Source organism: Corvus moneduloides, chromosome 3, assembly GCF_009650955.1.
Source record: "Corvus moneduloides isolate bCorMon1 chromosome 3, bCorMon1.pri, whole genome shotgun sequence".
Taxonomy (NCBI): domain Eukaryota; kingdom Metazoa; phylum Chordata; class Aves; order Passeriformes; family Corvidae; genus Corvus; species Corvus moneduloides.
The window spans coordinates 10,031,757-10,320,114 of NC_045478.1; the positions used below are offsets into that span (position 1 = coordinate 10,031,757).

Below are 288,358 nucleotides of genomic sequence, written 5' to 3' on the forward strand. Positions count from 1 at the left end.
CAGCAACCACAGAAAGCTCCCAGCTGCTGCTCCCACACCTCTTAGTCCTCTGAGCTCTCCAAAACTGACATTTATTCTCCTAAACTACCTCCACCACCTCAGTTTACTCTTGGTGGCTTATGGTGAACCTGCATCACCTTAACCCCTCCACCTCAGCTCTGGGCACAACCACAGGTCAGTCTGCACCAGCCCTGCTCTGCAGAGGGACGAGCCACGCTTCAGCAGAGGCCTTGCTGCAGCAGACCCTCCTGAGCAGAGCCCTCCCATCCCTGCCTCTTCCCGTGCTTTATTTCTCCCCCGTGCTCCTTTGCCCCATAGCTGCAGGCTACAATTACTAATAGGAACTAATAAAGTGGCAGAGCAGCTCCAGATGAACCGGGAGAGGTCAACCTGAAAGCAACGGCTTAAGAGCGGCCAGAAAGCAATTGTCCAAGAGCAGCCTGAAAGCAATTATACTCCAGCTAGCATTACCCCTCCACATAAATAACTCCTCCTGACCTCTCCAGGCCTTTGATTTGCTCTGTTTGAGGAGCTCTGCTGCTGCTGTCCCCCCCGGCATGTCTCACCTCTCTGTCTGAGCAGCCGTTCAGGCTGGGGCTGCACCTCTGCCCACGCCAGTTCACCTGGAGCCAGGGACCTGAACAGTGTCTGCTCTTCCATGGGCTCCCAGCAGCTCCATGTGATGGCATCAAGCGGGCCTCTCACAGCGCTCTGCAGCACCCCTTCAATACTCCTTGGATTATTTTTACTTTTTCCTTTGGGCTTGAAAATGTACAAATCGTGTCTTGATGCTTTGAAAGTTCACATTTGGTATCTACAAAGGGGAGCTTTCCTGATTTTTCCCAAGAATGCTGTAGAAGTCAAAGGGACCACTCAGCAACCTTTGAGCTAAAAAACCCCTCACCATTTCCATGTGACCTTATGAATGTTAAGCCTTCACATGATTTCAAACAAGTAGCTGAAGGAATTCATACCAGACAAATGCCCAGGTGGGTATGAAATGAAAAGTCCCTCCCTCTGGTGCAGAAGGCCCTGTGCTTTGAGTGAGAGAGGCTAGGACACTACTGTGGGTAGGCTGTTTGCCCCATTCCCATGGCCTGCCTGGACCAGATGGGACAGGGACAAGGATGGGACCCTGGGCTGGGTGGATGTCGGATCCCACCTGGTTGTGTGCAACCATGTCTGTGCTCTCTTGTAGTGAGCAGTAAGACTACAGGGGAAAAAAATTCAGCTGATTTTACATGATAATTAATACATTTGTAAGGGAAATTGCATAATGTGGTGAGTAGAGTGCAGCCTCCTCATCTTTTAGACTCCTTCCAGCCTTGTCCTTCTCACTTCAGTCACAGCCATTTCCAAGTGTCTGATTTGAAGGCCTGATCCATGTTATATCAAATAAAAGACCAAATCTCATGTTTTTCCAGGAGCAGGGCCAAAAGTGAAACTCCTGTGTTTCGTCTGGATTCCACCCCATTTTCTTGCTGATATTAGAGATACCTGGAATTTGGCCCACATGGTTTAAAAATCTCAGGAGCTTTGAGGAAAAGCAGTGTCAGATTTTTGACAAAATTATATGCTGGGGAAAAACCTTCAGGTTTTAGCTGAAGTTCACACAGTTGCCCCTGTTCTGGATGAATCATAATAAATCCTTTATCCTAATTGTACTCAGGATTTCATCACAGAGCTCTCTGCAGAGATTATGACTTAAAAAGAGGAAAAGAAAATGGTTGCAAAATATGGGAAATGCGAAAGAGACTTGCATACACTTACACTCTGTAGCAATGAACAAGCATTGTCCAGGTCCCCAGTAAATATTCAGAGCATTTTATAAATACAAGAAGGCTTGTGAGCTAATGAGAACAAAATACCTGGGTGCTGCAAAGCATTTGTACTAATTAGGTGAACATCCTTTACCCAAACACAAGGATGAAATGTCACATAAGAGAAGTAGCAATGAAAATGTTGCAAATGAATACCTAAACATAGGTTTTTCATCTATAGTAAGAATTAAAGTCTGTTGTTTGGTCTTCAGAAAAGGTGTCAATAAGTAGTGTTTCCCAGTATGTTTGAAATTCAGAACACTGTTTAAATACCTCACAGTGGAATTAAGAGCCTATTTAAGGTCTCGCTATTGATGTTTCACCTGGTAAATATTTGAGGAATTTGCAATAAATATTTTTTTCCACATTTTTTCTCAGTTGCGTATGAATCAACAAGTCCTGTAATTTTTAAAAGGCAGATTTGTGTTGCTCCCTGCTGCACAGTATATAGGAACTCCAGGTATTTTATGGAAAAATACAGAAAATATCGAGACTTGCATGTGAGTTATTGTTATTTTATGCTAAAACGTGTTAGTTAGGTGTTAATGTTCTGATCTTGCAAATATTTATGCCAATAAATAACTTGAGTCAAAGGGGAAACATTGCTTACATGTGTGACATTAGCTACTATCACAAAAATGTGCAGGACTGGGGTTTCATCTTGTAAACCTTCATTTGCTGAAATCAAAATCAGAAGAGGTTATTTTAAACAGCATACATTTTGACAATAACTTTTGGATATTTTATCTCAGAGGGCACTCTCCATAATTTAATGGTTTATTTTTGGAGTGCCTCTCTTGCAACCAGGTGACAGGGCTGTTTGTACCTTCTACATGAAGGAGTATGGGATCACCCTTCTGACTCAGTATCCCTTGGCTTTCACCGCAGCTGCCCAGAACTGATCTGGGATTTCAGCAGCAAAAGTCTTTTCACCAGGAGATGTCAAAGCACAAAATCCAGTATTTTTTCATAAATATATTGGATTTAGTCAAACCCATTTTGAGAGTTGCTTTTAAGAGTAAAAAAAAGTAAAATAAAAATTTCTGATTAAATTTAGAGAGGCCCATTGCAGACTAGCAGAGCAGAGAAGCATCTGCCAGTTTTCAGGAACCCTATTCCAATTAACTGGTTTGGCTCGGGCAGAGTAGAGACTCAAACCTTGTTCCCACACATAGGCATCCTGGCTGTTTGGTTTACCTTACTCTTCGCTTTCCACATTTCCTGGCCAGTCCCAAGGGTGATGTATACTCCTGACACATTAGTAGATGCTGGGAATTACAGCAAAAGCATTGAGTACTGCAAGCTCTTTAGAAGGGCAGCAGCACCACACCACAAGTACATCCGTGCCCCAGGATTGCCTCTGAACAGTAAAGTAGCTAAAGAACAAAATTATACAAAATGCAAGCCATCACACATTTTCATGCTGGGAACTCTGTGAAATGGTGACCTTTTGTTTTCTAAAGGGAATCTATCCAACTGCCTACCAGGTCATTACAGCATCAGGGTTGCATCACTCCCAAGTACACTACAGAGAGCACCAATATAAAGGCATCAGAACAATGAAAGATGAATGTGACAATTATTATGTGGGATGTAGCTCTTGCCTTATTAAGCAATCTGTTTCCCACTCCTTTAGGGCAACCTGAATATGCTTTCAGCAATCTTACTTCATTCCCTGGCAGGACAAAGATTATAAGGCTTTTAGAAAAGAGCCTGAGATGGGAGTACCCTTTTAAAACTATTTAGGGACTAGTTCAGTCCCTGGAGAAAATTTGTTTTAGGTAAAGACAACGTAAAACCAGATCAACAGGAAATTCTTGTCGAGGACCTAGAAACAAACAACTACTGCATGGAGCATCCTAACTTCAAACACCTTAATGCAATAATTTGTTTTTAATCATCCATGAGATGGAAAATATGAGGAAAATGTAATGTAAATCTCCAAGAATAACAGTGGTTTGGTGTTTAGATTTAAAATCAAAGGTAGTTTCTGTTCTGTTGAAGGCTTCCATACCAATGGGCCTGGGGGAACTCAGGGTGCAGGAGGCTTCCATCTGCCAAGGACAGGAAAAAGTTGCACTTGTCCTCCTCATATCCTCCTGCAGCCCCACATGCTGGGATAGCACTGCAAGGAGCTGTGCTGATGGGGCAGTGTGGCTTTGCTGATGCTCCTTGAGGGTGAGTGAGCCTGGTTTGAATCATCCCTCTTGTGGAGATCCTTACCTAGTGCCAAAGTTTCGCTCCAGCCACACCCAGCAGCCGCCTCACCTGGACCCTTGGAGTGTCTGCAGGCGCTGCCAGTGCTGGGACCCTGCCGAGCACTCAGAGAGGTCTAGAGACAAAGTAGTTACTGGTTCGCCTTGGAAAGACCCTTCTTATTTCTATGGTGATAAAAATAAAATGTTTCTACCCTCTTTGCAGGGGCTCTCAAGCCTGGTTTGGGATAGAAAGGAAATAAATTTTTATCGTGGGGAAATGGAACACAGAAAATCTCTGACACACCTGTCTACTTCTTTTGGTGCCTAAATACCTTTGAAAGTCCTGCCTTGAGTGCCAAAGTGATGATGGATCACACAGTATTTCCTTTTTATTATTGCACTGCATCCTTTGGGCCTCACATTAACATAATTAGGGCCATATGGCACCAGAATCTTTGTTGGTTCAAACCGATGCAGCTCCTTTGAAGTCAGAAAGCCTGTACCAGTTTATACCTGCTGAAGATTTGGTTTATGGTCTGGGAAATAAGAGTGGGGGGGAAAGCGACCCAGGCACTTTTGTAGTTAATTAAGAACTACATAGATGTATTTGTGCCTCACTGCTGCTGTCCACCGGGAGCAGTGCCTAAAGTGCCTTCATGGCTGTAATATCCTTTGTGTGATTACCTCTCACTGTCAGCTGCTGTGCCTCTCCTTGTGACTCAGAGTGTTTCAGTGGCTGCAGGTAAAACTGCATGCAGTGAGTCAGAGCCAGCCAGCCACCTCTGGATAGCAACCAAAACCATCCCATTCCCATTCACTTGGTCGTAAGGAGGCAAAGAATTGCCTGAGCAACAGTAGCCTCTGTGCAAAGGAATTACTCTCACTTTTTTCCCCTTGAATTTATTGTGGAAACACTTGACACTTATAAGTAAATAAATTCTTATAAAAGTATCTGCTGGGTAACACCAAAAAGATAATGAAATGTAGAGAAAGTAAGTAACGTATACTCAAAGCACAAGGCCACGGAATTAGAGCCATGGAGCAGAGAAATATTGTGACTGGATGAAGCTTCAAAGCCTAGGACCACAATTCACACTCCTGAACCCTTATACAAGGCACCCAGATAAAAGTAACTTATACTGCCAGAAAAGTTGCAGCTGGAGTCACTGAAAGCCCTGACCTGTCAGTACCTGGAAAACTCTGGTACTTGGCCACCTGGAAAGTAGAGTCATGTTTTTTGAGAAATTGAAATGTGGGTTTGGGCATCCACATTCTGCCCAGTTCCTGTAGTGATCCTAAAATGATGTTTCAATTCCGAACACTTCCCAGTTTGGAGGCACTTCAAATTCACGTCTAACCAAGGCTGGTCTTCAGTGGATCAGACACCCACATCCTGCAGGAGCCATGGTCTGAGCCAGAAGGCTGGCTGTCCTCCACCCCCTACCCCAACTCACATCCAGGGTACAGACCCATCCTGGGGTGCAGCAGCCCAGGTCACCGCTGCACACATGAAATGCATTCCTGAAAGTCCTCCAGCAGCCCCAGCTGGCACTGAAATGGGCCCAATACAGAGTTTTCTGCTTCACAATGCTGTAGGTCACATGGAGAGAAGAATAACCTGAGTGCTCAGCTATGGGCAGCAAATACCCAGCCTAAGTCTAGAGCCCAAACATGCCTTGGCCACTTTGCAAATGCCACACTCTACCTGTCAGCTGATCCACTGTGTGGTCACTGCCTTTTAAATAACCCCTTTTAATCATAAAATCACAGAATATGCTGAGTTGGAAGGGTCATTGAGTCCAACTCCTATGAAGGAAGGCAAATTTTGGTCTCAGAAGTCCTTGAGATGTGTAGCAAGGGGGTCTGAGACTGTACTGTCTGCCCACTTTTTCCAGCTCTCTCAGTTTACCTAGGAATGTGTATTACCACTCCATGCAACACGAGCTCTTCCTGTGTCCTTGGGTGAGCATTGCGACCTCTCCGTGTTCTCAGGCACCGGGATTTGATTGGTGGTATTTATATCACAGGCATATCCATGACAGTGGTAGCTGTCACTGCCCATGGTGAGGGGGTTGGAACTGGATGATCTCTGAGGTTCCTTCCAACACAAACCATTCTATGGTTACATGATTCAATCAGATATAAAGGCAGCTCCCGAGAAAAGGGAAAGAATCAGCTCTTCCCAGGTGCCAGTAGGGAGAGAGCACCAGCAAGACAAAGTGCAGAGGTGCCAGGCAGACCCCTTGCCAGCCAGGCACAGTGTGCCAGATGTTGCTGGAGCCAGGGATGCTGGGCAGAGGTTTGTGTTTGCTCTAGGTGTAGCTGATTTTCTAGATCACATCTGTTCTTAATCTTCTTCTACTATGCAAGTTAAATATTTCACAATGGTTTTATCAGCCAGCTCTCAGCTGGGACTAGATGCTGGTTATTCTGAGGAATTTCCTGCTTCTAAGTTAGACTATCACAGGGCAGAGAGAGCTCATCTCTGACCACAGCTTCAGCACATGAGAACTCCTTCTGTATCTCATTGGATGGCAAAGTGATTTTATGCGGCCATTACCTCTTGGTAGCAATAATGAAGATCAGCAGCTTTTTGTTAGAAGATGTTCAGGTAACCAAAACAGTGTTAAGCTTTGAACAGACTAAAGAATGTGGATTTAGACAATGAGACCAAAACTTGGTCTGTGTGAGAAAGTTGCTCCCCCAAAAGAAATTTTAAAACCCTCCATCATCTCATATCTCATCAGTGCAAATCAATCTAGTCCAAGCACAGAAAAGTTTTACTACTAACAGATTGCAAAAAGACTTGGCTAGTTGTGAGAATTTCTAGGAAGGGAAGAAGTGTAGGTCAGTGGGGATGGCTGTTTAGAGTCAGTCAATACAATATGGGGTCATTCAGTCCCTCATTCGTGGGAAGAGGGGAAGCTCTGGCTCCAGCAGCTTGGTGGAGTGAGGGACAGTACCTTCCTCCATCTTCTTCCTCTCTGTGATGCAGAAAAAGTGGAGAATTGTGTTCTAAATGGCAACACACAGAGTAATTATCAAACTGTAGTGACTATTCTACCATAAAAATCAGCAATTGATTCCTTGTCTGCATATGCAGTAATGTGAGTGAGGAAGTTGAATTCTTAGCACTTTTTGACTATCTCAACTTGAAAAATCCTAGCTTATCGTCAATGTTTTTGTGTTGATGCCACTGTTTTAATGTGGTTACATAACTCACAGCAATTAAAAGCATTTAATTAAACTTGTTTTGCAGGTTACATATCACTTTAACTTCACAAGTGCCCTACATGAAATCATCTTTGTACTTTGGGTAAGCATTCATTATATCCTATGCCACTCCAGCAAGGTTTGGCAGAAGTGTCACAGTCAAATTGATTTGGCAGAGCAGAGTCAAACACCTGCAGGTGCTGGAATACATGAAGAAAATTGTTGGGGGCGGGGGGCTCAAAACTGCGTAATTCAGACTTCTTTAGCCCTATCTCAAACCAGCATAGCGTCGGGACAGTGGAAGATATTGAGCTTTGACCTTCAAAAGCCTTTATGCATTCAGGTTTCAGAGCAGGGCACTTCCCTGGACATGGATAAGTAGCAGAACAGGGATAATGCTGCTTAAAACGTAGATGTTGGACAAACTGGAGTGAGAGCTGTTTTGCTTGGCTATGACAAGCCAAAAGACTGGGGCTCAACCTTCCCCTCTCCTGGCTTAACTTTATGTTTTGCCTAATGCTGGAACAACACAAAATGCTCCTGGCAAGGGGAAGACATGAGTTTCCATCTGCCCATGGTGAGGACAAGGTCAGACCTAGACTGATTACTCCTTTCTGGGAGTTCTCCACAAGCTGTGGTGTTTCTGCACTCATTCAGGTGATGAGGAAGCCACTGTGTCTTCTCTGGACTTCTCTGGCCTTTGTGCCTTGTGCAAGGGCCAGAAAATGACCATCCCCTTAAGCAGAGAGTGGCTTGAGAGGAGGCTACTGGGCAAGAGGAGGGAACCCAGGAGAAATGTGAGAAATGGTTGATGATAAGGAACAACCCATGTAGGGAACCACATTCATAGTCCCATGTAAAGCTTTTCCTGGCTGGCAAGGGAACAGGTATGTCCTGGAGCATATCACCAAGCTGGTGCCTATGCCAGGCTGGCAGCATTGGCAGCCACCTGCCTGTTCATCACACCCTGGTTCTGTCTGAGTCCATCACGGAGACCATCACCAGCAATCCTGGCATTGCCCTGTGCTGTTTGCTCTTCCTCCCACTCCCCTTTCCTGTCTTACACCAGCTAAAAGTACCCAGATGTTTCTGAAATGCATCGAGTCCCAGCAGTGTCCACCTCCAGGTGACTGGAATCCCAAATATAAACTGTTCCAACCTATTTCCCACTTGACTCCAAGCACTCCCAGATTGTTACCATTGACTCTTTTGGCATAATTTGGTCACCTTCCTCTAGGGCCCAGGTCCCTGTCATCTAGCTTCAGCACCAGGCAGAGGAACATAAGGTTGGAGCAAACCTATGCCTCCTCAGGGAAGCATGACAGGAGGGGAAACAGTCAAACCCCTTTGGACTTCATATCCCTGGTATAATACTATTAACTGACTTGGCAGGAGTAACATAAGGCTTAATTATTAGCTATTTGTAAAGAGCATAAAGATAATTTGAAGTGCAAGATGATGTATTAACCTGAAGAATTAGTCTAATTAAATGCTTGAAATTGCTATTAGATACCTAACATTATTAGAGTGGAGGCTTTATATCAATATTGTAATGCAAGCACAGTTTTGATTTTCTGTTTTGAAAAATACTGCCATAAATTTAATTACTGGTTAATTATTTTATCCCCAACAGTCATATTTTAATATGTCTTTCATGCAGACGTGACTAACAATGGTTTTTGTTTCCAAGAAATTAATGCCTGAGACGAAAACACGGGAAAATATCAATTTTTTTAAGAAAAACCATCTTTCAGAGGACTATAATATGCAAATTTGTCTCCACAGTGAATTGATATGGACAGAAGTGTAAACTTTCTATCCAGGCAGATTCAGAGTTCTCTACGATAAAGGGTTCATGATGCAGAATCTAAGAGTGGTTCATGAAAAGCGTATTCCTGTTCCCCTTTCCTATTCCCTCCCAGTGTTCCCTTGGGCCAGTAACAGTACCCTGACCTCATTGTGAACCATGCTGCGGTGCTAACCCTTGGGAACCATAACCCCACAATATAAGAAACAATTTCTAGGAGACTGAATCCCTGAATCAGCTTACTGTAGAGTAAGACGAGTGGCAAAGCAGAGGAGAGGTGGGAAGAGACTGTGCAGCCAAGGGTGGAGGAGAAAGCAAAGCAGGAGCACTATTTTAAACACCAACTCCTCCCAAAATGACTTTATTTGTAACATAAAGCCGTGCTGTCATAGATGAGGGGCAGCCACCATGGCACACTACTGTCAAGCAGGAGAAAACGATTAATAGCAATGCAAACCCATTGTGATCAGAGATGCAGTTGATCTCAGGCCTGCTGCAATATAGATTTGCCAAGGACAGAAGCCAGGAACAAGAACAGTTCCACTGAAACCTCTCTCCTGCTTCCCCATCCTTGCAGTACCATAAGGAAGTAGGTCAAGAGCCTGTGTTTGACGGTGCAGTGCTGGTGAGACTGAGCAGACATGCACCTACTCTGCACAAAGATAGAAAACATTCGTGTCAGCTCCAACCGAAGGCTCAGCCAGCCAAAAATCATGTTGCCAACAGGGATCAAAAATGGACACCTAGGGAAAAATATAAGGAAAATGCAAATGTAGCATGACACTTGCCCCATGTACTCTATCAGCCTACACATGCCTATAGCTTACGGGCTCAGGCTCTGTGTAAAGAAGCATTTCATTCTGTGAGTTTTGAATTTGCATCTCTTATCTTTGTTTTCATCTTGTAGTGACAGTAAAAGCAGGTAGTTCTTCTCAGCTGGCCCTCTTCATGATTTTACAGACGTATCTCCAAATCCTCAGTTACCTCTAGTGGTAGATGAATTGAGGCACACATGGATCTTCCTCATGTAGCGACCATTCTCTGCCTCCTCTCCTCCCTGCTGGCCTTTTTGGGTATTCCCTTTCTGTGTGTGGGAAGCTGGATCCTTCATGGATGGCAGAAAGGACAATATTCTGTAACCTGTAAAGTAATAAGCAGGATATAAAAAGAGCACAGCCAATACCATAAAAATATTGGTCACTCAACTCCCAGAGGAGATACAAGTGAGAAGACCGGGGATCCTACACATGTTCCTTTTCTGTATCAAGGTCTGTCAGTGAATTATCTTTCAATCTTCTAGGAAAAACTGCTGTTAGTTTTTCCTGGTATAAGACTGTTTAAGGAAAATTCTACTGTTCCTTTTTTAACCAAATACTTTGGAGACTTTCCATACAGCCATGATTAGTCACTACTGACACATCCCATCTACACTGCTCTCAGAGCTGCACACCATGCCCACTGTATGACCTCTGAGCGAATTGCTTAAAATGTATTTAAGTGATTTTAAGTGAATCCTTTTTAAGAGGTACTCCATGTGCTTAAGGTCAGGTGTTTTAAGGACCTAAATGTGCAGGTAGGGGTTTGTCAGAATTTGGATGTAAGGGTCACAGGTACATCACCCACCTAAGCACTACAGGAAACTGCACTAGAGCTGAGAAACCCATGAAAGTCACATTACAACCCTAAAATACTGTGGAGAATTTGGAAATCACAGTCTGTGATTTATTTTATAGGTACTTTTATTTTTACTTTTCTTGCCATTTCCTCGGTGTCTCCATCCCATAAGAAGAAGCAAGAATGCGTGAAATAAGGCATTCAAGAGGGAGGGGCGCATCAAGTGAAGTATCTCCAGCAAAAAAAAAAAAAGGAAATATCAGTATTGTTGTGCAAAGCCTCAATAAGACCTCATTTGGTCATCCTAAAGTAAGGAAAGATGGATTCAAACTGGAGCAAGCTCAGAGAAGAGTAGCTTGAATGGCTGGAAGAACTGCGAGTCTATTATACATGGAGAAACAAAAATACCTTGGCTCCTTAAACAATCACATCCAAGATTGTGTTGTATAATATGGCTGTTATACAACATGAGAATACATGTGAAACATAGAAAAGATGCTTAAGGAAAAGGAAAATGTTGGTGCAGCAAATTATTTATACGCTAGCCATGAATAAGGTTAGGCTGGAAATTGGAAAGAAGTTTCTTCCAGAGGAATGTCACTCTCTGAGCCTTTCCCAGAGAAACAAACAGTCCAGTCAGTTCTAAGCTTAAACAGTTTGTGAAAGGGATTATATCATAAGGCCACAAGATTATATCACAGCAAGTCTCTGCCAGTCCTGTTTGCCCACATCCTTATACCCAGATAGAGCTGAGCCAGACAAAAACAGCCTACATAAACAGGGAGCTTGGCACAGGGACCAGACTGTGAAACTTCCTTGTAAAATTGCAATCAGAAACCTCCTTTTGGGAGATCCGCTGAAGAAAGCAGAACCATTCAGTAAGTATTTCTGTACTGGCAAGAGAGAGAACAGAGGGTTTCTATGGCTTCCTGGTCCATTAACAGCACAATGGTGAACTTGTCAGAGAATCAGTGGGTCCAGGTAACTTGAACTCTAGAGCCACAGAGAAGTTAGGGGAGGGAGACTTAGTGCACTGATGATACATTGGAAAACCTGGATAGTTCAAGAGGGAAGAAATGGTCCCATGTTAAGGCAGTCACACATGGAAATCAAGATCATTTGCATTACTACAGGCCAGGTATCCCACCACTCACAGCCAAGGTAATGGGAATAATTCCATTAGCAAGATTTATTTCACAAAGAAGGCACCAATAAGAACATAATTCATGGTTCACTGTCTTATTCAGACTAGTTTCATTTAATTATTGGCGAGACTGAACAGCTGAGTGGTGATGGTAAACAGGCCTTTTCAGAGCTTGGTGCTCCTGTAGCATTGCTATTATAAAGACCAGCACACACTGCCAGTAAAGCACACATTAATTGGACTGTGAACACTGTCTCAAACAGTGACTGTCAGTGGGGAATCATCTAATGATGAACTGCAGGGATCAGTGTATACTCAATGCTGCTCAAAATTTTCTACACTGTTCTGGGAGCAAATACAAGAAAAGCTGCCGAGATATTGCTGTAGGTGACACAAAGTTTGACAGAATGATAAATAATGATGACGATAAAGCTGTCATCCAGAATCATCTGGAGAGAGAGCTAAATTGAGCTGATTCAAACAACCTGTGTTTTAAATTAGAGAGATGGAAAATGACAGATTTCATAGCAAAGGACGCTGATCATCTGCAGAGTGAGGCTGCCTCTGAAAAGCCATTACACCGGAAGGATTGAGGGATCCTATCTGTCAAGCAACACAGTACGAACTCCCACAGTGACAGAAAATGATAAAGCAATTTCTGTCTGTACAAGCAAGGAAGTTGTTTAGTAGCAGCAGAGAAGATATTTTGCCTCTCTAGTTGTCTAAAGCTGATCCTGAAAAAAAATTCTTGCAGATCTGGTGCCCTTTTTAAAGTACTCTGGCAAACTGGAGAAGTCAAGAAAAGTGTCATGGGAATTAGCCGAGCAAAACACTTCTAATGAGAAATACAGACTCAGCCTCCTCAAATTATCAAAAACAAGAGTGACGGGAGTTTGACTACAGTATATGCATTTGTTTTGCAAAACTGAAACCTGAAAAAAAGAAAGGGATAATAAAAGCTATGGCTGCACACTGTAACCAGGTGAATTTTGAGGAAACAAAAGGCACTCTTCTAACAGCACGTGTGCTGCAGTATCAGAAATCATAACCTGTGGTGTGCTCATCCAGTGAGCACTGCACACCTGAGCAGCCACACGTGAGCTGCAGGGCTCTGAGGAGTGGAAGTGTGTGGTTCCATTAAGTTCTAATTCCTTACTGCAGATTGGAGAGTACTGTTGCTGTGTATAATGGGACAGCAGCTCTCACTGGACTGCTGATGGACAGCACGGGTGTCGCGGGTTCGGTTTGTAACCGGGCAGAAACACCAATTTAGTGTAGTGGTTTGGTCCAAAATACTCATTACTCTTTATCTGCTGTGAGATAAGAATTAGGAGAAACGCAAAACAGGCACCAAACTTGAAAGAATATAAAGAAGTTTATTAACAGACCTAAAAAGAAGAAAAAAAAAAAAAAAAAAAAAAACCACCTTCAGAACTCTCCTCCTCCCCCCACCTTCCTCCCTTCTCCCACTGACAATGTGAAAAGACAACCCTTAAGATGTTCAGTCTGTTTACCACTTCCATAATAACCTTGTTCAGTCCATTTAGAAAGAGAAGTCTCTTCTTGCTCATGCTATGAAAACAGTATCACAACGAGACAGCCGCCCACTTCCAAATATTGTTCAGTCCATTTAGGAAGAGGAGTCTCTCTGCCTGCGTGTGAGTCCTTTCCCCCGACTTGCAGCTTTTCCCGCAACTGCTTTCGAGGGTCCACTCTTGAAGTTTTTTGGGGTACAATTTTAAGGTTGAGCCGTTCAGAAACAAAAACAGAGGCCCTTCTCCTTCCCTGGGAGCAAGGGGTCTTCATCATCTTCATCGTTAGGACTATCTCTGGGAGCATCTCTAGGAACTGAGGTTTTCTCCTTTCCCATTTGGAGCAAAAGTCCTCATCTGGTTCATCTCTACGGACTGAGGTTTTCTCCTTTCCCGTTTGGAGCAAAAGTCCTCATCTGGTTCATCTCTCCCTGTCCAAACTTCTCATGAAATTACAGCTGCGTCAGCATCTGCCTATCTCAGCGCAGGTGCTTTTGCTTACGAGTTGAACACTCCACCCCCCAGATCTTCATGAAATTACAACAGGATACTCTGATATATCATAGCTTCACAACAGAATTTCAGCTTTAAGCATCTCCTCTCTCTCTTCCCTCAGGTTTTCAGCTCTTCACAGCAATAAAAGGGTTACTCTCACCTCGGCCTTGCAGCTTTGCAGCTGGAATGTTGAATTTTTCTTATCGCAGTGGAGAGGGGGGAGAGCCGAGCCGCTCTGGCTGCCCACGGCAAGGCAGTGGGGGGCGTTCCATGGCTGGAACAGGTCCATGGCTTCAGGATGGCCGTGGCCCGGCCCGGCCTGGCCCAAGCAGGGCCTGGGCCGGGCCCGCTGGCCCCCGCACGGGGCCTGCAGCCGCCTGCCCCAGCAGCGGAAACGAGAGAGAGCTTGGAGGGGGAGTTTGCCTATTCTTAAATGTGGATAACAGAGGTGATCACAACTTTAAGTGGCTTAGAGAATTGTCCATATTCAAACTGGCCAGCTGATAGGTTCTATCAGTTCCCAGAGGAAACTGTAAGCACCTCTTAGCAAGGACGTCCCTTCCGGGACGATGCTTGCTAACCTATGACAACGGGATATCCGTGAGCCATGGCATGCATGAAGCCACTGCGCATATGCCTTTCATACACTCATGAATTGGGCTTATTTCTGTCTGCAAACCGTTGTGGGATGGAAAGAAACAATTTGTGAGTTGGGTCACATAGCAGGACAAAGCATAACGATATTAATTGAGCCTGACAGCACAACACTCCAAGTGTTGATGAGTTCAAGCTTTTTTTAAGTGCAGGCCAACATCCTCATTACAGCCAGAGCTCGGTGCTGATTGAAATCTGACGTTTTGTGCTCCTGGAGTGCCCGGGGCTGTGGGCATCCCTCCCAGCCACCACACTGGCAGCAGAAACTGTTTGGTCCCATGCTGGTCCAGCCCTTTTATGGGAGGCTTGTGTCAGATCTGCCACTTGTGTGAGTAGCCTCAAAGTAGTCAGGCTGAGAGCAGAGAAGCAGGTATAGGAGAGCCTGGTCTGGCAGCTCTGGAAGGGTTGGCACTGACCCCAGGCTGACAGGATATTGGAGGACACTTGGCTGAAGCCTCTCCAGTGGGTCACCAGCACAGGGAAGGGGATGTCAGCCTGGCTGTGAAACCAGAAAGCTGTGATGGAGGCTGAGCAAAAGCTCCTGGGCAGCGTATCTTCCTGTCCTGGGTTGCAGTGTATTCTATTACCATCCTCAGGAGCTGCTGAAACCAGGTGGGGCAGTGTTTCCTTGCCTCCTCCCCCCAGACTATCTTTCTGTTAATTGCCCATCATTGTCCTGCCACATGACTCAGAGATAACTCCCTCCAGACCATCTTCTGTTAATGAGCCTAATCAACACTTTGCCTCATGACTCATTACCCCACTGTGAGATGCTCCACCCAGAGGGAGGAACCAAGCATCCCATCGTGGATATAATCTGAGATTCTGAACACCAGAGACAACCTTTCCACTGGATCTCCAGAGGACAGGAGCTACACAGCCACCACTGGACCCTCTGAGGAAGAGCAGACCCTTTTTCTACAGGATCACTGCTTCAGAGGACTGCAGCCACAGCCCTGATTAACAGGGTGTCTGGTTGTATCCTGACTCTATCAGTTTAACCCAGTGTTTTCTGCCTTTATTTTTGGTTTTTGTTTTTCCTTATTTTATTTCCCTATTAAATTGTTATTCTGACTTGGTGTCTCCCACTAGTTTGTTTTCAAACTAGTACATTTCCCTAGCCTTTGTTTAATTTAACTGTGAGAGGTCTTTTAGGAAACCAGGAGCCTCAAAAGCCCAAAGTAAGCACAGAGAAAGGCACTGATAACATAGGAATTTGATAGATCCCAGTGAGGACATTTTTCCATGGATCATGTGGAGTCTGGATGTGCAAACAGAGCAGTGGGTGAGCCCATGGCTGAGGAGCAGACACCCAGCTCTGAAGCTGCAGGAAAGGCAGGCAGACAGCCTGCAAAATCAAAGATGTGTTGCTGGGCAGTGTGCAGGAGAGAAAACCTGGGAAAAGCTCACATAGTTTGGGAACTGTGATTCAAAGAAAGCCAGTTCTGCATGAAGTTGCTGCTCCTGTCTTCAGGAAAGTAGGACTTTGTACTTTCTTGTGACAAAGCAGCTGTCTAAAAATGTTTGAACTCATCTCCAGCTTTCTCTCTGTAACTGGATTTCTTTTACAAAATCCTGAATTTTAGTGAGCTACTTGGGTTAAAAAGTTCAATTGATGTTTGAGAGTTTGAACTCTGTGTGTGTAAGTTTAGGCACCCCAAATTATGTTTCAGCTTCCAATCGAAGGCAGCAGCTTTCTCTGCAATGTCAGCAGCCTGACTGGAAGAGCACGTTTCTAATGAGGGAAATGCAAAGTATAGCCAGAGAGAATTTAGGAGACAGACCAGAAAAAGACAACTTCAAAATATTGTTGGAAATGAGCTCATTAAATGTGCATGTTTTGATCTCTGCATCCCACACAATTCAAAGCGTCCACTGGCTGCATATCAAGGGGGATGGAAGGATCAATTCCTATCAAGGACCTCAGCAGAAGTACGCAAGGATTTAGGTGCCTTGTTTCGCTTGTGGTTTTTTAATCTTCTGCTTATGTGACTGCATTTCATTTTACACTTTGAACCCAAGAGCAAAGGTGCAGTGAGAGACAGATGTTGGGAGACTAAAACACAGACAAGCAGCAGGGCCTAGGATGTCACAGTATGTAAATAGGGGCCATGGAATGTAAACATGGGAGAATGGCAGGGTCACAGGCAGTAAATATGGGCTGTGCAAGGAGATCCTGTATAAACATGGTATGTCTGGCAGGACATTCTCTGAACACAGGGGTTTGGCAGGAAGACTGAAGGAGTTAGGTCCCTTCTCCTTGGAGAAGAGAAGGCTTATGGGAAAGCTCATCACAGTGTTCCAGTACTTATGGAGTGGCTGTAAAGAGGATGGAGAGTGTCTCCTCATAGGAGAAACACAGGAGTGTGGCAGGGCCATGAGCTACCCCCACTGAGAGGGTGGGAGAAGGAGGATGTTTATGTATGTGGAAACAGAGCAGGTCAGGACATGAGAAAGTAGCAGATCTCTGGAATGGAGAAATTTGGAAAAGCAGGCCCCCCGCTTAGCAGCACAGCAGTACTGCATGGCAAATGTGACAGCACAGGGAGGAGGCTTTGGTCCTCGGATGCTATAGGGGTAAAAAAGGTGGGGAAAGCATCCATTCCTTCTTATGGATGTGTGTATTACTTGCCATAAAAAGCAGCATGAGACAGTTTGCCTTTCCACGGGGAGAGAGACATTTTGGAGACAAAGTCAATATGGACATAAAGGAGATCCTCTTCTGGAAGAAAGTGTTCTGTGGAGAAAAATGAACTGCTAACTGGTAACTGATACTTTACTGGTTAAACTGGAATCAATCTTATGTGCTTCTGCTTCTGGTCTCATTGTTTCCACTGGATTTCATTGGGCTGAGCGTGGGAATCTCACTTCTGTTACCACACCCATAAAGATGATCCATGCTGAGAAGATGATGTCTTTGCTCCACTCACCGCATTTATGGTGAAGCTGTTCTTGTACCAGCATTTGTAGGGAGCAATGTGGGAAAAACAAACATGTCACTCTGACAGAGACAAGGGGATTGGATTAAACCAAGTGGATAGAGACTGGGTAATTAGGAGTTCAGCTAGAGCATCTCAGTTAGTTGGCATGAACCCCCTCCATCCTCTCCTGTCTCATCACATGTGACACAGATCCAAGAGCTCCTTGTATGTGGCTTGTCTGCACTTCATCCATGGAAAACATTGAGTAAGAGGTGATGTGAGCCAGCCTATGCTAAACCAGGTCAAAGCTGCTAACGGGGCGCAGAAACCATTATGGTAATTTCCCTGCTCCACCCATGAAGGACTACAGTATATATTTCTATAATAAGAGAAAAAAGTCATTAAATGGGATTCCAGCTGCAGATGTACTTGTTTGTCATAACAGAGGTCATTGACATGTATCTGAATCAAGGAAGATGACTAAGAATTTAAGAAATCTGGGCACGTATTATTTATGGAAAGAGAGGCTCAGCAAGGAGCTGTGTGGCAATTGCTGGGGGCGGAAGGACTCATGGTGTCTGGGTAATACTTTGTGTAACCTGTCTAGGAAGGGAGAAGTCATCTGATTCAAGGAGAAAAGTATACAGATAACTAAAACAACTGCAGGAGGTTGTTGCACGAAGGCTCCCAGGAAGGAATAGAATGGACATTAGGATGCATTTTGGGAAACATGAAAGTTCTGTAAAGCACTGAGCACTCACATGGGTCTGAAGTTTCTTTTAAAGGCTGTGTTCACCACAGCTGAGGGCAAAGTCCGGTAAACATATGAGGTATCATCCAAAATCCAGTAAAATGGCATAACCCCCCTCCCCTGCCATGATACACAGAGGCAGCAGAAGTAAGTGCAGACATCCAGGGCATCCAAGTCTGCTCCACCCTCAGCAGCAGGGAGGGGATCCAGGGGTCAGCCCTGAGAAAGAAGAGAAGCTCTGAAACACAAGGACCAGCAAAGGCTTGGAGAGCAAAATATCTCCTGTGTGCCTTGGACAGCAATCCCTGCAAGGGGTAGGTTAACAGCTCTTTTTCCTTCTACACCTTCCGGGTTTTAGGGTAGGACCCCTGTTTTTCAGACCTCTGTTTTCTCTCTTGCTCTTCCAGAGTGACCCCATCTCCCCTGGGTCCTCAGCTCTTCCCTCAGCCTTCAGCCTGCCATTGCCTCAGCCCCTGGCAGGAGTTCAGTGATAATATAAATCCAAATAGAATTTGGTGGATTTAAGCCCAGCCTGCCTATCACTGTGCTTCCCTACAAGCAGACATATCAATGTCATGGGAAAATTGAAAAGAAACTTAAAATACAAACCTGTTTGAGGAGAGCTAGTCCAGAACAAGTTTGAATCTGATCATACTTTATGGTTTAAATATAAATACCTTCAAGGGAAAAAAGAAAAGCCAATATACAAAAGAGATAATGTAATGGAAATAATGTTTCCCTGCCCAGGATAGAGCTGCCAGCCTGAGCCCTGGCTGGTGTTCACACAGAGCTACCTCACACCTACTGGGTGAGGATGAGGCCCCACAGCCACATTTTATTGACACATTGATGCAGTGCAAATAAAGTAGGTCTGGAGCTGTGGCTGCTACAGGCAAGAGGGAAGGAAATGAGCCAGCTATGATGTCTTTGTATACTTGCAGACTACAGGAATGTGTTTTGCTGGCCTAATGGTAATCTGGACTTTGAAATCCCGCTCATTCCCATTTCTCTCTCCCATGACACAAAATAATTCTTCAGGACTGTCTCTAACCCCCAAACTCCTTGGAGCTTGTTCTGTGCAATGTTACACCACTGGGGCTCCTCACAGTATTGTGTAATGCGGTGAGATCACAGACGAGCTCAGTCCTTGTGGCTTGCGCTATCTTGCCTGCCTGATGGTTAGCTGCACTTTAAAAACTAAAGAACCATTCCTGTAGGATTACAGCCGTAATTCTTAATAGCAACAGGAAACACAGACATGCAAGTGATCCAGACAAGCAAGAAATCCATTGATGTGGAGAAGTTTTCTGCTTATGTCTATAAGTTCATATGCTGTGGCCACAGTTTGGGAAATTCAGCCTTTATTTGTCTTACTGTGCTTTACAAACACATATGGATGGGTTAATTGTGGAGTCTGGTAGAGGGGCAAGGACAAGAGCAGTGTTTTCAGATGTGATATTTGGCTTCTAAATGTTAAATAGAAACCTGAGCAGTATTCATGGGTTTAACCTCTCAGCAGATGCACCATGATGCTTAATTTAAAGAGTCTTTGAGAATCAGGAACTACCATCCCATGGTGGGATTTTCCTCTGAAGTGAGTCATTGGCCTTTGTCAAACTCTCATGTTAAAAGGCTATTGACATGTGAGTCACAGAGACCAAGCACTCCAGCTTCCACGAGTTTGCCCTCCTTGAACAGTCAGGGGTTTTTTTGCAGCCTTTTTAATTACACAGAGACTCTGAAAAATACAGTCTGAAAATAAGCATGGCATGTTTTGCTGAACTGTATCCTGACCAGGAGGTCTGAGCAACAGAGATGAGACTCAAAGCTGTAGCCTTCGTGACTTATTTAGCTTTCTAACCACAATTAAAATCTCAGTGCATCATCACGTAACAAGTGAGTACACTCGATCAAAAATAAGGTTGTTTGGAAGCTTCAGACAGTGGTCTGATGGTTATCACAGAATCATAGAATTCTAGAATGGTTTGGGTTGACAGGGGCTTTAGAGATCATCCAGTTCCAACACTCCCACCATGGGCAGGAACAACTTCCACTATCCCAGGGTGCTCAAAAACCCATCCAAACTGGCCTTGAGCACTTCCAGGAATGTGGCATCCACAACTTCTCTTGGCAGCCTGTACATATTTTATAGGTATTTGTGTATGTTTTATTCACTAAAATTAAAAGAACTACAGTTTTAAAAGCTTATCATATGGATGTGTGAATACGCTGATGCAGGATGGGAAAAAAGAATACACAGCGTCATCACTAAGTATTATTTAGGTCCCCTGGGGAGTGTAAAATCTGTTCTGACTGAAGGGACAGGAGCACCAGGTTCCCAGCAGCATGCTGGCAGCTTATGGGGTCTTTTGGTCTCCTCCAGGATCAGCATTCACCCATCCTGCTGCTGTTTTCCTGATATCTATTACCTGTTCTTCACTGTTGACTACAAGCAGTTAATGGATAATGAAAATATGTTTTGGGAGAGATTTATACAACCACATTTTATCACTGGGTCATTTTCTGTTGGCTTGTGTGGCTATAAACTGGAGGGAATGGATGCCTTTAAAACAAGCCCTTTGGTCAGAGAGGATGAGCTGTGGTTACAAAATGTTATTCACTGTCTAGAACAGACTGGGAGGAGAAGATTGCAAATACCCAAGATCTTAAACATCTACACTTGGAAGTAAAACAATGACATTCAGTCACTCTAGGCCTGGTGTTGGCATTGGTAACTTGCCCTCAGATCATTCTCTGGGCTGTTTTTCTGCAGCAATGCCATCCCAGGCTGATTATAGACCAACCCCAAGACAGACAGAGGACAGGACTGTGCCTGTGGATCTAGCCTGAGGGCCACAAAATGAAGATTGACAAGAAACTAGTTTCCTGTTTGTTTGATTAAATACAACTACAAAATTAAGATAAAGCGTATCCATAGCCCACTGGAGGTGTGTTGTGACACACCACTGAATGTTTGTAAAATGATTTGGAAGTGAAAAACGCTGCAACAATGCAAAGCCGTGTTCTTATGAAAGACAGTTGATTGCTTCTTTTATAAGGCCACAAAGTCCAGAAAAGCAGAGTAGAAATCAGCATGTCTCCAGATGTCTGGCAGCAGTCCTATCCCTGGCAGCAGCTGCAGCTCTGACACAACCTGATACTGCAATCTTCTGGAGAGAAGAAGAAAGCTCTCTAGCACTCAGTGACTTCAGGATGCCCACTGAGTGTTGTTATTTATTCAGAGGGGTACTGCTACACCCCCCAAATCAGGAGTTCAGGTCTGAACTCAGCTGCCATCACAGTGACTGGTGTGGCTTGAGAAAAAACTCACCATCCCTTAATCACCAAATCTGCAGCATTTCTGACTAAAGGCCTGTGAGTGAATGCTTCTTCAAAGAAGCTGGCAATTGGTGTCCAGTGCATTTTGAAAACTGGCAAAACTCTACAATGGCAAAACAAGCACTGCTCTTGAATTTTCAGCAGCATTTGTGCTATGAGGATCAATGTTTGTATACATTTGTGAGTCTATTAGGACACAAGAGCATGAAATCTTGCAGGGGCAGGAATACACACAGCACCTGTCAGTAGTTCTCTTGAAGAAGGTTAAATCCTTAATTTCATTGAAAAACCTCTGTAGGATATACTGCCGTGGAGACTGATCACTCCAGAGCACAGTGTGAGCAGTTTATAGCTCTGTACTGAGAAATCTTGCTATGCAATGAGGTGCAAAATATTTTTCAATTCCCTCATTGCCAGTATCGAGTTGCCCACCATATTATTTGAAATATATTTCTTGACTGAAAGGTTATTGCGGGGATCTACTGGAAAAGCAGTGAGCCCCTGTGCACTGCTTGTTTGGCTTCTGAAGGGCTCTTGGTGGGCATCCTACCCAGTTTGCTATCACCTTCTGCTGCACCCCTTCAGCTGTGCTGGGGCAGAAGAGGATGTTTTTATTTTCAGTGGGGATGCTTTCAGTGATGCTGTGGATAAAGGGGTTTTAGTCAGTGGTGTGCTCACCCTCCCCTCCTGGGCAGGGCTGCGCCCTCTGCTCCAGGTGACACGGCTGTTCATGAGACAAAGGACTACACAGCCTGGTGTGAAGTCCTCAGTTTAACCCACAGTAGTGGAGTTATTATGGACAGGCATGGTTCAGCCACTGGGAACAGGAGTCAAGCAGCCTCTGTGCCAGGCCCAGCTCTGCTACCCTGTGGGACCAGCAGACCACAGGAAAAGGTACAGGGCAAAGAGTATAAAAGTCATCACCTACCCAAAGCCCTTCCCTTTACCGTAAATGCTGATTTAAATGCAGTTGCGGATTTAAACTTGCATTTCAGGATCATCACCAGCTTGTGCAGAACAAAATGCCTTCCCTTCCCATCCTGTAAGCAAGAAGCAAAATGACTTTTTAGGAAAGCTGTGTAATTCCTGCCTGAAATTAAAGTGCTGATTCTTTTTGGTTCCTCTAAGCTATTTTTTTACAGTTTCTTAAGCCACAGATGAGAAAAAAGCACAACAAAAATCCAATTAAGGAAAAGCCTTGGGAAAGAGAAAGTGCTTGTTGTTTAAACGTGAGCTGCAAAGGTAGCTAGGAAAGGTGGGTTAAATGCAGAGCCTAAATATCCAGGAGCCATAATTGTTATCTGAGCCTCTGCACCATTAGTGATGCAGCAATACTGGTTTGGGTTTTCCCCTCCACTCTCCAGGTTCGCATGTGAGCAGGTCTCCACAAGCTCCTCACTTACTGGTCTGATGAAAAATTGGTTTGAAAAATAAAACTCTGTTAGAAAAAGAAAGTGTGTGAACAGGCAAAGTAACGATCTTGGAGCTCTAGAAAAAAAATCCTGGCTCCAAATTATTCTACATGGGGAAAATTCATCAGGTGCCAAGAGGAAAAAAAAACAAAACTGAGAGCCTTGTTTTGATTTCCATCCATTCCAGCTGATCACTAGTCTCCAGGCTGAGTGTATCTTTTTAAAGAGAGCTTCTTATTCAGTGAGCCACAAGCAGTGACTGCAGGGAGAAGGCACAGCCTTGTTTTATGTAGGATGTTTCAGCTGCCAATGAAAAGATCTTCCTTCCCTGAATGTTGTAAAACCTACACCACCAAACTGTGCCATAAGTGATGTGCTTTGCAACAGGATTTCCTTGTACTCCACTAAACACAGACAACCTGAGACCCACTTACCTCACTCACCCATGGAAAAGGAAATGGGATGAAGAATTAGAAGAAGGAACAAGACAACAAATGCAAACACATTTGTCATTCGTTCCTCACCTGACTTTTGTACAGGCCCTTTCTCCTCTGTCTTTCTCTCCCTTTGACCTGTATGTTTAAAATCACTCTGGAGGGCTTCTGCCTTTTTCAGTTTGCTGGCCTTGGTGGAAGGAAAAATTCAGCTTTATTAATTTAAGCTACCTGGCAAAAGGCTTATTTTCTCAGATGGCTGCACAGATGCAAAAGGCCACAGACTGAACAGCGCTAATCCACTAGGTAAAATGAAGACAGAGTTTTATGGGCAAGAAGGAGTTTTTTGCAGAGTGACAGAATCTGCAGCTAGAAAAGACCAGAAGAAAATAAATCAACTCCCTCTACGGATTAAATTCTCCCAGTGGCACAAAAAGGGAGCACAGCTGTACTAAGGTCCTGGGTGTATATTTGGTTAATTAGATATTTTTCCTCCTTCCCAACCAGGATAGCTTTGTTTTATGTCTGCACCTCTCTCCGGTTTAGCCAGTCCCAACATGTTGGAAATGCTTGTTCCATGCTGCTCAAAGGCACAGGGATTCCTGTCTTTGGCAGGGAAAACAGGGAAAGCTGTGTGTGTAAACATATATATACACATATATATCACCTCTTCTGGAAGCTATGAGCACTGACAGCTCCTAGTTCAAACTGAAGTAGCTCAGGTATATGCAGGGATCTGTTTGTATATATTATTCAAGTAAGTATGTGTGTAGATAAATACAAAAAAATGCACAAATGGCTGCATACTCCAAGCAATATATTTCCATATGAACTCATTTATCTTGAGAGGCAGGCAAGGAGCAGTTTCTGGAGCAGCTTTCTGCTGGAAAGACTGAGAGTGATCTCCTTTTGGTCATTTAATGAGTGGTGGGGTCAGATTGAGATCTCTGAGGCTTTCAACACTTAGCCTTCTTTCTCCAACTTATTTGTCTTTCTTTCTCATATTATGCAAGAGATGAGACGCTCTGATAAAATCTCTTCTTGTGGGAGAACATGACTCAGTTTTCACAAGTGGGTACCCCATGAAACATAGCCATCATCCCCTTGCAAGTCTTCATATAACCAAAATAATATCAGAAGTGGAGGCAGGAGAGAAGCAGGGTCAGAGGAGTGAAGTGGAGGAGGAAGTCATAAACTTCCTTCTGTATTATTTGCACCCAGCTCCTACAGCTTCTGAATCACAACTATGTGAACAAATAACTCACAGTCATCTGCAGGAGATCACCACAATTGTAATCATCACCCTTTTTACTCCAGAATTTTCAAGGTTCAAGTATTAGTGGCATAATATATTTGTACACATCCAACTTACACCTCTATTATGGTGGGGGGGTGTCTCATTCCTCTAATCTCATTCAACTGTAGAACTTCTATTGAATGTGTCTGGGAAGAAAATCTAATGGAATAAACCAGATCTATATCCACCAAGGGAGACAAAAACTCAAAAATTCATTGTTTCCTCAGACCCAGGAGTGGATATACCTAATTCAACCACAAATTGCTGAGCTGAGCAGGGTTCATGGCACAGCCAGGAAGAATAATTCCTTCCCGTGCAGGAATTACCATGTTAAACTCCCTGACCTGGGTTATACAGGAGGTCAGATTAGATTATCACTGTCCAAAATTCTGCTCCCAGAAACCAGCTTCCAGTGCCCATCTGGCTGCAATCCCAGGTAAACATGAGGAAAGGAAAAAAGCAAGCATGTGGTCAGGGTATCTCATTTCTGTGTGCTGTGGTGGAGGGCTCTCACTGCTGTCGGTAAGAAGGCAGCAGACCTTCCTGAAAACAAGAAAAACTTTAACAGATGCCAGGGGGGAAATTTTAGGGTCATCAGTGGCCAACATAGAGCCCTCCCAGCATGGCCTTGTGTGCATGCAGGCAGTCCCTGCTGCTGATTCAGGACTCCCAGATGCCCTGAAATTGGTAAAATACAGAGAAACTCCCCTGTGGCACAGTGAGTCGCAGAGGTACAAACCATTGCAAAGGGCAATGCTGCCAGTTTGTTCCATCCATTCCAGGACTCTCCTCTGGGCCATTGCATCCCTGCTGGAGAAAGGGATGCCACCACTCAATAACCACTTCTGCCCATACGAGCCCCAGTGAGAGACCAAACAAACTCTGCTGCCTGTCTTCTCTCCACTGCAGCAGCCAGCCCGCAGAACACAGACCTGGAATGGTGTATTCTCATGCCATGGATAGCCACAGTCATGCCAGCCCCATACATCTGAAGGCCACAATATGACTGGGGAGGAAGCAGCTCTCTCCAGTCAGCCTAAGCAGCAGACCTTTATTTCTCAGAGTTGCATGAACATTTCTCAGTAGCTGCTCACCTGCCAACAGAGGCAGCAGAGCCTGTTTCCCTGGTTTGTTGGTGCTCACTTCCAGCTCACACTTATCCCTAAAGCTCCGGGATCCCTTTTTAGCACCTCCTGTGTGAAATGCTTAGGCAGATGGTACCAGCAAGGCTTAAGCTTTCTTTTGAGGTGCCATGAAATCACCTGCCCATCCCTGATTACCAAACACTGGCCTCCATCCACTTGTCCTTTCCCCACCCCTGGGCGGCTGGTGAGCCCAGAGCTGGTCTGTGACTAACGGCAGCATGAGCAAGCGAGGAGGCCATCAGCCATCTAAATCAGCTGAATCAGAAGGACCAGCGGAAAGGAAAAAAAAAAGCTGTGTGAACAAGCACTAACCGCTTACAAGCTGCAGCATGAACATCAGGCACATTAGTGACTCACGGGTGAAATGCGTGACAGCGACTTCGGTGAGTGCTGGGAAGGGCTTCGCGCTTGGGCGGTGGGAGCGGAGGGTGTGCGGTGGAGACACAGCCCGGCCAGCCAAGTGTTTCCCACGCACATTCCTCTACTCCATGCACTATGAAATTCGGTCAGAAGATAAAGCAGAAAGAAATTCCTAGGAGGAAAGCGAAACAGAAAAACAAAACAGCATGGTAATTTCTTGCTTGTGAAGAGCGGTATTTCCATGTGCGGGCTTGCTCCACCCGCAATTTTACATGTGTACAGTGATTTCTGATACATGCCTCTGGTAAGAAGCTTGATCTGTCTCAGGAAAATCCCTTTCTTGTTAATTTATTATTTGATATATATGTAAAAGAGCATACAATATAGCCTCAATCTACAGAGACTCATGCCTTCAGGGCTGTGGGTAAAGGAAAGAGTACACAAGAGATAAAGCATAGAGCAAACTAAGCTAACAGCTGAGCACCCTGGGTTCAGAGCAGCCCCTGGTGTTATTTTTGTCATGATTACCAGCACTGTGGTAGCATCCACAGCAGTGCATGGTGCTGTAGTTACACACGGCAGGTACCTGCCAGTGAGCATCCCTCAGCAGTGCGACCCTGATGCTGGACAAACAGAAAAAATCCACCCTGAGGATTTTCAGGGTAACGGGAGACAGACCCTTCAGTGGTGCTGAACTGGGTAAATTTTGAACTGGAAATATTCAAGGTTAGGTTGAATTGGGCTTTCAGCAAGCTGCTGTAGTGAAAGGTGTCCCTGCCCATGGCAAGACACCTGGAATTGAATGATCTTTAAGGTTCCTCCCAACCCAAACAGTTCTGTGATTCTATGGTTCTAGAAGTCCCTCTATGAGTCCCTGCATCTGAACCCTTTGCAGCAGAAGAGCATTTCTGAAGGAGTGCTGCCTGTCTAAGGGCCCATACGCTCCAGACCTCACCTCAGAAGGCATCCATGCATGATGGGTAAATAGGTGAAAAAAACGCTACTCTGTAATGAGGAAGCAGTGACCTCACAGCCTGCTGTGTGCTCCCCATGGAATTTCAGTCAGCTGCACTGACATGCAGGAACCTGCCAGGACACCGACCCCACACCCAGCCCCGGGGTGCTCCATGCCCTGTAACATCGGAGCAGAGCTCGAGGCCGAGCCAAACTGAGATTACAAAAGAGACCTGAGGTGCAAAGAAACCCCAAAATACTACAGCAGCATGGCAAATAGCGGCCCAGAGTGCCCCAGCCAAATCACTCACTAGGTGTTGATGCAGCCAAAAAGCACTGGAGGCAGCAGCCTGGAAGAGCCCCCCAGCCCAGCTCCTGCAGGGGAGGCTCAGTCCCTGTCTCAGCATTCCGGAGCAGGCCCTGCTGCCAGTGCCGGCACACGGGGTGAGCTCTCCATGCAGCCAGCTGTGATTGCAACACAATGACTTGCAGTGTATTAAATTAAGCAAGCAGTTAAATCATTTTCCAGATCAGGTCCTAACATGAGACAAGATGCAAAGACAGTTTAATAGAGGAAGCGAAGGGGGCGGAGGAGAAAGGGAGGAGCACTCCAGACGTGCTGTAAAATAAACCTACAGCGCACCCATTTTGATGGCTCCCGATCTGGGTGTTTTTTCAGACATACCTGGTAATGGGAGGTAAATGCCAGAAGCCCAGGGATAGTGAGAGCCCACCACAAGCCCACAGGATGACCCATCTCCTGTGTGGTTCACACATGTGCAGCCTCTGTTCCCCTCAGTGCATGGTGTGCAGCAGTGCCTCGTGGTTGCAGGGCTCCACGGGTTTTGTGTTGTGTGGGCACAACCCAACCCGAAAGCCCAAGTGTGCAGGGCTATGTTGATGGCAGAGACTGCCAAGGCAAGTCCATGGTGCCGGCGGCTCCCTGCTCTCCTTGCCGCCTGCCTGCAAAATTTTCCAGCAGTTCAGCACATCTTTCGTTGTTTACTCTGCTGACCTTTGTACAAAAAGCAACCTCTGTCTTTTGCAGTGAAGAGGACATTTGCAAAGAGCTGACAGGTATTCACTGGCTCCTGGAGCAACTTTGTGTGCTAACAGAGTGTTAAACAGCCTTGGGCATCCCTTGTGCCTGTGAGTGACTGGCTCCAAATAATCTTGTTGTGGATGTGTGAGTTTTAGTTCTCACTATCTCATGTGAGAGATGCCCTGGAGGGGCTGTAGGACGTACAACAGCCTTTCACAGACCCTTTTGTTAGGTATTAATGAGTTACCATGACCGTGGCTTCCAGGTCTCCATTCAATTCACACCGGTTCCTCTCAGGCAGTCTAATTTGTACACCTCCACCACTATTAGAGCAGCTGGCCACTTCTCTATCACAAATATACACTTGTTTTTATAGCAAAGAGATCGAGCCTACTTCCATCCTAGTATGAAATGAAAAGTACCCACTGTTCTTCTTTTCTCAGTCTTGCCTCTGGCCTCTCCACCATCATTATATGGCAACAAGGACCTAGCTTCAGTCCTCTGAAATGTCTTTTGCATCCCAAGAATGTGCTTTTCTAATTATGCCCTTCCCTCCCACCCCCAAAAGATTATCTTTTTTTTTAGTTGTGAGTTAGAGTGAGGCCCTGGGACAGATGGGCAGAAGCACACTGGGATGGGGCAAGGCTCCTCCTTTCTTTAATTTTCATGGGGCAGAGGACATCTACAGTCCTAGCCTGGCCCCAGACTTAACAGCACAAACAAGATGGGTGGAGAGCGTGGCTAACACCTGCTGCAACCCTACCATGTTGGGCAGGTGTTGGAGAGGCTTGGGAGGCCAGACACCCTCTCCACGATGGAATGGGGTTACAAGATCCCATGTCAAATGAAGCTGTGGCTAATGCAAGCTGTATCTGGGGCTGCTGTAATGAAACTGCACTGAGCACTGAGCTCCTGGTGCCACTGAAGCACTCTGCCTTCCCCAAACTTCCTGGGAAGTGTTTTGAACTTTATTTTTAAAAGTGCAATTAATCACGGACCAGAGCTTGAAATGAGTCCAAGTGCAATAAAAGCAGCTGAGCAGAGCCTGCTCAGCCCAGTGAGCATTGTTCACCATGGCCTGACTTCAGGCATCAGGAAACTTCCAGATGTGTTAACTTTGCTGCTCCTGGCTCCTGCAGGAATCTTAACTGCTTCCATCTGTATGGGGGAAAGGCTTCGGAAAAGCAGCTCTCCCTCTCCTTTTACTTACATTCCTCCAAGCAGCAAGAGTTATTATCCCACAGCCTCTGCAATTTCTGCTGGCTTCACCCTCATTGATTGAATACTGCACCCTGCAAAGCTGCCATTCCTTGCTGCTCCCATCCCTTGGCAGGGAACTTCCTGACGGAGCCCCTCCATTGGGCGAGGACAGGCGCCTCCATCTGCTCCTGTTCTGCATGTGGTTTACAATAAGCTACAGGAAGGCATTTTCTCACGCTATTAAGTTTTCACTAGATGCGGAGGGGGATCAGGAATGCCTTGGATGGCGTAAAAATTCCCTTCTTGGTTTGGTTATTAGGATCTAGCGGCAGCAGCAGGCAAAATTATAGCCTGCATGAAATCTGAGTCTGCTGCTCTGCCATGGGTGAGGGGTGCACCCCATCCCTGTTCCAGGTACACTCAGAATCTCCTGGGCAGCCCCAGAGCCTCTTCAGTTCCTCCTCAGGCCTCCAGACATAGGACTAATTTGTACCTGTGCAAGCTCCCTGTTTATGCCCACAGTCTAGGGGTAAGGCAGCTTTTTGGCTAAAAGTCCCCAAACCAGCACTTCCAGCTTAGTCGCTGCCCTGGGAAAGTTGTCCTTCACTCAGTGTGTTGTTTTCTTTCCAAGAAGAGGTTGCTTTTTGCTGCGTGTTTATCACCTTTTCCTCTTTCCCAAAGACTTTCAAGTAACAGCCCCGTGCACAAGCTCTGTAGATGCTCCTAAGCATCCCAGCCACATTTAGCACTTATGAAGCACTCCGTGCTCTGTGAAGCATCGAAAGTGTATCCCAAATGTAAATTAATTGATTTTTTCACTCTCAGAGGATGGAGGTGAGCAGGGCTGCACTCCTTTTGCAGATGAGGAGGCTGACGCAGGAGAGGTCCGCGGCTTTGCACAGGGCCACACAAGGGGTGAGTGGCGCAGTTAGATCAGAAGTCTCTGGCTCTTAAACTGTGCTCAAACCACCAAATGTCAGGGCAGAGGAAAATGGGAAGGACTAGGTCCAAACCAGAAGTGAGCAGTGCCCAGGACTATAAATAATTTCATCTGACACAGCTTTTGTGAAGCTTGTGTAAAATGCAGAAAAGGCTGGGGTTGTCCTGGGGTTTATGACTGTGTTTCTTTCCAAAACCCTGCAGATCACTCAGCCCCCCAGTACCCAGATGAGTCCTGGAAATGAAAACCCAGTGAAGCAGTTTGTGACCACAGAGACCTTGTCTGTGGCCAGGGCTTTGGGTGCTATCACAACAAAACCAGTAACAAAGTACAGCTGCTCAAAAGCAAACCTACACACGAGGCCTTGGAGCAGTGGGTGAGAAACAAGGAGGAGCAGGGGAGAGAGGAAGGGAGATGCTTGACAAGAGGAGCTCTGGTGATCCAGGATCTCTGGGGAAAGCTAAAATGCAGTCCTGTTTACCTGCCTGGTAGCAGTATAGCTGGATGTGTTTGCATCCAAATACAGAGTGGAAGTTACGTGTTCAGAGATGTAACTCTTCCTGCCCTGTGCTCCTGGCCGGGAATAACCCAAATGCCCTGCTGTTTGGAGAAGGGGGAACATGACTCAGCATGGAGGAGCTGCAGTCATCCTGCCAGCATGCCAGATCTGCTGTCCTCAGGCTGTGCATGCCCCAGGGCCACATCTTCTGAGAGGAGAGATGTTTTCATAGACACTGTGCCAGAGCAGAGGCAGGATGCAGAGACATACAAGTTACTCATCCTGGCTTAAACCCCACAGGATGTCTCAAGTGACTGAAGTGTAGGCTGAAATAAAGTCTTAAACTATCAGCGTGTGGATTTTGGCAATAAGTCAGTGTCCGCAGGGAGGGCCAACATGAGATGACCAAGCAGATAACCCCAAATGACAGCAGAAAAAGCTGCCAGATGGAGCTGTCCGCTCCCAAGGGATTTTGGCATCACTAGTGGCAGTCGATGCCCAGGCTCTATTATGGCAATATCAGAGCAGAGAAATTGTGGTCACAGGGGGAACAATGCCTATTTTTTGTTCATCTGTGCTAGATAGTTTTTTTAGCTGTTTATAAAATTTCGAAATCAAGAGGTTTCTGTCTTCTCCATTTTTCTGCCAGTGCAGCTTCTGTTTCTGAGAACAGTCCCCAGATGGAGAGCACTGGAAATGAGATGTGAAATGAGAATTCAGATTTCACACTAGAATCAGAAATTAGGAAGGACAGTTAGCTCACCCTCTCCACTTTCTATGCAGGAGAAATTCATTCCCTCAAATTTTCAATGCTTTCAGTGTTATTTGCTTAATCTGATGGAACAGATCTTTTATTAGGAAATTAAAATGTTGTAGCATGATTCATCAGGAAGCAGATAAAATATATTTAAGGAACCACATTGTATTATGATATGTCTAAACATGTATAATAAATTAAGCATTTCCATATCCAATTTATACAGAAGATTGGAAGAGATTTATTGGATCAGATGTTCCAATGCATGTTAATTTTGGGTGTAATAACAGAAATGCAAAGCAAACTGGAAGACAACACCTATGACAGTTGTGACATAGTGGAAATAATTCAACACCACCCATTAAAGCTGAACGAAGGGAAAGGAAACTGAGAAGTCAGGAAGATGATACTGCAGAAGAAGAGAATGAGCTGTTGGTCCTTCAGAATCAGACACGGTTTCTGTCTTTGCCATTTCTTAGCTCATTACCCCTAAAACAGGCTCCAGCTGTAGTGCATTGACTTAGCAGAGTCAGCCATCCTATTTCACAACTACCTTTTCATCAAGTCTCACTAGAAACAAAATCAAAACCACTTGTGATAGCTCTGTTAACTGCCAGCAATCTGCTGACTGGATTTGGAAGCCATCACCCCCAAACACCTTCCCAGTTGTAAGGTTTTCCTCACTCATTTGCCCTTTTTCTTGGATTCTTGCTCTGTTTTCACCTCTATATCCAACAGTATCACAGACAGCAGCTCCTCCGTAGTTGCACAGACTGCGGTCCCAAAGGAGCTCACTAACATCTGTGTAGAGTAGGCAGGATTATGATGTTTTGAATGCTTTCTAGTGCTGGTTTTATTTACAGTGCTCCTCGTCTCAAGGACTGCTTGTGATTTTTTGTGACTGATAGTGGTACAGATGTTGCACTGGAGCTGCGATGGCAGCTGGAGCGCACAACGTGAGAACTGAAATTCTGTTTAAAGCTTCTGCAGTAATCTAGGAAAATAATATTCATTTGCCTCCCATTCCATTCAAATACACATGTGTGGACACAGTGGGCAGGTGGCAGCCTGTACAACATTTATTTCTGCAGCGCTCTGAGATACTTTACAGAGATTTTCTTTAGGATCCACATCGAATGGTGTTTGCTATACTAAACTTGCTCAGCTGGCCTGATTCACTCTGGTCAGATGTGTAAGGGTATGTTTGAAACTTTTTTTCATGGAAAAAAAAAGTAAATAATAAAAGAAAAGCACATCCTATTGTATTGCTGCATCCTGCAAATGTCTGTGCTCTTCACCAGAGTGTGCAGATCTGTGGATCTGCCTGTGGATGTCATTTCCAAGCATGTTTGCTGTTGAAATGATCAGCATCTGATCCCTTCCTATACAGATACAGAAGTCTGGTTCCCATGATCTTTTTAGAAGTGGGAGGGAAATAAAAATGTGCCCCAAACATCACAGTGTGTTGTATAAAGGCACCTATGGCCAAGCTTCAGGGGCCCTCTCTGCCTGCATGGGTTCAAACCAAATGACATGCATAAAAATTCTGGACCTCATTCTCTCTAGGTACTAAAACCACAAAACCTGGGTCCAAGCTTAGAAAGTCTTTTGTTACCTCTGTTCCACAGGATGGTTCCTATGTATTATTGAGCAATCCAGTTGCTTAGGAAGCCTAACAAAGTGCTAGAGCCCCACAGCCCTGAGGTACCTGAGCAGAGGGTCCTCCATCTGCTTGGCCACTCCCTGCTGTGAGATGACAGGCACTGTGCTATTGCCTAAGCTCGTTTTCATTAAGGTCTGTCATCAGTGTGTATTTGTTTGCCCAAACCAGCAGGGTTCTCAGGCTACACCTAATTCACTCAGGCTGCACCAAGGTTTCATGGCATCATTCTCCAGTAAATGTGAGGGGATGCTGGTGGAGTAGGAGCTCCTTTTGCTTAGAGACCTTGAGAAACCCAAAGGTAATATAGGGTGATGAGTGCTGAGGATCCAGACAGGAGTTAAAAAGAGCTTACCTCCATAACATAGGGCTCTACTGTTATAACAAAAATAAATACTAACAGCAGCCAGAATAAAAGCTGCAACTAGGACAAAACTGTTGATTCATGGCAACATGCTCAGAATACGTAAATGTTTATATACACACACATAAGCACACTCTTGAGCCTGCAGGTACCAAAGTTGCATAGATAAATATCCAGATAGTTGTCACATGCATTTTACTTCTGTAGCTCTTCCCTCTCAAGGATCTCAGGGACCTTTGTAGACATCCATGAACAGCTGAAGCAAATAAGTATTGAAGATGCAGCTCCAGAGAGGAAATCCTGACCCTGCTCTGAGTGGGGATGTTGAACCAGATGGTCTCCAGACATCACTTCCATCTCCAGTGGTTCTGTGGAACAGCCTGCAACAACATGGGAAATCTGGGTTAGGATCAGATCCCTTGAGTCAACTTTGAGCCAGTGTTGCCTTGTAATTGTAAAGGGAAAGAATTGCAGCCAGGCTTCATCACAACAGAGCATTTCTGCTCACAGCAGAGCATTTCCACCTGGAAGTGGCCAGGTACAACAGCAACCTGTGGCCTTCCTTAGCTCAGTATTGGGTAAGATCTGGGATGAGAGTTACATGGCTGAACCTGTCTCAGGAACAAATGATGCTGAGCACACCATTCATCAGACCACTTCTTAGGACGTGGATGGATGGAAGAAATGCTTCCCTTTTAAGAGTGCTAATGTCAGCGATTTCATGCTGATCCCATCTACTACCTTCTAAGGAAGCTGGACTTTGATGATCTTTGAGGGGTCCTTTTAATTCACAATATTGTATGATTCCAAGTAAAACTTCATCTTTTTTCAAAGTCTTAGAAAAATTATTCTCAACAAGGCAACGTCCCTTCTTTGGATGGGTGTTTCCAGGATCCCAGGCATTGACTTGATTCTAGTTGAATCCATGGGAAAAAACGAACACATTAATTCAAAAGGACTCGAGTTAGGTTGGTACATGGAAAATTCCACCATGTAGCTTTTAGTGAATAATGACTCTAGTTAATAATAAATTTTCTCTTGGTGCCATGGTGTACTTGGGTTAAATGATCGCTACTGGTTACAGTAACAGTCATAACAGAGGGATGTTCAGTGCTAGGCCAAGTGGCACTGGATCTATTTTTCCTCTGTTCCCCAAATGGCAGTGCACAAATCCCTTGCACACAGGGACAGACAGACATTAATATGCATGTAGCCCAAAATTACTTGAGCCCATCACCCTCCAAGCAGCACTGGTGCATGTTATTGCATGAAATTATTTATGTTCTCCATTTTGTCTCCTGTGTTGTCCTTTTTCAGGGCTTCTTCACTGCAGCTTCTTTTCCTTTGCACATTGTATACGTTGTTTGGATAAGATATTCAGATTTGGATATCTTAGTCAGCTTTAATGGTATTTAGCTCCACAAGACCCTCTGGTGAGGCAAACCAAGCTGCTTGCCTTAGTGGTTTAGTTTATCCCTGTCATAAAACTTAAGCCTGGTGTGAGGGGGTGTGGGGTTCGTAATGGGACAAGACAGTTGGGAAGATGCAGAGTGGGAGAGGCTGAGAATATTTCATTCACCATTCATGGGGAAAAAAGGTCACTGAGAGTAAGCCATAAAGTGAATGAATTGCCCAGGCAAGATATACAGACACCAGAGGTCGTACATTAAGTATGACACTTTTTATGAAACTAATTTAATGGGGGGTTCTGTATATCCTAAATTTTATTTTTCTTCTGACACGGGAAAATTCCCTTAGGCTACTAACATCAGCTGTTCTCTGTTATGCTGCCATCTGTTATGTAAAATAACTAGAATTCCTTTTTTCTCCTTCCCCAGTGGCTTTCCTGTTTTTCAGCTTTGGTCAGTTTTGTCTTATTGGCTTTCTTTTATGATGCAAAGTAGCCTTTTACTTGTTAAATAAATAAAATATTGTAAAATAGACTTAAATTATAAAATGCAGCAATTTTCTTTACATTAGTCATTTGAGAAATACATGTTGCTTTCCTTTCTAGTTGCTGACTTAAACCACAATACATTCCAATGTGTATGGGACATTTATGCTGGAAGTTGAGGCAAATCCACTCTGGTGGTAAGGTGGTGTGCAAATCCAGATTCAGATTTTTAAACTTTTTTAAAATGTAAATGTTATTGAATTAAGGGTTTGGATTTAGAATTCTCATTCATTTAAGATCCAATACTCAAATTAGTGGGCCAGGAACTGAATATATGTAATATTTTACTGCCAGTCCTTAACAGGGTGCACCATAGATGGCATTGAAGTCTTTGGCGTCTTCTTAGGTTGATATGGACTTTGGAAATATGTGGAAAATGCTGTAAAACAGACTGCACAGTTGTGTTGTTATTTTAACTCTTTTCTTAAAACTATAACTGTTCATTATTTTTTTCTGGTGACCCTCAGACAATTTTTAGGGCAAGCCCTCTGCATATCTTCCTGTGTAGCCTATACGTTCACTTTCTCTAAAACTGAAGAAATAATCACTGTGCATGTAGAAAATTTGGATTCTTTCTGACCAAAGGGGTTTTACAGAAAAATTACTCTTCTGCAGGTTTTCAGATGACTGTAGTAAACCCTGTGTTCAACAGTCTGTACTGCCCTCAGAAGACAGCAGATGTTGTGATGCAATGTCTACCCCCCCACCTCCCCTTTCCCCTGGGAGTCTGTGCAGCTCCCTCTGTTCCCTCAGCTGGTGGAAATGAGCTTGGAGTCTGCAAACTCTCTGCATCACCAAGGTCTTTATAAATGTTTTTACTTTACAAATGTAAGGGATGGTGTTTTCTCTATGTTAACCTCAATTTTGAGCTAGATTTCCAAGAAGAGGGGAAATATGATGGCGTGGGACCAGCCACAGGAAATTACTGATCCTCTGCAGTTATAAGAGGGACAAGAGAAAAGGTGTCCGCTGCCTGGTGCAAAATAGCTCTTCAGTGAAATTCTGTGGGGGTAGTGGGAGGGAAGAGGCTGAGGTTGCCTCTTGGAGCTGATCAAGGAGAAGCAGAGAGGGAATGACAGAATCTGCTTTCACCGGGGACTGTTGTGTCTGCTGGCCTCCAACAGACAAGCTGCTGGAAATAGCACGAATTCATACTGTTTATGGATTCCCAAACCATCTGACTTCTTTTTCTCAGTCTTTGAGATGAAAAGCCACAAAACTCACACAAAGCCTGCCTGTTTTTGTGTGTAGGTGCTAACTTGCCACCTGCTCCTGTATTGTGGCTGCACAACCTCATCCCTTCCCTGGACAGCTCTTGGTATTTAAGTGACCAGGATGTCATGCCTAGAAAATGTTGCTGTCCTAACGGCCAGCAGCAACAGGGTTGTGGGCCCCTGCTTCCATGAATGACTAAGAAACAGAGAGGATGGGTCTCATACTACTTCAATTCAGGTGTGTAAATTTTGTCACAGGTCTCAGCTCTTCTGAGCATCCTTTAAAGTCTTAAGAGGTAGAATAGGAAGTTAGAGGAAAATTTTCTTCTTATTTAACTTTGACATTTCCCTTTGAATGAGAAAAATACCCCCTCAGCATTCTCCTTTGATGCCACAGAAGGCAGAGGGAAGCTAAAAACAACTTTTACATGTTGAAATTTAAGTGAAGTTGACTCCTGAAGTCTGTGCCTGATGTGTACCAGGAGAAGCCTGAGAAAGACACAACAAAGCTAAAAGCTGGCAAGCAGTGAGCTGAGACTGAGCACAGCAGACTTGGAAGTGTCCATGGAGATGTTGACCAGATCAGTGGCACCGCCACAGACCCAACTAAACTTGCTTAAATTCACTGTCAGATGCCAGTCACAGACTGAACAAAATGCAGCTCCACAGAGATGTTCGCTGTCACTCAGTAATGCCCCCTGGATTAAAGAAGCAGTGTGTTTTAGAGGTTCCTCTGCTGGAGTATCCAGCACAGATGTGTGCTCACTCTGTGGCAATTATACAGACTTCAGTCTTGTAGCAACACACTGGCAGACTGAAGACATTTCCCTCTTTTGTAAGAAATCATGCTTTCTTGGATCAATTGGGGAATTTAGCAATAAATAATGGCTTTGAGCATTATGCCTTTAAGGCTACTAAATATGGGGAAAATTACATATATATAGTTTTTACTCTATGCAAGCCCTCTAAGAAGGGGATACATATTGCATATTTACAGAATTATTTTACAGGAATTCTCTCATCAGGAAACTGCAGGACAGCTGTAACTAGTAAGTTACCCAAGCCATGGGACAGTGGAATTTGCTCCATGGGATGTGTCTTTTGGGAGCTTTAAAGGGAGTTTAGAGAGATTTGTGTATTAGGAAATTTGAGCCAGGACACTGAGATGAACCTTTCTGTTACACGACAGGCACCCTGAGCACTGGTGAGTTGCTGAAACTCCCCAGTCATGACAGCATAGCATGTTCAGTATCACTAACAGAAACAAGGGATTTATCAGTGGGAAAAAAACCCAATAATTCATCCCGTCTGCCACTTTAGAATGATATATACTCAGATTTATTCCTCTTCCACTGACTTGCAGCCACCTTCAGGGATGGGACGAGAGCAGCTGTTCAAACACCATGCAGCAACCCTAAACCATGCAAGGAAGTGGAAAGATTTATCATTACTGTCCATCTCCAAGGAATTCTAGGAAGATGGTGGAAATTACTTTTCATCCCCAAGGGTGGGTGTGTCTCTTCTGACAAAGGTGTGCCAGGGTATCTTCAGTGTCCAAGCACATTTGACTTCTTTGTTTTGTGCCCTCCAAAGGAAGGCCCCACCACTGCAAGTCTTGTGGAAGAAGCAATATTTAGTTTTCAGCTCAGTTTTGATAAATGAGAAGAAGCGAGTGTTATGACTGAGAAAGTCTAATATAATGGGAATACTGAAATCCACATGCACTGAATTTTATTTTTTCCTAATCTCTCTAAAAATGCAGAGAATGCAAAAGAGTTTGTGTCGAAATCTAGGCAAAACTCCTTTTGTTTATGGCCATTTCTGACTCTCCTGTTGACACATTACTTGATCCCCTTCTCTGCAACCAATTTTTTGTCTCCCAAAAGGAGGTGGAAGAGGTGTTCCCATGTAATTATTTTCAGGAAAATAGTCCCAACTTGATGATACCATAGGAATATTCATCTAATCGTGTTCTTCTAGCTGTGTTAAAGAACTATGCTGAGAAGCACGCTACAGAGGAGATGTACACGATCACACAGGTAACACTTCTAGCATGGTACTGGGAAGGATTGCAGTTAATTTAGTTAAAACTCAGATGCTGGGCTGGGCTGGCAGGACTTCTCTGCTTTGTTCAGGGTGCAGGAGTGGCTCCAGAGCCCCCAAAGCATGAAGAAAATCAGGAACAGGGTAGCTCTTTGCTGTATCTGCATGACCCAGACATGTACTAGTGATACCTATCGTCCATGTTACACAGGTAAAGGTTTTGATCCTTCAGCTGGGCTTTGGATCTCTTACACAAGTTCTCCAACACCGAAGCAGAGCAGCTGAAAGTGAAAAGCTATCTGAGGCTTCACGCATCTTTAATTTTGGACAATGAAGCCTCCCTCTCTTCTTGACAGATCCAGTATTGCTCCTGGCATGGATTTAAGCAGCTGTAAAGTCTAGGAAAATTCAAGCAGCAGAGTATAGCCCAGGGCTTCAGCAAGCACAGTTTAAATGGTGTAATTAGGCATTTACTGAGATGTTTCTTGGTGCAAATTGTATTACCTGTTCTTCACACCTGCTTACAGCCTTTGTTAGCAGAGGCAAAAGGTACCATCATAAGTCCTGTTGAAACATTCAATCTGCTTTTAATGCTGGGTTAGTAAATCCATAAATTCCAGTATTTATTAGAAATGCCATTTTCAGACCTTTACATGGAAACAGGAGCTGTTTATTATGAACCAGGTCCATTGCACCTCACATATTTTTCAGGTATGGCCCACAGAAATCCAGCCGGGAAGTGCAGAAGAGCAGGGCTGTCCTGGTTGACTGCACATTACTTTGCTGAAGAGTTTTTCCCTCCCTCAGCCTTCATCCCTCTTGTCTATCTGGACTGCAACCTCTCCCCAGGAGGACTCTCCCTTGCTCATACCAAGTCGTCCCAATGCAGACCAAGGTCTGTGAGCATTTCTCTAACATACACATATAAAACATTTTCAGAGGAATAACAGGACATTTGGAAGTGGGAATTACTTGTTTTTCCTTTTTGAGCTCCCTGCAATGGGAGATGCTTACCAATCTACCAGGAGCCAACAGCTCCTGTTGTCCTTTTTTCCCCTCTCACCCTGATCTTAATACAGCTGTAAAACATCAAGATACAATATTCCTACTATTGTTGAACCTCACTTCCTGAGAAACAAAAATCTGGGTTCTCTCCCTCTGAAAGTGTGACTCACAGCAGGAAAAAAACCCTCACAGGAGGTCTACTCTTCCAGAATAATCCCTTTTAATTTTTCTCATTCTTGAGCTCAGGAAATTATATCAGGAAATTATACAGTACAAACAAAACATGGTTTAAAGGAGAAAGGGCAAACTTTGAACAAATATCTTTCCTGTTAGGGTGCTCACGATGAAAACTGCAAATGTCTGTCAAGGGCTGCCCTTCAGCCAGGGCTGTGCTTTCTTTCCTGGCCTGAGTATTTTTCTCCTAGAAAACAGTTTACCTGCCATCTTACAATAGATGCTGACTGTGAAGAAAGAAGGAAATAGCTGCAGTACAAATGTAACTTTTAAAGGTATTGCTGGTAGATATTTGTACAAAGAACTGGAGATAAGATTAAATTTAATGTAAAAGGAAACCACCGGTGAACCAGAAGCACTTCACTTCTGCCATCAGGGTACAAATAGTAAACAACTTTGGCTTCCAGCTATGATGTTTACCAATATCTGACAATTACATGTATAAAAGTGGATGTTTATTCTAGCACATTGTCTTCATTTTCTTCAAGGCTACTTTCAAGCAAACCTATGAGAAGCACAGTCAGCACCACAAGCCCAAAGGCTGAGCAGCCGTGGCTGGGCACTGCTGGTGGGTGTCCAGGCCCTGCCCCAGTCCTGGCCAGGATGCCAACGTCACACAGTTTGGAGTCCAGCCTCTCCGGAACAGCCACAGGGTGTTTATCATTTGTGACTAACCCACCCCAGTTTCCCCCTCTGTGCTATGTGTTCTGCTCTCTGTGTCTGCAAAGTATGTAAGTCAAGAATAACTCAATCTCAGTTATTGTGGCATCTAAAGAAGTTATAAAAGAAATCTAAGCTGTTTCAATTCTTTCTGTGCAATTTGTTCAGCTTCAGAAAGGAGGGGAACATGCAGTGGCAAGTCTGACTGTGACTGTTTTTAGGGAGGGTGAATCTGTGGGTGTAACTACATCATCCAGTACACCCAGGCTCACAAAACAGGCCTTGAGCCTGAGAAAAAAGGGCATAGAAATAGAGAGACAGAGAGAGGGAACAGAAGACAGAGGGGAGAGAGTGAAGAGGGAAAGAGAAAAGGAAGGAAGGAAGGAAGGAAGGAAGGAAGGAAGGAAGGAAGGAAGGAAGGAAGGAAGGAAGGAAGGAAGGAAGGAAGGAAGGAAGGAAGGAAGGAAGGAAGGAAGGAAGGAAGGAAGGAAGGAAGGAAGGAAGGAAGGAAGGAAGGAAGGAAGGAAGGAAGGAAGGAAGGAAGGAAGGAAGGAAGGAAGGCTGAAAAAAGAGAACAGAAAAGAGGAAAAAAGAAAAAAGAAAAAATAGAGGAAGGGAGGGAAATTCATACATCTTGTTTAAAAATTGTAACTTTTCTCACAGTCTAATTTTCATTACCGAGTCAATATATGAAATTTACCATTAAAAATGTAGTTAAGGAGTGTAACACAGCAAATACCATAATGATGGAAATATAATCACAACAGTAAACTAAAATGGCTCAAGGCAAGCTAGCTCTGCACACTAGCACCAAACACCTCTCCATCCTCAAATATCAAGAGCCAAATGAATATCTCGGAAATTTTTTTTCTCCCTAACTGTTCAAATCCATATCTGACCTCTGCTGGCCAGGTTTCTCCATGATCCATTTACAGAACACCACCTGTCGGCTTCCCAGGAATGGCTGAGGCTGGGAAGTGATGTTTTGCATATGGCTGTTTTGATTCTTCTCTCAGCAGAGTTTTTAAGCAGCTGGGGAACCTGACCACTGTTTCTAACTGTTCCCAAAGCCTGGGCAGACAGCAGTGCTTAGGCAGATAGCATTCGGCAGAGTGAGGTGTGTGACTGCTCTCCCCACAGATGCCCGGCGTGGCCTCGTTTCACTCTCCTGCCTGGGAACTCCCCGGGTCAGGTTTCCCACGGGCCAACACACCTTTACTGCCACCCAACCACTGGGACAGCTACGGCTCCGCTGACACAAAAGTCCCACCCCATGCTCATAGAAAGCTTTGTGGTCAGACTGTTATTAACACGGATTTTCATGCTCCTGTTCTTGCTGTGTTTATATAAAATGCAATTGACTTTACTTGCTCATTTTAAACTTTTAGGAAGTGCAGAGAGAATGTGACTGCATGGGAATGTGCTGGACTGGCCCGAAGTGCGATGAGTTCTCCTCTCTGACTGCAAACCTGCATCTGAAATGCATGTGACGAGTAGGTGATTAGTTTAATACGTCACTGAGAGGCATTCACAAGACAGGGTGTGCTACAGGGTTCTGGGAGAGCACAAACAGACCACAGTGAGATGCATATTGCAGAGGTACAAGTCTCCACAAACATCCCAACCTCGTGCTCAGCCCTCAACAAGAGCCACGGCCTCATGGGGAAGCATCCTCCCTCCCGAGTGCTGCGGGGAGCATCCCAGCTCTTCAGGAATAATTACCATTTAATTTCATGTGACTATCTGACAGTGACGGTTCTGTGAACATTAATCACAGGTAGCCTCTAAAAGTACCTTCAGACACAAATTGTAGTGTTCTTCAGAATTACCAACTCCTATTTTAATGGCAGAATTTGTGAGCTCTTGAGCTTTAATATAAAGTGTATCATGCACAGGAACTTGCATCTTTGCATGAACTTAAATGTACTTTCTTCTTTCATGCATTAATATATTGGTTTTACACTGTAATCCTCAGCTAGCCACAAAACTCTGTAGACTTCCAGATGCTTGTCCCCTGTTAATGAGCCCACAAGACTGATTTCTTGGTGTTATGACATCAATGTGACCTCATATTTACATGGAAAAATCAGTGGCTGAAAGTACTGGCACAAGTCAAATCCTGAAATCCTTTCCCAACCAGAAACCTCATCAAAATCCGTAGGGCCAAAGATGTAAGAATTGCTCATGTAAAAGTTTCAGGGCTGTTCTTTCAATCTAAATATCTAAAAAATACCTGTTAAAATGTGTCAGATCAGTTTGCTTTGTGTCTTTTCTTGCCAACTTGAAAAATGCCTTGATGATTGCACAATCACAGTCCTTCAAAGAATAGCTCTGATTTGACTTTAAAAAAACTTCATAATGCTGGCTTTGCCACATGGAGTACACTTGCCTTTGGGATGTATGAGGTACGTTCTGCCTATCGAGCCGAAATCCATGCAGCAGCGCTCAGATTTTAATGAGCAGAAAGTCTTTGTTGGAAAGACAGGTTAGACTTGATTTATTTTTTTTTAAGAAAATATTGTCAGTAGCAGTGGGAAGGAGTCAACGTGTGTTCACTGGTTACAGCAGTTATAATCTCTTGTATATGAAAAAGGATTAGAGCAGCATGGATTTTACCTTTTCTGGGGTGGAAAATTTAGTTACAAATTCATGTTGATGAACAAATGCTATGAGCTCTTCCCACCCCAGCCGACATTAGGGGGAATTTTGTCATTCATTTTCTAAGGAACAATTTTTGGTTATTCTCTTTATTCCATGCACAAGAATGCCAGCTGAGCAGCATAGGGATTTAACTTCACAACACGCTCCTGGGACATTATAACACAGACAGTGCAGAAAACCTGATTTTAAAGATATGTCTGAGTATAGACACTGCTGTAGGACCAGGGAATGAGCCTATTGTGTAGACAGCAGGCAGCCATGGAAATCAAGGACCGCAGACTGAATTTAAGCAAGATCCTGATGTAAAGCAGGAGGGGATAATGTGATTCATGGATGTATGAACAAGGAAGTAGTGAGTAGGAGCGGGGAGCTGATCTTATCTCTGCCCACTGCTCTGGTAAGACTAACACTGGCAAAGTGCATAAAGTTCTGGTGCCTGTATTTTAAATTGTAAAAGCTGGAGACAGGTCAGAGAGAGGATGAGAGAAAAATGTCTCTCTCTAGTGAAAGCCTGGAAGGGATCTCTCTGCTTACCTTATCAAAAAGATGGAGACATGACTTGATTAAAGCATACAGTACCACCACAACAAGATAATACCATATGCAAAAGATCTTCTTCATCTAGTGGAGAAAGCATAGCAGGAATCAACGGCTGGAAGCTGAAGCCAAACAAATTCATACAAAGAAACCCAGGCATGCATTATTAATAGTAAGAGCAATTAATCCTGGGAACTACTTACCAAAAGTAGGGCTGGATTCTCTCTCTCTTGATGTTTTCAGATCAAGATTGGATGTCTTCCTAGTAGAGATGCCCCAGGCAAACCCTTATGAAAGGTGAGACATAATAGTTTGTGATACACCATCAGACTGGTTGAGTAGATGATCCTGTTCTTACTACTCACTGGCTCTATCTCTGCTAGTAAATTTAAGTTTCAGGACCCAGGCCCAGACTCCAGAACATGATGACCTATGCTACTAAATTGTTAGGACAGTCCTTCACATGTTGTTGACCAGGGTCAACTAGCCCTTTCCCAGACACATTTAGCACAGTTTGGGAACAAGCACAGTCCAAGGTTACAAGAAATTTGGACATGGGCACTGTATTTTGGACAGGAAAGGAATATAATAGTGGTACTTGCTGACCAGACCACCCTTCAGTTGGCAAAATCCATTTTTGCCTGTATTACTTGCAAAGATTTGATTCGGCTACAGCAGCTCAAGGTTTGAAAGCAATCAAGAGAAACGTCTGTGAATCAAATATTCCAGAGCCGCCTCCGAGTAGGTGGAATGATGTTGACACACTCACAGCTTTGAAGAGCTCTAAAAGGGAAAAAGGAAGAATGTTTTGACATATTTTGAATATTCAGAAAGGCTAATTGTTTCCTGAAGTAACTGACATTCCATAGGAGTGTGTATTCCTGCCCGTCATGTCCATACTAGATGGAGACATTGAAGCAGTGCTTCCCACACAGCCCTGGCAATTAGGCAACATGGAGCTGATAACTGGGATCTTTTAAATGTCAACACAGCTTCTTATTCCAATGCTCGCTCGGCGCTCATTAGCAGCATTGAGTTAATGTGTTTGTTGCTGCTGGTGATGATGTGCAGGGACGCAAGTGCTACCCCTCCATGTCTGCTGTAATGGGAGAACAAGGAGTGCAAGTTCATTACAAGATTTAGTATCTCATCTCAGGGATCCCACAAGGATGCTCTTCACTGTTTCTGAGTGCTAGTAGCATTTCTTGCCTCCTGAATATTAAACAGAAACTAACCCTCAGGCTTTTTATAGAAGAAAAAATCCTATATACTCTGGCTAAAGCTTTAGCAGGCTCTAAATAATTTCTACTGTGAAATTGCATCTACAATTCATTTTTTTCCAGCACTGTTGAACCTGGCAGCACAGTAAATATTGCATGGGCCATAAAGACAGTTGGGCAGTAGTTGCTGTGCTACCACTGTGCACATCAGAGGCCCCAAATGCATTAGTTTGTCTATTGGGAGACGTGGGACAAAGGACTGGAATTATAGCAAGCCCTTATGCAAAGACTTCCAGATTTCATCCCTGTTTATAAATCAACCAATACAGAACCCCCAAGAGAAAACAAAATAGTGCTGCCACCTCTTGCTAGTGGAAGAAATGAAGGCAGAAAGGCCAGGTGCTTTTGGTCCATGAGATGTACAAAGAGAACTGGAAGGCAGGTCTCCCCTGCAGGCCTTTGTGGAGAGACACCACATGGCTTTATGGCCCTGGATAGCTCCAAAGCAGATGTCTTCCTCCATGCTGAGTACTGCAGAGCCAGGACTAACTTAACAGACAGTACAAAATGAGGGAGTTTAGCGTTAGTTCCTGTATCTCCCCGAAACAGCCTTGTGCTTGGCATGTACCATAAGACTCTTCCCCAAGAAAACAGAGAAGTCTCTCTGAGACTCTGAAAGAGCTCCACAGCTGCAGCAAGTGAATGCAAAAAGACCCTTTTCAGTTCTTTTCTGCAAGTCTGAAGATCCTATGCTGACAGCAAGGTCATCTATCTCAGATCGAGGTTTATTATTTTTGTGAAACTCAGATCACTCAACACCTTGAGGCAATTTCCTAAGCATCTGCACTTTTACAATGTGAAGCCAAGGTGGGATGAAAGGGCAAAACCCAGTAAGCTCTCAGAAAATCTGGCACTCCTGGGCTTTGCAAGCTTGCCTTAGCTGAGTAAAGTTGCCATTTGCAGGATATCCCTGAAAAGTTTGTGGGTTGAGTGAAGCAACACTGTGGTTGTGATTTTCACTTCATTATATGGAACAGACTTATTTTAGAAAATTTCACTCACATTTCATCCTGGCCTTAAAACATTATGTTGTCACAAAAAGTGGATATAACACAGACAAGCAGCGCTTTGAAAAGATGATACAAATACATGTGTGAGGTGTAGAGAGGCCCGTGGTTTGGCCATCACTCATCCCAGGCCATCTTGTCCTCCTGCAGTCACAGCTCAGGTATGGTTCAGGAGCTGAACCACTGCCAACAGGCATTTAGGATGGGGCCACTCAGTTTTGGGGAGAAGATTGCTTACCTGTGTGGCCATAAGGAATGCCACAACTCTAGGCCATGGGGCAGAAAGCAGTCCTTGAACTACTTTTTTATTCACAGTAGAGCCATCTTAGGATTTATCTTGTCAGGGCATGAGAGAAAAGGAGCAAATGGAGCTCTCTGAAGCAATTCAGATATCAGGACTTAGCAGAAAAAAAGTCATTAAAATTATTACACTAAGTTTAGGTGTCTACATCTAAGTGTCAACACATGAGGCAAAGGAGAAGTTGTTTTTATCACCTGAGACCTTCTTGGCGCTCTCTCTGGCTTCTGGACAACAGTGCAAACATCTTTGGGACTGTGCTGTGCCAATTTCCACAGCTCCACATAAAAATCTTGTGCAGCCCAGGACACTTGTCTGGCTAGCTGAGCTGAGCCTACACCTCCCTTAATACAGAGCTGAAGCCTACCCTAACCTTCTAAAGGATTAATTTTTAAATTCATAATAAATGTCATTAATTTAAAAAGACAGACAAATAAAATCATGTATTGGTCTTTTAATTAAGATAATTATACAGATTGCTACTCTTAGTTGTTTTATCCAAAGCATAGGGAGGTATCACAGATATCAAGGGCGACAACTGTGGATTTCCATACTTTGTATTACTCTTCATTCTGCAGTTCTAGGTACTGAAATTTTGCCTGTGTGAGATGGCATTGTGTTCTCAGAGAAGGTCATGGGTGGATTGTGTCTCTGGAGGCAGCACTTATCTGTAGTGCTTTTTAATATTTTTACAGAGCATAGAAAGCAAATGTGGGGACAAATTCCCAGGACATATCTACGCTGCTACTGCCCCCTGTACAACAGTGACAGCGAGTTTCTCAGCATTAGGCTCTGCAGTGTGAGAACTTCCAACAGAACAAACAAAGCAACAATTGTAAGAAGAGAGTGGTTTGGCAAATAAATGAGTAAAAGACTTTATTGGGCATATTCAGAGTTGCCAAACTGAGCCTGAACCCATGACCTGGCATTCGTCAGGATACGTCTGTGTCTGTGTCCAGTCTCATGACAGACATTTTGTCAGGCAGGCCGAGCCTGACTCAGAGATCTCCACTCTGCTGTTGATGGTCTGCTGTATCATAGAATCACAGAGCATCCCAAGCTGGAAGGGACCCATAGCTGGGTCACAGAATGTCTTGAGATGATGAGAGATCCTGGGAGCATCCCTCACCTCATCATTGTCATCTTATTTTATGGGTCTTGTCTTCTTACCTCTGTAACACTCTCAGCATGTACTGCTAAGCTGGGTCCAGTTTTGAACCACGCATCCTTGGAAACTGGAGCAACCCTGTCTCAATTTCACAATCAGAACTTGGGACACGAAATGACTATGTGCACCTTGGATTAGGCAGTGTTTCATCAGTCACAGCAGCAAGCTTTAACAAAGTGTTTTAAATGAACTAAACTTTATTAGAGGGAAGGGAGGGAAGGAAACAAAAGGAAGCAATAGTCTGGGAAATCTGAATTAACACCCAGCCAGCCCCAGCCTTGCCCCTGAGCAGAGTTATAAAGGAATTAGCCTGGACTCATCTCTCTGCTTGCAGCTGTGAAAAAGTGCCAAAAGACAGCACTGCCCTCCTGCCTGGTCCCATTCACCTCAACACATGCCTGTGCTCAGGGTGTTTCAGTGGGGTGACAGCTCAGGCCATTTCCAGGGCTCTGAGGATCCCATGGAAAACATTCCTAGCCCTGCTGCTGGTGTCCCCATGGAGTCATCAGGCTCGGCAGGTGCTCCCAGGTGCCCCAGACTGGTCCTCAGTAGCCACCATGCCACAGGTTTTGCCAGGGGGTGCTATGGCTCATGCAGTACCAGTTCTTGCTTACAGCCAGGGACCTGCTCCCCTCTGTCGTCATCACTTGCTTAGGCCACCTCTGGGCCACCCACCCGCAGCTCCCTTGAGAACTGGGAATGCCTCTTCTCCAGGCTCCCCAATGGGGCTGGTGAACTCCACACCTTTTAGGACACCCAGCATCATGTTTATAAGCCTTCTGGGTACAGCAGTTGTCTCCTAACATGTGCTTTCACTGTACCAAGGCCAAAAAATGGCAAGTTTCTAGCTATTACTATTGCAAGTGACAATGGTGGTTTCAGTGATACAATAATACATGGTCTGTGAGGGGATTGTAACTACCTAATGGTCAGAGGTGATGGCAGAGCGAAGAGGGTGGTGGGCTGAAGAAAGTAATGCAGGTAGTGAATTGGTGGAGCACTGGGCACTTGGAGCATGTGGACGATATCTCTGATGCCCAAGAGGAGGGATGTGTGCTCAGGTACAGGAGGAAGAATGACACAAAAGGAGGGTATGGAAAGAAAACACAGAACAACAGGGGGGGAAAAGAGTGAGCAGAGCACATGATATGCAACAGGTCAAAAGAACAGGATGAGGCAGAGAAACAGCCCATCTGAGACAGGGTGCAGCCACTTCCTACTCACAATATTTCATCTTCCTTGAGGATACCCCAGTGCTTTTTCTTCTTTCCTTACAAGTCTTCACTACTGGCACACTCCGTGACCCTGGGGCTGCAGGCCAGGACACCTGCTGCCCGGACAGCCACAATGGCACCAGTGCTAGTGACATCCAAAGGAGCCTGGAAATACTTGTTTCCACCCTCAGCATGTTTAGCACTGATATTAGCCTTGAAGGTCCTTATATCAAGAAAGACATTCATTTGGTTCAGGTTTTCCAAGTGCTATTATAACCCATACTTGTATTTCTCCAAAGCCTTCCTACCGGGTCCCAGGATATATTCCCCCTCTTATTACATGTTACAGAAACTCCCTTCGAGTTGTCTCCCCTCCCTGCACACACAGAGAAGTGCGGGGTAAACCGAGTTCTTCAGAGCACTCAGGTTTTTGAAAAAAGGGCCGTGGGCATTGTTCCTCTCAGCGCGTTCCCTCGTGTGCGGAGGCGCGGGTGGCAGATGTGAGCGACATGGGACAAAGTTCAGGCTGCTCTGACTCCTCGGGAGCTGCAGCTGCATCCTGGGCAGTGCTGCGGGCTCAGCCCGAGCGGAGACACGGTGCTGTTGGGTTTGATAAGGGAGTGACAGAGATGCTGGGACCCAGGCGGCAGCGGGACCCTGTGAACACCCCTCTCCCAGTGCCCCCGGGCCGGGCTGCGTCGCTCCCGAGGAGCCGACTCAGGGCGATACACTAATCAAGGGAAACGTGAAATATTTGACATTCCTCGCACCTCTCACAGGAAAAAAAACCAACAAAAAAAACAAAAAAAACAACCAAAAAAACCCAAACAGTGTAATCAAGGGAAAAGTGAAATATTTGACATTCCTCGCGCCGTGTCACAGCAAGAAATGTACCGGGTTTCACGCCCTGCAGGCACCTCGCTCCCCAATGTCCGCGTTCCTCCAGCAAGGAAACGACCCGTGGTGCTTCACCGGAGAAGGGAAGTACCTGAGCCGTGCCAAGGACGCTGTGGGATGAGGAGGAGAAAAGCAAACGGCCCTCAGCACCCGGGGCTGGGCGAGGCCATCCTTGCACCGGGGACGTGCTGGCAGCCCCAGGGGCATCAGGATGGAGCGACAGTGCCAAGTTTCTCGTAGCCAACAGTGAAGAGCTGTGAGATTGAAATGGAGATTTTCCATGTGGAAGAGTCCTAATTCATAAAAAAAAAAAATCAGTCTGCTGCCACACGTCTAGCTTGGCCCTGTTACAAGTTGTGTGCGATTTTTGAGCAGCCCCCCCGTGGCTGGGCAGTCACCAGCCATTTTGTGCTTAGGTACAAATTAAAGGATGTCTAGTCTTTGTTTTCCCATCATCTGTCCTCTCTGTACCACATACAGCTGACCTTAATACATCCTTACTTTACAGGGAAGGGCAAAACACCCCAGAATTCACTTGTATTGCATCGAAGAGAATGTTTCAAAAAATCCCAAACAACAAAACCACAAAACCCCCACCCTGCCTCTGTTCCTCCCTCCCTCCCTCCCTCAGGTGGAGAAGAGATTTTGGGACTTTGCAATATCGGTCTGGCAGTTTGGGCTCCCGTTTCAATGAAGTGACTTCATTAAATAAGTATTACTGAAATCTGCTTCTCCATCACCAGAAGAAGCACCCTGGGCAAATCCCACCTCTCTCCCTCCTGTAAATGGCTGTGATGATCTCACCCACCTGCACTGGATCTTCATGGCTTAAAGTTAGCAACAATGTAGAGAAATAAAATCAGCGTTTTCATCATTTCTTCTCAGATTCTCATTTCCTGATTTCTCTTTCTTACCTACATAGGAGGAAAGAAAGTGAAAGCCTTTCTGCCTGTGAGACAATTAATTAATCATCTCTTTTTAATTATGAGGGTGTTTTGCCATAAATGGTTTTACTTCTACCCAGGTTGTCTTCTACTTCTCCCACTACTTCTCAAAACCTTTAAAATGTATAGTGTGTTATTGCTTCATGGGCTCCCTAACTCCCACATGGGAATACCTATTAAGTCAACCTTTTAAAAAATTTTAGGGGCTTTAAGCAATCCTTCTCCCTGCCAGTCCTGATCACATTGCCGAGGACAGACAGGGCTGAGGCTGCCATGGGGATTCAAGCCACCTTCCCATGGGGTCTAGGTGGCTTGAATCCCTGCCTCCCTCAGCAAGGCTGCTTTTTTTGGACCAATTTCTTCTTTTATCACCCCTGAAACAGCTTTTTCCATTGTTGAAATGTGAAAGGAAATCACCCCACAAGTAGCCAGCAACACGGGGGTGTTAAAAGTTTCCTACAGAAACCTTCTCGATCTGAACATTTTGGTTAATATGAATCAAAATTATATTTTAGACTATGTGTTCTGCTTTGGAGGGGGGAAAAAGGGAGTGAATTTTTGCTTAACACAGGAGAAAATTATTGCACAAAGGTAACAGATCAGTGTCAGGGACCTTTGCCTAGACCAGAATTCTAATGTCCCCTCTACAAATAGCTGGACATGAGAACAGGGACTCAACTTTTCCTCTACAATCAGTATCTGAGTACAAAAACAACATTTCCTGTTTAGGCAGAGATTGAATGAACAGTTAGAGAGGAAATTTTTGCCTTAAGCTGAGCCAAGAAATAGAAGTTTGGGGTTTCTGGAGATGAGAAATACTTTTGCTAACATCTAAGATATTTTTGATCTAAACTAACGTGTCTTGGGGGAGATAGAACTTCAACCTTCAAAGGCTTTTTTTGGTAAATTTAGGATAATTTTAAAATTCAAGTTGGCTTTCTGCAGTGAAAAGTAAAAGGTTTTGTTTAGCAAAAGCCAGGAAGGGATACCAAAGTAATGTTTTCAAAAAATATGCCTTGATTTTGAGGGTCAATATTTTTGGCCAAATTTAACCCAGATTTATAAGTAGACTTATTCTTTCTAAAGGTGTTTTGATTTTGGTGGGATTTTTTGTTTGTTTTGGTTTTTTTGGTAGGTTTTCTTTCTTTTTTTTTTTTTTCAGGAAAAAACATACTGTTTGTAAAATTAAATTTAGAAAGCTTCTGTGTCATCTCACCACATCTGGAATAAGGATTGTGACCATTTGGTTATGCTGAAGTAGGTGAGAGGCTTCTCCCTCACTCCTATTATTTTTTCATCTCTAAAAATAGTGGTTTCCTCCTATGGTGAAACAAGTAATCAGTTTTCTAGTCGGATTTCTTGCCAGGTTGTGACCTGTCTCCCAGGGGGATGAACTCCACTGCAAACCTACTTTCTCATTTAATGCCTGGCCAAGGCATAGGAGCAGTTTTTGAACAGGAAGCGTGTCAGCAACCCTCTGTGCCCTTCCCAATCCTCTGGCATCTCACCAGGCTGCAGACAGAGAAGGAGGTGGCAGAGGAATTATATCAGGCAGTGGTGCAGTCTCTTGGCAACTAATTCCTGAGGGAAGCAAGAAAAAATTGTCCTCCAGGTCTGAGGCTTTTACTGTCCAAGGAAGAGAACAAAATATTAATGTACTACTTTTGGTGAGCTACCTGTAGGTAAAAACATGTTTAATTTCTTGAGCTGGATATCAGTTACACTATTGTGAGTAACATCAGCAGGATTATGGTGATTTTGCCACTCCTGCAGAGTCAGAGGACAGCAAAATGAAATCGCCAGCCTGATCTGCTCTGCCTGTTTGCTCTTGTGAAAAGGCTAGGGACTGGTTTTCAAGTGGGACAGGTTTTTGAGGGCTCACTGTCAACAGCTGTAAGTGCTTTCAGCACAGCTCACACCCAAAGGCAGGTCAGCGAGCATTATTTTTTCTTCCGTTGGAAATGTACTGAGCAGGGCCAGAGATGCAGTTTTATGTAACGCAGTGATGTGGCACAGCACTCTGCAGGCAATTTAGGGCCTTACCATCCAGACAAGCATGAAGAGGCAAGGTTACTTTATTAAATGCTTGCTCCTGCCTCTATGGTATCATCAAAACAAAAAGTTTTACATGACCTCAGCTTCAGGCATGCTGGTTTTCAGTGGCAGCGTGATGCACTTGATGCACATGGGAACTTCAGTTTCACAGCCAAAGCACGTGCCACAAATTAATAACAAAATTTAGGCTTCCCCTATATTTATAGAGCTAAGATGCTGCTATGCATGTATTGTACCTTTAGGTTTTACAACAGTTTCCTTCTGTGGGCAGAAACGTTACAGCCCCCCAGACAAATATAATTAAACCAAAGTAAATGCCAAGGGAATAAGGGCTGCAATTTAAAACGCCTAAACTCCGACACCTTGCTTTTATAAAAGCCACCGAGTCAGAGTAGGACCTTGAGTGCCCAGCCATTGCCTCCAGGCTTTCATAGGGAAAGCAAGGGCTCATCTCACCACCTGCTCATTCTCAAAAGTGTGTACTGAAATGCAACATCTGGAAGGGCAGGACTGAGCTTTACATCATTTTTTAATTCAATGGCTCCTTCATTCAAACAAGATTTACAAAGACATTATGCAATTTTGCTGCACACAGTCATCAGGGTTGTGTAATGAATACCTAACCTGCAGCCTTCGAGCCTTAATTGGAAGTAGATCATCTCATGACCGTGGTCGGGAAGCAAACAGGGGCCGTGCACCAACTGAGCTCGTAAAGATGTGTTGAAGTCTCTGACTCAGTCGTTGTCTTACATAAAAGAGAAATGGTAAAGAATTGTGTAACCTTGTGAGTTATGCAAGGAGGGAGTTTAATTACAATTATTGAATTTATACATTTTTTGCACAGCTAGTAGCTTTTAATTACTCATTACATTTTGAGCACTTGACAATTAGAAATAAGAAGTGCAGGTAAATTTGTCCTTGATACTGCTTTTAGAGTAATGGAAAATTAAACCTATCTGTACAGCTTATTTTACAGAGCTATTTTAATTCACACATGGTATAATGAAAAAGAAAAGCTAACAAAAATCTTATTCACTCATTTCTCCCTGAGAACTTGTCAAAGAGATTAAACATTTCTCATTAACAGTGTTTTAATTTCTACTAGAAAGGTGTTCCTGCTTTGAAAGACTCCAAAAGCATTTATTTATGTTACCAAAAAGCATTTCTGGAAGTTATAACACACACACATCTATTCTCTGGCCTGCAGTTTACTGAGAATATTGACATAGTTTCTTGCAAATAAAAGGTGTAAAAAAGGTAAAAATACAATATTTATTGCTAAATGTATGAAAATATAGTAATAAAAACTTGATACAATTAATTGGAAGAAAAAACTATTTATTTCTCATTTAAAAATTGTAAACGTATCATCAGAAAGGAAAAACAGAAACTTAAGTATGCCTCATTATCTTCCAAAGTTTTTGAGTGCTAATGGAATGAGAGACAGAATGCTTTGAATTTTTTTTACATGGACATCTGCAACCCTTCTTATAGAAAATACCAGAAGAAAAACAAACAAAAATGCGTTTGATAATGATTCATACTTGCACTGGTAAATATGGCATAAGCCCTCGACACAAGGAAATAGACATCAGTTCTGTGGAGTTACAGAAAGAAACATAATGTACTCTAGCCCAGAAAAATTATTATTATTTCAAGTAATGCTGACCTCAGTCTCACTTGTCCTTAACATAGCCCCATGGCAGTGACAGTCACTGGAGTAACTGAATCCTCAGTTACATTTCTGTTGCCACCACTGGGTTTAATTTACTTATTTGGTTTATTAGGTAGTTAACGACTTATGTGAATTCAAGTGTCTGTGATTATCAATATTAGTATTGCTCAATACTCGGGATTGAGTCTCCATTGATTTTATTACCCAGCAAGGAGTACAGAGCCTAAATTGTGGCAACAGGGGGAAGAAAAGTGTCACATTTTTATAGTTATCACTTTCCACTTAGTCTGCCCTCTGCACATCCTCAGGGTTGCAGCAATTCATTCTGGTGGCTGATCTCAGTTTAGTAATTTAATTTCTTCATTTCTTATGTAGCAGAGTGATGGCACATATAAACAAAGCATGTCAATTTGATTTGCGTATTTTGATTTCTCCTCTGACATCTTTACAGCATGAGCACAACAATAATAAATCTCTGCCATTATTTATTTTCTGCACCCAAATGCCCTGGCCAACGTCAGGAGAGGAATGTAACATATTTCTGCACAAAAGCGATGATTAGGTTTTTGCCCTAAAGGTGCAAGGTGGGTATAAAAATAATTGAGTCACTACCCATAGAGGTATTTAAAAGAAGGAGATGCAGATGTGGTGCTCAGGGACATGGCTTAGTGGGTGACTTAGCAGTGCCGCTTAATGGTTGGACTCTATGATCTTAGAGGTCTTTTCCACCCTAAATGATTCTATGAAGTAGCATAACTTCAAGGTTTATTTCCACAGCCAGGTTTTCCTGGTAGCCAGAAGGAGGTGGCAGGACGTGGACGATGTTTCGGGGCTGGATGTGCCCAGGTGCTTCACAGGACAACAGGGTGACCCAGGCCAACATCCCAACACGAGTACTGGTGCCTGTGCTTGGGTTTGTGCCCTGCAAGACTGGGGTTTGCTGGTGCCAGCACACCCCACAAGCTCAGACTTCCAGCTCCAGCCACCTACCCAGGGTAGTTAAAAAACAAGCCCCAAATTACACGAAGATCACTCATCCCACCACCGGATATTTATTTAGCCTTGCCACTCTCAAGCAAAGTTTTCAGCCTGGTGGTGAAGAATTTGATGCTAAACACTGAAGGCAAAAACCCCAAAGGCTATGAAGCAGTGAGAGACAGTGGCGCAGAGCTGCAGATCCTGGCAGCCTGCGGAGCCCCTGGCTTGCCTGCCCCTGTTTTGGGTTACACAGTGTGGGTGACTCAGCCAGGGAGAGTGAGCCCTGGGAGGGGCTGGAAATAAATGTGTTTGGAGGAGGAAATTGAAGGAAGAAGAGTGTTTTCTGTAGGGGAGAAGAGTGGTATGTAGGACTGCATGGGGGAAATCCAGCATAAGCCTTGCACAAGCCTGACTGCTATGATCCCCACGACTGTCTTCTCGTTCCTTAAGTAATTGAGGCTTCAGCTCAGCAAAGCATTAAAGCTCAGGCTTCATTTTATGTTGTCAGTAAGTGCTTTGCTGAACAGGGGCTTAAAGTATCAAGCTTCTTGCATGAGATTTATCCCACCTAATTTTAGACATTTGCAGTGCAGATATCTACACCAGAGCTAGTGACCCCAGGCTCTCCTCATTGTGAATGGGGACAAATAAGCATCTCTGGTGTGCTTTTCATTAGGCCTACTCTACCCTACAACAAGAAATACCACTCAGTAGAAGTATTTGCAATCAGAGCTCAAAATAGCTAAATCAGATGTAAACATCTCCAATCCATGTACCTACATTCATGCACCTGAACCACAACAGCCTCTGATGACATGAGTAGGGAAAAAACATACCAATTGGGAGAAATCAGGAACATGCAAACTGAATTTTCACAGAGAACGGAAACTGAAAATTATTTTCTCCCTGAGAAAGCTACAGTTGGAATTGTTTTTAAGACAAATAGAGGAAGAACAGAATAGGCCATTGTTATTCCCTTGTTTAAAGCATTAATTTTTTCATACTTGCATTGTCTGAGATCGCTCCCCTGCCTCCATCGGTTACTGAGGGCTCCTGCTCACCCGCCTAACTTTTAGAAAGCTGTAGTTAGGTGAGGTTAATCTCCTCTCGTGTCAGATAGTTTTGATGGAGGAATCTCAAATATTTGAGACATTTCTGCAAAGTTATTTTACTTAAAACTCATGTTTCTCTGAACATTGAAAACCACTGCTCTCCCTGCATAGGCAACCGGGATGTAAACTTCTGGGAATCACTGCAAACATGGGAACGCCTGGAATCCCTCTGGGAAATAACTGCAAAACCTTTAATCCTTGTTATCTCTGAGAGCACATATTTTTGTTTGCTTGATTAGCAGTGGGAGAGGATGAGTGATTGGTGTGTTGGGCAGTAAAGTCTTGTGCTGTTTCTCTGCTGCTGCCTCAGGCTGCCTCAGGGAAGATGCTGGTTCCTGGGCAAACACCCCTGAGCAGAAGAGCAGCAGCAGTGCTTGGTGTGAAGCAGTGGTAGGCAGGGAATGTGTGGCGAATACAAAAACAGCAGCAGCAGCAACTGCAGATGCTGAAAGTACAACAGAGGAACAAATACTGTCAGACTTAGTGCTTAATGACAGAATCACAGAATCAATCACAGAGTCACAGAATGGCTTGGGTTGGAGTTCCAATCCCCCTGGTGTGGTCAGGGCCACCTTCCACTAGACCAGGTTGCTCAAAGCTCCATCCAACATGGCCTTGAACACTTCCAGGGATGGGGCACCCACAGCTTTTTGGGGCAACCTGTGCCAGTGCCTCACCACCCCTGTAGTAAATAATTTCTATCTAACATCTAATTAGGAAGAATATCTACTTAATGTGGTCTGACTCCTGTGGCAGGAGTTTGGGACACCCATTTAAGTACTGAATTAAGGCAGTAAGTTAGGAGTAAAATTGCTTGACATTTCCTTATATGAACAGTGGAGACAGGCAGCTCCAAAATATAATTTATCCTATCCCAAGGAAAAAATTTTAAATTTGTGGATTGAATTTCTCTCTGAATACAACAGCCTCTTTCTAACTGCAGGAAAGTCATGAGACACTTAACAGTGGTGGATAGTTCACTCCTTAAACATTGCTAATACAAACTACGTGCTTCTTAGCACTGGAAAATTCTTTTTTTCTGCACTTTGACATCTACTGAAAAGAGGGCCATGCTGAGATTGCTGCTTCCATGTGCTCTTGCTGGGCAGCTGATAACAGAGCTCTGGGCTCTGTGAAGCCCACAAAAGGAAAATTCACATGCAGGACCACAGAACATCTTTTTGACTTTGTCTATTTTGACATCTAGAACTTTCTGACTCTAATGTGAAGGCTTCTACCACAAGCCTGGGAGCTACATGGGGACCAGATCTGGTAAAGAATATATTTTACTTGGGGACAGATTCTGTCTGGGTGTTTTGTGGGACCTGAAGAAGAGGAAATGATTCACTGACAAAGGGGGGAACAGACACCTTGACTCATAGTTTCCTGCTCTAACCACTAGACAATTCCTCTAGCAATTCCTTAGTGCATCAAAAGGATGAATTAGTTTCTTAATTCCTTAAACATCATGAAATGGTTTTCCTGCGTTATACATCCAGGCTTATCATATTGCCTGCTGGAGGAAGATCTCTAGGTTTTATTCTGTAAGTTTGTAGAAAAAGTGCCAAACTAAGTGTGTTTGCCTGTCCAAATGCTAATTGCTAATGGAACCAAAGTGCCAGGTCTACTGTACTGCTTTGCTCATATGTGGAGGGCTGGGGACTATGGGGTTGATTTACCCATATCTCGCTTAGTTCATAAAATTCCAAACATAACAGAACACATTTTTTGTGCCTAATTTGGTACAATTCTGGACAATGGTTAAGAAACACAGAAGGATTATGTCCACATAAAAGCAAATTTAAGACATTACTGTTCAATTAAAACATTCTGGGGTTTCACTGTCTTTCCAGTAAATAGAATTTCTTTGTATCTATGGCCACTGTAAATTGTTTCTAGATCATACCAGGATGATCAAAAGAGTGATTTACGAGGCATGGATGCAAAAAACTTACAATTGCACTTAAGCTGTCAGCTGTACTTGAGAGTCTTAAAATAAACTCCACTGGATCAGATTGTCTCATATATGCAGTTTCTTTTATAAATCTTTCCTAAAGAGAAAATACACTGTTTTCAAAACCAGTATGCTTAGGCTGACAAATCCACAGGATCCCCTTGAAGGAACGCTCAGATTCACAGCCCAGGCAGTATTTCCCCTTGCAAGCTGATTTTAGTTTTAGGACTGTGCCATCTGCTGTTGGAATTGCAGATTTCCCTGGGTCTGCACGGCCTGCGGTAGTCAGCTCTGACAGCCTGGCCACACATGACTGTGCTTTGTCCGAGGTGAGGGACACGTTGTGGCATGATTGCCATCCCTGTTGGAGGCTTCAACCTTCCCAGGATCATTTATTTCACTGTTTTGAAGGGCTCTGCTTTGGCATGGACATGTAAGGGCTTCCATTTTTCCCTCTTGCTCAGAAGTATCAAAGGTGGTATGACACACATGGGATGCAGAGTCATATTCTACAATATTAAATTTTAGCAGAAAATTGAACCTCCTTTCTGCTCTTCAGTTCCATGAACAAAGAAGGTGCACAGACAACCAAGGAATGGGCAATTTCACCTTCCCAGCTTTATACTTTAGTTCCCATTGTTTATATGCTTGTGGGATCACAGAGCTATTAAAAACAAGACTGAACAATAGAGATATTATTCTGCTACTGAAACTGGATTACACTCCTAACCACAAGCATCTCCTATCTGCCAACATGAAAGCGATACCGCTTTGGGAAAACTGAAAAAGACTGTGCATTGGGTACTCAGATTCCTCACAAGGGTAACCCACATCCTCTGCAGAAGCATTTCTGGGCTCAAAGGTCTGCCAGGAAAGACTGGCAGGGAAATATTCCCAAATATATTTTCAATTTTAACATTTCAACAAGGGGCATCTTCCTGGCAGTCACTGCAGAACAGGCATGATGTGCTCCATGCCTGTCTAAGGCAGCTCAGAAAATGAGGCAGTTGATATATGGACCAGCTCTCCAGGGGAACAATGCCATATTTTGAGAGACACAACAGACCTGGAACTTCTTCATCCCATTCCTGGTTCCTGTTATGACTGCATCTGACTGCCTCACATCACCAACATGCTTGTCTACTGACACTATTAGGAAAGGAAATGTCTTACGTTTTAGACACAGAATTATGTGAGCAGTTAGTTAATAGGATTTTGTTACTGAGAACTAGAGGACCTGGCACCTATTAATGCAGGGGATGTACCTGCCTAGGGATCAAACCAAGAATGACCAGCACACCACGCAAGCAGCTGTTTAAACCATCTGGTTAGAAACACTGAGACATACACCTTAAACCCTCTTCTGCTTCAGGTTTTAGGCAGTTTTTGTTTTTCTCTCAACAGCATGAAGAACTCCCAGATCAACAACATCATTAATACTCAGAGATGGCATGACAGCAGCACTCCTCCAAGTACCTGTCCCCAAGGCTTTAGGTGTCCATCCTACCATCAACAACTCCTGCACCAACACGTCACCCCACTGGCCATGTTAGCACACCCCACTGGCCACACTAGCTGACCCTGCTGGCCACACTAGCCCATGGCTTGTGGAACTTGCCCCAGTGCTACTCACAGGCACAGGACATTTAGAAGTTAAAACAGAGGCTCACAAGGAGAGCAAGGGTTGGTGCCTTTTGTAGACCATGGGCTGGTGGACTTTGGGGAATGCTGATCTGAGAATACAAGAAGATAAAGGATGTGAAAGCAAAGCCATTTGTTCCTGAGCTGAAATGGCTTGGCTAGCATTACCCAGCAGAGTTGGGAAGTGAACATGGCCCCCAAAGGTCATGTAAACCATGGTTTGTTTTCTAGTTGAGAAATAAAATGGAAAATATCAGGAACACAAATAAAAAATCCCTTTTGCAGACCGAGAATGTGGCTAATATTGGTGTTCCTCCTCTGCTTCATTTAATCATCTTAGAATTTGTTTATAACAGCAAATGATTCATTTTCAGATAGAAACACGATGAAGTGTCAGCAGAGACCTTTGACATAATGATAGCCAGCATTTCCTTCCAGGATCTGAGTTTTTCCCACAGGACATGCCATCCACACCAAGCCCTTTTTCCATGGGAGCTGCCTTCCCCCAGTACTGCCTGATGCTAATTAGAGGAGAGCTGTAGAGAAGTCAAGTGATGCTGAAGATCTTTCCCAATTTTCCTGGCTTCAGGAGGTCTAAGAGCGGGCCTTGGACCAGAGGCAGGACTACAAATGAAACAGGAGGGCTGAAAGCAGAAGGCAAAAGTAGCTGTGAGTTTTTGACCAAGAGGGTTTCAATGAGAGCAAGATATGAAGGGAAGCAAGCTCCTCCTGGAGGGAGGCCTTGGGATCCAGCCATTGCTGGACAAACCTGCCAGATGGACCTGGGCATGGAGCCACCTGCTCCTGCCCCAGCTGCCCTGTCCTGCCTGTCCCGAGGCCAGCACAACTCTGCCCAGCAGCAGCACAACTCAGATCAAAAACCTGAGCCTTGGTATGACTGCCTACCTCTTCCAGCCTGGATTTCCTCCTGAGACAGTTTGCTTCCCACATTCCCGAGGTAGATTTAAAAATAGGACTGCCTCTGATCCATGCTGGGTAAACATCTTATTCTCCTGGCTTGCATGTTTGAATAGCACGTGTTGCATGGTATCTAAAGACCACAGTCAGCTGCAGGCAGCACAGTCTTTGGAGGCTGAGAAAAGACACATCTCATCTCTGGAGATGTCTCATACAGTAAATTTCAGCTCAATATCCTAAATTTAGAAAAATGTTACATGAAAGGAACCTGAAGTGTAGGGAACCACTAAGGGACTTGAATTTGGCTTAAACACACACTCCTACAAACACTCAGAGAATTGCAAGGTACTCCCTTCTGAAAAACAGCTACCAAATATGCAGCCTTCCCTTCTGAAATGCTGCATTACTTGGGAAGAAATGTGGAAGAACAAGTAACCCTCCGCATGGGAGTCTCCAGTAGCACGGCTGGAACAATGTGTTGCTGTATGGTGTGGCTGGCAGGCTGGTGGGATGGCTCTGAGTGCTAAATTATGCCATGTTTTAAGAGATATAGCCCCAGAAATAAAATGTTATCAGTCTAAGTTACAATATAGTTGCCATGGCAATTATAAAATGGGAAGTCATCGGTGTAATTTATTTCACTGTCACATGCCTTATGGTGAAATCTTGGCACCCTGGGTTGTGGAAGGAGATGATAAATGTGGGGTTTATCCCAAGTGGCTGAGGGCTTTTTGTGCAGGCTGAGCAGAAGAGCAACAGCCCCAACAAATCCTGACTGTCTGGATCCTTGGGGCACAACTCAAGGACACAGTCTTGGCATCTAGACAAAATGACAGTTTGAAAAACCTTAGGACTTAGTTGCTAATAGAGATTTCTGCTAAAAAGCCAGATCCAGAATCTTCTTTGTGGTTACTCCAGTTCTTTGGCCTGGCTGCTCACAGGACAGAGCCCTTGTTAGAGCAAACCTACGTGCCCTCAAACCACAGGCAGCAGCCAGCCATGGAGGAGACTCAGCCCTTTGCTGTGACACCTCCTTTGAAGGAACCAGGGTCACATTATATTTAATTGACATTAGTAAACTGTCTAGGAAGCAGAAAAAAAACATGAGCAGCCAGCTCCACTGGTGCCCCTCATATATTGATGAGGAAAAGAAAGCTAAACTCTCTTTTGAGAGAGCTTTTCTCTACTACGTGTCTAGGAACAAGTGAATAGGTTACAAAGGCTGAATGTTACGTCTCCGTAAGACAATGCAGAAAAAGGATGTCAAGGGAATGTGCAAAATAAGAGACTCCAAAACCAGCATGAGACCTGTTGGAAAAGCCTTTTGATCAGAACTAGAGTTTTAATATCTTTTATTTATCAAAACTGAGTTTAAGAGGTAACGTACTTGTGACACTAAAGCACTTTCTCAGGAGGAACACGAGAAGGATATTGCTGTCAGAGCAAGTCACAGAAACCAAAGCTAGATAACATTAAATTAGCAACAAGATGTAGGTTTTTTCACATGGAGGATGACTAAACATGGGAAGAAACCATGGAGGATGTGGTGGATGTGGGTACATTTTCAGACCTCCACATCTCCAGATCAAAGTGGAAGATCCTCTTCAGATGTGAAGCTTATCTGAGCACATCTAGGGACAGCCATGCCTTTGGTACCCAGATTGTGTGACAGTGTGATACTGCTGAACACTGCAGTGTAAGCCACACTTTTACCAGTGCACGTGTATTCAGACATTTTTGACACTAAAGCCTCCCTGAGGGTAGTGATTGCTTCCCTCCAGTGTGTCAGCTGCATCCCTCTGAATGCTGTGTTTGATAGCAATAAACTGTGTGGCATCACTCATTTACTCCATGTTCCCTGTATCGTGTGCCAGCTCAGAATAAAGCAAGGAGAGACATCCCCTTTTCTGTAGACATCATGTTCCTGTAAAATTGCACACGTGCTGCTGGTTGCTGATGAAGGGACCATGAGGTTTTTAAAGCATGAGCTTGAAGTGTTTGTCAAAAGAACAGCAAATTACCAGCTGTTTCCCAGACAGCTGGATGTGGGGACACAGGCTGAAAAGCACTGAGAATAAATATGCATGGAAAGAAAATAATAAAGCCCTGTCTTTTGCTGCTAAACAAATCCATTTATTACTTGTATAAAATATTTATAATAGTATGTTGTGGGCGGCACTCAGCATCTTTTTTTTTTTTTTTTTTTTGTAGAGGGGAAGGCAATAAATTTTCCTGCCAGACTCTCAAATCACCACTGCTGAGGAGATGTGCAGAAAACCTACCAATCCTGCTGTGTATTCATGCATCTCTGCACAGGATTCCACCGAGGGGAAGAGTGGGTGCTAAGGGTGCGAGTGACCTGGGGCACTTAACAGCTTCTTTCTGAATTGTTTGACAGGGATGCAAACCTCTTCACCTCCAGGAAAGCCAGTCACGCATACTTTTATGTCTCCTTCTGCTTTGCTCTCAAGGCCTTTGATTTTATCTTTAAACCAGCAGTGTTTATGGTTCTCAAGATGATCGTGTTCTGCTAAACAAGTTCCTTTGTCCCACAGTGTGGCTGACAAATCTGCTAGTGAAACAATTTTACTATTCAGCAACTTCAGTTCTGCCTCCAACTTTTTCTCTGTTGCCTTTGAACTGCCACTACTGCATTGATGCCTGCTATGGCTCTGCCTGCCATGCATGTCATTGCTATAGCCCATTAAAAGCAGTTGCAGCCGTGCTTACCACTGGCTTCCTCTTCCTTTGAAGCCGTTTTCTTTGACTGGTCTTAATTAATGCATAAGCTGGGAAAGTGCCTTCTTTCCTCCTTTCAAGATGTTTTTGTTTCTTTGTTTTAGTTTCATGTCTTTGACTGAATAGATGTTTCCAGTATGTTCTTTATGAAAATGAAAGGGAAATTGAAGCTTACACAACTTTTTTATTGGTGAAAGAAACCCAGGCCATGGTTTTTCTTTGACTGTGTTACCACTGCGTGCTTTTTTGACTTCATTTCTTCTCTCTATTCAGGAAAGCCAAGTAACATGATTAAAGTCCTCTTCCAACTCAAAGACTTTGACAGCAAACAAAGATGGATCACTTACCAACCGAATGAATCATGTACAGGAAACCGAGGCAAGTGTTAAACATATTTACTAGGGGAATCAGTTAAGAATGGTATGCCGAAGATCTGCAATTAATTAACAGCAGTTCCCTGTACTGAAACAAGAGATTGAAAAGCTATTAGATAATTAGTAAAATTCTATAAAGCTGCATTCCTCAAAGCAGCCACAGATGCTGAAAGGAAATGCCGGACTGCCAGGCCAGATACCAACTTGTCAAGGAATTAATCATCTTATTTAATGGCAAATACCTGGCCACGTGGGCAGCCGTGCAAAAGAGCTGAACAGTCTGAACAGACGGAGCACTCCTCTCTCATTACTGGTTATTGTCACGCTGCTGCCAGGCGTGCAGCTACCACCTTCCTCAGTTTCCTCATCGACAGGCTAAGCAGGCTCAGTACTTCATCAGCTTTAGGCATGTCCGTGGAAAGTCACTGCTGCATCAGGGCTTCAGACAGGAGGCAAAATGGGAGATGCTTGTGAATTACACAAATATGTGCTGAATACCTGTTCTGCACATCAGCAGATGAATGTCAGGATTTGGTGAAAATGTCACTTCAAGCCTGTAAGCAAGAAGGTTGTGAGATCATCTCAGCCTGCAAATGAGCTTCATTACAGCAGAGCAGGAGGGTCCCAGCCCACAGCAGGGCCCTGCAGCAGGAGCCTTTCTGGGGGACATGTTCTTGCTCAGGGTTTCATTACCCACGAATGCCAGAAACAGAGACCTGTGCTTTGATCTCAGCCATGTCCAAACATCCTCCTGCCCACATCTGCAGAGTGCTCCCCCGAAACCTTTCCCAGCTGTGGGCTCAGAAACACAGAGGCTGCTCCATGTCACTTGAACTGGTGCAAAGCCCCACTGTTTTCCATGCAGTTACCCCAAATCCCCAAGTCTCAGAGAGGGGAAAGCAAACCCTTGTGATCCTATGAAAAGAGTCTGTTCTGAACAACCTGGTCAGCACCAATGGCTCCTCCAAGGAAAGACACAGCTCATGCTCTGCCCCTCACTCAGGGATTTCTGAGCAGCTGCTTAAGAACAAAATTCTCCTGCTTTCTTTCAGATACAGCTTTCTGAACTCCTGGTTAAGGGAGTCTGATTAAAGAGGTCTCCTCACCACCCCTCCAAAAGTGGTTTTGCTGGGGCAGTTTAAAAGCTTCCTCTCTGTATCTCTGATGTGTTTGAAAATCCTTAAGTCTACTGTTAATACATCAGGCCAGAACCTTATAATTTTGTTTCTTTTTTAGAAAATTTCATTTTTTAACAATTCAAGAGAAAATTGAAGTGAAAACTCTGCTTTAATTTCAGCTAGAAAACTCTGGTTTGCCTTTACCATGAAAACTCCCCAAACCAAGATTTTTGCCTTTTTTTTTTCTTTTCAGTGCCATATGATTTCATCAAGATCAAACAGCTTTCATGAAACATTTAAAAATTAATTACTGGATTTTTCTCCAGAAAACTTCCCAAAGCCTATCTTGATAATTTCAGCATCCTGAATGACAAACTCTGCACAGAAGCAGACAGGTTTGAGCAGGACCCATCAGGCATTAGTGTCTGCACTATTTTGTCAGTGAAAATCCACCACATTTTGATCTACAACAAATAGGTGGTTCCAGCTCCTAATTATTGGACTTTCTGTCCAGGTATGAATGGAGAACCACTTCCCATCTGACATTTGCAATTAGTTCATGTCACAAATAAATGGAAAAATACCTCCTCACTTTTGCAATAAAATTTCAGTCTTTCCATATAACATGACATGATAATAATTTGTGCTATTTTCATGGAGCAATACTATAAGAGATATGCTGCCAAATGAGCCTGTAATAGTACTAAAAAAAAAGGTCTAATATGATGATGCTTATCTTTGAAAATAAATGCCATGAGAGGCCAGCCACAGTAATTGCCTCTATTGAAGAAAAAAAGAAATAGAAAGGAATGGTGCAAAGCAGTAATCTCATACTCAATTAAGCAATGCTGACTCCTGGAATGTCTTTCAGCTTATGTTTCCCCAGGAAAAGAAAAACAAACTAATTTAGATGAGATGAAAGTAGTGAATTTATGTATGAGCTGAGGTATAGATTGTATGCATTTTAACAGCTCAGACCTGAAGAGATGTACCTTCATTTTACAAACAGGGAAATCAAGAAGGGTAAAAAATAAAAATCAAGATAAGGAAAAAAAAAAAAGAGAGAAATATCTAAACTAACCACATAACTGCCATTTTTAACTATGGAGGAAGTCCCCCTGTCTCTGACACTTGAACATGATTACTCAGTTATCAGCTCAGGGCTCCAGATGGGTGCAGGATAGACATATTCTCACAAGACGTCAGTATCAGGCCTAGGAACAAAACCACTCAAATTCCTGAGGTTTTAGACCACAAGATTATTCAGCGCTGAATTTTAGAAGATAGGCAACATGAGATACAGACAGAAAACGATAACTTGTGGGATCCATGTTTAAGCAGAAGCCTCCTATCCCTACAACAGTATTTGAAGTAGCACCATACCCCCACAGCTCTCTCCTATGTATAAAGCATTTCTCCCTCCCTCCCAAAACCTCTCTCTCCCCATAAGACCATTCAGCACATCATTTTATCCACAATCCTCTTGTATTTCATCTGAAAATTTCTAGAGTGCTATAGACACCTCATTGTGCTTTTAAAACCTAGACTTGTTTAGGAATAATTGTAATTAGGCCCAGGATATGAGAATAATAAATCTTTCATCCCTGAAGAGTTGGTAATCCAATGGAAGGATGGATAATGAACCTTTCCCAAAAGAAACCCATCTTTTCAATGGGTTCGAGTTTGAGCTCCAGCACTTGGATCCACACTCAAGAGAGAGCAATCCCTGCTGGGTGTGAAATAAAGCCATGACAGATAAAAGCCATTCTCTTAACAGCCTTTTCTCTGTGCTGGCTTTACTACAAATATGACTTTTTATACTGTTTTAGTTAAATAAGCTTTATCTACCATCTTTTTATTGTTTGGTTTTTTTTGTAGCAATGGCTCCTGGTAAGTCCCACTGTGTGTGCCAGGTGCGAGACACAACAATGCTGAGAGAACAAGGAGCACACTCCTTTCCTTCACTGCTATTCAATGTTTATTTTATTGCTCAGAGGTTGTCCCTCTAGTTTGACCAAGGCAAAACTCAGCATTCCACTTTAAAGAAACTCGGTGACTTCGAAAACAGACTTTCTGAGAGCATCATCTGCACTTATTCATCAGGTGGCTGGAGAAATTTTCCATCCTGCACGGCAAAGAGGTCTGTGGTTCGAGGCGCTCTGCTCTGCGTTCTGCTGGCGGCGGTAAAACGCTGTTTCTCCGAGGATCAGCCCGAGATGAGAGCGCATCTCGTGCTGCGTTACATGGCAGCGCTTGTCATCATCACAGCGATGGTGCTCGATAACGACATGTTTGTAACGCTGCCTGACAACAGAAGTACATCGCTAAAAACTATTCTGTCTAACTGTGGAATTTTGCAGAAACGCATCACTTGTGAGCATCCCTGCACACCCCAATCCTCGGCCAAACATCTGCTCTCAAACCAACGCTGCTGCCCGCAGCTCCGCTGCTTCGAATCGCATCGCCTTCACCTTTCATCGTGTACCACTCTCATCCTTCCATAGGAGGACCCATTCCGTGTATTAACCCCTTCCTTCCCTCCCACCAGCGATCGGCCGCGCCCGGGGTCCCACTCCCGCCCCCCCCGCACGGCGCACCCGCCCTTCGCCACGAGGCTCCCGTAAGCACCGACGTGTCCGCGCCCCCCGGGCCCCCCGCATCCCCCGCCCCGGCCGGCCGGTCCCCCCCCGCGCCGCTCCGCAGCCGCGCTGTGCCGCTCCGGGCGGCGGCGGCGAGCGCGGCTCCGGCACCAACTTCGGGAGCGGAGCGAGCGGAGCATCCCCGCCGGGGGCAGCGGCGGGGCCGGCGCGGCCATGCTGGGCCGGCGGCGCGGCTGGCGCTGGGCGCGGGGGAGCTGCCGGGGCGGCTGCTGGCGCTGCTCTGGCCGGCGCTGGTGCTGGCGGCCGCCGCGGCCGCGCTGCTCGTCCTGCGGGGGCTGCGGGACCGAGGGGCCGCGCCGGGACCCCCCCGCCGCCGCGCCGCCGGGGAGGCGCAGGAGGAGGAGGAGGAGGAGGAAGAGGCGGAGGAGGAGGAGGGTGGCCCCGCGGGGGCCGGCGGCCGGGCGGCCGGGGCGCTGCCGGCGCGGCAGCCGGAGGAACAAAGGCGCACGGCGCAGGTAAGGTTAGTGCGGGGTTCGCGCCTGGCCCGCTCCCCGGGACGGGACGAGCATCCTTCCCTCTCTCCTCCCCGGCACCTTTTCGTCCTGCCCGTCGCGCGGAGAACAGCCCTGCAGAGAGCCCGGTCTGCACCCTCCGAGTCCGGCCCCCCCGGGCTGCTGCCATCCCAGCTCACCCTGTCTCATCCCATCTCACCCCGTCCCGCCTAGAGACGCACCGTCCCGAACCTCTCGGTGTGATTTAGGGGTGAGTGGGCTCAGCATTCCCCGCCGAACCCGGTGGTGCCATCAAGATGACAGTGCAAGGCAGCAGGTTGCCCGAGCACCTGGCTGGGGGTTGCTGGCACTGGCTTTGTCTGACAGCATTAACTCCATATGAGATTGATCCTCTTTGCAGGGAATTAAGAAAACTGCAGTTAATGTCCATCATATTAAGAAGGAATATACAAGAATAGTATCCATACTACGGTGTTAACACAATATGCTAATGATGTGTATTTACTCCAAATCAAAGCTCTGCTGTTATTGCATTAATACGTGGCTGTGAGCTTATGACCATGGCCACCCTGTTGAATATATGCTGTGAGTTTAATTTCATGCACAGTATTGAAGTTTCTGCATGACATTGTCATGACTCTGTTGCTTTGACATGCTGTAAGCTGTCTGTAGCAGAAAACCTCAGCGTAAATTACAGAAAAAAGTTACACTGAGGCACTGCAATATGGAAAGTAAAGCTCTCAGAATAACTTACCAAACATAAGTATGTACTTAAAATTAATACATCGAGCTTTTTTTAACGTGTTGATCTGTTACTATTATCTCCTAGGTCTCATTTCTGAGAAAGACAAACAAAATTAATTTGAAGGATTTTTTTAAAGTGTGCTATAAAATAAGTGGTTTTGTTCCTCAGGAAGAAAAATGTGTCAGGCTTTCCATTGTAACACTAGTTTTCAAGGGTTTATTATTTTGTCATGAAGTTGTAGCTTTTAGTTGTATTATAGTTATCTTTTAATAAACTGTCCCATTTTAGTGCATTTTTTCTTTCATTGGTCAGAGCAGAACCTTGACCTGACAGCACAAGTACCCCAAATTAGTAAAGAACAATTAAATCCAAAAGCAATCTGAACAGAGCTGCCTGTGTCAAGGGGTGAAGAGAGATTTCAGTAACAATTTTATTATAGCTTTATAATTGTCTATACTAGATAACTTGAGTTGGCTGCAGAATGAATGAAAATTTTCCAGAGCCACCAGTACTGGTGCGGGACAGAAAGGGAGGCACCACCTTATTGTTTAATCTGTTACTATTATCTCCTAGGTCTCATTTCTGAGAAAAACAAACAAAATGAATTTGCAAGGATTTTTTTAATGTGTGCTATAAAATAAGTGATTTCATCCTTCAGGAACAGAAATGTGTCAGAGGCAATCCAGGTGCTGTGATGGTGGCAGGGTTATTAGTTCAAGCTGAAGGCATTGATTTGAATAGATATCTTCTAGTCAGAGATGTACATCTCACAGGCCTGAGTAACAGAACCAAACAAAGGAGGGATAAACAGAAGGGATAAATTTTTTTACAGTCATGTGCAGTTTCTGTCATTAATCTCTTTTCCAGTGCTGAGCTATTCCTACTCTTTAGGTACTGGGCTCTAGCAGTTGCATTTACACAGTAGCATCATCCTCTATATGAGACCCGCTGATTATTGTGCAGAGTATGGAAAACATGGTCCTGAGGAGGTGGAAGGATGAGAAGACGATGATCAAGAAAAATAACTTTAAAGATCCTAAAGATAGACAACCCAGAGAAAGCATCTTACATACCAAAATGAAAAACGGAGGCTTGTCCTCCCATGACGGTACCATGCCCTTTCCCTTCTCCATTTGTCTCTTTTTTTTCTTTTCCCCACCCTGTCTTCTCCACTGCTCCTTGTCGTTTCCCATCATGCTCTCTCTGTCTTTGGAACATCACATCCTTGAGGTAAAAACTTTATCTCCTTAAGTAAGTGTAAAACGCTGCACGCTGCTTTGGCACTTAGCTGATGTGAGGATGCCAGAACAGTGAAACATCTTTGATATGCTGAAATTTGCATATGAAAATCCCCACCAAAGCAGCAGAGGTGTTATTAATCCATTCATAGACATGGCCAATGCCGTAAGATGGGGTGTGCAGGCATTACAGGACGGGAGCCCCTCTCTGCTGCCTGCTGTGGTATGAAACCAAGACAGAAATTGCCCCCAGTGCTCAGGTGTGTTGATACATCCTAGCAGCCAAACATCTGCATATCCTGGAGTGGTGGATAAGTCAAGATCTTAATTAAAAGAACCTAGGTGGTTAATTATTTTTTCAGTTTGGGAATGCGTGTTTGCCAGTGGTTCCCAGTTGCTGCCTCATGGGTGGGCTGTAAGGTTGCCTTCCCATGAAATCTGCTCTTACTTGCAGTTGTCTGATGTAGGACTGATCTTCTTCCCTTTGTGCGTTCCTAATCCCCATTGCAATAGGCAGCCAGAAACTGTCCAGGAGCTACTGTGCACTCTTAGACCCAGACTGAGTGGCTTCCACAGCCCATGTGAGATAAGTCTGTTGAACAAACCTTCACAGAATCATAGAATGGTTTGGGTTGGAAGGGGACCTTGAAGATCATCCAGTTCCAACTCCCTTGCCATGGGCAGGGACACCTTCCACTAGAGCAGGTTGCTCAGAGCTCCATCCAGTCTGTCCTTGAATACGTCCAGGGATGGGCCACCCACCGTTTCCCTGGGAAACCTGTTTCAGTGAGTCGCCACCCTCACGGTAAGCAATTTCTTCCTGATATCTAATCTAAACCTCCTCTCTTTCAATTTGAACTCATTCCTCCTTGTCCTCTTACTACATGCTCTTGAAAATAGTCTTGCCCTCTCTTTCCTGGAAGTTCCCTTCAGATACTGGAAGGCCTCAGTTGGATCACTGTCATGGTTTAGGAATTGGAGTCCCCAGATTAGTGCCCCCACCAAGACTCTCCAAAACCACATGCTGCCCTCTCCTGCTCCCCAGCTTTTCCCCTCCCACCTGCAGCAGGATGGAGTTGAGAATTGGAGGCACAAAAGGTAAAGATCACTAAATGAGATAAGATCAATTTACTGGAAACAGCAAGGAGATAAGAGATAAGAGAACGAACAGGAACAGCAACAATACTAATAACAGAAGGTGCAATAAAAGAAATGGTTCACACAGAAACCCGTTGACAATAGACAATACCAGACTAGAAGGAACCCCTTCTCCCCAGAAGAGAATCCCCTTCCCCTGGCACCCCTGGCAATGACTGTAAGGTGGGATAGAATGACCTCCAGGTCCTGGCCATGCTCCCTTTCATTTTCTGAAAAAATTAACCCTGCCCTGTCCAGAACCAGGACAGTCACCCTGAAGTCTTCTCTTTTCCAGGCTGAACAATCCCAATTCTCTCAGCCTTTCTTCATAGCAGAGGTGCTCCATCCCTCTGATCACCTTGGTGACCCTCCTCTGGACTTGCTCAAACATGTCCATGTCCTTGCTGTGCTGGGACCCCAGGGCTGGATGCAGCACTGCAGGTAGGGCCTCACCAGGGCAGGGCAGAGGGGCAGAATCCCCCCTCACCTGGTGCTTTGGATGCAGCCTAGGACACAACTGGATTTCTGGGCTGTGCGAGCACATGGCCAGGTCATGTCCAGCCTCTCACCCACCGCTCTGTTCAAATGGGTACATGGCCTCCACACAATCACACAAGCACATTTTGAATGTGATCTCATTATGCAACACACGAAACAAGTTACATTCTGGCTGTTGTCACACAACCACACACACCAAAAAAACCCTCTAGAAATTATGCTGAGTGTGTTTAGTCTTTTTCAGGATTGCCTTTTCCCTAATTTCTTTTGGGAAATTGCTAATGGAACTTGCTGGAAGCCAACTGATCTGAATAGGACAGCTGCTGAGTTTGGGGATTTGTGTTTATTCAAAGTTTTTGGGTTGTTCTGCAAATTGGTCAGTTGCAAAGAAGAGCATTTTTTACAAATGCAGTGACATCATCTTCCTTAGGCATCTTCTAAAAATATGTACTATCTGATACATTCCAAAAGAAAGCTTTCTGCCTTTCAGAAGTGTCTTTATAAACTGGTGATACTTTTTGCCTCTTGCAGGATTGCTTAACAGTACCAGAACTACAGATCCATCCCTTTGGCTCCAGAGCTTTGCAAATAGACTTTTTCTTTTACCCTTTCAGGTTACACAGTATTCTTCATGCCAATGCAACAGAGTTGCACAATTATTTTAATACAGCTGTCTTGGATGAGAAATGATTTTGAAAGTATCTTGAAAGGTGTTGGAGTTTGGTAATTGACTCCTTAAAATTGAGCCTTTATCCCTTGTTGAGATGGTGCTCTAATTAATCAGAATAGAAGATCCCAGGAAACTGATTTCTTCATCCCTCCTCACAACAGTAGTTTTAATCTACTCACGCTGCAGAAACTCTTTCCCCAGATATGTTTTTATCCCCAGATGATGAGAGCAGCTGAACTGAGGCAGGTTCCTGTCAGCTCCTCATGTTTATGGCTGCTGTGTGGCTTCTCATGTGTCCAGGGAAGGCTGGCCAGCAGGAGGATATATAATGTAGGCAGCACCATCTTAAGGCTGTTTCCCTACATTTTCTCTTGCAATTGCTTTTGGATATGAGTGGCTACATATGCAGTCCTGGCTCCCACTTCTTGTCATCCACCTGTGTTTGTGGTCAAGGGGTCCCTACAAGCAACTTCATCCCTGGGAATGTGTGCAGAGGAACGGGCTTTCTGTGCTAATGGCCCAAGTCCTTTTCCACGAGGTTCTTGGAGCATCCATTTGACGGGAGAACCACCCCTTTCTTTGCTATGGTAGGTGCCTTAAGGGAAGGGAAAATTTCACATATTCGTAGTGTGTAGTTCTCATATAATTCTGTCTATTCATTGCATGTGTTTCCCACATCATTTTCCTTTCCAACAGACTCTTCTTTCCTACTGGGAACACATTTGTCTGAAGTGATTTTGCCAGGGAAAACTTTGCATTACTACATACCAATAATAGCTATTAATAATAAGATTATTAGTACTTATGGTATTGATCACAAACCAAGATTCTGCTCTCTTTTCCACCCCCTTTGCAGATATGTCTGTGTAGTGTTGTGAGCAGCCATGTCCCAAAGAAGTTCTTTTATGTTCTTCTGCCATGCATGGAGAGCCACTCAGTTTCCTATGCTAACAAACCCAATATGTATTTTTTTGGCTTTTCATTGTCACCTCAGCAGAAATTGCCATTGTGCTGTCCTTTCTCTAGCCGTTAGGACTGAATGAGTAATTTTCTTTGAAGCTGGTACTTTCCTGTTTCTCTGGTGGCCTCTGCCTCTGCCTAAACCCCTTCCTTTCTCCTCTGACAAATGCAGGCTTGTCTTTTCCCATTCACCTGGTTCCCATTGGTTTAGGGAATAAGTCTCCCAGAGCGAAGTCCATCATCAGGCCAGACCATGTGGCAAAGCCAGACTGGCCAGGATGTCTGCTTCCATTTATGGAACTCTGAATCAGAATTAATGAAACCCAGCAGTGCTTTATTTCCCAACACGTTTGTCTCCCCGATTGCTCGTTGACTGAGGATGGGGAAAGGCGAGCTCCTGTCTGGCTGCAGCAGCAGCACTTGGGTTTGCTCACCCTGTGGCCCAGCCCCTGCTTCTGTGCACAGGAGACAAGAACCCATCTGCAGAGAGCCAAGAGTGAGCTGCAAGTGGTGCTGCAAATATCTGACTCATAGCATGGAGTGTAGGGAGCAAGGACTGGGTCTTCCAGAGGATGCTGAGAGGGATGAAGACTCCCTGCTCACTTTTTAGCTTGTTGAAGATCTACTGAGAAAGCTGGAGTGCAGTGATACCTTGTTCAGTTATAACAGAGCATGTTTAAGGGAGGTTATTTATTGCCTGCTTAGAAAGTCCTTTTCTTTTTGTTCTTTTCTCTCACCCCCTCCCTTATTTTTTAAATTTAGTGCATGTTGGTGTTACTTTTGTCATACCAGTATTGCCTTTTGGCTTAAATCCACCATATTTATCTTGTGTTGTAACATAAAGGGAAAAAAAACCCATTTTTTTTTCACTGGAAATGAGCACTAAGAAACAATTTAATTGAAGTATTTCTTAAATCTGGAAATGGTTTTGGGTTCACAGACCCCCTGCCAGAATGGGGTAGTTTTGCTTCCTTTCATTTCCAGTGTCCAACCCACTTAATTTGAGTTTTCTGAAAGTGGTGGCTGAAAACAATTTTCTGAATCTTTTTTCATGTTCTTAAATGAATTCCCTTATTTCCAGTGTGTGAAGCATATAATAGCTCCCTTTGGGTTTCATGGGCTGAGTTTATTTTGTCTTAGTATCCCTCTACTGGGCAAACCTTTCCATGCCTTCCTAAGGAAGGCAACTTTAAGCACCTTCCCCAAGAGGGAAAAAGGGCAGTTAGTGAACTTGAAGCTGATATATTCACATAATTTTTAATTAATCCTCTAACCGGTTGGTGGCACTGAGATGTGAAAGCAGGCTGCCTGATCTGATAGACACAAAGGTGGTGGGTTTTATAAGAATGACTAGCCTGACAAAACTATTGAAATGCATAAAGGTAAGTCTCTAGGGGTACAGCTTTATGGCTTTGAATACAAGGTTTATATACTAATAATTAAACCCAGTCTTTTTAGCCCTTGGAGATGTATCACTTTGCCTTCTTTCTTTGTGACTTTACATAGAACTATATTAACAGCATAAAATAAATTAAGCACTAGCTCAAGAGAACCAGAAATTGCTAGTTTCAGAGCAATCATCAGAAATATAACCTTAAGTTACATAAAAAAGGGGAAAAAAGGCAGGGGGTGGGGGGGAAATCCTGTTCCACTGGGTCATGAACCAAATGTCCATGAACTAAAAATACCTTTCTATTGTTCCACAGAATGTGAGTAGAAATTAATATGCTAAGTCTGATTCCACTAAAAGTCCTGATTCTGTTTCTCTGCATATATTTGATGTATTTGGAATTGCACTTAAGACTTAATATAGTCACTTAATGTGGTGGGTTTAGATGTGTTTTCCCTGTACAAAACTACATTTTTCATGAAGAAAAAAATTTCCCTGACAGTATTAATTTCTCTTTAATGATTCCATTAGGTTAAACGAAATAAAATAATGAAAATTCCTTTTTCCTTTTCATAGTGGCCAAATGGCACGATAAAGAGGCATGACTAATCCCCTACCCTAAGGGCTTCAAAAGAGAAGAATAGGACAGGGTGGGGTTCCTCAGCCACACAGCCAGTTTACTGCCTGAAAAAGGGTTGGATAAGGGCAGGATTTAATACAAAAGGTCAGGCTAACATAATACATTTCCACTGAAAGGAAGTAGAACTCAGTAAAAATTCTTGGTGATGAAGGGAGTTGATGGTATTACTGAAGAATGGCAAAGAAGCAAGAAATATTTCAGGTTGGAAAGAAGAGCATCACCACAGTGGTGGGCTGTTCGCTGAGCATCAGTCAGTGGTCAGGTTTGGTATTTTTTTGCACTCAGCCGATCGTAAGGAAGGATGCAACAAGGTTAAGGAGTCCCAGGTGGGCACTTAGGGCTGAATAGCCACTCAGTCATCATGAAGACCCCTGGAACATAGTAAATGACTGTCAACAGTATCTAGTCAGTGATGGAGAGAGAGGGGGATGTTTGTCTAGCAGATTAAAATCATTTAAGTAGCAAATGTTGTGCTTGTTTGGTAAAAAGCATGCAGCAGTCAGGTTGGCAAAGCGTTAAAACAAACTGCTGCAATTTCCCCAGTTCCTTGCTTGCTTGTCATTTATATGGAGAGAAGGTCCAGGAATGTGATTCTGCCCCACCTGAGACAAGTCTCTCAGAGCCAATACAGTTTGCATCTTCCCTAATCCTCTATTGCACTCAACATTTTCCCTCTGGAGCTCTCCTTGCCTGTGTGAGGGCTCTGCACAGCCTCGGGCTGTGCTTGCTTATGCCAGCCTGGGGGAGGAAGGCAGTTTCATGTCCTTAATCCTGACGTCTCTTTGTCTCTGCCTGTAGTCCCTCATGCTTGCAGAAGCATCTTGATATAAAGAGAGGCTAACAGGAGGTGGGATGTCTCTTACCCTCTTATGTGTGTGTCTGAAAGAAGGCGAAAAAGCATCCTCCTCTTTGCCTCCTAAGCTGGTGTTGCTATTTCTGTGCCCATGGTGGCAGTCTTGCTCAAAGTGCCTTCACTTGGGAGGTCCATTTGCAAAGCCTTCAGGAAACTGTGAAGATTTCATTATGAAAACTGGGAAATCACCAGGGTTTGATGACATTAGGAAGGAATATTCCACTCACATATTGTGTGGCTTCCTCCAGTCATCTCTTCTTGCATTCTTCCGATAAAATTCAGTTTTCCTGAAGTTCTCTGTCACAGAATGGAAAGTCACTCCCCCAACATTCTGCATTGCATAGGAATTGTTGTCGACTGAGACAAGATTTGTTTGCATTTTCACATATTTAAATGGAGAGAAGCATATGCTGAGAAAGAAAGAAGTATGAGCTCAAGATTTTCCATATCTATGTGGTTCAAATTTTCACCAAAATGCCCCTGGTTTTGTATTTTATATCCCACATCATATGTGAGAGGGTGCTTCCCTCTCTGCTGCAGGGGGAGTGGGATTTTTCCCTTGAGCAGAGCAGGAGATGGAAAATGGTTTGTTTTGTGGTGGGGTTTATGGAGTGCCTTTAGTAAATGAACTTGAGAGTCTTAGATGAGAGAGCCCATGGGAAGAAACAAGACAGCCTTGCTAGCTATTAACAAATGTTGCTGGGTTTTAACAGGGAAGTAATTATTTTACTAATGTTCAGAATTACATAATTGTAAACAATTATATTGTTTGCATTTGACAGCCAAGGGAGACAGAGGAGATGTGGACCAGTTTGGCTTAAGCTTCTAATGTGAAGCTGGTGGAATTACTGCTATGACAGGCAGGGGTTTTGCCTCTTGTTACTGGAAGATCCAGAATCAGTATTGTCTGTGTGCAAAGCCCACGATTTTGGGGCTTCCTCTCCTAATAATTGTGGAACATGGGATGAACACCAGCCTGCTGGGTGCACGTCCACTGTGGGCTTGTAACTGGTCTGGGATTCCAAGCAAGCACCTCCAGGGATGAAGCATTTGCTAGCATACAGGTGCCTGTCATGCACTTCAAAACAGATCTTCCTGAGACTTGTGAAGAATAGCTCTAAAATCCCCAAAATATCAAAGAGATGAGCATTAAGAGTCTGAAGGACTGCAGCCCCACTGGGTCTGCTGGGGACAGACATGGACAGTCACCCACAGGATTACATCTGCTGGTAGCTAATCACAGCCACAGTGCCTCAGGGACAGAGATGACTTGTGAGAGAGGAGAGGAGGAGGAGGCAGGAGGAAGCATCAGCAGGCTTCCCTTCCCTGAGAGGACTGTGGGCACCAGGATTCAAAAGGGATCAGATGAGTTTTGCTCTGGGCAGGGCTGCCTTCACCTGCCAGGGATGCCTTAGCCCCAGGTGGAGGAGGATGGATCAGGGATTTGGGTGACAGCCTGGGTCAGGCTCCCTGCTGGGAGCTGTGGGATCAGCTGGCCAGCCCAACAGGTCTGATGGGCTGAAGGAAGCCTGGGCAGTGCTGAGCAGTGGCTGCACTGCACAAGGACAGCAACCTGGGTAAGGCAGAGAAGTGCCATACATCCAGCAATGAGGTCCTGTGTCTGTCAGGGGGAAACAGAGGCACCTGTGGAGAGAGCTTCTGCCCTGTCTTGGATGCTGCTGGCTCTGCACAGTGTGCAGTGGCCCTTGCTGGCACAGCCCTTGCTGTCTCAGCTGCAGATTTACACCCTCCCATCTCTGTAGCTGGTGGCTGGCAATTGCTGGGGGATTCTGAGACAGCTGATACAATAATCAAACTATAATTTGGAAAGTCCTTAAACATTTAATGTTCACTTTACAGGATCTAGGTAGGATAAAATCTATTCTTTTAGTTGGTCAGATAGACTTGAGAGGGAACATAAGGTCCACCCCAACTGGTAAACAAGAATTAAAATAAGCCTTCTCCTGTCTATGCTGTTTTTTTAAGACAGGCTTACCCTATTTGAAAAACAACTTTGATCCTAGACAAATCTTATGATAAACCACAAATATGTCTGCTTTGGAATAAATCTTTGTGGAGTTTCTGGATTTACATTCATAATGGCTTAGCATACACTAATTAATTTGAAATAAATTACTCCAGTTGGAACAAGGCCACAAATTCTAGCCCAGATTCATACAGGGGGGTTACTTAGCTGTATCTTTCAGACTATTAAATGTATTACAGGGAGGTATTGAAATAAATATATTTATATTTATATTTACACATACACACACATGCATGTATATGTACTATAATGCATTTTTTTATTGTCCATCTCCTAGGTTCCAGTGAATGGCCATCTTATCACATCAGTCAACATCAGAGAGAAAAAGCTCCTCAAGGTACCAGAAAGAGTTTTAGAGTTTATGTATTGTCTTTCAAGAGACAGTTGTTTTAAGAATGCTCTTTTTTTAAGGTAATTTGTTCTTCCTGGGTTTGCTGCACTTAAGAGATGACTTAGGAATATCAGACCACGTAATTTTCTGGCACAGTCACACTGTAGTGCTTGTCACTGCCACCACAAGGGAGATGGTCTCATCATCCAAGCCCAGAAGTGGGTGCTGGGATCTCCTGTATTTCTGTTCCAGCTCCAACAGGGACATTTCCTTGGGTGTCTTTAAGGGGGCATTGAGCACTTGTACAGATGTGGAGGAAGAGGTCGATGCTTTAAAGAGCTTCCAAGTCTTTGCAGCAAGTTTTACAAGTTGCCCAGAGAAGCTGTGGCTGCCCCTTGTGTTCAAGGCCAGGCTGGACGGGGCTTTGAGCAGCCTGGTCTAGTGGAATGCATCCCTACCCATGGTAGGGGGTTGGAACTGAATGATCTTTCGGGTGTCTGCCAAGCCATTCTGTGATTTTGTGATTCTGAGTGAGGAGCAGCCCCCGAGCCTGTGTTTCTGGCAGGGGTTTCCCACCTTGGAAAAGTCAAGAACCACTGTGTTTAAACTAGAGCATTCAAAATTGATGGTTTAAGGTTAGCACTCCTGTTTCATCAAGCTGTATGAAAATGGCCTCAGCTACTCCTGTGCCCTTTCAGATTAGTGTAAACTACAGATGCCTTCATTAAAAACAGTCTGTTCCATGGTTTGGGGGGTAGTGTGTGTGTGTGTGTGAGGGGTTGGGGGTTTTTATAAAGCATTGACAGGATCCTAACTCTTGATTTCAGCATTCTGGATTTTAAAGTGGGTAAATACTTTAGACTTTCCTCCTTCACAGGAAGAACATTAGGACTTAAGAACGATGAATGCAAATCTTACTATAGAGCAGGCACCTGAATTAAAATGTGAACTTTCTAATCTAGCAGATAAGATTTGTAGGTCCAAAGCAATAGCATTTATTTGTTTGGAGTTTGCAATTAAATCTGCTCAGGAAGGCTTTTGCACACACTTAAAGAATCCAGCAGTCCCCTGCTCTTTCTGAGTATCATGAGTTGCCTCCATTTTGAAACTACTGCCCTGACTTTTTTTCTTCTGGATGAAATGTAACAAATACTTGTTTTATCTTTCTGCCGTGTATCTCATGAATACTGTAGCCTAAGAAGAAGAGGAAAACCCAGTGCTCGGACAAGGAAGTGCCAAAAGATCCGCTTTCTGTGGAAAAAGACAAACTGCAAGAGGAGGAAGGTAACAAAAGATCAGATTCTTCTGTTATCTAATGCATATGACCAAATAGTAACATGGGATAAAATATGTCAAGAGGGAGGTCTTCTCTACTATTCTAGAGTTCTGTGTTAGTAGGAAAAGCTGCCAGTTTGAGAGTTATTTCTATCACCTGCTCCTTCCTACGTGTAACTACATGGACAGGGGCTGTTGCAATCTGGTCTAATTACAGAGGAGTAAAGAGAGCTAACACTCTGAATAAAATGGGTTGAATTTTGAAAGATTTGAATATACCCAAAAATATGATTAAAACCAAACGAGGTTAGATGTTGATACCAAAAAAATTATATGTTTTATTTAACAGTAAAAAAGGCAAAGAGAAGAAGGAGAAAAGATAGAAAGAAAGAAAGAGGTGTGGGGGGGGGGACAGGGAGAGTGACAAAGATTAAGTAGAAACACATCACCCCTCTATGGGTTCCAACAATGTCTTGTGGCTTCCCTCCATATGGTCTTCTTGGTGGTGAGGGTCCCTCACCTAAAAGTATAGAATCCTGTTTGGGCCAGGTGGGAACACCCAGGTACCTCCCCTGAGAGGAGCAGGTTTGACACTCTCCCTTGCAACACTGTGGATTTGTTGCATCATGTGCAGTGCTCTGATGCAGGGTCTGGGGACCCCTTTGGGGGGGGAACCTTTGATGGGCCATGGCACCCCCTCTGCTGTCCCTCACATGGATGTCCCATAGATGCGGCTTTCCTGGGGTGAAGGGCCCCACAGCTCAGCTGGTCTGCGCAGCAGAGGATGGGTGTTCACTGCCCCTGACCAGAGCCTGTGCCACACGCCCACAATCTCTCCTCCTCCCTCTTTGGTGCAGGGTCTGTGCAAGCCTGGCAGCAGATAAACCTGGGGCTGTGGCCTCCACGGAAGGTGGTGGTCTGGGCCCTGCCATGGATGCTCTTCCAGATGCTTTGAACAATAGTGTCACTTTCCTTATCTCAAGTTGCCTTAGGCGTTTAACTCGAAGTTCAGGGTTTCAGTCAGGAGGCCCATCCAGGGTGGCCTTCGGTGGTGCAGCTTCATTATACACTTTTTCTGTAATGGGCGGAAGTCCTTCATAAAGATGTTTAAACCATAAACCATAACATTTCAGTCTCTGACATAGGCCATGCGCTTTCCTGCCACACTCCCCAGGTCCTGACTGCCTACACAGGGGGGGCAAATCTGCAGGTGAGGAAGGATCTCTGAAGTGGCCAGAGGCCCAGTGGTCAGCGGGGTCCTTCTTTGTGCTCTTACCCTAATCCTGTGGCCTCCACACAGATGGAGCAGCATGTTGTTTTGCCCATGACTGAGGCTGGTAAAGGTGCTGGGGCAATTCACAGCCAACTTCTAGCACACCTGTGAGCAGAGACAAGACTTTTGTTTGCAAACAGATCTGCAGAGAAATCTGGCAGAGGCCAGCAAGGCTCAGGCAGCTAGAATTTCACTGGAAAATACATTGCATCCTGTGAGCCCCTCTCTGCCTCTCCCCACCAAGGGTTATATTGAAAACAACAAATTCTAAGCTTTTCTGGGCTTAAAAGATTACAATGTGATTAGGGTGAGAGCAAGAGAAGCCCTCACTGCTGTTGGACCAGAGTCCTTCCCGGGGCCTGTCAGGCTGCTGGGGGAGAAGGCAACACAGCAGAGGCTTTCTTCAAATGGATCTGTAGTTTTTTGAATGGCTGAGCCAGCTGAACTCCTTCATGTGTTTCTTGGGGATGCTTCACGTGTTCTTCAGGGATGCTTCAGAGAAAGGAAGTGTCTTGGTCAGCTTCAGGGGCTGTGTTTTTTCCTTCATTAACCATTTTTGCCAGCACCTCCTCTGACTTCTTGGGTCATGGAGAGCCTGGATGGAGAAAGGATGTGGACCCATGGGTGTGAGTGAATGTGTGTGTAAACCATCTGAGTGAGAGAGGGTGCCCACATTGCAGAACAAGTCTTAGGGTAGGTTCAGGGCTAGAGGAACCCTGTAAATTGAAGCCTTATTTAATGGTTAAGATTTTCATCAACTTCTCCCCACTGTCAGACATACAAGGTGGTTGATGCTCTGCTGTGACATCCCTCAAGGGAACGGGTGTCACATCAGGCTGACACACAGGACAGAAGAATATGCACAGTTACATGAGTCAGGACATGACAGACAGGTTTGTGATGGGGATTTCTTATGTAATGCTTTTCTGCAGAGGATGCAAAGGCTGCACACAGATCACCCTTTGCCACAGAAATACTTACTAAGCAGTAAAGGCAATGAAGAAAGTTCTTTGATAGCTTAAAAATTAACTTTTCTCTGTGTTGTAGGAGTTTGGCAGACCAAGATCAGCAGCCGCGAAAAGAGACACTTAAGGAAGGAAAGGCTGAAACAAAAAGGTAAATGTACAGGCTCAGTTCACACACCTGATCTGGCTGGGTTTGTTATCCCTCCTTACACACCAGCATCTTTCTGTTTGCTCTGTCATTTGGCAGCAAAATCCATGCACTTACTGAGGCTATTTACTTAAGAAAATACAGCTTTGGGAGCTTTTACTTGGGAGCTTGCCTTTTATTCCATGCTCTCACTAAAACACACAGCATTACCCACAGGACTTTGAAAGCAGATGTCTGTTAGATCTGAGATCTGCTAAAGGCTTGGTGTCACGTGGGCTAGTTCCGTCTGCGTGACTTGACAGAAGAAGTTTTTTGATAATGGACGTATAAAAACACATGCAATTTGCTCAAACAGGTTCTTTAGTCCACTAGACTGAAGAACTATAGCAGGAATATACTCTTACCCTAATGAGATAAAATGAAACAACACTTTGTGCTCGCTGCACATTTTTCCTCCAGGGATTTCAAGGTGTCTGCCGTGCACTTATGCCTATATACATTTCTACTAATCATGTTATATGTTGAAAAGGTCATTTATTTAAGCATTTTCATTATCTGTGATAAAATGATCAAAATAACCTTTATTATAGTAGAGTAATTTAGAAGCTAAGGTAGGAGTTTGGATGTTGGAGAGAGGTAGCTGGATTGGGAGATGTAACCGGATACATGTGTGAGTTAGTGCACTGTCTGCAATAAGGCTCTTAAAGTGCTCTCAGATGCTCTATTAAAATTGAAGGGTAAGGGAACAGGAAATTTTAATAGAAAAATATACAGGCACCTTGGGACCACTTTATAATTTGGATTATCTAGAGTTAAATATCAAGAGTTTAGATTTTTAACTCTTGGTTTATCAAGGGTCTTTAAAGGCTAGAGGTGCTGAGGTCTCCACTTTCTCTCCAGCAAAGTGAATAGGTCCACATTTCTTTCTTCATGTAAGTTGGCCTGTTGTCATCAGTGGTGCCAGCTGCACATGCAGAACCCCACAGGGTTTAACCCTAAGGTCATGCAGGTGTTGAGGGCTTTGCTGACCCAGGAAAGGGGGCTCAGTTCACCAAGTCTCATTTGAAGTACCAGAAGTCCTTGGTGCAATCCTGCAGCCTGGGCTGTGCAGGATGCTGAACCCAGTGATCATGTTAGCATGGGCATTCACAGAGTAGCGAGATCTGATCTTCTAGGAAGAAGCCCTAACCCTGCTGAGTGCTGGTTGATGTTCCCTGCCAGGGGAGAAACAGTAGCATCAGCATTAAGGTGTATGAAGGTGGAGTTGATGTCAGCAGTGGTCTCCTCTTCACCAGAGCTCCCAAAAATGCTTTGCTATTCTGAAGGCTGGAGTCATAAAACACTTTAGAAGTCCTTTGGAACAAAAATGTTGGACATAACTGTCACTTTTAAAAATATTCATTTGCCTGGCACTGATTTCTCTAGCAGCCTTGAACTACCAACATCCAAGAGGTTTGCTTTCTTTTTCCTTGGAGGTCCAGCTGTTCTCTTTCTCTCCCTTCAATGCCCTGGGCCCCCAGCAGGACTCTGGAGGCCTTGAGCCTCCCCTCCAGGGATGGATGCCCAAGGCTGCTGTGGCGCCTTCCTTCTCACATTGGCCTTCCTTCCTGTTTTCCACTTCAGTGTCCCATCCCAGGAACTCTGCTTCACTGTCATTGTATCTGTAAATAATTTCAGTTGGAAATAGTCATAACATCTGATGGGTTTAGATCAGGCATTGTTCTGTTGTCTCTCCTGTACAAACTCTTACTTGTAATTAAAAATAATGATGATCCTGTGGTAATGTTTATTCCTGAGAAGATCCCAGCAGAGCATGCCAGGGTAGCTCGGCGGTTGAGCCAGCCTTCAACTGGGATGAGAAGGGAGCGGTGTGGCCACTCACAGAGGACACCAGTGGTGGTGGAAAAGGTGCTTTCTTTGCCAGGGTGGAGTGTGGGACCATGCTGAAAGGCTCAGGAGCCCTACGGGAAGAATCAGCACCCTCCAGGTCAGAAGACGATGTTTTCTCCAACGTAGGTGAGTGTTGACATTCCAATATTGCCGAGGGGAAACTTCACAAATTGCTGTGTCCTCGTCAGAGTGTAGCCCCATTGACATCCATCCTGCACATAGTGTTGTTCACCCCCCTTGGACCCTGGTAGCTGTCATTTATTTCCCAGCAATGTGAAAAGAGGGGTACTTACGGCAGGAATTCCTTGTGTTGTAGACTACCTGCTGGGTGCAAGTTGTTTTCTTCCCACAGGTATTTAGTGTTTGTGTCCTTTACAGCCAAGGCCTTGCCCTCCGAGGATGCTCACAGAGTATGGTCAGAGTTAGGCTGCAGGGTATATCCGTGTGTTTCAAAGCAGGATAAAGCAGGGTATTCCTAAATCAAAAGCATTTGATTTTGTCTACGTTCTCAGTGATTAATTGAGCGTGGTGGCTGAATTGAATGGTATATAAGGCCACATGATGACTCACCTTCAGTAGCAGTAATCCAGTACTCTGATGATTCAGAAAATGCTCTTAAGGTTGCCCTCACATGAGTCAACTTCTCTGCTAGAGTCCTTTTCTTGAAAAGTATAGGGTTGATGAGGGAGGACATTAGTACCATTTTTACTCTAATGCTTTCAAAAGGCCGAATTCCAATACTGATCACAACTTCTGCCAGCAGTGCATAAAGGGGACATCAGTTCAGATGAGTGAGGAATTTAGGTCCAGAGAAGTGCTCTGCTGGTGTGACACGCATGCTGAAAGGCTGAGAAGGTGTACGTGGTGATGGGGCTGGGCTCTCTCTGTCCATAAAGGTGATTTCTCCTTGCTTGATTCTTACCTAGCAACAGCAGTGGATGCAGGCTTGGAGTGGAGAGAACATGGAAGGGCTGTAATGAGCTTGGGAGCATGAGGTAGAAACTGTGAACGTGATATCAGATTTTGGGTTACTGTTTGTTTGCATTTTAAATGCAGGAACATGGGATATTGCAGATGTAAAATCCTGTCCTGTGACCTTTGGGACATTGTCAGATCTCTCCAGGGATTTAGGTGAGTGGCCTCTCATTGTACTTCCATCTGAATTCTTCTACCACTTTCTTAGCTGCTTGGCTGAAAGGGGCTCACACTGATCACACCGGAGTCTTCTCCCCCGAGCCACATCTCATTAGTCACTCTCCCTTGCAGAGCTTGCTTGCATCTGCAATCCAGCACACCAGTGTTTTAGGGAGTGACATCAGAACCTTTTATTGAGTGCTTTCCAAACTTGTGTTCTCATCCGGGAATAAATAAAAAAAAATATTGCCTCCCCTGCAGATTCTTTGTTAGGTTGACTCACACAGAAGGTTTCTGTTGTGTTCTGACAACCAACAAATTCAGAGAATTTCAGACTGAGGGAGGGAGTGAATGTGCAGCTTGGAAAGGCTGCCTAGCCAGCAGCTTCCCATCCAGCACAGCGAGGGATTTTCAGCTTGAGCCTCTCCATGCGTGGCCTTGAGAAGGATGGAGCATCTCTGTGCTTTGCATTGAGTTAAGCCTCAATTCTGGCTTTCACTTTGCATCTTTGCAACTGTCAGTCCTCACTGATTGACTCCAAGCGCCCCTGGTTCATACATTCCCTGCCTACCAGCAACTCACATTTGACTGAAAGGTTAGCTGGATGATGAGTGCAAAATCTGATCCTGAATCTCTTAGAGATGCTAAAGACAAGCATAGATACATATAGATAGACATCTGTGCACAAAACAGCGTGTGTGGTGTTAGCCAGAATGCTGAAACTAGCTTCCAAGGCCAGATAAGGCAATTAATATAATATATGCCATATTTAACCATCTATTTTCTGACACTTTGTCAGCGGATTCAAGCAGTTCCTAATCTACAAGTACTCAACAGGGAGAAATACATGTTAACATCTGCATTTATGCAGCAAAAAATCGAACTGATACACAACTGCATAAACCATAGAGTTCACTAGGTAAAAGGAAGAAAAGAAAAATCAGAGATGTGAAAAAAACCTCCTGATTTATGAAAGATGTGAAGAAAACCCTAGTCTGTTATATACAGGCCTTAGAAAGTGGCTAAGGGGAGTCATTGTGGGAGGTATGTGAATCCTACTGGTTGCTTTAGTTACTGAAAGTAATCATCAAAACAACTTTTTCTTTTTCCTCCAGCAGCACACTTACCTGTTTTCTTTCATGGAGCAATTAATTTGGTAATTATGGATTTCTGTTAGCTTGAGCTGAAGCCTTCTCACTTAAGGTAGTGGAAGTTGGAGCTGGATATTCTGGATGCAGCTTTTGTTCTGCAGGAACTACAGCTCCTTCCTTAGGTCCCCAACAGGGACATGCCAGAAGTTTACATTTCTGAATATTGTTAGTGTAGCCACTCCTGAGTGAGTTGTTTCTAATAAGTTACACATGTAGTGTCCTCATCCAGCCTTTGTGAATAAATACACTGTGATGAGAAGCATAGATTAATGTGTGGCTTAAATTACACAACATCCTGGCATTGTGACATAGCAAGCAGACAGGGGCATGATTAATTGGTTTTAATAATGTGAATATACCTATGTGATTATATTTTAGGTTTGGGATTTGGGCTTTTTTTGATTTAATTTTTTAATGAAGATGCTTTCCTATGTGTAGATAACGTGAAGAGTAAATCATCTGAGGACAGTCCTTCCAGATGCTGTTGCCATGGCAGCTCAACTTTCCTCCCAGCAGATGATGCGTGGCAGGGACAGGGTACGTCTCTTTGCCCTTTTTCTGTAGACAGACAAGTGCACTAATGCAGGAACTCTCTTCAGTCCATTCCCTAAGCCTCAGACATCAGGGTCCACTTCCCATGTGGCTCACTTGCTGGTCAGGGAGAAATCCAGTATGGTTCTGGTTTTGGGCAGGTGCCCAGAACTGCTGTGAGCTTGGTCAGGGCAGCCATTGTCCAAATGGGACCCTTGAGAAAGGCAAGAAAGTGCATTTTATTTATGTTTTTCCTTGGAAGGCAAACAAATAATGCAGTAGATACAGTCTGTTTTGGTGCATACATGCCGGTGCAAAGTGTAATTAGATTTCCTGAGCAGCAGCAGGGAGGCTGTCTGCAGGCTCCGTGTGTCCTCTCTCCAGCAGTTGCACGGCTATCAGCTGCGAGTAGATAAGCACAGGAAACAGGGGCAAGCACAGGGCAATCCCTCCCCACACCCTGCAGAGAGTGGGTCAGGGACTTCCTGAGCCAGAAGCAGCAGGATGGGCTCTGTGTTTCAAAAAGCCCCACGTGTTAGCAGTCAGCTCAGATTACTGAATCTGTGAAACGAGTTCAAAGTTGTGTTTGGTTTTCATAACCGAAGCACTGTGTTTCCCTCCCTCCCGCTGTTGTGTGGAAAGGTGGAGCTGAGTGGGACTTTTCCAGGCAGCCACAGCCTGGGCTCGGTGAAGTGTCTGGGGGAGAGCCATGGGAGGACAGGGTGCTTTCTCGAGCTCTGTGTACCTTTGCCAAAACTTTAAATTTCCTTGGAAATGCCCTGAACCCGGATGCAGAATTCAACTCCAGTGACCTGTGGCAATCAGGATTTCAGTCTTTCTATAACTGGTAATGGGTTTTTTTTTAGTTTTAAAAGAAAGACAAGCATGGGTCCTGAGTGGCTCGAATAATTTGACATGAACAGTGTGGGTATTAGATGACCTTTTCTCTCAACCTTTTGGTCAGGATTGAGTGAAGTATCTGTATATACCCCTGTTGTTGGGAGGCCTTTCCCTGCTCTTGCAGGAATGATGGCTGATGAGCTGAGCAAACCTCTTCGTGCTCTAGCTGCTCTGATTGCCTAACTGCAGGAGAACCCAGAGGGGTGGAATGCATTAAGGAGAAAAGATTGTGGTTGTCTTGCTTCTCTGCCCAGCGGTAACTGAAGCTCTGCAGCAAATGCATCATTTTGGCCGTGATTTTATAAATAGCACAGTTTGCTTTAAAAAGAATAAAAACTAAACCCCCAACCCTCAGCATTCCCTTCCCTTGGTGCTGTGTTTCTTTACCCCTGCGTTGCTGCAAAGGGTTCCTGGCCCCTTCCAACTTTGGAGCCCGTCGTGCCCACGTGGGATGGAGGGAGGCAGTGTGGGCAGCTCTTCAGCAGCGTTCCCTTGCACTGCACTTAGCACATGTCAGACTTGGCACACTCTGGGCTTGATCTGCAGTTGCAGACAGGGCTCTGCTTTTGGAGTTCCATATCTGCCTCAGAGTAGAACTATGGGAGCAAGCTCAGCAGCTTCCTTCTGCAAATATCAGAGGAGAAGTTTTTGGAGGATTCTGTCTGTCTTACAGCTTGCTTTTTTGTCCTGTTTTTTTTTTTTGCCTTTGAATCATCAGCCTTGATATTGATGCAGGGGAGAGCCATGTCATGAACATGTATTCCCTGAATTTAGATGAGGTAATGGCTGGCATTAAGGTCAGCGCTGCAGGCAAAATGAGCTCTTAGACAGTTAAACATGGCCTATTAGCTCTTGCAGGCTTGGGAACTAAAAAAAAAAAATACCATTCATAGCCTAAATATGAGCTGGGGTCATTTTATCAAATCCAGAGCAGTACATGTAATGAGTCTCTTTGTTCTGTGCCAGGCTGGTACAACCGAAGGAGCTGCATGCTGGCCTCCTGCCTCTGCTCCTGCTGCTGGAGCTGCCTTGGCTGGCTCCCTGCCTCACATGGGGGTTATCTTTGTGAAGTACCAACAATAATAACACCCGCACTTACAAAAGCCTTGAGGCGTGAGTGTTGGCACAACTGAAAGCATATATACATAGAGGATAGAGGGAGTTAGTGTAAAGGGAACTGGGCAGTCACTTTTGGAATATTTAAAAGTCTATCAGTCTGGCTGGTTTCCAAATAACGCACTGCTGTGTTGACATTCACTAATGATACATGCTGCTCATGGTTAATTCTTAATTATTGTCATATCTGGAGTTCTGTGTCCATTTCTGGGCTCCCCAGTACAAGCCAGTCAGCGATATACTGGAGCAGGTCCAGCCATGCCTGTGTATGAGCATAGGGTTGTTGCATATGGTCAGCCCAGACAGTGGGGAAGAGGCAATGGATAAGAAGTGAATTTCCACTTATCCATAAGTGAAAGCTTTTTTTTTATGGTGAGAGTGGTCAGGCAACAGAACTGTTTGCCCACAAAGTCTGCAGACTTTCCACCCTTCAAAATATTCAAAACCCTGATTGCTACATTCCTGAGAAACCTGCTGTAGCTGAGCCGTCTGTAAGGTGTGGGGTGGGACTAGACAATCTCCAGAGGCCTCTTCCAACCTCATTGATTCTGAAATTCTCATTCTGTCATCAGTTATTGTCTCTGCATATTCAAACAATTAATCCGTAGCAATCTAAGCCTTTGTCAGCTGGGGGCATTCAGTGTCCTGGAGTTGAAGCCACATGGTCAGCACTGATGGCTGCTGTCCCATTAGTCCCTGTCCTCACCAGCAGGCTGAGGTGGCCAGGACTCTTCCACAAGGGAAGGGGGCCCCAAAGTTTTTCATCATCATTTTTCCCTGCTCATCATTAGTGTTTACCCACCTTTCATTCCTGTCACAAAGAGAAAGAAAGGGGGGCGAACCTCTTCTGGTCCTGGCATAATTCACTTTATGTTTGAGCCCGGAAAATGCTCTGCTTTTGCCAGGCACCTTTCCTGCTTCTTCTGCAGGGTTGTTCTTGATCCTCCTGCCTCTGCCTTGGAAGCTTTACTTGCATGTGTTTCCCAGTACTCCCTTTATATACCTATGCCACATATCTGCCACTGCCCGTTTGGTGACATTTATATACTTCAGCTTTGCTGTCCCACAGAATGCATCTCAAGCTGTGGCTGGTTTTGCTGTTATAAAACATGTAACCCACACAGTGAGGCCGGCTGGGCTGTTTTAGAGCACTTGTGCCTGGTTCTAAGGCAAGGGAATACTAATTTTATCCCATGCATCTGCTTCCAAGTGAAGTGGACCTGCGCTTTGGCAATAGCACAGTGCAATCTCAGAAATCCCACATGCTGCTTTGCAAATGCAACGTCTCACGACCATGAGAGTCACTTTTTACCTGTGTTTTGGCGTCTTCCTAATGAGTCCTTCTTGACTGCCAATGCAAATTTTCTCCAGAGCCTTAAAAAAACGCCCATGTCTCCTGATCCTATGTCTCCTGACTCCCAACCTTCCTTCTGTTCCAGGGTTAAAATCAATTTTAATTCCTTTGTTTTATGGGAATCAGTAGCTTTTATCCATTAAAAGAAGTCTTCAGTCTGGGGTTTATTTGCTATTTTGCCTCTACTGAGTTATGCTGAAGGAAGGTGCAAAATAAGGGATTCCTTCACCCAGCTATTGGTGGCAATAATTTTGACCTGTAACACAGAAATGCAAGCTTTAGACTGGAAATTTTCGACCCATTTCAACTGGATGTATTACACTTGGTCTACAAGTGATGACTTGGCAAGGATTTGGGTGTATGTTCATTACTCAGTCAACTGCCCTTTGCAAAGGGATGGGTTTTCTACAGCAGCCACAGAAAAGCTCAATGCCATGGACAATATGCAACCTCCTGAGAGGTTTGCCCTGCCAGATGAACCTCCCTTAGGTTTCTGCTGCCCATATTGAGGGACAGCATGCCAAGAGAGATACTGGTAGATAGAAACCAAATGTACAACTCTGGATTAGAAAATTTTTAATCCCCTTCTCGGTGACACAGACTGAGTTTTTCTGCAGTACTTTCCAGTTTCGTTTTCCAGGCCAGATAATTAGGTTCAGCCTGTACTCCACCCTATCTATCAGCAGGCACAGGGAACTTGCTGACTGTCCCCTTTGACCAGATCCTGCTGCTGTGGGGCCCTGTTTGCCTGCTCCCCAACAGCCCCCAGGGTGCAGCCATCTGCTCCTCCTCATTACACAGGAGAGAGATTGGAGACCAGGGGCATTTAGGTAGTTGGTGCTGGGATGGACTTTCTGCCTGCAGAGCTGCTGGCAGCCTCCCCAGTTTCTGAAGACACCTTCAATGTTGGGCCTTTCAGGATCTAAAAGTGTTTTCATTTCATGGGGTACATGGAAACTACCTTGGCCTTGAAATGCACACTGCAAATGTTTGCTGCCAACAGAAAAGTACAGATGTGTCTGGGTGGAGTTTGCTGGAGGACTGAGGTGGCTTGCAAGCAAGAACTTAGTTGGAAAATGACATTTAACAGCATTACTTTTGTCAAAATGAACAGAAGGAATTGCCAAGATGTTGGTCTGTACTGGTGCTGAGAGAGATATCACCTCTGTCAGGGGTATCACCTCTGTCAGGGCTAAACACACATGGGGAATAGGGGGACATGCTGCTGCATGGTACATTCCTTTTAGTGTTTATGTTCACAGAAACTTCTGATCAGTTTTAGCCTGTGAGAGGCTTGATGACCCAAGGAGAATCAGTTGCTGATTTAAAAATACTAGAGAGCATTCAAAGTTTAACGACACTGTGGGAGATGTCACTGTAGAAGAGAAATATGCTACACAAGAGAAGAGATTTTAAGACAGAGCTTTGGGAAAAGTACATTTAATCTGATTTCCCCATCAAATCCAGCAAATTATAAAGAATCTTATACCTCCCTTAACTTTAGTCTGAGTTGATTTTTAACACCCCTGGGACACAATGCTTTGCAAAGAGTAATTCTGAGATGAGGCAGAGTCACCGCTGTTTAGCTGCTTCATGCCCACATGTGATAAGGGTGAAGCATTAATGTAAGCCCATTGCAAGCAGTTTGCCATCAAAACTATTTTCATGTTTAGAAGTATACAGACAAATGCACTTTTTGAGATATCAGAAGTTAAAAAGGTGAAAACAACAGTTGTGGCTTTCCATTTGTTAAGCTATGGTCTGTTTTGCTTGCACACCCACAAGAGCATCCATCAGCAGAGCTGCTGCCTTGCATCTCAGGAGATTGAATTCTGTTTTGGACTGGAATTTTATCAGAGAATGCATTCAAAATTAGCTGTTCCTTTCCCTTTTGAAGAAGGAAAGACATTGTCTATATAGAGGGCATGGATTTTAAACTGAGAAACTTAAACAATGTTTATAATCATGTTTATTACATTTGGCAGTAAACTGGTCAGAGCAACATTCTGGAAAGAGTTTTCTTTTATCATTCCCAGCATGCTTTTGGTTTTGGCCCTGCTTCAAGTAGAAGTTTTTCCATCCAGCTTGGAATTTTTTTTTTTTAAGAGAAGTAATCAGCCAAGAGTTATTATTATATGTTATGTTTTTAAAGTCTTTCTTCCTGCTAGGATAAGACTTAAGATTGTTACATTCAAATTGTTAAAAAGTAATCGAGTAGTCCTTTCAACATCTTATGCCGATTTATCTGCTTTTTTGCGCCTCATTCAGTTTGGGTGAAGGAATTAAACTGGTCTGTTTTGCTTTCTTGCCTGAGCACAGTTTGCCAGTGCTGTGAGGAGAGGCAGCTGAGGGCTTGCAGCCAGATTTTCAAAGGTACCAGATGCTGAAAGATAGAGAAAACTAAAAGATTTTGAAAAGCTTTTTGCCCAGCTCCCATGAAATGATCAGAATTGATGCTGGGTAGGTGATACCTATTTCGTGCCTATTTAGAGTTGCATCTTAGGGAGGTTTGGAAAACAGTGCTGGGATGGTGCTATTCTGGCTTACATTCAAGAAAAGAAAATAGAAAAGCATGGTGAAGTTGAGAATGTACTTGGTTCTATTTTTTGTAAGAAAGAAAACACCAGTGAGAGCAATAACAAATGCACAAATCCTTTGCTGATATTACTCTTCCTTACAAATAATCGCCCAGAGGATGGTGTGTTGCAGTGAATGGAAGAGCCTGCTGTGTCTGCCAGTGTGTGGGAACCCAGAATGCAGAGAATATTTCTCTGCCTGTTTTGAAGACTTTTACCCCCCTGAACAACACTGGTTTTGGCCTTTGTCCATGGGAAAATTTGCCTAGCCTCTGGGAAGAATTTGAATCTACAATGGTGTGAATTAGGTGATAGAATACTATGTGAGATTATCACAGGGTGAAAAATTTAGAGTTTTTAGGTCTATTTGCATAGTAAATAGGTAAAAGTAGAAAACCTCAAAATGGAAGATAAGTTGTAGTTAAAACCTTCTTTCTCCTTCTTCACTAACTCCATATTTTGCAGCAATAGTGGTCTGGGATGATTGGATACAAAATTCCACAGTTTCTGTCTACGTGATTTAGGAACTTGTTGGACATTGGTAAAAAAGTGAAAATACCTTGCGTTTTAAGTCTTCATTGGGTAATTTACCTTAAAAAGGCTGTGAAATCTTGGTGAGTTGTCTTCTTGCTGCATTCTCTGCTCTGTGCTATGTCTGGCCATGGCAGTGGCTTGTACGCCTTAGATAAGAATTAATAAACACCTATCTGGAGACTGAGAAGCATGAAGTCCCATTCGACTCCTTTTTTCTCCTGGTGTCTCCCCCATCAGGGAAGACAACAATTAATAACATGGACATTGTTACCAGTGTTTTCTGGATATGCCTCAATCCTTCTCCATAAAATTAAAAGGAGATGTTTGACAAGATACACTATTAGTTCTGTAAAGCTTGCTTTCTTGAAGTGCGGGCTGGAAGGGCTTTTGTTTCTGTATGTGCTTTTCTGCCCTTCTTCAATTTTTCTCCTGTCCTGAAGAGTGCAGTCACTAATTGTGAATTGGCAGTCAATGTATACGTCTTAATACATTTTAAAAATAAATTTGTAAATGTTTTAATGCATTTAAGATGTGCACACATGCACATCCAGACATCACACGGTCAAGCAGGAAGACGACGAGCAGGAAGGTATTTTTGCAGCATTTGTGCTACTCATGTGAGGCTGGAAAGTAGTATGGATTTGAACGTAACTCATTTGTCTGCTTGCCCTAATAGGTGACCCTTCAGTGATTGATCTGGACTCTGACTGGAAGGCTCCCACGGAAGAGTGGGGAAACTGGACTGGAGATGAGGAGCATCAGAAGAGGGATGAGAAGAAGGTGAGGAGAGTGGCGTTGATGGCCAAGGGAGACCTGCTCCACTGGGGTCAGACTCATCCAGGCTGGGGTCTCCAGCCCTGGAGCCAGGCTCCTTTGGTTGTGGAGGCCTTCTCATGACAGGAGGAAGTGCCTGGCATGGTCACTGCCTGATCTGTGTGAGATAGCGGGAGCTGGGGGACACACTTGCAGGATGCATGAGATGGCTCGGGGAGAGTTGGCTGGTTCTGAGAGTTCATCATCCAGGTGGTATTGCTGTCCTAAGCAGCAAATCCTGGCTGTTTGCACCCTACTGCTGCTGACCTTCTCAAATAATCAGGCCTTAAAAGAGGTGTGGAGTCAAGAGCTGACAGAGCCTTCACAGCATCTTGGGCAGGCGGGACATATTTAAGTTTGCTGATAAGACGGTTTGGTGACAGTGATACAGTGGTATCTTGGGTGGAGATGTAGAAGCAGAAGTCTTGCTGTTTAAATGCTTTCTGGAAGCCCACGGAAATATTCCCCTCAGGCAGGAGTGGGAAGAGCATGCTGAGCTTTTTGCAAAGAGCTGAGGTGTGCACCTTATCCAGAGAGACAGCCCTGCTTGTACACTGTTAGCACACACTCCTGGAGGTAATCAGTCTTCCTGAAAAAAACAAAATTAGCTGTCCCAGGACTCATCTTACAAAATCTCTGATGCTTTCAGGATTTGCCAAAAGACAAAGCAGGCATCCGTTTCTGCCTTTCTGGGCTCGAAAGCAAAACACAGTGGAAGAAGAAGAAAATGGAAGTGAAGGAAGCAAGGGGTGGAGCTGGACTGAGGCATGTGAGTATTTTGTATTTCAAGAGTAGTGTTTGGTTTTCCACAAGCAGAGGGGGATTCTTCTCTGTTAGGATAATCTAAGGGAGACTTTTCTTCCTCTGTCTTCTGGCTTTCTCTTCTCTTTTCTCCCCATGAAAAGAAGTTATGAGTACAGTGAACAGTGGAGTTTTGCAACATGGTATTCTCTAACATATTTTCACAACACTTTGATTTTGCAGTACAGAATGTTGTGCACTAAACTTGGAATGCATCTGCCCAAACAATTTTTCGTCCATGATTAAAGCCAGATGCACTCTAAATTTAATGTACAATTGGCCTGTGTTTCATCTATAGCTGAAGGTCACCCAGAGATATTAACAGTAATGAAAAGGTGGTTCCCAAAAGTCAGTGAAGATAAAACGAGGCCACTGTTATACCAGTAAAAAGCCTATTGAGAGAAAAATGTCTCAGAGTGAAACAGAGGAAGGCTGTAGACAATGTCAGTTCATTTGGGATGGGAAGTGCAAAGGAACAGAGTGTTTATTGGGTTTTGGACTAGTCCTTGCCTGTGATGTCCTTGGCGCTCAGTTAAATGAGAAATGGGGAGGGACCTCCCAAAATATCCAAATTGTATTTCATTCACTTGTCACAGAATATGTTTTTCTGGACATGTATAGCTACTTTTTTCTTTCCCCTTTTCCCTTCCCTCCCCTCCCCTTCCCCCCTCCCCTCCACTTTCCTTCCCCTCCCCTTCCCCTCCCCTTCCCCTCCCCTTCCCTTTTTTTTTTTTTAATAATTTGTCTTCCCCTCACACCCACTGTGGTCTCTTATGATCCTTGGGACAATTTTGCTCCCGGATCTCCTGATGCTCCCATTTTAAGGGAAATGTTTTAACTACCTCACTGACCACAATCCACATAATCATTAAGATATCCTATCAGTTCCCAGAGTGCTGTCACGCCACTCTCTTGCACAACCAATTAGTTGGTTTAGCTTCGTAGGTACCTTAATGAATAATCTTAACAGTGCTGTTCAGACTCCTCAGGACAGCATTGCTTCTTCTGACATGTTTATGATGGGCCAGAAGAAGCTCATGTTGCATGTCAGCCCCAAATGCTGGTGTCTGGTGCCCCAAATGCTGCTGTGCATGGTCGTCCTTCAGATGTACATAAAAAATGAAATTACTTGTGAAGCCAGATCCACAAAGTTGCTCATCACACTCCTTGTGCTACCTCCAGTCTTTCTGTGGACTCTAGTCACTTTTAGCAGTCACTGGGTGCATCTTCAGTGTCACTATACAATGACAGTACTTTCATCTCAGTATTTCTTGCTGTTCCTCTGTTCACTGGGGGAAGCAAGGGGAAAAATGGTAATGAAAGATAATTTCAACACTTTAATCCCCTCTAAAACAAATAAATAAGAGGTAGGTAGATAACATGGCAAAATATTCTAATCATGTAAAAATTAATTTGTCCTGCAGTTCCTTTAAATGCCCCACAATAATGACATTTTCTCTCATATTTTGTAATTGCCTATGCTTTGTTTAACTCATATGCTTAGTGAAGCACATTGTTTCAATTAAGCCCCAGCAAGGTTTGCAAACAAGAATGGAAGAAGGCCCAAGGGACTTGATATCTACAAAACATAGCAGTGATGCAGTTGTTGCTTCCTTCAAAAAATCCTTGGACATTGCTAATAATTCACCCAATAATGGTAAGTGATTGCACATCGGATGAATTTTCAGAAGAATGTGTAATCTGAGAAGTGTTCACCAATGCATATTTAAGTGAATATGTGAAATGCTTCTCCTTTAGCTACATGTGTTAATTCTTTGAGAGGCTCTGTATTACTCAGAGGCTTTTCTGTGACAAATACCTATTCCTGCTCCTCTTGGAGTTACTGAACAAAAAAAAAGCTACTATTGCATTAAGTGACAATAATTTTTGCACAGCACTTTTCAACATGAAACAGAAGCAAATATGAGTGATCCAGAGCCCACTGAAAACATTCAGAGTTCTCCCCGTGACTTTGAATTACCCTTGAAAGTAGGTGGCCCTCGTAAAACACATCTAAGAACCCTTAAATTTCCTTCATCTGGCAAAAAAGCCAACAGTTCTCAGGGATGCAATTGCATGTGGAAGGTTTGTGCACTGGCCCCTGTTGTTTGTATGGCAGGTGTACCTGGAAAAAAGGAGAGGAGGAAGAGGAAGAAAATGAAGAAAGAGACTTGAGGGAGCTGTGTAGCTGCCAGAGTGCCAACCCGATGGGGCAGACATGCCGATGAGCTGCAAGGATTCTGCTTTCTGCGATGCCGCTGAGCCCCAGGCAAAGAGAGGCTCCGGGAGACCTCCCAGTGAGAGGAAGAGGAGAAGAGGAGCAGTGAGCCAGAAAGCGTGAGTGTGTGAGAGAGGAGAGAGGGAGCAGGCTGTGCACAGGAGGTGGTTTTGAAACAGAGTGGCTGTTCATTGCAAGCTGCTGCCCTTGATCAAAAGCTGCTGAATGGGGTTTGACTGGTTGCATAAAGTCCTTTCAGTTTTTTGCTGTCATGTTGTTCGTCAACTTGTAGTGTTCTATGCCATTGTAGAAATAGTTGGGCTATACCTGACTGTGATTGTACTTTGGTCCCATGGAGGATCCACCAGCTAGTCTGGTCTCCTCTAGCATTTTTGCAGAGGTGCTCATCGACAGGCTAGTAATGTACAGAAGGAAGCACTGTTCAGAGACAGAGGGAGAATAACATGGATCATTCTCCAACCTCCTTTTTTAAATCCTTGGTGGCTGCTACTGTCAGCTACATTGCCATATTTATCCTTTTTACCCCACATCAGACTAGTTCGCTCCTCAAGGAATATTTCTAAAGGAGGTTTTAAACTCATTTGGAAAGATGATCTAAACCCTTTTTCTCCCTGAATTTCATGGTGGGCTAAAGTTTAAAGTCTGTATGTCCAAAGCATGTAGCATTTGTACTTATAGTAGACTGAGGTAAATTTTTAAAGTCATTTTTCTTAATCTGATGTTTGGAAGTTTTTATCATTTTGTCACTTGAATATTCTAATATAAACTAAATTTGTGAATGAAGTTTTTAAAAATGTCAGTTTAGTATTTATTGAAGAGTGTGTATTTCTCCTTGTCAGAGGGCTCATAGTATGGAGAAGAGAATGTGTTACAATTGAATACTGTGGTTTATAAACAATGCTGAACTGACACCACGAAAAGCAGAAGCCCTTTATCCCCAGAGGAGCTGCAGCTTTGGTGGTAGCTGGGGGGTTTTCTTCAGACGGTCCTGAGACTATGCCTGACCCATCCCAGAAGTGCTGCCTTGAAGAATGAGATAGTGTTTCTCAAATCTCCATCTGCATTTGTGCCTTTGGAGATGGTGTGGGAAGGTTACCAATGCATGTTAAATGTGTGCGCATTTGTAGGCTTTGGGCTGATGCTGTGAAACTCCTTTTGCTAGGACCGTGTATAACCAGGGATGTCCGTGGTTTTACACTGCCACAGCTGCACTCCTGTTTGTATCACGGAGCCAGAGGAGAGCTCTGTGCTTCTGCCATTGCATCCCCGATCCCTGATCCTGGCTTGTCTGAGCTTTACCTGCAGCTCGACACTTTTCCCTGATGGCTGTCATCTGTTGCATAGCTGTCAAAGCAGCTGTACCCTTCAGAGAAGCAATTAACTGCAGCAATCTATTTGTGTTTAGAGTTTAGCTACTATATGTTGAAGAGCAGTTCTCTTGTACTGTGATTTTTGGGGTAGTCAGCTGTACTGTGTGCCCTGAAATTTAGCACAGCAGGGTTATTTCAGACAAGCAGGCGAGGAGTAATCATAACTGATGCCACTTAGCAGGCCACTGCCTAGAATCTGCACATCTTGGTGTTTGTGTCTCAGTGTAGGCGAAATATTGGCAGTTTATGAATGGACTGAATAGACCAAAGAGCTTTTATCTGCAAAGTAACTGGTTTGGAGCAGATGCGTAACAAGAAAATACATGGCCTCACTGGAGGAACAGGTACAGCAAGTTCAAGGATTTAGAAGATGTGCTAATGAGTATGTGGGTAATGAGCAAAGTTCTGCTATCTCTGAAGCCAATGGAAAACATTCGTTGACCTCATTGGGGCCAGGATGTTGCCCATGGTCTTTGCTTAGCATTGAAGATAACCTCTGTCATCCAAACAAGAAAGAAAAAAAGAGAAGCTCACAAGATTGGTGGACTACAGATTTCTTCTGCTTTTTTCTCTATATCTGCTTGTTAACTTTTTGATGTCTTTGTAATTATGCTTTATTTCAATATTTTTCAGTATTTCAAATGTCACTGTTTTTATAATAAAAAATTAAAACTTGTCCAAAGCCCAACATTCATGAGCTGTTTTATTTAATTTGTATGTGTGTAAGAGCATGTGGTTTTGGCTAGAACTATTCCATTTTCAAGCTTTTTTGAGGTACTATAAATTTTTTTAAGAGATTCCCTTCATCTGAACTCTCCTATGTTCAGGAAATCCTCGAGACATTCTTTTGTTGTTGGGATGAAAGAACAATCCAGACTTACAACACTGACAAGCTGACTGAGGTGCTGATGACAAGCAGCAGCAAATGATATTACTGTTTTTCTGTCAATTTCTTCAGTACCCCTCTTGGTGACTTCAGTGCTGTCTGAGGCCCGCATTTTTCTTCTGGTTCCACTGTTTCACCTCTGGGAAGTCATCACAGCAATGAAGATGGGCTCAGTAGTTGACAGCAGCACATTATTTAAAACCACGCTCTAATGTAGGCAAAAAACATCTACACTACTACAACTAAATATTCTTGATCGTAGGCTTTCCTAAATAACTGAAAAGCACCTTTCAGGGCAAATTGGGTGGCAATGTACAGCATGCTTGTGTGATTCATCTGTTTTGTCAGCAGTTAGGAAACAGTATGTTGGGTGCTGCTTGTTTGATATGGCTATTGCACTGCCTGGATCCTTCCTTTACCACATCCCCCAGCAGTGCTGCTGCACAGGCTCCCAGGGATGCAAAAGTGTTCTTCAATCAGAAAACTGAGTTTACAAAAACTACCAAACCAAAACAAAGCTCTCAGCAACTGCTGTCAACTTCCATTCTTGCACTTCCCAGTTGTCAGAGGCTGAAAAGCCATCACACAGCTTAATGAAAGGTCTCTGCAGATTCCCTGAAAATCAGACCTTTGAGTTCTTTAAGAAAATCCCCTTCATCACCACATGTTCAGGTTATTCCCTGGTTTCTGTGCTTCTAAGACAGAGGCTGTGCAGATCATCAGCCTGCTCTGGTGCTCCTGGCTCTGGCAGAGTTAAATTAATGTGCTAGATGTGCGCATTCTCCCAGTCTCTGATCTTTGCTAGCTGGAGAGTATTGTAAATCCTCAGACAGAAGATTCAACATCCCCCCCCAACACACTGAAGCACTGCTTGAGCTATAGTTATCCCTTAGAAGAGTAAATTGAGAGTCATTCTCTCTGGTCATTCAATACCACAGTGTAGTCTAATTGCCAGTTCATGGGCCAGGTCCAGCTGGCACTCCCTGCCTTTTCCCTAAGCAGTTTATTAGCTGCTTGAGAGACACTTGCCTTAGGAACAGCCAAAAGCTCTCCCCGTGCCTGCAAATGGCCCACTGGCTGGAAATCAATCCTCTGGTGCAGCCACAGTGTGGGAGGTGGGATGAAGTGTGGCTGGCAAACATCTATGATCTGGTTAGGCGCAGGCAGTTAATTGTTACAGCAGCACCTGTAAATGATGAAATACACGGCTTTAAGTTTCCACTTTCTCTTAAACTCAGTCTGTTCTATTTTTGTAATGATGCTCTTTCTTGTGGGCAGCCTCTTGAAGGTGGAAGATTGGCTATATCCCTTATAATAAAGCCATATCCATACGTGATGAGTCCATAGTATCACAGGCATTAAGATGTGGCTGATTATGTAACTGATGAACTCCTGACCTACAAAGTTGTGTTTACTTGCAGACAGACAGCAGGCTGTAGAGGCAGAGGCTGAAGCTTTGCTTCACACTCAAACCATGGTGTAACACCGCCAAGGTTAAGAGGGGAAACCACAGAGAGGAGTTTGGCCTGCTGTTCCATAATTATCCATAACTGATCATTGTAATTGTCTATAATTATCAAGGTCCCACCCAGTCTGCAGATCGGTGGCACAGCCAGCATGTGCACAAGCTGACTAGCAGGTAGCAATGCTAATTGCCTGGCAGGAAATAATTTCTTTACTATGTTTACAACATGGGCCTCCTCTGTAGCATTGAGTATTTTCTAAGGGTAGCTGAATGTTGTGAGGAGAGAGGGTTTTCAAGTCATGGGCCACAAAAATCAAATATAGGAAACCTTGTCCTTCTTTGATTGTACTGGACCAGACCCAGGGATCTTTTCAAGGCAAAATGAACTTTCCAGTATGTGCCATCCCTGACATTCAGCCCTGCAGATGTTCCTGCAAAGGAAAGGTCCCCCCGTACTGACTGAACAGACACCGCAATGCACTGATCTCAGAAACAACTCCCTGTGTCTTCTGGGGAAAAGGCCACTGTAGGAGTAATTCACCCTTGTGTCATCCCATCATGAGAATATTACAAATTTGGTAAACTTTATTTTCTATCAAACTTTGATTTCTCTTTGCATGCACAATTTACCTTGGGTGGTGGTTCTGTGCAGTGCACGTTACAGAGACACATGATAAACGGTTTTATCGAGCTCTTCTGGCAGCAACAGCTGCCTGCCAGTGCTCCTCCTGGAAATCTGCTGGCATCCCGAACTGCAGACGCAGTCAAGTAGCCAATGTGTAAAGAAGTAACAACCACCGGAACTCCCTCTCCCTGCTTCCCTGAGGAGGTAGTGTTCGTGTCCTCAGGCTCCTCCTCTTCACCCTGCCAAGATTCATGGAGGGGGCAAGTTCGGGCTGAGGGCTGGAAGGGGGGAGCCTGCCACTGAGTACAGGACATTTTCCATTTCCAGTGCTCACTGTTGTTCATGTGAAAGCACTGAGATATTCTGGAATTGCAAGTTCTATTTTAGATCATGTTATTTTTAGACATTTTCATAGCTCTCAGCTGTGTGGAGGCTTGCTATAAACGAACCACAGCTCTTTTAGTTTAGCAGATTTGACTCTCTAAATGAAGACAAGATTTATTCAGTGTTGAGATTTAGAAAATCTGAGTGTACAGCGAGTAACCCAGAAACACAGTCCTGGGCTTAGAGAAATTTTAAACCATGCTGTCATATTTTAGCTTATTTTCTAACCTGACTTTCTGATCCATCTGTTAGGAGTTTAAAAGGTTTGGAACTGAGTTAAACTGAGTCATACTGGTAAAAGATAATTCATATGTGTTAACAGCAACCAACTAGAACAAATAGTACAGAAGCTTGGAACATTACATTAGGAATCCCAAAGTGAAGTCGATTAATTCAGTAAACAAGTAAAATTCAATAACCACAAAACTCATTGTGATACATTCTTATTACTTTCTTACCCCTTTTACAAGAAACCATTGATCCTCCAAATTAGATTGTTTTCCTGCAAAATTCATCTTGGAAAAAAAAGGATGGTAAAATTTGTTAATGCTGACTTCAGTATATTTATGATTTTGCTGTATGAGTCACCAACAGGAAAGTTTCCCCCTGACTAATTTACATGAGGTTTTTTTTTCCTTCATTGATATGTTAATGCTTTGCTTTTACTCCAGCACATTCTTATCTTTTTAAGGAAGCAAAAGTCCAATCCATGCTTTCAGCCTGGGTATTTTTCACAACGTTCTGCACCAGTTCCATGGATTTTTCTAAATTCTGTAAGGGGACACAGTGTTATATATTGCAGTTTCTATGTAAAGATGTTGAAAAACTGCCGTGTTTTTTAACGTAAAAATGGTTGTTCAGCATGGAAAATAACTGAGTCTGAGAAGCTAACTAACCTTTTCTCTTTTTTTTTTTTTTTTAATTTTAGAATGCAGAGTAGCAAGCACATGCATTAAGTTATAGGGAAAAAAATAGTAGTAGCTTGTTCCTGCCCTCATAGTCAAGTGCCTTCTATTTGGGATGGAGGAGCTCCCACATGTCCTGCACTGCAGCTTTTATTGCCTGGCAAAGGAGCCAATGGACAAGAGACTTCCTTGATGTTCCTAGGACTTTGATTGACCTTTAGTGGTGTTGGTCAGATCAGTTCATCTCGCTGTGCCTTAAGTTTCTCAACCCCGATCAGGACAATACTTTCCTTTTAAAGTGATATGAACTCTGCCCAAGGTTACATATGATTATCAGTTCAGGGTCTGTAGGCTTCCCTTCAAATGACAGAGCAAATGCTGAAGCAGAACACCTTATTCTTCAAAATACTGCCATCCTGGCAATAGCTCAGTGTGTGGTTACAGCATTAAACCACCATCTTCTAGTCAAGGACAGACTGAAGAATGGCACAAAAGGAAAAAACTATGGTATTACAAAAATTAGCAGAAAACAGGGCTGCATTGTTTTGACATCTGGCAAGTGTTGGACTTCAAATTTTTGAAGAAGTTGAAGCCTGGTCTCTCATTTACCTGATCCTAGCTGTTTTGCTGTCACCTTATTAAAATATGATTATCCAAAACTAATTTGTGTTTGGTAAAACATTGCCAGGCCCTCTCAAGACAGAAGTGCAAATCTCCTGTCTAGACATGGGTTTTGAAAGCCCTGACTAGCTTGGCTAATGAGGAACATCATGATACCAAACCCTCCCTACCTGCTGAGATGGAAGGAGTTAAAATGTCATGCTGGTAAAGGAAGCCCAATCATTCTTTTGCAGTTGCTTCTGGCTTGCAAATCCTGTGTAGGGCTTCCTGCTCTTACTGTTGTGGATGCTTTGGTCCTGCATGCCACGGTCTTTTTGCTATTTGTGAGGAAGTTTTTTCACTAGTACTTACTTGCTGTCATCTCTGAGATTTTGCTCTGCCTGTTATGACTGTAAGCTGAGCCCCTCAGAGTTTTTAATACATTTAGCCTCACAAATCCTCTTTGAACTAGCAAAAAGGAGAGAATTAAGGCTCAGCGAGAAGGAAGTGTCTTGCCTGAGGTCATCTGGGCTGCTTATGGCATGGAAGAACTGGAATTTTTCACAGAGAGTAGGACTAAAATCATTAACCTATTATCTCTTCCCTCGAGTACAAGAAACAATCCAGTCATTCCTAAAATACTCTTTAAATCTTTCTTTTCCTTTTTTTTTTTTTAAGGGAGGAGAAATCGGAGAGGTTTTTTTTATGCAAATTCAATAGTTCCACATCAGCCTATACTGCTGTGGAAAGCTTCTTTGTAATGTTAAATGAGATTCACATTATTCTTCTCCATTATCTTTGTTGTTTGCAGAGTGTAACAAGCAGTGAAGCTCAAGGGAATCGCATCAATTTTTATTCTGAGTCTGGCTGACAAAGATATGAACACTTCATTAAGATTTCTTTCATCTCATGAAAATAACCCTGAATATCCGAGCCTGACATGAGAGCTTGATCTTAGTGAAGGCAAAGTGTCCAACTGCAAGATCTTAGTTGGAACACTTGCCCTCACAAATCATTTGAGCTTTGAGCGAGATCTAAGTGTTTCCAAGTAGATGTCCAAACTTTGAGGGAGGGGCTTCTGCTTTCATTTCTGACTCATTCTAGTCCTGTAAATTCCTGTTTCACACAGGGACAGACCAACAGGAAGGAGAATCTCTCAGCTCCGCAGAACAATGTAATAAATTCAGGCATGCATGCAGCAGGAATAGTTGGCTTAGACTTCCCAAAGTGCCATCTGTGAAAAAACCGATTTTTTAAATGACTGATTACAACAAAATGCACATTCTTTTTTCTATTTTTTACATAGATGCATGTATATTGATTAAAATTAGTCCTTTCTTGCTACATTGAATCAGTGTTGATAATTAGACAAATGTGCACAGGGCTGAAAACATTAGGAGCACTAAAGAAACAAACAATAGTTTATAATAGGATCATTACAGCCATCTTAGCAGCACTTACAACATGTTTATCTAAAAATGAAATATGCCCTAAGGAAGAAAAACACCAACTATGGAACTCTGGGGATTTAAAATAAAAAGGTCACTTTTAAAGTCCTTAAGTAAATAATTTCAAACAACTCAGCAACAGCTCACATAAAAAATAGACTAAGCAGTTAAAACAATAAAATGTGTTAATTGGGCAATCTGGAACGTATCATACGGACAAGCACAGTCACCCTCATTACCTTCTCATTGTTCAAAGTGAAAAAACTCAGTATTAATACTGACGTACATCTTGGTGTATATATGCACAGCAAATATTTATGGTTCTGTGAGTGTCTCAGATTGTACACTGCTGAGAAGGAAATACTTGCAGCTGCAAGTAGAAGGTTAAAATAAACTGTGTGCATTTCTGCATCAACAGCTCAGGTCTCCAGAAACCATTGGGTCAGGGGAAGTTTACAGGTCCTGCTCCATGTGGGAACAGGAGACTGCGTGTCTAAGTGGTGGTGAAACTTATCACATACACATATGAAGACAGGATTCGGATTTACACATTATTTCTAATTAACGTATTAACCAGTGCAGCACCCGCAGGTTTTGGTGGAACTAACGAAGCATTTGCACTACCCACTCAGCAACAGGTGCTTGAGTGGGGCTTGGAGTCACCAACAAAAGCAATTCTGTGGACTGAATTTCACCTCTTCTGTTTTCCCTCTGATGGCATATCCTCTTAGCATGTAACAAAATCTTAATATTATTCTTTAATCCAAGGAATTAACTCAAAAGAACAGCAAAACAGTTCATGTGAACTAAACCTTCTGCAGCACTGGGTGAATTTCACTGAAAGCTGGGCGATGTTGGCAGCACCTCAAAGCAGGCCTCTTCAGGCTGTATCCCACGTGTCGTGGTCTAGGAATGGTACTCCCCAGTTCAGGAGCCCCACTGAGACTTTCCAAAACCACATGCTGCTGCTCTCTCTCACTCCCCCTTCTCCTCCTCTTTCCCACTTGGAGGCACAACAATATACTGGAAAAATCAATGAGATAGGAAACCTGCTCCCCCTTCCAATACACAATACTAGTTGGCTCCCTCCTCCATGTTTTCTCCATAGGAAAAAACCCCTTTTCCCCCTGCTCCTGGCAATGACCAATGATGTGAGGTGCGATAGAATAACCTCCACATCCTAGCCACGCTCTCTCCTGGTTCCTGCAAAAATTAACCCTGCCCCAGCTGGAATCAGGACATCAGGAGACATTACTTATTCATTACTACTTTAGAATTAAGGGTTGTCCATAATCACAAAATCAATTAGGTCGGAAAAGACCTCTGGGATCATCGAATCCAAACCATAACCTAACACCATGTCAACCAGACCATGGCAGTGAGTGCCATGTCCAGTCTTTCATTAAATACCTCCAGGGATAGTGACTCCTGTTCCCCTGTCTAATCACCCTTTCCAGGAAGAAATTCCTCCTTATGTCCAGACTAAACCTCCCCTAATGCAGCTTGAGGCCACGTCCTCTCATGCTGTCACCAGCTGCCTGGGAGAAGAGGCCGACCCTCACCTGGCTACAACCTCCTTTCAGGGAGTTGTAAAGGGCGGTAAGATTCTCTCTGAGCCTTCTTTTCTCCAGGCAAAACACCTTCAGCCGCTCCTCATCAGACTTCTACTCCACACGCCTCACCAGCTCCGCTGCCCTTCTCTGGACAGTCTCCAGGACCTCAATGTCCCTCCTGAACTGAGGGGCCCAGAACTGGCCGCAGGACTCCAGCCGCCCCTCACCCGCGCCAAGTACAGCGGAACGTCTCTAGACAACGCAGCTTTCCCCATAGGGTTTCGCTGCCTCCCCGGCTGCTAAGTCCCAGCTTTTGAAATCCCCGGCGTGCTGCTCCCCGTACGCCAGGCGAAGAGGGCAGGACGTATCCCCGCCAGACCCGCCGAACAGCACCGCCTGAGGGCCGGCGGTGGGGGCGGGCGAAGTCCAACATGGCGGCAGGTACACCTCCCCCGCCTCAGCCTCAGGTGCGGCCCTCGCCGCCGCAGGTGAACGCGGGGCGTCAGTCCCAGGGCTGTTGTGATTGGTCTGAAGTGCTGTCAATCATCTGTCACCGCGGCAACACAGGCCCGCCCCGCGACCCTCTCTCGGCGGTTGATTGGTCAGCGCGGCGGTGACGCGCGCGCCGGGGGTTTTACGGGCCTCGGTATCGGGAGTCGCTTGGAGAGGGCGGGTGGCGGGTTTGGAGATTGGAGTTGTGTGCTGCCGCCATGACGTTCAAGCGGAGTCGTGACCGCTTCTACAGCACCCGCTGCTGCGGCTGCTGCCATGTGCGCACCGGCACGATCATCCTGGGCACCTGGTACATGGTGAGAGGCGGGGGTGGCCGCGGGCAGCGGCTGGAGGGGCGGCGGTGGGGGCCGTGTTCAGCGCGCGTGCGCGGGGGGCTCGGTGGGGCGGCGGAGCAGCGCCCGCGCGGCCGCTCTGAGGGACCGCAGGCGTCCCGCTCCCCTCGCCCGGAGAGTTGCTCACTTTCCTGGGGGGCCGCGGGGTCCCGCCCCCCTCGCTCGGGAAGTTGTTTCCTTTCCTGAGGCGATCGGGGGAAGCTGCACGAGGGGATTGCCTGGGGTCACCTGGCGGGACTGGGGTCCCTCTTCTTTTCTGGGGTCTCCTTCCGGCTAACCAAGCCCTGTTGTCCCTCGGCTGCCTTCCTTGTGGTTGGAAAAAAAGTGAAGAGAAAGTTTAGAGCGTTTTAATCTGCGTCTCAGAGGGGTTGTGTTACTCTTCCTTTTCTTGGTTTGCAGGGGTTAAGACTTTTATACAGTACTGAGCCTGTCCTTGGTAAGGGAGGAGAGTTGGGGGAGACTGGAATTTGGGGTATTTTATAGGAGAATAAGGTGTGGTACCCGTGAGTGGTATGTAACCTCTGAGAGGAAAATGAGTGTCTCCAAGTGGGCAAGAGCTTTGTGGCAGGGGAAGTTCCTGGTTCTTCCATACTCAGCACAGTGGTTGAAGAGCAATGGAAACAAATTTGGCTCCCAAAACACCTCTTTTTTCCTGACTGGTGAGTGCTTTCTGTCCGAAAAAGAGCTGTGGTAGTGAAGGTAAAATATTAAAGTTCTGAACTAGGGTGAAATGGAAATGTGAGACCAGTACCAACAAGTTAAAGGCCTGGAGCCCGAATTCCCTTGGTTCCCTTAAAGGGGGCTTGAGCTCCCCTTTATCGAAGTCATTTCCTCTTTCCTTCCCCTCACCCTCGTGGGCAGTAAAAATGAGTGGATAGTTTACAAAAGTAGCATCATAGCTGTTTTGTTCTCCTGAAGCTGTAATCAAAGCCTTTATTCTCCTTCACCCTTCTCCAGATTGTAACAAACAAAGAATGCTGAATTTTTGTGTTGATATGAAACAGCCATGCACAGAAACTGTCTTTGGAGGCATGGGGATTTGACTTTGAAGACTTCATGGTTTATTTTCAACAAGTATGGGGAGGTCCTTTATTTTTATGCATCGTGGTCCCTCAATTGGCAAAAAAAAAAAAAAGTACAGGCAAACAAAGTGGCTGGAGACAGAGGACCTGAGGAAAAGGCAAGCTAGGCAGTTGGAAATGTAACAGAACTTTAGGGAAAGGTTATTTCTTTTTCAAAAAGAAATTGGGCAAAAGTCTTGGTACTGATAAAGTTTTATTATTAGTTCATTTAAAACGGAAAAGGTCCACTGTAATATTGAGAATCAAACTTCTTTTGGAAACCTGCAGACCACGCTGTGCTGCTCATGAATGGAGTTCAAGAATATGCTCCTGGTACCTCAAGTAAAAGCACGAATCGTTAACAGTGAACAGGGAACAAAAGCACCTCGCTGCCTTCCGCACTGTGATTCCTGTTCGCGGGAGTGTCTGTAAACCCAGGAACTTGCTGGGGGCGGAGGGCTGGGAGAGATTTCCGTGGCCACAGACCTGGTAGCACTTCCAGCTTCTACCTCCTTTGCTGTGCTTATGTTTCCTCTTGTTGCCTGGATGCAGCACCTCTTTCTTCTTTCTGGATGGGTGCTGGGGACAGTGAAAGCTGCGCCGGGCACCCGTGAGGCTGCTGCTCCGGGGGCAGAGTGCGGCTTTGATCTCGTGTAACCGCAGCGACTCGGTCTGCTAGACGGAAAAGTAGAGTTGAGTTCAAGGTAGCAGGGGGCATGCAAAGGGCTTCATAGGTGCGGTTTTTTATTAAAAACTCCCTGTATATCAAGTGTATCGAAAACTTTGTTAAACTGTGCATTGAATATTTTTATCCAGTTCTCAGCTGTCACCTGGGAAAGGGTGAGAACTTTTTAAGTCTGGTAACTGTTGGCTGTTTGAGCTGAAATAAGGTTATAACACAAAGCTTTAGGTGGTCTTGCCTAGTGCTTTAAATCAGAACTCAACTATAAATTGTACTTTTTTGAAGGTAAAATGCAGTTTGGACAGTGAAAGTTAAATTTATTTGTTTGCTGCCAAACTTTAAAAAAAAATGGCCCAGAATATGTCAGGTTGTTTAGACGTGTTAATTAATGCACAATTTAAGTATAGCTCTAACTTAGTCTTTCAGGTTCTTATGAGAAATATTGCTAAATCAATTAAATAATCTCTCTTGTAAGTTATGATGGGACAAATAGTAATAACTTTCTGTGTAGGATGGTGTTTTCTGCTTTATGGGTTTGGTGGGGTTTTTTGTTTGTATTTTGTGTGTTTTGGTTTTTTTTTTTTTTTTTTTTTAGGATGTAGGGGGGAGAATGTTTAGTTCAAGAATAGCTTTGTGTTACTGAAAATCTTGCTATTTACTGCATAGACGGTGTTCTCGTACAGTTGCAGTCCTGAAGGAATTTGATAGCAAACTTAAAATGGAGTCCCATAGCAATCTACTCCAGATGTTTTAGTAAGATAAGACTTCTGTCTACTTAGTACTTGTGTTATGTAACTATTTCTTTAGGCATTTTCCTATTCCTTGCTTATTTGTATGTTCTTAAATTGTGCATGTAATTAACTTTTCTCCTCACTAAAACAGTTTTATCACTGTCCTTGTTGCATGCTTTTGTGAGTCCAGAGAGAATGAGGACTGTCTTCTAAAATGTCTGCTGCTGATGCTGTGTGATCAAAGTGTGTCTTAAGCATGGTTATGTCTGTGTGCTGCTGATGTTTGTGATCAATGAATAAAAGTGTATTTCCCAAAAGACGAGTTAAGAACACTAATGGCAGAATTGTACTTGTGTTCCAGGACTGACAAAGCTTGGTTAGCTCTGCAACACCCACTGCTGTTCTGTGTAGGAAGGAAAAAGAAACCTCCTGTTCCTCTCTCCATAATTGCAGTCATGTTGCTTTGAAGTTTGTTTCTTCCTGTAAACTTTCATATTGGGCACTGCGCTTTCCAGAAACCGGAAGCATGAACACTGCACTGGCAAAAATGGGATCAGAGTTCAACAAACAGTCTAAAAGCCAATAGCATTGTTTTGGAGGGAGGGGCTGGTGCGTTCTGGCAGCAAACTCCAGCACTGGAGTCAGTGATGCAATTGCTGCTGGTTAGCAGGAGCATGAGGGAGATCTCTGGACTCATTTGTTCACTGAAGAAGATTGACAGAAATGAGCCAGTATAACTGGTCTCAGTCTAATACTGGTAGTGCTAGAGGCTCTGAAGTCCCCTATTTAAAATTACTCTTTTTCAGTTTTTATTAAATCAATATAATGATAAACCAAACCAGAATCTCTGTCTTGTTTGGTTGTTGTTGTTTTGGGGTTTGGTGTTTTTTTTGTTTGTTTGGTTTTTTTTGTTTTTTTCCTTTGGGAACATGTCTAGGGGAAAAATACTGGAAAAGTGATAGAAAAATGAGTTTAGTAGCGCAAGGCAATTTCCCTCCTTCCCCTCATAAAAGGATATAAGCAAATTATAAGTAGGCATTCTTGAGTTTGCCCAAGCCACTGAGAGTGCTTGGGGAAAACTAGACTTCATGTTCAGGCCTCCAGAGAGATGAAGCACTTACATGATAAGGCGTTAAGTATATGCCGTGCACATAAAACTCACTAATTAAAAAACTAATGCTTGTTCATAGTTCCACAGTCTTTTGCATTCTAATCATGTGGGGAGCTAATATTTCTGTTACCTGTGTGTAATAAATGCTGACTTTCTGCTTGAGAATTTGGAATTTCAGCTATTTGAATTTTGATACAAGCTACACCAAACTGTTAAACTTAGTTATCCCAAATATAAAAATGTAAAATACACTCCTTAAACTACTACAAAACTAAATTAAGGTTCTTTTCATCTTAATGGAATAATTTTTTGAATAAGAATTTGAACATGCATTTTGCAAATTTTTTTTGTTACTGATTTTGATTTCCTAGCAAAAAAGACCAGGATGAGGCCTCTGGGATTTCTAAGGTGTTACCTTAGAGTGCTGCAGTATCCACTGATGGCTGTCTTGTCAGGTTTGGGGGTTTTTTGGGTTTGTTTTTTTTTAAGGAGGAGGTGGTGATGGGTTTACTCTTCATATTACACTGAGGCATACATGAGTTACGGTTTTTCTGACTTGTCCACGTAGAGGTTTGTGAACATGCGTTTGATCTGCAGTGAGTATGTACTTAAAAGCTCTAACGATGTTTTGTGATCAGAACTATATTCTTGCTTCCTGTTATGTTGATTATTTTGAAGTGAACCTTGTGATATTGCTGTTATCAAGCTTCTGGGAAAGAATGGAAGTAGTTAAAATAGAGGCTCTGGCTGTGTACCTCTTTATTGAACTCCATATGTTAAATGGGATAAATTGCTCAGTGTTGTGATGGATTTGTAAACAGCAGTAATGGAGTACTGGAAACCCTGAGGTGTTAATTGGCAGTAGTTTGGGTTTATTTGTTATGTTTACATTTGTTTTGGTTTGTCGCTATTTTTATTTGGTCTCATTGATTCTAATAGATTGGATTTTGAATGACTCTTTATTTTCTGTTTTCCTTGCATACCATTTCAGGTTGAGAAAATAAACCTTTAATGCTTGGAACTGCAGTCAGTAACTAGTGAAATTACTAAGGACTTTGGTATGCTGAATTAGGACTACAGGATGAAAATTTAAAAAAAGTGACTAATGGGGAATTACAATCTCAAAATTGGGAGGCATTCAAGTTCTTTAGTACTTCTGTAGTATTTCAGGTGCTGCTTGTTCTTTATCTTGAGGCAGATAGCCTATCATGGCAGTCAAACTCATGACTGTGTATAAACAATAAATGATTTAGCTGTAATTGAAGTTTGTGCTTTATGAAGTAGAGATCACTGTTTCAACTGCCAGAGACCTGAACCTTGACATGGGCTTTTTGAAACAAGTACAGTGCAGAAAGGTGTTTTCCAGTACTCCCAGTTCACTCACAGAGGGGATGAAATAGAAGGGTTGAAAATGCATTGCGAGCAGAAGGCCAGAGTACAGAAGGATGAATTGGGTGGGAGATGATCATTTTCTATATGAGACCAATGGTGAAGGAAAATAAGATTTAAAGACGAGGCAGGTGAGCAACTTGACAGTTTGCCCTGTAGGAAATGTGTCCTGTGAGAGTGAAAATATGTGCATTTTGGGGCTAAAGATATTGGTGGTTGAACAGAGTTCTTTACTGCTAGCTGTTTTGGTTACTATGTTTTATATTCCAAGGCATAAAATGCCTTATAAAAATACAAGTGGCTGAAAGCAGCTGGAAATTTTATCAAGTTTGTGTAATACATGATGAGATTATTGCATTTATACAAAGTGACCACCTTTGATTCCACTAAAGGGCTCTTTTTAGCAGAATGTGCAAACAAGTTTATCACCATGTGTCTCTAAACCCCTGGGAAAAAAAGAAAAAGAAGAAAAAACCAATATAAAGAGCAGGGGGGGAAAAGTTACGGGAACTGTGCATCTCAAAGTTTTCAAAAGGTTAAAAATGTGGGGTTTTTTTTTTCACTACTGAAATCTTAAGTAATTGTACATCATTGACTCCTGGAACCAGGCCAGTAGAAGAAGAAATACCTGGCAAATATTCTTAAGTTGTGAGAAACTGCAAACCAGGTTTTTTTTTTCTTTTGAGGCTAATTGGAAGGGATCCTGCTGGTGGTCGTGGCAGTACTGAATACTGATTAGAAAATGTCTGCAGCTTGAAAATACCATCATGACTTTTTTTTTGTGTTATGCAACCTTTGGCATATGTGTCCGTGTCCAGATATTAGTAACAGAAACTATGTCCCTGTAAATCTTGAATACAATATAAATGCTGTCAAGGCAATTTTACAGAAGCTTAAGCTACTTATGATTCTTTGAGCTCTTACTGAAGACATTTCTGGTGTGTACCAAAATGTGGCCACGGAAGGAGTCTTAAGTAGCAGTGTGAGGGAGGAGAAGGACTGGTGAGCGCACAGCCTTTGCTGAATGCGTACACATTATGGGGGTTGATCTTCGTGTGAAACTTTTTAACTTGCCCTGTGCTTGTGTAGACCTTTCTGATAAGGACTGATGGGGTTTTAATAAATTATCTGGGAAGTAGAGGGAGATGTTCTATCTTCTCAAAGCTGTAACATGGCAGAAACACAGTACTTTATTTGTGTGTTAAATTAACTCAACTTGTTGTAGAAAGCAGAAATTCTTCCCAAATGTTCCTCATTCTATACCTTTACCTTCCTGACCTTTTTAAACTGTTTTCAGTTTTCCAGTTCACAAATCTGTACATTCTACAAGCAGCATCAGCTTAATTATGTAATTTGAATCCCTAGGAACCTTACCATCCCCTCAATTTGCAAAGTTACTTAGTTGTGATTCACTGAACCTAGTAAGTGCTCCATGCTCTTTGGGTTGTTTTGGTAGTGGTTTAACTAAATCAGCTTGAAATTTAACTGTAAGTTGGGCTCTTTTTTTTTTTCCTTCCACATGCAGGCAAAGGGAAGAGTTTATTTTTAACTGAAATAAAGGATTATTAGTGGTCATTAAAAAGATCTTAGCTGTTGCAGTGTAATTAACCTTGAGGTAACTGTGATCTCTCTCAGGTGGTGAACCTGCTGATGGGCATCTTGTTGACAGTAGAAGTGACTCATCCAAATATGGTGCCAACTGTCGATATTCAGTATGAAGTCATTGGAAATTACTATGCTTCCGAGAGAATGGCTGGTAGGTCTAGAACTTGTCTGGCGGATTGGAATATCAAGCATGCAATGTCATGGATTTGCCTTACAATAGGGTGTAATATATGCATACACCTTTTAAAAATGCTTATCTTGTTTTCTGAATTTCCCTTTAATTATACTAGGACCGAATTCCTTTACAATAATAAAAAAAGACTTTATGGACTATTATTTTGACTTCATATTACACTGAAGCATCTTAAGCGATGAGATTTCTTGGCCTTCTAATGCTTCAAGTGTTGAAGTATGTGTGGGACATCTGGTTCACTTTCTCCATAAAAATTAACCATCTTTGCTGTCTCAGTAAAACAAGCAGCAGAAAACAAGTTTAAAGACTTTTTCAGAATTTTTAGTGATCTTCATAGATCAGGAAAGAGCTTAGCACTATTGTGTATGAATTTACTAAGAAGAACACCATGATATCTTTCTAAGAAAAGTGGAAGAATTGGGATGCCAAGTACTTGAGTGAAACCAAAGTGTTTCTCTAAGTTTCACCTGCAGAATAAATGAAATAGAAAGCACCATGAGCAGAATTAAGCCTACTTTTCACTCTGTTATTGAGTGTATGATGTGTACAAGTGTAATAGGTGTCAAGCTTTTTAGCTATTGTATCTATAAACTTGTGCATATGCTTTGCTTCTCTTGGTTTCAAATGTGCAGAAATGCGTTGTGTGGCAGTTCTAATCTGCCTCAGTCTGTTGTATTACATGAAAATTTGGGGAGGGTCAGATTCAGCAAAGATAAATAGTACAGCCCAAACCTGGGTTTTGAACATTTTTTGTTAATTTTTAATGAATTGAGAATCTGTCAGTTCTGACCTGTGACTGTAACTCAGTTATTAGTAATGAAATAAGAGTGGGAGCAAGGACCAAATTCTTCATAAGGCTAAGATATTAAGTAAAATCACAGCAGATGTCTGTAAAATGTCATATGATCTGTAACAACTGTTGGTGTACTTGGTAGCCTTAAGTTTATATGAGTGAAACATGCTGCTGAAGGTGCTTTCTTCACTCTTTAGTGTGAAACCTCTGTTACATGCTTTTGACTTAAAAATTTATTCCTTGTGTCGGGATCTGGGCTAGAGGATTTTGTGTGCATGAAAGAATATTACAGATATTATTGTGCTTGTGGATATTGTGAATAATAAATCCTCAGAAGACAACCACAATTATGGGTGATTGCTGAGACTTAGGTCTGATCAACACAGTGCATTTCAGACGCAGGGGGGCTCTTTCTTGATGCCATCTGTGTATGTAGATATTATTACCTTGTACTGAATTGGATATGTAAGTGCTTCCACAGTGTCTTTTCAAATTAATTGCAGAGTAGAAAGGAGTCTCAGATCATCTCTTTTTCAAGCAGGGGAACCACAAAATTTTGGCTTCAATATTGCTCAAAAACATTAATTTACCACATCTATAGACTCTCAAGCTGGTTTCTTTGTGTTTAAAAAAGAACAAGTGTAGTCTTACTTGTGGAAAGCAGCTGTGCTTCTGTCATCAGTAACTGTGATGCACAAGGAGAATGTTTATCATGCAGTTTCCATGAGTGTCCTGGATTTTGCTACAAATTGGTTTCTGTTCAGCTGCCTTTTCTTGTAAATAATGGGATACCTTCCACACAGTGATTTCCTGTTTCCCTTAGTGTTAACTGAAGGAGCAGTACTGCTCCCACTGCCAATGACCAAATTACATAACCAAACCATTTTCAAGTGTAAAGGTTGATACTGTGTTAGCTTCACTTAATATTCTGTCCAGTTGTAGAGTTAATCACTCACATACTTTTAGCACTGACACATATTGCAAATCAGCATCATTATGGTGCATTACTGTCAAACTATGTCAAGCTTCTAATTGGTGTTTCTGGGCTTTAGTCAGGCTTTTGATTAAGGCAGAGGGATTTTTCCAGATAGTTGCAGGTTTTCTTGAACCAGATCTTTTTTTGATAGGAAGGATCTGAGGTACTCTATTCTGCTGCTGGTAGTTGGCACAGATGAACCAGTTGAGAACAGATCATAGTGATGGACAAAGCTTGGGTACCTGTCATCTGCAGTGTGACAACTCCAGGAAATGACTGATTCTTACTGTTTTCCTTTTAATGCAGAAAATGCCTGTGTTCTGTTTGCTATCTCCCTCCTCATGTTCACAATCAGTGCAATGATGGTGTATGGTGCCATTGCTGTAAGTATATTTATAATCCATGGCTTTAAAGTTGCTACTTGATTTTTTTTTTTTAACTAAATAATTTACAAGTGCCTCCTTTTTTCTATTTCTTCTTAGCATCGTGTAGGCTGGCTGATCCCATTTTTCTGTTACCAACTCTTTGACTTTGTGCTCAGTTGTCTGGTTGCCATCAGCTCTCTAACCTACTTGCCCAGAATCAAGGATTACCTGGATCAGTTGGTAAGTATTCAGCTCAAGTTGATATTTTACATTTGAAATTAAAGTTTGTTTTAATTGGATCAGTGACTGAGCTACAGTTCCCTTCCTGTACATAAGAAAAAGGAATTCAGCCTGCAGCAGCCATAGGTGGTTATGGGAATGGTAGCTTATCAGAGGTGGAAGAGTCAAAGGTGTCATTACTCCCTAAAAAGAAAGCCAGGGAGAATAAGGAAAGAATTGTGATGGGAACTACTGGTTTAGATTGTGTTGGCTACAATTGAACTTGAAACTGTTTGTAACCCTTTAAGCAATGGGGCTCAGTGGCAAATTTGCTGCTGCAGATTAAAGATGTGTTGACCCTTATTTGGTAGGGAAGGGGAAGAGAAGTGTAGGTAAGGATTCCAACAGCATTACACATGGAATCTGAGATTCCAAGGTTTCCCTTTTACATTCTGTGTGTCTCTTCTCAAGTTGCAACAACACTTCCTAACAAAACTGCAGTGGAGTTCTCACTAACACTGCCTATGTTTTAACTGCAAGAAGAGTCAATGGATAGAATACACTGTCAGCAGGGACCACAAGCTCTGTCTGGCTGGTGTTTTGATCTGTTCAAGTAGATGTTTAAAAAAAAGTCCTTTTTTAAAACAGATTAAATGTTAGATTGGTGTTGGAGAGAGGCTTTGTTACTGTTGTCAGGGAAAGAAAAGAGACTGAGCTTTGCAGAAGCTCTATTTTTGCTCTTCCAAGTTTGACGATGACTTCTTATGCTATACATCTGTATGTTATGGGTTGGACTGACAGGATGTAATTAACAGTAAGTCATTAAAGAGTTGTGGAGGACCATAAACACAAATACTGTGCTGCAGCTGTGAAAAGGAATCTCGTGGCCATCTGTATTGGCATGAGACTGATGAAATGACTAGGGACACAGACTGTACTGTAGTGATCTGCTCTTGCAGGACAGAGGCAGGATAAATGCTGTGCTTTGTGGGAAGATAAAGAGGAAACTTGCTAGAAATGGAACTTTTTGTTTCAGGGGAGTAGTTTGTGCAAGGTTTTTTTTATTTGGTGTGGAGTTTGGATGTTTTTCTATCGTATTTGACTGTGCAGTGTTCATTCTTATCTCCTCCCTTTCTCTCCCTTCCCCCATTTTTTTTTCACTAGCCGGATTTCCCTTACAAAGATGATCTCCTTTCTTTGGACTCCAGCTGTCTCTTGTTTATTGTTCTGGTGTTCTTTGTTTTATTTATCATTTTAAAGGTAAGTTAAAACTTAATCATGTATCTGTTGGAAGAACTAATAAATATTAAGATGCTGTCAATCTGAGTTAATTCTCGAGGCTGAGTTGAGAACCCAGCTGCCTTCTTAATGCTGAGATAAGAACTTCTTTGAGCACAATTGTTAGGATGTTCAGTTCCAGTATGACTTAAGTCTAATATGTTGTGTACTGGTGACTTCAGCTAATTTGTGTGTTTGCAGTGAGGTGTGCTTATGCAGCTCTGCCCTTCCTGAGTAGGAAGGAGGAATGCAAAAAGGCTTCATACCATCTTTTTGTCTATGTGGAGATAATTTTAATATTTGTAATTAAGCTTGTAGTGAAAGAATATTGAGTTAATGCATACAAGTTCCTAAACAAAATGTTTAAAAACTCTCACTGTGCCTAACAAACCAGGATGCAAGCTTTGGAAGGAAGATGATAGAATGAGGAAATGCATAGGTTAATTCAGAGCTGCATCTTCCTCCCTACTGAAGGGTATTACCAGTTATTTTCTTTCTGAAGATCAAAATACAGAAGCATTCATTTGAATTATAAAAACTCTTGTGTAGACAAAGATTATTAGAGAAATGAATTGATAATATACATTGGTTATTATACTATTCCTTTATTGCTAAGAAAAAATGCAATGATGAAAAATAATTTTACTGATCTTCTATACTTTATCACAAGAGGAATGTTTAACTGAGGGGAGTGGAAGCCTAATACAGTAGATAACACTTGTGTGTTGATTGGGAAACTTGGTACCTTTTGTACAACAAAGTGCTAACTTGCCAGTGAGAGATTAATGTTACACTAATTAATAATAAAAAACCCCCTGATCCTCATCATACCATGATAGTGTTTCTTTCTGCAGCAGTCACTGTTGACTCGAAGTTCAAGGTTCTTGGCTCTACCATCTCCCTGCTGCCTCAGTTGTGTGTTTGAGCCCTCTCCTTCACACTGGCAGTTAGCTGGAGAAATAGTGCTAACTGGGGGATGAGTGGGATTGTACTGCTGGCCTTTCCTCCTCCTCCTGGCAGCTTTGGACTGAGATCCACAGAAGCATAAGCCAGTTGGGGATTAATTTGATTAGCACTGCTGAGGCAGACAGAGATTAATTGAATGGATCTGTGAATTCTTTTGCTAAAACCTGTGCAGTGCATCCTCTCTGAGTCACTGTGACAGCAAAGCTAAATGGAGAGCAACATAGGTATGTGGCCAGCTCTGTGAAATAGCAACCATTCCTCAGATATGTATTGCCTAAGTTGATTTATGCTCCTTTTTATCATAGGAATGTAATCCAGCATCTAATTTCTGAATCTGCCAATGCATATGAGGTGTTTAAAAGAAATATCTCTTCTTTCAGGCATACTTAATTAACTGTGTATGGAACTGCTATAAATACATCAGCAACAGAAATTTGCCAGAGATTGCTGTGTATCCTGCTTTTGAAGCTCCTCCACAGGTAAAACCTCCTTTTGAGATAAAAGGAACCAGTATCATTAATTTTGAAGTAGAAAATCACCACAACCATGTATGTTTCCAAGCCTAGTCCAGCTTTCTAAACAAAGACTGGAAGGATAAAAAAATTTTAAAGCAGCTAATTTTGTGGTGGGTTATTTCTTAGCTAAATTCTGTCAGTACCTAAAAGGAGGGTCTTTAGAGAAGTCTTTGACTGTTTTCTTGTAGTAGAGGGAAGCTTTGATTGTACCAGTCCAAACCTTCCCTGCTGTGCAAAGTCAAGAAGCAGTGGGGTATGGAATGAATGACCCAGGGTTAGGCTCAGCAGAGCAGTAAACTGCTCCTGCGCCTTCTTTCACTTCCTCATTTGCTTACTAGGAAAGCAGTAAGTTCTTAAAATAACTGCCTGCAACAGAGGATTAAGTTGCTGATGGGGCATGTGTGCTTTTGTTCTGCTTTTTTTTTCTTCTTCATTTGAAGTCTACTGCATTAATCACTTCAAAATGTCTTCTCCTTAGTATGTTCTGCCAACGTATGAAATGGCAGTGAAGATGCCTGAGAAGGAACCTCCACCTCCCTACATACCTGCCTGAAGCAATTTTTATGTTCATTAACATCTGTACCAGCTTCCTGGGGGTTTTGTCTTTTAATCTTGCAAAACTGCTTAAGTAATAGAAATATCCAGGGCTTTAGGAGCAAACTGTTCTGTTTAAAATATATTTGATATAAACTTACTAAGCAAAACACATCTGAGAGTGATTTTGTTTGCTTTAATTTTTGTTCTCCCTAATGCTCTTAAACATTTTATTGCCTTAGGGCCTTACACCTGCAAGAACTTAAGCATGTGACTAACTTGTGGCTTTTAAGAAAACCAATTGAGCCACTCTGATTGAAGTTAGCTACAATTGTGTCTGCAGGATTGTGCCCTTAATTTATATTAATTTTTGTAAGTAGTTCATAAAGACAATCTGATTGTGCAGCAAAATGACAGTTTGCCTTTATCCATTTTTTGGAAGGGGAAGGGTTTGAATGTGGTATATACGTGACTTTTTTACTTTGCACTTTTCTCATATGTTATCTTACCTTTTATTGTGGTTTTTTTGGTTATCCTATGTCTTGAAACATAGTATTTTTGAGGAACAGGTGAGGGTGGCACAGGAGTTCTATTACAACAAGCTGGGAATGCAAGAAAAATAAATAGAAATGTGGAAGATGGTTGCATGCTTCTAATCTTCTATGTATTTTCCTCTTTGTGATAAATGATACTTAAATAAATCTTTTACAAAATGTTTATCAGTAGTGTTGGTTGGTCTGTGTGGTGGTTTAGCAGCATCAAACCGCCACAGTCTGTTTGGTGGCTTTTTTGTTGAAGTGCTTCATTGTGCTGCAGATAGTCCAACATTCTTAGTTTACACATTTAGTGGCTGAGCCATTCTTCAGCAGAAGACCTTGAGTGGGTGGAGAACATGGATTCTCTCTAACACACAAGCCTGTGTTTAAAGCCTTCACAGTTCAAGTACTTGATTGTCTTCCACTTGTCTGATTGGTACTTACACATGAGCTGGGAAAAGGGAATTGTACTGGAGGCTTTGAGCCCTCGGGGAAATCTGATGTCTGGTCAGCTCAGGCATTAAGAGCAGGACAGACACCCAGTAGGACTACAACATTATTTACATTGGAAAGCGTCCACAGTCATTGGAGATACGCCATAACTTCAGTGATGTTCTTCTAAAATCAACAAAAAATCCCAAACCAAAAAACTACCCCCAACTTTCTATTCTTCCTCTTTTGTAGCAAGAGGTGTAAAGAGGTAAAAGATAATTTAGCAATTAGTATGTCTGAAGAAATAAAACATCTTTCTGCTTTGGAAGAGAAAAGGTACCTGGTGTTAAATTCTGGAAAAAGGGATTCAAATTGTTGCAGCTTACAGTTTGTGGGGTTATTACTATATTTTTGGTATGTACCTCTGTACACATTTAGAAATGCTCTGGTAGGGGCCTGCTATCAGCAGTAGTTTCCCTGTTAACTCAGGTGCCACCTGTGAGAGCACTTTGAACTGCAGTGGTCTCAGAGCCTCTTCTGCCCCTGTTGTGACAGTGCCCTCCCTCCCTGAGGGGGTACCCAGGCTGTGCCCAGTGCTGGTGGCAGCTGCGCTGTTTCCACATTCTGAGGAACTGCACTGGATCTGGACTCCCAGAGACACTCCAAACCCAGGGCGTCTTTAGATGCTGCCACAGCCTGCTTAAGCGTGACTGGAGGAGGGGGGGATATGAAACATCACTATGGTTTTGTGTGGTCTAAGAACCACAGCTGAAGTTGTTGGGCAGTTGGGTGCTGCTCAAATACGGATTCCAGCCCACTCTGCTCTGGATCCCTCTCCATCGAGGGAGTGTGTATGTGTCTGACCACGAGTGGGCGAAGAGCTCCTGCCAAGGGCTGGCTATTGAGACTATCTAAGTGGGTGGCGGGCCATGTGGGTGAGCAGTTTTTGGCAGCAACAGGCACTGCCTGAAATTTGTCTGGGGTGTGTGTGCATGTGCTCCTGCTCAAAAAGCTGTAGTCTCTTCTGGGCGAGAAAAGCCATTGTACTACCCTGGAGCCCTGTCCTGTGGCTTTGTCCTGCTTGGAGGGTGGTGGTCCCTCTTCCCTGCTGTTGTTTGCAGCCTTTGTGAATGTGATGGTGGCCTCTTCTACTCTGCCTTTGCGGTAGAACTTGCTGAAGTGAGTCAGTGCCTGCCTGATACTGTACAGCTGGTGGGTTGGTGGTTCCTCTTCTAAATCAGGGCTTCCTGTTCCCCTGATGGAGGTGATGGGAGAGAAGATGATTCTGCAGTACAACGGGGTACAGATTTGGCAAAGGTGTCTTCTGAAGCCCTGTGCTGGAGATCAGGGTGCCTTTGTGCCCTAAGCTGTGCTTTCCGTTGAAGCTCACTGCAGCTTCCTGCAGGAACTGGCAGGAGTTCCAGTGCCAGGAACCAGACAAAATGCTCTTGGTCAGATTTGGCAACAGAGCAGGCAGTCCCTTGTGCCTCGGTGATCACACTGGGAGCTTTTTCTCCCGTTCTTTTCAAATACTGCCCTGGAGACTGAAATGCAAAATTAGCCTGGACCAAACACTTCTGGTGAAAGAAAAACGGAGTCTCAGTTCCCCCCTGCGCCCAGGTTTGAACCTTGCCCAGGCCCTGCCGCACGTTCCCAACGAGGAGCTCTAATCCTCGCCCCCTTCCCTCTCCCGGCGGCTGAGCGCCCGTCGGGGCGGGGGAGCGAGGGCCACCGGCCCGCCCTGGGGAGGAGGCGGCGGGGGCGGCCGATGCCCCGTCGGTGTCCCGTCCCCCTTCCCCGGCCCGGCAGCTTTAAAGGCGGCGCGGCGGGTGCGGGGTCGGCGGTGGCACCATGGGGCGGGCGCTCGGCATCCTCGGCTGCTGCGTGGCGCTGGCGCTGCTGCCGCTGCCCGCGGCCCCGCGGGGCCCCGCGCTCCGCCCGCGCCGGCAGCCGCGCCCGGGCGGCCCCTCCGCAGGTACCGCACCCCGGGGACACCGCGGCCCGCCCGCTCCGCGCTCCGCTCGCTGCTGCCCCGAACCCCGCGTAGCTCTTCCCTGCCTGTGCTCATTGCTCGAAACATTTTTATTTCAGACTCATGGAAGGACCAGGTTGCTGAAAAGCTTTTTGTTCTTCTTACTCTAAAAAAGAGAATTCTTCTACCTACAAACTCTGCATTGGGTCTTTTTACTTTCTTTTCTTTCCTTTTTTTTAGGACAAACTTTTTTTTTTTCCGTATGTCTTAAGCTACGGATGCATGCACTAACATTTCTTCATATTTTCTCAGCTTTCCAAAGGCAAAATTGAGTTCCAGGATGCATATAGAATGATATAGAATATACCTCGATGGGATCCTAGATTCATCTGGTCTATTACTCCATCCAAAGGCAAAATCAACTCTGCTGCTGTGCTTCCTGAGGGAATTTGTGCCAGTTCATTTTTTCCCTCTGTTTTCACTTGAATCAGAAAAAAAAGTTTCTAACACCTTGGGAAAAAAAAAAAACAACCAAGGTGCTGTTTTCACCTCTACTTTTAAGATACATCTGAAGATTTTTTTAAATTTTCAGCTGGAATGGAATAATAAAAGTGAACTTGATAGTAGCCAGGAGAGGTGTGTCAGGTTCCCAAAACAGCCCTCAAGGTGTGAACTCAAACTGAACACCTCATATTTTGCTATTTAATGCACTGGTGAGCCAGAATGTCTCTTTTATAGAAATACTCTTGTTTTGAGTTGTCCATTTTTCAGCTGCAAATCCAACCTTGATGATAGAAACTAAGTACATGGTACCATCAGTGTCAGGACATGGTATCAGGACTGGGAGGGTGCATTTCGGCTGTCTGTTGTCACTGTCTTAATTGTTTTTTCTCTTCCTAGAAGTGATGCTTGTCTCTGATCTGAGCTATGGCTTTTCTGCTTCTGTCTAGATTTATATGGCAGTGAGGAATTTTGGAAATGTGTGTGTAAATGTTCATTTTTACATGTAAAATTACTTCATAACTAATTTCACTTTTCTCTCTGTTCTACAAGCCTTAAAACAGTAAAAATTTCCAAAGAAGCTTTTTTACAGCATCATTTGTGTCTTTTTCCTGTTGACCTTTATTTTTCTGTTGTGTATTTTGGATTGTTACTTGCAAACAAGAAATAATTCCTAATTAGCAGTTTATATTTTTACTATGCTAAAAAATATTAAGATTTGTTCCCTGTGTGATCTACTCAGATGTTTTGCCATTTTATTTCTTTATCTTATAAAAACTGGAATTCAGGCTTTATGGAAATAAACAGTAAGTACATTTATATATAATTGCTCCATGTCTGTGTTGGCTGTTACATGAAAACCACAACCCTTTGTTTCAAGGATAATTAGACATTTTGAGGGCTCAAATGTGCACCTATCTATTAATGCTTAGAAAAGTTCAGTTATTTATTAATTATTAAAATTAATATTTAAGAATATCTAATGTGTTGCTCACTATCATTTGAAGCCTCTTCATAAAGAATCAACCAACATTATCTGGTAGGAGCAGTTTGCCATGACAGCACTCACTGCCCTTGGGTGAGAGCTCCTGTCCTGTGTAGGAGACGACTGAAGCATTTTCCTTCCTTCTTGGCAGATACTGCCTGTAAGAACCGGCCCCTAGACCTCGTCTTCATCGTAGACAGCTCCCGTAGTGTCCGACCTGAAGAGTTTGAGAAAGTGAAAATCTTCTTGTCAGAAATGATCGATACCCTGGATGTTGGTGAAAGAACAACGCGTGTGGCGGTCATGAACTACGCGAGCACTGTCAAGGTGGAGTTTCCCCTCCGGACCTACTTTGACAAAGCCTCTCTGAAGGAGGCTGTGTCTCGCATTAAGCCCTTGTCTGCTGGCACAATGACTGGCCTTGCCATCCAAACTGCCATGGATGAAGTCTTCACCGAGGAAATGGGCACCCGGCCAGCAACCTTCAACATCCCCAAGGTGGTCATTGTTGTGACAGATGGTCGGCCACAAGACCAGGTTCAAGATGTGGCGGCAAGCGCCCGGACAGCTGGCATTGAGATCTATGCGGTTGGGGTAGACCGGGTGGACATGCAGTCCCTGAGGATAATGGCCAGTGAGCCCTTGGATGAACACGTCTTCTATGTGGAGACCTATGGTGTGATCGAAAAGCTGACATCCAAATTCAGGGAGACTTTCTGTGGTAAGGGGATCGGTCCAAAAGAGTAGTGTAACTTGGCTCCTTTTGACTTCTGCTGTGGTTCCACTCCCTAAGAAAGAAGTTTTTAATGAGTGTTATGTATCGCATCTAAATATTTCCTTTACCATCCATTGGGCAAACAAGCCAACCCTTTTTTTCAGTTGAGGCCACGTAATAGCCTTTCATTTCAAATAGTGACCTTATTGCAGGTAACAGACCTGACTTGAGTGGACCTCCTTGTGCAGTTGGTCAGATTTACTGCAAAAGAAATCACAGCAATTGGATGAGGTTTGACTGCATATATTTACTAAATGACTGAAGAGCTGTGCAGGCTGCTCATTTCTTTTTCCATCTTGCTGGGAAGCAAGGAGGGTGGGAGTGTGGAGCTGAAGGGATTCCTTATGGATCAGAGTAGGAAAATCAGTGTGGCAGGTAAACCACTACACTGGCTTGAGCAATGTGGTGCAGGATTAAGTGCCCAAACACAGTGTTAGGCCATCTCAGGACGGGCTTTCACTCATAGGCTCTGCTGGGTTTTTCCAGTGCCAGGCTCACATATCCCTCTGTTTCTCTTCAACTTGATTTAGACAAGGAACTCTGGGATGAGATGAATTAACTTTACTTTTTCAGGGCTGGTCTTGTAAAAATGCTGTATGTATTTGGTTTAGGCTAGAACTTCACTAACAACTCTAGGCCAGAGTGAGCTGATATTGGCATTTACAGGGAAAAAAGGTCATCTGGAGTATTTAGAACTGCCTATAGATAGCTGTGACACAGCCCTAGTCACAAAAATCAAATGACAACTTTTTAACAGTTAAAAAACTTGTGCAAAGCAGTTTTTTCTAGTACATTTCTAAGAAATTTACTTTAAAATAAGTCTCCAGCAAGTAATAGGTAAAATCAGGCGTAAATAACATTGTAAGAAAATTAAAATAACAGCCACTGTCTTGGGAACTTGGTTGGCAGTGTATTACTTTTTTATTTCAGAGCCTTACTAAAAATTACCACCACACCTTTTGAGTAGGTTTAGAGTGAATAGACCTCTTTCTCTAGGTATGAAATACATGTGTAAGACCATCTGCAGACAGGACACTTTGCCCAATAATTAGCATAGGAAATGCCTTGAGGTTTGGCTTGACACCATGTTGTGCTGCTGATGTGACCAGATCCTCACAAGTGCCCACCTGGCTGGACAGGTATGTGTGCTGTGAACATGGCACTCATTTCCACCTATGTTCTTGCCAAAGCAAGTCCTTTCATAGCAGCAAAGAAAAAAACTCTTCTTCTTAAGAATAAACTTAAGAATTTTTAAAGTAATAATTTATTTTTGTACTTAAGAATAAACTTAAGAGTTTATTGTGCTGAAGCACAGAAATTATGCACCTGCAAGACTGGAGGATAAATCAGAGAGCTCACACATGTACACTTCCAGTGTAACTCTGAGTTGCCTGCATGCCGTTTGCCAGAATCTGTGGGATTAATGAAAAAAACAGGGTGAAGGCAATAGTCTTTAAAAAGACTACTATAAACCAAATGAATCTAAGAGGGTCTTGTAAGACAGTGTGGTAAACTGGGTCCCTTTCCAGCCCTAGAGTGCTTTTTGGTAAAAAATCTGGACTCACCAGTGACAATTAGGATTTTCTTTGGTTTGACCAAGGCAAATAAATTTGTTTGTAGGGTGAACAGGAAAACTAATGTTCAGGAGAAAAATAGCTGGCCAAGATCTTGATGCATTGAAAGCATTATTCAGCATGAGACCATCTCAGAGATGGAAAATCTTAGCCTTGAATTGCTGTCCAACTCAGGGACATTTGACTTTCCTACCACAAAAATCTGACCACTTGAGTCTGAGCTTCTCACTTATGCTTGAAAATATCACCCAGAGATTTTGTTCATAAATCATGGTGATTAATTCTCTTATTCCCAAGGGTGTAGCACAATGAAAAGGTGCTGTCTTTGTTTCAAATTTGTTTTTACCAAGACAAGACAACTCTATCAGCCTTTTTAGCTGACTTCTAAATCTTACTTGTTTTAGAAAATGGGAAATGTTGCCATTTTGTTGCCACAAAATTGCCTTGTTTTCAGAAATACATGAGAAGGTTCAAGCACTCTTGCTTCTGATTTCTTATCTCACCAGTATTGCTTTGGAGATTGATTTTACCAGTAGTCCATATCCACACTGTAACTACTAATAATCTAAGTAAAATCTCAGGTAAAACCAGATTTGTCTTCCCCTTTCTCTCTCTAATCTTTCTTTCCGTTTTTATTTTTTTGTTTTATTTTATTTTTTAATTTAATTTAATTTAATTTTGCTTTCTGTTGCATTTCAGTTTATCTGGGAGTTTTTTACAGAGCAGCAGGAATTCATAGATTGGGTTCTGTGCAGGTGATCTGAAGTTCTTAAGCCAACAGACAGTGATGTATTTTAGCATTATTTTAACTGGCTGTCTGTAATAGAAAGGGACTGGATACGAAGAGCCAGACAGTCCTTTTCATTGCTGAGCTCTCACTTTCAGTGTAATGCTACTAAATGCTTAGAACTCTCCTTGTTGAACCCTTTTCAGGGCATCTCTTCTCCTGCCACCTCAGGTGGTGAGTTATTTCCGTGCAGTTTATGACCTCTCTCTCCTGGCTACAGAGGTGCAAAGGAGGCCTGTAACTTCTTGTGACAGCAACACAGCACTGACATTTACTACCACTAATCCAGCAAACAGTGCAAGATATACTTCTGTAAGCATGAATGATTAATGCCTGTTCCTTTCCTCTGGGATGACTGAAGCACCTCTCTGTCAATGCCCTTTGTAGCTGTGAACGTGTGTGCCCTGGGGACCCACGGCTGCCAGCACGTCTGTGTGAGTAACGGGGCATCCTACCTCTGTGATTGCTATGAAGGATACACCCTGAATCCAGATAAGAGAACCTGCTCAGGTATTATTCCTTTGGAAGATGAGTTCAAATAGAAAAAAAAATAAAAATTTTACACTATAATTGAATTTGAGATGCTACTTGTGTGCTTCTGTTGAAACAGCAAACATCTGTATCTTTTTCAATAATAAAAAATCTAGTAATGAATAATAAATAAAACTCAACTGCAAGTAATGGTGAGATGTCGTTTGATTCTATCACCATCCTTTTTATTGTGCTTACAGATCCATTCATGGGCCAGATGCAAAAACAAAGTCTTCAGATGTAGATACTGTATAGATATTTTCTCCTACCACTTGTTCTAGTTCCTTCAACTACTACTTCAACTATTCTGAGCTGATTCCAAACTGAAATATATTAAAAAAAGTGAATGTTCACTCCATTCCAAACTACTTGCTATTAACAATGAATTGTTTCTCTAACATGCCTTACAAGCTGTGGACACGTGTGCACCTGGGAGGCACGAGTGTGACCAGATCTGTGTGAGTAAAAATGGATCCTATGTCTGTGACTGCTATGAAGGCTACACCTTGAATCCAGACAAGAAGACTTGCTCAGGTAAGAATTAAATATATATTGAATATATAAAACCCATGGAGATATGGACATGTTTTCTGTGAGTTACCCTAAAATGAGAACTCAGCTGTAGTCTTTCCCCTTGGTTTCAATAACAGTAACATTGCATTTTTCTTTAAATTTGTTGATTAAAAAATGCAGTTTGGCACTTACCTACCATTTTATGGTCTTCACAGAATTCCATAAACATCGTTTAGCTGCTCAGTCTGACATGGGGCAAGTTACTGCTTATCTCGTGGGTTTTTAGGTTCATCCTACTGGGGATGTACAGGACTGCTGGAATTGCTGATGAAAGACAGAACTGCATGAGATGTGATGTAGTCACGTCTTGCAGTATCTACCTCTTCCATTAAATAATTAATAACTGAATTCAGCTGTCTGCAGCATAATATAATAATGTAGTAGGACATTGGTTAAATTGTAATTAAAGTGTAATTACAAATGTTGGGCATTTAAAACAGTGAAGTGTCTGGGAGGGATTAATAGGTTTCTTTTCTAAACCATGGCTCACCACAGCCATGGCCATGTGTGCACCTGGAAGGCATGACTGTGCCCATGTCTGCCTGAGTAATGATGGATCCTACAGCTGTGGCTGCTATGAAGGATACACTCTGAATCCAGACAAGAAGACTTGCTCAAGTAAGATCTGATTAAGGAAAAATTGTGTTCCACTGAAAGGAAGTAGCTTTTAAAAAGCTAGCTAATTTATGTTATTTTTCTGATAAATTATCTCAGAGTTTCTGTACAACCCCTGAAAACTCAGGGCAACTTTGTTTTTTCATATGAACAGTAGTAATTTGAGACCCTTGGCTATGCTACAGTTCTGTGAGGCTTGTATTTGGTAAGATTAATATGCCATTTGGCATTTCCTTGAGGACTTCACAGTATTTTCACACCTATGGAGCATGAACTGCCATATCCAATACATGATGTGTACCATCTCTGTCAGAAAACTCTTCAGTAAAGCAGCACAATGAATGAGGGAGAGCATGGACTGTGCTGGAAGAGAGATTGGAGTCTGTATCATCACGACTGTTACTGCTCTTTCTGGTGGATGTGTTTGGACCTTAAAAAATATTGCAGCCTTAGAGCTCTAGAGGATGGAGGGTAATGTTCCTTCTCAGTGCTGGTCTCTTGTGGAGAACAAGAGCATAGATGTAGCTGGTACTCAGGGATGTACACATAAGTATATATTATCTACAGATTAATATCTATTCTATACTGTCTTCACTTGATTATGGTTTGATCTTCACTCTGAATTTCTTTGGATGTCTCACTGGTTATTTATATAGGGAAAATCCTTTTTTTTCTACTTCCACTACAATCCTTTTCCTTACTATATTTTGTGTGACCAAATGTTGAACTTAGGCTTCCAGTTCCAGGAGGTTCCTAGGCAAATCTCTTCAGTTAAGTCACAGTTCTCACACTGCAAAAAGGTGAAGTCACAGGGCCTGAGTATTCTTCCTGCCTAGGTTAGGAGCTGATTTTGTAAATATAGTGCCTAGGATTAGCTCTTAGCTGGCATTATAGAGAGGCAATAAATATGTGAGGGAATGTAAATTCAATTAGGTCTTCCCTTTGGGACTCCAATCCCAAACCTCATTTCATTGCACCGATTCTCCTCCTGCATACACAAACTTTAAATTATTTTCTTCACATGCTTGCTTTTTTTTTTTCTTTTGAATCTCATTTTGCAGTATCCTGCTAATGATTTCCCAACCATTCATGTCTTTGTGACAATTACATCACAAAGATGTGCAAAAATGATGCAAAAATAGTCTAGGTCTGGGAGAGGGTATTTTTTCCTTTTCCTTTTTCCTTTTACTTTTCCTTTTTTTCTTCTCTTCCTTTGCTTCCCTTTCCTTCTTCTTTCTTTCTCTCTTTCTCACTTTCTTTTCTCTCTCTCTTCCTTTCTTTCTCCATCCTTTATTTTTTCTTGTGCCTTACTGGGCCTCCTTACTGCAAAGATATCCAAATACAGGAATTCCTTCTCAGCTTGTCCTTCCAGAATTGACATGTTAAATTTGGCAGAAAACAGCAGCTTCACACATAAAGTGCCCACTTTGTAACTGGCAGTGGGTGTCACATCTTTTTAGCAGCCACATACACTTTTTTGTTTATGGTCTTCTCACTCCATAGAACAGTGTCTTCTCCAACTCAATAAAAGCTGAAGTAATGCCAAATAGTCTCTTAGAATCAAGGTATTTGATTTCTGAAGTTGTTGGATAATTGTTTTGTAAATGCATCACTTCTAGTTCCATTCCTTTTGCCATCTGTTTGTTACAGCTGCAAAAAAGTGTTGCCAGTATTTCAAAACTTGTACTAATTTTGTGATGTTGATAGCCGGATAAAAACACACTCTCTGCACCCTGCTCTGGTTAATAGCATGCTGACATGCAGTAAAAGCATCCTGGTTTGCATCCAAATGAAGATACATTCGCAAATGGGAATCACTACGAGCAGCTCTCAAGGCTGAAGTTTGGACATTGATTAATATTCTTCTCCTCTGAAATGCCTCCCTCAGCTGCTGACGTGTGTGCGCCTGGCAGGCACGACTGCGAGCAGGTCTGCGTGAGGGATGACCTGTTCTACACCTGTGACTGCCACCAAGGCTACACCCTCAACCCAGACAGGAAGACATGCTCAAGTAAGAGCAGATTGCTGATCCCTTTCCTCCCATGCCCTCCTCAGCTAAGTGCATGTATTGAAATAACTCTCATTAGCACATTAATATATTTGTATCTGTTGGAGGAACTTTCATGTGCATCCAGGTGTTAAAAGACAGCTCTGTGTCACTCTGCCTTGCCCATTTTGAGCAAAATTCAGAGACACAAAGGATTTTATATGTAACAATGTTAGTAAGTACTCACCATGCAGTCTTTCTCAACTTATAACTTAAGGCCTTCCCTAATTTATGCAATATTGAGAAAACCCAGAACTGAGAAATTGTTGAAGAGAGAAGGGGTTAGTCACATGCCTTGCAGTATTGTGGAATGTGTGTACCACCATGCAAGACAGTTTGAGGTGATGTCCTCCCCTCCAGGCTGAATTTCATCTTGCTGTTCCTTTCTTTAGCTTCTCAGTGGCTTTGTGCTACAGTAAAAATGTAATAATTTCAGAAGTGTTTCTTTCCTTCCCAGTCTCCTTACTGTAAAGTTTTTGTGTACTGGAAACCTTTCCTAGTGTGCCTTTGGAGCTCATGTGGCATTTCACATCTGGTGGGGTAAGGCATCAGCTGGGTCAGAGTGAGCAAGGTCTCAGGTATCCCTTGTATTAATTAATGTATTAACCCCCAGTAAGACAATTGCTGCTCCAAGGCAAAATCAGTTACACAGCTCAGTAGTTCCTGGTAAGATTCACAGAAGATAGGCTCCCAGCATGGAAAAGCATTGCCACTGGGAAGCATTTAAAAATGTTATCTTGTTTTTGGATAACTGCTTCTCCAAAGCACATCCTGTGTGAACTGATGTATGTGCACCAGAAACCCATGACTGGAAGCAGGTCTGTGTGAGTGGATCATACACCTGTGACTGCTATGAAGGCTTTATCTTAAATTCAGATGACAAAACATGCTCAAGTAATAATTTCATGTTGTGTTTTTTTCTGAATATGCTTATTTATTGAAGCACCTCTTTTTAATGTGTTAAACATTTTTAATGTCTTTGAGAAATGGTCTATCAACTCACAAGCTCCCAGGAAGCACAATCCCTTTTCATTCTTTTATGCCTCTTTCCATGAATATTTTGAGCTAGTTTGGTCCTTCTTGTTTAGTTATAACAATTACTGTATTTAAAATTAGTTTGAGTTTAATGTTGCCTCTTACCTATTGTTACACATTTAAGGACTCACTGTATTTAGAAATATAATCTGTCATAATCTGCATTCCTTATGAAACGGGAATAATTGGCGGTGTTGGCAAGGCAGGATTCTGGGGCACCTGTCTCTGGGAAGTGAGTCTCCATTGCATACCACCATTTGGAGAGTGGCTGTGGGGGTCCAGAGGGGAACAATACTCAGGTTAGAACTACTGCAATGCTAAACCTTTTATTCTTGCCCACTCCTCCAAGATGAGTGGGGCAAGCATGAACTCACCAACTGTTTTCTCTTCAGATGGGCAATACTGGGATCAAATGTTGGCAGAACCGCTCCACAGTTTGATGTAGAATCCTAAGTTAGGCTGGGTTGGAAGGGCCATCAAGAGCTACCTAGCCCAGCCTTTGGTTCAGAGCAGGAATAACCTGGCATCATATCAAGTGGCTGAAGACCCTGTGTAAGAGCACAGTTATAGGTGGATATAGACAAACACCATCTGCAAAAATAGTTTCTGGTTGGTCTGGACTTGAACACAAAGGCAGTGTAAAAACACAGCTTTAGCATGTTTTTTGTGACTTGTTGGGCATCCCAGTGGCAACAGGAATGCCCCAGATTTTGAATATCAAATACTGGAAGACTCTCAAATTCACAGGACTGTGGAAGAATTCAGAGTACTCTTGGACAATTGCCAGAGTTGGTTGGAAAAGTAATTTTGTTACATCAGACAAAATCCAAGGAGGATCTGTATCTGTCACTGGAGAATTTAAATGCAGACATAAAAAGTTAACTGGGAGTTGGTTGGAAACCAACCGTGCTGGTGTGATGTTTTGAACTGGCCTTCCTCCAGCTGACTCTTGAACAGCTCTTCTTTGTACATTGACCATAAAGCCGGTGGAATGTTCCAAAGAGGGGAACTGGACAAATACAACTTCAGTGGAATCAAGGAGACACCAGTTTCAACACTGGCTTTAAGACAAATGAATTTCTTCACTGCCAGAACTGCCGACTCATAGATTTTAGATTTTGCAGTTTCCCTGCAAGAAAAAAAAGAAGCCAAAACAATCCAGGAAAAAAGGGAAATGTACTTGAATATAACATTTTTATTGTTTTACTGTGACAATGCTCACACACTTTGTTTGGCATTGGTGAGCTATGCATTTATATATCTAGAGAAAAAAAAGATTAATATGCTGTTGCTACCTTTGCAAGCAATGAAAAAACACTTAGGAGGGGGTGGGTATTATATACAGGTAAGAAGGGGTGGGTATTATATACAGGTACTACCTCTTGATAACTTGTTGAAAAAGTATTCATAGGGTGGGTCTCTTTTAGGAAGGCTTTGCCTTTGGAAACTTATTATTCCTGTCTCAGATGTATATGGTAATCTCACTAGCTACCTGTGCTGCAGTAGCTGTTGATACATTTATTCTCAACCTTCAGCAAGTGGTGCAGCCTTAACTTACTTATTTTATGGAGTAGGTGAGGTTAAATTGCCTTTCATGCAGCTAAGAACTCACAGTCTTCTGCTGATGCTTGACATTAGTATACTACAGTGAAATTGTTGTCTCTCTGAACTCGTTGTCATCATTGCTAGTTTTTTTGTGAATTATGGAGAAAAAAGAATTCTTGAGGACAGCTGAGGCTGGTCCCCTGTAAGTTTGGAAGACTGAGGTCAAGACCTAGGAACAGATTCAATGGAAGCACTGTGGAGTATAGCAGTGCTTGCTTTCTCTTTCTGAAGAGACTGGTGATTTCTCTGTCATACTAACTGGCTCTTCCAGTGATACTGCTGTGACTTTCTGCTAGATTTTAAATTCACTTGGGCCTATTTGAATGATGTCATTCCCCCCATCTATATTCATGTGACATTGGAATGGATTTGTGTCCACTCTCTTGAATCAAGATAGATATTCCCTATGCATGCATATTGCCAATGTTAGAAACCAAGAATACTTGTGGGGTGACACAATTAAAGTTGATGAGGAGGCTGGTTGGTCTCTGCAGCCAGCCCCTTTTTTTTTTTTTGCTCAGTAATGGTCTAATTTAAAGAGTGTAGAACACCCAGGTAGGCAGACGATGAAATCACTGCTCTGCCTTCTTCTTGGTTAGTTGAGCTCTCTCTTGCCTGTCCTGGACTATGACACTCAGGTCTCTGGCTACACACAAGCCCCTGTTCATTGCTGTCCCTCCTTCCCAACTGCCCTGGCTTGCAGTGCTTGCTGTAGTCTCACAGCATGGATTCAACTCCTTCCACAGAGTCAAGCATTTTCTTGGGATTTAAATGTTCAATAATTGTAATAAAAATACTAAATGCTGTTTTCTCTCTTAGGAGCCATAACGAGCAGTCTTGTAACAACTGAAGAGTCCTGTAAGTGTGAAGCCATAGTTGCCCTCCAGGACTCAGTGACCTCACGCCTTGAAGCTCTGTCCTCAAAATATATCCTTTTTTTTACACGATCACCTGCATTTAGCACTTTACTGGTATTTTAGAGGTAACTGTTTTGACATAAACCAGGGAAGAAATATTCCTCAAAAGAGAAAGTATTTTCAGGGTGATTTTAGAAATATTATGGAAAAAAATCTTGTTTGCAAACATGACTATATTTTCACACTTCACTGAAGAGCAACATGATACAGATAAAATAAATGCATATACCCACATTCCCTAGATTACTTATACCATGTTGAACATCAAGCACAGGTCTACTCATAATTCTTCTGGATGACTTTTACTGTTACATCAAACACTGAGTTCTGACCCCTCTTATTATGCCCCAAAATTTTAGAGACAACTTCATGTGTGACAACAGTCCCATTAGCTGTGGTATTCCTCTGCATCTCACCTCCACAGGCACTGTCCCAAGTGATTTTCAAGCACCTTCTTTTCTCTGGAAATGTGTGAGCATATTAGTATCCTGGGATACAGGAAAATGGGAGAGCTGCAAGGCAGGGTGCTGAGGCTGGAGCCTCTGGGCAAGTGTTGAGTCCAGAGGAGGTCTGAGGTGCTGGTGGGTGGAATTTGCCAGCTTCGTTTGCTGCAGTGCCGTGTCTGCAGCCGTGAAATGTGGCCAGCCCCCGCATTAGACATTTCACAAACATGTGGGAGAGAAAAAACCCATCCAACCACCAAAGAGAAAGTGGTGAACTCTGTGTTACCACAGCAAGCCTGCATGCTGGAATAAATGCCCTCAGATGACATGGCAGGAACTAATAACTGGAAATTAAAGCGAGACAAGCCGTGGTACATTATAAGGTACAATTTTTAGGAGTGGTTGGTCACTGTTACAATTTACCAAGGACTGTGGCAGATTTTCTTTGCTGAAATTTTTGAGACTTAATGTTTTTTTCTGTCAAAGGTGCTTTAGTTCAAACAGGAATTGATTGAAAGGAGCATTATGTCTGTGGTTATCATCCTGATCCCTGGGGATTCACAATCAAGGAAGAGTGGGATATTTAAGATTAAAAAAAGGAGAGTAAACTAGTGAGTTTTATACATGAACTCATCATTTACATAGATAAAATAACTTTCCAGTTTGCCAAAGTTTCTGAAAGCCAAATGAAAACTTCTGCCAAGGACACAAGACTTTCCCAGTTTTTCAATAAATTCAAAGTTATTTTTATGAGATCTAACTGCACATCCCTCTTCTTGCAGTGTGCTTGGAGTTCAGTTTATCTGCCTGGGAAAAGTGAGGGGAAGAACTCTGATTTTCCTGGATTATAATATATAATTACAGGGACTCTAAGTAGTTAGAACTGGACACCAAGATATTTAAACCTGTAATGTCATCTCAGTACTAGCACATCCTTCAGAGATCAATCTTTCTGCCCCAAGAGTTCATGTTAAGGAAGAAAATGTTGTGGGTTTAAGTTAGGAATAGACTTTATTATAAAGAACTGAGTCTTTCTTTCAAAGTTATTCTTTGATGGGCCATTTCTATCCCTAGCATCCTTTCAAGACAACCTGGAAAACACAGCAGAGACCATCACCTGCTGATCTTCATCCCTGAATATCACCTGATCCAACTCCTTTTTAAGAAATTAGGGTGGTTGAGATTATTTGGGAAGATGCCAGATCTTGATGGAGCTCTAAAGCATTTGGAAATCTCTATTTCAAGCATGTATTGAACTCATCTAGAAAACAGACTGCTTTTTGAAAATGCAGCAATGAAAAAGACTGTAAATAAAACAAACCTTATAGACATCTATTTTATTGCCCTTAACAACTGACCACTAGAGGAAGTGTCTGAGAAGCTGCAGGCATATCAAGACAGACAGCAGATTGTCTAAGCTATCATTCTGATTGATTTTAAAATAATCTTTCAGAATCAAACCTTTTTATTGTTTTCAGCAAGCTTTATTTCACTGCACAGCTTACAAAACAGAAGGTGGTTTATTATTATTGACAAATGTCAAGAAGACTTCAGGAAGACAATAGTCTTGAAAATACAGTGACCCTGAGATCTTCATATACAGTCACTTTATAGCCATGAAGCTACCCATACCTGCTGTGCTTCAGTCTGTACTGCAGATACTGCTGTTCTGTAGTAACTGCATTTTTTATTCTCTTACTTCAAAGTAAATACAAAAAAAAAAAAAAAAAAAAGAATGGACACAGTATATCACATTATATAAAACTTTGAAATGGCAAGGCAGAATGAAAAAATGTGCCCATGTCTTCTTTCCATTAAACTGGAAAGTAAGTTGGGATCTTGTAACTTATTTTAATAAAATACAATATGATATGCAGATTGATGTTGTAAGTTATTTTGTATTCAACTTAAATGGTGTGTGTTATGAAATAAAGGGTTTAAAAAACACAAGGAAACAACACCTCAAAGATAAAGAAGGCATAAATGGAAGAATTAAACAGAAAACTGCCCCAAGTCACATGTTTGGAAAAAGAAGTATTTTATTTTAAAACCTAGAAGTAATTGAAAATATAAATAAAAGATTTAACAGTAATTTCAAGTATTAATAATGTTTAACATGTAGAAGAATGAAAGACGTCCTCCAATTTAATATTTTTACCCTGCAAGATTTACTTATGTTATTAGACAGTCATTCCTGTTGTCATTACACAAACTTTACTGACACTTTACTTGTTTCAATCAGGCTTTTAGGATAAAACATACAAGCTAACAATTAAAAAAAAAATTAGTCATTAAAGGAATCCATTGATTTTATACATTTGGCATTTATAATCATCCAAATACTTTAGAAATTATATTTAAATTAGGAGCCAAAATGATGGGGATTTTTTAATGGAAAAATCCCACACAGTTTGTAGACCCTTGCAATACAATTACATAAAATATTATATCTGGTAGCTGGTTTGCCAAGGACATATTAAACAACATCTGTACTTGTTTTGCACCTGGCACATAACACATTCAAGCAAGTTCAGTTATGTTCACTTCACTGCACATGGTAGTGTGACTTCAGGTATGCCTACACAGTAATGTTAAACTGGAATACAACACTACATAGCACAAGTGAACACGGGACACAACTTCAGCTGCAAGGGCTAAATACGAGACCATAAACTCTCCAATAACGCTGGATTTGGCTGTGCTTGGTATTTTGTGATGTATCCCCACACTGATATTAATTTGCTGTAGTATAATTAAAGTGAGCGTGGGACATCCTGGCTATGCTACACTTGCTTCCTCAAATTGCTGTGCATGCATATTTTTTTTTCTGTAAGTCATGGAGTTTTATATCCAGCACTTTGCTTACTTTCATGTCCTCTGCATAGACATGGGTATTATACAGGCATTTATAGGGCCAGCAGTATGCCTTGGCCTCTGTTATTGGTGAGAATAAACAAGTCGTAAATCTAATGCAGGACTTTACAACTTCTTGGCAATTGGGAGGGGATGACCTCAGTCCTATTTACACTAAGGCCAGTTGTCAGATGAGATGTAAAACTTTATATGATAGTGGAAAATTGTTCTGGAGGCCAGATGTATCTTGCAAGCTGTCAGCTGGGCAGGCTTTGATTCATGCACTAGTATTCACAACTTCATTTTATACTGCAAATGATAATATTTACATTCAATTCCTCTGAGCAATTACCTGCCTCACTTTGTGAGTACCAGGTAAAATTCCAAGATTATATAAATGATTTGTTTGTAATAGGACATACTGTTGTTCAGCAAAATTAGATCTATTATCCAGTGTGTTACAAGCCAATAATTACATACTCAAGAGAGACATAATTGTTTATTTCAGAGTTGTGCACCCAGGCCTGGGTGCTCAGTGGTGTTCCAAAAACCAAGCACATTGACTATAAAAACTTTTTAAACTTAGTAAAACACAAAAATATAGTAAAATTTCTCCCTGAATACAATCAAAATGCAGTACAGATTCTATTTCTGTCCACATACAGCTCATGAGTCCTGAGTCAGTTTCAGCTTCAGGCTCCTTCTGTTGAGATCACCACGAAGTTGGAGGAATACCTTTGGTCCGTGTGTAATGAATTCATGAGTCCAGTGCTTTTAATTTCATGGCTCTGTGTGTGGTCAGCAGTACCTGATAAGGTCCTTTCCACTTCTCAGCTAGTGGAGTATCTTTCCACTTTTTCAGGTAGTCTTGATCTCGATGCTTGAAAGAATGTATTGGTGACTTGATTGGGACCGGTGTTCTAAACAGCAAGCACTTGTGTAATAATCCCAGGATTTTACTTAAAGACAAGAGATGATTGGTTAAAGCTTTCTCTGCTACTACATGAATTCCTGTCAGATTCACATTATGTGGTGTACCATACAGGATTTCAAATTTTTCTGGATTTTTCAGTACAACCTGGCAGACTCCTTCCAATGTATCAAATCAGTGGTTGAAAAAGGAACTTTTACATATACAGGGTTTTGGTGTGCCCAAATTCTACCTACAATTGGACTACATGTGTCACTCCCTCCAGTCTTACCACCAGTACTGTCCTGGTCCCAATTATCACTGTCATGATTCTTTCTCAGAGAAACCAACAACTGTACACCCTCTTCCTCACTATCCACCTTCAGACACCTTTTCCCTCTACTACAAGCAGAGCAGCAGCGATTTCTTTTTCTCTTCCATCATCAACACATTTGAATCAGACATCAATAACCTGCATTTTTTCTTGTTTCATGACCATTTCTCAACGAGAAAAATAAATCTACACATGGGATTTCATCCCATTTATCCAATCTTCTGCAAAACAACAGTTGCAGCATGTTATTATAATTTAATGTTTCCATTTCTGGCCACTTTTCCTCACCATCCAATCATTGAGTACAATATTCCTTTAACTTCCACTTTGTAAGAGGTTCTCCACCAATCTTATTCCAATGATTAAAAATACCTCCTAATGGAGAACAAGGAGAAGGTTTAACCAATTGCCCCATTCCATATCATTACCCAAAAAAGAATGTTTTTTAACCATGACTTCATACACTTGTCACCGTAAAGCATGTATGAGTTTTCTAAAATTCTACTACACAATACCAAGTCCACAATATTATATCAACCCCTCTTTTTACTTTATACAGTTGCTTTTCATATGTTGCATCTTTGAGTCTCTTACCCACTCCTGGATGGGGAGACACTCACAGAGTTCCTGACCATAAGGGCTATGGGTGCTGGAGTTACATAGTGCTACAAGTTACATAGTTATCTTAATAATTAGCATTCTATCTTCTATTGGTTAATGATTCTGTGAAAAACGAGGTTCACTCTCCTGTGAGAATTTAAAGGGTTTAATATAAAGACAATAAGAGACACATAAAATAAAGCAAAGGGATAACAGCCGGGTGCCTTGGCACTCTGCCAAGAGCACACCTGATGCTCGAGGTGAGTCCTTTTTATACCATTTTTACTGTCTGTTCTCTATTCATATTCAAACTTTTCCTGGAGCTGTTCTGCACGGCCACTCCTCGGTTCTGCCTTTTTAGAGCATGTGTCGTCTTCTGCCTTGTGGTTTTATTTCTTTTGATTCTTGGGGTTGGGCCCGCTAGGTGAGAGTCGATGGTAGGGTGGATCTCTTAATTCTCCAGACAGTCAGGGCTGATTGCAGCTTTGGCCTCTTTGCCCCCCGGGCAGAGCGGTGATAACAGCTCTCGGACCCTCCTGGCCGCCCGTTCTCCGGGCGGAGCAGCCTTTGGGCCCTTTTGTTCTCTGGACAAAGTGTTGCTTAGCAGCTTCTCGGGCCTCATCCTCTGCTCGCTTGGAGGTTATCTTACTTGCTCACACGTGCTAACATTCTTGCTAAAAAGAGAGAAAACTACATCCACACAGCAAAAAAGCATTTCTAACATTATATAATATCTACCTTTATACTTTGCGAGAAGCCAATATTATAATATATGTTTATAACAATTCTCTTGCTTTTCATGCTAATTAGTCCACATGCTCAGTCTTTCTTTTGGGTTGGTGGGTTTCTTGGGTCTGGTGGTCGCAATCTGCCCTGCTGGAATTACCCTTTACCCTGTCAGAGCTGATTTCAGCACGGTTGCTGAGTTGACTTTATTAGTTTCTTTCTTATCTTGGGAGTCCTGCCAAACGTGGGCCTTGAGGCCCATAAATTCTGCATTCTTTGTGTCCATTATCAGTGTGACATCCTTCTTCCCAAGCTTTGTTAACCTCCCCCTAGGTCTGAGATCATCAAAACTTGTCCAGCTGTAAATTTTAACACAGCAATATTAGTGACAATTTATCGTTCTAATACCTGAACATCACTGAGAGCTTGTTAGTCGCTCTCTGTCTCATGGATTAAGTCTCCTTTCTTTTTGATTAGGAGTGTTTTTAATCTGGAAGAGGGCAGCTGTAGATTATGTATTAGGAAGAAATTCGTTACTGTGAGGGTGGTGAGGCTCTGGCACAGGTTGCCCAGAGCAGCTGTGGGTGTCCCATCCCTGGAAGTGTCCAAGGCCCGGTTGGATGGGGCTTTGTGCAGCCTGGCCTAGTGGAAGGTGTCCCTGCCCATGGCAGGGAGGTTGGATCTAGATGCTCTTTAAGGTTTCCAACCCAAACCATTCTATGATTCTATGCTGATATAAGTTACACTGCAAACACCGTGTGCGGACAACCTGGGGCTCGAACTTTGGGATTTTCCTTCGTGTAAAAGCAAAGTGACCTTTATTAACAAATTCCCAATGCTTTCTAACCAAGCTGAGCACTCCCATTAACGGCTGTGCCGGGCTGGAACCCCCAGCCCGCCTGAGCCGGGGAGCCCCGGGCGGCCCTCACGGCCCATCCCCGGAGGCTCGGGGCCCGCGGCGGGGCGGGCTCAGCCGCTAATGGCGCCCGGCCGCTCCCCCGGAAGCGGCGCCATTTCCGCCGGCCGTTGCCAGGGGGACGCCGTTGCCGGCGCGGCCGCGCTGCCGTGAGAGCCGGCCCGGGTCGGCTCCCCGCGCTCCGCCGGGATGTTCATCTACCTGTGCAAGAAGGTGCCGCTGGGGACACGCGGGACGGCGGAGCGCAGGCTGCTCCCGGGCAGGGGGAGCTGCCCTGGGGAGTCCCGGGGGTCGGGAACCCGCGGGAGCTGAGGGGACCCTCGGGGTCCCCCCGCCGCCTGCGGCCGCTGCGAGAAGGCTGGGCACGGTGCGGCACTCCCAGAGCCCTGCCCTGCCCTGTCCCGCCGGTTCCCTCGGCCTGGCTGGGGTTTCTTTGATCTCCCGCTGCACCAGCAGCTCCGCAGTTTTCCCCCCGGTAGGCTTTGGACGCGGCTTTTCCGCTGCAGACCGGAGCCCTGTGCACTGTGTGACCACGGTCACCTGTTTTGGTTGCTGAGCGCACCTTCGAAGGTGTCCTTCTATTATTACTTACTTCACGTGTTCGATTGCTCGAGTGTGGCACAGTTTCATTAGTGATTGTAATTCTGTCTTCTCTCCTTTTTTTTGCATGTACAGATCTGTTAATAGAAATAAATTTATCTCTTGTCCTATTGTAGGTGTCTTTGAGGTGCTCAAATAGACTATGTAAAATAAAACGTGGTTGTTGCAACTGTGTAGAGATGCAAAATACTTCTTTTTCAGATTGCAATTCCAGGTAATGTTCGATTGAAATGTATTTCCTGGAATAAGAATCAAGGTTTTATAGCCTGTGGTGGAGAGGATGGATTACTGAAAGTCCTAAAATTAGAAACACAAACAGGTAAATGCGGGGGGGTGGGGGGGGGCGGGCGTTGTTTGGTTTTTTTTGTTTGTCTGTTTTACTTTTTATTTTAAGAACAACACACTTCAGAAAGCATAACTTTTCCCCTGAGTTCCTTGGCAATATTGCATATGTTTTAAATCTGTACATAGCATGTATTTCCACTAACATCACATTTTTTCATCACTGGCTTTTGAATACAGTTTTCCTCCAGCTGGTCTTACTTGGCACACAAGCAATTTGTCTACCTGTTATATTTGCTGAAGTTTTCTTCAGTGCTGCTTTTTTTTTTTTTCAGGGCATATCATTCATTCTTTTTGTGTAGGCTTTTTCTTTATTTTGGAACTTACTTTGTTATTTCTTGATTTTGTTTGAACGTTCTCTACCATCTTAATTATTTTAGGGAGAAAGCTGTGTATTTTCTTTTAAATAAATATGTTCCAAGAAAGGTAAAATCCATTTTCAAAAATTTTTAAACTTTTTTTTTCCTGAATGTAACAAAATGTGATAGCCATAGCTGCTGTTGTGGTTTTGTTTTGTTTTGTTTATTTTGTTGGCTTTTTTTCCTGAAAAACTGCTAGACCATAAGGCATATATCAACTTGGATGACAGATGTGAACAGCAAACACATGGAACAGAGGGGGGGAAATTCCATCTCGCAGTTACTATATACTTTCTTTTAAGTGGTTCAGTTTATCTCTGTAAATTGTGATTAGAGCTGCAGTATTCATAGAAACATGGTAATATGTTTGCTTTGTTAGGTTTATTTTCATAGTGAATTTTGTTATTTTTTAGATGAAGCAAAGATAAAGGGACTGGCAGCTCCTAACAACATTTCTGTGACTCAAACTCTTGAAGGCCATAGTGGTAAGCGTATTTGGGCATTTAGTCTACTTTTGGTTAGAGTAAAAAAAACCACAAGATTTTGTGAAGCTGATAGAGTAATTTTGGTGTAACTTTTTATTGTAAGTCTGAAATACAGGTTATGAGTATTTAGCATGGGTATGTAACAGCTTGGTTGTATATTTTTACCATGTTATCCTGGATAAAGCTGTTTGGGGTGTTCATGTCTGTGAGATTTGCTTATATGTTACAGTACCTTTCCATTTTTTTCTGAAGAAATGAAAATTATTTCAGTAAACATGATTTCTGTGTTAAACATATAGTAATTTTTCCCTTTATTGACAAATTACAGAATGTGTGTATGCATAGACTGCAGTGTAGTGTAGAGACAAAATTTAGAGAGGTTAGAAAGCAAGCTGGAGAAGGATAATGTGTGAAGGTAAAAACTGAATGCAGCAAAATTAGGGAGGACTTAAATTCTCACATGAGAAATGTTGAATGGTCATCACCCATGGACAATGGGATATGAAGAGGATGCTAAAATCCTTGCAATACTTGAAGAAGTGGACTTTTTTATGAGGACTTGCGGTTGAAATCTGGCAAGAGTCAGGTTATTTTAAGGGCTTAATTAAATAGGATTGGAACAAATGAATTGTGAGGAATTGATTTAGTGGATACTTTGGGTGAATGTGTTCAATTCTGAAACAGATTACTATTACCTTAAAAATCCCTGACATTCAGAATATCTTTGATTGCATCTATTGGTAAAGTTCATGACAGAAACACTGAAAATGGAATTGATACAGAGAGAAGGGGTACCCAGCAGTGAGGGACGGAAAAAGTGTGATGCAAGTTGATGTACAGTATGGAACTGATAAAAGTTCAAAGATGTTTCAAGTAAAGTCAAATATTTATGAGTGGGATCCTGTATGAAACTTGAGGGTCTGAAGCATTTGTATGTAGAATGCTCTTTTGGGTAATTATCAGGGAGATTGTTTTAAAAGTCCAGCAGTAGTGAGGATCGGACTACTGAGAGGAAGAAAAACCCAAAACTTCCTACAACAGTAAAGTTTTGTCAGTGTCCAAGAGTGTCAGAGGTGGTCAGAAACTGCGAAACTATGATTTGGGTTTCGGGTGTGGAATCAATACTCTGAGTAGGATTTGGAGAGGATGTTACTCCAGTGGGTGAATACAGAAGCAAAAGGAGCTCTTGAGCAGAATTTTGAAAGAGGAAATAAGTGGCACAGAAAGAAACCTACAACTAAATCAAAGTCAGCAATGCAAATTTCTGAAAAGCTCCATGCTGATTAGGTTGGATGTGATATTTTTTATTAACTTACTTAAATAATGCCAATAAAAAGCTTTTTATCACTTTCTAGGCTTTGTGCAGGTTGTGACGTGGAATGAACAGTATCAAAAATTGACTACCAGTGATCAAAATGGCCTCATTATTGTGTGGATGCTGTACAGAGGTATTCTGCAAATAAACTTGAGATGGGATAATATTCTGTGTCATGAGAAATATTTTCTTTTCCCCTCACCTGCAGTTTTTACAATTCTTTTCTGGAGTTTTTATTTTGCAGATTGTATAGCTCAAAATAGCTTTAAAACAATTTTCAAGTTTTATTGTAATACTTGTTTATAGTGTAGTCATATGAGACAAGGCATTGGTCCTGCTGAGTCTACTGTAGAAGAAGATACCAGTACTTAGCCATGTGCTTGATAAACTGCTTTAAATTTTTTATCTCTGCTGCTTTATTCCCTTGGAATACTATATGAAAAATATATTGTGCATTGAGCACAAACATATTGGTAGACTAGAAGAACTTATCAACCCTGCTTAAAGCATCAATTAAATAGTCTCATAAAAACAATCTTTAGAAATATTTAAGGTAGTGAACCAATATGACTAACCAGTGTATGACTGTAATTATCTTTTATTGCTCTTGACCCTTTCACGCACATATATATACTACTGTGGTTCACTGGCATTCATTTAAAAGCCAGCAAACCTCACAGTCAAGGTAACCACTTTCCAACACATATGGGAAAGAAAAAGAAAATAAAGGGCTTTCCTATTCTTTTGGGAATTTTAGTTTAATGAAAAATGGAAACAAATAAAAGCTCTGCTTCTCATTTCAGGAGTAAAGAATAAAACTCAGTCTTTCTGGCTGATTTGTGGTGGCTACTGTCATATAAATAATCTCTTAGTTTTAGAAAATAATCGGTAAATTTCTTACTACCTATTCATAGCAAAGCCAGTTGTTTGCTCTGTTTATGTTTCCTATTGTATTGTCAGTTCTGAAATTACTGAAGCACAGAACTCTTTCTGTAGGGCCCCTCTTGGACTTTGGCTCCCCTTTCCAAGCCCTCATTCATCACCGTTCACTTTGGAAATGAGCAGCTCCCATGTGAGCGCTGGGTTTCACAGTAACTGTGTCTGTGTCTTCTGGGGCACTGTACTGTAGTCTTGTTAGGCTTTTACTGAAAGGGCAATTCAGTGATTAGCATGTCCCTTGAGTCCTCCAGAGGTTTATCAAATCACAAGTGTAACTCAGTTTTTCTCTCACGACAAATAGGTTCTTGGTATGAAGAGATGATTAACAACAGGAATAAATCAGTGGTTCGAAGTATGAGCTGGAATGCTGATGGGCAGAAGATTTGTATTGTATATGAAGATGGAGCTGTGATTGTTGGATCAGTGGATGGTAAAGTTTTAAGCCCTACTAATTGCTGTGCTATTACACAAATTTGTTCGTAGTGTTATATACACAGTGGCCCTGTTTCTCTAGGTAAATACAATTAATAGTTAGTTACTAATTGTTGCTTTGACTTTAGCTGCTTTAGTTTTTACACTGGTAACTTGCATCCTGTTTTAAATTTTATGGTGTATTTATTAAGTGCAGTCAATGTTTTGTTCCAGGCAATCGCATTTGGGGAAAAGACTTGAAAGGTACCCACCTGTCCCACGTGGCCTGGTCCTCTGATAGCAGAATTTTACTCTTTGGAATGGCAAATGGAGAGATTCACATTTATGACAATCAGGGAAATTTTATTGTAAGTTCATTGTAGTATAATTAAGGATTATAACTTCAACAGGCAAAAAAGCTCACTTCCTCTTAATTTATTTCATGTTTGTTTAGTTGGTGGACTTCAGTACTGAGAACTGTGAGCTCCTGCACAGAGCTTTTATTCAAGAATTCTGCAGCTTTTTATAATAATTTCTTTTCTGGTAGCTAAATGAATATCACATCAACTAATGCCTTTTGGCCTTGCAATAATTACTGAAAATGTAAAAGTAGGAATGGTCATACTAGTGAAATTAAATGAAACTCTTTAGGACATCTGAAAATACTTCCTTTCAAAGATGTTTGTGATGATAGGTCAGGTTTAATATTTTTGAGCTGTTGTTTCTTTTCTCTCTTCATTATTTGGAGGAACTAATGCTGGCTTAAAGGATATTGACTTCTTACAGCCTCTGCTTCTTAAAGTATTAGCATGCTTTTAGAAAAAAGCAATAGTTTATTTTCCTATTGCTCCTATTATTCTTTAGAGAAACCTGGTAGTGAGTGGAAAAATAACAGCTATAGTATATTGTTGAAGTCCTACAACCTAGACTTATTTATTTATTTTTATCTACTTACTTGGAGTATTGGAATATGACTATAACAAAATGCTAAGTAAAAACACTGGTTTTAAAGTCTGTGATTTGGGACCATGTTCTTAACTTTTAAGTGCTTAATAGGGTGAATTTTCTTCTCCTTTCCATTACCTTCCTAAGAAAGTATCTGCTACCCTTCCCATTTTCTTTTCTTTATCCTCCCACTGTATCTTTCTTCCTTCCCACTGTGTGAGTCATGGTATTTCCAACTGCTGAATTACCGTTAGAGAATTACTGAAATTCTTTAAATAACTTGCTGTCATTTCTCCCACCATATCAACAACGTGTATGGTTGTGCTCTCTTTCCCTCTTCCCTTCTCTCCCATAACTTACCTGGCATTCATCTTTGAAATGATCCAGGAATACTCTTATCTTTCAGAAAAACCCTTACTTGTGTTACCAGGTATTCAGGGCTAATTATTGCAAAAGTGAACTCATCTTGATTGGTGTTCTAATTTGGACACTAGTTTTTTTCCATTGTTTTTATATGTTATTCAGACTTTAGTCAAGAAAAAGCAGACAGAAAGTTTCTTTTTTTTTTTTTAAATATTGTGCCCAGGAACGGTTTGAAATAATTTTTATTTTTTTCCAACGCTCCAGGGGGTTTCTTGTGTCTATGCACATGTGTGTGTGCACACTGGGCTTTTTATGTTGTTGGTTTTCTTTGTTTTTAAGTTACTTTTCAAAGAATGAAAATGCCAATATTACGGCACTCCTTTGTAGTTAAAAATATATGTTTTCCTGTGTCTGATCTGGCTTTGATTATATAAGGAAGTTTTTCAAACCCATAAAATTCTGAGAACTTGAAAATTTTTCTTGGAACAGGAAAACAATTTTGCTTAGACATCTTGTCTTTTGCAAGTGTCAGTAGAGATATAAATTATTCTTTAAATAACTTGTTATATATGACTTTAATTAACTGTTCTTGTGTAGGTGAAAATGAAGCTGAGTTGTTTGGTGAACTCAAGTGGAGCATTCAGTATTGCTGGGGTACACTGGTACCACGGTACCCAAGGCTACATTGAACCCAACTGTCCTTGCCTTGCTGTCTGTTATGACAACGGGAGATGTCAGATAATGAGAGATGAGAATGACTACAGTAGGTACAAAATGTGGGGTGTGAGTTACTGACCTGCTCTTGACCCAAAATGTCTACGTGTGTTGATATTCTTAATGTTTATTCCTTAAAAACTAGATCCTATTTTGATTGACACTGGTATCAATGTAGTGTGTATTCAGTGGAACCCCAATGGAAGTGTCCTGGCAGTGGCAGGCTCCCTCAAAGCAGCTTCTCAAGATAAAGATGTCAATGTTGTGCAGTTCTATACTCCCTTTGGTGAGGTAAAAATATTTGATATATAATAGAAATGTTTATTTGTTTGTTTTTAAAATGTTATTATGTTTTGCTGCAGGGTCATTACTGATGGAATTAGAATGCCAAAATGTAGGTGTTTAGTGTGTTTAACATGCTCTCAGTTATCCATCTAGGATATCCACATGGACCTGGAAAGGTGACACAGGACCAAGTACCATTCTAGAACAGCAGGGTAGTGTCCAGCACGAAAATCCAAGTGCATCTCTAATAATCCAAGTGCAACACTAATAATAGGATAAGTGTGGTGTCTAGCTTTGAACACCAGATCCCATGAGACTATAGAGGATGAGCAGTTTTGAGCATAGGCACCAGTCAAGATGTCAGCATCTGTGTATAAAATCGAGAAGTACTTTTCTTTCTACACTGGCTAAGAAACTTGGCCATCTCTAGATTAGAAGCTGAAAATAACAGCAGCAAATGCTCCCCTCTTTTTTTATGGAATCAGTGAAACTGGCAAAAAGGCATCCTGTGTCAGTAAAAGCAATGGCTGAGAAACCTCAGAAAAGCTAAATTGTTTCTAAACTTCTTCATTTGGCTGTTGGGGCTATTGTTTTGTAAATGTTTTTTGTCCATCCTGTCTTTTTTATAGTATGTTAAATGTTTAATAGTTGAGAGACAACTGGTCAATACATTTTTTGTTGTGCTATTTTTGCCTTGCCAGGTGATATCCCTTTCTCTCTTAGTAATATATCTGAAAGTTAGTGTAATGTATCAGAGTGTGATGAAGTTTGTCCCTTGTACAAAAGTACCAGCCAGCTCTGAGCTGAACTGTGAAAGGGGTTAAGATCTAACATCATCTGTAGGGGTTTCCCTAGTTGAAAGTATTTAATGGAACCAAAGGTTTTGGCAATAATGTTACACCTCTGGTTGCTAATGTCCTTCAGATTAACTGAAATGGGTGTTCCAGATTTTGTATTTAATGTTCAGAAGTAAATTCTTCAGGTTTTAGAATTGGTTTGTACTAGTTCTGATACTCAGATATGGACTTAACTTTTTGGAAGATGGTATTTTCTGTGAATAATGTGTGACCAGTATTTTGACTTGGTATTTGCTGTTTTTTCACAAAGGCACGAAATAGATACTGAACTGTGTAAGTTCATTGGTAGCAGTTTCCTTAGGCACAAAGTTATGCCCTCAAAAGGAAAGTTAGATCTGAGCATAAGTATCAGTGTTGTACTCAATAAAATGTATTTTTTAAAGCCTTAGATTATTTAAAAACGTAAATAGTAGATAAGTGTATCTTTTATTACATACATCTGTATTATTTGCAACTAAAAAGGTACCCACAAACAAGTGATCTGTGGGACTAAGGTTATAGCTTTTGAAAACATTATTTTTTTTCTAATTGTTTCCTTCATTCAATTTAAAATTCTTCAGCAAAATAAAGATACTTGAAAAAAGAGGGAAAGTGTACCAGCTCCCTTTCTTAGATTCTTTTGGAAAGGGGATAGAGAAGAGGAAAATGTCCATTACCTCACTGAAAATTGTGTACATATGCAGCTAATTCATTGCATGCTCTTGACATAGATTAGGGATATGTTTTTATTTAAGCTATCAGCTGTAGTTAAGGTTTTGTACATGAACTGACTAATACACTTCGAGCATCCGTGAAACTTCTGAGGTGTGTCAGGATCAGTACTATTGCTGTGTTTTAGTTGTGACTGAAATGATAAAGGTGATTCAAATTACGAGCCAAAGGAAATAATGTTTATAACTGCCATTCTCCATCTACTGTTTCTTTCTGTAAGATTGAACTATCACTGAGTCTTGTTTTTAATTTCTCTCTGGAGAAATAAAACACAAACGAAAAAACAACAAACCAAACCTGAGGTGAAAGAACACATTATGGTGTACACCTTAAATATCTCTCTCTTTGCAAATGCATTGCAATTTGAGAATTGTTATGGGGTACTGTAAAGAATATCTATGGGGTTTTTTTTCATCAACTATCAAAACTGTTGGTTGTTTATGTATTTTAGAGTGGCTTTCCTGTGATAAATTCAGAATCTTTTTCTTTCCTTGTTCTAACGAAGCACTTACGTACACTGAAAGTTCCTGGCAAACAGATATCCTCCTTGTCCTGGGAGGGAGGTGGACTGAAAATTGCACTGGCTGTTGATTATTACATATATTTTGCAAACATTCGTCCACATTACAAGGTATGTAGTAATGTGAAACTTAATTGTATTTATAAGTTTCCTATTTATATAGGAAACTCATAACTTCCTATAAGTTATTTATTCTCTTTCTGATTGGGTTGAAAAAGTAGCTTTTTCTAATATACGTACATACATATCTGTGGATGTGTGTATGTATATATATATGAGAAATTAGTATTAGCTTAATTTAGGATTACAGCTTCATCAACACTACGGACTTGACGTTTTAGTGGAATGTGAGGGTCTGTCTTGGTGATGCAGTGACTCAGCCATTGCCTTTACAATGCATTTGGAGTTTCATTTTCACAATAAGGAAATGTATGCATTGTTAAATTGGGTAGGATTCTAAATTTTGTAGAAATTGAGGATGTCATTAGGTAAGACTGCTGTGTTTTCACTGCTGTTTGGTTAACTAGGTCGAGCTAAGTGATATGATGGGAATTGTTTGAGTCTTACTGGGTTTTTTTTTGGTGGTGAATTATTTATTTGAGCCAGGGAAGTTGTGTAGAAACCTGAACAATAGAAATGAATGCAACCTGATAGATGTACTTCCTACTTAAATTTCAATTCCCAATATACTCCTTACAAGTATGTATTCAGCTAATTCTAAATAATGTTTTATATCTTACCCACCACCTGAGTTTTTTTCATTTGGTGGGGTGTGTTTTTAGGAGTTAGGAATATTTCACTAAAATTTACAGTTTAACAAATAATAGCAATTACTGTCCAGTATACAGTATTGTATACTTTTTTTTCCCAGCACAGGATATGTTCTTTAATCATTAGTGTGTACCCACTGTAATTAAAAAGAGAGTGCAATGTGAGGAACACCCTGCAGCTAGATTGAAATGTATTCTTCCACTTGGTTGTGAAAAATCATTGGTTAGGGAGTTGTAAACACAAATCTGCTAGGAAGCAATTTGAAATAGTTTGTTGTAAATCTTCTGGAAAAGACTTTGGAAGTCTGAGCTGGAAATTAGTCTTTCAGGAAATGCTACCTAATGTTTATTCTGGGAAATGTGTTAACAGCTGGAACACAGGCCTGTTGCTTTTTCTTAAACTCATCAGTATCTAGGAGACCACGAGTATTTCAAGATCTGGCACGGTTTGCAAATTAATAATATTTTGAAACTTTAGTTTTAGAAACTGCATGTGTAAGCTCTTCTTCCCCCCCGACTCCATTTTGTATAGTTGAAATGGAAAGCGATGTGTTCAAATTAACTTATTTCTGCAGCAGATAAACTCCTAATATGTTGATAGTGTACTCTATTTCAATGTTAAATATTTTTATGGTGAATGATACATGTTTTCCTTCAATAAATAATACGCATTACTTCTGCTGTGTTCTGATTATATCAGTAACTCCCTTTTAGGAACTAGATATGCTAAAAGTGGCAGTTATTAAATGGGAGTGATTTAAAGCAGTAATTATCTTAGGCTGGACTGGAATTAATGACCTGGAGATGAAGAGTTAATATCACATTACCAATGTACTAAATAATCTATTTTCCTCTATTTTTCAATAAAGTAAAATAAGAGAAAGAGGTTTTTAAATTAACATGACAGTAAAAACTATCAGTTGAGCTCATCTTTTTTTGACCTATTCATAGTTTGCATGGAGTTGTAATACTAATTAAGAGTCTGTAGATCTATTCTAGTTCTTCTGTTTATGCTGTAGTTTATCATCTTGGTTTCATTTCCTGAGGAGTGTGGGAACCTCTCTTGCCAGCACTAATAAGCTTTCTCTTCTCTCTCTCTAGTAGACACTGATGCAGAGAATTCTATTAGTTTTTCTGCAATTCCATCGTCATCTTTAAGTGGTTTGCTTTGTGTCTCGTTTATTTGACAGCTTCACCTCCTTTCTGAGACATTTTCTGATTCTGTTGTATTTTATTGATTTTCATTATTAAATTCTGTACTTTAAATCAGTCGAATGCAATAAAATGCATCCTCTTGTATATTCTGTTTCTTTTGCCTTTTTGCCCTTTCTCTTGTTAGAGGAATAATTATATTCTTCTGGGAGTAAGGGAGGGGTTTTCTCATGGTACTGATGTGGAAGAGGTGATGTGAGTTATTACAGTACTCCTGTATAATTGCTTAATTTGTCTGCTTCTGGAATTGCACTGTTTAGGGTATTTATTATATTTCCTCTGGGAAATGAACTTTGGGTTTCCAAATCAGTAGTCACAAAGCAAGCATTTTCATGGCAAAAACCATCATCACGGTGGGTATTTCTGCATACCCACTGAACAAGGAAGAAACAAGGCACAGTGAGATCTTGTCACATTTTGAGGTTGATCTTCCAATTCTGAGGTTGCTTTGCATGATAGAAAGGCTTATTTTGCCTGTTTAATGTTATGCCAATATCTTATTGCCTGAGCTGTGTTCTCATACTTTTAACAGTTTACTTGACAGGTGAAAAATACTGAATACTGATTGTGTAGATGAAATAAACTCTTTCTTTCATGGCTGTGAACAATTCATTATTGAATGCTTATCATTTCTGATTGGTTTTGTCAACATTGTCTTTCTTGGCAGTGGGGTTACTGCTCCAATACTGTTGTTTATGCCTATACCCGACCGGATCGCCCGGAATGCTGTGTCGTCTTCTGGGACACAAAAAACAATGAGAAATATGTGAAATATGTCAAGAGCCTTATTTCCATAACAACTTATGGGGACTTCTGTGTTTTAGCAACCAAAGCAGATGAAAATCAGCCTCAGGTAAAATCTGTCTTTTAATTTTCGCATGAAATGCTCTGTTCCACATGTCAGTTCTTTACAGCCAGAATAAAATGAAATGTAAAAGTCTGAATCTGTCTTAGAGTTGTGTCAGTTGTCATTTGACAGAATAGCACTTGAATGGGCTCAGTGTTTAAAAACAAAGAATCCCAACAAATAACAAAGTAGCTGATAAATTGCATCTACAGATGAAATCCATGTAGCCATTAGTAACCTAATAAAAACTTCAGCCTTACAGATTAGTGCTTCTTTAGAAATATTTGGAACAGTTCTCCAGAGACAAGCTAAAAGCATCAGAACAGTAATGAATATTTCATCAGTCAGAAATGGAAAAAAAGAGGCAATTTCTTAGGTGATGTAAATTACATGTTACTGCAAACTTCTTTGTTTATTAATTTATTTTATATGTAATCACAAATGATAAATGTATCCTTTGGTTAATGAATTTTTGGTTAGTGTGATACTGTTACACAATTTTTCTTGCTCAATCACTTAAGAATTATTTTTCTGTATCACTTGTATATTGCTTACAAAGGAGGAGCATGAGACAGAGTCATTTGGTGCCATGGTAAAAAACCCCAAACATGCTTTAGTGCTGCTTTGCTTCATTGTGCAATAAATGGTATACTGTCATATGGACTGAAAACATAGGATATGTGGCCATAACCATTTGGTGAAGTTGAGTGCAATAAAATTTTTTTTTTTTTTGGATTGTAATTTTAAAGGAGGAAACAAACAGTAGAGAGATTTAGTGTAACTTTATTGAGCATAAATAAGAGATTTAATTTTAGCACCTGAAAATTACAGATAGTAAGGACCTTTCATTTGTTTTGAATTGGCTCTAGTGTAGTTATTAACACTGTGAGTTGCCAGGTTTTAGGAAATGAAGTGCATAGGCTTATGGGTAGAAGTTCATTGGAGTTGTTTTCTGAAAAACTGATTTGGTTTACAAGAGATTTTGGTCATTAGAATTGTGATTTCAAATTGGCAGAATGTACAGCAATAGTTAAAAAAAAGACTTAATTTCAGCAGGACCTGTTTAAAGATATTGCAAGTAGATGTGTCAGTAAGTTAAGAAGGACTTCATGTTGATATCATTAACAAGGCTGGGTAAATCAGACAATGGAAACTGCCTGCCCTGGCACCACCCTGTGTGGGTCATACAGCCAGTCGTGGATTCTGCTACTCCATCATCCCTTGACAGGCTCTGATCTACTGACTTGGAGTCACAGAAATTACTAGTAAGGGCATAAAAGAGAAATTTATTGTAGTGAATGTAGGCATAATTTACCAGAGAAGAATTAATGTAAACATGATGGAAATAAAAAAATAAGAGAGTTAAGAAAACTACGTGTGTTTTCCTACAAAGGCAGAGGCACAATGTATTTTTTTGGATAATAGAAATTTGAGAATGCTGGTGGACAGTTTAACTCATGAACAAAGAAATAAAAATACAATTTTTGTGAGGTACTTATTGGAGGCCAAACCAGAAAAAAAAATTATTTAATGGAAAGAAATCCATGTTCAGCTCTTTTTCTTTGAAAGAATGAAGTTCACACAGTAGATGAAAAGGTAAATTGAGCTGCTCTCATAGTGCGGCCGGGTTGGGGTCTGTGGCTCGGACCCAGGAAGCCGTGACCGACCCGGAGAGAGCGTCCCGCAAGGGACAGTCCCCCGAGGTCTGCGGCGGTCCCTCGGCCGCCGGGGGTGCCTCTGCAGAAAGGTGCCTGTCTCAGCAGGCTGCCAGCTCTCCAGTGATTCAGCCAGAGTGACTCCAGCTCTTGTTCTGCGGGGCAGACCCCAGGCTCGACCGGGAGGAGAGAGACGAGAGGCTCGTTTAGCAGTCCCGCATGCGGCAGCTTTTTTAGTCCGCACCCCGCGAAGGGGAGGCCAGGGACGAGCTCTCCCAACTCAAAGGGGGAGAAGGGTAGGTCTTACAGGGATACAAGGGTGGGTGTGAGAGGCTAGAAGACAATGGATTCCAAGGAATCTACACAGAGTCTCCCAGAGGAGCATGGTTCTTGTTTTCTCTCACCCTCACCGAAAGTGCTGCCTTTTCCAAGGGGATTCTGCTGGGAGGTTATGCAATCTCTTTATCTCAGCAGGCCTCCCTCCAGGGCAGGGGCTGGGCATACCCCACACTCTCATGGGATGAATAAGATGTCAATCTATCAGTTTAAAAGGGTAGCTGTACAGTTGCTGTATTCTGCTACTACAATTACATGGATTGTTCAGGAGGTGAAAGAGCCATGAAAAAATAATTATCTTTCATTTCCTGGAGAGTCAGGGTATGACTCTTGGGCAACTCACATTTTGGTACCAAATGTGAATTATATTATATTTATTTTACATGTATATTATATTTATTTTCTTTTAAGTTTAAAGACTTGGCAGTAAAAGTTGCTGCTTAATTTCCACACTTCTCATTCAAGGCATTTCCCTATGTAATAATCATTAAGCTATTTAATTCTTGATTTAGATCTGAAGAAATAAATACATAACCTACAACAATGAAGCATTGGTGTCTAGCGAATTGTTATATATTTGCATCTTCCTGAATATAACAGCCCAATCTCTGAGGTACCTGTGCTGTCAAAGCCTTCCCCAGTGGGATTACAATAAAGGCAAAACTAAAAAAACCTTTTTTTTGTAGTACCTGTGGTACTGCAGGGCACAGGGAGAGACTTATTGACAATTCTCCCCACACTGTTACCCTCTTGGAGGTTCAAGGAGATGGAGATCTGCAAAGGATAGGACAAAGATCCTAACTGCTGAGATTTCATTAGATTGTCTTTTGCATGAGCAGCTGATGAGAGTTGAGCCACTGAGTCAGTGGTGTGTCATGCCTGTAAATACTCACAGTGCAGTGTGTGCCTCACACGGCAGCAGGGGAGACGCTGCCTGTCTTGCCCATGTGTTGTCTGTGGACATGCTGGTGGTACCTCCTACCTGTTGGATTTTTTTTGGTAGATTTGCTCCCGTGCATAAAACAGCTGGTTACTTGCCTGTTTTGTGCTTGTTCTTCATTTATAGTGCTAATTGTCAAGTATCTCATTACTCTCATGCTTACGCTGCTTTATATTTGCTGTAGTCATGGTCTCTGTGTTTTCTGTTGCTGATGAGCGTTAGAATGTGTGATGTGAGTTATGAGATGCACCTTCACAGAAAACCTTGTACAGCTTACTAATTTACAAAAAGTGTGGTGGTAATTTATTTCTACCTTGGTTTTATTTCCATACAGTATGTGCTGGTTCTCTGCAATTCTATTGGCACACCCTTGGACCCGAAATATATTGATGTTGGTAAGCAATTTGGTATAGTCTTATTCTGTAACTTATGTTGGAATTGACCTGTTAGTTATCTGTTAATAAAGATAATGGCTTATAAAACCAGTCATATTCCTTGTCAAATTGGCTAAACTTAAACTGAGTTTTCCAGTTAATGCAAACTATGGATAATAGAATTTTTAAAAATTGCTACTTTTCTTTTTTTTCTTTTTAATGGATGGTTTTTGGCAATTCAGATTTTCCTTCACAACAGTCGTAATTCAACTTCTTTTTAAGGAAATGTACTTTGAAAAGTGCCCAGTTGTATCAGAGGAAGTGAAATAATTTGATTTGGACTTTCATTTAAAAATAACTTGTTGCTGCTTCCCAGATATCTTAAACATTAATTTCTTGTGTTTCAGTGTTGATAATGTCTTCCTTATCTTCCTCACAATTGTTTTATCTAAGTAGTTTCAGATTATAAATTAAAATTCAATTAAAAAAAAATCAGTGGATTATAACAGAAGTATGAAAACACCCCCAAATCCTAAATAGTGCTTAATTCCAGGCTTTCCCTATTTCTTGTTTGCTGCAGGTGTGGTACAGAACATTGCCAAGTAATTGCAAACCACTGTTTTCTGTGAGTTTTGCTTGAGCATAAGGATCATTGATTATTTTCCCTTTAAACAGATGAGGGAATTGTAGACAAACCGACAAATTAATCATTTTTTTGATTAATGAATCCACTTTTATTTGTTCTGGTTTTTGCTTTATTTTTGGTTTGTTACCCAAATAGATATGAATTTGGATTCAGAGTAGACACTGTGAATCCTGTTTGCAGTTTTCTTTTTGAAGCTTGATACTTTGATTAACTCTCCTGTTTTGTTGAAAGGCTAAATAATTTATTTAAATTTATACAAATATTTATTTGCTTTTGAATGAGAGAGAAGACTCTATAATGACAAGAAACCTCATGAAGTTTTTTTGATGTAAATTGCCTTGTAGAGCCATTGTTTTATCCTCTCTGAAAAAAGAGACTACTCTGCCTAAATTAGTCTCAGTAGAGAAGTTAGTTCCAAGCCATAGTGCTAATACTTGGTGTTAATATTAAACAACAAACAGTCCTTTTGTCTGGTAAAATTGATGGGTAAAATGTCTAGCAAAGTTTTGGTAAGATCGAAACGATGAGAAAAGTAAGATGAAGAACTATTAAACAAGGAAGTAACAACAATTCACTGAAGAGTATAGGTAGGAAAAATCAATCAAAGACTAGAAATAATTGAGATCATAAAGATGATTATTTTCCTCAACCAATGCTTCTAAACAGTTTTATTCTTTGTTATATATTAACTAAGTTTGTAAGTATCAATTTCTAATGTTCAATTTTTCAGTGATAGCAGGAGGAAATCATCTGTGAGTCATACATATTTTGTGAAATTCACGCCCTATATTGTAGATCATAAATAAAATGAAGAGTATGCTCTGATGAATGAGTTTGACTACTTTGTCCTATGAAAAGTGTATTAAATACTATGGTAGTTTTAGTCTTACGATTTCCATTTATGTCCCTTTGATGTCCTCTTGCCACCTTTTGCAATTGGGGGGGCCATATCAGAATCTATAGGAATAACGCGTCCAGGAAGTTCAATATCAAAAGTTTTACCAAGAATGGATGAAAAAACAGCAAAAAAACAACCAAACAATGCTCCCTCCCCCCCAAAAACCCTAAACCCAAACCAGAATCCCAACAACATAAGCACTGAAGTAAGATGATGTGGTGGGTGATGGTGGTGTAAGTTGGGTGGCTGTTTTGTCCCCCTGTCCTGTCTCTGCTCCTCCTGATCAGATGTCTACACTGTATGTGCCCAGTAGTTTCCTGTTCTTACTTGGCAGGTGGGATTGGGTGGGAGGCAGATTCAGGGATTTAGAGGGAGTAGTTCTTCTCATTTCTGCAGTTGACATCTAAAATAAGTTGAGTGAATCATTCATGAAGGGGGTCTTTTTGCTCTCCATTGGTACAAAGAAGCCCAGGGCAGCCAGCTCATCTCTGTCAGAGATGTCTAAAATTAGGCGAGATGAATCCCACTCACTGTTAAAATTAGCTTTGCATATACACCTCTAACTCTGCATTTAAACTCTTTGCTTTGCATTTTTCTAGTGTTCTGTTTATGTGAACTTACTGAATGTATCTGTGAGAGTTTTATTTACATTCTAAACAAAGGTTTCTTTGTGATTCTGCCAGTATGACCCATCTCCTACAGCTGCCTGTACACAAGAAAAGAATCCTTTTCAGTAACTGGAAACAGTTAAAAAGAAAGGCTATTTAATTGAAAAAGGCTGTTGTTATTCCAACTGTATTTGAATTGTGCTGAAGAGATTAAACAATTTATTCCTTTAGCATAATGAAGCCTTCTGCAGTCTGCTGCTGTTCCCTCCAATATTGGAGAACCAGTTTAGTGCAGAGATATTCAATGCTCTTTTCTAAAGTGAGTTCACTTGTGAAAATGCTGGGCATTATAGCCTTCAGCCGCATAGATGGGCAGATAACTGAGGTTAGGAATATTTACATTTCTGAATCCTGAAAAATTTCTGTAGCCTCAGTAGTTAAAACATTACAAGTGAGTCTTTCATTGCTGTATGGTAAACACAGCCAAAGAGTCAACCTTTTTTTTAAAAATATATGCATCCTGTAAGGCTCCTTTAAAGTTTGCTCTCCAAACTTGCAGAAGGGATTGGAGGTAAAAGTGTAAAGCAAATGCCTATAAATGCAACTCCTTTGGAACACATTGTGCTGGTTTCATCATAGTTATTTTCCTCTTTCTGTAACATTTGAAAATGCAACTTTATAGAACAACTTGAAATATTTACAACATAAGGTCACTTTGTGTGAGAGGTTAACAGCTGTACATAGTCAAGGTCCTATTGTACAGTATGTCATGCTGTTTATCACAGTTGGAGCTTCTTGGCAGTAGGAAGTGTAATTGTTCCAGTTTGACAGCATGGTGAACTTAAGCAGCTGTCTGGCCTTGCAGAAATCAATAGAGAGAGAAGACCTTGTAAAACTTTAAGAGCAGAAGACCTTTCTGAAAGTTCTTCTAAGATTCCAGTTGATACATGATTTCTAACAAAATCATTGACCTTTTGTTCTGCTTATAAATGAGGAAAATCAACATTAAATCATTTATCAGGTGAGAGTCATTATTAATAGTTTAAGGTATTAGCAGTTAAAAAGTAAAATTAACTTATCTCTTCCTCAAGATAACTGGAGGGGTGTTACTGACTTACGAAACATACTATTACCTGTTTGTGAAATTCTTTTTTTTCTCTTCTTTCTACCAATACAGTTTTTCAGGTTATTTTCTTTTAGTAAACTGATATATTGTTACATTAAGTTCTGTTCACAGAAAGTTAGATGAGTTTTGTTTTGAACTCTTGTTCTCATTTTGGAGTTCTAAGTGCTGTCTTTCAGAGTGGCTTAAATACACTTAGGTTGTTACTTTATTTGATTTTCATAAACGCTGAGAAAAAATTATTTCTTGTGCTGTAGGATGTCCTCAACAGACCACTTGGTATCTGTGTGCTCCTACCTTTTCTTGAGTATGTGCTCTTCACTGCCATGAGTCTAAACTATACTTTTTGACTGGCTGTAACTACTGCAAGTTGAACACACACTATTTTTGGTTTCTAGCAGACTGCCCCTTGTTGAAACAAGAATCACCTGGAGTTCTAGTGAGCATAAAGGGTTTACTCCTCCTTGAGACTCTGGTGCCTTGCAGGCCTCTTGGGCAGAGCCTCTTGGACTTTGTCCAGGTAGAAGATTGATAGTGGAGAAAAAAGACTGCTCATCTAGATATGCTAAATAGCTGCCAGAGTACTTAAATAATGCATCTGCGAATGTGTGTTAAGGCACAATTTGTCTGAATTGTCAATTTATAGTATTTTATAATACTGTTTCAACAAAGCACTATTAATCTCCTAATGACAAAGTAATTGTGACATTATGCAATGTTTGACTCACCCTCAGGAGATGTAAATCTTATGCTGTTGGGCTCTAAGCCAGTAGCTCAAGTAAGGCTCAAGAAAAGAAGTGCTTATCTCCTTTATTCTGTTGAATTTTTAATTATGTCATTAGCTTTCTAATGCTTGTCTCTGTTAATGATGGCAAAAAAGGATTAATCAGTCATTATCTGATGAAGGGCCATCACTTCAGCTTTCTTTAGACATTGATGGGTGGTTACACTTTCAGCTGTTCCTCATACTGCTTTTTATTTTGTCTAAAGGCATTTTGCTTCCTGTGCTTCCTGTGCCTTGTGTTTGAGGTCCTTCACAATAGCTCATGTTTGCTAGCCCATAAATTACTCTTTTCTTCATTGTTTAACATTACTGCATTCCATCCTACTCTGGTACAAAAATTAACCAACACGGTGTCTTCTGTGCTTGTTTTACAGGCTCACAGGCTTTCTGTCAAAGTCCTTTGATGAATAACTAAATATACACTACAGAAGGTTAAATATCTTGTTATATCATATCTTTTTAATGGAAACACAACAGATGGTATCTGCTAAGAAAAGGTCACTCAGGCTGGATTATATCATCTTCTTACATGTGCTTAGGAGCACTGACATAGTGAAGTGTTGAGTTATCTTTCAAGTGTGTGTTAGCACCCAGTGAAATTAATACACCAGCCTGACCAACATACAGGTGGATTAAAGGCAGAGCTGGAGTCATGCCCAGGTGTCTTGCCTCCCTCCTGGATGCCTTAGCAGGGATGACTGAACTACATGTGAAACAGCACTTGAATTGCTGTTGCTTGATCCTTTTAATGTAAATCATAAGGGATTCTGAGCATGTTCTGTAAACTGTGGTTGTTCATGAGTTGTCCCACATGTCCCAACATGTTCAGTTGTCCCTGCTGTTGCCTGACACTTTCTTCCATTTGTGAGCCAACACTTGTAGAGATACTTGAATCAAGCTCTAAAATTAGGTAGATTTATTGATTAGACTAAGTTCATTCCAGTTTCTCAGGAACAGCCTGTAACAGACTTGTATGAAAACAACAGTTTAGTATTGTCTGTCAGTCAGATTGCTTCCTTTCCATCAGATTTAGGTGGGATTTCTTGTCTTTCTTGTTTGTGTATCCTATCTCATAGACTAAAAAGCATCCCAGCCTTTTCATGTGGTGAAGTAATGTAGTCATGCATAGAGTTTTTCTGTCTACTATTTTTACAAGATTAGACATTGAAGCAGGTGTTTTCTAACAGTTTTGAAGTGAGATGGAGTGTGTGTGGATGAAATGCAGACATTGTAGGTTATTTGAGATTCCTGGATATATAGGAAAGAAAGTTTCTTTCCTTCAGGGAGGAGGCTTTATGAAAGAATAGTGAAGAGAAATGAGGTGAAAAGAGAAAGGAGGGCCAGAGAGAATTTAAAGGGCAGTTGTTTCACATGTTGGAGTTGTTTTGATGGGGATGGTTTGTTTAGTCCTTTTCAGTATTTTGCCACTGAAAAGTAAAGCACCTGTTTAAGTGTTTTCCCCACATATTTTCAATGTCTGAAAATGAAGTATTAAGACATTAATACTGAAGTTGGGTATCTGCAAAATCAGCAGGAAGAACTAAACAGTTTCAGAAGTTTACATGTTGAGCATGGAAAGCTGCTGTGCAGGGGGAATGCTGAGCAGAGGAGTGTCCACATCTCTTGCCTCCTTCAGACCTTAGGTGCTTGCATTTCTGTCTGCTTAATAGTCAGAGCACAGGTTCTGTGAAGGGCACTGATGCTCAGGTAAGCAGCACCTGCTGGTAAATCAATGCTGTCATATAAGATGGTATTTCCCTACACTGAAGGAAACGTAGGTAATTAAACCAGCTGCCTGGAAAGGGATTCTAGATCTTCCTCAGCCTGAAGGGATTGAAATGAGCATATTGTCTTTCCTTGGAAATGACAAATCCCATTCCTTCCTTCTCTGCCCCAGCAACAGCTCAAACTTGGAGTGGCTGAGACATCCTTCCCTCATGTTGAATTTATGCTATTATGCAGTCAAGAAGGAAAACATTTTAGGAGCAGAGCATAGCCCCGTGTGGAAGGCTCTGAGGTGAGAAGGTGGGATGGAATACTTTCAGTTGGTGGAGACTGACAAGGATCAGCCAGTCCATGATCACTCTAGGGCTGACCAAAAGCATGTTGCTAAGGGCATTGTCCAAATGCCTCTTAAACACTGAGAGGCTTGGGGCACTGACCGCCTCTCTAGGAAGCTGTTCCAATGTGTGCCTACCCCCTCTGTAAAAAGTGTTTCCTATCTCCAGTCTAGACTTGGATTTCAGTTTCTTTTTCCACAGATTTTTCTGTTTGTGTTTTCTTGTTCAATGATTGACCAATATAAAATGCTAAAGCAATTCTAGAAAAAATGCCATGTGTCCTACTTTTATGCAATTGTTGAAGTTATATAGGCAATTTTGTAAAAGCATCAGTTCCCACATAGAGTTGCTGCTCTTCCAGATGTGGCTTTGAATGGATCTGATGCTGACGATTGTGTCTGTGTGCTGTGCCCTGTGATTTCATGTTTGGCTTAAATCCAGTCATTGCTGTGCCTTCTGTTGCAAAGAAGGGAAGGCCCTGCCCTCCATGCTGGCTGCTCATTCCTGCCTGCTCCAGCATTTGTGATTTTCTCTTTAATCCACCTTAATGTAATCTTTTATTTATTTATTTTTGAGGTCAGTTAGATGAGTGAACTGATCCAACGTACTCTGCTGTCCAGCTGCTGCTAGAGCTGATATGAAAGAAGTGGCAGGAAAATGTGTCAGGGGTTGGTGTGTGTGTGCTTTTTGGCAGTAACAGTCACTTTAGTCTTAGGCATATTCATATAATGCCTAATTGATTGTATTCCCCTGGATAAAGCATGGACATTTTGCCATCTTGTTTCTGGATCACAACAAAGCTTGTGTGAACAACCTTTTATCCCAGATTGGGCTATTTCAAGGTGTGCACAAATGAGCAAGTTTAGGCTCTGTGGAAGCTGTAAGTCAAAGGGGGCATCACCTGGTGAGTGTGAGGAATGCCCATGACTTTCAAATGTGGGTATGGCAATGTGGTTTAACATTGTCTTGGCCCACAAGTACTCAAATGTTGACTAATTTGAGTCCAAATATGAGGCTTAGTACAAAAATATTGTGATTTGTGCAAACCTTATTCCCTCACAAGTCAGGAGATTCTCTTGTTTCATTTTTAAAGAATAAAAGCATTGATTGTTATGGCACATACAGCTGGAAGTTAATAAAAGAACAGAGTAAATACATAGAATGTATTAATGTTTTTGATGAAACAGGAGACTGTATCAGTTTGGATGTGACTAATTATTGAAATGAATGTGTTGTAAGTACATGAAATACACTGAGTTGTATATAATGTAAACAACTGTGCTGCTCACATGTTAAACATCATCACTAAACCTTCTTACCCAGTATTGACATTTTTACTCAAAAGTGTTCTGCAGCCATCAGGTAGCTTATATAATCCTCTTGGTTTCAAAGAAATGAAATCTGTTCAACCAATCTTCCCCCATCTGTCTCTTGTAGCAGTGCTCTTCTATGTGGCAGGCTTATAGCTCCCTCCAGAGTTCTGTTCTGTGCTAAAATACAGAGCAGAAAAAAACCAAAAGAGATTCACTGTAAAAGAATTGTATTTTGTGCTCACATCATGTTATCTGCGTGACTCAGTGTTCTACTATGAGGCTGGTTTGCACAATTCTTCTGAATTTATCTGGGGGGTTTTTTGGTATCATGATGTTTACTTGTAGAACTTAAAGACATTGGGTGATTTACATACAAGGTTTCTTCATTTTTCTGTGCCTTCACTGTTTTGGTTTTGTTGTGGTTTTTTGTTTGCTTTGGTTCTTTTGTATTGTTTTTTTTTTTTCCTGAGCATGGACAGCAGAAACGAGATACTCAATTTATGCACATATTCTAACTGGGTTTAGGGCTGAAGTAAAGAAAATACTCTGCATTCCTACACTGTGATTTTTTGGTATAATAAAGTAAGACTTAAGTGTAGAGTCTGCTAAATATTTAATTTGTTGCCATTCAGATAAAGAATTGATATTTGGCCCAGCTGTTAACTAAGGTACAAACAGCATTTCTAGGTCTTGTCTAACTTAAAATTTATGAACTAATTTTAAGAAGAAGAACCTCTTCTAGATTGTCAACTTTTGAATAGCCTTAAATATGTCAGATATAGAAGTATTTAATAGATCTTGTTAATGAGATTCAAGATATTCCTGAACTAACTGGTCATTAAACTGAAAGTTTGTCTATATGTATTTGATGTTTTCTGCATCAGCACATGAAGATTTGCTGAAATAGCAGGGAGAAAAGTGTTAATGGTAAAATCAGAACTTTTAAAGAATTTCACTTTTCCTCTGGACAAGGCCACAAGGCCTCTCTGAAACTTGTTATTAGCTAATGAAAACTGCTGTTAGGTTTTGTGTGGGTGGATTTTTTGGTTGTTGTTTTTTTGCTTTTAATGTATGGGCATATGCTTTCATCCATCTGGGAAAAAATTTACGAATTAGCATCTACTTCAATGCTTGCTGCTCTAATTTTGCAACTCTTTGGGTTTTGTAACAGAGCCATTGTTTGTCACAATGACCAAAACACACGTGATTGCGGCTTCCAGACAAGCGTTTTACGTCTGGCAGTATCGGGTGGCCAAGAAGCTCACAGCCATGGAAATCAATCAGCTGACACGGACCAGGAAAGAGGGCAGGGAAAGGTTTGTCTTCAGGCTTTGGCATTTTTCTTCCTCTGCACTGTTGTTGTTGATAAGGTGGATTCTGCCATGTCTAAAATGCAAACCCTTGTCTTCTCATTTTTAAATCAGGTTTGTTGACTTGCAGGCCTGTAAGATGAAATACTAGTTTCTTATAACAACTGTGTGTTATCCAAATCCCTTAGACGTTTTTGAATGTTCCTGTTCAGTGTCTCCATTTGCTTGCTGCATGCTTTCCTTACGGAGCTGTGTCTTGTTGCCTTTTTGCCCCTCTCCTGTTTCTCCTCCATGCTCTTAGTTTCCAAGCATCTCTGTTCCCTGTGATAACTTTAACTGCTTGTCGTCTGTCACTGCCTGTAAGAATAGAGTCTGTCCAGCTGGCTCTTCTCTAATACACTCGTGTCTGATTGTGGCTTTGACGACTAATCCTGTATGGACTTTTATCCTCTCAAACTAAACAAGCCAAAGTCAACATTGTTTTGCTTCCAAAATATTTCCTTCCCAGGTGCTCATTTGTGGCATTAATTTTTCTGTCACCTCCACAAGCTTGCAACTTTGTCATGGTTTTCTCATGTGTTATCTTATGTGTTCTTCCATAGAGACACTGTATCATCTTTCTGTAAATCTACCATCTCTTGTCACCATATATCCCTAATAATGAGTAATTATTTGTACATGGTGTAATAACTTACATTGTTGTAGGACCTAGATGTTCTAGCCTTGGACAAAATTATAAATTGATAAAAATACTGAAAAATGTAAATAGTCATAATTCAGCATTAATGATGATTTTAGCATTCTAAAATCTTTCCTAATGCTACTTTTTAAGGCAAAAGAGAAGTTATGAGTAAGTACTGAATAATGCAGTAATATATAACCTTTTGTGGATGTGAAGGTGAAACTCTTCATAGTTATGGAGAAGAGCCTGGGGAAATATGGAAGTGTATGTTTGAAAAGAGACAACTGGGTGGTTGATGGTTTGCAGGAACTTAGTGTTACGGGATGAAAGCTTACAGATCATAGGGAATAGACCATCAGGGCTGTGAAAGTGAAAGCAGTTGCCATATCTTTATATCAATACAAAGCAGGTTTATCAAAGGGGATGCTTTGGAACATAAGAACAAGCACAACTTTTATTGTCTTCTCCAATTACAATGGTTTCTTCTCCAAGGACATACCTATATAATACCAAAGATGATCCTTTCTTTGGACTCACTTTTTCTTCTAACTTTCCTTCTCTACAGGATCTATCATATTGATGACACCTCTTCAGGGTCTGGAGATGGACACCTTGATTACAGCAGAGCTTTTGAAGTGCGTGATGTTCTGAACTAGTTTATTGTGGTGTCACTGGTAGCTTGCAAGAGCAGTAGTTCATGTTGATTTATTTATTTTCAGCGATTTTCATTAGTAGAAGTGGTTGTACTTAAAATTTCTTTTACTTCTACCTTTTGTACATAAGTGTTATGTTTCTTCCCTCTGGTTGGTGCTGTTACTATGTCATGTGTTGCTGGAAATTTACAGCAAACGATAGGGAACATGGAAAAAGTATATTCTGGGGTACAGTATGTAGACACCTGCTGTCTTCTTGGTCAGAGGCAGCTCCCCTTACTTCAACAAAATATAACCTTGTTAAAACTCAATATCCTTTGTGATATTTTCTAATATTTTCAGCTGTTTTCACTTCAGGTGTCCTTAGTAATATACCTGTCCTTAGTAATATACCTGAAATTATTAATTTACAAGCCTCACAAGTCTGGGATTGTTACTTTCTTGTGTTTTCTGTTAAACGCCTGTTACATTTTGGGTTTCTTATATTTCTGGAGGGATGGGCAGGACAAGAAAGGAAGGTGTTAATATTATTGTCATGGTTCCCATAGCAAAGGCTACTAATATCATAAACCATCCATATAGTGTATGCTGACAATGTTTGATAGCCCCTTTTCATGTGGATACTTAGCAACATTCTTGTTTATTTAAATAAACCTTCTTTCTTTAACAGGGCATTCTTAATTTGCAGTAAAACTGATACTGATATCACTTTTATACTTTCAGGGAACAATAGATCCAATTTGTGCAATAACAGCATCTGATAAGATACTACTTGTGGTAAGCTACACAATTAACACAACTTCTAATTGCCTCTTGTGCTTGTTAGGCGTAAGATTCTTCTGCTCTGTGTTCATAAGCAGTCATAATTTCAAAGCATTTCTGAAGTTAGAACTTACACAAAATCTCTTTCTAAACTTCTTTGAAGATAACTTTAACAGTTTCTTCTGTTAACCTGGATTCTTTCCTTAGGAGGGCTAATACACTAAGTACTTACAATTTAATTACAGACTAGTTGCCTGAGTTAATACTTACACATAGGATTTTATAAAGTCTAAGTCAAGACTTAATTCTATAATCTGAGTCCTGGGAAGTCTCTTTGTATGTTCTAGGCACAAAGATTTACAAAGTTTGTCTGTTTACATATTAAAGGTATAATGTATGGTACTGTACTATATACGGATTCATACACTTATGGATCATACAGATGTGTGAGGTATTGAATCATGCCAAAGAGCCGGTGCATTTTTTTGTTCTGATCTGGAAAGTGATCTCATTAGATGAACAAACTTACATGTTGGCTTTAAAGCAAACTAACTGAACAGGACAAAGAGAGAGAAAGAACACTATTTCCTCCTGTTACCCACCTTCCAAGAAAGATTTTGTTGTTTTCTCATGTTCTTATTCCAGTGTGGATTTTTGTTTTTTGTTATATCCTTGGACTGGATTTTACAAAATCAGAGGGTCATGGGAGAAAGCATGAACAAGAAAAGTGCAGTGGTTAATAGGGGACTATAGGATTGTTGCCACTTTAAGAATAAGAAAATGAACTTCAGACAATGATTAATCTGTGACTCTCGTTAAAAGGAAAGGAATGTGAGGAAATGCCTTTGAGACCAGATCTGGATAAATGTGCTGAAGCTGAATGCATATTACAGTGGTTCAATTTTCTAACACTTCTGAACTAATGTGCTTCTTAGTCTATAGAATATACACATGTGAAAAAGTCTAAGCTGGTGATTTATGCTGAGGATCTTAGGGAAGGCTTTGGGGGAGGAAAAAAAGAAAAAGAAGGAATAAAATTTGCACTCCTTTAATGTTGACTCATTTCCAGCATAAGAGTTGAACAGCAGGCAAACCAAGCTGGATATGTTGTTCACTTTACAGAAGCACCATGAGAAAATGGGGGCAGTCATCATTTCAGTCCAGGGATGTCAGACTACCTTTCAGCCTGTTGGCCTGATGGTGTCTTGACACAGGGAATGGGTGTTACATTCAGCAAAATAAAGAGAAACCACATTGGTACTTAGATTTGTTTCCTGTTACTCAAACCTGTGCATAACCAGTGTATTTTATAGCATTTCCTTTTAAATCTAGCTCTGGTGTTGCAGTAACTGGTGAGACTTGTTGGCATGCAGACAGCCCCCCGCATGAGCAGAGCTGTCCTGCTTTGAGACCTGGGCTGGTGCTGTCATATGGTGCCCTCTGAGGGGATTTACCAGCGTGGGACAAGGACACCTCTCCTTTCTTGTTTTGTGACCATGTCTGGAGATTCGTGGCTCCTGAAATTCTGTGGGCTGTATGTGGACTGTAACTGTTTGTTTTTACAGCCCTGATTTAAGCAGATCTGTCAATTGTAGCATCTTAAAGTATTTTGTTTAAATACCAGAATTCAGAACTTTTAGGCTGATGACATTCCCTCTTTCCACTCATGCTCTGTCACTTATCCCAAAGCTCTTTTGTCTAAAACAGCATATAAAGAAGACCATTTTAAAGGATTTACTGATGGACAAATTCTCTCACTAAGGCAGCATTGCTCTCCTCTAGGGCAGAGAATCTGGCACTATTCAGAGGTACAGCCTTCCTAGTGTGGCTGTGGTGCAGAGCTATACCCTGGGCTGTCGTGCCTATCAGCTGTGTTTGAACTGCAATTCCAGGTAAGTTACAGATCTGCTTCTAATACAGGTATCCAATTTCAAAATGCAGCGCTAAAATTTGTGAAAATAGTAATTCTATGAAATCCACAATTCTATAATAATTATGTACTAATTTTCATTTAATATAAACAATTTATTTATTTTAGTTGTTCTTAATAGCTTAACCATTTATTTATTACAAATTAATTCCATCTGGACAGTCATTGCTCTGAGAGACTGTTAGTAAAGGTCTCCTATGTTTTCTACCCTATATACATGAAAATACCTTTTGTTTTATTAGATGAACCAAACATAACCTTCCTTTGATTGCAACATGAATTCACAAAATTATGTCATAACCTGAAACTTTATGACTTCTTTCTGTTTCTGTGTCCTTCTAATGCCTGGAGACTTTGTTCGTCCCATTTAATTTTCCATTGTTACAGGCTGTAATTAGTGGTGATGGTTCTAGTAAGTCTGGTTCTCTTGAGCTTTAGCTGTGCCAATACTGAAGTTGCTTCCTCTTTAACAGCTATTTTTTTTGCAAGAGAGTGCATGAGAGTGTTGGCAAAAAAGGCAAAAATACACAAGAATTTGCAAGGCAATTTTAATCACTTCAAAATAACTTTATAATTTCAAACAAAATTCATAATGCATGTGTAGATCTCTTGCTTCTTCAGGTATAGCCCAAAAATAGATTGCTTCACTTAAAAGGCAATGTGATCTACTCAGAGCCATATTCAATTTGTTCTGAACCCAAGTTGTTTTCTTCCTAAATGACTTTGGTCTAGGGAAATAAGTTCAGATCCATAAGCATTTTGAGGTTAATTTTCTAAATTGCTTTTGATATTTTAATAGGGATTAAGGGTGTCTACCTATCAATATTTAGAAGTGCTTTTAAAATGGCCTCGTAGTAAATACAGGTTACTGTGAGTCACTGAAGACCTACACAACTGTAAATTTTCAAATGTAGCCTTTTAGAAATTGTATTTTCCCCGTATTTTAAATTACTTCAAAGATTAATTGGATTATACTTCATATTGCTTTGAAAAATAGTGAAGAATACCCTTTGTAGAAACACAAGAAATCCCGTTTTAGGGATTAACAATCTGCATCACCACACTGATTTTTTAATTTAATAATCTGCTTCATTGCCTCCTAGTAAATAAATAAGGAAAACCAGTTCTGTTCAGTTGTTCATTTTAGTCTTTCTCAAGAAAAGTTTGGCGAAGGACAGAACCTGTAATTTATTCAACTTGGTATACAATATAAAAATGGGCATGTTTCAGAATCTTTTCAGGGCCAGATCCTGTGTGAGCAGATGAAGAACATCTTTCCATGTGTCTGGTCTCTGCTGTGCAGAAAAATGAAAATCACATGGATCTGTGCTGGTTCTGGCACACGACAGCATCTCATGGAATCTATAGAATTATACTGTGCTGGGTTAGAGAACTCTTTCAGATTTACAGCCTTGAGTAGTGTTATTTGGCTGCCTTATTTTTTCTCTGTTTGTTTTTCTGTAGTCGTCTTGCCATCATAGATCTTTCAGGGGTTCTGACTTTCCTTGACCTGGACATGCGGGCTGCAGACAGCACAGGGCAGCAAGAGGCAGGTGAGCAGCTGAAACTGGAACGCAGAGACGTCTGGGATATGAAATGGGCCAAGGACAACCCAGATTTGTTTGCAATGATGGAGAAAACAAGAATGTATGTTTTCAGAAACTTGGATCCGGAGGTAAATATCAACATACATAAACTACTCATTTTAAAAAATTCACTCATAAATTAATGGCTCTTTCTTGAACAGTATTATTTTTGTGCTTACCGTTCAGTTCTGCAATGTTTGTTTATATAAACTTGCTTCAGAAAACATCAAAATCTATCAACTCCTATGTGGGAATGTTGTTTTGGACCAAACAGGTAAAACGAATGGTCAGTCCTAGAAACATAAAAAATGCTGTCATATTTTCTTAAATGTATGAGATTTTCAGGAGCATATGTTTTTGTACGCTTTGGAAAACATAAATGCAATTTTAGTTGAGATACTTGTAAAACAGTTCAGTTGAATCTAGATATTGGCAGGTGTTGCTTTATCTTTTTCTCATAATTTAATTACAGAAAACATGAGGAGTTTTAATGATGTCTGTGTTTACAGAATTGTCAATAATGTTAATGATTGTAGTATTTGTTTCCTGTTGGAAGTGCAATTCTGTCCTAGTTTGGAGAAGAATGAATCTATATGTACACTTAACAGGTTTGATTAGGATTTAGTCAGAGAGAATACAAGTTCATTCCGATGTAACTTATTTAACTTTAAGGAACCTATACAAACATCTGGATATATATGCAACTTTGAAGATTTAGAAATCAAGTCTGTTCTTCTGGATGAAATATTAAAGGTCAGTATAATTAATTTTATTTTGTAGGAAAAGTCGGTGTCTATCTAATGATAGATACCTGTTTTGTTGGGTGAAAATAAAGGTCACCAGGAATAAAAGTATGTTTCTTTATCCATTGTGTTAGAATCCTGAACATCCTAACAAAGATTACATCATCAATTTCGAGATCCGGTCATTACGAGACAGTCGAGCACTGATTGAAAAAGTTGGCATTGAGGAATCTTTCCAGTTCATAGAAGACAATCCACATCCCAGACTTTGGTAAAATCTCCTATAAGCCAACTTTTGTTTAAATTTGTGTTCTTTTCTATTCTTTTCCTGACAGACAGATCAAGTATGAAAGTACAAAACCTCAAATTAAAACCTGCTAAAAAAACTTAAACTAAAAAAAAAACTTAAAAACTGCTAAAGCAGTATACATCCTACACAGAATCATTTAAGATTTAATGAATGTTGGTGTACCTAGGTATGTGCTGTGCCATGGTAGTGGGTATAGGGTGCAGGCTCAGGACACCTTTTTGCTCTGTGCTGTATGGGCCCCAAAACACAGTGCTCCTTGTGTTTTGCAGGGAAGTTAAAGGAAATTAAATGCTGACAGAAAGCTAACCGAGTTGGTTAAATTAAAATTAAAATGTATATATTTGATATTGAACTTTAATGACCTTAAAACCCAGTAAAGGGAACACATCAGAATGGTAATAGGATAAGAGTAGTTTGAGTAACCTTGTAGCATTTGGACGGCTGTAAAGGACAGAAATGAGAAGAGCTGGGTGTGCTGTGTTCCCATGCAGCATCTCAGAAGTAATCTGAGAAATGGAGATATTGGCATGCTTAAACTAAACATGGCTCAGCTTTTAAACTAAAGTTGAAAAGCCTGCACAGCAAACATGTGAGAGTAAACCTGTGAAAACAGGAGTTCTGGAAATCTGTTTAATATCCCAACTTGTAAGGGCTGAAAGAGTAAAGGCTTTAGTAAGTAATTTAATGAAAAGTCAGTGCAGAACCTAAAACTTCATTGACAGGTTTCTTGATGAATGGCATCAATTCTCTTTAACTCCATGGGGATTGTTTAGTTATCTGTACCTTTCTTTAGTAATTTTGGCTCTGTCTTGAAGCTAAATGATCTCTTTCAGCATTGAATGTTTAGCTTGCATCAAGGGGGTTAAAGAGTTCACTGTTAATTATGATGGTTCAAGAGGAATTTAGAGTTGATGAAAGACTGGCCAAGACACCTTGCTTTAAAAGTTTGTCCCAAAAACCATTCCTTTCTATCTAGTTGTGCCCTTTTCTCCACAATGTTCATTTTGAGAAACAGGATTTGCTAGTTACATATTGAAAGTTTCTGTAATAATCCTGTAATTTTATTAGCTTGAATGTGTAGGGTAAAATGTTAGAATTTTGAGTCTTCAGTTTTGCTAAGGTCTTGAACTAGCTGAAGATTTTTGAACTTTGAAATCTTTCATGCTTTTTTTGCTAGTACCATCTGTTCACTTAATATAAAATGACTATTGGTTTTGCAAGTCTGTGTCTCAGTAAAAGTTTTATATTGTAAAATCACAAAATATATGTAAAATTCTGTTCACCTTGCTCCAGAATTGCCATGAATTTTATTTTTATTATGAGAGAAAGCGTGTCACATATTTATGAAGAAGAGATGGATTAGAAGTACTGGATATAAAGCCAGTATATTCCAGATCAGAACAAAACAGTGGCCTTACTTCTAGAATGCAACAAACAGGGTGATGTGTAGCAGATCAATTGGTTTATTTGATGTCAGTGATGAGCACTTGAGTTTAAGTGATACCAATCTTCTCAAATTGATGCAAAAATACAGAGTTGATACTGCCTAAGCATGGCTTGGGTCACTGAATACAGCAATAATTAGTGGTTTTGTCAGTGCCTTACAATGTCAATCAGCCAGCCTAAATTTTAAATTGCCTTATTTTTGCAGAAATTTCTAGAGCTCATTCAAGCACCTGATGCACATAGGTTGGCCTGAATTCCCTCTTTGCAGAACTAACCAATGTGGCAGCACCTGTTACAAGGTTCTCCAAAGGTTTTCCCTGCTCTCCCAGACTGCTGTTCTAACAGGACAAGGAACATCCAGATGGATCAGAAGCATAATTTATTTGTCGTGGCCAGTGTAGTTGGAGGCATTTAGGCTGAGGCTGCCGTCAAGGCTTAAAGTTTCAACAAATGCATAGGGTGAAATAAATAAATGGAACTGCACTGAGATCAGCAACACACTTCACAGAAGTGTAACACTCAAATCTTGCCCATTCCTCCCAAGCCAGTGTCCATCTGAACAGCTGAACAAAAGAATATTAGCAATTATTTGAACATCTCTCCCATACTAAGTACCGGACAGATCACAGAATGTATTAGGAATAAACACATGACTGTATTAAGATCAGCTAATAAACAATAAATTGCAACAACTTGTATGTCTTCTTTAAATAATTACTAGTTAAATGTATAATTTACTCTAGCTGTTTTTCTATCTGCTACGTTTGTTTTTCACACAGGCGTCTCCTGGCTGAAGCTGCTCTTCAGAAGCTGGATCTGCAGATGGCTGAACAAGCTTTTGTGCGTTGCAAAGATTACCAAGGTATTAAGTTTGTGAAGCGCCTGGGCAATCTGCAGAGCGAGTCCATGAAACAAGCAGAAGTGGCAGCCTATTTTAGCAGATTTGAAGAGGCTGAAAGAATGTATCTGAATATGGACAGAAGGTAATTGCATGTAAACATCTCAGCAGCAAAGCAAAAAAAGTCCAGGAAAAGAAAAAGCATTCCTTAATCAGGAATGGCTGTTTTCTCTGGAGAGTCTTTACCAGTTTCTGCAAAGACATAAAAGGATCAGATGGAGAGAATTTTGGTTTATCCACAGATAACCAGTTCTGTATGTAAACTAGTGCATTCCAAACTGTTTACAAAACCTTGGCTGCTCTAGGTAGTGCTGTGTTTCATAGATTTTTTTTTCACAAGTATTTTGTTGGTATTTCAACTGGGATTCCAAAAATACAAACAATCTTAAATAATGTTTAATTTATGTGGTGTTGCTCTTCGTTAGTAGCCAAGTACACATTCTTCTCAATTACATATACAAACAACAGAGTTTGTAATGAACTGTAATCTTTGGAGAGACAAGAGGACTATGGATGAAACTGAAACATTGAAACCAATCAGCGTAATTTTTGCTCAGGAATGAAAACAAACAAAGCAAAATTTTAGTATTGCTGGGAATATAAATTAACACTAAGTAATTAGCTAGAGCACTGTCTCTATTGAAAAAGGATAATGAGAAATCATCAGCAGCAGTTGTGCAGTGTAGCCTGTAGATGGTAGTCAAACATGGAGAAACATGAATCCCTTACGCACACGTGAAATTTTTAAGCTTTGATTAATGGAGCCATGAAAAACAGTAGGGAATTATGGAGGAAAAAATTAGTGACTATTTCATTCTGTAAGAATGAAAGTAAGGGGGACAGGGTGGCAGGCCAGAGGGAGAAGGCAGGAGTTGGGGAGAGTTGCCCAATAGAGCCTGGTAACGAAAACTTCCTTGCATGTCGTTAATTAGTTGATGGCAGTTTGCTGGTCTGGGGATGTGGGCTGCCTCCTGAGCACTTCAGTCACACTGCAACACCCAGTTTTAGATATGGCATATTCCCTTTCACATGGCTGAAGAGAAATTTGGACAAAGAATTGCAGAAGTCAAAAACCTGCTTTTTGTTTACTGGTTTCTTCAACAGTAAAGCATCTTATTCTCCAGCTACAAGAATATGGAAATTCTGTATGACCTTATGTGTCTCCTAGAAAACACAACTTGCACAACTAGAAAACTCCTGTAAGGATCTACCATAAATCACAATGAAATAATTATATTTTTCAAATACAATTTTAATGTTTTTAGATAGATGCTCTTATTTATTTGACTTCACTGACTTGCTAGTGCCTTCCTTAATTTACTTGTAAGTTGAGGGTATTTTTAAAAGAAGTGCATAGGTCTCTCCCATTTTTCCATATTTTCTATGCACCTGCAGAATTACTTTTATATGAGGTAATATAGAATTATTCTATTTGGTGGAAAAAACATGCCAGACAGACACACAGTGAGTCATATGTATGCATGAATAATAAAAAGGAAAAACTACTGCTGAGTCCTTTCTCCTTTATCCAAAATCACCCTGAATCTGGAAGAGAAGTCTCTGAAATCCATTTTATTACATCTCAGCTTTAGCCTCCATTATTCATATTCCTTGCTTCTTGGCCTTTCCCCTCATCTTTCTTCTGCTTTTAGCCTTTTGCAGCTGCTGCCATCTCTTGTAGTGGTCAGCAGTGAAAGATACAGAACAGAGTAAGAGGGAACCTCAAGTAATATCAGCCCAACTGTCTCACGCATTTAACCCCTCACACAGGAGTGTGGCTGATAAGAAAGTGCGTATGTATGATATAACCTGTGAGTTCTCTTGAGAATTTGCTTAAATAGAATAGTGTTTGAATTGTAAACAAGTTATCTGGGATCACTCTGATACCTGCAATGCAGGTTAAGAACACAAAAATACTTTTGGATACTTTTCTCGAGATTTTTGTTACCTATTTTGTGTGCTCGACATTTCCCTGCTGTTTTCTGTGAAGAGACCTTGCCATTGGGCTGCGGATCAAACTGGGTGATTGGTTCCGGGTGCTGCAGCTGTTGAAAACGGGCTCGGGGGACTCGGACGACGCCCTCCTGGAACAGGCACACAACGCTATTGGAGACTACTTTGCAGACCGGCAGAAATGGTACATTCTGTAGAGGAACCAGCAGTAAGGAATTGACAAAGGAAATTATTAAATTGATGACAAAACTTAATTTATGAGGAGGGACAGATGTCAGGAAAGTCAGGATGCAATACATTGGATAATTTAGGCGTGATGAGATTTAGTTCAGACCTTTATGGTTCCATGGTATGATAAACAGAGAGCTGTTGATCAGCTACTTAAAAGGTGAAGGTAAAAAAAAAATCTCTGCTTTGCAGAAGTCTGTCTGCTTCAAAAGAGGGGAAGAAAAGAGAAATACCTATACAGTTGTGATATAGAAAGTATTAACAAAAACAAAGTAGGGTTAAAAGTAGGACGGAATTACTTACCATCAGTGAATTTTCTAACAGCTTCAACCCACAAATATTTGAGAAGGTCCAGAATTCTCTATGACCTGGATCTGTCTCCAGCTGCTGCCTAAACTGGGCACCCAAGGAAGATTTTAAGGGCAATGCACACTTGTAATGATATTTCTCCAAAACACATTTTGCAGTCAGCTGCTTACTGAGCCAGAGGCAATGTCTTCATCGCTAATAACTTGAAGGGATTTTTTTAAATGAACTTGTTGCTTTCTAAGCCCATGCCACAGAGTTCCACAGCTGCACTATGTATTGCCATTATCCAAACTATTGTCACAATGCTGAAAACTTGTGATTAGATTTTAAAAGTTGAGTTTTAGGTGCCTTAGGTAATTTTGGAGAATTGCCTTGGAGGTCTTGGTGCTTGTTATAAAATATGGAAGCGCAACAGTAAAGCCCTTTCCTGAAAGTTTAGTTGTAAGTTGTCCATTATCTGCTGTGATCTCTGCAGATGTAGGAATATAGCTTTAAGAATTCCTTGACCTCCTAATCTTATGCTAGTCAGAGAATCAATATTGCTACACTCTGAATATAATGATCTGTAAAAATTAAAATTTGTAGTGCATTTTGGAAAAACAGTGAAATTCTAGCTAGGTGAGCTTTTCCAAGAAAAGTTACCTATTTAAAATGTGATTTTAAATTCACAAATGCAAAAGGCTTACAGAGTTAAAAACATCTCTTGTGTTTATACATCAGAAGCCACCACATTTTTTTGTCTTATTAGGTTAAATGCTGTACAGTACTATGTCCAAGGACAAAACCAGGAACGTTTAGCTGAATGTTACTACATGCTAGAGGATTACCGAGGACTGGAGAACCTGGCTAACTCACTTCCAGAGAATCATAAATTGCTCCCTGTAAGCAAAAAACACCTTTATTTTTCATTGTCTTATACCCAACTATTTCTTTAAAATTTCCCATCTTGGGAGGGTTAAAAATGAGAGAAAGAATGCAGTGTATGACCTATTCACTTAAGTGCAATGGTGTTACTGTTGTATTGATCTCTGGTATTACTGCTGTTTTCATACTCCATCACTCTCCCTTTCCCTTATTGTCCCAGTTCCCCAGAAAGACCTGTCTGACAATACTCTAAAAGGAGGGGAAATAGGTGGGTTAGGGTGTGTGGGGTATATAGGTGTACAGGGTATAGGTCAGTCTATGTAGCAGGAAATTACCTTCTAAATAATAGCTAATTTAAAACTATGCCATGGTTGATTTAATCCAAAATGCTTGAAAAATGCAAGACATGCTCCTTTAATGCCTTTTTCAGTAAACTAGGACATAGCATTTTCTTTTAACCTCATTGTAATAGCCTTCTTGAATTTAGAAGCAGTAGAGTGTAGCACACTGTTCTAAAGATGCATGGTGCCTTCACAGGATCCATGAAGCAAACAACCCATTCCCCACCCTCTTCGACTAAATTAACCAAATAGGAGTATTGCTGTTGCTGCACAATGTACTAAAAATGTGAAAGTGAATTTAACACAGTGCTGATGCTTTTTGCAGGATATAGCTTACATGTTTGTGAGAGTGGGGATGTGTGAACAAGCTGTGTCAGCCTTTCTGAAATGTAATCAACCAAAGGATGCTGTGGATACCTGTGTGCATCTCAACCAGGTAAAATAAAAGGAGATAATCTGCTTTAGCAATACCAGTTTAACAGTGAGATTTCTATCCTGATGACCAGTTAAATACAAATCATTGTTAAGTGTCGGATGTTTTGTCATAGTTTCTGGAAAATTCATACTTCGGTGCTTAAGCCAGTTCTCTGAGGTTGAGATTAGACCGCTGGAGGGGCAGTGCAAAGCTACATGCAGGGTGTGTGGGCAGCATGCTCAGCATACAGACATCTGTAGCCTCTGGGAAGCTGGGCTGTGCTACCTCCTGATGGAATGGGAGAAGACGGGAGAAGAGATAGATGTTTGTTCTGGATATTTTCCACATCCTCCTCCTTCTTTGTATAGATGCAAATGGATTTGTGACTACATGAGGACGTAGCTGGAAAAAGCTGAGCTGGAAATTGATCTGCATGTTTGTAACTAGAGCTGTTTCCTGCTATGACTTAACCTGTGCAAATGTCTGTGTCAACACAAATAAGAGAAAAACTGAGCATGGCTATGAGGAACTTGATGGATGGGAGTGGCAGGACTAGCTAAGGCTGGCTTTATGTGAACAATTTCTTAGTTTATGGATCTGAAGAGCTATTAGGTGTGAGATTCAGTTAAGATTCTCAGTCTTGCCAAACTTTTCATCTGGAGCAAACACAGTAGCCAAACCACTGAAGATCAGGAAAATTCACAGACAAAATGAGGTATATAGAAGGATAAGTGAAGTGTTACTGTGTGCTTTAAGCTTCTGGGTTGAGGTCCTCTTTCAGACATGCTTCTGAGAGTCTGGGTTAAGTAATATCAGAAGTGTTGAAATCCACATGTCCAGCTATGAGCTGCAGTGAAATGATTTTGCAAAGCTTTTACGAAAGCAGAAGCAACTGTTTTATATATGGTTTTGGACAGAAGTCCAGCATTTTTTTCACAAGCCTGCTGCATCACATGATTGGCAATGATGTAAGAATTTGTATTCTCTTGCTTTCTATGTTAATTTTATAGAAGTCTGGTTCAAAATGGTGATGAAATATTGCACACAAATGTTGCAGTCTGTTCATGGATAACCGGTTTGTTCAGAGAGTGTATTTGAAAAAATGAGTTTAATAATTATCTCCTTTCATTTCTAGTGGAATAAAGCAGTGGAGCTTGCTAAAAATCACAATATGAAAGAGATTGGATCATTGCTAGCCAGATATGCAAGTCATTTACTGGAAAAGAATAAAATCCTTGATGCTATAGAACTCTACCGCAAAGCCAATTATTTCTTTGAAGCTGCTAAGCTCATGTTCAAGGTATCGCAGGTTTTATTTTTACGTCAAATAACTGGGTTTTTTGGACTAGCTCTTACTTTTCCATGCTTCTTTTATTCTCTTGGGGTTATTTTAGTTTTAACAATGTCTAGGCTGTAAGCAGATGCCATCATACAGGAGACTGCAAAGATGAACCCAACTCCCAGAGTTCAGGTATCTCTATGTGTAATAGTTACCCTGGGGGTGCTCTGTAGCTAGTGGAAAGGACACTTTGGGGACACAAGCCATCTATTTATTTGGAGACGTTCGCTTCAGTGTGCGATGAACTGCACCTCAGAAAAGGTCCTGATGCCCTGCATTGCCTAGTAAAGGAGTATGGTAGATGGGTCTGGAGTGCAATGTCCATATTAGTTTAGATGTCATGGGAGTTATTTTTATCTCCTTTATTAAAAAAATAGCAATGTCAATAAGTAGAAGTTAAATTTTGGTATTTCTTCAATTAGTTGCTTCAATTAGAAATGGCTGTGGTGTGCTTTTAACATAAAGATGTTGCTTGGATTTGGTTTGGCTGCAGAGATTTCTCTTTATAGCTTAAAGTCTGTAGGAGTGATATGTAATTTTTACAGCAAATATTTATAGCAGTATATATATGTTACTTTCAAAAGCCATTCTTCTTTTCTGGGAAAACCACCAGACCTTATTGAAAGCTATGTATGTGTTTAAAAATTGCTATTTTTTAGTTTATTTTTATACTAGGTCAATAGACTTATACATGGTTACACTGATATATCCTTCCTGAGAATCTGGCTTTATATACATGTTAGCTAAATAAATATAGAATAATGTGCATACTTCACTTTGACATTTTCATTTATAGTTCTGTTTGCAGTCTAAATTATTACATTTAAAGGCAGAATCATTTTTTGGCATGGTTTCCTAGGTTTGTACAAGCATGCAATTGTCCAAGAGAATTAAATCCCTTTGTTGTGTTTTTTAAGATTGCAGATGAAGAGTCAAAGAAAAGAACGAAGCCTTTGCGAGTTAAAAAACTTTATGTGCTATCAGCCTTACTTATGGAACAGTGTCATGAACAAATGCAAAATGCACAAAGGGGAAAAGTTAAAGAGAAAAGTTCAGAGGTAGTGTCTTTTTTTTTCCCCCTTTCTGAATTCTGGTATCTGATAGCTAATCAGAATAAAGCAAGCCATCTTCATGGGAGCCTATAATGTTTTTTTAATAACCCTTTTCCCTCCTAAGAACAAAGCTTTCCTTAAAGCAAGTCCCCCATGAAAACATATTGTTTTAAGTATTATTTTAAAACATTTAAATCATATGTATTAATAGATAGTTTTCTTCCTAAGTTTAATGTGTTTTTCTTAATGTTTTCACTATAACAATGAAAACCATACTAAGAAACTCTGGACTTTTTTCTTCCTGCAAGACTCTCATGTCATTTAGGAGGGTGATCTGTGATTAGATTAAGCTATGTTGCCTGTAATTCAGCAGAGAGATGGCTCCAGATATGGGGGAAGCAAATGGAAGAATTTTTTTTCTCTGCTCACACGTTCATCTTCATATGCACAAATGAAATAGTTTAAACAGTTTTAAGAGCTCTGGTGTTGAAATGCAGTATTAATCCAAACTATGAACCAGTCTGCAGATGTGCACAAAATATATTTGTACACACACGTATATGATATTTATCTTTGAAAATCTGCACCATATGTTGTGCCTGTGCTCTGTACAGAATGCCTGACAATGTTCACTGTAGGTCCATTTGTAGTTCTCCTACTTAACACGGACAGTGGTGTAATCACCAAGTATAGAAAAGCTGTTTTTGTATATCCCCATTTCCTGCTGTATCTGTTTCATATAAAAAATTACTTGTGATACTGGTTTGTTTTCAGAGTGCTTCAGCTTTGGCTGGTTTGCTGGAAGAAGATGTTCTTTCTTCAACGAATCGCTTTGCAGACAATGCTTGGCGAGGAGCTGAGGCTTACCACTTTTTCATACTTGCACAAAAACAGCTCTACAAAGGTTCTGTAGATGCAGCACTTAAAACAGGTAAGAATTAATTTTCAACCCTGTAAAGACAGCACATAACTTCATTTATAGCTGCCACACTTTTCAGTTCTTAATAAATCCATGTAGTTTAAACCAAAACCATATAATGAATTGAATATGGCTGCAGTCACAATACCTGGAAAGGACTTTGCTGAAGAAAATGAAAATCTTTCCAAATATTACCTGGTAAATTGGTCAGTCTCTGCAGATGTTCTGCTGACTGTTTTGTTTCTTTCCTTAAATTATAAGGCATACCTGAATTTACATCAGACCTCCTTCATAAAAAATCTGTGGGAATTAGAGAAACAAATAGTGCCTTGTACTTTGTCCAAATAGTGAAGATTTCAAATCTTTCTAATATTTTTAAAGCAAACCAACCAACCAACTAAAATAAAGTGTTTCAAGACGACACTTCAATTTCCCAGTCAAATCTCCTTAATGTTTTTTTAGAGCAATGTTTCATAGTAATGTCAATAAAAAACTGTGGTTCATTTTGTCCAATTTCTAGGATTAATGCTGTCTACTAGTAGCAACTATTTCATACAGATGTTTGCACTTCTCTGATATGTAAAAATTTCCTTGGATTTATTTTTTTCATTTTTTTAGCTCTTCATCTGCGAGATTATGAAGACATTATCCCTGCAGTTGAAATCTATTCCCTTTTGGCACTCTGTGCATGTGCAAACAGAGAATTTGATACTTGTTCAAAAGCCTTTGTTAAACTAGAATCCTTGGAAACTCTTAAGCCAGAGCAGAGGCAACAGTATGAAGACCTTGCTCTAGAGATATTCACAAGATATAGTCCAAAGTGTAACAAAAAACCTGATCTGGATGCTGTTCTTGAGAGGTGGGTTTATTTTACATGATACTAAAATAATACTCTCATTTTTTTCTGCTGTTCTCTGTATTTTAGGTTTTATCAGGTTTTGTGTATGAGTAAATTAAGTAAGTGCTTTGCTGCTTAAACCAACTATCAGGCAAGAAGAAGGTGTTAGCCAGTTTGGAGGAAGGTAATACAGCACTATGTTGTTTAGGAAAATAGACACTGACTGCATTTGAGGAACTGGGCATAGAGATGTAACTTCATCCTAATTTGAAATGCAGGTAGACAAAGCACAGGAGTTTTAGGGCTTTGGTACTGTGTCATGTGACATTAAAGTAAGAATGTTTGTGTTTGCATCACCATGGTGGTGTGATGCAAGTATCAACAAGGGAATGTTTAACCATTATTAACTAACAGGTCTCCAGTGTTTTGTGAATTACCTAAATTTGCTTGGTGTGAAAAGGTCAGTATGTGAAGTGGAAAAATTAGTATGAAGGGCACATTTAAGGGTAAGTCCTTGGAGTGGCTGTACCCACAATAGTGTCTTTGACATGTTTCCTACTACGAGCATGGAACTTGTAAATATGGAAATCAATTGTGAATCAATTTTCTTTCAGCAAAGATTTTAACCTGTCTTGATTGATCCTACTGTGCAGCCGTACAGAATCTCACTAGCAGCTGTCAAGTTTACCCTTCAGACTTCAGAGGAAGGAGTATAATAGCAGGGCAGGTGTCTAATCACACTTCACCTTTATATGGCCTTCACTGCTTCTTTTCACCCCACCTCTTGGATCTGCTGCTCCTGATTTGTTGACTGTATGGTTCTGGGGGTGGGCATTCTCTGGTGCGAGGATTTACATGGTTAAGTGAACAGTGAAATGTTACATGAGCTAATAACTTCTAATCAACAATTGGTGCACCACATTTTTATTCTTTCAGCTTTATTTACTCTTTTTTTTTTTCTGTTTTTAATAGTGGAGATGGTAAAATTCCTGTATGTGTTGCAACAGGAGCCCCTATCCTGGAGTATCAATTCTGGATGTGCAGTGTGTGTAAGCACTGCATGAAAACCAAAGAAGCAGAACATTATAAAGCCTGTCCTCTGTGCCACAGCACAGGAATCTGAGGAAAAAGACTGTGTAGCCGCATTTATGACTGCTAAAAACAGCCTGTAAAATATAACTATGTTTTGAAATACAGCTCAGGTACTGTATTATAGCAGTTAGTGCTGCTATTAGAGCAACATTAAAAAAAAAAACAAACCAAAACCAAGACAGAAAACCACAAGAGAAACCTTTAGTGGTTCCATTTGTCTGAAAATATTACCATGCAAATAGACTTCATTTTTTGCTACACTTTAAAAAAAAGATTTAAGGTAAAAGCATTCTTTTTGTAGATTGAGCCTAGTTTCAAAACTTTGTGAGCTGAATATGGGTTCATATCAATATGTTTTACTCTGAGCAGGCTCCATTTTTTTGTCTCTCTAGTTCCATTGGAAATTACTGGGTTTTCTCAGAATTCAGTTTTTTGAAAGAAGTGATTCCTGAGTTGAAATAATGTCACAATAATTTTGATAATATTACTATGTATGTTTTTATACTACTGTTTAAGGTTACTAGAGTGATGATACTAGTGTACTAGTTTCTTTTGCCAAGAGTATTGAAACCCACCATAGCAATAAAGGGCTTGAAAACACTCAGCAGTCAGTGTGTCAGTCTGGTTCCTGAGCTTGGGTGGTATCATCTTCAACAGGTTAAGGAAACCTCCATGAACCTGCAAACTGGAACCTGGCATTTTTCATGTAGCTTGAGAGAGCAGCCTGCATCTGTTGAGCTTAAGTGTCACCCTTGTTACACACAAAGGTCCAAGGAACGATGTCTCACTGTCCTACCATATACTGCTGGTTAAGCCTCTGCTCTGGCAGTGCTGCAGGGCCTTGATGCACAGGATGAGCTCTCCCCAGGACCAGCCAGCACTCGGCTGCCCGGCAAGAGCCATGAGCTGTGACGCTCCCATTGTGCATTGGCACGTTTCCGAGAGGAGAGTGTGAGACCTCTCCTGTGCTCTCACCTTAACTTAAGCCAGGTGAAGATAGAATCACAGAGTACTACAACGGCCTGGGTTGGAAGGGACCTTAAAGACCATCTTGTTTTGAGCCCTCTGCCCTGGCCTGGGACACCTTCCACTAGACCAGGTAGCTCAAAGCCCATCTGACCTGTTCTTGAACACTTCCAGGGATGGGGCAGCCACAGCTTTTGGGGGCAACCTGTTACCACCCTCACACAAAACAATTTCTTCCGTATGTTTAATCTGAACCTTCCCTCCTTCAGCTTAAAGCCATTCTCCCTTGTCCTATCCCTTTATGCCCTTGTAAACAGTCCTTCTCCAGTTCTCTTAGAGCCCCTTTAGGTACTGGGAGGTGCTCTAAGGTCTCCACAGAGCCTTCTCCAGGCTGAGCAACCCCACCTCTCCCAGCCTTTCTCCCGAGGAGCGGTGCTCCAGCTCCCTGATCCTCTTGGCCTGCTCTGGCCTCGCTGCACCAGGTCCTTGTCGTGCCTGTGCTGCGGCCCCAGAGCTGGACGCTGCATTGCAGGCGGGGCTCTCACGAGAGGAGAGGAGCAGGCACCTCCCTGGCCCCGCTGGTTATCACTGAGAGCACCAGCACGTTTCTGTGTTGGCCGTGCGCGCGTCCCCCCGTGCGCGCGTCCCCCCGTGCGCGCAGCTCCCTCCGCCCCAGCGCCGTCCCTCACGAGGCCGCGCGGCTCCCGCGCCGCCGTGCCCGTGACGTCAGGGCGCGCCCGCCCCGCGTGACGTCAGCGCGATGGCGGGCGAGGCGGCGGCGCTGCTGGCGGCGGCGCGGGCGGAGCTGCGGGCGCGGCGGCTCGCGGCGGCCGAGGAGCTCTTGAGCCGCTTCATCGCCCGCAGCCCCCCGGGGTAACGCCGGGGCCGGGGAGCGGGGCGGGCGCGCCGGGCGGGCCCCCGCTAACGCCGCTCTTCCGTCCCCGCAGCGCCCGCAGCGACCTCGCCACGGCGCTCAACGAGCGCGGGCAGGCGCGGTACCTGCGCGTGGAGTTCGCCGCCGCCGTGCAGGACTTCACGGCCGCCATCGAGTGCCAGCCCGGCTTCGAGGTGCCCTACTACAACCGCGGGCTGGTGCGCTACCGGCTGGGTACGAGCCGGGGCGGGGCGGGGCAGCGCGAGCCGGGCGGCCCCGGGCCGCGGGCAGGGACACCCGCCTGGCACTGGCGGGACAGGGGCGGGCATCGCTCCGGGACACGCGGGACACGCGTTCCCAGCAGCGAGAGCACCTCTAGCTGCTGCCTGCCCCGTGTGTGCAGTTACACCCCCCTGTTCCTAGGTGTGCTGCTGAGTCTCTCGAAACGATGCTATTCCGTGGAAAATGGGAGGAAAGGTGCAGTTTGACTTGTGGGAAAATTTGCACTGGGGTAAATAAAGCCAGTTCCAAACACCACCATTAAACCTGAGATAAATCGTCTCCCAAGCAGCTGCAGCTGCAGTGAGTGTGGCCTTCTCAATTTCCAGTGGGCTGCCGGCGACTCTGGGGAATTCCCTGCCCTGTTTTTGATGATGCTGTAAGAAAGTGACAGCCCTGTGCCTTTTGTTGGAGCTTGGCCGTTGTAGAGGTTGAGGGACTGGAGAACGGAGCCAGACCATGGGGCACCAGCTGGAAGCTCTCTGCCTGTGTGCCAGCTTTAAGGCAGCCTCATTATTGGTGTGGGCCTTTTGTCTCCTTCTCTTGGAATAAACTGGCTGAATTGAGCCTTAAGTCCGTTTGAGGTTCAAAAATACATATTCTGATTCTCAGTGTGAAACGCTTTGACTCCCACTTGGGCCTGTGGGGAATCCAAATGTAGTGGGTCCAGTAAGTAGCTGCTACTTTTTGTTGGTGAAACTATTTGGAGGTGTTCTTGAGTTGTGGTTTGTGAGTGTGAGCAGTTACAGAAAGATAATTTTACTTTTTTTTCTTTTTTTTTTTGGGACAGGAGACTTTGATGAGGCCATGAAAGATTTCAGAAAAGTATTAGAGTTAAACCCCCAGTTTGAAGATGCTGCATTGAGTCTAAAACAGGCTATTCTTGATAAAGAAGAAAAACAGAAGCGGGGTTATTGAAAATTCAGGTAGTGATGTGATGTGAAAGTGTTCCACTAAACGTGATGTTTGTCATTGACGGATGAAACACAAGATCATCTGTTATGACCTGTTGAAGAACTTCATTCTTGGGTAAATAAGTTAAAAATTGATTATGATTGCAAAATAAACTGGGTTTTGGATATTTTTAGTCTTGAGGGAAAGTATAATGTTGATCTCTGTGAGACGCATGTACAGATTTTGTACAGAAATAGTTCGTAGTTCTGTAAAAAATGTATTGGCCAGATTAATTGAAAATAAAAGATGAACATGTACTTTTTATCTCATGATTGTCTGCAAATAGTTTACTGTAGAGAATATTCACAGGAGGAATTGTCGTTTTCTCTTTCTTATTGAAGAGATCAATTCCCTGAAAAATACTGTGTGAAATTGTAGTGGTTTGGTCCAAAATACTCATTACTGTTTGTTTATCTGCTGTGAGATAAGAATTAGGAGAAATGCAAAACAGGCACCAAACTTGAAAGAATATAAAGAAGTTTATTAACAGACCTAAAAGAAGAAAAAAATTATACCACCTTCAGAACTCTCCTCCTCCCCCCACCTTCCTCCCTTCTCCCACTGACAATGTGAAAAGACAACCCTTAAGATGTTCAGTCTGTTTACCACTTCCATAATAACCTTGTTCAGTCCATTTAGAAAGAGAAGTCTCTTCTTGCTCATGCTATGAAAACAACGAGACAGCCGCCCACTTCCAAATATTGTTCAGTCCATTTAGGAAGAGGAGTCTCTCTGCCTGCGTGTGAGTCCTTTCCCCCGACTTGCAGCTTTTCCCGCAACTGCTTTCGAGGGTCCACTCTTGAAGTTTTTTGGGGTATAATTTTAAGGTTGAGCCGTTCAGAAACAAAAACAGAGGCCCTTCTCCTTCCCTGGGAGCAAAGGGTCTTCATCATCTTCATCGTTAGGACTATCTCTGGGAGCATCTCTAGGGACTGAGGTTTTCTCCTTTCCCATTTGGAGCAAAAGTCCTCATCTGGTTCATCTCTCCCTGTCCAAACTTCTCATGAAATTACAGCTGCGTCAGCATCTGCCTATCTCAGTGCAGGTGCTTTTGCTTACGAGTTGAACACTCCACCCCCCATATCTTCATGAAATTACAACAGGATACTCTGATATATCATAGCTTCACAACAGAATTTCAGCTTTAAGCATCTCCTCTCTCTCTTCCCTCAGGTTTTCAGCTCTTCACAGCAATAAAAGGGTTACTCTCACCTCGGCCTTGCAGCTTTGCAGCTGGAATGTTGAATTTTTCTTATCGCAGTGGAGAGGGGGGAGAGCCGAGCCGCTCCGGCTGCCCACGGCAAGGCAGTGGGGGGGGGGGTTCCATGGCTGGAACAGGTCCATCGGCTCCAGGGTGGCCGTGGCCCGGCCCGGCCTGGCCCAAGCAGGGCCTGGCCGGGCCCGCTGGCCCCCACACGGGGCCCGCAGCCACCTGTCCCAGCGCCGGAAACGAGAGAGAGCTTGGAGGGGGAGTTTGTCTATTCTTAAATGTGGATCACAGAGGTGATCACAACTTTAAGTGGCTTAGAGAATTGTCCATATTCAAACTGGCCAGCTGATAGGTTCTATCAGTTCCCAGAGGAAACTGTAAGCACCCCTTAGCAAGGACGTCCCTTCCGGGACTATGCTTGCTAACCTATGACAGAAATCCATCTGATGGAACTGGCTGGGAATACCCAGGCAGCTTCATTTCTCACATGGTAGGAGGGACCATTACTGAAACCTGTGAATCTTCAGGCAGAAACTCCCTTGCATGTTCATACTCTCAGATTGCCTACATGAGCATTAGGATTTTTGTTTTTTATTTTTGTTTAATAAAATTATACAAGTGACATTTCTGCTTCTTACGGTGAGTTCCTCCATGGATGATCCCAGAGCCTGCACAAGCACAGGGCTCACTGAAGATGGTGGGACCCTTTGGGTGAATCATGAGAGCAGACTGGAGGAGCCTTTGGATATCCTTCCCAGCAGCCTCACCGAGATCACTTTCAGCTTTGGGATGAAACTGCAACAGCCACAATGAGCAAATTTGAAACAGGGCTGAGGAAATGCTGCATTTACCTCTCATGCTCCTGACACTTGACTGCAGCCATTTGAAGTTACAGAAATAAGATGCATGATACCAGGATGTGACCATTGACAGTTTGGGAAATAAGCAATGACCATTTTTTTTCCCCCTCAGAAGTCTTAATTTTGGACTTGATATATTAAGCACATGCTTTGCTACCATTTATCGTGCTCTTCTGTCTCCAAAACAACACAGATAATGCAATGACTTGACACACTTCATGCCACCTCAGTCTTAAAAATTGAGAAATCCTACCAGCTTCTGGTTGATGGTGAGAAGGTGAGCTAGAACTAAACATGTTCCTGACTGACCATGCCAAGGCAATTAAAAAACCAGTAATGAATAGTTGAATGTGACTTACGAACTTTTACTGTGAGAAGAGAGATCACAGATGTGGTTCTGCACAGAACACTTTAAATGACAGGCTATAGATCAAAATATTAACAGTCAATAAGTATTTTAGAAAACAAAGATGCTAGAGATAATATTCCAGCTTGTGTTGTTTTGTGAATGTTGCTTAATTACTTCTCCTGCAGTTGTTGGCACAGAAATACTACACTGGGCTGGGAGTAATTGCCAGTTCTCCACAGTATTTCCTTGTCTCTCCTGTGAAAGGATGAACTGTCATCATGTATTTCAGCATAATCTGGAATTCTTTCAAGGTAATTTTGGCCAGTAGGGCTTTCACATTTTCCCCTTTCACATGCACACGAGTCACTCACTTAGTTCTCTGGCTTTCAGGTTTTCAGCTTGAAGTTATTAAATAGCTCTGCTGGTTTCAGCTGGGGTAGAGTTAGTTTTCTTCACAGTGGCTGGTATGGAGCTGTGTTTTGGGTTTGTGCCAAACATAGACCTGATAATATGGACATGTTTTTGTTATTCCTGAGCCGGGCTTACACAGAGCCAAGACCTTTTCTGATTTTTGTACTGCCATCCTGGTGAGGAAGTTGGAGATGCCTGCGAGGCTGGGAGGAGACACAGCGGGGACAGGTGACCCAAACTGACCAAAGGGGTATTCCACACCATAGGGCATCATTCTCAGTATATAAAGTATACAAAAAAACCCCAAAACTCAGAGAGGAGGATGTATTTAGTAACTCCCCTTATCCTGCAAAGTTTCCTCTTTGTAAAAGTTTAAGAATTAAAAGCTTAATGGAGAATAATAAAATCCTTTTATGTAATGTTTTGTGAAATTCAGGCAACCTCTCAGCCTGTAAAAGGAGCAGGGTTGTGTGCTTTGGATGCTTTGCAGTGTGAGGTGCTGTAGCTTTATACAGGGCTTTAGGGGTTGTCTTTGCGCAAGAATTCCACACCTCTGTGGAGCTCCTGGGTCAGTCCCACCCATTCTACTGCCCTTGTCAAAGTCATGGGGCTGTACCGAAAGTCCAACAGGTGGTTGCTGCTAATGCACTGTGACTCTCTTTACTCTGGCCAGAAATGTTTCAGATGTAATAATTCTCAGCTGCTTTGCCAAGGTTTCCTACCTATAAAGCTACTCTCCCAAACCCTTGACTTTCCTTCCACAGCTGTCACTGGCAGCCCCTCTGTTTGGCTTATTCCCCGTAGCCAGGGTTAATTTGGCAGTGAGTAACTGTTCTCACCTGATGATTTACCTCTAAACTTACAAAAACCCCTGTGAGTTCCATAATACGTTACAAAGAATAACATCCCTACCTTACAGAGCAAGGCAAAGAGTAACATCATCACCCTGTGTTTTCCCTAGGACTCTATTTGTCCTACTGAAATATGGGAGGAGGAGTTGTCACACAACTCTCAGTGTTGCAAGGCCTTTCCCTTGCTTTTGCAGAAAGGTGGGAAAACCTGACAACGCCAAGGTGAGCAGGGCACCGAGCAATGTTGGAAGGCTTTTGTGCGTGTTTGGTGTGAGTGCAGCATGGGGAACAAGGAGAGCCTTTCCCAATGGAAAAGCTGTGGCACACTGAAGGCAAAGGGTTTGGTTGCCAAGTACCCAGAATATGTCCGTCTTCCACATGTCTGCCTTCCGAGTGAGCTACAGAGGTTAAGTCAGCATGAAAAGCCTGAAACTCTTGGCCTGTTACAAGTGAAGGCTGCACTGTGCACTTCTCATCTAGGAGGTAACCTTGTTAAAAAGTGACTGAGGAGAGAAAGGTGCACTATCCCAGTTTTGTGGGGATTGAACACCTCTACCTCAGTCAAGCTCAGCTATGCAGGTCATGCTCTCTGTTGCCTGTCAGGAGGGGAAGGATTCAGAAAAGCAAAAGCAATGTTCAAAATTGAAGATTGCTAGTGGAAGGATAATATCCACTATTCTTTTATGTCAGCAGATTACTGTTCATTTGCCTCATCCTTTTAACAGAGGCAGGAGCTGGATCAGCGGAACAGATTTGACCCCAGCCAATGGCTTTCATGCAGAATGAAACGTCTGATTGCTTTTTATGAAAAACGTTTGCTGAGAGATCTGGTCAAGTTGGAGGCCCCACTTCCAGCATGTTGGGACTGTTTGAGCTGAACACTGGTCTGTTTCCGAAGATTATTTCCAAGACTCTCCTCGTAGGATCCCTTTAGTGCATGAGCAGGGATTGGATGCAGTCCAGAGCATCGCTTCCTACAGCTCGTGATGATCACGTTTTTCATCACTCATGTCTGTGTTGTACAATGAGCATTTGAAATGGGCTTGAAGGATATCCTTGTCTCCCAGCAAGGAACAGCTGCTCCAGCTGTGTCCCAGGCTTCACAACAGTAGTTTCAACCTGACTCCTGTTGCTACAGAAGGCTGATGAGTGCTTTCCAGGCTGGGGACTCCCCACCACGGGGACTCTGGTGTGCCTCTCTCTGTGCATTTAAAATAACTTTCCAGTTCCTTTTCTCCACATTGGCTGAATAATGAAGGCTTGTTCAACTACAGTGGTATGACCAGAGTGGTTCCTGAAAGCTAATTCAAGGAACCACTTAAGCCCATGGGCCTGAAAACAGCAATCTAGGACAGGAGTTAGGTGCTGGAAGTTCCACCTGCAACACCTGAGAAGTAGGAATAATCCCAGGAGAGCGTAGGTGCAGAGCAATACACCCGTGCAATAGCGTGGCTGAACCACACCTTGGGAAAGACCCTCAGATGTGAACAGGGAATGCTTAACTCTAACACACTGTGAGATTCAGTGTCAAAATCATCATCCACACCATGAACAGCAACCAAGGTAGGAGAAAGACACCAAGTATGTGGAATTGCTCTGGCTTGTCTATGGGAAGGTGGAAACCTGAAATGGCTGTTGAAATGGGGAAGCAAGTCTGTCTCCCCTTCTCCATCTCCCTTCCAACATATGTGGAAGAGAAAGGTCTCCTCATCTGTCAGGGTATGGAATGCTGCTGGACCCATTCCTGGTTTTCCAGGGAAAAAGGGGGGAATCTGGGATATCCCACTTGCTGCAGACAAGTTCATCTGAATATACTCTGCAAGGCTGGAAAACAAGTGAATCTTGTGACACCAGACCCGATGCTCACCTGTGTGGCTTGAGAGTGCATGAGAAAAGAAGAGCTAGCATTTAGTCATTATTATTTTCCCTTCATCCCCATTGCTAATTTCTAGAGGATCTCTTTTTAGATTAACAGAAAGTTAACCTAAACTTAGGAGTTTGTTGCTGTTGTTAAAAATAGGGAATATACTCTCCTGGCAAAGGTGTGGGAGCAGTAACTTCCTGGGCTCTGCAGTGTAGGCTGTGGACAGCAGAGTGCACTACTCGTGCAGCAGAGGAAGGCAGCACCCAGGCAGCTGCTGGGGGGTCCTGGGGTCCCAGCACCCTCCCATTCCTTTTTACAGATCTTACTCCTTCATCAGGTACAGCTTTAAGAGGGCATTTACTCAGCAATCATCTCAGGCATGACAGCAGCTTTTGGAAAGCAGGCCACGTGTGTGCACTGACCAGCAGGCCTGGGAAGGCAGGGCCTGCCGGAGCTGGGAAACCCTCTGGAGACTGCACACGAGTGTGCTGTCAACACAAGTGTGCCATCTGCCCCCTCTGCAGTGCTGTTGAACACCCTATATGTGCTGCAGCCACACTTGCAGTTACACTGTAGGCACATCCTGAGAGTGATTACAGGTGGCCGTGTGTCAGGTTTGTACTTGATCTCTAAAATAAAATAATAATAAACAAAAGCTTTCTGTGTGCACAGAAACTAAAAATACCAGGTGTAATTTTCACTCCTACTAGAGCATCCATCTACTCACATTTTGTAGAGTCAGTCTTTTCCATACAGGGGCAGGTGAGAGGAAAATGAGGAACTAACAAGTTTCCAAGAATGTCAGGTTGATGTAATGATACAGACAAAACTCTGCATTAGTGGGAAGAAGCATGTGCCCTTGTGTTGCATGTGGAAGGGATGATGGCAGCGGTTGCTTGGCTCTTTGAAGCCAGTGTTGGTACACCAGATGGTTGCTGTTGCACATTAGCAAGATGTTCTGTGCTTACATTGCTCTGATGTATTTTTATTTGACTTTTCAGATTTGCACTTTACATTCAGATGGGACGATTGGCAGTCATTTTATGAAATATTACAAGAAGCAGCCATAATCAGGGCTGGAATAATTTTAGTGATCTGCAAGTCCCATATTTCAGCAGCTGGAAGAAATAAGAAGTGTTATTTCACAGCCTTGGGTCATTTTCTGGTAAGTTTTCTTTTGTAGCCACTTCAGAGAGGCAACAGGTTGCAAGATTTACTGATCCTGTTAGCAGACTCTAGAACTTTCCAGTGCTGTCCCACCATCTGGTCTTTAAACTTCATGCAAATAGTTCTGGTGGTTCCTGGAAGAAGTAGCTCCTGTGTCCAGTGGCACTGTTTGGAAAGCAGCCAGCACAGCAGAGCCTTCAGGTGCTGTTGGAGACACACAGAGGCTGAAGTGAGGAGTGATGCTGGAGCAGACAGCTCAGCAGCTCTGGTTCTCCAAGGGCAGATGAAGCTATAGGATAAACCCTACTGTTTGGAGGATTTGAACCATTCAAAAGCACTTGGAATATGGCAGTGACTTGTGCCTTAGCGTTTGTTTCTAAAATTTTGGATCTGTTTTCTCTCAGACTGGGGGCAGTCCCGTTGAAAACCTGTTGAAATAATACCTGGCTCCAAAACTGCCTGCTATGGCCCAACGCCAACATGCCCTGCTCTGCTGCTGGCATCTGCTCCAGAGCCACGCCACCTGTGTTTGGCTTGGCAGGGAGCTCTCCTTCTTCCCCTCTCATGGGCTCAAGCTGAGACCATGGGACTGCAAACCATGTCCATTCCCTAGTTCTTGTCCCTCAACTTTTATTTTTCAGGTCCTCAAGGACAGGCTCTGCATTGCCTGTGTCACAAAGCATGGTGACCTCTCAGGCTGAGTACACAGGGCCTGGTGTTCTTACCAAATTCAGTTTATGTGTGTCATCTTAGATCTGGAGCAACAATTCGTACTGGTCCAGCAAGTACATAGCCCTGGAGACTGTCAGAATGGTGACCTGGAAAGGCTGAGAACGACACACAGCGTGTTTGTGCAGTTTTTAAAGAATACATGCATGCTGCACGTTAAGTGCTTGTGTATTAAGCATGAACTAAAGGTGACATCAGTGTTCACAGTCCATGCTCGAGGCATTTCAGATGCCAAAGTCAGAGCCCCTAAATCTCTGAGAAACATAAGGTCTGGGGTGCATTGCAATGGCTCTTTTTCTCCTCCACACCTACCCTTCCTCTCCCTGCTTGAGCGGCACTGTCCTCTGCAGGGGCTGCCAGGTTGTGTGTTGGTAGGAGAGCATGCTGCCACTGAACAGTGCACATACACCTGAAAAGAAGAAGAAAAAGTGCCACTTGGTCCACATCAAATCCCAATTTGCAGAGCATTGTTTTATCTTTTGTTGTCCTTTTGCAGAAACTACATCTGATTAGACTTAGGCTTCTCTGAACACTTCCACGTGGCACATTCTAGCTGAACCTGCCTTGAATTTTAAAGTTGGTGTCAAGGAAGCCCTCAGGCAGTTTGGTAACTGAGAGGCTGAGATAGGAGAAATCAAACCTCACGTGCTGCAATGTATCAAACCTAGACAGAAACTCAATCTGGTGTCTGCTGCAGCTGCACACTTAAGGAAGCAGCACAAGCCACGATTGCATCATGTTCATTTCTAGCAAGTTCGAGGTGCCTGTGAAAGGCAGAGTAAATAATAATGCAGTTAGTTGAGCTGCCCAGGCAGGGTGAACACACCATGGCTGGTATCAGTACATGTCAGGACAGGCAGTTCACTCAGCTGGTGCACAAGGAGAAAAAGTATCCTCAGGTGACTGTCCTAGGTATTTTGCTCTACTTAGTCCTTAGAGGAGAACAGGATCTCAAACTTTAAGACCAAACCCACATCTCTGCTTCTCTGCCCATTGGGCTGACACCCAAGGAGATGGATGAGTGGCTAGGACAGATGGGAGACAACAGAGCTGAACTTCACATGAATATTGGGACATATAAGTTGATTTTTTGCTCTAGACATTTTGAGCTGAAGTGCTATGAATCTGATCCTACACAAAGCCAGAACCACCATATAAAAATTATATTTACATACCAAATTATTTTGTTTAATCCAACCAGTCCAGTCTCAAGTCAATTGGGTGGCAGAGGAGATTTAAGAAGAGAACTAAATTAAAGCTGTGCACCAGTCAGGGTAGTTGAGTTGAATGCTGGCTAGGGTTTAAGTCTGTGAGGTGCCTAAATCAACTATTTTTCAAAGCATAGAGTCATAGAATCTCTCAGGTTAGAAGGGACCCATATGGATCATCAAGTCCAGCATCCTGGTCCTCGCAGAACTGCCTGCAACTTAACCATATAACTAACAGCATCATCCAGACTTCCAGGATAGGGTCCATGAGAGGGATGTGAGCCCTTCACTCGATCCTACCTGTTCCAGTTGCTGTGCCAGGGTCCTTACTGCCAGCCTTTTAAAGTGAGAAGGGTGTCTCACCCTGGAGCTAACAGGTACCGGGCAGAACTCTGCAGCAAACTCACTGCCACTAATCTCACACCTATTTGAGAGGAAAGACCAACAGATCTAAGCAGAAATTGGGGCTTTGCTGATGAGTGCATTGGACATTTAATACTACTTGCCCATCTGCAGTGATGTTCCATCTTGGGGTGCTGTTGAAGTCTGGAGATCTGGCCACCCAGCAGTTTTCCAGGTATAACTCGACACTGGGGCTCTCGTCTTTCAGCTCCACCTCAAGAAACACAGGCTCTACAGGTTGTTTAAGTATTGCTATGCTGGGCTCATAGAATTCCGTGAAGGATTCATCTCGAGAAAATGTCAGGGCATTTTGTTGTTGTTTAATTTTATTTAAACTAAAACATGTTTGGAAATTCTCTGATTTCCATAGGAGGAGATTTACCTTTGGACACTCTTGAAACTACATTCAGAACTTGTCTTACCCTTCTGTAAGCTGCAGAAAAGGAAATGTTGGTGAGGTTCTTTAGCTGAAAGCAAGGCATGTGTTAACAAGGGAATTTAGGACTGAAAGAGAGGTTTGAAAATGAGAGAAGAGAATTGCACACCTGCAGTATTTGATTGTGGAACCATCGTCCCAGAGCCAAAGGGAGAGGATGTGGCTGGGTCACTGGAGAAGGCACCGAGCACTAGGGTCTCTTTTGCTTGGTAGTAGCACAAGACTGTTAGTCTAGAATAGAAGAAACAGCAATTTTTGTGTTCACATCTGCTTCCCAGCAGCTGGACTAAAGTGAGCAGTGTCAGCGAGCAGCAGCTCCTACCTGTAGTCTGGATCTCTTGTGATTGTTGGTATGCTCTGTCCTGGAAGAGTCTCCTTCTCATAAGAGATTTCATTCTCATAAATGATGTGATCACCTTCAAACTGTGCATATGGGAAGCTCATTATAAATTGGCTCTTCTCAGGAGCTGGGGCAGGGGAACAAACGAGAATGCAGGAGAGGCAGAGACTTCCAGCAGGTGTATCTGCTCTGGCCATGGGCTTACCCTTACTGAAGTGCCACAGGTAGTGACATGGAACTTGAAGAAAGCATAGGCTTCATTATACTCTCTAGGCTTGCAGGAGCTGTCCCTTAGCTTGGTTTTACTCATGTCAATGGCAGGAACGGTCTTCATCTGGGCAGATATCATTATGGTACCATCTGGGTGGCAAACTGAGAAAGTCAGAGTTGATTATGAGTGAGTATTCAAGGAAGAAATCACACATCTTTTTATTGATTGATCAGTTGATAACTTACTTATAAATACTGATGAATTAAAACTGCAGCTAACAGAGAACATCTGTAAGGTCTCCATAGTTCTCACTTTCCTTAGGGCAACATCAAACCTTGCTTTGATTTTCTGAAAGGACACTTCCTGCAAAGGAGGAGATGGAAGAAATCTCCTGTTACCGTACATCATCCATATATACAAAGTTCTGCTCCTTAGCTTGTGCCACTTGAATGCTAACAAGTCACAAGAGTTAAGTCAGTGCGAAGACTTGAGCCTGATGCAACATGGAGGCAGAAGGTTTCTTGTATGAATTAATCAGTCACTGTCATGGAGATAAATTTTGGCTGATTATTGTAGAATAGTTCAAATGTTTATTACAGCATCAATTTTCCCCTGCCATGCCTTAACATTTCTACAAAAAAGTTCATTTAAAAGAGCTTCTTTCATAAAAGCTGTATTGAAATATTGTTTCTGGCTCAGAGCAGATGGGACATTTTGCCTCATCTTACTAAAAACACTGAGGAGTTTGTTTTTGAAGACTTGGTGCATATTGTTTAGAAACAAGTGGGGACTGCAGGTTGCATAATACATGGCATTACCAGAAGGGTCCACGTCCGATGCCTCTTGTCCTACTTGCTCTGGCTTAGTCCTTCCCTCTGGAGGTTTTCCAATATGTGTAACACCACAGCACTACAGACTGTGACTGTAGGACTCTGTGAGAGCAAACAGTCCCATGTGCGTTAAAAAAGGCATTGCTAAACAGCTCCTGTACCTTATAGATGACTCCCCCAGCAAACAGAGGTATTTGCAAGGTCAGGTGTGTGGAGTTGGTAGCTGCAAGATACCCATTGGTGAGGGCAAGGTGCCTGTTCAGGAGCTTGTTACCAAGGTACAGGTCCCAGTACTGGTGCAAGCCAAAAGTGGGCAGGGTTAGATACAGGTTTTCTTCATCACAGCCACCAACTGCTTCTGGTATTTCTGCAGGAAGAAGGTGGGGTGAAGAGTTAGCAATGAAGGAAGGTTTGAGGGTGATATTTGGCCCAGGCAGGGATTTCTGTCACAGGTGAAAAACCCAGCAGCCTGTTATGTGCATGCTGGCATTGTCTGCAGGGCTTGGCTGTGTAGTGGGTATAGCAGCTCACATCTGGTGGGATGGGGAGTCCTCCTGCTTTAGCAGTGGCCTGCCAGCTTGCATCCAGGACTGATCCCTATTTCAGTAGGGCAAGCTGAGCTATGTATGTAAATATATTTTTTGATCAGCCTTCTTTGACCTGAACCAAGAGCTACTTCAAAGATAAAACAGGACAGTGAGGAGACTGTCATGTTCGTGGCATGCAAAAAGCTAAAAAATTTGAGAAAATACCAAACAGACCTCCTGCCCATTTCAGTAACCTGCTAAGTACAGCTCTTTGTAGATGATTTCTCCTTACAGAAATGCTGTCTTTGGAGATCAGAGCAATTTATTTGAGTCAGTTAAATTCTGCCCTGGATGCAGAGGCAAAATTGTGTTTGAGGACAAACTGAAACTTGTAGCAATGTCTGAAAGTTTTGCCAGTAGATGTATGTTCATGTTCTGAGGCATCTTGTTCACTGAGTTTGCAAGCCAACTTCTTTTACACACTTGCTTTATTGCTCTCAGTGTCTCGAGGGCAGACTGTCTTGCCAGTATGCAGAGGAGCTGCCATCAGTAGAGCAGCAACTTGGCTGTTACCAACAATGAGCTGTGGAGGGGTGGGGTTTTCCCCAAAGCTCTCGCCCTCACTCTAATGTTCTCACTGAATTCAGTGACAGCCTGATCCATGCTGTTGATGCAAACCAGTTTATGTCAGGGGAAAGCTTACCAATATCAGCAATCACACACTCCACCTCTGCTGAATGATAATAGAGTGTCATCTCTGGACCCACGCTAAGGGTGTAGTTAACCAAGAGGGTGTATTTTGTTTCATTTCTATTCACATACTGAAAGAGAGAGAAGTGTAAGGCTGTAGCAGCTTTCAGAATAGGCAGGCATGTATATGCTGAACAACACTAATTATTCCAACACCCTCCTCTTCCCTGCAAATAGCTCAGTCTCCAAAAGCATCGCTTCAGCTGGCCTAAAACTATTCAGAAATCTGGCCTGGATTCAACAGCTCTTTCAGCCAAGCATAAATGTGGAGAATGTTTTGCCTTTTCAGAAAATAAAGACAAGTGAACATAGTGGTGGTTCCTCTGTAGCCCAGTGGTGAAAGAGCTCGTAGAGGGAGATCCAGGTCTAAATCCTTACTCTTCTTTACTCAGTGTGGGCTGAACCCAGGACAGTAAGTAATCGGTTGAATGGAAGGTATGAGGAGATGCTGTGAGAGATCCCTCTCAATATCCTCTTTGACTTCACTGAAAGTGCTCCCAAAGCAAAACCTGGTGTTCAACCTGAAAGAAATACTTCTGAATTTTTTTTGCTTGCTTTGATCCTTAATGCCATTTGCCTGTGGTTTGACTGCAGCCTGAAAACTATTTGCACAAACCCTGTGCGTTCACAATGTTATTCCATGTAACAGCATCACAGCTCTGTGTGGTTTGGTTGAAAGAGTGGTAGAGGACTTGCAGTTATGCATCCTCCCACTGAAATGAGAGGTTGAAACCCCTCTGTGAGTATATACTTTTTACAAATATTTAGATTACAAATGGTCTGAAGCTTAACAAAATTACATTTAGAGTACCCTGACCCTGCCTGTAACATGCTTGCACGGGGCATGGCCTGTGCCAGCAGTCAAATGGCTCTGCACAAACAGTGGGTTCAGGAGTTACTGGATTTTGGAAACTGATGTTTGCCAGCATTGCAATAATTGATTTATTTTTCCTAGACACTCCTGTTTCAAGGGGCAGTGTCTAACACAGATTTGGCAAACCTCTTCCTGTTGGGTGTGCACTCGGACATTAGTCATGCTGACAGGCACTTAAGAAAGTAACATTTCATCCTATCTAATTATACTTGATACTGATCTCCTAGACATCTATGGAGAGCAAGGGGGGGCAAAAGCTTCTAATCTTAACTCAGATGAGCTCAGACTCATTGACACCTTTATGATCAAGGAACTGTTGTTGGTTAATAAAAGCTGGACCATGTTCTGCAAAGGGACTGCCCACTTCCTCCACTCTGCTGCTGAAGTGACCTGCTGTATCCTACCTCTTTTAGAACATATGGATCATCAAAAGAGACTTCCAGGATAAATTCTTTTGTTCCATTAGAAAAGGGAGTTTCATAAATGCTGAAGCCGTGGTGTTGTGCTTCCCTCAGGGTAAATGGCACATTTCCTATTGCGATTGCCACCAGAGAGACATCAGGAAGAAAGTATCCAAATGCAACATTAAATAGCCGTTCCTCTGGCACAGTATCTGCAGGGAGAGAACATCAAATTACTGCTGATGTGGATCGAATAACGAAGACGGTTAGGGTGGCCTCCCATTCAAATTCCAGGAAACTTAGCCAGCAGCCATCTCTTTAATGGCTCTGATTAATGAGTGTTTGTGTTCTAGTCAGATCTGAAATACTCTGAGCACATGAGAATTGCTTCAAGCTGCAGGGGATTAACAACAAATACATACAACTTTATAGGAAGTGGGTTCAGTGACTTTCTAGACGTGCACTATGATGTGCAATACCTTTGCTATAAAGAAATCTAGAATCTAGTTCAGCCACATAAAATATGAAAAAAAATCATAACGTATGATAAGAGGCTCCTTTTTCTTTCTATATCACTTATCCAGAAAGCTCCAAATATGTTTAGTGCCTTAATGCATTGGAAAATATAACTTAAAAACCATGACTGCAGCACTGGGTGGCACAATGATTTCAGTATGCTCCCAAGGTGTCAAATGCAGGCAGTTTGGGGGAGAAAATACCATCAAAGAATGCTGTCCTCAGATAGTTCTTCTTCCCAGTGTGATAACTGCACATCACAACATCTTTATTCTAGGGTCCCAGCGGCTACTGGAAAAATCCGGGTGTTAACATTAAAGGAATGTTTACATTTTTATCAGCAACTTGTAAGTTAAGGCTAAAGGGTTTTTATTGGTGGTTTGTTTTGTTTATATGTTTGTTCATTGTTTTCTTGTGTGTATTTTCTGTTTTGTTTTGTTTTGTAATATGATACTTGAATCTTGACTTTGCCTAGCAAATTGGAAGTGGGAGTTGAGGACATTCTGGTGAATGTAGATGTGTGGCACAGGTCAGGTGGAGCTATGTATAGCACAGCAAAAGGTTGGTAAAAGTCAGTGAGAGGAATGACTTACTGTTGATAACAGTTGGTATTTGTGGCATGAAAGGTGTGGTGATGGATTTGATGACCGTATACTTCGTGGTCTGCCAACCTGCATCTGTCCACGTGTGCTCCAGACACAGGTCAATACTGTAAATGACTCCATATACACCACCAGATATGGAGCTCTAGGAGGTAAAAATTGTGATTAAGTCTTAATTCTCATTAGCTTAATAAAGAGATGACTGAAAATGGTTACAGTTCTTACACTAGAAAGAGAAAATGGTATTCTAGTATAGCTTGGAATGGATTTTGCTAAGGGAGCTTGTTTGGTAGTTTGGCCCATTTGTCTGGTCCATGTGTGGCTCAGATACTGCTGAGATCCTTAATAATGAAGTACCAGGTTTTCAGGGGTGTCCTCATTAAGTGTAGCATGTCACCACATTTGTGGGTTTTTTTACAATCCGTGGATTACCAGTCATGTCTTTTGTTCTGTCTGATACACAAAAAGGGAACTCCTGAAGGAGATAAGTCAAAATCACACCAATGTAATTTTGAAGAAATATTGCCAACTCCTTTCTAGATATTCAAGGTCAAGCTGGTTGGACTTTTGAGCAAAATGATCTATTGAAAGATGCCCATGGCAGGGGAGTCTGGAGTAGATGATCTTTAAAGGTGCCTTTCAGCCCAAACTATTCTATTCTGTTCTACTGAACATTTTTTTTTGACATTACCTCTCTATCTGTAAATTATATATTGATGAGGAACAAACTATATTCAAAGCAGGTGACTGCACACCAACCACATGCAGGGAACCTGTCCCATGCTAAATCATGCTGTCTTTCTATGTCTGGAAATTGGCAGGGAAATTACTCCTGGAGCCAGGCCAGAATTAACCAGGACTAGTTTCATTATTTAACAACATAGACAATTGAATTCCAGTTTCCAGGAATACTTTTGCCCTTGATTTATTAGTATGTCTTATAGATTACTAACAAAAGGCCGTCTCTTGCTTCTATCATGATTTGTCATCATAAATTCTTAGTTTCTGAGTAGGTACTTTGAAAACACAGAGAAGTGGCATCTAGTTCTTCAAATATTTATTGTATCTACAAATTTTAAGCAGTAATCAATCACTTTTTGGAATTATCATGATTTGGAAACATCTGTAGAATCAGCCCTCAAATGTATTTGTGTGTGATAGGTTCGTACTAACCTCTAGCTTGCCTCCTTCTGCTCCAATAGGGATGGTTATTCTGATATGTGTCTCGTTGTGCTCCAGTGAGTAGTTCATCTCCTCTGGATTTACTATGACTTGATCATCCACTCCCATTACAATGCTTTTAGACAGAAAGGTGGATTCCTGAACCACTAGTGTGGGGATAACTCTTGGCACAGTCCACGTTAGCGTAGTATCGGTGAAGCTGATGCCATCTGTGGAGTTAGATAGACAGTGCCAGAGGAGGAGTTACCAGTCAGTCATGTCTCTGCCTTTCCCTGATTCCCCTCACCAGGCTATCTCTACAGCTTTCACTGATGCAACACCTTGTAGGACATCAGTCAAATGATGGCTATTTTGTCACAGAGACCCTGGCACTCAAAGCAGACCTGAATCACCAGTTTCAGGTGAATCATTAATTTATTCAGAAGAACTGGCAGCCATACTCCAGATACCTGCTCTGTTGTCCTTCTGGTCCCAGGGATTACTGGAAAGAAGAATAGGGCACAGAGCAACCTGTTTGGACCTTCTTGAAATACTGGCTTCAAGGTCACGACAACTTAAAACCTTGTGCTTCCTCATCACTTGTTCACATTAATACCCTTCTGTGAGAGCCAGGTGCAGCCACCACTTCTCTGCAAAAAGCCAGGCTAGTCCTGCCTCTCCAAAGAAAAGGACTAGGTGAGTCACAAGGATGCAGAGCTGCATGCCTTGCATAGACTTGTATGAAAGAGGAAAGCCAAGGCTGTGGGATTAGTCCAGGGGAGGCTGCCTTGCTCTTCTATAGCAGTTTTCCTTGTTTCCAGTTCCCTGCATCTAATGGGGGGGTTTTGAGAAACCAGAGAAGGCATGACACTGCACTGGGAACACAAGTAATGTAGTGTCACAGCAGGGACCGTGTTTATCTGGGACCAAAGCCACAGACTCTTAGCTCATGTTGCTCTGAGGGAAGCTTGTAAACCTCTTCTCTTAGAGAGAATAGGAGGACTGTGTTTTCTACTAACTCCTTAGGTGGTTATTTTTATCCTTAGGTGGTGTTGAAGAAGGAAGAGATCCTTACCAACAGGACAGGAGACAGTTGTGTCAATCAGCAAGAGCAGCCATCGCTGCCTGTACATGGAAGTGGAAGTGACCATGTTCATATTTACACCACTGACCTGTTTGAGCCCAGACAGAAAAAGAGAGCTGATGTTCTGGAGGGGCAGTGGGAATAGCAGAGCTTTGTTTCTGGCTGGGATCAACAACTCACCACGCTGACATCAGACTCGTTGCTGTGGTAAGGCGCTCGCAGGTACACTCGGGACAGGGTGTTATTGAAGCTGTAGCCCAGTTTTACTGCATCACTTACTGTTATTCTCTTTCTCCCTGATGGAGAAACAAACACCAGTTGCCATTGCTGGTATGCAACATTTTGAGTCTGCAAGAGAAAGGTGAGCTACATCAGTTCTAGGTCTACCAATGACTCTTAGAAAGCTATGATATTGTAGCACCTATTTTCCTGTTAGAAATGAGAGTAACTGGAATGATACTGGACACTACTAGTTCATCTCAGGCAAGAAATACCCTTGAGATATATATAGATATATATATATATATGTATGTATATGTATATATATATATGTATGTGTAAAGATAAGGAATTCTAGAGCTCTTTAAGGCATCTTTAGAGATAGTCTTCTAGCAGCCCTAGAAGAAATGTAGACAGGTGGCCTTGAACAAATGCACTGTGGACAAAATACCTGTTCTGTTAAGAAACTGATTGTCTTCATGTCTGTTGATTGCTGGAGCAGCCCAGAGGCCAAATGACAGACTACCTTTTATAGTGTGTAGCCATACTGTGTCAAAGATGAGAGCAATGACTGTACTGGCTTTGAACAGAGTCCCCTGAAATGATGGCCATATGGGAGCACAGTCAAAAGGAAAATAGGCATAAGGAGCAAGTAAGACATGAAAAAAATGGGACAAGCATATATATTTCACAGAATCACAGAATGGTTAAAGTTGGAAGGATCCACTGGAGGCCATCTAGTCCAACCTCCCTGATTGAGCAGGGTCCCCATGAGCATGTTACTCAGGATTGTGTCCAGGCAGCTTTTGAATATCTTCAGAGGAGACTCCACACCTTCTCTGGGCGATCTGTTCAATTCTTCCTCATGTTCAGGTGGAACTTCCAGTGGATCAGTTTCTGTCTGCTGTCTCTTGTCCTACTGCTGGGCACCACTGAGGAGAACCTGGCTTCATCCTCTTGACACCCCTCCTTCAGATGCTTGTGTACATTGGTAAGATCCTCTCCTAGTCTTCCCCAGACTAAACAGGCCCAACTCCCTCAGCTTTTCCTCATAAGAGAGATGCTCCAGTCACCATTTCCCACTCATTCTTTCCAGCCTCAAATATTTTTCATCTCAGTGACTCCTGAGCTGTCTGTAGCTTCTTTGTATTTTGTATGTCTTATTGGGCTTACTCTCTTCAGTCAACTTTTCCAGACTCTCCTTGGGATCAAGTAAGATTTTAGCAGCCATAACATCTTTTGGTGATGAGTTTGACAGTTTCACTACCCATTGTGTGAAGAACCACCTACCTTTGTTTGTCTTGAACTCAGTTTCTACTAATGGAACAAGCATATGACTCTGTTCTCCCACCTAAATGTCTTTTTGCAGTCTAGAGGTCTAAAAATACTTGAGAGGTTTTCAGTACTTGATGGCAAATTTGTCATCTCCGTTTTTTTTCAGAGCTGGAGCTATGCCCCAAGAATGACTCATAAGAGTAGAGAGAAGAGGCAGGCTAGGAACTGTTAGGAAAGACTCCCCTTCATACCTCTGGCAGTGCTGACATCCATGCTACGGTGTAGTCATTTGAAACAGCCGGGACATCAGTCTTCACTGACACCTGGGGACACAGGAGATTCTTTGGGAGCAATGGGAGCAAACAGATCGTCAGTATAATTACAGGCATGGGGAGCAGTGTCTGTCAGGATTTAGCAGTTTGCATTCCCTGGAGGTAATTAATGTTTCCATGGAGGTTCTTGATGGCAGTAATTTATGTGGCCTTAAAATGAAAGTTAAAACCATGGCATTTATAGTGGTGGGAATACTTTGTGTATAACCAGGTAAACCTAAAGTCCTGCTTCATATCGGTAAGCTGTAAACTAGATTCTGCTCCGGAGACTTTCAGGGACATCTGGGTCTCTCCAGTGGAGATACTGGAAAGCAGGTTATTGGCACTAACAGGACTGGTTCCCTCTTCCCATGCAGGCTGAACACCTGAAAATGCAGGATCCCTAAGTACCTAAGGTAGGTGCCGTAGTGTAAATCTTGCCCACATGTGCTGCAGAGTGAGGCAAGGACAGAGGACAGAGTCAGAGGACACCGAGTTTGGAGTCAATGTTTGCCTCAGACATCTGTACCATGGTTTAAGTGTGTTACAACACCCAGACGTGACTGCACAGCCTCGAGTTCTAACAGGAGAAGTATGTTTTCTTTGTCCTGCCTCTTGTAGGCGTGCACAGCAAGCAATGAAGTTTGGTTTGTTCACTGCCTCATTTCTACACTGGTGTGTAGGTGATGGCAGCAGGCTGGACCTGTACCACCTGGCAGGAGGCAGGTCCTGTCTCACAGTCATGTCCTGTGAGTTGTGTGATGCAGCAAAGATGCAGCTCTTCAAACTCTAGGTTTTATTATGTCAGGTATGAGGATGACATTCTCACAGATGCTGCAGGACTTTATGACAAAAAGGTACTCTCATGAGCTTAAGAGCTTGGCCTTAAGCCTCTCTGTTGATTTGCTTGCAGAGTCTTGCCTTACTTCATCTGTACAGTTAACCAAGTTTCACTGCATCCAAAATATCTATGGCATGTAAATGTGTTACTAATCAGATCTGCAGTTACACACTCTGCTAAATATCAGCAAGTTGCTTTTATGCCTGGTACATGGGGTACAATCAACTTCTGAAAGGAATTTGGGGAGGTTGTTGTGCCTGGCAGGGAGCTTGGATGTAGCCTCAGCTTTAGTGGGAAAGTTTTTACCTCCATGTAATTTTCTTCGCACACAATTTCTCTTGAAGCCCAGGAAGTGTAGGAGCAGTACATAGGGTAGGTGTAGGTGACAGCTGCCCTCATGCTTGAAAATGAGGAGACCTTGATGTTCACAGTCAGTGAAAACAGCTCATCTGCCTGGGAAGAAAAACAGGCAATTCAGCAGATGGTGTGGAAGGTTCCAGGAGTGGCTGCATGGGACCATCCAGCCCAGTGTCCTGTTTCTGACAGTTTTATAATGACAAGAGCAGGTTGAGAGTTGTAGTGACAGGTCCTCCAACAAACCACTCTGTCTGAAATGATTTATGTGCAGGGTCTTTTGGAGCCAAGGGCACTGCCTCAGCACTCACAGCCTTTGCCTCAGACCCCATCTCAGCACTATTTTTGCCACACTATAAAGGAGCAGCTGGTCAAGGGAAGATCTGACCTACCTTACTGTGAGGATCATGTTTCTCCCATTTGTGACTCTGTGTGTCTCCACATGGAGAGAAAGTACTGGAACTTTTGTTTTGGTGTAAGTAGTTCAGATCCATCCTACAAATGCTGTTTAGTGTCTAACACTAGACTAACTCCGGTAAAAAATCCTTTTGGTTCTTCAGCTCCCCAGGAGCCACACACAAAGCCATGGACTGTCCTTCTATCTGACATATATGTGTATTTTTCTACAGAAGAAGGCAAAACCTTTACAGAGAAATTTCCAGCCTGGAAATCCAAGTCATTGCACAGGACACTGTACACCCCCATTCTTGTTAGCTAACCTCTGCCTATAAAGTTTTACCGTATTTTTTCTGTGGGGCTTCCAGGACCAAGCAGACTAAACATGGACAAGCAATGAAGTTTCTGCTCTGATTTTTTCTGGTTTTGAGTACATTTCATCTCAACTAACATTTAGAAATTGGAAATCCAGGCTACACTTTTACATGTATTTTTGGAAGGGGTGAATCACCTTCCGGAGATGCCTGCTTCTCTCCACTGACTATTGTGGAAGAGCAAACAACTAGTTTAGACTAGACATTATCTTTTAGATGGCTAAAGTTACGTGAGGCAAATCTGGGTCTAATAGACATGTGTGATCTACGTTCCTAGGCATGTGTTAACAGGCATATTACCATACAAATTAAGCCAGGAAATGATCTGCCAGAATCACACTGCAAACATTGCTTTTTCAAGCAGATGCCTACTTCTTTCCAGAGAGGCTTTCAAGAAACTCTCTGGCAAATCAGCAGCTACAAGGATATGCTTGAGAACTGGCAGCTACTCAGCAGCATTAGGATAAGTGTCATTCCATGGAGAGAGGAAATCCCATGTCAGTCACACTGAACAAACCTCAGAGCAGAGAGCCATTACCTATTCATTTCTACACTACGCTACCAACACTAGTTCCTTGAGTTGAGTATTCTCAAAACATGCCATTAGAATGCCATATACTATCTCAGTCTTGTATTTCTGGAGAAGATGTACTGCCTGAGCTGTTTCCAACCCCGTGTCTGGGCCTTACCTCGTTGGCCACGTGACAGCCGAGCACTGAAGCGCGGAAGACGGGATTGCCCCACACGTCTTCTGACAGGACATAGCCACAGCGAGATGCTAGGTTCTCATCCAGCAGAACAGGGCCAGAATAAGGATCTACAGAAAAAGGGAAAGATATGTGGGGGTGTAAAGCTCAAGGCAAGTCCTGGGGCAGAGTGGTGCTGAGGCCCTCTCACACAGCTCTTCTCCATGTGGGCTGGGTGCTCTCCAGCGACATGTGCTGTTAAGGAGCTGGTGACACTGTGCTGGCATGTGTAGGAGTGCATGAGACAATCTGGCATGACTCAAGCTCCCACACATAATGTGCACTTCAGTGCCTGTTTCCTTGCATCCAGAAACTTGTGCCATTGCCACTTTGAAGTGCTGTTATGGAGAGTTTCTCTGAAGTGTCACCTACATTTGTCCCTCCCTGATTTTTTTCTCTAGAAAAGAGTTATGGGCTATTAAGCCCATCAGTTTCTAAAAATCATCAAGTTGTGATAATCTGCTGCTCACTCTGCTCAAAGGATGTGGTCACAGACCTGTTTAGGGGGGGCACTTCCACATATTGATCAGGTTTGCTGCTCCTCTCTGCGGGCTGTGAAGCCTATGGAGGTGCCAAGTAAGAGGCATGACGGGCTGGCTGTGCTCAGCTCTTGATGATGGTAAGTTAATAACATCATATTTTGTTAATTATCTGCCCTCTGATTAAGGAACTATTTTAGTCTTGGGTAAGACACAAGAATCTGTACAAATAGATAGGGTTTAACTAGCTGCCACTGCAATTTCTATATTTGTCTGTCATGTCTGTATGTCAGACAGTTCTAGAACTGCTGTTTCAGTATATGTATGGCTGCAGCCAGGATAGGCTCAGAAGATAAGTGGGAACGATTTTGGAAGAAGAAGGAAAAGCTTTTATGAGACCAACTGATAGAGCTGGAAGAAACAAACAGCATTTTGTGCCTGAAGGCTGGTCTGTTTTTCCCAGCAGTATCGGTTACTCTCATAAATGCTGTCCCTTCTGCCCACACCCTTTCCGTACTTGATTTTTTCAGTTCTGCCTCCAAATAAAATGAAAAAAACCATAACCCAGAAAAAAAGTGCACTGATCTCAAGAGAAATTAATTAGGTTTGGGGTGAAATCACATTCTTTTTACAATCTCATGTGAACATTTTCTGGTTTTCATTTTGGTTCCGAAGATTTTTGTTTTCCTCACAAAATGGAACCCCTTTGTCCAATCTGAATTACGGTATTTAAATGCCATTGTGGTGTTAAATAAAAAGGAAATTTAAAAAACCTCCAAAGTCCTTTGACTGCTGCAGCACTCACTCAGCACTCACTGAGAGTGTGTTTTCTGGGTATTACCCAGCCTACACTGCTGTTGTCATTATGCTGTTCAGGACACATCCAATCTGCAATGTCGCCTTTGTTTTCCTTGCTAGACACGTGTAAGGGCTCAGCAGAGGAAAGAATGAAAGGCAAACATCAACCCTCCCTCCTCAGACCATCCTTTCTCCTCTCCCAGCACTGTAGTTGCATGGGGCATGTGGCTGTAGTCACCAGCTTTACTCCTCTGTAAGGTAGTGGCCAAACTGAGGTGGGAGAGGCTGGCTCATGGTGACAAGGATGTCCTGCAGGTTCCTTGGGGTAAGTTACCAATTATCAATAGATGGCAGCAGCATCCAGATCACAGACTCTGTGATCACTTAGGTGATTCCCCAGCCTTCATGTTATTCGAGGCTGCCACTTGTAACTCACCATAAATTTCCAGCTGGAAGAACTTTCCCTGGAGCAAGAGTTTATTCAGTTTCATCCAAAAAATTCTGGAGCGGCAGCTGCTCTCTACAAAACCTGGTAGGAGCACATACAGAGCTTTTGAGTCAGTGGGACTGGAGGGCAGAGAAGAGACACATTGTGTTATGAGCAAAATAACCGAGTTGTCATCCCTGCCTCTCTCCCCACTCTGCTCTTATCGTGTTTCACCAACCTGGGGGAGCCATCTGCCTCCCTTGTCCCAGCCAGAACAGCAAGAAAAACAGCCAGATCCTGCAGTATAAGCACATGAACTAATAATAGGGAGAACAGAGAGAAAAAATAAAAGATCAAAATGGAAAATTAAGGAGGTGGAAACCAAAGCGTTGTTACCTGCACAGCAAGTGACCCACAGCCTCCATCCGTCCCCAGAGACCTGTGCATGGGCAGCAAAATCCTCCTCCCTGTGAAGTAAAGCAGACCCAGGTGTGCAGATAGAACTTGCTCAGACCCAGGAGGAGGAGTACAGGTTACCTTTTACAGATTGTGCTGTCTTCTCCAAACCTTGTGTGTGGACCAGGAGAGGCCAGTGGCTTCTGTTGTGGAAGGACACCTGGGCAGAATCCTGCAGTGCCCTCCAAGGTTATCAGAGCTCGCTCCCAGCAGTGGGAGGCAGTTCCCTTTCTCTGGGAGGGCACAGCACCCTCCTGCCAGATATTTGCAAGGTCAGAGGCTGCTGCTGAGCCTAATTGTAATGAGTACAGCAGAGGGTGCTTGGTGCTTTCCATCAACCCCTGGGAAGTACCCTCATTCCTTACCCAGTTGGGTAGCTCTGGCTTCAGGTCCTTAGAACACATGAAACATTTCCCCAGAGGTATTTTAATTGGGTCTACACAGGAAATACATTTTTGTTTCTGTGAAATGTCCCAGTGACCCAGCCATGCCAGAGATAACAGCAGTACTTTGGCAGCTGCACGTTTTACTTTTGTGGATCCAGTTAGGTTGCCCTTTGATTTATTTGATTATCAGAGAGTGTTTTGCTGAAAACATCTTGTTTTCAGAAGTGCTGCGATATCTCTGTGTCAGTCAGACCATGTGCAGGTCTGTAAATGGCCAAGCATATTTCCTGGGAAAGTCTTTGCTCCTGACAGGAGTTGTTTCTCTGGGACTGCAAGTGACCCAGGAAAGAAAGGCTGAGAGGTTTGGTGAGGTAAAAATACAGCTTGTGTGGCATGGATGAGCCGCGGCCCGGTAAGGAGTACAGGAGACTTAGGTTGACATTTTAGCCATTTCAACTCAGGGCTCGATTTCCTTTTTGTCCCCATTTTGGGCCATTGCCCAAACGTTCTTGCCTTACTTTCATTCACAGGCATGAGCAGAGCTGTGCTGTAAAACTGAGATTGCATTTGCAGCTCACTTCACACCATTGTAGGATAAACAAAAGCCAGCAGACATATGCCCTCCCAGGACACAGTGCAATCAGTGTGATTTCTTCCCCTCTCAGAGGACCTGTGTAGTAACAGCAGACCCCCTACCACTGCCCGGCCAGACACGCTCACTTTGCACAGCAGGGAACAGTGGCACACATTGTGTGAGTGCTCTGGAGCGAAGCCCCGGGGCTTTAGCAATCTCCTAATTAATGTCCTTTGGCCACAAGACCCTTTCTCATTCAGTGGGAACTGAAGTCCAGCTTCTGCAACAACTTCTCATGAGCCCACGCAGGACTCGCTGCATGATCCTGGCCCGTGTTAACTCTGCGTCCGAGTGACTCTTCATTGAATCCAGCTGGGGCTGGAATTCTGCTGGAAATGGCCATACTCAGATACCACAGTGATGAGTGTGGTGTAACAATGAGATTTTGAATTTTGAGTGAGAACTTCAGTGTATTTGGACAGCAAACAGTTCCAATTTTGATAAGGCACTTCCAAGAGTCATGTAGCATCTCCCCAAGATACTGTGAGTCAAGGTCTGAGGGAGCCATGTTTGAGAGAGCGTGATCGCAATTTATTAATTAGCAGTCAACTGTCAGGGCAGGTACACAGCTGCAATTAGCTGCCACAAGCACTGAGAAAATTTCTGCATCTTTGGACAACTCAGACCATCGTGATTACAGTGTTTCTGGCATTAATTGTGGTTCTAAATGTGACAGAAGTGACCTTGGATGTGACATAGAAATTGTGGTCACTGTGCGATAGCCAGTTCTTGGCCTCACTGTCAACAAAGCAAAGCAAAGCATGTCCAGGTCAAACGCTTTTGGCTTCCAAGGATGGCTTAAGTGCTGTGGAAAGCATTGTTAGCACTGGGTGTCTGGAAGCATCAGCTGCTTGTGGTCCCTAAAGTTCCTCTGGTACTCATTATAAAGGTAGGGAGAATAAGCCTGTGTGTTCCAGGTTATTATATTTGTCTACTCGGTTTTCCTCGCTGTTTTGGCTGCAAAAGAGCACCCATCTTAATGTTCTTGCAGGGTAATAAACAGCTGCTGCATTTCAGCGTTGAGGTGATGGCATTCTGCGGTGGATGATTCATGGCTTGGGTTCTTTTGAGCTGAAAGGTACTGTTTCAATGTAATGTTTTGGTTTCTCTTTTTTTCCTGCATGGGTCTGGACCTGGGCTTTGTATTACATAACGTGATTGAAGATTTAAAACCGGCCACTTGGAGCAGCACCTCTCCCAGTGAGGCTTGCTTTCAGTGGTGGAAAAAGGCTCCAGCCCTTTGAGTCATGGTGTTTGTGCTGTTGTTCTGTGGCACTGAAATCCCCAGGTTAGCTGAATACTACAGAAAAAGATTTTTGAATTTCTTTGTCCCAGGTCTTTTAATGATAACTTTATTTCTACAACTGGTTAAAGTCCAAAGATATTTTTGGTGGTTTTTTTTTCCTCTGGGTCCTGCGTGTTGATCTGAAGTAAGCCTCATAGTTTGATACTTAGTCTGAGTGTGGGATAGAGTAATATGACACCGATTATTGGATAAAAAAATAACTAGTGAGCAATGGGAGAGGGAACGGGGCAAAGTCTTGTTTTAATGTATCAGAAGCAGATTCAGAGAATCATAAAATCACAGAATGGTTTGGGTTGGAAGTAACCTTAAAGATCATCTTGTTCCAACCCCCCTGCCATGGGCAGGGACACCTTTCCCTGGATAAAGTTGCTCAGGGCTCCATCCGACTTGGCCTTGAACAATTCCAGGGATGGGGCATCCACAGCTTCTCTGAGCAACAGTCTTTGCTTATATAGAATCTTTGCTTATACCTACGGGTTGGGAAAAGCCAATATAATAAGGTATCTCTGCCCTCCTTGTCCTCTTGCAACTGCAGGACTGGCAAACCTGAAATAGAGGTAGAAATATTGTTATGTCAGTGTTTCTAAATCTAGAAGTAGCTGCCCAAGAAGGTGAGTTAAGATGTGGCTTCAACTAGAGACAGCCTCTAGAAAGTCTTTGAGGAGATGCTAGAAGAGATGCTTCCCCATGGGAAGAGATATGCCTTGCAATAAGCTGAGAATTAGATAACCAGGTTGTGGGTTCAGAAGGTGAGAAATGGGAGTGGTGTTAAGCTTTATCTCTGAGAAGTGTTTTCTCAGGGCGTCTGTGAGACAGGTGCAAGTGGCCTCCACCTGCAGGGTAGCATTGTTGTTCTGGAATGAGCTTGGTCACCTTGGCACAGTTGTAAGCTTGAGCTCTACTCCCGTCCACATGCACCAGGAGCTTGTAAATGCATTCAAAAGGCTCTTGAATTCCCAGGGTAAAATACCATCTAAAGATAGTTCTGGTTGAACTTCATACCATGGCACAAGATAACCTCACTGATGCCACTGGTCTGTCTGTCTTCATATGCACATGTCATGTTTCAGAGGGTTGAGGCCTTACTGTTCTGTGCAGATGGTGCAGGGGAAAATATACCTGTAAGGAACAACTACAGAAAAATCAGCTCAAAGAGGCAATTTCTTCCTATCCCCATGAGCAAGTAGTTGGCTTATGCTCTGGACTGTGAGAGTTTACATTCCTCATCTGTTATTATTAAAATATAATAATTATTATTATTATTATTGTTCGTATAATGTGTGTTTAGAAATTGTCTTTGTGTTTATGCCATTTTTATCTTTAAAACATGCCACACTCAAATGCATGTGAATTCCAAAAAGCAACAGTTGCTATCATTGCATGCCACTAAATCATTAAAGTGGTGGAAAAAGCACAAATAAGCAGACCTGTACTTTGATGGGCTTTTAATTTTTTTTTAATCATGCAATTGATGTTAATTTCTCAGTGTCTGTAATGTTTGTGTTCACTATAACCGAACAATAGAACTTTGTTTTTGTTCTTTGTGTAAATTAAAAACATCTGTTCCCTTTATACGAAAAGTTGTTTTTTAAAAGAAACTGGTCTGATCTAACTAAATACCAATGCTGTGTCCACAATGAGTTACTATTAATATTTGGGAAAGGCAACCATCCAAAGCAAGTGTAATGTCAAATCACTGGCGGGAGTGCATATTTATTGCTCGAAGTGACAGATAAAAATGCAGAGGTTACAAAAACAAAATTCTTACAGATGACTAATGATGCATATATATGCCCCCAGTGCCCCATCACCGCATTTACAATTGGCAGGGTGTTCTCCACTGCCTCCTGCTCCCCAGGATTAATCATCAAGAGACTGGTAGCTTGGCACCCTCCGTGGAGGAGCGACGCTGCTCCCACCTTCCCTCCAGCAGACCCTGCATGGAGTGACCTTTGGGGCATACTGGAATCTGATCCATCTATTTAATTTGTCTGACTTTTCCCCCACCTCTCTCTGGTATTTGACTGCATGGGTTTATTTTCTGCTGAAGGCACACGACTTTTTTCTGTGCAGGTGGAGGAGGTGGACCATGCACTGCATGTTTCTGTAGTGCCTGTGACACCAGCACCGTGGTGGTCTTCAGAGCTGTCTGTTAAGTCCTGGTATGAAGGAGTTGGAATCCCAAGACTGGACTGTCATCTTTCTCATGAGGAGCAGTCCTGCATTTAGCAGGACTGAAGTAGCTATTTAGGAGGTTATTTAAAAAAAAAAACAAACCAAAACAAACCACTATTTGTCATGATCTGCAGTAGCAGAACTGGGATCTGAGAGGTTCAGCACTTGCCTGCCCAGGTGACTGTGGAGCCCTGTTACTAATGTATTTGAACATCTCAGAGATGATCAAGTTGTCCTCACAGGCAGGTATCTTCAGAAGGAAATACATCTAATTAACATTTCTTGACGAAAGGCCTGATTCAAGAAAACATCTCTATTGAGTGCAGTAGTTAAGCCCTTGCTTAAATCTCATTTATTTCAGTAAGATTTAAACACAAATAAATCTTTCCCAGATCCTGGGCATGCCAAGCTCAGACCTGTGTCTCCCCTTGCTGCTACCTCTGGTGTCCTGTGCTAAGGATGACATGCCTTTCACTGTCAGGAACCAAGAAAAAAGGTTGATTATATTAAAGAATTAGATATTTTGTTGATATGCTTATTGCAGTCAGTTCCACAACAGGTATTGACCTATTATCAGCATAATTTCCTGGCTACCCCTCAAGGGGACATATATATGTCCTTCCCCTCTCCTCTTCTCCTGTAGAGGAGCCCTGTGCTCCTTTCCTTCTCTTACCCTTTTCCCTGACTACCCCTAATACCTGTACTATTAATCTCCATCTCTTTCTACAGCATCTCTGCTCTCTCTGCCACGCACTGTGGCATCCCCCATCCTGCTCCCCACATGTACCTGCACCAGTGGGCAGCCCTCTCCCATGGAGCTGTCATCAGCCTGTTGGAGGTATTTCACCTCCATAGACACCCACAGCTGCCTCCAGGATCCAGCTGAGCACAGAACTTGCTGAGTCACATTTTCACCACAAAGCCACTCATGTGCTTCCCCAGACTCACACAGTTATAGGCATAGCCTGGCCAGAGAGGAGCAGACAGATTTCACCCTGAAGCACATTCAGGAATGCTGGCAAGAAGTTGCTTTTATTTCCTATCTCGGGTTACCACAACGTGGGTTAGGACTACAGAAGCTTGAAATCACTTGCAAGCTAATGCTGTGCATCTGTCTAAGATGATGGCCAGCATGGACAACCATGGGCTTCAGCCCATGACCAGTGTGAAGCACTTTGTTCCTTGCTGAGCAGCTGTCATTAACAGTGATCTGTGAGGTTTCTTCCTGATTTCACTCAGTGGCTTGCATGGCTGCTCTCTTCTGTGTGAGTTCTCCACGCTTGCCTATGTGGCTGTGGAGGTAATCTACTGCCTGGCCTCACCGGATAATTCTTCTTGTCATGTTGCTGTCAGGGGGGGTGAATGCTGTTTCCATCAGTTTGATGAGCTGCAGCCCCCCTCATCCCCTTGGGGATGTAAAACCTGTAACATGGGAACAGTACTTGCTGCCAGGGACCCTTGCAAGGGATTAGTAGGGAATCCTACTAATTAGTTGCTGGGTAACTCGAGAGTATCTATAACTCACCGGCTCAGCCTCCCTGTGAGTGGAGGTCTATTTGGGAAGATGATCTATGAGGTCACTGCTTCATATCACTGGTACCTTATGGCTCTTTCTACTGTCAGAAACCGATGAATTAAATTAGTGCTGCACTACAGGAACTGAGTCTTTGTGTTCTGTGGGACCTGTCAGACTTCCCCACCTCTCAGTAGGACTTGGTGCTCATGGCCCACAGTGAAGGGGAGAGCAAGGTGCAGAGTCCTTTTGTTCTCTTGAGGGAAACAATTTTGATGCCGATGTAGTGTACGATGCTGCTGTCACCCGCAGACATAATATTTTTTTGGTGTGGAACAACAGCCTACCCGTCTGGATGTCTTTGCAGAAGCAGTGTTCAGAGCGGTAGTCGCCCAGCCGCTCCCAAAGCCCTACACGCCGCTGGCCCCGCGGCTTTTAGCGCCGGTTCCCATTAGGTGTCTCCCTTCCCCTCCGCACGGAGAGCGCGGTCCGTGCGGGCGGCAGCGGGGATCGTCCCCCAGCGCCGCTCCGGGACGGCGCACCGGGATCGGGCACCGCCGCCCGCCGCGGTCAGCTTCTGGCTCAGAGCACATGGATGGATGTTGTGCCGGGATGTTTGCCCAGGAAATTTCCTTGGCAAGGGAAGGGAGCTGGATCCTGCCACCGGCACCGCTGTCAGAGCAGTGTGTCCCCCTTTTCCAGCCTCCCAGGGGCTGCACAATGATCCTTGGGGCTCCTATTCCCTGCCTGCTCGGGGCAGACAGCATCCCTGCTCGGGATAGGTGTGTCTGCAGGCAGGGACAAACAGCGCTGAGTGTCACAGAATCACAGAATGGTTTGGGTTGGAAGGGATCTTTAAGATCATCCTGTTCCAAGCCCCTGCCATGGGCCAGGACACCTTCCACTAGACCAGGTTGCCCAAAGCCCCATCTAATCTTGAACACCTCCAGGGTTGGGGCATCCACAGCTCCTCTGCACAACCTGTTCCAGTGCCTTACCACCCTCACAATAAAGAATTTCTTCCTAATATCTAATCTAAATCTCTCCTCTTTCAGTTTAAAACCATTCTGTCTTGCCCTATCACTATCTGCCAGTGGAAAAAGTTGCTTTCCCTCTTTTTTTAAGTAGTTCAAGTTTCCCCTTTAGGTACTGGAAGGCTACTAGGAGGTCTCTTTCTGTTTGGAGACATTCCTGCTTAGAGGCCTCCCCCGAGCCTTCTCTGCTCCAGGTCTCTTAGCCTGTCTCCACAGGAGAGGTACTCTAGCTCTCTCATCACCTTTGTGGCCCCCTCTGGGCCCTCTCTAACACATGCACATCCTTCTTGTGCTGGGGACCCCAGAGCTGGATGCAGCACTGCAGGTGAGGTCTCATGAGACCAGAATCATGGGGCAGAATCCCTTCCCTCAACCTGGAGCCCACAATGCTTTGGATGCAGCCCAGGACATGATTTGCTTTCTGGGCTGCAAGGGCACTCTTGTGTCATGTCCAGCTTTTTGTCCAGCAGAAGCCCCACAGACACAGAGCTGTATCTATGTTGTATCCATACAACTTACTTTGTGGCTTCATTCAACACACCTACATGGAGTTTCAGGCTGAACCCAGAGTTCCTGGTGTCAGGAAAGCAGGCCAGTAAGGTGGAGGGAGGCTTAGAGAAGGGCTGTTGCCTAGTCACAGGTGCTATGTGCTGTCCCTGTTTGGGATGTTCCCCTGTGTTACCAATGTGTGAAGAAAACACATGCAAAGAAGGATGCATGATAGCAAGCCATGCACAAACGTGCCTGGCCCCCTCCCTGAATCCTAATGTGAAATGATAGCAATGATCCGGAGACTTTATGTGGTGAGAAAAAGGCCCTTTTTGGCAATGGGGTGGCTGGGAGGCTTTTGCCTCTCTTTCTGCAGATGATTTCTGATCCTACCTCTGCTTTAATCAGTTTGGCTCCTGTGTAGCCTGTGTGTCATCCCAGGGAGCTGTCTAAAATTATTCAAGTTTTGTGCATCTTGACACTGGACGTGAATTTCTGCTGATCCAATATTATTTGGTGCTCAAAATACAGCAGGTTGTGAATATACCTGCATGCTGCAGCCTTCACAGAGATCATCCAGTCACTACCATGGCTTGCTCCTCATCTGAAATCACCTTGCAACGGGATTTTTGTGGCACTAAAAGTTTTATAGATGATTGCATATTTTATTCTTAATTCACATGCAACACTGAAGTGGCACCACTGGCGCACTTGCAGCATATGAGTTTAGGTTATCTTGTCACCATTTTGTAGAAAGAAGGACTTAAGCTTGAGCCTAAAACATTATGCCAAGATTTAGATGCCGGAGAGGAATGTCTTTACAGAAGTATTATTTAAAATTTTATTTTGATTTAAATTTATTTATTAATTCTGGGCATGAGCTCTTCTTGCTGGCAGTGATGTTAGTTCAGCTGTCTCACAAGCAGAGTTTTGCCCCAGATGCAGCTGCATCTACAATCTTTGGTATAGGCTGACTTATTTAAACAACATGTAGCATCTGGTCTCTGTGGCTTGGGCCACTTACTGAAGGTCACATAGCAGAGACTGGGAAACAGCCCAGCTCTCCTGCCTCTGATCTCTCTGCTCGAATTTTTGCAATGCCTCCTCAACCACAGAGCAACACTAATGTCCACAGGCAAGAGAGGTGATGTAGCCAAACTTGGGAGATGTGGAATAAAAAGGTGGCTGAAAATCTGTCTGGGTTGGAGGAGAGTGGTTAGTGAGCTGGGGTCTGGCTGGTGGTCAGTGCTGAGTGGTGTCTCTCAGCTGTGGTACTGGGATGGATGGTGTCAAACACCTTCACCACTGCCCCAGGTGATGCTGGCAGGCACCTCCGTGGATAATGCCAACTGATCGGAGCACTGAGCATGCTGGAGGTTTCACTGCTATCCAGAGAGACATGACAAGCTGGGGAAAGGGGCCTCAGAAAACTCGACAAAAAAGAATGTGAGGTCCTGAACCTGGGATGGAGCAACCCCATGCACCACTGCTGGCTGGGGAGTGACTGAGTGCTGGGAAGAGCTTTGCAACAAAGGACGTAGGTAGGGGTCCTGGTGGACACCAAATGGGACAGAACTCCCCAATGGGCTCCTGTGCCAGCGAGGCTAATGTGCCCTAGGCTGTATTAGCCAAAGCATAGCCAGCAGGCTGAGGGAACTGGTGATTCCTTGAGATAGGAGGAGAGGTCAAGACATCTGGGTCCTCTCAGCATGAGGAGCATCTACTCACTGTTGTGTCCAGCTGCCTAAAGGAGGGCTGCAGAGAAGATAGAACTGAACTCTTCTCAGATGTTCATAGCAAAAGGACAGAAGGCAATAATCACAATCTGCAGGAAGGGAAATCCTGACTGAATATAAGGAAAAAGCATTCACAATCAGTGGTTAACCACTGGCATGACTGCCCAGAGAGGCTGTGCAGTCTCCATCCTTGAAGATTTTCAAAATATGACTGAACAAAGCCCAGAGCAATCTGAAGTAATTTTGAAGTTCTGAGTACAAGTTTTGACCAGATGACTTCCAGAGGTCTCTTCCAACCTAATTTATTCCATGACTTTACAATAGCTGGATACCTTCAGCATAATTCCTGTTGTATTCCTGGGTGAACCGAATAGAACCTTTTGTCAGTATTGTTTTCACAGGCACACCTTTCATAACCACCACATATATCACAAAAGAGAAAAAATAAGTGCAACACTGAGAGGAAAAATTGAAGCAAAACAATGATCAAAAGCTACACAAAACCTCCAGTGTTTCAAAGCTGCTGGTTGCTGCTAGTGTTGGCATGAGAGGAAATATAAAGTGGATTAAATGCAAGGACAAACAATCTGAGGCATTCTGCTAGCAGATTCTCCTGTCATCCTCCTACCTCCCAACATGACAGTGATCCAAGCTGTGCAGAGTCTTGGATGAGCCTCCAAGCGCTGAATCACTTTTACTCCCCTCCCTTCCCTGCAATGATCATGGACATAAAACAGACGTGGCTGAGAGAGACTAGGGCCCAGTTTATAAAAGGAAAGTCACTTTTCAGCACAGCCTACATGAAAAAGGATTGTTTGGTTTTACCACTTAACAAACCCCCCAGTGGCCTGATGAGGAACATACTTCTTAAGCTGAGCGTCCTTCCTCAGGCTAGAGGAAGGTGGGTTTAGCAAGCTCTACTTGCTGCCAAAAGGTAATGGTACCCTTGAGATGCGATCTGTCCCCGTGGCCCCAGTCATATTTTAGAATGAAGGAGATGCAAAGAAGTGACAAACATATCTTTTTACTGCCAGAAAAGTGCATCGATAGTATAATTTCTACATGGCACAAAACCTTTTGTATTTGAAGAATATTAAGGCTCAAAAATGAAACTCCCCTTGATGTAATAGCAATTCAGAGCAATTTTTTGAGGAGTTTGGGAATATTGTCTCTTCTGGTGTGAACCCACATGAAGCCGTAGTAGGTCAGTTCCCTTGGCAAGGGAGAAATCACTATAATGACTGGCCATGTTCCCCCCTGTTCCTTGAATTTGGGCAGCTTCAGGCAATGGCAGGCAGTTGGCAGCTTCCTGGGTAGCAAGAACAGTTTCAAGCAGCAATTACAATCATTTGTCTCTCCTCTCACTGAAAGCAACTGAACTGCTTCTGCCTCCTGCCTCTCTCTTTTGAAAGCCTTTGGCCTTTGCTTGGGCATCACCATTTTGAAGTCCTGCTCATTACACACATGCCAAGTAATCCCTCTTGAAAAAGCCAGGTCCATTGACTTCAGAAGGACTGCTCGTGTACTTCAACCTCTGTGTGTTTACAAACCAAGGTTTTACCTTGGGTTACCACCACAGAGATTGATGGGAGATCTGCTCAGAGGGTAAAAAAAATAATGGAGTGTATGTCTAGCAGGATTTCATTCCAAGCTTAAATTATATAAACACTCCTATAATAAGCATCTTTGGCAAAATCCATGACCCAGCTGTGCCACTTTTCTTGCAGTACTTCTATTCCTGGATCCATTCTGCCGAGCTGTAGGAAATTTCTGGAAGTGCCTAAGTAAGCATCTCCTCAGGTCGCACTCCCACAGCAGTCAACAGACAGAGGTCAGCTTCTCCAGACATCGTGTCCAGTCTTAGCTCTGCTCTGCAAGTGGAGACAAAGCCTGTCTTTCTTCCAGGACCGTACTAGGAATTTACAATGACTGGGCTCCAAACTAGCCTCAGTTAGATCCCTAAAGCTGGGGGAAGGAGAGGATACCCTCAGCTCTTAACATCTAAGAACCACCTGTGAGGTCATTGCTGAAGTCCTTGCACCCAAAACTCCCCCTGACCTTGACCTTGTTGAAGGTGATGGAGCTGGTCCTGCTCCTGCGGCAGCTCCGTGAGTGGGTCCTGTGCCGGAGCCGCGGGTGGCTGCAGCCGTCTGTCCTCTGTGCCCAGAGCTGTGAGATCAGAGTCTGAGCATCCACATGTGCATGGTTCTCCACTACATGTATGAATTATTTGCAGTGGAGAATCATGCATCACACAACAAGTTCAAGAAGAAAAAATCTTGCCCTTCAGGAATTAGTTTCTGGCTGTGGAAAACAACAGATAACATATATGCATGAAAAAACCCATAGAAAATAACCTCAGGAGTTAAATCTGATGAATATAAAATACTACACAAACTATAGAACTATAACTCAGGATATTCACTATGTTCATTAAATCTCTCTCACATAGCATTTTAAAAGACCAACATTTTTTGAAGTAATCTTTCCCCAGCTATTCTGTATTAATGACTATTTACATAATAAGTTATTTTAAAAGATATATGTATAACGTACTTCTTTGAAGATATGCACTGGATAACTTGGAATAAATCCTACCTCATTTAATACAGATTTTCTGAGATGTATAGAAAAATGAGTCTTGAAAAACCTGGAAAGAATTCACATCTGATGAAAAAGAAAATATTATATGTGATTAAATTTTCCAACCAGCTTTAATAAATACACTGATATTTAAACCAGAGCAAAACAGAACAGTGAGGTATGTCAACATTTTTCAAGGCTTCTAATCATTTTTCAGAACATGAATACTGCAAATTTATATCCAATTATCATTACTCCTTTTTCTTCTATTAATGTCTGTAAAGTAATTGAGAAGGTAAAACAGTATTGGAACATGCTATTAAAAGTTACTAGAACATCTAAAGCCTCTGAACTACAAACAAAATAAAACGGGGATCACTCTAATGATCAAGTTATTTAAATTAAACTAAACACAGTAAAAAATGTATTTTTTTAATAGCAGGGAAGTGAAAAGCTAAAAATAACATTTTCTATATGAGATTGAGGTTCATTAATAAGACCTGCATTCTGCCTTTTAAGCCCATATCACATGTAAAGTACTCTAAAATTTCTAGTTCTTAAAATCCCTTTTTTTGTTTCTCTTTCAACATTTGAATGCATCTCCTACACGTAAAATTCAGTCCTTCATTTGGTGAATGCAAGTTTTTAAGATGTAGTACCTGATGTTCTGGAAATATTTCATTATCTAGCTCAGAATGCTCCTTCTAGCCTGCCACTCATACTTTTAAAATTTAAACAGAGATGAAATAAGGCAACTAAAGCAAAACAGAAAAGGAACTGGAACATGAGTCTGTTCAGCTGCAGCACAGCCTGTCTGTGAGAGGAGATCTGAACACTAATCTCATTGTTGATTTACATCAGATTCCTTTAATTTTTGTTACTTTTTGTCTGAGTCTTTACTGAGGCTGTTCAAATCAGTTTGTAAATGTAGATTGAAGGAGCAATTTATACCATTATCTTGACAGGCAGCTCAATCAGGATAATTCATTGAAAATATCTATTTAGAACTCATCATGGAGGCAGAGCATTTAATGCTTCCCTTTTTCAAAAAAAGTAAGGATGATTTGCTAAGGAAATGGGGAATGGAAACACTTTTTTTTTTTTTTTTAATTTTACTTTCTGGAAAACAGATGTACTTAAGCTCTTATTAGCTCCCTTTGCATTGATGTGATAATGCATGATACTTTCCAAGTCATGAAGGAGCCTTCTTAAGGAACCTATGAAAGTTACTTGTAAATTGCGTAATCCAAATTTTAATAAATAAATGTTTACCAAGTTATAGTAAGGGAAACAGTGTCCACAGTAACAGAAATTTCTTATGACTTTAAAACACAGGTCCCTATTCAGCAAATCAATTTAACATGTAGCTAGTAGATGAACAATTCCCTTAAATTAAATCTATAAGGAACTCTGTTGTTGACATGGAATTCAGACATCTAAACCAAGAATCTTTCCAGCAATTAATAAGTAAGGGGCTCAATTTCCCACGTGCTTCAAATTTAGGATAGGAAGGCAGGTTATCTGAACTGGCTCTTACCTATTGAGGGATAGATTTTTCCTGATGATTTTACTGCTCAGGAGGCCTCATTTTCAATTCTTAGGTGTATCTTCTCATCACTTCGTAACCTCAGGAAGGACCAGTGGGCTCACAGCCTCTGATAGCATGGCAGGATCCCTAAACTTTGTGCAAACTGGACCTTTGCAGGGATGCAGCTTCTGCCAGACTTTGAAGCTGCTCTCTGGTCAGAATCTGAGGGGCTGGCAGTGAGGTGCCAGAAGGATTCTTATGAAAGATGCTAATGAAGAGCAGAAAGCTGCTACAAGGGGCTTCTGTGTATTGGTATGGAAGGGAAACCCTGATTTCTTGGGAAACCTTGCCTGAAAGAACATAATGCTTCTTTATAGAAGTGCCCAAATGTTTTTCAGACAAAAGTCTTACAAAGGAGTTAATATGTTGTAATTTCACCGACAAAACAAAGGCACAGATAACTTTTCTTCTTAGTATCACAGAGGCAGCCAGTAGTAGAAAGACTCCTCTCTGGTTCTATATTGCTACTACTGGGACATATTCTCATTGCTTTTTCTTTTCTTGAGGACTTATTAACATATTTCTATCTCATAATAAATAGATATCTTTGCAATTTCCAAATATGCTAGGGAAGAGAATGGGAGCAAAGTGTATTGGTTTGAAACTGCTATTTCAGAAAAAATACCTTAATTTTTTTGGTTTGAATGTAAAAATAGTGGAAAAAACCTAACAAAAAAGTGAAGGTACATAAAAAAGAATAGATTTTTTATTAGTTATGAGAGCAGGCTTTTTTGTAAATTCATAGACAAATGGATAGATGGAAGAAGCAGAGGGTTTTGGGTGACAAGGGGCTCTTCTTGTGTCCAGTGGTACACCTGACTCCAGTAGGTTTGGCTGGGGTGCCCAAAACGCCTTTTAACTGTAGAAGCCTGACCTATTTTTTGAGGAAATTTTAAGCAGATAAGGGCTGTCTAAGCCTTTTCAATTTAAAGGGCTGCTATTCAGAACAGAATGAAAATGGTAGGTTTTCCAAATGGCCAGACACAGTGACAAAATTGCACAGCAGCACTGGAGAATAAATACATGAGTTTCAGGCTGATAAGCATCAGGGGACGAACTGAGTATGAAGATTATTTATATTTGTTTTTCTTTGGCTATTATGAACTTTGATGATTTTCATCCTAATTTAATAGCACGATAAATCAATTTTATGAACATCTTGCATTTTAATTGCTTCCTTGTTAAAATGTGAGCTAATTGTCCTTGGTCTTGGAATAAACCTTCAGGGAAAATAAAATACTGTTCTGAACAACCCGAGTCTCTTAAGTTCAACAAAGCTGCATGAAAGTGCAAATGTCAGAACAGCCTGCTGTCGTGTTCCTCACTGGAAAAGATAAAATCGGAGCGCACTGCTGTGTGTTTGTCGTTGCTGCTAGGTAAAGGTCTGTGGCTGAGGGAATTCCAGAGCTCAGTCTTGTCTCTGACCCCCTTGGCCTTTTCTCACTGTACCAATGGCTAACGATGAAATCCCACTGGCCTGGGCTGGCCTGGACACCTACACTGGATATGGCAGTGCTACCCTCACACAGACTTTCTGTAGGGAAAGAGCTTTGCTGCTCAAAAACTCATATGCCTGCTCCTTGGGAATGACACCAAAGAATACCTTATAAATGAAGTATGCTTCCCATTAGGGATTACAGCATCATTTGATCAAAGTCCACTGGAAATAGCTCTTGGCAGCACAGACATTCTCTGTAACTCTTCACTTGCTCGAGTCTGATTGGCAAAGTTGGGAAAAGAAATGCTGACTTGAAGGCTAGAGGAGACAAGGACATGACAGGGGTTCTATTGTTGTTTTTGTCGTCTTTCTCCTTGGTTAAGGAATGGCTGTGTGAAATTTGTTTTATGGATGCAAAGAAAACATTGGCAATGGGTTTATTCTTCTATGGAGCTGATCATGCCCTACACACTGGCTCAACTTGTAAAAGTAATGCAATACAGGCATTGCTTAAAATTAAACAATTTTTTGGCAACTCTGGTGAAATATATTGTCATCGGCTGTAGAGCACCGGCACACTTGATAGAGTTAAAGAATGTTTGGAAGACTTCAAGCTCTCTCTGGTTTGAGTTTAATGAAATCTGGGCAATCAAAATGTCTACCTGGCAGCTCACAAGAGACACTTCATGTTCATTATTTTGTAGTTAAACTATCTATCTGCCCTGATGTGCAAGGATACAATTTGTATACATTTTTAAATCATCTATTTCCATTGTAAATCACCCATAAATTAGATACAGACATTTAGGCACCTTGGAGGGGTTTTTTGATCTCTATTTTAGTATTAAGGATACATGTTGCAGAGTTTTGTACATTGGTTCCTCTCTTGAGAAGATCAGTGCTTGCAGCTGGGAGAGAAATACACCCCTCCACTGCCTCTTCTTCCCATTCTATGGGCTATAAATCATAACCTTTAAAAAGATGAAATACTGGTGCAGTGCTGTTTTTTATGGCTTTTGTTTGAAGACTGCAGAGCATCTGACAAATGTAAATTGATCCTGACAAAACTTCAGTGAGTTATTATAGAGCTAAACCTGTCCTTCATAGAGATGGCAAAACATAAGTGATATGATTTATAAAAACCTCCATACCCCAAATACACTGTGAGCATAGTCCTACTTAAATACGCTTCAGTCAGTTTTCCTGTTGCACATAAATCTACAATCCCTTTAAGATAAAAGGCAGAGATGGATGAAGAGAGCAGGTCCCTTTTTTTTCTGCCATGTTGTGTCTCAGTGTTTGCACGTCAATGCAAGAAAATTAAGGACTAGTTCACTGTGTTCCTTGGACTTTGTCTCGATCCTGAGTGATGTTAGTCAGACCGTTTGGACACAGAGAAGAGCACACATTTGTTTTCCCCATCAATAGAGAAGATAAAGTCCTGCTCCCAGCTTACTCCCTACTTGAAAATTGTCCCATTGTTAGTGTACGTGCAATTCTATTAAAAAAAATCAAAAAACCCTGTAAAAATGGGGTTTGTACAGAGCAAGAGAGACTGGAGGATAGAAGGGCATTTCTGCTAAAGTCGGTCCTAGATTCCTCTGAGCAGTCTTCAGTCCTCTCTCACCCCTTTTCTCTCCAGACACACATGTTCCAGTTCATTTTACTTTTATTTCCTTTTTGTGAGTGTAATGTGCAGATTACGCAGCTGTCTTTTTGGTTATTAAATGGGTTTTTATAGTTTAAATATATCTCATGTCTGTGTATATAATGGCCCCAACATGTTTATGACAGGTTATGTCATTGGTTCCCTTGTTAGTGAAACTAACAAAGCTTCTCCATTAGCTTAAGAGGCCTGGGAATTTTGTGCATCCTGTTCTTGTTGCTCCATGTCAGTGCTGGGCGGATTGCCATTATACCTCGGTGCACGGTTTACTGGTTAAGAACATGTGAGTGTGTCTCCCTCTAATGTGTGGCTCCAACAACAACCTGCTCATTCCCCAAAGCCAGCAAAGGCAATCTTGCCAATTCTTGAGGTTTTATTGTGAGTCCCTTGACATTTGGTGTGTGCCTTAAAAAACACAGCTCCTGGAGTTAAGATGACTGCATAGAACCTCAGCTTTCATTTGAAAAATAGCATAAAATAACACATTCTGAGCCTTCCTGTTGTGGAAGTGTTTGGAAGTAGGCCCCAGTGGTAAAAAAAAACCAACCCTAGACAGCAACTGCAATCAACCCCAAATGTGTTATTAAAATCATATCTTGTGGTGTGATTTTTAGCTAAAGACAAGTTCATGAGTATGGGAACCTGTCTGCAACTTTTGGATGGCTCAAGCTGGCAATGCTAGAGATGCTGTTCCTGTTCAAGTGCTGGGCTTTTGTACCTTTGATGCTAAAATTCCCATGATTTTCCCAATGACAAATATAGTGCCGATCTGTGTGCTGCTCAGGATTTGACTCATCTGAAGCCAGCAGCCGGGGGCCAGCCTTTGGAACTGAAAGTCAGGTATGTTGCACTTAGTCAAGGACAACTCTGCTTTAGTTCACTCTCCTGGAAGAAAGATCAGACCTGTGCAGGTGCTAAGCAAATTCCTCCTTGGTTACATCTGCGTGGTTCAGAGAGCCCTCAGCCCCTTTGGTCTCGGCTCCAGAAGCCACACAGTCATGCTAATACTGCAGTGCTCTCTGGATAATATATCCTGCTTTCCAGGGTGGTGTTTCATTTGGGTACCCTGCTACACTAGCACAGAGATACAACTTCCAGACAGGAGCAGCTTGGAATTTGGGGTGAATGCATTGGTCACTGTAAAGAGAGTGTTCACACCACTGTAAAGAGAGTTATGTTAACAGTGCTTGGGGAACCACTTAATGGTCAACTGCCAAAAGAGGTCCTGTGCCACCAAAGCTGAAGGCTGTGCTTTCCAGCACCTGTGCCCACAAATGTTTGACAACTATTGTGTTCATGCATGTGTGAAAATGGAGCATCCCAAGCTGGATTGGCATTTTATATGTTGGCCTTTTAAATATCTGCCCATGCAGGTATCTAAAAGCACCCTCTTCCTTGGACTGGACATTCTAAACATCACAGTCATTTCATCAGAAATTGGCTTGTAGCAACTTCAGCACTGGCTTGATGATGCGCACTGCTTGAGATATTGATACTCTTCATCTTGCTGCCTTTTCTCATCCATTTCCTCCTTGGGTTGAGCCAACACCTGTGGTCCCATATGGGCAAATCTGGCAGGTGCACAGGATGGATAACAAGCTCTGGAATATATTTTTCCAAGTGTGTCATCTGGCTTATAGGAGAACTCTGGCTTAGCTGTACTGCCAGTACTGGAATGACTCTGGAGCTGTCTCCCAGTCAAATGGTTGTAGAGCTGGCTGGCTTGCTTTGTTTTCCTGGACAGTGTATTGTCTTCCTTAAAAAAAAAAAAAAAAAAAAAAAAAAAAAAAAAAATATATATATGTATATATTCCCTTTTCACTGTGAGAAATATGGTCCATATGAAACATCTGACATCAAACCCCTGTTTTAAATTCCTTCTTCAATCTGTGTGCTAGGTCCATTAAGATAAAGAGAAGTCTTTTTCCAGTGTCTATATATGTTTGTGTTGTAGCTGGGAGAGGAATTCTAGGAACTACCTGTGTCTCTGCTTCTGAAATCCAAATCTCAGCTCTAAGAATGAGTGCAGAATTCTTTGCTTGCAAAACCACAGCTGTGCTTAATGACCATAATGGAGATGAAGCAGCACATTTTCTTGCAAACATTAATAACTCCTGTGCACATTGTCAACATTTTGCAACCACGTTTTCAAACCACGGCATGTTTTTCTGAGGACAGCTGCTTGAGGAAAGCCTTTCTTGCTACCAAATGCTGGCACTTGGTTGCAAAGGTCTGCTCTCGATTTAAAGAGTAAAAATACAACAGGACTGGTGGCCCAGCACTAGAAAAATCAACAACCAAATAAATCTGCTAGCTATTATTGATCTTCATTTCCCCCAAAATGGTATCGGAATTCAGCATTCCTCAGGCTGAAGGGAATGAGGAGTTCATTTTTGAGTACTTGCCATAGTGCATATGTCAGTACTTGCCACTGACTTTCCCCCATCTCAACCATCTGCAGCCCTCCTGAACAAAATCATGTGCAGCATTGTGTTTAATGTTCCTGAAAGAAAAGGGAACATGTAATAATTATTTTAAAATAAACACCAAAGGGACAAGTACTGTGTTCTTTGGCTTAATTCATACATGGATGAAATCATTTCTCTGAGCAGTCCTGCCAATGTCTTGTTTCAAAGTCTGAGCCTTGGAGGAGGGCTGCAATCACTGAATGAAGTGTTGGCCATACCTCCCTCCTCCCGCCCTGCTCCCGGCTCCACGGCAGCCCAGCGAGCTCAGCCACTGCTGCACCGTGTCCGAGGAGAGAAGCCATGGAATATCTGCTCAGGATAAGAATATAGCACCATGTCCAGGGTGAGGAGGCAGGGAACACCTGCTCAGGATAAGAATATAGCACAGCCACTGAATGTGAGCTGGAGCCCGGGTGCCCTGCGGCAGCCGGCTCAGCTGCCTTGGCACTGGCTCCCCACTTCGCCTCCACCTCAGCATGGAGCAAACACATGTCCCGATGGCACTGTCCATTGTTGGCTCAATGCCTCCAAGAACCTGGGATCAGCCTGGTCCCCGTGGTGGCCTGGGGCTGAGTGGGTGTCCCCGTGGGTGCCATGTGTGCTGCTCTCCCACCTGGCACTGAGGTGCTGTGGCTGTGGCACTGGGGCTGTGCTGCAGCCTCTGCTGTGTCCAGCTCCAGTTCATGGGCTCCAGCTGCTGGTGTGGGCAACATTAGACAACTGTGCAGTTTAAATTTGTTGTCTGTGTATTAGATACACGTGCTTGTTCTCTCTCTCTCTCTCTCTTTCTCCTCCCAGTCTCTCTCCCCTGATTTGCAATATTTGGTGACAGCGGCACAGAGAAGGGCTCCAAGTTCAATATGTGGCATAGCCCATCCTGAAAATCACACTGCTCTCCCTGGCTCAGCCGACAAGAGAAGGGGCCATTAGGCTGGATGTATGAAGATGCTGGGATACCTATGGGTTATTCATGGACACCTGAGGTCAGGCATGGTGAATTACAGAGTAATGTCTAGCTCACATGTATTTCAAATATATTTTTGCTTTTTTTTTTTTTATAGCTGATGGGCACAGGAAGAATTGTCACTTGTGTGATGGTGCAGAGGTGCAGAAGTCAGGGCATGATGACCTCTGCAGTGTCATGGCCAGGGCTGTGCATCTCTGCTACCAACATGCCAGGACAGAGGACCAGGGACTTGGCAAGGGCATTTACCACCTCTTGGCAACCACTGTCCAGTTTAATTTTTAATTACCTTCGAGGCCAATCTCAAGATATTACCAATGCCCTCAGAGCGAGTTGCGTCAGTCTGTATTCAGAAATCACAGTGAAAACTCAAACTTTGCTTTGGCATTCATTCTGAGGAACATTTTAAAACGTTAGTATAATTGAGATGAGACCCTGTAACTGACCTGTGTTTTGTTTTTAATTTCCAAATCATTATCTGATTTCCCTGAGATGGTGCCTATCTTGTCAAACAGAACAGGTTATTGACACTGTTTAATTTTTGTTTATAGGAAAATTTGCAAAACATTCTTCCACCCAGGACTCCATAATTCCCACTTAGTGATAATTGAAAGAAGTGGGCTTCATCTTGTCTGCACAAGGCTGACTTTCCCCCATTAGGATCATTGCTTTAGCTCTGAACCAGAACCAGCATAATTCACACCAATGCATGCTGTGCCAACATGAGGGACATTTACAGACAAACCATCCCGCACTAGTAGACAGCACAGAGTCAGAACATAAATGCTTCAGAGGCTTGCAGCCATCTCAGTGCGAAGATGCTGATCCAGTGAGCAACATCCTGAACAGATGTCTGCTCTGTAACTGGTTGTGTGCATGTTAACACTAGCAGGTGATGATCTGACCACCGGGCTGGGTGTGCACGGGTGTGTGTGGGTGTGCAGGGGGTTAGTGTGTGTTAAAGAGGACGATTTTCTGGATGCTGACATCTTGATGTATGGTAGCATTTGATGAAATGCATCGTTTACCCTAAAGAGGGGCCTGATCAATCACAACAGGTTGAGCTCTGTCTACCTAGTCTTAGCCATGTGAGTCGGTGGCTAGGGAGGAAATTGTTACTCTCCAGCTCAAGTGAAATGAGTCATGAAGAAGCAAAGATTCTGTGTGAGTTTGATACAATGTTCACTATGTCTTGGAAGAGCTATTTTAAGAAGAATTTGGCCAGAATCCTCGACTTTTGATTATTCTTCTTTCCTTCTCCTTGCATTTTACTGTTTCCCTGTAGCATGTTCTAAACATTGTCTCTTGATTTATATCTGTAAATAAATCTCCTTATTTATGGGGATGTAATGTCCCTGGGGTCCAGGAGGCCCCAGCCATTCCATGTAGCTGAAAGAGACGTTACCTAAGTGGACCATGAATCAGAAGTGGGGCAGGCAGGGAGAACTATTTTTACCAACCCGCTTGACTTGTGAGGAGGTCGGCCCAAAAGGCAAGTGGGGGCAGCTATTGGGGGGGACTGGGAAGGTGTTAGGAATGATACCCTGGGGTATAATTTCTGAGTGTTACAAGGTGCTGTGCTGAATTATGGAACAGTGGAAGGAAGCAGGAGAGACAGTGGGAAAGCTGTTCGTGTGCTATCTAAGCAATAGCCAGGACATTCTTGACAGAGGAAGAAAGGTAGAAATTGGAGGTAGCTGCTAAAATGAGTAAGTTACTTTTGGTTGTTCGCTTGCCAGAAGCAACCTGATAGAAAATGTGTAGCAGCTGGAGTTGGGTTGGTCACAGTATCGTTAGGATGGAGCTTTTCTTGCAGCCTCGTAGGCTTTGCTTCCATTCCTGCATCTGTTGGATGTCATGAAGTAGTGCCTAGTGTTAGCAGTGCCATTTCTGGCCAGTGTCCACAGAGGGGCTACCTTTCCATTCTGTATGTTTGAGTGTGAAGCTTATAGGAGGTTTCTGCTTCTCTTCGGATAAAAAGTCCATATTTTTCTGGACAGGTTCTGATTGGAGAGATGTGGTGTTATCCACAGCAAATTAAGGTTATGAGGAGTGCCAGTATCTGTCACCTGACTTTTCTGTGTTTATGGCCTTTTTTGGTAGGGTAGAAACCTTGTCCTTAGACAAGTATAATTTCCATTGCCTTCACTGAGAGATTTCACAGACTAGGGATCAAAAGTCTTTCCTTTTTTTTTTTTTTAAATTGGTCTTTATTTTTTAGGAATTTGTTTTACCCATTTATCTTGGTAATAATACTGTGCTTGCTCATCTCAGTGAACTGGAGATGAAGAATGGCTCTATGTAGTTTTACAGATAGTTTTATTGTTGCTGGTAGGGTCTTGAACTATTATTAGAAAAGTAACTGTCTTGGAAATGCTGTCTTCTCACTCAAAATATATGTTCTGGCTTGACTTTGAGTCTAGGCTTTTACTGTGAGTGATTACTAAAGATAATGTGTTTATTTTAATAAACTAACAAATGTTCTACTAGCACATTATGTTTAAAAACATTTTCATTGACTCTTTCCTTAAAAGGCTCTAATTTCATAGGAAGATTGAGTCTTCTGCATGAAAAATAGAAAGATTTGAGTAAAACCAAGAAATATTTCAGGTGAAAAATATTATTAGAAAGTTCTATGTCAGGCCATCTTCACGTCCACACTTTCTCATATGGGCCTGACCCCATCTCTGTCCTGCTGTAGTCACAGAATTGCCACCTTTCACTGCTTCCCTTTGCTGTGTGAGGATATCACAGTGCACTGGGAGGTGCAGTTCAACCAACTATTTTCATGAAACAAGAAGCACAGCATTTAAAAATTAAAATATTTGTTTATATTCCCTCTCCCCCCCCCAAAAACCCCAAAACCTTAGCACTTCTGCAAAGAGAGGGAAAAGTGCTGGCATAGGCAGGCAACTGACTGAATTCCTTTGTATGTCACTTCAACACACTTATTAGCTTAGAAATGATGACAATGTCCTCTTGCTAGTAGTGAGGTAAGTGGCAGAAGGCAGCCAGTACTCTTATCAACTCCCTTGAGGAGTTTGGGGAGTGACAAAGAAGAAAAATCATCTTTTGTCTTTCACATAGACCAACTATGATATGTAATCACAGAAAAAAAGAGCACAGAACCAGCCAGTCTTTGTCAGCTGTCTAATTATAGCTACAGCCAACTAAATAGCCAGCAACATGCAATCCTCAATTAAATCTGCTGTGAGCAGAAATTGCTGCTAGGGCCCAGAGAAGCGGGGATAGCGAGGAGCTGCACAGAAGTCATGCAGGGAAAAATGGTTTGAGGAGAAGAACAGCTCTGTGGTCCCCCAACTTTGGGGACTGAGGAACTGAAATGCTAATATTAACAGGACACGACTTTTTTGTTTTGAAATTCAGTGTGTGAGTCACCCAGAGATGCTGAGGACAATTATTCAGCCACTCTCTGTGATACTTTTGAAGAACTTTCCTGCTGAAAACTTCCCTTCCCTTTGCTTTCCTTTTCCTTTCCTTTGGCGTCTTTTATGCTGTTTTGACACTGGTAGGAGATGAGGTTGCCACTCTTGTCAAAACACAGAAAAAAACCCCTACTAAGTAGACAACCCTCCTCTGCTTTTAATACAAAAGAATGCTGCTTGTGTGTGGGCAGCTGTGATCAGAGTAACAGCACTGAAAATATAAGATAAACACATGATAAGCTGGCTAAAATGTCTGGGAGGTGTCTGGGTGGCAATATTAATAGGAGGACTCAGAGACTCTGTGAAAAAATCCTGAAATCAGTTACAGAACACTTCGATAGCTATTTTTTAAACATGAACAGTACGTTTGCTTTTCCTTCTTTCCATGTCCATTCTCTCTTAGGATTCTCCTGTGGAGAAAATCCCTTTCTCAACTCTTGCTACAATCATCTGTTGTCTCCTTCACTTCTGATCAGGTGCACCCCAGACCCTCAGGCTGTATTAATGGTTTGATTCAGTAGCAATAGCTGAATGATAGGGGAATAGATACGATCAGCTTTTTCCTCCTGAAGCAGTTCTCTAGGGAATCATGAGTTCAAAAATGAATGAGGTCTTCCTCATAAAAAACCCAAACACCCCATGGTCTCGGGGATGTTTAAATGCAAGCTGAAAAATGCCCTGAGTTTTTCTACCAGGAGCAGATGAGTGCAGCCCGTGCCCGCTGGGAGCTGTGCAGCCAGAGCCGGCAGCACCGGGAGGATGCTGCCAGGTGGAGAAGGGAAATGAGCTCCTCTCTGCCCCTCTCTCCCTCACCTCCACCTCCCTCCTGCCTCTGCCGGGTCAACAGCGAGGAGTGAAGGGAAGGGCTCCATCTGCTGCCATCTTTTCTTTTTCTTTAGGAGCCTGGCAGCCACTGCTTCTAGACCAAAATGCTTTTAGCTTTAGACTGTGGGATTCTAACGCCCTCAATGCACACCTCCGAGGAGAGGGGTGGTATATACAAGCCCATCACTCACAGCTAAAGGGCATCCACAGGAGCCTTTAGGTCTAGAAAGACATAGATGCACAAAACCAAAGACATGTTACTGATAATTTGCTTCTATTTATTCTCCAAGACCAGCGTAAAGGAGTTTAAAGTCTGAATTAATTCTTAGCTGTGCACTGAAGTTGACAGAGTTAGATCAGGACTGTGTTTGGCAGGATTTCCATATCCTGCAATTCAACATGGAATATGCAATCATCTGACAGAAGGTTCAGTATGTTTAGTTGTATAACTGTTAGAACAGATAAAGGATCAGCCAGGCAAACAGTGAAATATGAAAACGGTTCTCGTAAAAACATCCCAGCCTTGGGGCATGCATCTGCCAAAACTACTCCGTGGTGACATGAATGGACATAGCATTTAACTACTCTCCAAGAGGAGAGAGGATTACAAGGAGGTGGGGAAAGCAGAAGAAGCCAGAGCAACCCTGCCAACAATAGCAGGTTGCAATACTTAATCTCAGTGCTTGTGCCAATGCGCTTTGAATCTGCTGTTGTTTTTATGAGGAAAAATGCAGAAAAGACTAATCTGTGTATTTATGTCTGTCTGGAAATGTTATAAGTGCCGTGTGGTCATTTTGATTCCAGAACCAATGGGGTCGGTATTCCCAGGATGGGGAGACTTGGACAGGGTACCAGAACTCAGCCACTGCACGTGGGACTGAAAGAAGAGAGAGTTGACTAAACGGAGGGATTCAGCAAAGTGCGAGATAAACCACAAACTCTACCCACACTCCCAAATAACAGAATTTTCTGGGGCTGTTTCAGCTCAGGGCTACAGCTTGTATGGCCTTGAGAAGTTCTAGAACATTGTCTTCAGTCCTCTCAAATAACAAAGTCACCTAATTTACTCATTTGTTTTCTGCTATGAATATAACTGTTATTTTGTGGGAGTTTACACTGGTGACATGAGCTAGAGTGAGCATCCTGTGCTGCAAGCTTTAATGAACACAGACAAGTGCAACAGAGAGGCAGTGCTTGACTTTTTGTGGGCACATGTATGCAGGTGACAGGTACAGCACATAATTTATTGATCAGTATTGGTACAGGGCAGGCTTAACATGACAGAAGCTTGTTGGGGGCTTTGGGGTCAGGTTTTGTTACTGGTGACAGAGCAAGGAGGAAGCAGGTTTTCCATGGGTTTTTTGACAGATCTGCAGAAGTGGGTTTGGATTCACTGGGACATGTATTCCCTGAGGGAGGTGGGGGAATAACACAGATGATTTGCTGCTACTTCATACTACTCTTTGGTTATACAAAAGGATAATACACTGATCTGTCTTTCCTATCTGATCCTGCCATGGTAGTCTCCATGCTGTCTAAGGGTTTGTTTGATAATGTGTCTCTGGTGGTTTGTGCAGTTTTGCTTTAATCCAGCTAAATCTTAGCTCTGTTTGACTGGTAAAAGACAGTGACATGTAGGAGTAGGGCTTCTTTGGCTTTCTTTGTTGGGTAGGACAGATACTTGGCAGCTGAGTTTCCCAGGGACCTAGGGATTAAAAAGAACCTCGAGTTTCTTTCTTACTTGAAAGTCTCCATCACTCCAAATTTAACATTTTTCTTCTATATAGGCTGTAAACTACTGCAGGGAAGAAACATTTTCCAGATGAGAGTGCTACATAAATGGTGTGGTAGGATGTCAGTTAACTGTGATGGGAGTTGCACATCTCTACAGTACTCATGAGATCTCTTTTGACAATGAAGTGTCATTTTGGAGATAAATGAAATGTGTGGATAGGTAAGAAGGTGAAAATTAGCATGATCCTTGTCTAAAATTGATTTATGTGAGCTTCAAGAAAGATTACTTGGTGAACTGGGCTAAACCTAGGCTAGCCTGACCCTAAAAGGGTTTTCTGCTTCTGTAAAAACTTTTATCTTTCAATGTCTCTGTATCTGTTAGTGTTCCTACAGTTTTTTAAGGAATGGAAAGAGCACTACCACCATAATGGTGTTACATTTTGATGTTCACTCAAGTTTGTGACCTTCCAGATCCAAATCTGAATGTCTAACGTGATAGCCTTACACAGTGCAAACGAGATTTCTGAAGTTGCTGTGCAAATGGGAGTTTCAGCTGAGGTGGAAGGCAGAACCATTTCCTTTGGAAAAGGAGGAGATAACAAGGAAAATGAATGTTCAGCAATGGGGGTACTTCAAGTACAGATTCCCATATGTTTTGCTGTAATTTGTCTTGATAATGCTGTGGAAACCCGCTTTTCCTTCTGTTGTCCTGGATCAAATCTCCCAAAGATACGAGATGGAGACAAGGAGAAACTGTCCTTCAGATAGAAAAAAACCCCAGATCAAGCAGCAAATAAATAAACTTTGTGTAGTCAGACACAGTTGCTGCATACCTAAAGCTGTAATATCATATGAAGTTTATCAGAGGGGTTGGAACACTTACACTGGTGTCCTTGCCAAATTTCTCCTGGGCAAATTGTTATCCATCTTCCCAAATCCTTTTGGCAGTTTCTACTGGAGAAAGAAAAGAGTTTGCCATGTGCTGAGGCCCTGGACTGCACTTAGGTTGGGGCTCATGCCCTGTCCTTGTGCATGGTCCCTACCTGAAAAAGGGAACACTGACATGTGCTGCAGGTCAGTTGTCCACCAGGATGATAACTTGGGATGGGAGATCAGGGAAGGAATTAGAGAGAGGCTCAGAGCCTCTTTGGTGAGGTGGGCCTTAGCAGACGAGTGTGTTCCTCATCCCCTGCTCCAGACACCTGTGTGCTGCTCCTGTAACAGCTCCAAGCCTCGCTCCCTTTGATCCGTAGAGACAATCGCCTTTCCCGGGCATTGTGGGTGGGTGAAATGACTCTTGCAAGCACGTAGCACAAATGAGTTGTACGAATGCCACAGTACATGGAAGAAATGTGAGTTATAAATCATCGTTAACATCTGCTGGAAAACATATCTGTGCCCCAACACAGTACCCACGACTGGTGTCATTTGGTATGTTTGGGACACAAATCCATAAAGATTGAGACTAATGGCTGCTTTAACAGGCGTGTCAGTTTGGGCTTAATGAATTTGTTAATATCAAGCAACTTTCTCCCCTCAAACAATGGTGTTGGTAATTCACAAGCTGTTATTCTTGGAGCCCCACTCTAACAAAAGCCAGCCTCTCTGTCTGAATGTTGCTGCTTTCATATTTTACTGCAGAAATTACACAAAAATATTTGGCTTGTCTAATGAGGGCTTGACGATATAGTATATATTGCTGAAAATGTGTCATCACATTATTCCTACAAAAACAAACTTTTGTGTTTTTTTTCTTGTCCATTGGCATTTTGCTAGTTCAAACTGGGGAATATGGGATGTCTGTGTAACTTGTCTAATAATACAAAACAAATGATACGGGTGTAATGCTGGAATTATCATGGCTACAGAGATTGTTCCTTTGCACTTACACTTGTTTTCCTCCCTCTTTAGATCTATAGGCTTAGACTGCTCTTGGCATCTGGAGTTTCAAAGGCTTTAGGAACACGCGGTTTGTCCTCCCTGAATGTCCTTATTAATCCATGTTCTTATGTGCTAGATCATGCAATTTGTTTTGCAGGAGGCCTTTAGGGCCAGGAAAGCTTATTGTGGTTATCTAATCTGACCTATTTCATTATGGAGGTCACTGAATAGCCCCCTCAGGATTTCCTGCAGCTGGGAGAGAGAGTACTTGAAGAAAGTTTTCCATTGTAATCAGAGATGGCTGAAGGCTTTCTGGCAGTGTAGGCTAAAATTTCTTTTCAGGGCAGCAGCAGAATGGGTTGTGAGAGAAGAAGGGCTGGAAGGGGCCAGGAGATTTCAGGAGATGGGGATGACAATGCTGGGATCAGTCAGGAGGACTCCAGTAGGCAAGCTTTTGGAGACCACGAGCATCAAACAGGCTCAGGAAACATCACAGACAACTGCAGAGAAGATATGGAGGTGATTAAGGTTATTTTTTGGCAGGTGTGTTTCAGAAGGAGGTCACAGGGCCAGGCAGTTTAAAACTGAAGCTTTACAGGCTGGAGATGGAGAAGAAAAGTCATGGATTCCAGAGAGGGAATGGAAGTGATGAAACTTTTGAGAGGTCTGAGTGGAGGGCAGGAGGGATTTGAGAGACAGGAGTTTGAGGGAACTGTCACTTGAGGTAGGGATCCTCACCTGATCCAACCCCTTCCCCTCTGGATTTACAGCTCCTATACTTCAGAGGAGGGTGAGCCCCACAGCCTAAGCCCCAGCTGACCCCCTGGGGCAAGAAACACCCCCCTATCTGTGCCATTCCTATTTGTCTTACCTTGCGTCAGGGGACTAACCCAAATGGATGGGAAGAGAGCTACAGGTAGGCAAGGGTCTTGAGGAGGGGACACCTGGGCAACAGTCCTTTCTGCTGCCAGGAGTATTAGGGTGCACCACAAGCTGCTTCCCACTCCAGCTGTGCCCCACCATTGTTCCCAATCCTTCCCTTGGGGCAGGATCAGGGCATTACCCTGGCATCCAGCTGTGCTGTGCTTTGGCTCAGAGGGGTCCTCCACCTCTTTCCTGGCACTGCGTGAGAAGGAAGCTTGTGGATCCCCCTTCCCACTGCTCTGGGCTCAGTCCCTCTCAACTGCTGCTATGATTTGGCTCTGATCTTATATAAAAGCCACACAAAGTGGTGGAGAGTCTACCAAGGCTCTTGGTAAGTAATTTCAATGAGTGATACAAAAACCATACACCTCTTTACTGGTTTGAATCTATTTACCATCAGAAGCATGGGAGAAAAAGAAACAGAGAAGAGAAGTGCAAATTTTGCAAGGCTGGTCAACAGTTTGAAAAAAGGATAGCAAACACAGCTTTTCTCTAGATGCAAGGTTAGAAACACAGGGCAGAAGAAAAGAGAAGAGGCTGACATGAATTGGATTAGGCAGCTAATGAAGGATTGAAGCAATACATTATATTGCTACTGTGGAGGAAAACAAATACCTTCCTCCCAGAGATGAGAGATGAGGAAAGAAGTGGATATTTGTTCAGCACAGAGTGCAAAAACCTGGTGGTTGTCGTGTCAGAATACAGTACCACTGGCTCTGTGAGGAGGAAAGTGTGGAAGAGTTAAGACTTCCAAACCTGGACTGAAGATTTATAAACTGTTCTTGCAAAATGAAAGCAGAACTTTCCTTTGATAAACAGAATTTGTCAAATATCGTATCTTTTGCGTCCAGTTTGGTATTCCCTCTCCAACACTGCCCAGACCTGATTTCTCAGAGGAAGACAGTGTGTTTTGTGTAACACACACACACACACACACACACACGGAGTATCTCAGTCTTATGGAGGCGAATCAGGCCACACATGGACACCTAAGTCCCATTTTGTTTTCCTGACAATCTCTAATCCAGTTTTGGGCTGTGCACTCTCTCCTTTTTCAGTAGCCACACCACTTAACCTATGACTGGAAGCAAAGTTAGCGCACTGAGGACTTTCTGAAAGGCCATTCATTTTATGACACAGAGGAAACCCCATAGAATAAGGGGGCAAAAGAGACCATAAAACCAGACAATACTATTCCTTGCTGGATACTGGCCTGAGTGAGCCAGAGGAAAGGGATATAACCTGAGAAGGAGAGCAGAACAAAATAGGGTGCCCCTGCATCTGCTTACCTGGTTTATTATCATAAAATTATAGAATATCCTGAGTTGGAAAGGACCCACAAGAATCATTGAGTCCAAGTCCTGGCCCTCCACAGGACAACCCCAAGAACCACCACATACCTGAGAGAGTTGTCCAAATTTTTCTTGAACTCTGTCAGGCTTGGTGCTGTGACCACTTCATGGGGAGCCTGTTTCAGTGCCGAACCACCCTCTGGGTGAAGAATCTTATTCTAATATCCAGACTAAACCTCCCCTGACACAACTTCAGGCCATTCCCTGAGGTCCTCTCACTGTCACTACAGAGAAAAGATCAGAACCTGCCCCTCCACTTCTCCTCATGAGGAATCTGTAGACTGTGATGAGGTCTCATCTTTTACTCCTCGCTATTACTAACAGAGAAATACAGACATACCATTTTCCAAATGGAAATTAAAATCAAAATGGCTTTTTTGAGAATTGATCCAGGTCCTGGGAAAATATTTGTCGAGGTCCATCTCTCATAAAAATGTTTCTGGTGGCCGTGTTTTTCCTTCAGTTACTGAAGGAAAGGTGTGTTATGGAGAAATAAGGTCATCCCTGGTGAGGAGTGGGGGTCCAGGCAGCTGTTCCAGGTGTGCCTTGGGGCTAGTACACATCTGGATGCACTAGGTGGCAGGATCTGTCTGCAGCAGTGAAACATGCTGTGGGAATGGTGTTTGCACTGGACAGAAAGCAGGTGGAGAGCATATTTCCTCGGAGATGCCAAAAACGAGTCCAAAAGATCTCTATCTAAAGATGGTATGCAATTCATTACCAAATGCAAAACAGACTGCTCCAGCATAGCTCACTGATGAGCAAGAGACTCACATTTTGTTGATTGAAAAGGAAAAAGGGGATATTTTGCTATCAAAATATCTATAAGCCTTGTCTTCAGGTAGAGAGACATGGGAAACAGCTCAGTGTCCTCTTCCTCTGCCTGTTTGATATTCAATAAATTTAAAACCGAATTGCTCATTAAATCTTGAGCAGACAGGGATTCATGTCTGCTCTCATATCCTGCTCTTGGCCTGACAGAATCATAATTTGATTCTTGCTTGGAAACTGTGCTCGAGAGCAGCAAACAGCAGGTGCGTGAGAAGACCTGAGGTGTTCCCCAATGAAAGCCTGACCTTGTTTGAGAAGCCTTGGTCCAGGGGAGGGCTTTCTGTGAAGAGAGGGTTATTAGAGAGGTGTTGGTAGCAGCTGTGGTGGCAAAGATACGAGCAAAAGGAGAAATCATATCCTTGCTTCTGTGGAGGGGGATATTGAATTGATGTGATTTGGCTGAAACTACATGAAATGTTAATAACAGGGCCAAGATTGGTGCCAAATAAGCTCCCTGGAGCCCCAAGTTTGGATGTCCAGCCATGTCTGGTGTGAAAACAGGTGTTAGCTGCTTTCTGAGGTATGGGCCAAAGATGTTGATGCTGTCTGACAAAAAGAAGATAAAACTTGGGAACAGCAACAAACTTGACCACAATATTGGAATGTTCTCACCCTGAAAGTGTAGTCTGGTGAAGAGACAGGTCCTGGTTTTCCCCACTGTAAAGCATTTGGGTTTCAGCCTCTCTCTGCAGATTCCAACAGGTCACACATTAAGTATGTGTTTCCTAGATGAGATCCACAGGATCTCTGCTGGGAAAGATCTCTCAGTCACAAAAACTTGAAAACTGTTAGTGTGGTTGTAGACTTCTGCCTTTGTACTTCAGAGGCATAAACATAAAACACAGGCCCACACCAAAAGGGGAATCTTCATGCTCTGCTCCTGTGAGGGATTCTGAAAGGTCTTTTTTTTTTCCAGACTAACAGCATGAATATAACCTGGCATTTTTAATTTTAAGCCATGACTAAATGAACTTTAGGTCATGCCTTCATATGGAATTCAGTTGTTGTTCCTTTCTGACAAGCAAATAGTGAAAACCAGGTGGTGGACAAGACTCTGACACACTATACCTTTATGTGTCCTTCTGAAGAATCCACCAATGATAAGGCAATATAGCTTCTTTCCCCCCCAGATCTGCAGAGTATGCTTTCTATTTCGTGCAGGTTGCAGTGCATATTGGCTCATTTTTTCCTATAGCAGCCTCTGGTCAACTGGTCCTGTTGCACATAATTAATTTTGACAGTCATCATCTGATCCCTCTTCCCACATCACTTGCTGCTTATACCACTGTAATTACAGCCATTGCTTAACTTCTTCTGATCTACAAAATGTTGAAAGACAGTATCATTTTCTCTTTAAGATCCATCCAGACCAAAACCTATGTTTGATTTGATATACTTGGACTGACAAATAAAACCACAGGTAAGAAAAATAAACCTGTGGATTCTTTGCCAGGTAAGCAAAGGAGGAAAGTAAAGCTGCCCCGTTCCCTGCTTTCCTTTTCTTGTGACTGAAAAGTAAACTGGCAGAGGGAAGCATCCGATGGCATAAAGTCAAAGGGGAAATTTCATTGCCCTGTCTGTATTTGAGGACCATGGAAAGGGATATCAGCTTCCCGGGGTGATGTGGAGCCAGGTGTGGTGTTTGCTTTTGATGGGGAATGGAGCAGGGAATGCATTCCTGGTTGTCCTTGGATTGTGCAGCCAGGGCTTGGGGTTGCTGCTTCGTCCTCAAGTCTGATTCCCCACAGAGCATCTCCAGTGTAGGCCAAGGGCCTGACAGGCTGCCTGCACACAGGCACCATGCAGGACCCTCAGGTCCCACCCTGGGTGCTTCCAGGCCAGTGAGATTTTACTTGTTTGGAGGCCATAAAAACACCTTAACAAAAGCTGGCATAAAACTCGGACAACATTGCAGAGCAAGGGCAAAGAAAATCCTCCCAAGCTGAAGAGCTGCATTTCAATTGTGTGTGACCACTTGTGTGTTAACTCTACACCTCTGGCTTTTTCACTGCTTCACAAGGTCCTCCTACCATAGGCAATTATCCCCTCTCTCCTCTCTGCTTACCCCAGTTAGTCATGCCTCCTTTTCTTCTATTGGCCGATTTCAATTTCCCCACCTCTTCTCACCCATGTTTTCTCTTCCCGTCTTTCCTCTCCGGTGCTTTACCAAGATCCTTTGCCAGTCTGAGTGCTGTTTTACATTAGCTAAGCCCAACACTCATCCCACCTCCTTCCAGCAGACAAACCTGGAAGAGGTCAAGGCAAGATGAGGAGTGGCAATCCGAATCCACCAGCAAAACACACAGAGCTAGCACATATGGATCAGTGAATATTACTTTGGCCCCAGGAACAAGAGAGCACTGGTAATCACAGGAGACAGAGTGTTTTTGGCAGTGTAGGGGAATGAGATCTAGTCAGGACTTTCCAGGTGCAGCTTTATTTCCATTTCTGAAAAAAGGCAGTGAGGAGGGAACATGGATAGCCTAGGATGAAGCATGTCTGTCTGTGAGAGGACAAGCAGGATTTCTAGCCCATGTTTACAACAGCCTATCAAGTCTGAGGAGCTGTCTGCAGCCCCAGGAGTAGCCTGAGCTGGTATCCAAGTACAGCAGGTGGACTTTCCTCTTGTAAATGCTTATTTGTTTCCAACAATGGTTCCACCAGACACCAGTCAGCCTTGACCAGGCTGAGTTCACTCAGCTAGTACCTCAACTCAATCACTTGTTTTTGGTTTGTCTGGGAAAGAAAAAAAAAGGAAATGAGAGAAAAAGAAATCCCAGGAAAAGTGAACGTTTCTGAGAATGATGGTTGTTTGCTGTTTCGCTTCAATTTTATATGAACTATTTGGATTGGCTAAAACAGAGCTGCCAGGTGGCTAAACATGCCGAGTGAGTGTGGTCAGTGCCTGGGACACGCACTGTGCTCAAAGCATCCAAAAAATTACTCCTGACCTTCATTTAGTCTGCCAATCACTGCAGGCTGCCCTTACATCACATTTTCTCACTAGCCAGTAACAGATTCATAGAAATTAGGGATGGAAAAGACCTGTTAGGTCACACAGTCCATTTCCCCCCCTTCCTTCTCTCTGCTCCCTGAAGGTCAGCCCAGGGCTGTTCCCTGCAGTGTATTTTCTAGTGCTTTGTCCAGTCTTATTTCAAATGACTCAAGTGGTGGGGCTGCCAGCATTTCCCTCTGGGAGTCTAATGGGCTTCACTGTTAATTTTTTCCTGATTTCCAGCCTGAAATATCCCTTTGCTGGTTTTGTCTCATTACCCACTTGCACCACCCTCCACAGTTCCTCTCCGTCCTCCTTGTTAGCAGCGCTAACACTCCACGCTGAGAAAGCACCAGTTAGCTGAGAATTCAAAAGCGTTTTGCAAAAATCAGGCACTAGTGCTTCCTTTAGAGCCATTGCAAAGGGAAATTAAGGAGCTGGGAGGGAAAGTGAGTGTTGACTAGAGTCAGACACAAAACTCAAATCTCCTAGCTCATTTCATGGCCTGGGTAGATAAAAGCCTGTTCTCACCTCTCCAGTCAAATTTACACACAGCAATTTGAAAATGAGCAGAGAAGAGAAGGTTTTGATATTGATCACAGCAATCCCTTGACACTTCAGTTTATTGAAGTGGTGACTGGGAAGAAGGTTCAGAGTCTTTTTCTATTCCATCATCTTCTCCCAAAAAGATGTCTTATTGATGTTTGGACTTAGCAATATCCAGAGCTTTTTTTTGAATAGGATGAGGCAGGTTGCCAGTGTTTTCTGACTAGATAAGGTCTCAACCCAAATTTCTGGATGCAAACAGATACCATAGTAGACTGGCTTCAGCTCCAAGCTTCACAGCTGGGCCTTGTCTCTAACAATACATTGAACTAAAATCCCAGCTCCAAACACGCACAGTATCAGATAGGGATTTTGAGCCTTCAGCCTCCGTCTGGTCAAAGAAGAGATGCTTTCTCATATACCATTCATCAAGTGTTTTCAAAACCACTCTGACTTTTTAGGTCAGGTCTTATTTCCTGGGAGACCTTTGCAAAGGTGCTTATTAATCTGTGATAACGTCGTCCTAGCTTTATCTTAGTGCTCGTTGATGCTCTTTGAAGCAATCTGACATGGCGAGAGCCCAGCCTGCGAGGTCCCGTGAGGACTGGGCCCACAAAAAGAAGAGATGGAAGAGACCTACAGGATTAGCTCATCCTGTTCATTCCCCCGCCAATACAAGCCTGTTCCCCACGGTACATTTTCCAGCGCTGTGTCCAGACTGATCTTATTTTTAAGTGATTCATATGATAGGGTTTCCTCCAGTTCCATTGGTGACTGGATGGTTGCCAGAACATTTTTTTCCCCCCCTTTCTTTGACTTTGCCTCCTTGGATTCAACCAGAATTTTGAGGTCTGCAATTTGTACTGAGCATAAACTGGCAGTGAGTAACTGCAGAGAAAATTTTGACTTTATCCTTGAGGATAACCTTGAGTTTTCTTGAGGCAAACAAATCTCTGACAGAGCCAAGAAAAGTGTTGTTTCAGAGAGACTGGGCTGTTGGTGAAAGCTGCTTGTGAAGGACAGATGTGGGTTGGTTTGAAAGCACCTCTCCAAGTCTTCAGGCTGACATCAGTGGTACCACTGAGGTTTCTGTCCTAGCTGCCAAACTCTCATGGCTGGCAACTGGGATTGCTTTCTTCCCTGAATTTACAATGACAGTCTGAATTTCAGGGCCATGCTGGGCCTATAGCCAGTGTGTAAGAAGTGGGGTTGACCAGGTGCGTTGCTGCAAGTGTAGCTCCTTTTTTTTGCCATCCCATGACATAAACGCTTCAGTTACTCATTGCCACACAGTTTTCCCTCCTGTGTTTCATCACTGTCCTGTGCACTGTTTGGAGTTCTTGGGTACTGATGTTTGTGTCCTCAGGATCTCATCCTTCATGAAGTTCATGAATTGCCATCTGGAAAATCATTTGGGATGGGCAATATGACCAGATTTTCTGTGGTCTTCAGCACTTGTCTGAGGGCAGCTGTGTCCTCAAAAGGACAAAGCCCAGCTCAGGAAAGAGCTGCAACTAGTAGCAAGGCTCCCATTATGAAAGGACCAAGGTTTCCCCCCTTGTACTTTTCCCTGTATTTTTTCTCTGCTGCCTCTCCAAAACTTTTTCTTTTCCCTTTCAGGGATGGATTTTTTTGTAGGTGGGATGTGGGTTCTGCCTTCAGGGCATGCTGCATGTATCTCTGCAGCTGTGGGTAGCTAGTGCTTAAAGCCAGTGCTGCCAACAAGAACCCAGTCTGGAACGTCAGTCATCTGCAGGCTGATGGAGCCCTGCAATGGACAGCTAGGAGATAGGAGAGATGTGGAAATAGTGTAGGAAAGACTAGAGAAGGAGCGTAAGAAAGAAAAGGACAGAGCTCAGGGCCACTTCTTCAGAGAGCACGGTTGTCCCAGAGTCCCTTGGAGCTTGCCTGCCCTCATCCATCACAGGAGCCATGACCTTCATCTGCAGGATGTAATTACCTCTGGAGGTAAGTCCTCCACCTCTCCACACTGGACCCCAAAAATCCTCGGCCTAGACCTGTTTCCTCCTGGACAATTAGAGGTTTCCTTTAAATCCCCAGACATCACATGTCACTGAATGATAAACTGTCCTCTGGTATGATTAACCTTAAAAAAGAGATGGATTTCCACCAGCCAGCCTCTTTATTACTTTTACTTAAAGGAGTGGCAAAATTTCTTTTTCTTTCTGCCAGCCAACTGCAATAGGCTTATCTTAGAAGATCTTAAAGCACTTTATCTTTCTGCATGTGCTCCTAGAGATGTCTACATGTGGTTTTCAGTCTTTTATCTTGCCCTTTTTTCTTGAAGCCTGAAATAATGACTCTTAGACTGCACTGACGTTTGTCCTGTAGGAACAAAACCAGTGGGATCCAGACTGGTTTAGAGGGATGATGGTCAAGTGAGTTTTAACAGATGACAGCTGTGTGCACTGCATTGTGCTACATGTGATCTATGTGCTTTTCTTTTTTACTTGCATAGCTAATATATGTGAAGTTAAGATAAGGAGATGCTGTCCTGTAAAATTCTTGCCACTCTTCAGACAAAAAGCTTTTGTTACATACAATAAAAGGTCATGAGGCAATCTGTATTGTTTAGCGGGAGTAAAATTATTATTATAAACACTCTGATCTGGACATATACTGTGCTGTCACCAGATAATCTGCAGAATAGAAGTATTATTCCTTGGCAGTGACTGAAATGGAAGGCTGACCATAGAGTAAATAATATGAATTCTGACACAATTTAAATTAGTCAAAGCAAGATAATTAGAAACCAAAGTAGGAAACTGGCGTGGAGGAATTTAGTCCAGTTCTTTCCATACTGCAGAGGACTGTAGATACTTTCACCCTGCAGTATATTTCTTAACATCCTGACCCACGGAATGCATTTGATGCCAGTGCCCATGGCCGGCACCAAGTTGTGTGGTCATTCCCATGGTGGGATCAAATCTTCCTGCTCCCCAGGAAACTCACTGCGCCATCAATAGTGGTGAGAAATCACAGCTGAGATCTGCACACTTAGATTATTTAGCTTTTCCCCATGTAGGAAACAAATCCCATTTACTATTTTTATAGATTAAGCTAAAGTTCAAATGTTGATCACCCTGTGGACAGACAGGAGATAAAAAGGTGGGCCAGTTTCATAACTACAGAATACAAACCAGAGATACTCTTAATTTTTTTAAAACTATCCCACAAAGGTCAAATTTAATAAGTTTCAGGGTAAAGTGAAGGAATCATTTATTTTATCTGGCATGTAACTGATAACAGTGAATGTTGTTTTGGTCTGTTTATTTACAGCATCACCAATATTGTAGATATGATGGGCTGAAAATTTTCCATAAAAATTGCTTTTGGATAAAAGTTTTGCTTTTGACAGAGTAATTTATTTTGGTGAAGAAATGATCACTCTTGGGAAAAGGTTTCTTCTGAAAAATAGCATTTTGGCTGAAAATAGATTCTTTTTATTATTTTTCATTTTTCCGATGAAAAGTCGGAATTTTCCACGGTGAGAAAAGAAAATTCCAAGTAGCTTCAGCATGAGGTATTTTATAGATAGGCGAGGAATAATCCTGCCTCAAAGGGAATATAAAATAAACTGACAAAAATCTAAGAAATTTGGATCAGTAATTTTGAAGTTACAAAAGTTTAAATTCAGCAGCTTTTCATGTGCTTAATAGAACCTCTCCAGTGATGTGTTTTTAATGCCTCAATTTGGGATTGCCCATCTGAGAACATCTCATTCCAATCACAAAGTCCTTTTCCATAGTGTTTAAAGTCAGTAGAGACCATGAGATCATCTAGTTTGGCCTCTTTACATATAACTCAGTTAACCCCTTTCAGAGCCCAGAAGTCACATTTGGCTGAATCACAGATAGAACAGCAAAGCTCCTACACTTTCCTTTCAAGAGTGGTTTACCTTCTTCATGCATTGTTTCTTTTGTTGTTAGATCTATCTAAAATTACTCAAATACTTAACTGAAAATCTGTTTTCGTTTGGCTTTAGAAAATAATTTTCTGTGTTTGTTCAGATAGGTTTAGAATCCCCTGTGAAATCCATTATTTTATTTTCATAAGGTTATGGCATATGACCATCAAATTATCAAAATTTTAATCATCGTTAATAATGTGTTGGTGGAATGTGCAGTATAGTTCTTCAGTCTCTGCCTGTGCTTGCTGGGTGTGGGAGGAGTGGGGAAAAGAGTAAAACACTGTTCTTTAAAAATGTCAGAATCTTATTCAATGTGGTGGCTTTGGCCCTACCAAAGATACAGGAGGAATTTAATCTTAGATAACATCACTTTATCAGGTTTCTCAGGGCTGCAGCAGCACTTTTTGCTTGATGCCAGGACCTCAGCCTGGCCCATTCCAGTTTTAAAATCCATCTCAGAACTGCTGCTATCCAAAGACCATTCCTGTTTTGTAGGAACAGCCCATTCTTTTTCTCCTTGCACACATGCATTTATGAAAAGCCGTTTTTTTTCAGTAGACCCCAGTTACTGGGCACTACAGTTCACTCTGCTTACACTCTCCTCACTTTTTTCTTCCATTCACTGTCTTTATATCATCCATAAAAAATATCAGCTGTAATTTTAAATTTCCTTTCAAATACTTGAGGACAGTAGGGTGTAGGTCTCAGGTTTACAGCCATCATTTTGTGAGCCTCCTAGAAACAGCCCTATTTGTTACATTATTTACAAATACTTTGGCTTATATCAGTTAGCTAATGTTCAATATATTTAGTATACAGTCTCTTAGTATTATATACTGCTGATTTTTATATCAGAATATTGTGTGGTACCAAGTCAAACACCCCATAAAATTTTACTACATCTACACAGTCAAATTTATCCAAAAAAAACTTCTTAGAGAATGAACTCAAGTTTGTTTAAGTAACACTATTTTCCATAACCCATTTCATGTTGTCTGGTATTCATTATATCGTTCTCCTTTATTTTGTTATCAGTTAAATTCCATATGTGCTTTTTTTATTCTTTTGTTTGAGGTTGATGTCAGTATATTCAGTAATGTAACTCTGGTAGGTAGTTTGCTCCTCTCAAATGTTTGCACAAGGTGATCATTCATCTTGTGCTTTCAGACTTGTTTGGTATTCTGGGATTTAGTAAAAATAAGCAACAAGTGAGCAGTGATTTCTTTAGGCAAGTCCTTTATGACTTCTGAGTTCAAGTTATCAAGCTGATGGCTTTAAAATGTACATTCTTACAAGACATTATCTAGTTCCCTATTTTGTACCTTTTTTCCCCTCTTTGAAATAATAAATTGACTAATCATACTTGGGTGACTAAGACACATCATGGTCAAATAGAAAACATATTTATTTAATTTTTATTTGTTTTTATTATTTCTGTTTAGAATTTTGCCCTTGTCACTGAGAAATCTGCATTCATTTTCTTTGATCTCATATTTAAATTTCTACTTTCAGCTAGTTTTGCCAACCATGATGTTTTCCTTTAGGATCTTTTGCCCATTTTACGCACCTTTCACTGTTTACAACTGCTAATCTCTATGGTTTGGTTTGTGTTTGATGTCTTATTTCTTGAATGAAACTTCTGAAATTCCAAGCATTCAGTACATCACTGAACTGAGGCAAGCTTTGAGGCATTGCTGTCTTTTTCCATTGATCATGTGCGGCCTGGTCATCTAACAAGTTCTTGAAGAACTCTCCACCATCTTTCATAATTTTTTGTCTACATTTTTCCTGTTACCACATTTCTCTTGTGTTTTCCCAGTGTCAGAATATAACTGTTTGGAAATACCCAAATATTTTTTGCTATTTGGCCTGTACTGTGTTTGCCTACATGAAATAAATAGAAACTGGTCATGACCTGCAGTTCCTAATCCAGCACTCTTTGATTGTTCAGGATTCAATATTCACCTTTTTCCATATAAAGATTTACCAACACTTCATGGATTTGTTTCTCTTTAACAGGCAGCTGCTTCATCATGCCCTTTTTCACTTGGACATTTGTGGTGGCACACAGCCTTCTGCCTTCTGTCCTCAAAAGCTTCCTTTGGACTTTGCTCATTGCATTGACTCGTGGATGTTCAGGTTCCTACATTTCTGACATACCAAAACTCAGTCATGAGTTGTCAGAGATCTGAGTTAACTTATTAATCTGATTTATTTTATAATATTATCTGATTTACCTTATAATATTACCCAGCATCTCTTCCATTATAAATTACTTTCTTCCAGTATGGTCAATAGGGACTGCAGCTCTCTATTGAAAATACCCATTTATAGCAATGCACTCAGTCAACCAGGGAAAGCTAAATTTAATCTGTAAAGCCTTTTGGGTCTCTCTGATTAACAAAGTACAGAAACCTTTATATTCTACTGCCTGAAGCATTGAGATTTATGAATTCACCAACAAATGATTCATAGGTTTAAAAAATAAAATAAGCAAAAACTTCCTGTAATTAATTACTCAAGTGCTGAGACTGAGTAGCCTGTGCTGAGAAGGTAAGACATTCCAGAGCTCAAATTGTTGTTGCAAATTAACTCTGTTGCTTGTACATATGCATTTTTTTTTTTAGTTTCTCTTTACCTGCAAAATTTGCTTACAGCATAACTGTAACATATTAAAGGTTCATGATACCTAACAGCCAAGTTAGTTTGACAAACAAAACAACTTAAATGTTCACAGGTTAATGAGATTTGAGGCTGAAAGGGGCCACTGTCCCAGTGTATCTGACCTACTCTGTGACAAGTGCCACCTAATTACAGGCAAGAGTTTTGCAGTGTAAGGAACTGGAATTATTTTACACTTAGACAAATGAATGATGCTGTGGTTGTTGACTTGCTGTTGAACTACTAGAACATGTCACTTAAACATCCAATCTGAATTTGAAGGCTCCAAGTGATGATGAATTTACCACTTCCCTGGGTAGTATGTTCCAGTGATTAATTACTCTCTCACTGTAAGGAATTTGTGTCCTATTTTCAGTTTACATTTCTCTACTTTGCACTTTCAGCCAATCGATCTTCTAGGGCCTTTCTCTGATACAGTTAAGGGTGGCTCATATCATGACTCTCTACTTCAGAAGCTTTAAAAATTCTGTTTCTTTGAGGGCCTAAACTGACTGAACATTTCTTGATGTTTCTTTACATTTCTTGATGGAAGATGTGTTTTCTAGAACCTTTCAATTCTGGTCTGCTTTAAAATGCAAATTCCAGAGCTGGACACATTGCATAAGGTTCTTACCAAACCACGAGTGGAGGCAATACTGTTATGTTTTACCCAAAGCATTACTATTTTTAGCATGCAATTAAAGTGATTTTCCCCTACTTTTTGTTGCTGTATCAAGATCCCTGTAGCAGATTCCTGTGATCCACAATCCACCTCTGCAGTGTCAATCTTTGCTCCATGCATACCCCCACTGTTAACAAAGGTCGTTTTTGTGGCAGAATTCACTCCATTACAGCAAAAGTAAATAAAGCCTGTCACCACTCTAGCAATGAGTGTAGGTGCTTACCTTGGAGCTGAGCTGGGTGGGTAAATACACTGTGAATGGCCAACTGGATCCCATCCATGGAGTGCGTCAGAAAGGAATCCTGACAGTCTATTGTTTCACTTGAGCCTGGGTCTTTAATGTTTGCCCGGTGTGAAGAAGAAAAAGCAATTATCAAAGGCAGCTTTTAGGAGTAACTTTACATATGGGATGCAATTACAGCGTGAAAGAACACTGGCTTAATAGTGACAGACAGTGACTAAGAGATATTATTACCAGGGAGCTAGCTGCCAAAATCACATCCAGGAAAAAAGTGCAGGGAGAGAAAAGCTTTCAGACTGGCCTGCATATTTGTCAATCCACAATTAGTGATACTGGCAACCTGCTGAGCATGTTGGTTCATCCTCAGATGGACTAGTGCAGCCCTCTGTGTCCCTCAGACACTCGTGCATCCTCCACTGCACCGCCCCAGCGGGGGATGTGCACTGGGACAGCCCTGGTGAGAGGCACAGCCCAGCACCTGACTGCCAATGTTGTGCCCAGCTTTGGAGCTGCTGAAATGTGATGTCACAAGCCTGCTCACCCTGCTCCCAGGGGCACTGCAAACCCAGGGCTCTGCACTGTGTCTGCTGACCGGCAGGGAGGGATCAGGTGCTGGTAGTTTTCTCAGCAGCCCCTGTGCTGCCCTCCAGGGGAGTCTGCTCTAAGCTGGGGTCCTTCCTAGCTGAAATGCTGCAGGGCATCATGCCTAAGGCTGGAGACCTAAATACTTGATGCAGTTTAAAGCACTTGCAAAACTGTGTCCACTATCAGCTGGCCCTTGGTATTTAAATCACCAGCTATTTTTCTATGAAGACATAACTCTGACAAACAGTACAGTACATCCCCTTTTTCCATTTTTCACTTGTCAACTCAGATTGAAATGTTTAATACTTTTCCCCCTGTGGATTTCTTCAGTCTGGCTTTGCTGTGAGCCCTGAAGGGTCCAGGATGTCACAGAAAACCAGCTGAAGCCACCACCGTGCCACTCCTGACTCCAGGCTTGCTCTTGAATCCTAAAATAATTTCAGAATGACTCTGTTTTCAGCTCACCTTGTAGCCTGACCTCAAGCTACTCTTGGACTCCATGTTCCTTCTTTCTTGTCTCGTGTTTTGTTTTGGCCTCTCTGCTCTGCTCTTCTGATTTTGTTCAGTGTTTCCCAGACTTGCTGCCACCAGCTTTCCCTTCAGAGAGACCCTGGGCCCTGAAAGTCAGGGGCCTGGATTGCTGTCTATAGTTGCTTCTTTTGCCATCAGCCTCAGGTGGTGCCATTCCATTTGGTAGTAGCAGCAGTGGGATGGTGGCTTGGGAGGGAGGTGGGAGGTCTTTGGGGGGCTGAGATCACCCAGTTCCTCCTGTGAAACTGGCAGTGTGGTCCCTGGCATGTGCTTACCATCTCCCCTAGGCACAGCTTGGTGGGAGGAGCCAAAGCCTTCACTTATTTTGCTGGTATGGATAGAGCCTTGGTCTCAACACAGCCATGCATCTGCTCTAGGATCATGCCTTTCCAGTTGGGAACTGCTGGCTTTGCTGATGCTCTTGCTTGTGTCTGCCTTGGCTGACGAACCACTCACGCAGAGTTGTGGCATCTTTACGCCCTGTTTTAATACTGCTACTTGTCAGTGGATACATGAGTCAGTACATCGCCAGCTGCATCCCGCTGCGCTCATCTGGGGCCCAGTCTGCAGGCTGTGATCTGCAGGCTGTGATCTGCAGGCTGTGCTGAGAGAGACAGCACTCTGTACTGTTTCCTTTTCTGTGTGCCTGCCTCTGGACCGACAGAAGTTTCAGATGTTTCATTTTGTGATGTGCCTTTTTTGCTTTCTGGGGTGTTTCCCAGGTTGGCTCTGAGAGAATGAGGGGGTCAGGCTCAAGCTCATTTGGGAGGCTGGGAGAGGTGTCCACCAGGGCTGGCACTGCTGCACCTCCTCATCTGTCCTGAATGGCACGTGGGTCCCACCTGGAGCTGTGCTTTAACCTGAGCTTTACACTGATAGGGGTGAGCTCTAAAAGATGTGCCCTCACTCCCTGCATCCCCTGTCTCAGACCAATGACTGCATGACCCTGTGATCAGCCAGTGCAAGGGCTGCTCTGAGAGAAGAACAGCCCCACTGTTACTCCCAAAAAGCACAAGTCTTGACAACTCACAACACTGGATGGGCCAGAAAAACATGCAGTATTTTTCTTTATGTATCCACACCTAAGACAACTTTTAAGGAAAAAGGGTTTGATTGGAGGATTTTTTTTTTTTAAATTTTATTTGGGCATGGAAAGTAAAGAGCTAGAATGGAAAATCAGGTGCAAACATTTTGTGTCTGAGATTTTTTGTGTAATTTTAACAAGATAACCAACCACAGAAATGCCAGCAGAAGTGCCTATGTAGGGCAGGATTTTTAGAAATGTGACTCCTGACTTCTTATTTGTCACAAAATTTCTATGTTACAGCTTGCAATATAAATAAGCATTGACAAGTAATTTGGGTAATGTAGCCTTTACTACACACTTGTGCTGCTTCATGTTGCATCGCCCTTTTTCTTTAGAGTATCTCACGCCACTTGGAAACATGGTAATATTGTAATTTCGTAATATCTGCTGTCTTTTGGATGGTGCTGCAGATTTTTGTTCCTGTCTTCTTTTACAACCACCAGATTATATCCGGAAAACACACTTTATGTTCTGATAATGGAGGAGGAGTGTAATCCTGGTCCAAATGAAGTCAGTGGCAAAACTCCCGTTGACTTCATTAGGGATAAAATTTCACCCCATCTTGTGTTGCCTTGCCTAAAAAAGGAGAAGAGACCTGATGTAAAGCCTATTGCAGTCAATGGAGAGATTCCCAGGGATTTTAATGGGCCTGTATTTGGTCCAGTATGAGGTTATTCAGTCACCTTCAAATTTTACAAGAATATAGCACTTGTGTTGCATTCTCCAAGGACTAATAAAGTTACCCTGAGTTAGATAAATTTCTATACATTTCTTCTCCTGAAGTATTTGGGTGTGCTAAGAAGTTCTTTTTTTTTTTTTCTTTTTTTTCCTTCCCCTCCCTTTTCCCCAATTTCTCTGTTCAGACATTGTTTTGCCTTGTGGTGATTCTAAATCATCACAAAACAAATCAACACAGAACAATAAGCAGGATATATAAGTTTGGGTTTATAGATTCCAGTTCCATGAACTTTGATTTAATAAACTTACCCCTCTTTTTTAGCAGAAAGCACAAAACATGGGCGGTTTGGTGAATTTGAAACCTGGTTCTGATTCTGACCTACATTTAAAAGCTAAATTTGAGTCCGATAAAGTTTTGAAAACACTGGTAATATGAAAAAGATGCTTCGCTGTTCCCTTTGTATTTTTAACCTTTTTTCCTATTAAAACTGTAAACAGTTTTATATTATTGCACTGAATTCTTCTCTAATTTACTCCAGTGTAAACCCAGAGGAATGCTTCCGAGGGCAGGGGAACTGTTCTGCATTTGCACTGGGGTGGGTGACGGGGGCTCTGCCAGGCTGTTTCCCCTTCCTCTTCCTCCTTTTGCTGTTTGTCTTGGATAACCCTAAGAAAAGTGTCATTAAATGCTGCACTGCTTCCAGTGATGGTTGGTCATCTCCGCCATTCCCCATCCCTGTGGCTGTGTGTATTTAAGTTCCTGCAATATCTAAGAACCAGAACAGTTCAGGCTAAAAAAAGCCTTTCTGGTGGATTCTGTTTACCTCCTAAAATATATGACTATTTATTTTCATTTTTGCATTGGAAGAAAAACAAAACCTCAAGAATTTTATGAAAAGCTTTCTGTGGGCTGAAACATCTGGTTTTGCCTCACATGTCAGGGTCTGATTTGAATCTCTTGCATAATTTTTGATAAGGCAGATGGACTGTCTCTTTCTCCCTCTCTCTCTCACACACATGCAGACATTATCTGCTTCGGATTTCAGAAACTTTTGTGTCAAAATTTTTTGTTTGATTTGAAGAAATTTTGTAAAATTGTTTTCTTCCATTTAAGAAATTAGCTTTATGTTAATGCTTTAACATAAGAAGAATGTTTCCATTTTCTTGAATAAAGAATTTAATTTCAGCAGAGAATGGACTTTTACTGAGTTTCACTCCAAAAGTAAAGATGTTCTGTAGAAAATCTTGTCTTTTTTCAATTTTTCCCCTTTCCCTTCCACATTTTTTGTCTTTTTTTCACAATAGTGCATAAAAAGAATGAACACAGAAGCATGTATTTTTTAGGTTTTGAGCTAAATCACAGTTTCTCATTGACTCTGTGTGCAGATGAAAAGCCCAGATTTGTTGTCCTTTGGCTGATAAATATTTGTACCCTTTATTGATCTAAGCATCAGTGCTCATACAGTGGGACTCATCAAGTCCAGCTGCACAGACCTGAGGTTGTACATGAAAAAGGAAATATTCCCCTGGAGCTCTCAGAGAGAATTAGGTATCTCCAGCACATAGCCCTGCCTGCTGTGCCTGCTGTAGGATAAGATAAATAGTTTCTCAGAGGTGGCTCCTTCTCTCTTTGACCCTAAAGGGAACATAGGGATTAGTTCAGGCTTAGACACCTAAATCTCTGACGTGTAAACTGTAGCAGATGAATCCTGCACAAAGTCCTTGGAAATGTTATTTGGCTTCCTGGAAGAATCAGCTTAAACCTTCCACATGATGGAATGATATTGTTTATTTAGTTACTATATGAAATTCTTGCAAACATGGAATTGCAAACCAAAGATCCTTTATGCCTCTTGTGGTTTTTTCTCAGAGATAAGCCTGTTCTCTTTATGCATGCTCTATAAGCTGATTTTATACATTGGGACTGCTTTCTTCCACCTCAAGAAAAGAAATCCTTCTGGGAAAAGTTGCAATGTGATCCAAAGTCCAAGTCTTTGCACAGACTTCAGTGACTTTTGAATTATGAACACAAGTGTTTGGCATTTTTTTCAGCATAAAACTCCAAAGTGAATTTTTCCATTATTCAGAAGATACAAGCTGTTGTCAAGTCTTAAGGACACTGTGATTTTTAACTGAAAAGTAGTGCCATTAATTATATTGGGAGAGTTGGTTGGTTTTTCTTCTCTTCTACCTTTGTATGTCTAGTAGTCGATAATTGTTCGTTAATAACAATAAATGCACATCTGTAGGCAGCAGGATTACATCAGAAATGAAAGCATTTTTTTTCTTCACAAATTAGATCTTGGTCAGAAACCAATAAAGAGAAAAAAAATCCTCTAAGACATTGTTGGGCTAATCTTCTGTTTCTAATACTGCATAGAAAAAAGTTGACATGTTGTTTTCTAAACCAAAATAATTGTTTTCTTCTTTTAAAATCTCTTTAAGGCAAATGTTCCAAAACCTAAGGCTGTATTTACATATTTTTAGCAGCTTTCTGTAGTTAATTTTTGTCATGTTATCAGCACTACCTTCTGTAGTTAATTTGGTGTGCAGAAAGCTGTGATTAATGGGCCTTTGCTATAGCATTAATTTTCAGCCACAACCCCTCCTTGCCCTTTGGTGTTACGTTAATTACTGGAAAAGAACCGTGAAATCGCATATGGCACAGAGCTGTGGTGTGGCGAAGAACAACAGTCGGGACCCAGGTTCTGAGATGTGTCTGAACAGCAGAATGTGTCTGATCCAAAAATATCTGATCTGGATAACAAAATCAAAAGTGTAAGGGGTTCTAGGAGTTAGGCAGTTCTGATTTATTCTGAACAAACGCTCCTTCTTACCACTTTCCTTTGTCATTGGTAGCATTTTGGCAGTTCTGAAGAAAATTACTGAGCACTTCTTTTCAGTCCTTGGGAGGATACTTAATTTGAAAGCACTTTCCTCAGCAGATTGTCTGCCTGGCCTGACTGCTGTAAGGGCTGGTAGTTCTTGATCCAAAACCAGCTGGAGTCATTGCAGTGAGTTAAGCTTTACATCTACCCTGTTCTTATAGAGAAGATAGTCCTAGAATGGTCACCCCTGGGGAAGTAATTTGCTGTGTTAAAAATACCTAGCAACATTACTTAATAATCCTGTGAGCAAACTGCTAGATTAGCAAACCAAATAATTTAGTGGTGAGGCCAGAATTATTATTTATTACTACCAAAATAAATGTGAATATGGTAAGCTTTAGTAGAAAAAGATTTTCTTTAACGTTGGGACGTATCCTATGTCTCCATTCATTGAAAATGTCCTCCCCATCAGGCTGTTTGGAAAAAGGGGGAAAGAATGGAAGGTCCTGCTTCTCTCTGGTTTTGAAACTGCTCCTAGCCTAGAGGTAGAAAAAAGTGCTAGATTCAGCAGGAAAAGACTAAAGAGGAAGGAAGCAGGTGGGTGTAACCTGCTCTACTGTGGGCTGTTGCAGTGGTTTATGCTGAAGTTCACAAGCAGTGGCCAAGACACAGAACTCACCTTTTTTACACAAAAATGGGCCTGCTTGCTGGGCTGGAGAGTCACACTCATTAGTCCCCACGTTGTCCCCAAATAAGGTACTGCCCCTCTGAGGCGTCGGGGTGTGAATTGAGCTGCAAGGTTCAAGTGAGTTGTTGGGTTAGCCTGAGGAGTGATGGTCCCTGGGTGGAAGAAGTGGTGGGGGGAAATGCAGATAGGTCAGGAAGTTGGCAAGACTTATGACACCCCTTAGTGACATCAACAACATGTTCATCTGCCTCATTCTCATCAGGACTGGCCTTGTGAGCTGGTAAAAAGACAGGTGCCACCTGCAGACAGGGGAGGAGAGGAGAATAATGACAGGAAAGTAGATACTACATTATAAAATGCTGTGACTTTGTACCTTTTCCAGTTTAAGTGCTAGACTTCCCTCTCTGAAGCCAAGAAGTATCATTTCAATCTCTCCCACTGATGACATAAGGCTGCTGCATGACACATAGCCTTTATAAAGCATCAAACATCTAGAAATGTGATAGTTGTTTTTATCACAATGCTCCCAACAAACGACACATGCTGTTAATATGAATCTATCTTTCAGCAGCAGATATTTCAGGCATTGTTAGTAACATAATCTCATGATGTTTCCCTAATAGAGTATGCTGCAGATGTGAATCTTGCTAGAGTGTATTCTTTCTTTGGTTATCTTCCTGTAGTTCTTGGCTTCAGTGGGACACGCGCCTATGTACCATGAATATGCTCAGCCTTGTTAATCTTTGTCTTGAGTCAGGTCTTTTTTAGCTGAAGTCGTAGGCGCAGAGATGCTGGAAGAGCACTGCAGGTAATGGCATGGGCTGGAGGACACTGTGGAGAAAAGGGGGAGCAGCAGGGCCAACCAAGAAATAAAATGTGACAGTAGAAAGGCGGTGGTGCTGTTATACCCTCCTTAAAAGAGTGTATAACATGTTTGAGGTGGGATTAAGGGCACAGCATGCCAAGGGCAGGAGAATCCCTGGGCACAGTACTCCCAAGGAGCCTACACCGCTCTTGAGGGGCCACTCATGTTAGTGTTGGCTGCAGGGTATGGCCAAGAGTCACCCATCTCTCTTGGGCAATTATCCATATCCCTTTGTGGTGGCTGTACTGGCACATCAGTGGTGCCAGAGGTCTTGTCTTGGCCCTGAATGCTGGTGTTTCTGTCATTAACATGTTAGAGCTGTCCTTGGCATGGGTTTGGCTTGGGCTTACTGAAAGTCTCTTGTACTGTTCCTGGTCCTGGTTCAGGAGCTAGCCTGGGCCAGGGACCATCAAAAAGGCAGTTTGGATATGATATCCCTATTTTAGAGGCCAGGAGAGTTTAATAAATGCACATGGCCATGCTATGACAGCATGCTTCTGCTCCCAAGGCCAGAGAACACAGCCTGGAGCTGCCTGGTTTGTTGGTAGGGATGTAGTCATTGTGTCTGAGAGCCTCCTGCAACAGGGAGGCTCTTGTTTCTTTTACTGTGATGCAAAGAACACATGAAATAAGAAAAAACACAGGCACTGATTACATTTTTTAAAAGATATGTTCTTTAAAAGTTGCATTTTTGCTAAGCAGAGAGCAAGGCATAAAAATTTAGAAGAACTCAAAGAAAAGTGGATCTTGAGTATTAGACAATACAATTTTACATGTGTATAAATTAAGAAAGCTACAGAAAAGTAGAAACAACAGGAAGTCAATGTATAAAAGTCTACACACTTGATAAACTAGATCTGGAAGATCTTGTGGAATTTCTCATCACTTTTACAAATTAATATCTTTTCAATATTCATATGAGCAGGTGTAATAGTGTTAAGACAACATTTATTAATTCCTAGCTTTACCACATGTGTGTTGTCTTCTGTTAATAATCCCACTATTTAAATGGAATTGATCTAATTGATCTAAGATTGGTGAGGCACGTTGTTGAATTGTACACAAAATGCTTACAGACTGCTCTTAGGTTTATTGTCAGAGTCCAGGTAATTGTTAACTCTTTGAATATAAAATGAATAATATTTTAGTATTATAAGTTCATTAAGTCCTCTGCATTTGTTAATCTCACACTCTGTGTCATCCTAAATAAGATGTGTTTCCAGTATATGTCTCTATTGTCCAAGTCCTAAATGTATACAACACATGGTTTTATACTCACTTATTTGAAAAAAAACTCCACCAAAATGACTTCACTATTGTGGCCTGAGGAAATAGTGTTCTTGCAGCTGCCTGTAACTATCAGTCAGGAATATTTATGTTGACTAAAATACTCTAATAACTACATCACTGCTGTATGGCTCCAGTTTTGTTGTAAAGCCTGACCATGGTGTTACTCTGACAACGTTGAAGGTACAGCCATGATATGGCCTGGCTGTTGAGTTACTCTTTTTTGCAAAGTGAACCACCAGCACTTGAAGGGAGGTAAAATTTATAATGGTTTCTCAGAGTCTGAAACTTTGGATAGTGCTTCTAACCTGTCTCTTGCCTTCTCACATTTCCTTGACCTGGACAGACAAAGAGCCTGCTCCCTGAACAGGCTCCAGTCAGGGTTGCCAGACCTTGTCCTTCTTCCCACCAGTATTCCCTAACCATCTATCTGACACACATCTTTAATTTTTCTCTTCTTTCTGTGAATTTGAGAACTCATGTGATGGATCCTGAGTGTGTTTGTGGGTGACAACACTGTGGGTGTTGAGGCAGCAGTAGGGAGAGGGTTGACAGCATTAACTTGCATCTATGGAGGAATCACGCTCCTGGGCTTGAGGGATAATACACCACTCTTGGGGTCCCGAGTGGCTTGATGATGCTGGTTGGTTTGAGAATTTATGCCAGCAAGCATCTCTGGCATGTGGAGCCACTGATGAGAAAGGGGACAGTCTGGGCTGCAGGGGCACATGGATGATACCCAACAAATGTGTTCTCCAGCAAAGCTCACCTCACTCATCTGCATTTTCAGCTCACACCAACTAACTTGAAGCAGAGCCCAAAGGAAGCAACAGTGATTTGCCAACCAAGAGTTCAGAGCACATCTTTTCCATGACACCCATGAGGCCCCAGTCCCAAGCATTTCAGGGAATAACTGTTTTCCCTTCTACTTGTGCTCTTCAAATCTGGTGATTCAACATTACGGTCTGCCACAGACCTGAATGAGAGCAAAAGTTTAATCACTTCCATACTGCCTCTGCTCCAGTCAAGAGTTTAGTCTGAGCCCATTTGCAAATAAAACAATAAAGACAAGACTGTTGTCTTAAATACATTTCAGTTGGAGCTGTGTATTACAAAGAAAAAAAGTGAGAAGCTGCAAAGCCCCTTCAAAGGCAAACTGGTAGAGTTAGGAGGTCTTTTCTTTTTGCATAAAGAAATAATGCTCAGTCAAACACCTACAGAGTGTAATTGTACGTGACAGTCCATGTCAGCATTCAGCAATGAAAATTGAAGTAAACATTTTTTGTTTTTCAAGCTGGAAATCATGCATCAGCCTAATGAGTAACAGGTTTTGTTTGTTTGTTTGTGTTGTGTTTCTGTTGGTAGAGAGGACATGTTCTTTTGTTCTCACCATTTTGTGTTGGCTTGGGTCTCTAATGCTACCATCACATTGACTTTGACAGATTCAGCTGGAAAAACAGACACATTTTAACTAGTGGTGCCCAAATACCAGCTGTGTGATATGATTCACTTTGCAGAGGAGGAAGAGAATTGTCTGTCACTGTCTGATTTATACCTGAAGGATGCCTGCTACAGAGAAGGTTTCTCCTATTAAACCTACACAACCTGTTCTCTTTCTAAAAAAGTATTTTTGACAGTTGTCACACACACACACGTGCTGTATAAATGAACTGACATCTGCCTTACATACTTTGAATTATAACCACACTGTGGTGCTATTAATTATTTTTGCTATCAGTTTGCTCAGTAGTCTGATCATCCAACACAGCCCCAAAAAACAGAGGCACATCTTTTGAAGCACAATTTAGAAAAATATGTATTTCTTTCAGAGAGGAAGCTTGTTTGGGTTGCGAAACTTCTATCAATAAACCTGTTAGAAGGCAGACCTGAACAGCCTCTCTCTTCCTTTGTCTCCGAGCTAGAGTGAGCCGATCCCATTGGCTCCTGCCGTGTTTCCTCTGCCGAGAAGCCAGCTAGCTAGCCCAGCAAGCAGCTCTTTTCCTGATCCCAAAGTCGCTTCTGCAACGGGCATAAGTAACGCAGCTGGACGGTCTCTGACCTGGGGCATGCCAGAGATGGTGCCTCGAGCACCAAATGCTGCGTTAGCTGACCACCGCAGCTGGTTCTCTGAGTTCTCCTCAGGAGACAGAGTGGCTGGAGCCACTTGCACTGACACAGCAGATCAATCTTTATGCTCTTCTTGCAAAATGAGGACCGTAAACACAGCAGTGAATATAACCTGCTGTTAAAGCTTCATCAAGTAGATCCTAAATTTGGGGTACTAACACTGCCAATTTCATGTTCTATATTGTGAACAGTTAGTTCACACAAAATTTGTGATTTAATTTTTTTGCTTTTATGTTTCTCCATAATTTTATGTCAATAACAAAATACTCTGTATTGTTTCAAGTAAGCTGATTTCTAATATTTTCCTGTTGTTGAAACAGATACCTTGAGAGATTAATCACTTTGGAATTCAAGTAAAGGTGAAAGATTCTCTCTATATTTTATGGTATAATAGTAACTGATCACCTGACAAAAAGAAAATAATATGCAATTAGTTTGCTTCTTATATTCTTATTTCTTAATGTAATTTGCAGAAGAAATTGACTTTTTTGAGTTTAAAGAATAAGCGTTCTACAACAATGGATGTTGATTCAATATTATAAGCTTCATAATATCTTTAAGTTCAACTGTATTAACCAGTGTACAAAAGGTCTCTCAACTAGTCTTCAACTAGTGCCTATAAGTAATGGATCCTATATATCCCTTGCCTTACACACACATACACATATATACCTGTGTTCATGTGTGTAAGCTCACAGACATATTTTTTATACTTACACTATGTATTTATGAATGGTATAGAAATGACGCATAAATTACAAACCTGAAAAGAAAATGAAAAAATACTGAATATCAAAGAAGAACAATGGTGCTTTCCTCTCCTAATAGAACTGAGTTTTAAAATTTAAATTATTTATTGTTAGACCTGTCCTCAATGTAATATTAATCTGTTGATTTTTTTCATCATTACAAAAGGCTTATTGAAAAGAAGTTGTCTCAGTCTCTTAACTTTGTCGCTACTTCTTTTGACAGATTTGTTATTAGAGTTTCTAGCAGAAAAGCCTCATTCTAAGGATCTTATAATGGGAAATATGTCTGTTAATATGGCAAGTTATATTTGGAGACAGCATGTGCAATACTAAATGCCAGAACACCAATACGACCCATCTGCCCAATATGTAAAGTGTAATAACACCATTATGAAGTGATGATATGTTTACATACCCTTGTAACAGAATTAAAGTTTTCTTAATTGTCTCCTGCTTGAACCTAATGTAATGTTTTTGGTGTGTCCTATAGAATAATATTGAAAGAATGAACAAATCAGTGGCGGAACCTTCTGAGATTTGCCTAATTACAACTCAAATTGTTCCCATATTGGAAATTACATGCATATAATGCCTTTTGGGGCACAGAGTAGAAGAAGCATATGAAGGTCAGCCAACAGTATTCTGCCATGAGTTCTGTCTTCATGAACTTTTAAAATGTCTTTTTCATGCAATGAGACACATTAATTTACTAGAAACAGATTTCAGAATTGTTTTATCCCATTTTGGAAGGCTTATTTCAGCAATCCCCATAAACTTGCTGAGGAAAACACAAATTGCAGTTGCCCTGAATTTAGTTAAATCATCACAAATAGAAATGACTCAGCTAGGTCATGTGTAGTATTAGAATGCTGCTGCTGTATTTCAGGTATGTGGTTCAAGGGCTCTCAAGAGTTTTAAAGACCTTCAACCAGATCTTGACCCATACATCATTCAAACATAGCCCTGTGACATGCAGGGGAATCTTGGGTAGGTCGAGAAGTACAAGCTGCATCCAGGTGTGTGTTCCCATGACACTGTTGCATGATTATCATAGATGAACATATGACAGTTTTTTCTTTTCATTCCACTTCAGCCTTTTTTACAGCACAGCTGCTTGTTAACCAGTGGGATGACTTCTTGCTGGCCTAGAAGTGCTGCCTCACTGAGCAGAACTGCATGTCTGGGAGCAGAGAGATACTTGCAGAATGACTAAATCTTTGGGGAATGCCTTAAAATCAGTGAGGTCTTCCTGAGCTATTGATAATGGCTGATGTTTCAGGACTTCATTGACTTGATTACTTCAAGTCAAAAAATCCCTTGGCAATCTGCTTCAAAAGTGCACTGTGCAGTTTTCATGCAATTATGCAATAATTCTGGGTATTGAAAATCATACAAGTCATTAAAATGTTAGCATCTATATATTATTTTAGTGCATATTTTAACACCAGTATTCTAGTAAAATCCCAGTTTCATTCAATGCTTACTGACACTGCCAAGTGTCTGAGGACTTAACATGTTAGGCTCCGTACCATCCTGCAACCATAAAACTAAACAACATGCACAAGTGTTTGTTGTTTGGGTTGTTTTAAAATAAAATATAGCTGCTTGAAAGGTTAGCTGCCTGCTCCAGAAGTAATGTAATGCAAAGAAAAGGAATAGATATATTCCATGATGGGTATGAGTCAGAAAAGGATTTGGGAACGTTGTCCTGTTAATAAAGGGAATCTGTCTGGGACATCCTCTTTGGTAATACAGTTCATGTATTGTAGCTTAGGATCTTTTACTTTCAAATCTGAGCTTCGGCATCAGTTTGGTACATTGGTAGCCTTTTTCCTTCCAAAATCAGTGCTGAAACCCATTCTAACTGGGAAAAAGGGAAAAAAAATGTCATTTGGCAGTGCTCCACGACCTTGATTTGCTCTGCTTGCAGGGTACAAATGAGAGCTGTGGGCTTTTTTTTCTGAAAATATCACATACTTTTTTTCCAGTTCGCTGGAAATTTAGGGATTTAGAGAGCCAAATTGGACTCCTTGCATGGGTTAGAAGGGAAATGGAAATGCAATTTTTCAGGGTGAACAGCATATTTGACATGTTGTGATAGACTTGTACTTGCATATCTTGTGACCTCAGGGTACTAGGGGTTTTCTTTCACACTTCATCATTACCACATAGGTGATGGGAGCAACATGAACTGCTACTAGAACAGAGTCTCAAACCTGAAGTCTACCACTACCAAAGATCTGTGCCTCACGTTGTTATAAACAGCAGTTTAAACTTAGTATACACCAGTGCTTTGCAGCTTTAAAGAGTTTTGGAGCCCTACAAATGTTTAGGTTTTGTCTTGACCTACTCTAGGAGGGATGAATGGGCAGGGAGTTCGTGCTCCTACCCGCAGCCCAAGTGTGGATAGCATTAGGGTTTGGACTCAGTCCCATGACAGAATAACTTCAGCCAGACTCCCTGGGGTGCTCTGGATGTTTTGTGCTAAACCTGTAGTGCAGTCTGACTCTCCAGCCAGCATATCTGGGCCCATCACATCAGCGTAGTCGGTGCTCTCAGACACGCAGCGCTGGCATGGAGTCTCCAGTGTCATTCTTTTCCCAGATCCTGGCTGCACAAGGCAGTCATGTGTTCATGACACGAACACCTTCACATTGCTCCAGTTCATGGTGGCTGGTTTGGCCCCATTGCTTGCCATCAGCAAGTCTCAAGGGTGGCACTAACTTGGGTTTAAAGGGTCTGGGCAGGGCAGACATAACCATTTCCAACATGGAAAATGTTCATTAGCAGTATTCTTTCTTTCTGGAGATTTCTTATGTATAATTTTGTCCTTAGTGACCCTTGTAGCTGCAACAAATGTTGGCAGTTTAGTGGGTATTATCTCAGATGATCAGCTTTATTAGCAAAATCAGGTTTCACAGCTCCCTTTGGCTTGGTTCAATGCAAAGGAGCATTAACAATTTAAGTTTAGTCTGATCTAGTTGCCTAGATGGGGATTGCCAAGTTTATGTGCATGCTTCTGTGTAATTATAATTATGAAAATTGCTCTTCAGCTTGTGAAATGGTGGAGTTTTGCAGGCTTTTTAGATTAAGAGGCTGTCAACTATGTATGCTGTTCCAACGTGCAATTCCATGGCCTTTAAAAAAATAAATTCTTTTGAATGTAGGAATCCAACACTCTTGCTATACAATTATATTATGATTTAAATAATATTCATGTGAATTATGGTAATGCCAGTTAAGAAAAACTAAAAGGAATTTATGATAAATTATTGTCATAAGTTGCATTTAATTTGATAGCATTACTCATTTGCAAAGGAACTCTTTTGTTGTCCCTCGCCATATTGCTAGAGGATTTAATCCTCAGCATAGTGTAGAATTTATGGTTCATACTTAGAACTATGTACAGAAGAGAGATATCTTTAATCTAAGCTAGTTACTTTGGGTCTTTAGGGAGGGAAATCCATAGCAGAATATTCAGGTATGCTTTTGGCTGATGTAACTTTAAAGAAATAATGACAACATGATCTCTTGTCTGATCTTTAGTGTCAGAATGGAGATAAAGTTGGTGCAAAGTGTTCATTGCCAATACCAGGACCATCAGTCCCTTTAAAATATTTCAATCAGGAATAAACTTGATTCAGTACAAGCAGTGTGGTCTAACAGCCTGTGTTATTCCACAGGTTGCAGGGAGAATCTTAGTAGTCTTTTAAGGACTCAAAGTCTACGAGTAGAAGTATATTAAACGTAACTCACTTGGAGATGTAAAATGTGTTACAGGCTAATTTCCATATATGTTTTTCATTAATGCAAGAGAAAGCCGTCTTCCTTTCTCTCTGAGTAAAGCTGTCTGTAGAATGACATGAAAAATACAGAAAAAATGTGTAAATAGTAGAAAGGTTGAATATGGTGAGTTGAAGTTCTGAACCCTGGGAGTCTACAGGGAAACCTGAACTGTGCAGTCTTCAAGGGCCATGAATCTATGCTAATTAACAAAGGCCAGGACCATACACTCATGTAAGTTAGTTACAGCCCACTGAATCCAGCCACAGCAGCACCTGTCTTTAATATATAGGAAGAATAATTGTCATGAGGGACTTGAATCCAGGATACAATGATGGAAGCTCCACTTTGTGCAGAGGGTAGAAAAGCCTCTAAAAATGATGGATGATAGATGATGGTTTTCTAACACAAAACATACTGGGTCTGACAATGAGTAATTTTATGTTGGATCTTGTCCTGATGGATATAGATGAATTAACCACTGTGCAGCGGCCTTTAGTGGCTATGGGTCTGATGATCACAATCTGAATGTAAGTAATATGTAACTTATACTTAATATATTAAAAGAGAACAGTCCCAACAACTAGCACATTTGTGAAAGTTAGGGAGAAGTGATGAATAAATTTTGTGGAAGTTAGGGAGAAGTGATGAATAAATTTGCCTCCAAGGAAAATTGGAGATGTAAAAATCTGAATGAAAGCAGGGATTTCCTCAGCAAGAGTTTATTATTTGGCTAGTAAGTCTTGATTCCACATTCATAGGATATAATTGGCTAAAACAAAATCTGGTCCAGTAGAAAAAACAAGGCTATAATCATCCCCTAATATCTTACATGAAGGAAAAAAAAATAGAGATAGTTGTAAACAACTTGTAAAAATTAGAAATTGTGGTATTGTTAGGAGAAATCAAACTTATTACAAAATCCCTGGTTACAGGACAGGGATAAGAATATTAGCAGCAGAAGAAACCTTTGGGAGGAGGTAGGCTTGATGCTAGAAAAAGCAGAAAATACTGACAGTGATGAAGTAAAAAAGACAGAAGTAGTAAGGATTTCTCATCTCCATTTGGAAAAATATACTGTGACATACTTTATCACCTTCCTAGCTCATCAGTACTGAAAGAAAACAATAGAGATCTGCTAGGGATAAACATTTTTATATTGTCTGTCTTGGCTAACTTGCACTTAAGAATCCTGAAAGAGTTGGCTGAGGACATCTCTGTTTCACAGATGTTCATTTTTAATAAGTCCAGAAATCTTGGGGAAACTCCAAAACAGAGGAAGAATTGCAATATTGTTCCAGCAAACAAACAGCAGAAGTGAGATGATTCAGACAGCTGTAGGCTGTTCTACCTGGCATCACCTTCCCATCAAATAATGGACAACCTGGTACAGAATTCTCTTGATAAGAAATTAATTTTCACATGAATGTAACCAAAGTCTGAACAAATGGTTTAGGTAAATAAGATGGGGTTTACTTTTTGGAATGACAAATTAAGTTGATTTTGGTGACAGCACAGACAGAGCACATTACGCATGGTTTTGATTGTACCAAGTGTTATTCTGACTAAAGGATCAGCACTGCATGGTATCAACGAGGTGAACTTGGAGTCTATTGTGATTCACATGACAAAATCTTAAAAGACTTGTCAGTGGGTACCTTCATTAAATAGAAATGCTTTCAGTAGAGCTACAGAATGGTGGCATCTACCTCTAAAGCCGTCTAAAGTTTCCCTCAATGGTATGGAAGTAAGTGTGGATCTTTCCCTGTGGACATTTCTGAAAGACACAAATACCGTCAAAGTGATTTCTTGGGATGATTACACACGGTAATCCAAATCATTTGTTTTACTGAGTCAGAGATAGAAAGCGATTTTTTTTCTCTTTGTTCTGTTCTTAGTTCCAGCCTATTGTTTCTGAAAGGAAAAGTGATGAGTTGGAGATTTGGGAAAAAAGATCAACAAAAAACCCCAAGCCGTAAGAATACTGGAGAAAAAGACTTTTGGTGACAGAATTAAAGTAAAAGAGCAGGGGGTTTGTCATGGTTTAGCATAGGTGAAGAAGGCTCCATCAGCCACGGAAGTGATTCTCTTGCAAAGAGGTGCTTACAGCTTCCTCTATGACCTGACAGAACCAATCAATTGGCTAGTTTGAATATTGGCAACTTTTTAAGCCACTTAAGAAGCTTGACATGCCTCTGTGATCCACATTTAAGAACGAACAAACCCTGGGAAAGCTCTCTCTTGCTTCTGGCCTTTGGACAGGTAACTGGGGGGCCCACATGGCCCAGCGGGGCCGGGCCGGGCCCTGCTTGGCCTGGGCCGGCCATGAGACAGCTATCCTGGAGCCGTGGGCCCTGTTCCACCCGCAGCCCCTCAGTGCGAGCCAGCCCCGCAGCCCTGCTCCGTGCAGGCAGCACAGCCCGGCTCCCCCCCACCTCCAGTGTGGCCGAAGATTCATCTGAGGCCGCTGCCTGGCAAAGATCATGTGGCCAACAGCGATAAGCGAATTCCAGCTGCAGGGCGGGGTGAGATTAATCCTTTTAGTGCTGTAAGTTTCCTCCAGAACAGATGAAGCCTGCAGACATGAATCCTCTCCCGAGTCAGAGGAAGAGGAAAGGTGGAGGCAAGTGAAGAAAACACCAGAGACACAAAAGTCAGTAAAGAAGGAAGAGCTGAAACCCTAAGAGAGGAGAAAGAGGAGATGCTTCAAGCCTAGAAGCTGAAATTCCATTGTAAAGCTATGGTGGCGACGGACTATGATATATCAGAGTACCCATTGTAATTTCATAAATGCATGGAGGGGTGGAGCATTCAAATTGCAATTGTGAGCAAAAGCGCCTGTGCTGAAACAAGCAAATGTTGAAGTAGCTGTAATTTGATGAGAAGCATGAACAGAGAGAGATGAAAGTGAGGAGGACCCCTTGCTCTCAGGGAAGGAGAAGACCTATGTTCCTAGAGATGAAGATGCTCCCAGAGATACGTGAAGAGAACTTTTGCTTCTGAACAGCTCAACCTTAAAATGATACCCCATTAGCAAAGATTGGACCCTCAAAGGCAGTTGTGGGGAAAGCTGTAAGTCAAGGGAAGGGACTTTCACTTGCAAGCAGAGAACCAACCTGGGCAGCTGTCTTGCTGTGACATGGAAGCCATGAGAGAATTTCTTGTGGAGATGTCTCTATAGCATCTGAAAAAGATTATTATAGAAGTGGTAAACTGACTGAAAATCTCAAGGGTTGTCTTTTTACGTTGTCAGTGGAAGAAGGGAGAAAGGTGGGGGGAGGAAAGTGTTCTGAAGGTTTAGTCTGACTTTTTTTTCCTTTCTTTTAGGTCTGTTAATAAACTTCTTTATATTCTTTTAAGTTTTGTCCCTGCTTTGCTTTTCTCCTAATTCTTATCTCACAGAAGGAAAATAAGTAAGTAATGGATATTTTGAACCAAACCACTACACTTAATTGGTGTTTCTGCCCAGTTTACGAACTGAACCCGCTACAGGGTTTTTATTAACAAAAGAATTAAATTTTAAGTGGGATGGGAACATTTAACAATAGATTTTTTATGGAAAAAGCTGCTTTGTGGAATCAAAGTTCTGTTAATTTTTGTTTTCACTTGACTGATTTTTTTTTTAATTTATCTTTTGAAAATGTTGATATAATTCATACTAACATTTTTGAAACCATGAAGGCCATTTTTATACTTTAAAATGGCTCATTTTTTTCTGAAATGTAAGCTAATTCTGATAATAGGCAGAAACAGAAAATGGTATATTCTTCCCAGCTGAGAATCCAAAAGTCCAAAGATTTACGAAAATTTTGGTGTTCTCAGAACTTTACTGGTGAGCATTTTGAATGTATTCAATCAGAAAGATAGCTGTTTTGGGAAAGAAAAAAAAAAGTAGATCAGAACAACATTGTTCTGTTATGTAAGAGAAAGATTACTTGCTTATAGAATATGAATAATTTCCAACAGGAGTAGAGCACTAGGAGACAAAGGTGAAAATAAATATTTACATAGCAAAAAGCTGAATTTTTGTACAATGCAGCCATAGTAATTTAACTTATTATTTCTATATTGAGTCCAGTAGTTTATAAGACTAAAATTTATCTTCTGGAAAGATAGGCAGTTTTGAATCCATGTCTTCAAGAGAGGGTATTCCATCATTTTCCTTGGGAGATAATTTCAGTGATCAATGATTCATACTGTTAGCAAGATGCACTTCTGCTTTGAAAATACCTGTCTTGCATCCTACTGTTGACTGTAATGAAATTATCATGTTAAAGTAGTTCTTTAAAACCTGTTGGTTTTCTTTACCACATGCGTTTTTTTTAATCATAGTCAAGTTTCCCCTTCAACTAGCCATGCCATACAAAGGGGCAATCAAAACTGAAAACAAGACTTTATGGCTAAACCAAAGACCTAAGTCCAGGTTTTGCCTAAAGAGAAATTTTATTTGAAACCTGGTACTTCCATTCCAGCTGTCAAAAATACAGATCCATAGAAAATAAAGGTATGAGAGACAGACCTCCAAGGGTCATTTTGTACTGTGGCTCAAGGCAGAATCAAATAAACTCGTGTCATTCCTGCCAGATGCTTACCTAGCCTGCTCTTAAAAACCTCCAGGGATCCTATAGGTTCCTTAGGAAATCGATTCCAGTTCTTCATTATCCATACCATTAGGTAATTTTCCATAATATCTGGTGAGAGTCTTCCTCAATGCAGTTAAAGTCCAATCCTTTTCACTCTTGAAGACAAAGAGAGCAGATTATTGCTTTAGACTTTCCACTGTCTTAAGCTGTTCATTTCTTGAAGCTCCCCTGTACAAAACAATGATAGACTTGGCTTTTCTCAGAGTGCTCCAAAGTAGTGCACTTGCTAAAGCCTTGCTAAGGCTGTATGGACTATTGCTTAAATTTTAAATGTGTTCCTATTGCTAATAGCCTTTTAGAAGTTGTTCATTCAGTGACCACTGTTCTTAAACATAAAGAGTATGATCTCTTCAGAATGTTCATTTGACTCTGTTGGAGTACATTTAAATTCTTGTATTGCACATATTACCAGGGCTACATGCCATTAGAGATTTGAGATATCACAAAATGTAGTTCGGACCTTTCAGCCCAGCTTTCCTTTGTTGTTGAACCCTGATGTGATAGTAACCTTGTTTTTTTGGAAACATATTTTTTGCATTTGAAAATGTCTGTCACAGTTTGGAGCATCTTTTTAGATTACATCACAGTGGCATGCAACACACAGGAAATCTGAAAAATATGCTGCATTAAACTGCCCTTAAGGAAACTGTGGTATTCAAAATAGAATATGTTTTAAATCTTACTCATTTGTTTGTACAACTGGCCTCTGCTACGTAAGCCCCGTTAAAGCTTGGAGGTTGTGTGCAGTAACCAGGTATCCCCTGTTTTTGGGTAAGTTCACTCATATTACCATGTACTCTGTTTTGAGGTGAGGAGAGCTGGGGACATTGGTGTTTTAACCTGAAATGAATTATTTGCCAAACTGTCTCATTGATAATGGAACTGAGGTACAAAAGAATGAGACATTTATCATCTGAACTCAACTCAATTTAGTGAGACTTTATTGACACCAGAACTTCTCTAAGATCTGCCAAGGAATGTTAATCACTGTGCTATCTGTCCAGAGGAAAGGGGTAATTCAGTATAGAAAGAGCCCTTTATTAGAGTGCAGATAAATAAAAGTGTAGATAAACCCAATATACTTTGTTATATTCATCAGGGACTCCTCCCTTTATGAAATTTTACTTATTGTTGCCAAATGATTGATGTACTTGTTTTAAGTCATAATTTCAACACATATCCTTCTTTACAAGATATAGGGAAGGCACTGTGATTCTTGATTTCAGACTTCAGCTGTATGTAGCTGTGTCCAGTTTGCTACCCTCCATCTATTTAACCTCGAGGGAAAAAAAAATAGGTACCTTTCCCCTGCATTGCCTTTCCTTACCCTCTCCTCCTCCTCCACTGCTCTCACCTGCACCCTGCTCCGTTTCCATAATGTGAATGTGATTACAAGATGCCTTTGGCTGGACTGGAGTATATCACGTTTCTTTAAGGGGACAGCAGCCTCTCTCCCACGGTGACTAGCTTGAAGCCATTCTGGTCTGTTCCAGGGCCCTAAATTATCATAATGTGAATAGCAAAAGTAAAAATAACATACAAACAAAAACAGCCAAAAATTAGAAAAGATAGTATTTTGTATTCTTTTCTTTTGAAACTAGCTCATTGAGCGGGTTGGGTTAGTTTCAACCTTTTTTTTTTTTTTTTTTTATCATTCTTTAGGAGAGAAGTGGACTGTGGCCAGGTTTTCCTATCACAGCCCATCTGTGTTATGTGCTAGGGAGACAAAAGAAAAGATTAAAGATGTTACTGTGTAAAATGCTTTATATTTTGGGAGGGGGGAGTAGAGGAGCTAGGGAAGATAGAAAATTATTTCCAGTTGAAGACTGTACTCAAAAATTATCATCTTTTGTTGATTTCAGTTGTCTGGGGATTTTGAGATGAATGATGTTACAAATTGCTGATCAGATGTGTCAGAATTAATTTCTTCTTTCCACAATTTTTTTTTATAAAGCTTGCTCTGGTTGAACTTTGGGCTGCTTTCCTCTGGAAATAAATTTAAAAGTGGCTTGACATGAAGGTGTAAGTATGGAAAAATGTTAGCATAGTACTAAATATGTATGTACTAGAAAATAAAATTTCACTCATCAAAGGAAAACTTGACCAATATGTCAATCCATAGTTTTTTCCAAATGCTCCAGAGTCTTTAAATGCGAATTAACGGCCCAAAGATATATTAAAAAGATATTATTCAGGTTGTAATGTCAAATACTCAAGTGCTTGGAAATTGCTCTCCCATGCAATGTGGATTAAAATCTCATGTGCATATGATGCTGTCACTAATTGCATGGTCCAATATGCTTTGCTTCAGTGGGACCTTTGCCACTTTTAAGGGAGGGAGTGAATATTACTGAATTAGGGAACAATTATTGCTTATCATATGGCTAAGTATCTAGTTGAACTATGAAGTCAGAATTATTAATTTTCCCACAGTATTTTCTGTCCTGTGTATGACTTCAAAATCTGGGGCTTTATATGTCCAAAATTCATGAGAGTTAATAAACTTCCCCATATCCCTTTCAGGTACAGGGCAGCACTATCACAAAAGCTTTGAGGTACTGAGATAAAACATTGTATGCCAAAATTTGTATTTCAACTTTGAAACACCATGAGTCTGATTAATTGCAAAGTTCAGCCATGTATATGACAGTTTATGTTCAAAATACAGATCTTGTTGTCTTTTTTGACAGTTGTGAGTCACCAGCAGATATGAAAATCATTTGGACACTCAGACAATGAAGACTAAACTAACAGCAAGTGCCTGGATAAAGCCTGGGATACATGGCTTGCCTCCTATCGCTGACATAGGCCAAAATGTGTTGCAGGATGTATATATAAAAAAAAAAAAAAAAAATCTAAGAATGGTAATGCTGCTGAGAAAAAAGGTCATTCGGACCCTACTTCTTTATCCAGGAAGACTATCCTATGAGAAGACTAAAATGTTCATGGACGATGGAAATTTTCAAGATAGTTTGATTAAAAGCTGATTTTTGCTAATTAAACTGCAAATGCAGACTGTTTTCTGAATGTTATTTTTGACAATTTTTTTTCTTTAAGAGGGCAAAATCACACACCTAATATGCAGAAATCTCTTTTTTGCTGGACTTCAAGTTTCTTAAATGAAAAAAAGAAGTCTTTGCTTCATTGAAACAGAGATTTGAGATACTTTTGCTCTCACTTTCATTTTTCAGAATTGCTACCATATTAGTTGAAAATTAAATTTGTGATGGACACCAATTACATAGAAGAAGCAATCAAAACTATTAAGCTAGGGTTGAGCACCACTGAACAGAGAATTAAAATGTGGAAATCTGGGGCAAGTTTCCTCATAGGCTGTGTCACCAGACACTCAACTATTCAGAGCCTGATCCAGAGCTGATTGTGACAATGCATGCCCCTCCTTTGAGTTTGCTTAGTTTTTATTATTGTTTCAGTTTGGAGAAATTCTGTGACTTTCCTCTTGCTGTATAACACATTTGCCTAATCATCCATTCTATCACAACATTTTACTTAAATGGAAAAGTATCATCCATGCTTTGCCCTTGAGAACACTGAGCCACATATGGGCTAGAATGAAACATTGACTGAGTCAAGATGAGAATTTAGAACAGATTTCCCAGCAGTCACCCTTTTTCTTGTACATTTACCTCCTCCAACAGCATCAAGTGTGGCAACGTTCTGTGTTTACATCTGTGTTCTGAAATGCCTCACGGGAATATACATGGCCAACCCTATGGCTTGTGGATTAATTTCTGGTTGCAAGTCAATGGTTGGTTTTGACATATAAAGCACTAAGTTATGTTGGTTTTTCTGACCCAAGACACCACATTTTATGGTGCTACACAACTGGAGATTAACAGGATGTTAAAGAGGGCACGGGATGTTTTCAATATGCCCTGATGTTGGAGGTCCTGAAATGGGTGATATGAGATCTATGATGTAAAGAATGCTGTGTTTGAGGTTTTGAGAATTTAAAGAGTCTTTGTTGACAGTTCCTGGCAGGTTATCTGAAAGGTAACAGGTAAATTATTTCTTGATATTGTAACTGGGCCTGCAAGAAAAGTTTGCAGAGCATGGAGAAATGAAAGGCTTAATTTGGCCTGAAAAGAGAGGAACTGCAGAGAAAACTGAGAAACTTTACCAGAACTCAGGTACTCATGATCAGCATGATTAGAGCTACAGATGTCACTGGAACTACTCACAACTTAAAACTAAACTATTGTTTAAATATTTGACCACATAGGGCATTCTACGCAAGACGAGAAGTTATGGTAAAACAGAAGAAATGAGATTGGACAAGTGACTTTAGGGTGTGAATGGCAGGTGTTTCAGAAAGAATGGATTTGTTTTTAAAGGTTTCATTTATCTTCTAAATTAAATTTATCTTAAAATTTTTGAGACTCTTTACTCAGAAAGGTACTCTTAATAGGTCTTCTCTTTTATTTTTCTTATTTTAGTGAGAAAAATCCCCTCATAATTATTTCAACTACATTTCAGTGTAAATAATAGGCACAATTACTATTACTGGCAATATTTCTAGTTAAAATGTCCCAGATTTAATATCAGTTTTCTCTGAAATTCTAGATATTTCAAAAGTAAATACCCTTATTTCCAAACTCCTCCATCTTAATTTTCAGAATGCTTTTAATGATGACTTTGGAACAGTTGAAAAATCAATTTTCTTACCCTTAGAAATACTGAGATGGAAAATCAGTCCTTCCCTTTGGGTTTCACAGGAAGTTAACCATTGATCTCTAGTATCATTTAAATATGATGGATTCAGTTTTAGTGTTAAAAGCTTGCATACATCAATCTTCTATCAGTAACTGTGGAGCCCAGCAGAGCGTATCTCAGCTATCCAAGCATGTGAAACTCCTGAGAGGTCAGAATCTTGCAGTTAAGTAGACAATTTTCTATATAAGCCAGAAGAATATACCCTTCAGGTATTAATATTGCAATTTGCACTTTTGCTTGGCAGCCATTTCCAATGTCCTGCAACTTTAGCTCTTCCTTCAGTTGCCTCCTGCTCCTCCATAACAGGATTGGTGCTGTCCATATTTCTACTCCCAGAAGAGGTTGTTTTTCAATTTCTACCATGAGCTGGGATAGCAGGAAACCCAAAAGAGTTCTCTGCAGCTGTGGAGAGTCAGGGTTGGCTTGGGTCTGAGGAGGCGCAGCCTTTCTGGCTGTATCTACAGGAGCTGGAGAAATGAATCATGGTACATTCTCTGGCACTAAGTTCAGCTTGTGTGCATGCACTTCAGCTTGCTGACTTCCCCCAAAACAAAGTGGCTACATCCAAATTGCCTGTGAAGAATAGTGCTTGGCTATGCTGATCCCTAAACCATGCTGGCCTGGTGTAAAGGGAAATTTTAGCTGACCCAGGCCAAAAGCCTGCCAGGAAGTGCTCCCAATGGTTAGTAGGATGAAGCGATGTTTGCCAGTCTGCTGGCCCTGTTGAGTTTTTTGGTGTAAATAGTGCCTCTGGAGCTCATATTGAGTGGGGAAATCTGGGCACTAAGCACCATCCTCACACGTCCTAGGGAGACAATGTTGCCTATCCCTGCCATGCTGCTGATGGAAAGGGTAGTGGGACCCAGCACCCCTCTTCCCACAGGCTCTAGGCATGCTCTCAGTCAGGCATGGTTAATGTTTTACATCAGGATAAAAAGATTGCTGTCTAAAGAGGATGAGCACATGCAGCTCCACAGCCTTTACCTGCACTGGTGGTAAGTCAAGCCCTGTGAAACCCTACGTTAGTTGCCTGAATTTTAAGCCCATTGGCCACCGTGCCCTACTATGTCTGACTTTCTAAAGATGGAGGTTCCTCTGAAGATCTCCTTTAAAGGCCTGTATTTCATACTGAGCTGATAATAATGCAACTCCATGGATCTCAGAATAGAACTTTGTTCATCTTCCTTATTGAGTGGGGGCTGCTCACTGGAGGGGAGCACTTTTTGGTGCTGGGTAACCATCCAGTGTAATGGCTTTTATGAATTTTGCTGGTATGTACTGTAATAACATTAATCATGATGAACTCATTTGGCACTAATAGGAATGTCATATGTACTTGTGTAAGAATATTCACTGTAGTTCATCATTAATTAACTGGGCTATTATTTTAAAGTGTTACCAGACATGGTATGTAGAAATGGTTTACTTTGCAATCTCCTGGTGTTGAAATCATGTAGGCTCTTTTGCTATGGTTTATGTCAGAGAAAATCACAACAGAAAGAGCAAAGAATCCAAGACTAAGATAATACATTTCAGCTGCATAACCTTTGGAAACAAGAATGTAGGACTTGCCATATAGGCAAAGTCCTATGAATGCTGTGGCCTCCCTAGTCTGGTCTCCTGTTTGTCAACAGGTTCTGTGCCAGATCCTTCAGGTATAAAAGAGAAAGAACACAAATGGGAAATTATATTTTGAAAACCAGAATTTTAGTACATCCTACTATTAAGCATTGGCTATTAAGTACAAAGTTTACATGTTAATCTTTTGCAGAGGTCACTCATCCAAATAAGTAATATCAGCTGTTTCTTCTTTACCCATTACTTTGCTGTCATGCTTAAAGAGTTCTAGAGAAACCTCTTCTGTTTTAGGTAGAGGAAAAATAAAGAAATAGGCTTGGAGGGAGCTGCTGGCTGATGATGCCTCATCCCTTAATAGTCTATCCAACCTTTCTTGAGTGCATCAAAGTTCAACCTGAAATTAGCTGGGTTTCTTGCTACTGTAAGACTGTTGCAGATCTGCCCAGTTACAAACCAGTTACTTGCCAAATGTCACATTATTTGCTGCTAATTATTTCTTGTGCTAGCCCTGACTTTCCAGTTTAATAGTGCTTATTCCTCTCTGTGTTTACTCTTTTGTTATATTTATGGAGCAGGCCATTCTAACTTTATTTGCTAAACTAAACAAATTATGTATTTTAATTACTCTCATAAGAAAGGTTCTTCTTTTCCTCTTACTGTCCTAATGACTCCTATTTCCTCTATTCTCCTGTGATAGGTTACCTGTCAAGACTTAAAACTGGTTTTGGGTTGTGGGACTGTAAACAGTACAGCAAATGTTGTCTTGATGCTACTTTTGACAATGATGTTTATGTTTCTGCATCCTTGCACGAAACACCTCTCCCTCCTTTCTCTCTACATCCTAGGTCTTGAATATTGCAACAGAAAAATTCCTCCAACTCTTTTCCATCTTAATAATTTCCACCAATGGGCCTACAGCTTTGAGCTGATTTAAGTTACACAACTGTAACAGTGATAATCATACAGATGGCTTTAAGTTGTTTCTAGGGAGTAGAAAACAATCTAGGTTCTATGAGGTTTTTGAAAAGTGAATGAAGAGAAGCTGCAGCCTCACAACCTGATTCTAAACAAGTTAGATGGTTAACCTGAGTTAACCAAGAATTTCACCCTTGTGAGTGTGAGACTAAAGCTTGTTCCTCCTAACTCTCATCCTTTTTCTGCTACTCCTCAGAATCACCTCGTAGGAAAGTCTGTATTGGTGAAATCCCTAGACCTGTCACCTGCAGCTCTAAAAGCTGCTTTCGTGTGATTAATGACTCTTGGAAATAAAACATGTCTCAAGACTTATCCTTGAGGATGCTCAGTGGAAGAATAAGACTGACAGCTCTGGTTTCTCCCCCTCACCCCTCCAAGTTATAATCAAGTGCCCACATAAAAATTACTGAAATCTCCAGTTTCTCTGTTATAACTAGCAATCCTAGTCCTCATTGTGACTCTGTTCTCTGTTTCTTTTTTTTTTTTTGTGAGTGTGTGAAATCTAAATAGATCAGCTCACAAGTTTCCCTTAGCCATAAGTTATTTATTTGATAATCAAATAGATGAGTTTTGTCTCTAATAACCAGATTCAGAAACATCCACATGCATTTCAGTCTGTCCTTCAGCTTCTGTTCCATCCCTTCACATATCTTTTTATTCATGAGTAATCTTTGTTGTGATTAGTTTTAGAGAGGTACAAAAATTGACTGAGAAATATAACGTAATCCATTAATCCATTCACTTAGGGGTTTGATTGTTCTACTTTTTTCATAGCTTTAACCAGCTTCAAATCTGCTCTTCAAATCTCTCTCACTGATCTTTGCAATTTCCAGGAATACATTGGCACAACTGCCTTACATTAAGCACCAAAGCCTTGAAGAGTTATGTGATGTTATGAGATGAAAATTCTGCCATGCTGAACTGATGAATTATTCTAATAAAAGAAGCTCTTCTCATAGCACAGTTTTTCACTATTGTGGGTTCTTTAATTGGGAAGAGAACTTCAAGAACCTAGCCTGATCACATTTACAAAAAACCCTTCAGAAGAAAAGGATGTTCAAGGGTAGAGAGACTAAAGGTGTTTTTAATCTCAAATTCCCTGTTTAATTCATCACTTGTGTTGAAATTTATCATTGTTCTAATTTTATTTTTCACAGATCTAATTGCAATGCCAGAAGAGCAGAGTCTAAATTGCCCTTTTTTGAATTAATAAATTAAAATTATATATGTAGATGCATGGAAAATTCCTGTGGAACAGCTATTTGCTTTCTTCAATAGGTTTACTGGAATAAAAAGAGAAATACATGTAATTTTTTCTCATTCCACACTCACTACTGATTTTAAAGTATCAACAAACTTAAACTAAATGTAAAGTTCAAATTGCTTTGTTAGATTTATGCACTGAGTAAAAAGACTGTTTATCCCTGTGAACAAGGTGGTCTTGATATATACAAACTCCAACAAATGAATATACTGATAAGTGAAGTGAAGCAAGACAATTTAACAGCCAATGAGTAATAAGTCAGTATGAAGGTGCCTTGTGGTGTGTTCCAAAGTTTTTTACAGGTCAGGTGAAGAATAAGTTCCAAACTAGGGTTGCCATAGCTTGTGGTCACTCCTCAGCTCCTTGCTGTATATATCACTAAAGCTTTCATGCAAGCACCTCTGCCAGCTTCAATTAGAGCTTAAACATTGATCAGTGTTTTCCAAGGGGATCACTGACTCATAGAATGGCTGGGCTGGAAGGGGCTTTACAGATGATCTACCTCTAACCCCTTTCCATGGGCAGAGATGCCACCCACTAGGCCGGGTTGCTCAAAACCCCATCCAAGCTGGCCTTGAACACTCTCAGGGATGTGGCATCCCAGCTCCTCTGGGCAACCTATGCCAGTGCCTCACCACCCTCACAGTAAAGAATTTCTTCCTAATCTAAACTTATGCTCTGTCAGTTTAAAGCCTTTCCCCCTTGTCCTATCCCTCCACGCCCTTGTAAAAAGGCACCTCTTTTGCAGCTCTCTCTCCACCTCTCTTGTAGCCCGTTTAGGTACTGGAAGGTACCATAAGGTGTCCCCAGAGCCTTCTCCAGGCTGAACAGCCCAAACTCTCTCAGCCTGTCTTCAAAGGAGAGATGCTCCAGCCCTCTGATAATCTTTGTGGCCTCCTCTGGACTTACTCCAACAAGTCCGCATCCTTCTTGGGTTGTGGGTCCCAGAGATGGATGCAGCACTCCAGATGGAATCTCATAAGAGTGGAGTAGAGGGGAAAAATCATTCCCTTGACCTGCTGGCCATGTTGCAGCCCAGGATATAGTTGGCTTTCTGTGTCCAGTACCTTTCATCTGGTCTGGCACAAATTCATGAAGTTCTCATGGTCCTCTCAAGCCCGAGAAGATCCCTCTGGATGGCATCCCTTCCCTCCAGTGTGTTGACTGCACCACACAGTTTGATGTCAACAACCTTGTGGGTGAAGTCAATCCCATTGTCCACATCTCCAACAACGATGTTAAACAGAGGCAGTCCCAACACCGACCCCTGAGGAACAACACTCATCACTGATCTCCACTTGAGCTCTGAGCTGTTACTGCAACTCTTTGACTGCAACCATCCAGCCAATTCCTTCTCAGCAGGGTCCACCTGGCAAATCCATGCCTCCCCGATGCAGAGACAAGGATATTGTGTGTAGTGGTGCCAAATACTTTGTGCAAATTGAGGTAAGTGACCTTAGTTTCTCTTCCCTTATCCACCAACACTCCATCCCCATCATAGAAGACCACCCAATTTGTCAGGTGTGATTTGCCCTTAGTGAAGCCATGTTGTCTCTTACCTGGGATCTGAAGGAATCCTTCACTAAAGTGACAATTTGAAGGAAACTTCTCCCACAATACTTCTCAAGAAGAGGAAATCATACAGGCGTGGGTGTACTATGGGAAAGAAAGTGCATGTGTGGGCAAGAAAGATGAGATTACCTATGGCAATATCTGGTAATGAGAGTGGTTGTCTGAACCTAATGTCATACATACATAACTCACTTTTCTTGACTCATGCTTTGACCAGTATCTTCACAGGTGTCCCCTGTCCAATTTTTGTTTCCTGTGTGAGAGATGCTAACCTCCTACCTAACTCCCACTATGCTGCAGTGTAGTTTTAATTAGTTGAACCTGAAGCAGTTTACTATAAATTGAGGCATTGTATGATGGCTCTGTCCTAAGGATCCAAACCTCACTGTTAATCAATTCACAGTGGTTTATAAAAGACATGGGTGGATTCAGTAATGCTTCATGAAAATTGATAAGAAAAGAAAATCCTTAGTGCTTAGTGCTTTCATTTATATCTCTCTGTGGCTTCATCTGCATTGCCTCAGTACTACTTCCATCTTTCTTTCCTCTTGATATCAGTGGGAGAAAAGCTTGGGATAGGGGAAAGTGGATTTTCACACATTTATAAGGAAAATTTAGTCTGACCAGAATCATTTGGGATGTAAAATCCCCCAATGTGGTCCCATCACTAAGTGCAGAAATCTCCAGCTGACCTGGAGAATCTGTCTGAGGCAGATATCCAGCCCAGTTGTGCCATGGTGAGGGCATTGTTTTCTCTGTTAAGATCAGTCAAAGGTATCCCATTGTATAGTGGCACCTCCCTTAGTCTGCATATATCTAGTTACAACCAGAGGAGTTGTTTAAAGCCCAGAACCTCCATTTGTGTTGGTGACAATGCTAGAAATCTGTTACTGAAAGATTGTAAGTACTATATCTCATTGTAACTGAGTAGCACAGCTCACTGGTGAAGTTTTATCTTTTAATAGATATGGACTTTCCAAACTCCTAAATGTTCTTAGAGTTTTTTTCCCCACCTTATTTGTAAAAAAAAAAAATTTTTTGCCTCTTTATCAATGCTCTTGTGATGGTGCCACCAGGATTTTATGAGCTTTTCTTCCATGTCCCCTTGTTTATATTGCAAAAGATCACATTTTTTTTCTTCCCATATTTTTTTCCTATTGTCAGGAAAAAAATACATCTCCTATGACTTAGATGCTTTAATCATATTAAAATAATACAATCTGCAAGATGAAGACCTTCAGCTTGGATTCATTCCATCTAACTTTAGGCACCAGACCAACTTGCCTAAGGGTTCTTACTCCTCAGCTCCCTATAGAGGCAATGAGCGTGTCTGTCTGCATCTGTTGGTTATAGATGAAAAATAGGCTCCAATTTAGATATCTCACTTTAATGATCAAATGATGTAAGGAGATGCACGAGAATAGTCTATAGTCCTAGTTTCCATGAAAAAAAACAGCCTCCCAGGCAGGATGTACTAATCTTTCCTAGAAACTCAGTAACATCTCATTTCTTTACCTTTCCTGTAAACTAATGTGACCCACTAGTATGTTCACACGTCCAAGCGCATTTGGCGTGTGAGAAAAGAAGAGAAAATGGATTTTAAAATCAGCTTTTAACAAAAAGCACAAACTCTTTTATAAAGTTTGGACATTTCTTTTGAAGATCAGCTTGAAACAATAAGGGAGGGTAGGGAGGGGAAATCACTGAGAGGTATTGGAGCAGTACAGTACTGCAGGAGCACATCACAGGTTTTGGCTATTTGTATCAAACAAAGTCCAATATGTCACCTAGCAGAATGCTGTAACGAAACTGGTAAAATGAAATATAAAAGTAAAAGAGAGAATGCAATGTGCTTGTCATTAAATCTCTTTCTGAGCTATAATCCATCCTTGACTTTTCCTTTGTTATATTTTTCCCTTTGTGGATAGAAGCCAGAAAAAACAGTTGTGCAGGCTGAAAAGGAGGATAACAAATATTACTTGTGTGTTCTTGGGTGAGATGGATGAGAGGTGGCAGAACAGGGCTTCATTTGGGAAAGATCCTGCATGTGGAGTCTGACTTTCACACTGGGTGTGCAGGACTTAGTTTCCACAGTGCCATTCTTTTCATGGGAGTTGACAGGAACTGAAAACAGTTCTGGGCCATTGCTGCAGTTGTACAAAACACTGGAAATATTGGTGTTTTAACATTGGCTTGCAAAACACTTGTGATACCTGCTTTCTTTTTAAGACTCTCTGGGAGAGTAAGATAACAGGAAGTTTGCCCTATGGTTAAGGCTCTGACTTGAAACCTGTCATTTCTGCTTCCAGGTTTAACATGCTCTAGGTACGTGACATGGATTACACTTTTGAAGGTAACAGGGTTATTTCGGAGACTCAGCTGGAACTGGGGATTGAGGCAAAGTCTCCAATTTCCTGCACACAAGGTTTTGTGTGTTCTTTAGTTTCTCCTCCCATAAAATTAATTTGGTGGCACTTCCTCCAGAGAGAACTGAAGAACTCAGCTGTACGTTTATGCTGGAAATTAATGGCCAATTTAAGAACTATGGTTTGGCTACACATGTTGCACTCTCACAGGTCAGTGATGTGCAGTGCTACGTGCATGAAGCATGGTGCTAAAAAAATTGATGTGCTTTGATCCTGCGGGCATTTGTCATTAAAGTGCAACCAGTTTTTGTTCTGAAGATCATAAAAGCCCCAGGGAAACTGCACAATTTTCAGTGTGAAATTCCAGATTCTTATGATATTCCATTTCTTAGAAACTGCTGTATCCAGTAAAGTTACGTAAGGTCTTGAATTTGGGCTTTCCTTGGATATGTCTATACTAGTAAAACAAACCATGCTAGGAACATTCCCTGAACCCAGGAACTTTATCATTTATTGTGTTCCTCAGAGCAGTCTGGGACAGGCTTTCAGCCCATGCCTACCAGCATTATCCTGAGCAATGCCCAAGAATGCTGGGATTTAAGACAGGATTATTCCCAGCAGACAGTTTGCTTGCATCCTGATGTGGAGGGCAGAAGATTTGGATAAAATGGATGTGGAACAGCCCATGCCAGTTGGCTCCTGAGCTAGAACACAATCCAGGGTACATTTAAAGTATAAAATTTTACAGGTGTAGCCTGAAGGTCTGGGACCTTGCATGTTGTGCAAGAATCATAAAACATCATTGAAACTGGCATGTTTTCTGATATACTATCCTATTCATTAACCCTTCAGTTTCCTAAACCCTGTTTAAATTATATCTGTACTTCTCTCTATTTATATATATATATGTGTATATATATATATATATATCTAAATATAAAAATCATAGAATTATATAATGGTTTGGGTTGGAAGGGACCTCAGAGATCATTTGTCCTTGAACACTTCCAGGAATGGGGCAGCCACAGCTTCTCTGGGCAACCTGTTCCAGTGCCTCACCATCTCACAGGAAAGAATTTCTTCCTAATATCTAATCCAAACCTGTTGTCTTTCAGTTTGAAACCATTCCCCCTTGCCCTATCACTAAGTGCCATTGTAAAAAGTCCCTTTCCAGCTCCTTTGCAGTCACTTTGAATACTGAAAGACTCTCTAAGGTCTCCACAGAGCTTTCTTGTCTCCAGGCTGGACAGCTCAAAATTTCCTGGCCTGTCTTCATAGGAGAGGTGCTCCCGCCATTATATATGTGTGTGTATATATATATATATATATATATGCTGTATTTTTTCCTAACTGAAAGATAAATGCTTGAGCTAAGAGACTTTCCCATTTAGATAGAGTCACAGAATTATATGGACCAATAATTGACTAATTTTCTGTGGGGCTATACCAAGATCTAATTAGGAGCTATTTGGTTTGCAGTGTTGGTGGTCAATTTCCTGCATTTATATGTGACTCTTCTGTGAAGTGTTGTCAGCAGCAAAAGAAAGTCGGATAAAAGAATCAGATTCCCCATACAATTTGAAAATATTACTGCGCAAGATCCCAATTTAGAAACCCAAGGAGAAAAAAAAAATCACTTTCTATCACTTTCCCAACCAATGTTCTCCATCACAAAGTACTGTCTGATACATAAGACAAAGAAATCGAAACCCTTTGTTCTTAGATAATCACAAAAATTTCTTTGACAATAGTCGTGAGCTGCTTTTCCAACCTTTCACACAAATGGCTTTTGGGTTAGTGTTGTTTTCATGCCTCCATCCTTCCTGCTTTCCCCCAGAGCACTGCTTTTGCAGCACCCTGGGAGGACTTCTGGAGGACATTATTCTTGCTTCTTTCATTACCACTCTCCCCAAAACATGGGTCAGAATCAGTAACATAAATAGCCCCAAGGGGAACAGCGACAGGGGACAGAGGTCACAAACGGGTGGACATGGTTGTTTTATCCCCCAGCACATGACACAGGGCTGCAAACCTGCAACAGACTTACAGCTCACCTATGACAGATTATCCAGATGTTTCAGCTCAGTGGCAGAATGATGGCCTGAAATAAAAGCAGTGCAGGGATAAAATAGTTCAGTGTTTGAGTACCGTTGTTTTTTGGGGTGCTTATGTTACCTGTACTTACCTCCATCTGCTTTTCCTCTTCATCTCTGCTATCATCACATTAATGCCTTTTTAGTTCATTATCTCTTCATTCAAGCCCTAGGAGCTTTTATTTGCACTGGATATTTTACAGTTTTCATCTTAGCTCAAGCAAGAAGCTTTCCTGCATGTTTTCCTACTGAGTTTTTGCTGAAGGCATGAGGGATTCAGCCTGCACACAGACAGGGCATGCATTGCCTGTCTCTGTTATGGTTCTGTTGTTACCAACACGAATTTGTCACATCCCCCAACTGACTTGCTTTCACTGCAGTGCTCCCAATTCCCTTGACATGACTTTGCTTCAAGGAAAGGTCCTTATATAGGGATGTAGGAGCTCAAGTCATGGGTATTTAACAAAAGGACTTCCTTTTTATCTGCCGTCTCCCCATATTTGTTAAAACGTACAGTATTATTTCCCTTCATAAAGTAACGGCCTTTCCTCCCAGTTCCTTTTCAGTAATAGCCCCACAGTGGGAGTTAAGATTGAAAAGGCAGATTGACCATGCTGCTGTCATGCAGCTGAACCAAGCTTGATGCATGTGCCCCATAAGCCAGATGTTTATTCTTCTAAAATAGATTGATATTGGAGTCGTCTTTTTTATTTTTTCCCAGAGCCTTTATTAAAAAAATTGCTAATAAAACATTGGTATGACTGGAAGAATACAACAGAAAAAAAAATCCACCTCTCCAAACTTCATATGTGCTGGTTTGCACACATACCTACTTTGTTAGCAAATGGAAACATCCACAAGGAGCTTTTTTTTTTCTTTCTTTTTTACTTTCAGCTCTTTCCCTCTTACTAATCAGATGAAGTTGAAAAACCTGGATCAAGATTATTCATCCTGTAAACCCTAGCCTCATGCCAGTGTGACAGACTCTCCTGGCTCACATATGAGCTTTCAAGTGCTGTGTACGGGTAGAGAACCATGGCGTGGTTTGGGGAGGAGTGAACTACTCTGCACTCTGCTGTGAAGCAGCACACAGAGCTTCTACTTTTACCTATGAAACGTGTTAGACGATCAGTGTGAATAATCTGGGTGATTAAGCAGGAAACTTTAGTATTAATCGATAGAGGGAAAAAGTCCCAGTTAGTTTTGGGGGAGGCTCAATTTGTTGTAGCTCTGTGTTCTATCCCCTTTCTAGATTTCATAGGGTTATCATGTGCCTTTGCTAGCACATAACTACTGCTCCTCAGTGTTTTATAATGGGCTAGACAAGTATGGTATTTTTAGTATAAAACACTGTACAAACCAACTAAATTGCAAAGCTATCCTAACTCCTTTATTGTCCCATCACCACAGCATTTGACTTCGTTGTGAAACTGTCAGGATTTCACGGCTTGTTGCCATCTCTACAGCTTGGTGAAAAAGTTATTGGAGTGAGATTGGAACACAAACAGATCCTCCAATAGCCTAATTTTCCTTGAAAACTGGGACAAAAAAATCAGTGTGGAT

General features: G+C 42.1%; 6 protein-coding genes and 2 long non-coding RNA genes across 10 annotated transcripts; 5 read left to right on the forward strand and 3 right to left on the reverse strand.

Annotated features, from left to right (window-relative positions):
- Positions 1 to 17,824: 17,824 nt before the first annotated feature.
- Positions 17,825 to 28,200, reverse strand: LOC116442048. The gene is made up of 4 exons (XR_004239359.1): positions 27,776 to 28,200; positions 26,134 to 26,308; positions 22,417 to 22,528; positions 17,825 to 18,368 (listed from the first exon to the last, which is right to left on the reverse strand). It is a non-coding gene; the product is annotated as an uncharacterized LOC116442048 (long non-coding RNA).
- Positions 28,201 to 67,448: 39,248 nt separating this feature from the next.
- Positions 67,449 to 99,611, forward strand: LOC116442265 (protein LYRIC-like). Its single transcript, XM_032105093.1, has 12 exons — positions 67,449 to 67,526; positions 67,781 to 68,347; positions 78,800 to 78,859; positions 80,047 to 80,137; positions 82,449 to 82,517; positions 84,315 to 84,530; positions 85,461 to 85,535; positions 87,128 to 87,226; positions 94,377 to 94,480; positions 95,163 to 95,282; positions 96,842 to 96,971; positions 97,434 to 99,611. Exons 1-12 carry the CDS (start codon positions 67,449 to 67,451, stop codon positions 97,487 to 97,489), a joined length of 1,665 nt encoding a protein of 554 aa, XP_031960984.1. The 3' UTR covers positions 97,490 to 99,611.
- Positions 99,612 to 104,619: 5,008 nt separating this feature from the next.
- On the reverse strand, positions 104,620 to 107,324 carry LOC116441776. The gene is made up of 2 exons (XR_004239236.1): positions 106,799 to 107,324; positions 104,620 to 105,022 (listed from the first exon to the last, which is right to left on the reverse strand). It is a non-coding gene; the product is annotated as an uncharacterized LOC116441776 (long non-coding RNA).
- An 81-nt stretch (positions 107,325 to 107,405) lies between these two features.
- LAPTM4A (lysosomal protein transmembrane 4 alpha) lies at positions 107,406 to 120,771 on the forward strand. The gene is made up of 7 exons (XM_032104082.1): positions 107,406 to 107,598; positions 114,244 to 114,364; positions 116,482 to 116,558; positions 116,658 to 116,780; positions 117,924 to 118,019; positions 119,384 to 119,482; positions 119,997 to 120,771. The coding sequence occupies exons 1-7, from the start codon at positions 107,500 to 107,502 to the stop codon at positions 120,069 to 120,071; spliced, it is 690 nt and encodes a 229-aa protein (XP_031959973.1). The 5' UTR covers positions 107,406 to 107,499; the 3' UTR covers positions 120,072 to 120,771.
- Positions 120,772 to 122,850: 2,079 nt separating this feature from the next.
- On the forward strand, positions 122,851 to 137,256 carry MATN3 (matrilin 3). The gene is made up of 8 exons (XM_032104555.1): positions 122,851 to 122,995; positions 124,630 to 125,199; positions 128,002 to 128,124; positions 128,557 to 128,679; positions 129,214 to 129,336; positions 131,222 to 131,344; positions 134,840 to 134,947; positions 136,742 to 137,256. The coding sequence occupies exons 1-8, from the start codon at positions 122,872 to 122,874 to the stop codon at positions 136,795 to 136,797; spliced, it is 1,350 nt and encodes a 449-aa protein (XP_031960446.1). The 5' UTR covers positions 122,851 to 122,871; the 3' UTR covers positions 136,798 to 137,256.
- A 4,566-nt stretch (positions 137,257 to 141,822) lies between these two features.
- Positions 141,823 to 184,408, forward strand: WDR35 (WD repeat domain 35). Of its 2 annotated transcripts, XM_032104085.1 has the most exons (28): positions 141,823 to 141,932; positions 142,521 to 142,638; positions 143,434 to 143,505; positions 144,861 to 144,953; positions 146,061 to 146,189; positions 146,405 to 146,538; positions 148,076 to 148,241; positions 148,338 to 148,483; positions 150,551 to 150,676; positions 153,215 to 153,400; positions 153,954 to 153,986; positions 156,660 to 156,720; positions 165,303 to 165,447; positions 166,689 to 166,758; positions 167,500 to 167,553; positions 169,321 to 169,430; positions 170,933 to 171,143; positions 171,727 to 171,807; positions 171,932 to 172,068; positions 174,333 to 174,536; positions 176,442 to 176,588; positions 177,690 to 177,822; positions 178,472 to 178,582; positions 179,697 to 179,861; positions 180,818 to 180,958; positions 181,727 to 181,883; positions 182,490 to 182,730; positions 183,682 to 184,408. In XM_032104085.1, the coding sequence occupies exons 1-28, from the start codon at positions 141,909 to 141,911 to the stop codon at positions 183,830 to 183,832; spliced, it is 3,546 nt and encodes a 1,181-aa protein (XP_031959976.1). In that variant the 5' UTR covers positions 141,823 to 141,908; the 3' UTR covers positions 183,833 to 184,408. The 2 variants fall into 2 exon arrangements, with proteins under 2 accessions (XP_031959976.1, XP_031959977.1); XM_032104086.1 differs by lacking the exon at positions 153,954 to 153,986.
- A 1,111-nt stretch (positions 184,409 to 185,519) lies between these two features.
- TTC32 (tetratricopeptide repeat domain 32) lies at positions 185,520 to 187,143 on the forward strand. Its single transcript, XM_032104584.1, has 3 exons — positions 185,520 to 185,640; positions 185,715 to 185,875; positions 186,711 to 187,143. The coding sequence occupies exons 1-3, from the start codon at positions 185,528 to 185,530 to the stop codon at positions 186,836 to 186,838; spliced, it is 402 nt and encodes a 133-aa protein (XP_031960475.1). The 5' UTR covers positions 185,520 to 185,527; the 3' UTR covers positions 186,839 to 187,143.
- A 5,382-nt stretch (positions 187,144 to 192,525) lies between these two features.
- On the reverse strand, positions 192,526 to 210,778 carry LOC116442112. Of its 2 annotated transcripts, XM_032104723.1 has the most exons (25): positions 210,699 to 210,778; positions 210,415 to 210,587; positions 210,274 to 210,344; positions 210,116 to 210,174; positions 209,887 to 209,979; positions 208,117 to 208,244; positions 206,610 to 206,756; positions 205,403 to 205,474; positions 203,838 to 204,005; positions 203,649 to 203,745; positions 202,586 to 202,803; positions 201,404 to 201,557; positions 200,298 to 200,506; positions 198,973 to 199,090; positions 197,904 to 198,109; positions 197,158 to 197,275; positions 196,907 to 197,073; positions 196,684 to 196,784; positions 196,471 to 196,592; positions 196,308 to 196,358; positions 196,030 to 196,213; positions 195,824 to 195,947; positions 194,628 to 194,724; positions 194,312 to 194,413; positions 192,526 to 193,790 (listed from the first exon to the last, which is right to left on the reverse strand). In XM_032104723.1, the coding sequence occupies exons 3-24, from the start codon at positions 210,300 to 210,302 to the stop codon at positions 194,331 to 194,333; spliced, it is 2,745 nt and encodes a 914-aa protein (XP_031960614.1). In that variant the 5' UTR covers positions 210,303 to 210,344; positions 210,415 to 210,587; positions 210,699 to 210,778; the 3' UTR covers positions 192,526 to 193,790; positions 194,312 to 194,330. The 2 variants fall into 2 exon arrangements, with proteins under 2 accessions (XP_031960614.1, XP_031960613.1); XM_032104722.1 differs by having other exon boundaries at positions 210,274 to 210,587.
- Positions 210,779 to 288,358: the final 77,580 nt, after the last annotated feature.

Excerpts from the sequence above, each read along its gene's own strand:
- LAPTM4A (XM_032104082.1), top strand. The coding sequence starts at position 107,500 with ATGACGTTCAAGCGGAGTCGTGACCGCTTCTACAGCACCCGCTGCTGC. Across the intron at positions 116,559-116,657 it reads TGGTGTATGGTGCCATTGCT|CATCGTGTAGGCTGGCTGAT; the intron begins GTAAGTATATTT and ends ATTTCTTCTTAG. Across the intron at positions 116,781-117,923 it reads AGGATTACCTGGATCAGTTG|CCGGATTTCCCTTACAAAGA; the intron begins GTAAGTATTCAG and ends TTTTTTCACTAG.
- TTC32 (XM_032104584.1), top strand. The coding sequence starts at position 185,528 with ATGGCGGGCGAGGCGGCGGCGCTGCTGGCGGCGGCGCGGGCGGAGCTG. Across the intron at positions 185,641-185,714 it reads ATCGCCCGCAGCCCCCCGGG|CGCCCGCAGCGACCTCGCCA; the intron begins GTAACGCCGGGG and ends CCGTCCCCGCAG. Across the intron at positions 185,876-186,710 it reads GCTGGTGCGCTACCGGCTGG|GAGACTTTGATGAGGCCATG; the intron begins GTACGAGCCGGG and ends TTTTTGGGACAG.
- WDR35 (XM_032104085.1), top strand. The coding sequence starts at position 141,909 with ATGTTCATCTACCTGTGCAAGAAG. Across the intron at positions 141,933-142,520 it reads TCATCTACCTGTGCAAGAAG|ATTGCAATTCCAGGTAATGT; the intron begins GTGCCGCTGGGG and ends CTTCTTTTTCAG. Across the intron at positions 180,959-181,726 it reads TTAAAGAGAAAAGTTCAGAG|AGTGCTTCAGCTTTGGCTGG; the intron begins GTAGTGTCTTTT and ends GTTTGTTTTCAG.
- MATN3 (XM_032104555.1), top strand. The coding sequence starts at position 122,872 with ATGGGGCGGGCGCTCGGCATCCTCGGCTGCTGCGTGGCGCTGGCGCTG. Across the intron at positions 128,680-129,213 it reads AGACAAGAAGACTTGCTCAG|CCATGGCCATGTGTGCACCT; the intron begins GTAAGAATTAAA and ends GGCTCACCACAG. Across the intron at positions 129,337-131,221 it reads AGACAAGAAGACTTGCTCAA|CTGCTGACGTGTGTGCGCCT; the intron begins GTAAGATCTGAT and ends TGCCTCCCTCAG.
- LOC116442112 (XM_032104723.1), bottom strand. The coding sequence starts at position 210,302 with ATGGAGGCTGTGGGTCACTTGCTGTGCAG. Across the intron at positions 205,475-206,609 it reads GCGAAGAAAATTACATGGAG|GTGTCAGTGAAGACTGATGT; the intron begins GTAAAAACTTTC and ends CTGTGTCCCCAG. Across the intron at positions 195,948-196,029 it reads TGGAACATCACTGCAGATGG|GTGTGAGATTAGTGGCAGTG; the intron begins GCAAGTAGTATT and ends CCTCTCAAATAG.
- LOC116442265 (XM_032105093.1), top strand. The coding sequence starts at position 67,449 with ATGAGAGCGCATCTCGTGCTGCGTTACATGGCAGCGCTTGTCATCATC. Across the intron at positions 78,860-80,046 it reads GAGAGAAAAAGCTCCTCAAG|CCTAAGAAGAAGAGGAAAAC; the intron begins GTACCAGAAAGA and ends TGAATACTGTAG. Across the intron at positions 87,227-94,376 it reads TGATGCGTGGCAGGGACAGG|GTGACCCTTCAGTGATTGAT; the intron begins GTACGTCTCTTT and ends TTGCCCTAATAG.